This window comes from Perna viridis, chromosome 1 (genome assembly GCF_037379345.1).
Source record: "Perna viridis isolate PV_CMFRI_1.1 ecotype Kerala chromosome 1, ASM3737934v1, whole genome shotgun sequence".
Classification (NCBI taxonomy): domain Eukaryota; kingdom Metazoa; phylum Mollusca; class Bivalvia; order Mytilida; family Mytilidae; genus Perna; species Perna viridis.
The window spans coordinates 7240174-7515821 of NC_142445.1; the positions used below are offsets into that span (position 1 = coordinate 7240174).

At 32.1% G+C, this 275648-nt stretch overlaps 8 protein-coding genes across 22 annotated transcripts; 3 read left to right on the plus strand and 5 right to left on the minus strand.

The window, feature by feature from the left end:
- Positions 1-4040: 4040 nt before the first annotated feature.
- LOC148627040 (HMG box-containing protein 1-like) lies at positions 4041-21902 on the minus strand. Its single transcript, XM_088566244.1, has 13 exons — positions 21850-21902; positions 20552-20763; positions 19573-19757; positions 18606-18753; positions 17898-18011; positions 17059-17174; positions 15490-15598; positions 14925-15091; positions 14532-14652; positions 13819-13879; positions 13081-13226; positions 12369-12531; positions 4041-11575 (listed from the first exon to the last, which is right to left on the minus strand). The coding sequence occupies exons 1-12, from the start codon at positions 21862-21864 to the stop codon at positions 12396-12398; spliced, it is 1530 nt and encodes a 509-aa protein (XP_088422370.1). The 5' UTR covers positions 21865-21902; the 3' UTR covers positions 4041-11575; positions 12369-12395.
- Positions 21470-50388, plus strand: LOC148627041 (beta-galactosidase-1-like protein 2). Of its 3 annotated transcripts, none has more exons than XM_088566205.1 (20): positions 21470-21486; positions 26407-26783; positions 27151-27219; positions 27669-27764; positions 27978-28086; positions 29685-29798; positions 29995-30076; positions 30457-30615; positions 30882-31025; positions 31784-31876; positions 33405-33455; positions 34057-34112; positions 34474-34623; positions 34842-34919; positions 35115-35205; positions 36434-36521; positions 36978-37089; positions 37673-37789; positions 38733-38858; positions 42814-50388. In XM_088566205.1, the coding sequence occupies exons 2-19, from the start codon at positions 26608-26610 to the stop codon at positions 38802-38804; spliced, it is 1857 nt and encodes a 618-aa protein (XP_088422331.1). In that variant the 5' UTR covers positions 21470-21486; positions 26407-26607; the 3' UTR covers positions 38805-38858; positions 42814-50388. The 3 variants fall into 3 exon arrangements, with proteins under 3 accessions (XP_088422331.1, XP_088422339.1, XP_088422322.1); XM_088566213.1 differs by lacking the exon at positions 21470-21486 and adding an exon at positions 39809-40898 and having other exon boundaries at positions 26099-26783; XM_088566196.1 differs by lacking the exon at positions 21470-21486 and having other exon boundaries at positions 26099-26783.
- Positions 39489-40566, minus strand: LOC148627042 (oxoeicosanoid receptor 1-like). The gene has a single exon (XM_088566257.1). The coding sequence runs from the start codon at positions 40564-40566 to the stop codon at positions 39568-39570; it is 999 nt and encodes a 332-aa protein (XP_088422383.1). The 3' UTR covers positions 39489-39567.
- Positions 42304-96963, minus strand: LOC148627043 (mRNA-decapping enzyme 1A-like). 2 transcript variants are annotated; one of them, XM_088566226.1, is made up of 11 exons: positions 96833-96963; positions 83868-83908; positions 63076-63203; positions 60359-60422; positions 59209-59362; positions 55270-55381; positions 54520-54697; positions 53262-53754; positions 52058-52157; positions 50705-50826; positions 42304-50386 (listed from the first exon to the last, which is right to left on the minus strand). In XM_088566226.1, exons 1-11 carry the CDS (start codon positions 96950-96952, stop codon positions 50315-50317), a joined length of 1584 nt encoding a protein of 527 aa, XP_088422352.1. In that variant the 5' UTR covers positions 96953-96963; the 3' UTR covers positions 42304-50314. The 2 variants fall into 2 exon arrangements, with proteins under 2 accessions (XP_088422352.1, XP_088422360.1); XM_088566234.1 differs by lacking the exons at positions 83868-83908; positions 96833-96963 and adding an exon at positions 71738-71893.
- On the plus strand, positions 71876-188679 carry LOC148627044 (muscle calcium channel subunit alpha-1-like). Of its 11 annotated transcripts, none has more exons than XM_088566193.1 (45): positions 71876-72250; positions 114461-114788; positions 115685-115790; positions 139597-139736; positions 143292-143398; positions 147459-147611; positions 148067-148263; positions 149261-149364; positions 150168-150340; positions 152217-152298; positions 152906-153066; positions 153682-153907; positions 154206-154413; positions 154690-154810; positions 155522-155676; positions 155975-156087; positions 156296-156402; positions 156601-156772; positions 157356-157485; positions 157803-157862; positions 158247-158353; positions 158820-158907; positions 159288-159395; positions 159799-159851; positions 160153-160299; positions 160693-160894; positions 161190-161348; positions 161867-161977; positions 162586-162669; positions 169180-169368; positions 169573-169664; positions 170063-170237; positions 170883-171010; positions 171331-171427; positions 171901-172105; positions 173431-173561; positions 174224-174337; positions 175650-175960; positions 176524-176715; positions 177101-177242; positions 178538-178649; positions 180361-180405; positions 182299-182561; positions 183126-183320; positions 185540-188679. In XM_088566193.1, the coding sequence occupies exons 2-45, from the start codon at positions 114664-114666 to the stop codon at positions 185564-185566; spliced, it is 6117 nt and encodes a 2038-aa protein (XP_088422319.1). In that variant the 5' UTR covers positions 71876-72250; positions 114461-114663; the 3' UTR covers positions 185567-188679. The 11 variants fall into 11 exon arrangements, with proteins under 11 accessions (XP_088422319.1, XP_088422251.1, XP_088422311.1 ...); XM_088566125.1 differs by lacking the exon at positions 71876-72250 and adding an exon at positions 96963-97452; XM_088566185.1 differs by lacking the exon at positions 71876-72250 and adding an exon at positions 96963-97452 and having other exon boundaries at positions 182344-182561.
- Positions 188680-203565: 14886 nt separating this feature from the next.
- On the plus strand, positions 203566-205768 carry LOC148627045 (uncharacterized). The gene is made up of 2 exons (XM_088566283.1): positions 203566-203699; positions 204311-205768. Exon 2 carries the CDS (start codon positions 204311-204313, stop codon positions 205046-205048), a length of 738 nt encoding a protein of 245 aa, XP_088422409.1. The 5' UTR covers positions 203566-203699; the 3' UTR covers positions 205049-205768.
- Positions 205769-216781: 11013 nt separating this feature from the next.
- On the minus strand, positions 216782-225507 carry LOC148627046 (uncharacterized). 2 transcript variants are annotated; one of them, XM_088566297.1, is made up of 3 exons: positions 225358-225507; positions 219795-220030; positions 216782-218391 (listed from the first exon to the last, which is right to left on the minus strand). In XM_088566297.1, exons 2-3 carry the CDS (start codon positions 219955-219957, stop codon positions 216863-216865), a joined length of 1692 nt encoding a protein of 563 aa, XP_088422423.1. In that variant the 5' UTR covers positions 219958-220030; positions 225358-225507; the 3' UTR covers positions 216782-216862. The 2 variants fall into 2 exon arrangements, with proteins under 2 accessions (XP_088422423.1, XP_088422432.1); XM_088566306.1 differs by lacking the exon at positions 225358-225507 and adding an exon at positions 220768-220992.
- A 2322-nt stretch (positions 225508-227829) lies between these two features.
- Positions 227830-265318, minus strand: LOC148627047 (voltage-gated potassium channel KCNC1-like). The gene is made up of 3 exons (XM_088566320.1): positions 263728-265318; positions 234863-235128; positions 227830-232661 (listed from the first exon to the last, which is right to left on the minus strand). The coding sequence occupies exons 1-3, from the start codon at positions 263993-263995 to the stop codon at positions 231489-231491; spliced, it is 1707 nt and encodes a 568-aa protein (XP_088422446.1). The 5' UTR covers positions 263996-265318; the 3' UTR covers positions 227830-231488.
- Positions 265319-275648: the final 10330 nt, after the last annotated feature.

Genomic DNA, 275648 nt, shown 5'->3' on the forward strand with positions numbered 1-275648 from the left:
AAAAGTTTCTTGGGGCATGCCTCAAATCCCCCTAGCAAATTCGGATCACTTCTTGATCCTCCCCAGAGATCCTGTCAAGAAATTTGTTGCCCCCACCTCATTACCTTAAACTGGATGTGCCATTGTTTTTGTATTTTAATCATTTCCTAGTTGCATCAACACCGTTTCAAGAAGAGGCATAAACACCCCTTACCTTTTATTTCGGGTGCACGTCTTATACAAGCAAAGATATTCAGAAAATTTAGTCGTTTAGAAGTCAGGTCAGTGTATCATAACAATATAGCAAAAAGAACTGAAAAAAGGATTATAAGATAGAATTAAATAAATCACAAACAATATATCAACAAGAACTACAAAAAGAAAATGCCGAGTCTGAAAACAGAGATCCAACAGAAAATTAAACACGCTGAATGAAGAAGGTATATACCAAGTTTTTCCTCAAATCTTCTATTTCAAGTGATCAAAATTTGAGTTGAGGATATTTGAGGATATTTTCTATATAAAACCGGGCGCAGGTTGTATAAGCATCTGAGGTAAAAGCATGCGCACTGTACTATAACCAATTGAACGCAACGTGTGATCGAAAATGATAAAGGTCAAAATGAAGTCGTTTTTAATAGGGTAAACTTGCCTTTTATAACAAAATTTCGAAACAATTTGAATGAACCATAAATAGCTTCAGTTTACAGTAGAATATGTAATAACAAATGCTTAATTTGGAAATATTTTTATATTTAGTACATATACTAGTCAAGCGGTATATTTGATATTGGAGGCAAGCCCCCGAAATTAGAATTTAACTACTCCTATCCAATATTGACCATTCACTTAGTTCTTTCATATTTTAATTCACATTTTATAAGATAAACCCCAACTTCTGGGGCATTTGATTTGTTTTTTCCCTAGAACTTCTCGTGTTAAATGATTGTACAACTTTCCCATTTGAATTAAGAAACCACTGGGACCATAGGTCCTCGAGGATATTCACCAACCTATTAGCGAGATTTGTCTGACCACGAACTATTTACCGAATTGTGCCGTAGTACATATTCGAATCCCCTAAAAAACTGAGTCTTCATCCCTTGTTTTAAAGATGTGACTACAATAATGTAGTTCCTTTGGCCTACTTTTGGACTGGATTTGGCTTCCTGTTTCGATATCTGTTTGGTTTTGAGAGCTTCTTGAATCTTGACTTCCTACATACATGTATTTGGTTATTATGCTGCTGATCAGGGGTTACTCCTTGAAACACGTGTATTTGCATTTCTACACGATTTTTTTTAAAATCTTAAAACCACTTGGACCCTGTCTGACTAGGAACCTGCTCTGAATGCAGATTGTGATTAAAAGTCTGACAAGCTTAAATATGTGGTCGAATAACTTAATGGATTCTTAAATTCGTGGTTTTTAGGTTTTCAGTATACATATCAATGGAAATATCAATTTTGTTGTGAACCAAATTTCGTGGTTTGGCCTACCCATGAAAACCTCGAAAATTGGTACCCTATGATCAATTGTACTTTCACAGTACTTGCAATTAGACTAATGAAAGATTGCAGTAAAACGACCAAAGAACGGACGATGTACCGATATTTTCTATATACCGTAATCCACCGTAAAATAGGCAATTTATAAAAATGAAAAGGGAGCTTATTTCAATTAAAATAATTTCACCACAGCTTCTTAAGTCTCACTAACCACTTCTAACGTTTCCATTACTTTACATGTTAAAAAAGTAATTTTCAAAGTCTCACTGTGAATTCCCAAGACAAATGACATCTTAAAGTTGCATACCGTTGTGAGGCTTGGAAAATATGGCTTCCAAAATCATTATGCTAATGGTACGATGATAGTAGAAATTCTTCACAAAATTTACTTGAATAAATAATACTGAAAATCCACATTTTTACCTGTTCTGCTAACTGACAGCATGGAGGCAAATTACTCACACATGTAAACAATATTCATACACTTTTGTAGTTAATTACATATATGATTTTAAAGTACACATTCTAAGCTTCATTTTGACTACTTTTAATCATAATACACACAAATAATGCACTTACAATGCATATGTCTAGGTTCAGTGTGTTTTTGGTACTACATAGGGGGGGGTGGCCATTTGACCCGGAAGTGGTTAGTGAGACCTTAACATTGCCGGGAATGATTTTATGCTCTAATGCAACTATAAAGTCCCATAACTCGAAACTGAAAAAAAAATAGAATTTGAAATGAAAGAGTGATCAAGGGAACAAAAATTCTAGCAAAAATCAAAAGAATTTTAATCCAGGGACAGAGACCAGACATGGAAAACAGACAATGATACATACAAAATAACAAAGTAAATGAGCAACTCGAACTCCACTAAAAACTGGGAGCATGGAGCAAGTTGCTCATAAAAAGTCAAGTCCGGGGTAGACGAGAGAAAGGAAAACTATGACATGTTGAAAACTCCATATGCAGATGCAGAAGGGATGTTGACACAGATGGAAGGAAAGTTGACAATACGGAATGAAAAGTCATCGCGTTTGTCGTATAGGCTAGAAACCACTAATTCCACTTCCCATAGGCTTCTATGCTAATTTCACAATATTCAATGGCTTCTCTGGACTTTACCTTAACTTTAACCTGCAGAGGACTATATATCAGCATGATTCTACATAAGTCAGCTCACAATCCTCAGAATGGCATGTGGGGTTAGCAGACTTGCCGTGCAGTACTGGTCACCGGAAGTGAAGTGTCTATAAATAGCATGGAAAATCCCAGTGTTTTCACAAGATAGGGGTATATTTAGAAATCATTATGGAGATTAGGCTTCACATCACAAGAAGCAAAATGCACCTATAAAATGTACAGAAATGTTTTTCCTTTCAGAAACTGTTTAAATTTTTTAGATGAGATGAGAACTTTTTTCACAGCACTATGAGGAACAGGGGTAATTTCTGCGTAGGACTACTTTTGCCTACGTTCCAAATGCTCATTGGTTGAATTGGTGGTCTGTAACCTAAAGCTTGGTCAATAGTGTTTCTTTACCATCGACGCATTGTCCAGTGTTGTACCAATGCGTCAACAACACTGGACAAATATGTTTTCAATAAAAAATTCCAACATTTTGGAAAGATCCTCAGAATATTTGGAAGATGATTTGGAATTTTTTTTTAGTAAGTATGAGAAATCTCTATCAAGAACTACATATTTGTCTCTACGTGTACCATCATTTTTGGAGTAACCATGATGTATGTTTTTGATTGAGGATTTTAACTGAGTATGCGGAATAGAAGAATAAAGAGCTGAAAAATCATAGGTTTTAATGCTTTTATTCTGACAATAATATTGAATTGAAAGTTTTCAGATCTTTCGATATTTTTCAGAATCTACATAGAATTAATAACACTATGGGAGTAACAAGTTTTGTGCTAGGATTGGAGACCCTCTTTGACAACTGTGAGTATAGAAGTTTTGAAAGAGGTTTGGTGCTGTGAATAATGGTGCAAAGGCCAATGGTCTCCAAGGATTATAGAAAGCGTGTTTCCCCATTTTACCTTGCAATTCCTACATTCTACGTCATAACCAAAAAAAAAATCAATCTGACCTTTGCAGTATCCAACATTATAATCCAATATCATAGATGCTTACCTTTAAATTTGATAAAATTCTTTGTTTCTGTCCCGTTTTGGTCCTATATTCAGTTGGATCATAACCCCCAAAATCATTACCAGCTTACATTTTGTGGTTTTGAATTGTGTAAAAACTTTTCAGGATCAACACTTTCCCATGGCTTTCTGTGTCTATAGAAGATAAGAACACAACATGAACATAGAAAACAATGACCCTGTAGATGATAACAGGGGCAATAAAGAGACAGATGAAGTGCCATACCATTATTAGACCACATTGTTTTGTAGTTGTATAATAGCAGGGGTAAAGTTAAATCTTGTCTAAGTCTACATTTTATGAAAGGGGTCATGTCTTTACCAAACCTCTTTAAAGGGAAAGACTAATGGACACTGAATACCATAATACAATGCCCAACAAAAACATTCAAATGTTTACTTTTAATTGCATCTTCAAACTTGATTATCTTCTTATAAAATAAATAAAACTACATGCAATACAATTTTCCGTTACAAAAACAGATACCTTATATCAGTAGGTACAAACATGGAAATTTATCATATCGGACCATTTAATAATCCTTTAGGTTCATAACATAAAAAAATAGCTATATGCTACCTTATTCATTTCTAATTTATCTATTATTAATCATGTTACTGACTTGAAAAATATTGAAAATTAAAAACTACATTTAATGCTTACTACCGCAAATTCAATGAACGGCACATAAACCACATGACGGCAAAAGAGGAATAACTCATACATAAAATTTGTAGTTCATAATTTTCTCAAAGTAGTGAAAAGTATTTAAATACAGAAAACATGATAAATGTAAAGATATGTACATGTACCAATTTAATGCCCATTGGTAACACACAGAAATAACATTGTTAGGTACAATATAACATGAATTTAAGGTAGCAAAATAGAAAACTTTAAATCCATTCAGACAGCTTTTAACAATTACATCTCAATAACTACAGATTAGATTTTATAATCTTAGTATGATATTAGAGAGGAATAATTAATCTTTGCATTGGAATGAAAAATTAAATTTCTGTCACAAAAACTGCACATTGTCCACTTTATTAAAATCAGCATAATTAATAATTTTGTTTACTCTCCAATAAAATACCATATGCAGGCTACTAAACAGTGTCAATAAATTTTGAATTTTTCTTTAATTGTAAATAATTTTCATTTCATCATATTGGATACCAATTACATGTTACCCCTTCTATACATCAAATATTATATATTACATGCACCAAATACCATAATTGGAGACACAGTTTTATTCTTTACTTAACAAGATCACTGCACTTAAGAGCTTAAATGCTATTATCCGTTTTCCTCAACCTCCACAACTTTTTGCAAAATTCATTATTCAGAATCTACATATCTTCCAATTCATACCATAACTATTTTTATATGGGGCATTTGGGACATTTATACCAATGATAAATGAACTATATTTCTGTGATAATAAGAAAATACAATATTCATTAAATGAAATGCTGCCTCCTTTTAGGTGGTAAATAAATGATTCAACCTCTAATACAAGAGCTGCCTATTTTTCTTGTGAAATAAATGACCATGAGTTTAAGTATACACAATATGAGTAAAAGTTATAAAAATCATTTTGTTTATCAATACTGTTGATTTTTTCTTCTAAATGTCCATAAAATATACAGTGTAAAAGAACTGGAAGATTATATACCAAGATCCATGTAATGCTTGCCAAGTGTATAATACTATCTGTAGGGATGAAAGTATGAATTTTAATACAGGTACATACATGTAACCAAAATTGACTCTAAGAAGTGTTAATATGAAGTCCAGTTAATCAATAAAGTACCTAAGGGTTGTTTTTTTTTTTGGTTCCATTTTATGCTTTCCTGAATATCCAATTCAAATATTAGAATGATATCACTTTACAATATTGTTAGCAAATACATTACCATAAACAGTTCTTTATTGACAAAGCTTGCAAATTTATGACAAAGTCAACAGAAGTTCAGAAATAAAAAAATCAGAATTTGATAAAAATTGAATATTAAAAAAAAAATTTTTAATGCCTGCCTCAACACAGACCTCGAAACCTTGATGAACCAATGTTATTGTAACCAATGTTAAGGGAGGTAATCTGATACTTATTTGTCAGAAGAATATAAAACATTCCACACTTCGGCAAGCATAACAAGCATTCACTGCTAGATGTAGCCAAGTATTGGACTACTACAGTTCCTAAATCTACGACCGAAACATTGTTACATATCTAATATCAAAACTTGTAAAATTCTACACAGTAAAGTAGATAAAGGAACAAAGTCTCTATTAGGTTTAAGCTTGGAAACAGACATGTCTATTGCTATTAAATGTTTCTTCTATAACTTCAATAAGTTCTAGGGGAACAAATTAACTTGGTTTTCGTAGCTGATCTGCCCCCGTATAAAACACCCCATAATCAAAGTGCTGATAGCACCAGGGGTTTTTGATTCTTGTGAAAATTGTAGCATGAACAAACATGATGTAAAATATAACTATAATCATACATTTGCATTTCCCATATTATTTAGAATTGTTTTTTTTCTAATAACTGAATTTCAATGAATACTACTGATTTCTGATGTAAATGATTTAAAATCTGTAATCAATAGTTAAACAGTATCCAACTTAACACACATTTACAAATTTTCTTCTGTTTCACCTTTTTCCCAATTTTTAAATCTCTCCAAAAGTTAATTAGCAATCACATTCAAAAGTATTTCAACAGAGTATTATCCTACATTGTAATTATACTTAAATGGAACTAATTTCAGCTGAAGAAAATAATTTTCTTGGTTTATATAAGATTTTCAAAACTATACATTTTATAAATTTGAATTTTCCCGCCAATTCTACTTGGTTATAATCACTGCATTTCACTTCCTGTTTATTAATCAAAAAATGTTGATGATAGGTTGGAGATTTTGACTGATAATTGTATTGAATGAAGCATGCTTAGCACATTTAATGCTTCTTGGCACATTACTGCAAGAACTTCATTCTCTAAATGCAAATTTATTACTGAACATCCAAAAAGGAGTCCTTCAAATTTTCAGTTCATATGAAGACTAGTTCTTAATTTTATTTGCAGAAATAATAGAATATTATTGAGATGAATAATTGCCAGAAACATATTTACAGAAGATTTATTGAATGATATAAAAGGAATTACATTTGGATTATATTTTTGTGTAGTGTTCTGAAACAGTAGGGAAATTCCAGCCATGAACCGGCGACATAAGGTTTTTGATACATCAAAAACCCAAAAACCAGATAGGATAATAAAAGGTTCAACAAAATTGTCAATATTCCAATGCACCATAATAAATGCTTAATGGTATCCAGAAGTAAAGAACTAACCAAGTAAAACAACACAAATTTGTCTCATTGTAAAACTAATACATGCCTCAAATGCAAAATGAAGTTTATAAGATGATTTTTAAAAGCTGAGCATTTGAAAGAAAAGCGGATGAAATTTCTGTAAGGGGAGACACACCAATAATAGTACAATTGACATGTCTGCTTGAAAGCAATTTAACACTTAGTGCAAAAATGTGTATAACATAAAGAATCTGCTGATAAATATTGTATACAATGCAAAAAGCAAAGATAAAGAGAAGCACTTCTACAAGATTCTTGGAATCACAGTGACAAAAAAACACAAAAAAGAACAGCACTTATACAATAGCACTTTGTATTAAATATAAACATATACAGATTAAAAATCTTATAAATTCACAAAATATATAGGACTAGAAAAGGACTTTTTCTTCTGTAGTCCAAAAATGTATTTCTCTTGAGCAGCACTTTTAGTGTACTTCTTTCATACAATGACTTTTTAGTACTTAAAATTAGTGCAGTGAACACTTTAATGTACAAACTTATCAAACAAGAATATATTGAATTTAAAATGAAATCTGATGCAGAAATATAGTTGCCAACAAAACAAAAAATATTTCAAGAAAGACACACATGAAATCTCTACAAAAATTTTAAAAAATACACGTATTTCTAGAGAAAATTGATCTTGTGATAAACTATATCATCCTATTCCTAAAATATTTGGCCTTATAACAATACTAAACAGTGACAAAATACCGATTTTATGGTAACAGATACCCCTCTATTCCAAAAAGGTACGACCAATAACAACACTAAACAGCCACAAATTTTATTTATGTGTTTTGTACATATGTTACTATGAAATACAACTTGAAGTTATAACCTAATTATCTAGCCATAATTATAGATATTTTCTTAAAAATTATGGAAATCTTCAAAAAAAAAAAAGAAATAAATAAAGAGCCCTGCGAAGCACAGCATGATATGACTGCAGTGGTCAAATACTGAACAGTTGTGACAAACGTGGACACAATATTAGTGACACACTTAAGCTTAGGAACTTATGATTTACCATGACACAGCAAATGTTTGGCCACCATAAAGCACAAAATTTTAAATTTTGAAAAAAAAAGTGATTTTTTTAGGGTGTGGCTCCTTAAACCCCTTTCAAGTTGAAAATGGTAAGAGATATCTGAAATCTGATTGAAAAACACAGGAAAGGATTTTCAAACAGAGTCCAATGAAAAAAAAAGTTTCAAAATCAGACCAAAAATAAAAAGGTTGATATGGGGGTTTTGTATCCCTTTTCTTCCAAAACAATTAGAGATAGGCCTACCCTGTTACAATTTTAAAAACATAATTTAAAAAGGAACAGACATCTGAATCATAAAAATTGAATAAAAAATGAGCTTTTTCTATCAGTCCAAATGATAACACCTACCAGTACTTTCCCCCTTTTAGTTCACAAAAATCCAAAAGGGGTGGGGCAAAAATCTCTAAAAAACTAAAAACACATAAATCCCTCTGCCATATTCCAAGGACTATTGTGTTAAAATTTTTAAAAGATCAGATAAGTCTGACTCAAGTTTTCGTAAATAAACTAAAGACAACAGGGTGATCACCATTTTACGACTGAAGTTATTTTTTTGCAGTCATGTAATAATGACATCAGGTAACTGAAAGTGTGATACATATATAAAAGGATGGATAACAATTTAATATACTACAAACAAATCATGGTTTGGGAGCATAGAACATAAGACATTACAGTAAAAACAAATTTCAACACCAAACTTCACTTACATCATTTTTTAAAGCAAAATCTTACAAGCAATTATTCGTGTTTTTAAAATAATTTTGGTCCTGGTCTTCTTTTTGTCTAGACTGGCACTAGAAAATACTGTAGCTTTTCAAATTGAAAAACACAAAAATCTCACAGTGCTCACAAAAAAAAATTGAGATCACTTCTATGAATGGAATAAACTTTTAAATGCAAATAATGAATTCAAATTTAAACAACCAAATCTTTAACGTTGTACGAGTTTTATAGTCTTTTCAGTTTAAACCTTGCAACGGTGGAGCCAGGGGGTGCAGGGGCTTGGCATCCCTCCCTTTTACTGGAAATTTGTCATTTTAATAAGTAAAATTGACAAAAAATGGGAAACAATGTCCAAGCACCCCCTTTTTCTGGGCAACACCAGCTGGCATTCCTCCTTATCAAAGTGTGTGGACCTACCCTGCATTGCTATGCTCCAGGTGGAAAAAATACCAAAATGTCACATTAAAACCGGATTTGAACCATATTCATAAAAATAGCAAAAAGTTTCTGCTTCTGTTGTTAAAGGTAGTGAACAGCTTCATGCTATCATTGACCGTTAACTTACATTATCATGATTCGTTATATGTAAGAAAAGGGCACTTCTGCACCTAGAGCATACCTAAGGTACTACATCCAACTCAGTGGTCTGAAATTTAATGATTAAATGATTTTCTTCTAAAAAAACAGGAATCTTACAAAAAGATGACTTATGATATTTCAAATTTCAAAAATAAGATTTATGGTAACGAGAAGCTGCCAATCAATAAGGACTGCTACAGAATAGATTACTAATGGGTGCCTATTTGCAATCTATTAATGATAATTTCTATACTATTAGAATAGTCATGACATGAATTCAGTTTATAATGAAGAGCAATATATTTAGGTACTAAAAAGTTAATATGCCTTACTATTCATGCAAAAAAAACCAGATTTTACTGTGTAACAGAGCATAAAACTTTGTTAAGAATTGTTTCAGCTATTGATGACATTATTAATACACTAGTGCAATATGAAAGTATATTGCATGCTGATATTCAGTTGTTTTTGATGGTAAATATTATGGTGTTGTGAAATAATGTATAACACAGATATAAAAAAAATGTACAGATAAGCCACCCAAATGTTCAAATCTCTGAAGCAGTCCTGAGATCTTTAAATATAAGTGACAAGACAACACTGGTTTCATCTTACACCGAAAAAAAAAGCCATATCAAACTATTCACAATATTTTTCATCCAAGGGATGCACAATTCAAAATATAAAAAAATAACAACAATAGAATAGCACTGTTCATATAACAAACCAGCCAACAATCAAATAATATAAAATATAACATTGTAAATAACATATTTTTTTCTGCTTATGTTATACATATAAAAGGGAAATAACTCTATAAATTTTGGTCCATTCAAATTATGACATTAAAATCACAGCTTAAAACAACTGATAGGTGTCTTGTTTCTTTCTCAATGAAAAAATGTTTGAAATCTTCTTTGACAAAACAGTTGCTAAAACAAGATATAAAGAAAAGCAGACAATTAGGTTTTTTTGTTTTATTGTTTTTTTTTTTTGCAAAGTTCCAAAAGTGCTTAATAGTTCCTTTTTCATTTTATATTTAAAAACATTTGAATTATTAATAATTGACATAAATACATTTAAACATGTGTAAACAAAGTCCTGTGTTAAATGGAAACCTGTCAAAAGTTACCTCCTGTCACCTGTCCTGTCACCTGTGTAAACCAAACACCTGCCTAATCAGAACAAACAGGTTAAGTTTACAAAGGTTTAACTGTATAAAATCCCTGGATATATCATTGTCATACCACATAAGTGGGTTTTTTTTTAGAGTAATTTGAATTTTGCTATATATTAATGGGAGCCATCAGTTCTAAAAAAAAATGTGGATTTTAACATCCCCAAAATTTGTAGTTGTTTCATCCTTTTTCAAATATATAGTAGATTCCAGGATCACGAAATTTACAATACAAAAATCACCCATTTAAACAAAAATGTGAAATTTTTTACCCACAAAAATAACCCACTTATACAGCCTTTCAAATTGACTTAAAAAAATCATCATTTAAATATAAACATTACAAAATAACAAGCACATTCCTTATCAGTCTGATTGACTTATGTGATAAATATAAATATCAAATACATAAAAAAATCTTAACAGAAATAAATTCTTCTTAAAAACCTTTAAGGAATGTAGAAACAAAAAAAAATCAGCAAAGTTCTAAATTCAACATTGATGAAGTGCAAATTGCTTATTTGTTTATAAACTAATTTTATTCATACAAGAAAGTATTTCACAACTGTAAATTAAACATATGAAAATGAATCCCAAGCTAATATAGTTTCATGAAATAAATCTATTCAAAAGGAATACTTCAGCATTTTATCCCTGTAGTTAAAACATTTTCTGCTCAAAATACCCGCAAGATCCAAATATTCTCCTAAGAGATTGCAAAAAAGATCCAAATATTCTCCTAAAAGATTGCAAAAAAAGATCCAAATATTCTACCAAGAGATTGTAAAAAAGCTCCAAATATTCTCCTAAAAGATTGCAAAAAATTGTAGATTTTGTTCATCCACAACTATAGTATAAAAAAACAATACAAAATATAGATATCAACATGAATTTATAACTTTGCTGTGTAATTCTATGGCCTACAATACTGAGCAATAATGTGTAATTCTTCTCCTGTATTATCACCATGGCAGTGTGGGATAAATGAGATCATTCTGAAAAATACATTATTAAATATCAGTAAAAAATCTGTCATGTCAATTGGATAAAACATTTACATGTGGTATTAATTAACCTGCAGTATAAACTTTTACCAGTCAATATCATAATGTAATAATGCCTGATTACGAATTTAGAGTTACATTCCTTTATTAAAATGCATAGGCTCGGTCATTATCACAGTCTTAGTCAATAGCGCTGTCCTGTGGGCAGTCTAAATATCACGATATTGACCAGTTTATCGACAACTATTGTATAAATAACTCCACTTAATTATACATTTTCAAAACTATGAGAAGCACTTCTAACGTGGCTACAAAAATGTTGAAATCAGAGCATTCCTGGGTATAATAAATTCAGCAGTTTTGTGAAGTAATGAAAAAAAATTTAAATTCTTTTGCAATAAAAAATACCATTCTTGACTTCAATCTACCAATAATGTACATTGATATCAAAAACTTTTTCTGGAATCAACATGAGGAAATGGTGTCAGATCAGTGTGATTAACAATGTGCTGTATTTTTTCAATGGAGTCAATATTGTATGTCTAGACTATGTTTAGTGGTTACTGGGTTTATTTCCTATATTTTATTTGGCAGTAATAATCCATTAAAATTTCATCAGAAATTGGTTTTACAGTTGGAGGTAACTATTCCAAAGAATGTTTTGATAAGGAATGTAATATTTCATTTTCTGTAACTCTTTAAATTAGTGCTCTGAAACAACCCAATTCAATCACACTTTCAATTTTTTACGCAGTAGGTCTGTTAAAAAATAATGTCAACTTACGGAAAAATTAACATTTTTGTTTTATTCCTACTTCTTCCTCTTCCAGCAGTCTGGGTGAATTTTCTTCTGTTGCTCCGCTATTTGTCTTGCTCTCTCTATGTACTCTACACGTGAGTCATTAGACATTTTTTGCCACTCATCTCCTAGAAGAACACTGATGGCTCTATAAATAAATTTATTTTAATTAAGATATAATTAAAACATATCATAAAACCCACATATCTCACATTGTTCTTTACTGACAATATTTAGATATGCCTCAACAGAACCCTTAAAAAACAACCTAGCATTTGCAGTAACTTTTATGTAAATTTTCCAATATTTTTAACCTGTGTAAGCAAATTATCTGCATAAACTTATCTAAACTAAATTTTCTATATGGAAGAGCTGCAGTTAAGACAGGGTCCATTGTAGCTCTTAAGGTCCTCCCCCCACCTGGACCATAGAGTTGTCCACAAAAAAAAGACCTTGCGAGCTACAGTTATACAGCTTGTTCCTCTTTACTAAGCATAATATTATATTTCCATTTGAGAATTGTTTATTTCCAGCCATTATCAAATAAAGGACCCTGTAATATCACTATACACCAAACTTCACTTACAGTTACAAGTTAACGTACCTCTATAAACACTTCTATTTGGCACAACTTATTCCAGTCACTGTATCTTTTAATATATTTCAATGTTTTTCTAATTATAGGTAAATGTGGTACCTGTTATCTTTTCCAGGGAATTTATGTGTATATTCCTCTCTATGGGCTTTGGCAAACAACATAAAGGCATTAGGTGGTCTCTTCGGTTTGTTTGGATCTGTTTTCAGCTGTCTTTTCTTTTGCACATTCTTCTTTGGACTTGATTTCTACATTATAAATAACATACAAGTACAGTTAACAAAGAAGATCAGTCCATAAAATTTATAATAATTACTGGTAACTGAACAAAATATACTGTAAAATTTTATATCCAGTACCCTTATTCATTGAAAGAAACTTTGATAGCATGCTCATATACCAATACACACTCATACCCAAAACTTAATAGTTCCAGAAAGTGGTCACTGAAAATCAGACCCATCAAAGCATTTTGTAATGGTGAATAGACAAAAAAATAATATCTCTCCAATTTTGTTGCATGGGAAGTAAATATTTTAACAGAATACATATATATAAAAAAATGCAGAATAACATTTTATGTTGACTTGTAAAATGTACAGTCAGAATTAAAAAAAAAAACTGAACATCTTTATACATTGATAGAAAGAAACTATTCACCACATTCATGCAAATTGTCCGTAGTATTTTTGAGTGTTTGTGTGAAGTGTAAACAAAGAATAACCATAATTTGTTCAATCTAAAAAGACAAACTTATACAAATGTAGCATAAATCATGTATAACATCTATCATTACGATATACCTATGTGACTTTAGAACTCTAAAGAAATCTAAATTACCTTAGCCATGGTGCTTAGAGTATAAACAGCTGACCTATCCATAGGGGTAAATTCATCGTAACTAGAACAAATAAAGAACTAAGATTATTAACAAGCATTAGGTGATTTAAACACATTCAAGAAATAACAACAATATCCATGCATGTACAAATTCAGAAATTAATGTGAGGTGTGAAAATCAGGTTTGTTCATATCACAATAACTTGTGCCTTTGAATTTAAGATGCGTATTGATTTTTCTAAACATGACAAAAGATCAAATTAACATTTTGGTCTTAGATGAATTCATTTTAAAAATCAATGTATGCAATTATTTTAGAACTTTGCACTGCATTTGGATTTTTCAGAACTCTATACAGTAAGATTGAAGAATATATTGAGATAGAGTATCATCAAGATTTATTCAGTCTAATAGTTAGATGTCTGTATCTCTTCTTCACATCACTAAATGCAAGTTGAGATCATATATGTATAAGAAAACCATAAAAATATTGTCCATACATTCAACAGCTCAATCTAATTTAACAGGAACAGTGTGTTAAAAGATTTCTGTAATTTTATGAAAGTTCAGCAAATAAGTTTTGTTAGCAAAGTTAATATGGCATGTAATAAATTGAGAATCAAACTTTCAGATATCAGAATGGCATGAACATGTGTAATTTTAGCTTTAATTCACAAGAATTCACTGGTGTTTTTTTGTCTGTGTATACATACCTTGTAGTAGTTTCATTGGGTTCTGTTTTAATGGGTGGAAGACACACATCATTTATTTCTAATGTGCCACATGGTATACCATAATGTCTTTCTGTCAGTATAGGATCATTGGAGCACCAACCTACAAATGTTTTGCAATTATTGAACTCAATTTTTTCAATTAATCTCCATCAAAAGTTTATGACATGGAGGATTTTTAAAAGATCAAAAACAATTTCAATAGTTCATTCATGGGACAACTGATCTGGTTGTATGTTTTTTCTTGACAATTAATTTCAACTAGAAAACTCTGTGCAAAGCTCACTTGGTTATATCCCTGCTCCCCTCTCCTGAAATCATACCTGAAAAATTTCCCATTTACATATGACTCAGACATTAGAATAAATTTATTACCTTTGCCCCTAACAAAGAAAGGATGATCTATGACACATTCAGCTACCATATCCAGTTGTGAGGGGATATCAGGTGTAAAATACAGGTGCACTAATGATTGGGTTGTGTTATCAAGTTTGGCAAACTTTCTTATTTCTATCAATCTCAAACCATGTGGAGCTTCATATCTGCAAAAGAATAAGACTGTTTACTGTGCAGGTATATCCACTTGTATCAATAAAATTCTGTCTAGAAAGATCTGTGTTAATAAGTTATACAGATCAGAAATATTTTTCTCAGCTGAAAAATAAAGATGGAAATCCACATTCAGAAGTGTTGAATACACAATAGAAACAGTTGTTATAGTAATTACCGGTATGAATGAAAAAAGTGTATTGTCATTTTAAAATGACAAAAAAGGACATTAATAATTTACAAATTTGAAACAAAACATATAAATAGTTTAGTGAGATTACTATGTATACTTTTATTCTTCTTTCAAAGTTAACTTAAGTTATCTTTTTCAACAACTAGTAGATGAAAGATTGAATAAATTGTTAGTGCCACCATATAATAAATTTCCTACCTGTCATTTTTCTGTCCACTGTTTCCCCCCGCTTTTTGTGATAAAGAATCCTTTAATGCCAGATCTTCTACATTTTCCCAGTTAACAAAACCTACACATACTTTAGTTCCTGTAATATAAATATAAAAAAATGTAAATAATGATAGATAGCTCTATGGGCGACCAATGTATACATTATAAAGTCTTATGATTTAACATTTGTAATTATAAACATGCATTTACAAATAACTCTCAGCAAAACATAATTTAGGTCTACATTCAGAGATAAAAACATTTTGACAATATGAGATAAGTACTGGCAGAAATATTCTTCTCTCAACAAACTGTAGAATAATGAAATAAGGCTTATGGTAATGTCCCAACCTGTGTTGTTATTTTGAAAGGCATTTGCTTTTATTTGAATATTTATTATGTTTCTTGTTTAAAATTTTACAGAATTTATAATGCAATCCGATGAATCTGTTAATTGAATGCAAATTTATGAAAGGAGGTCGATTTAATAACTGATAAACATTTATTGGTTAATATTTAAACGATGGAAGTGCTTTTTATTAATTTTAAGTTCTATATGTCAATCTCAGTGATGTTTTTTTTTTCAATCTAGATTTTAATTTTTTTATAAGAGAGGGGAGGGGTTAAATTCTAACATTTGCCACCTAGTGATGAAGAGTGCAACAGTGTAAAAATTAGCACAGTTTTGACATTATGGCAAATAAACAAGTTGTGCTTCCCATAAATGCAAGCAAAATACACAACATCAACATTGCCATGTATATTTACATTGGTAATATTAGCAAAATTAGATCTTTACAGCTAAAAACATTTAACCACCAAAACAAAAAAGATATTCACAACAATATACTTACCTTTATCCAGACTATTTTAACAATGCACAATGACATCAATATTATACTGATTTTAATAACTTTATATACTAATGCAAGTTCTATTCTTGTAAATGATTAACAATAAGAAAGAAAATCAAGATATTCTACACACAAGATAGTAAAGGTCAATTTACTTAAAATAAAGGCTTGTTTCTGAGACTTTAAAGAAGAATTGAAGAACTGAGACCTTCAAGGCTCTGTAAACGTATTAATTTTCGCTATTTTCATGGTGGACTGAAAAACATGCAAAAATAGTACCAGTGAATTTGTTTTTTTAACACAAAGTAATACTAATTATTTTTCTAAACCTCCAAAATGAACATAAATATGTTTAGAGCATTAGTTCTGATGTTAACTGAACTTATCAACAGATTTACTATATGTCTCATTCATAAATAATGTACAGTAAAATGTAAACCAACAAACATGTTCACATGAATACTCAAAAAAATTAATTCACCTAACACACATAACCCAGTTTGTATTGATGATGGGTTTGGAATTCACATTTTAAAGCTGTTTGTACCCAGCATAATTCAAAATAAAATATTGACTCAAGTGTACAGCTTATTGATTGTAAATTTAAATATGCATTCAATTCACTTAATCTATTCATCTCACTGAAATTTGATTTACAGGTGAATGGAGTATTATTTTACATTGTGATGAAGTTTTCTATTACCTGCAATAAAGCACTGCCACAATGGTTTAGGCCACTGATGTGACCACACTCCCTCACTTGTCACCTGGGAGGTCGATGTTACTGTTGACTCATCATGATCCATGTCACAATAATTCCTAAAATGAAAACTATACACTTATAACAAAACAGATTTTTCAGAAAGGAATTCTCACAAATAACATAATTAATGACAGTACTATGTTTCTACGTAAAAGTTTATTGTAATCATTACAAAACAGTGTTTATCTTGGTACTAATGTGGTATAAGCAAATATTCCTTTACATTCTTTAAAAATAAGTTTGGGGTCATTTTTCTTAGCATGACACATTCTTATACATAACTAAATGTTAACAATACTGAAACCATTCCATTAACACATTAAAAACAATAAATTCTTCATGTATTCTGTTTTCTTAAGTTTTTTTATTCTACAACAAATTGTTGTAATAATTGTATCTAATCCCTCATTTACCACATTGGTGACATAGTAAAGTTTACAATATTCAGTGACAGTTGACAAGTTAGCGCTATCATCAGAAACAATGAATTAATGAAGAGAATTAAACAAATTTGCTAAATGTACATATAGCCACATGTCCAAACTGCTGGTGAAGTTTCAAGTTGGTAATCTAATATCTCCAGTAACATTTATTCAATCACCATGAAAGTGTGGGATGAACAAGCACAAAATGTTATCAAATTGCCCAAATAATTAAACAAAATTTGATCAATAATCTCTGTGGAGCTTCACCAACAAAACACCTGTAACTGATTGATGCATGGAGGGCCAAGAATTGGCCTGTAGCATTGCAGTGGGGAACAAAAAATGTGCTCATACCCATTTCTATCAGTACTAGTCTGACAGTTATCTTCATGTGGTGGTAACATTTCCATCTTCACTTCAATCTGTCTATTGTCTTCCTCTCTGTCTATCAGTTTCCGCATTCCACAACTGTAAAAATTTAAAACTAAATATAGTTAGAATGTAAGTCTCAATTTCAGTTGCCTGCTTGCTGCTTAACATAACCCTCAAACTAACTAATATAAATAGCCGTGCACAAAATCTACAAAACTTTCACTTCTGAAGTAAAATTCAATGGACAATCGAATATCTAATTGCATGTTTCTCATCGCCATATCAATGTTAATAACTTACAATGTATATGATTAAATTATCATTATAGCTAAAATAATGTGTAGGCATCAAAATGTCGACACAATCAACTTTATTATCTATATAAAATTATCTGTATTATGCAATACAGGAAATAACAAAAGAAAAAAAAGACACTCGAAGAGTGGCTTCCTCTTACAATAAACCTTAAAACTTATACATTGTTATAACAGGGAAAATTTCACTATGACCTCTGACATACATGTACATTAAACACCTGAATGAAAGAGTTTTCTCAGAACAAACTACATATGCTAATTTACTAAGATTGATCAAAAATGATTTAAAAAGGAGGGGGCGTTTTAGAGTTTCCACAAAATATAATGAAGGCAAGAACGGATAGATAAGATGAGGTCATAATAAATGTAGTACCTATGATCATCCCATGGTTTTATTGGAGCTCTTTGGACTAGTGGACTTGTTGCAATGATGGCGAACTCTGTTAATCTCTCTGTTCCAGGAATAAATGGGGATAAATCATTTAAATTTGACAAATCCAGTGCTGGAGGAAGTTTTTTCCCTAGAAAATTATTATTATAAAATTGAATAATTATACACTTCATATTTTTTATGTTATAAACTATTACAAAAAAAACTCAGGTTATAATATCAGTGCAAAGGAGAATATCTTGTTCTTTTGAATGTTGTAAAAATTAAGATATCATTATTGTCTTCCTAGTTCAACTTGTCAAAATTAGCAAGTGAATACTGGCAAAATTTAGCAAATGAGGAAAAATTAAAGTTTTTCTTTCTATTCAGTTCTGAAGATGTAATTTTCGTGATTGTTAATGCAGTTCTCCCACTTGGGATAAAATAAAATAAAATATCATGACCAGAGAAACACTTGTATGTAAATATTTGTTAGCAATCCTCAGCATTAAAACGTCTCTGACTAGCGTTTACGTTAAATTTTGAACCTAACTACCATAAGTAATGTCAACCTGATTGGTCTGATATATAATGGCATTTTTAAAGTCAAACAATGATAACTACAATACACACAACTATGCAAGCAAGACTAGATTAATGCTTCTGACTGACAATACTAACAATATTCAGAAGCCAAAATATGTCACAACCTCTGTCTAGAGAGTTTAAAAGTGGGGAAAAAATTTCAGATTCCAATAGCATTTAGATACAGACAATTCAAACTGCATTAAAATTTTGCATTACTTAATAACATTCTTCTAATTTATATTTTAGCAAGTATTATAACAAAAAAGAAAATAGAAAAAAAATCTACTTACTCTTTTTTTTGCTGATAAGGGAAAAAGTTGCATTCAGTCCCTGAAGTTAAGGTGAATTATAAATTTATTATTACTGAGATGGCTAAACTTACTAGGTGGTTTGTTTGCTTCATAGTCTTTTGCCCCATGGTCCTCATATTGACAGTTCGGTGCTAATTCTTCCTCATCAGAAGCTGAGTCCATCTTCTTAAATCCTTCATCTTCTGAGGCAGAGTCATACTTCTTGCAGCTATCAATACATTTTCCTTTTGAACTGTGATATCTAAGACCATTTGCACTGTAATATACAATTTTAAAGGGTTCAATTATGCAATTGCCATGTTAAGAAATTGTACAATTCTATTTCAATGGTCAAAATATACCTTTCATGACTGTATATACACAAATGATAGCTAACTGCTTCTAACATTTTGACATCATAATGATACTATGATGAAAGGTTACCAGGATGTAGCCAACTTTGGCCTAAACTACTTTTTTATTTTGTCATGCACAAACACTTTGATTTTTTTTTTATATAAAATTCATGTTACAGTATAAAGACCTGATAAAGACTATATTTATAATGGTTTGCAGAGCCTCTGTACATTAGTTTTGTGTCATATCAGTGTAACATTATTTACACATATATGTAATCAACCAACACATTTCAATGTAAATTCCTATTTAACACTGACACTACCAACAATCCTTGAATGCTCAACAATTTACTAGATAATGATGAAGGTTTATTCCTTTAGTAAATTTGACTCTCATAATTTACATCTAGAAAGGAAAACAAATGATCACAGAATATGACAATATAGACATATTTAACAGAAAACGAGCAATGCAGATCATACTTGCCATGATACATGTATCAACTAACTTGTATACAACTGTTCCTATTATTTTAAGTGTCACTGACTTGACCTGTGACATAAATGCATGAGTATTGAAATCAATGAATATACATTGTACCAGGTATGGACAACATCCAATGATGATCATTTGTTAAAAAGGGTATAACTACAAGGGATGTGTCACCTAAATGAACTACATGTATGAAATATCCATGTACATTTAACAAACCTTTTGAATGGTCTGCCACAACTGGTACATGAAAATTCATCCTGGGGTTCATGATTTCTCTTAATGTGGTATTTTAATCCAGGATAGCTTGTTAGTACTTTTGTACACCCTTCATAAGGACACGAAAAAGTTTTATGCTGTTCTTCTTGGGTCTTTATAAATTCCAACATCTTCTCTGTTTTTACATGGGGTCTTTTCCCTTGCATTGGTTCCTACAAAAAATAATCCTTAATTTGTCAAAATGATCCTGCATAGTCCTTAGTTTGTCAAAATGGTCCTGTAAACTACATGTGGGTGGTTCCCAAAAAATAGTCCTTAGTTTGTCAAAATGGATCCTGATATATGTACATGTGTATATACATGTATGTCCCTGGTTTATTTAAATCACTGACCTTTAATCACAGGTCTATATATTGAAATAATACATTGTCCGAATAAGTGTGCTGTATACAGACAGCTGAACAAATTTTTAAACAATCTTTTAAAATTATTGAAGGAAAAATTCTAAGCATTTGTTAATCAAGTCCATGAAAACCTTTCCTCTCAAGATTTGGAGTAGTGCATTTACAAAGAATAGAATGGAACAGAATTTTCATTTATTAAAATCCACATATTTGGATTGCTACAAAAACAATATAAAGGAACAAACATATTTAGAAACAGACATTCTAAACACAGTGAGAAAATCATTGAAATGGTTTATTGCAGACACACATGCCTTATCCTCTACAAACTTTTATAACTTTATATTCAACTAACCCCAGTTTACATTTACATACATTTATGTACATTGTAATAATTCATGTTCGCATTAAACGATGCTAAGATCTGGCTATTTTAATGATGCAAGTGAAATGGTCTTAATTACAGGTGTGAAAATGACCTTATGGAGCCCCGCTGCGCGTGGCAGACAAGTGAATGCAGTTTCGTCTGAGGTAAGCGATCTTGTAAGACGAAGGTTTATTCTAACCATAAGCGTATTCCTGCCATTGGTAATATCATTATAAAATATGAACAATTGTTAACACTTTACAATAACTTCAAAAGTTTGTTGTAACGTTGTTTAACGATAATGTTTACAAACATAGGAGATGTTTACTCGCACTTAACTTTGACCCAGTTTTAAATACTACGCCGGTTCAAGTTGTAAAATCAACTTAGATCATCTTGACAAACAAAACCAAGTGGAATTTATTCGACATGAAGACTCAGCTAAAGGCTTTCAATAAGTTAACACTTCGATCAATTGCGCATTACAAGAAAAATACTCGTAGTAAAATTGAAGAAAAGTTTCTTACCCCAACCAACGCCATTTTGTATGAACAGGTGCGTGATGGTGCATGACGACCAATGATTGGTCTTGAAAATGGTCTATTGTAATTATTTGAATTCTATTGGCTTACGTGTTTTTATGAATATTTAAATTGACGCGGGGCCCTGTAGGGTTCTCCAGCAATTGTCTTACTTATTTATGAATAATAAATATTAAGTCACACAATCCACAACTGCCTCATGAAAAAATATTTTATTTTTCTTTGGGTGTGTTACTAAACAAGGGGTATGTGTAATTGGCCGTAATTACTATCCCCTTTAATAGAAGAAGAAGAACTGTTTATTCACCAATAAAGGGCCCATAAAGGGCATGATTACAATACAATTATATATATATAGAAAGGTCTGAAAAATTCCCAACGATGTTAGAACTGTCAAATTTGTGATGCAAATTTTTGGTCGTTCCCTCCGCGGGACTCGAACTTGTACTGTTGTGACATCTATGGCAACACCGCCTGCACAAAGTCCAGCGCCGTAGACCACTCGGCCAGCTAGGCTATATAAAACTATAGCTTTCGCTGGCCGAGTCATTCCTCCTCGTAGGATTAATCTAGGGCTGTAACTTAGTACACGATGTATGGTGGTACGGGACAGTTCATTTAGATGTTAATATGTAGGATAGAGGATCAAATTAATGATGCATGTCACAACAAATCAATATTACACAACGCCTCAGAATGTGACGACTATTTGCTACACTGCTCCATCGGATCAAATTGATACAGGGAAGATATGTAAACGTATAGAAAGGTCTGAAAAAATCCCAACGATGTTAGAACTGTCTAATTTGCGATGCAAATTTTTGGTCGTTTCCTCCGCGGGACTCGAACTCGTACCGCTGTGACATCTATGGCAACACCGCCTGCACAAAGTCCAGCGCCCTAGACCATCTCTATCATAAAATAATAACATCTAAATGAACTGTCCCGTACTACCATACATCGTGTACTAAGTTACAGCCCTAGATTAATCCCACGAGGAGGAATGACCCGGTCAGCGAAAGTTGTATTTTATATAGCCTAGCTGGCCGAGTGGTCTAGGGCGCTGGACTTTGTGCAGGCGGTGTTGCCATAGATGTCACAGCGGTACGAGTTCGAGTCCCGCGGAGGGAACGACCAACAATTTGCATCGCAAATTTGACAATTCCCAACGATGTTAGAACTGTCAAATTTGCAATTTTTGCAACTCGTACCGCTGTGACATCTATGGCAACACCGCCTGCACTAAGTCCAGCGCCCTAGACCACTCGACCTGCTAGGCTATATAGCCTAGCTGGCCGAGTAGCTATCTTACGTTATCTTCCCTGTGTCAATTTGATCCGATGGAGCAGTGTTGCGAATAGAGTCGTCACATTCTGAGACGTTATATATATATATATATATGTTTGTAAATTCTTGTTTCACGGTCTAGAAACTGTAGAATCAGCCAACCTACCAAAATAGACTCATCATTTGATTTTTTCCCTCATTAACAGGGGCGGATCCAGACACTTTGAAAATGCCAGCCGGGGTTCTCTTGAACAAAAGGGGGTGCTAGGACATTATTTACCTTTTTTTGTCAACTATCAGAGTGGGTAAAGGCTGTGAGGACTTTAATTTTGAAACAAATGAGTTTTAAATAGGTCAACGAGTGTCAATGCCACATCAGTTTTCAAAGATCCTGATGTAGCAAAAACGTTGTCTACTATACATGATATGTGTCGTACCAGCAGACAAAGCCCAAGACAACATTGTTTTGTCCGCAAAATGTATTACATCCAATATTTATAATCAGAGGTAAACGTACAAAATAATAGCAGTAATAAGACCTATATTGCTACCACACTCTCCAAAGAAGAGATAGTGGAAAACCATAAATCTGTGCTTTCTTCTTTTGGTCTCTCTACCAAAGACGATGATTGTGATCTACAGTCTATGTATTGGGTTATTAAACTACACAAGAATTCATACAAACAACGCTATATAGCTGGATCTGCAAAATGTACCACCAAACACCTTTCAAACATTTTAATTGCTCTATTCACAGCTGTCAAGGAGGGTCTCCAGTCCTACCACGACACTTGTTACTCTCGTAGTGGTGTTTATCCAATGTGAATCCTGAAAAAATTCGAAAGATCTTCTAGAAACCCTCAATTCAAGATTATTATCAGAATACAATACATTAAAACCTGTGATTTTTCAACCCCTTATACTTCTATTCCAGATACTCAGATTAAATCCCGACTCAAAAACATTATACATCGTTGTTACTCAAAATAGGTGGTACACCTAATATAAATATGTAGTTCTTGGGTAGAGATTCCTCATACTTCGTAACAAATAATTCCAAGTCATCTTCCAAATATACCAAAGAGGATGTTTTCAAAATGCTGAATTTTTTATCAACAACATATTTGTCCAGTGTGGTGGACGCTATTTTCAACAAATGGTCGGCATTCCAATGGGAACAAACTGTGTTTCTCTATTTGCCGCCTTATTCCTTTACTCTTATGAGGCTGACTTTATAGCTAATTTGTTCCGAAAGAAGGAAAATCGTTTAGCTAGATCCTTAAATCTCAGTTTCCGTCATATAGATGACGTATTATCTTTAAACAATTCTAGTTTCGCGGATTTTATCGCATCTACCCCAAAGAACCTGAGATAAAGGATACTCCAGACACTGTGAAGACAGCCTCTTATCTTGATCTACACTTAGAGATCGATGGTAAAGGGAAACTATTGACCAAATTATACGACAAACGCAATGACTTTTCATTCCATATTGTCAACTTTCCTTTCATCTATGGCAACACCCCTTCAACACCTGCGTATGGAGTTTTCATATCACAACTCATACGTTATGCCAGAGCTTGCCATAACGACGCAGACTTTTTGTATCGCGCTAGACTTCTCACAATTAGACTTCTGGAACAGGGTTATGTTGCTACAAGATTGAAGTCATCATCACTGAAGTTTTATGATCGTCACCATGAACTCATGGATCGTTACGGTGTATCCATCTGCACCATGAAAATTGATTTGTTCAACGTGACGTAGTTTTCCTTTCATCTTTAGTCTACCTATGACTTTACTTTTTTTAAGCTACTAGGCGGGGAAAAAGCAGAGGAGGCTTATCTTACCGGTACATCTGGTCTATGCTGCCAGTTTTTTTTTTTAGTGGAGCCCGAGTTCCTCATTTACTTTTGTTACTTTGTATGTATCACTTTGGTTATTTAATGTTCTTTGTTGTGATTGTCTGTATTCCATGTCTTGCCCTTTTCCGCTAGAATCTTGGTTCCGTTGATCACTCTTAGAACACGGTTGGCTTCCAATTATACCAAAGTTTCAATGTGGTGTGGTTTCTTGACCGATATGGTATCTTACCTAACCATTATACTTTTCTGTTTTATGCACCGGGCATAACAGATAGTACACCCTATTTTTAGGGGAAAGCACTCTCCTTACCGAACGGCTTGGTCCAGATTCACCGTCACTATAGTGGTTTTGTTTATTTTGTTTATTTTTTCTTCGCTTCACCATTGTCGATGTTGTATAAAGATACTTGAATTTTGCCTTGATTGTGATTACCCTTATTCCGATGTTGCATATCAAGTTGCATGCAACATTCAATTGTTTTCCCTTTATACAAATCTGACGATTGTTTTAGATCAAAATACAATACTTTTAGAGGTAGAATTGGAGAAAAAAATCAAGATTCCTTGCATACAAAACAAAATATTTGTTTTCAATTATCATTGTCATAATAAATACTTAATTTCAAGACAATAACATACTTTAGAAATAATGTTCCCTGAGGTTCTCTCACAAATAAAAAAACACAGAGATGATTTACAACGCCATTTAATGAGTATACAATACATACTTAAGTGCATCTAAAAAAAAGTTCTCTTTTAACAATATATTATGTATAAATACAGTTGAAGCTGATATTCTTGTTTAACGATATAGTTTATGTTTTATACAGTTGTAAATAATATTTTAATCGTTTTGTTCTACTAGGAAAATTTTCAATCTCTGCTTAAAAAGACTTACTACTTTTGTACTTCTTACTTCATTTGGGTGGGAAGGGAATGTATTCCAAAAAGAAGGACTGAAGTAAACCTATGTCGTAATTGCTTAATTGTTCTGTTTTAGGTTTAGGATCATCAAAATGTATGCCTAATTATATACCCGGTTTATGCTTACCTACAACCGTTCGGACTTAAAAATGTTTGTTTTATCTTGATGAATTGTGCATTCATACATTATTTTACATGACAATAAGGTCTGAAACATGCTACCGAAGATTGCATGCGTGATATTTCCCCATCTTAATTGTCCAGACTAATCACATATCAACAGTCTTGTTTTCCTTTCCAAGTCATATAAATTGAAGCACGAAAAAGGTGACCTATTCAAGTGAGTTAACCCTATATGTATATTGGAAGTCCCCCATCCCATCCAACACGCCTTTCCTTGGACCCGAGCCTGGTAAATAGTGATAGTTTGCAGGTGTCTACAGTACCCGTCTCTCTTCCATTTCAGATTTGCAACTGGACAGAGAAAATACACCAAAAAAAAATACAACTATTTTTATCACTGGGACTTTCTTTATAACGTTGACCTCTGCCGCGAGCTTACGATTGTATTTTACCACTTACTTACATGTAAGACTGATAAAGGAAAATACCTAGATTGTTTGATCAATAAAATCTGCTATCACATTAATAAATACACAGGTGGAATATGTCGAATGTGTATAGTAGTTCAGGGTCTCTGACATTTAGGGACAAGCAGTTCTTCTTAGATGGTAAGCCATTCACGATCCTTAGTGGTGCTTTGCACTACTTCAGGGTTGTTCCTGAGTACTGGAGGGACCGGTTGATGAAAATGAAAGCATGTGGACTTAACACGGTCGAAACGTAAGTTAAAACAGAATCTGACCCAACTTACAATTTGTACTGATGGTACTATGTTATTTCGTTTTACAGTATGTACACTACTTAGAATATCAAAACACTAGCAAAATTCAAAATGATAAACAAGTCTTATTCCAAAGACATCTAGTGATTTTACTATATTACTTTCTAACATGTGTCTTTTTCTGGGTTAATAGATGCTACCATTAAGGCTTTATGACACTGAATACAATATTTGCATTTTCTAACCTTTACTCTGTCATCTTCCATTAGCATTTGAGGTGATTGGTTTCTAAAGTAAATATGTTTACCCCACTTAGGAATGTGACTATTATTTTAAAGGCAGTGTCAAGTACTGACTGTTTTGTAGATATGTTTGTTGGAACTTGCATGAACAATATCCAAATGATTTTGACTTTACTGGTATACTCGATATAAGGTAAGTCAGTATGGTTTCAGTTGAATGCGTTGTATAAGATGAGTTTCACATTACTCAAACTTATGATGAGGAATTGATATGGTGTATATGTCAAAGAGACAACAACCCCACCATGATGAAAAATTCAGCCTAAGGCCACCCATTGGTCTTCAACAGACGACGAGGAAATCCTCATATCACAGGGCAGGCTGCACGCAGCTGGCCTCAAAACAACGTTACAACGAAATTATATGAATTTGGGTCCGTATCTTGCTTCAAATGTTGATCATATAATGAAAACATAGTAATTCAATCACATATCTAGTTGAAATACATCAAAGATCATAGTATGCAATGAAGTGGCAAATATAATAATCATATATACTTCTTTTCTTTGCCAAATATTTCACAATGATCAGCAACTCAGTCTTCATATGTTTTGTTCGTAATACGAAGTTTTCTTATTGTAGAAAGTTCATCAAAATTGCAGAAGAATTAGGATTGTATCTGATATTCAGACCCGGTCCATACATTTGTTCAGAATGGGATTTCGGTGGTATGCCTGCGTGAGTTTTTACAATGTAATATCGTTCGAGATGATATGGAGTTCACTTTTTCGTTTCTCTGAATCACATAATTACGAGATAAAACGATAAAAACTAAACAAACGACTACAGGTTCAAACTTTAAAAAAGTTGAAAATTAATATGCCAAAGAAAATGTTGACCCATGTTGTTTAATATCAATACACCCTAAGCTAGTAATTGTTGCTTTATCAGATGGTTGTTACGAGATCCCAACATGAAAGTCCGCAGCAACTATGGTCCGTACCAGGAAGCTGTAGATAGGTTCTTTGGTCACTTGATACCTATGGTTACTGATCTACAGGTAAGTATAAAAAAATAACAAAATCTTTAAAAATGAGTTTTTTTACTTAAAATACTATAAATTAACAGATAATATTTATATAATATACAGCCAATATATAAAGCTGCGGATGTGACTTGTATATTTAATCAAAGTACTCACACACTGAATCAATTTATATCGATATTTCCAGAAACACGTATATTAACATAAACGCTAAAGTTTTAGAATATAGTTTCAGGTGCATGAAACACTAATCATGCACATTTAATGCCTTGAAGCACTCACAGTTCTATTAGTTATCACAGCACAAGGTCAAATAGCCAAATAGTATGATTATTACAAAAAACAAATATCACCAGACTTCAGACTGACATCATTCCTGAGAAAATTACATTATCATAATTCCTATGCTATCGACTACGTCAAGTTTTATTTTTACTTGTCATCTCCGGGCTTCCCGACGATGTCACGAGACGGTAACCGTATCAAAAATATGATAAGATTAAGGTCAGTTCACAATCTGTTTTTAACTAAGCTTTAAGTTTGTTTGATATGTTTTTTTTTTCGTTCAGATTGATACAAATAATATAGTAAGTTCTCTTCCGACATATTGGTCTAATGCAAAGAAAAACTCCGTTTTAATAAATGCACTTTACAGTGAGTGATACATCCGGATTGGTTCCAGGTTTGGATATCCGTTTTTCTAAAATTTGGCAAAAAAGAGCGGCAAATAACAACTCTCTTGCTTTATATAAATTTCTTGATCGGAACCATACCCTGCCCCTTTTTTTTTGTAAATATTTGGATCTGCCCTGGCCTGTATGAAATATCTGGACATTCTTCCAATAGGTACACACCATTCCTCCTTATATTTTCATTCTAGGATTGATGACTATTTAAAATCTTGAAGGGCTTTAATTTCTAGTTAAACATCAACAGTGTATATCGACAGTAAACAACTCTGGCACTTCGTTCCCGTCAAAAGTATGGGAATAAAGTGTGGTGAAAAATTACTCACTCAAAATGTTTTTCCGCGCTAACAAATTTTAATTACGCAATCAAAATTTTATTACGCACTCAAAATTCGGATCCCGCACTAGGATTTCAAACATGTACCAGAAATTGTTAAATTTTACAGAGAAATGAAAAACAAGTGAATCATGAGTGTTTATGATTTCTGTGCATAAAAATTCTAAAAATAAATAAATAGGCAACTGGACGACTGGTTCATTCAGGTAAGTGCAAAGGAGTAAACAGGTTTTGAAAAGAAGTTAGAGGTCAACTACTTGTAATTGGATCGGTTTTTAATACAAATAAAATTTATCAACATATCTAGCAGTAAAAGTTATTTCTTGGGTTTGTTTATCGGCGTAAGCAACATAGAATTAAATTTGAAATATTAGAAAGTGGACCTAACTATCAATGGGAATGGGACTATTATCCTGCGGTATTGTAAGATAATTGCAGATGCTATAAGGCTTTACAAATCTAAAGGCTCTGGCGACTGTTGTATCAATTCTGATCTTCGATCGAAATTGATAAAAAAACACTGCCATCAAAGAAATTCCACGTTTTTACTGAGCGCCACGTTATAATGATTTTTTGTGCTTTTTTAGTATTCCCTTAGACTACCAGGAAAACCCAGTGGTGGTCCGATCATAGCTTTCCAAGTGGAAAACGAATTCGGTTCCTATAGCAATGAATACGATCATCTCAAATTTGTACAGGAGGTTTGTACATTACTGTGTTTTATTACATGCATATATTTGTTAAAGCCAAGTTCTTCTTTTACACATATTCATGTTTTAAAGCAGTGGAGACATTTATTTAGGTTTTTATTCAAAATTTGATTGTACATGTAGAGATGTAACATATAAAACTTCAAAGGTTTTCAAATATCAGTATACATAACTATGTCTGTTTCAGATATTAGTAAAATACGGAGCCAGGGAGATGTTCCTAACCTCAGACAATCCACATGGAATAAAGAACTGTCCCTACTTTGATCGTAAGCATCTACCAGTCTAGTTTACATCCTGACATCATAGGTTTAATAAAGTTGTGATCCGTCTTTTCGTTGGCCCTTTCTCACAAAATGATTGCATGCATGGGCGTTTGTAAAATATCTAAGTATGACAAAATCCATTGCAAAGACTTGGCAACACCGAGCATTAGTTTTATTCGACACTTCAGTTTCTCAGAGCCCATTCTAATCTTGCTACTCATTACAAGCAGTTCAATCTATCTTCCTTTTATAAATATGCACAGATTTATAGTTTTCCAGTGTCAGTCTAATATTTCAAATGAGAGGGGGGAATACTTCAATTTTTATTTATGCATCACACGCTAGATTAGATTAGATACGACCTTTCACTTGTATGTATACAGGAGCTTTACCAACGGCAAATTTCCCTAACATGGAATGTGGAAAGGAGTGTTTTGATTTAATCCGAAAATGGAATCCTGACTTTCCTCTGATGGTGACAGAATTCTGGTCTGGATGGTTCGATCACTGGACGTCATCACATAAAGGATTGCCTATAGACGGTATAGTGATCTCCGAACTGTTTATGATTTATGCTGTGTAACTTTATTCTGGTTGAAGATTGATTGTTTTATAAATCTTTTCATGTCATTGCAATCGATATACTTGTATAGTAATTGGATACCAAATCCAGTCAAAACTCGTGGCCAAAGGTTACTTGTTCGTTTACAAGTGTTTTGAAGTTAAAAAAAATACTAAACCTAACAACAAAAACAAGAAAACAAAAACAAAAAAAGAACAGATTGAGCATAATGTGTGTTTTCGTTAGATTTTGCAGCTTGTTTGTCTGGCATATTTGACGCGGGGTCATCAGTCAACATTTACATGTTTCACGGAGGGACCAACTTCGGTTTCATGGCTGGTGCCAACAGGTTCGCAGGATCTACATACAAACCGGACACCACAAGCTATGGTAATGCAGAGTATTGAAGAATTTCTTCCATGATACTTTGAAAGCAAGTACTATCTTTAAAAAAAGATAGCCGACGCAGTAAAATTTTGTTCTTTTTACTTATAAGTTTCTACATTTCATTCAAGAAAATTAGCACATGGTTTCGATACAGTTTTTTCGAACGCCACTCAGTTATCAGTATTTTGCCAATCAGGAAACAGAATTGCGATCAGGTGACTTCCGTTTCCATAGAAGAGTGTCCTTAGTGTCAAAGGGTAAAAAGCGAAACTATATACCGACTGCGTCGGAAAAATAGATACTAGTGTAAGAACTTATTATACAGCCTCCCTGTTAACCACTTTTGCTATTAACATTATATAATTACCATAATGAATTAATGTTTATTTTAATCCTTACCTTTCCTATCTTCCGTACTGATTTGACTACTGATTTTACCGATTTTGACTTGTGGCAATTTTATGCTGCCCGTGTGTGTTGTATTAAAGATAATTATAACCGAAATGAAAACGGGAGGTTTTTGCGCTACAAACATTTCCATCGAAAGTCAGGACCATTGCACTGGCTTCCCACTTTCTGGCTTTTACCTTGATATTGCCATTTGTTATACGGACTTTTTGACTTTACCTTTTGTCTGTTGCATAGAGTTAATCAGTTCGGTTACTTTGTTATTATCCGTTCCTTAACTTGTTTGTTGTACGTTTCCAATTGTCGATTCATGACGTACCCTTGTTTAAAAAAAATATGCTTAATTTTGACAGATTACGATGCCCCATTGAGTGAAGCTGGAGACATAACGGCAAAATACCTCAAAGCCAGAGAAATTATATTTGAAAAAGTTTTGAAACCTCAAGGTAGACTGTACTTCCACTAGTATACGTAATGAACAAAAAATTAAATTTTGATTCCTTTGATATATAACACAATAGTGAAACTCGTCAAATCTGTGTACTGTAATTACAACCAAGCTACTACAACCGTAATTTAAAAAGATAATTTTAAGCACTGGAATCTAAGAATTGGGCAAAATTGAAAAAAAATAATGGATCATGCTCAGAAAAAACCCCCAAATTTAACGATGTGGGTGCATAGTTTATGGTCCATGGAAGATAAATTGTCAGTTTGTTTGTCTCAGAGGTGATAGAGGATGTTGAAAATTAGTTGAAAGTTACAATAAAATGATAGGAGAAATGTGAGTTATCGCTTATTTATGCAATGCATTTCATATTAATTACAAATGTATATATCAAATTAAAATTTACGTTTCCACGAAACGTGTAGAAGTCGCCTCCCATCTCCTGATCTATGTTTTTGAGAAATATATCGTCAATTGAACTGCATATTATTAATCGAGGCAGCGTCAAGAAGCTGGATATTAAATTTCATCGATATCGAAGTTTTAATTTTTTATCGCGGTGGCGGCCATTTTGAAAATGGCAGTCGATACATAGTTCAAATTATCGGTTGAGCCGCAGATTCTTAAAAAACCTAGATATCAATTTTCATCAAAATCGGACAACTTTGAATTTTAAAAATTGTGGCCGATACGTATCGTCAATTGCAATTTGATTCGCAGATAATTAATCAGGACGGCTCAAAGAACCTAGATGTTAATTTTCATCGAAATCGGACAAATTTAAATTTTCGACGGCGTTGGCGGCCATTTTGAAAATGGCGGCCGAGACGCACGCGATTTTTTTCGTGATTTTTCGAGATATTGAGTTGAATATATACACCAAGTTCCGTCAAATTTTGATCAGCGGTTTTCGAGATATATGATGTTCCAATTTCCGGTGTAAAAAAATAGGTACCATTTTTGAAAAAATGCGGCAGCTGGGAATTTGATTTTTGAGGTTCTGCATCCTTCGAAGAGTAGTTCTAACACCTTGAAAAGTTTCATCTCAATCGGACGAGCCACTTTTGAGAAAAGGGGCGGACACTTTCAACGATTTTTATGACAGGAGAATTAAAATAATAATAATAATAATAATAATAAGAAGAAGAAGAAGAAGAAGAAGAAGAAGAAAAACAGTAAAAACAATAAGTCACCGCCACTTCGTAGTCGGCGACTTAATTACTGACTCTTTAAAAAGGAATAGACACGGTTTACATTTTTAATACGATTTCGTGGAATCATGATTCACACACTGCCCGATTCTTATAGTGAATATCACTGAATAAGTTTGAAGTCTTGACGACCGTATGATCTTGATACATAGAGAAACCGCCCAAAGGTTTCAGTATCCAGTTAGCCAAGATCAGTTGATGCTTGCTATCCATATCTAAAATATTGTACAATAGGAATTTAATGCTTTTACTTTCTTGTCGCTTATAAAACATGATTTTTATTACAATTCTTATCTATATACATATACAATTTAGGTATTACTGACCTTCCAGCTATACCACCAAATACTCCAAAGACCTGTTATGGTGAGTGTAGATTTGTAGACTTTAAAATCGTTACGGTTTTATCCATCTGCACCATGAAAACTGATTTGTTTAGACGTGTCATAGTTTTCCTTTCCTCTTTCGTCTTGGGCTTAACTTTTATGGGCAACTCCTCAGGTGTTTCTAGAAAAACAGAGGACGCTTACCCTACCGGTGCACCTGGTCCATGCTCCCTGTTTTTAGTAGAGTTCGAGTTGCTCATTTACTTTTGTTACTTTGTATGTATTGTTTTGGTTATTTTGTGTTTTTTTTTTTGTGTATGTCTGTTTTCCAAGTCCGGTCTTTGTCCCTGGATTGCATTCTTTTGATTTCCGCTAGAATTTTGGTTCCGTTGATTACTCTTTAAAAAGTTTGAAACTCATACATAAACAATGAAATAAAAATGATGTATCATTTGGTTTACTTTATAACTACGATATTTGATATAATTCATAATGATTGCGCAATAAAAAAGCTATCGTTTAAAGTTCAATTAATCATTTTGCTTTAATCCGATTGGTTTTATAATTCATCTATTTTTAATTCTTCTTTTGTATTCTTTATCTGGTAATGAAATATATATCACTGAATAGTTATTTTGTAGATCCTGTAGAAGTTACAAATTTTATCGACCTGGAGACCATTATTTCATTTTGTCATGTAAGTGAAGATTCTTCTATAGTTTAAGGTCATATGCTGAGAACAAGCAATAATTGTTATCAGTAGGCAATGCAAAACATTGTCGAACAAACACTGTTTGCTCTTTGCAGCTTCAAGCGCAGTCCTCATCCGCGCATTTAACAGGACAATGTTTCTAACAGCCACTAGATACAAATAAGCATACATGAAGAGGTTACCACTACTTTTTTTCTGTTACTGTATTTATCGAATTTATTAGTTGACAGAACCCGTACATTTTGAACACGTTTACATTTCATCATCTTTTTTGTTTTCTGTTTTTCTGCCTATATCCTATATCCTTAATCAAAGTAAATTTGATTACCGGTATTTCTTTGTATAGGTAAAAGTGAAATCTCCCAACCCAGTAAACATGGAAAACCTGAACGTGTATAATGGATTTGGACAGAACTACGGATACACCTTGTATAGAACCAAAATAGGAGCTGGGAAGGTTCTCAGATTTGAGAAGCAACCTACTGATCGGGCACAGGTGAATGTAACGAGTATTGCTAATACTTAAACCGACCTGTTGGGACAATGAGGAAGCTTTTAAAGCCCAAATTATTTCATTAATAGTAAGATTTTTCAATTGAGAAATTAAATAAAAAGTAAAAAAAAAACGCCTCTCTTGCATTTTTACAATACTGCACACCATTGGTTTAGAATATTGAGATAACGTAAATGATGCAGTGAAGTTTATTGTTTCAGATATTTGTAGATGGTGTACAAGTTGATGTGCTGGACTGGAGGGAGGAGAGGACTGAAGTGAAAATTGATACTGAGAAGGTATAAAATATGTCATTGCCATTGGCTCTCCAGAAAAAAAAATAACGGGTGAAAAATCTGTCACAAATACGTATTTCATTAAAATGAGACGGACTTTCAAACGCATAGAAATAAGCTATAGGTAGTGTACGCCTGGTGATAACGAGAATTTTAAACTGACATATTTCAAGCTTTAATTCTGTCAGTCTTTTTCAGGAATCGTGCCGTCTTGATGTTCTAGTCGAAAACCACGGAAGGGTGAATTACATAGAAATAGGCGACAACCTGCTAAATGAGCAAAGAAAAGGTTGGTAATTTTTAATTCTTTATATTAGATATTTGCTAGGAATGACCCAACTTGTCTTTGTATTAGTGCCTTTCTCAAATTCACATTTATTTTGTTGGTGCCATGAAAACCTTGTTTACAAACTTGTATTTATATTCATTGTCATACAACAATTCTTGAATCTTCGAAATAGCATCATACAAATTGTGTTGCAACATCGTCTGTGACATCTCATCTGGACTTTGTAAAAGTAAGTCAAGTAACCAAGCCCTGTTGAACAATATTTTGTATTTCCCGGTATTCTTTGAACAATGCTCTTCATAAGACTATACTAGAAGTGTTGTATTCAAGTAATTGAGAAATGAAGAATTAGAAACTAAAGAGATAAAGGTTTCAGTTTCTCCTGCATTATACATAAACCTTAACATTTGCATAGATACTGCATCATCTCCATGATGGTTGGTATCAAAACAGTATGACAAACTTGATGATAATGGCTTCCTAATTGTTAACTTCCCATTTCTCGGCAATTTACCAACATATTTAGCCAATATACACTGACTTTCCCAGTAAGCTATGGTATTGTTTAATGAGCTATTAAGACGGGGATTGATAAACATATAAAGTGTGTTTTCGTCCCAACTGATTTGATTGGCCGATATGAAGTTTGCAACTGAGATAAAACATCTTCAGTTAGATTTCACGTATTACCGGATTAACACCCCTTCGAACTTGTCTATTGCAGGAATATACGAATTTGCTCTATGGCAAACAGGACCTAAATACTTTTCCGGAGCATCTGAAGTCACTCTCGTTTTTAGGGGAGTTCATACTGCAAGTGCTTCAGTATTTTTTTGTGCTGTCTTTTCCCCTTATTTTCGGTTATTATATTATATTTTGTTGTATATGTAGATTGCCTCTGTTTTCATGTTTAGGTCATGTGTTTGGATTTTGTTATCTTAGAAGTGTCTTTCTGGTATGATGTTTCGGTATTTTCGATCAATACTTTAAAAGGTAAACAAAATAACTCGTGATTAAAAAAACCAACAGAAAGCTGTAGGTACTAGACCATAAATTACTGAATACATATCCAAACATTGGTTTGTTTAAGATGTATTTTCTTATTTTAAACAGTAAAAGTCATTTACAAGTTACATACAACAGAGAACAGTTGCTAGTAAAATAAAATCTTTGCATGCCGGCCTCTCTACCCTTTCAATCAATTAAGAAAATGTTTCTTTCCTTGCAGGAATAAATGGAAATGTTTATTTGGATGATCAGATTATTAACGACTGGACCATGATGCCGCTAGAGTTTAAACCAGATTTTAACACGAGGTACTTCAGTAGTTAACAGTTGCATTTTTTTTCATTTATGTTGTCAACTGTTAGATTCAAATCGCCTCATTTTGAAGATGGAAGTAATACCAATAACTTGGACAAAACTGTGATAGTTGGTCAGTATAGTCAAACTTATACTGCCATGACCTAGATGGATGACAAACAAGCACTTACAAGATATCAAATTTGATCATTGACGTTAAAAACCAAATTCAATCAAAGGCCATCTTTTTACAACTGTTTACGGAAAGGCAAGTTTGTGTGCTAGGCAGATGATTGGTTATATCTTGCGTAATGTGCATATCTTAAAAGATGTATCAGAGTTCTAAACTTTCTTTCACTATTAATATAAGCAGCATGACTACAATATTTGGTGTTTTAAATACTAGTCAGACTGTATATTGGATAATGTCCCTATGGTTCAGTTTAATGTGCAGAAATTATTATCTTCAGGGTATCAGTTGGGAGTACTTGGACCACCAAAGGTGATATGAACACTCCAGTTCTATGCCGATCGGTTCTGAAAATTAACGGAAGTCCAAAAGACACCTTCCTTCATCCGAATGTAGGTTGTTCTTTGTAATGTTATTCAGACAATTAATCTGATCAGACACTAACATTGTAAAGTCGACTTCTGAAATAATAATAATTCACAGTTAAGTACTGGCGTGCAAATTTACTAGACAATGTTATAGCACAACAGTAAAAACTGAAGTCATAAATTTGATGTGGTGTTTATCAATAAAGCTCAAGCAACAAGGATTCTTTGGTGCATGTAACAAATTCAATTCACTATGTTACCATTGTTATTATAACACATACTCAAGAAGTCGTATAAACACTCTATATATAATTTGTTTGTATAACTTAATTGATAATGTTTCAAATACCATCGTATCTTACCCCTGACGGTTTCAACGCCGGCGTCACCATTTCTTGGTTCATTTAGGTCATTTCCTGAGAAAAGACATGGATAGAGAATATATATATTACTCTGCAATAAATTAATTTTTTCTTAACCAATAAGTATTCTGTACTAAAATGACCACAGGGAATTACTGTAAATTACTCCGTAGAACCTGCGGTAGGGGTTAGACATTAGTATTACTTTCACATTCAGAATTTAAAAAAAACCCTAATTTTTTCAGGATTGGGGGAAGGGGATAATTTTTGTGAATGGAGTTAATTTGGGACGTTATTGGAACGAGGGACCACAAGTTACTCTATATGTACCTGGTCCTGTTTTGCGTGAAGGTGATAACGAGGTGAGTCCTTCGTTACTGAGTTATAGTAAGGCTATCTGAACAGATAATGTAGACTACCGCCAATCGCATGGAGTACCACTTCGTATTCTTGATTATTTGAGGTTTATTTTTTAGCGTCTTATATTTCCGCGTCAGAGAATTTACAAAATTTGGACAAGCTTTTATTATATCCTTTCTGTTGACTTCACGAACATTTCCCACCATTTGCTATATTAGTATCACTGATTAAAGATGCAAATTAACTTTCACAAATTTTATCATATAATACTAGACTAAAATTCTTTTTACTTATGTTTATCTGCAGTTCACTTTAAGGGCATTGGCTGCCCTGTTTGAAAATAACAAAGATTTTAAACGATTGGGAAAGTTTTTGTAAGACTTTTCAAGCTAGAACAATTTAAGTAGAAACAAATTGATGGACCGATTTGCTTTTTAAAGAGATGTAAGCATTGAAATGTTGGCGGGAAAAAGATTTCTCTTGTTTTTCCCAAGAGTTTGCCTTAATAGGTTAATCTATTAAAATCCATGAAGAAATAACAAAAAAAAAGTATGTAAAAAAAACTTCATTTTAATGTGTGTTTTGTGAAATTATGTTTAAGGTGTGTTTTATGAAATTATGAATGAAAAATAGTGTCAACAAATTTGCTATGAAATGGATAAAATCAGAGGAGTCTGAAATATCTGATTAAATATCTGATTAAAATGACTGAACATGAGCCACAGGGACTTGTTCAAACTGTCAAATATGCAGCCCGTCTTACAGTAGTCGGGCTGCATATTTGATAGTGGGAACAAGCCCCTGCGCATGAGCAGCGAACATCTTTAACATGTACCTTTTTCGTTCACTGTGAGGTTTACGAAGAAGTATTTTCTTCGTTATATTTGTCACAACAGAGTCCCCCTTGGACATTCAATTGATATTTTTTATATGATTTGTTTTCAGATTTTGATGTTTGAGCAGGAAAAAATCGGGACAAAGCTTTTATTTCTCAAAGAACCAATTTTGTCATTGTGAAAAGTTGAACTACACATCATTTATGCAATCAGTTGTTCTGTGTAAAATAAACTGGTACGCTATAAAATGCTATTCGCTTAATTATTTTAAAGACACTTATCTGCTAGTTTACTATCAAACAAACATGTTTGGTAAAAAAACATAAACATATATACAAAATGTATAGTGTAATGACTATATATGAATGTGATGTAATGTTTATACGTGTATTTGCCAAAGCTGCACATAAAAATAATGAAAAAATATATATATATCTAAATCTATCATCGTAACAGTGGTGTCCCTAATGCAGTATAAAAAAATACTTTGGGGCCACACTACCTTCATTGCTAATTATTTATTTTGCCCCCCCCCCCAAAAAAAAAAAGAAAAAAGAAAAAAAGAAAAAGAAATGAATAAATAAATAAAAAAAAGGAAAAAAAATTGTCTTGATCGCATTCAGCAAAAGGATTTTTTTCTGAAATTAAAAAAAGACAAGAACATTGTAATTGTATGATTTTATGTTATAAGCATCTGCAAATTGAAACCCGCTTAAACCGTATAATATGGTCTTCTAATGTCATTGATTATAATCGTTCTATTATTATATACAGGAAGGTAGTTAAACAACAAACATTTTACTTTGAAGTGTTTCAGTTTTTTTTAGAGTGTTTTGACAAGGGGAAAACCAAAACCATGAAACTCTTTAGAATCCACAAATTTAATATTAGTCCAATATCACGTGGCTGATTTCTCCGAGAAAAAAATCATCACTGTATATTTTTCATCCGTCAAATCCATACAGTCTTTTAATGGCTTCGAAAAAATTATTGTCTCTAAAGCCATATATGAATGGGTCCAAAGCATTGTTCAGATAACACGAAAAAATGAAAGTATAAAACGCTACTGCCTGTGGAAATGTTATATCGCAATCGAAAGTTTTACTGGTGAAGTACATGTTAGCGAGTATGTGGTGAGGCAAGGAACTGCAAATATAAACCATTGTCACTATAATTAATGTACAGGTGGATCTAGCTACTCTACGGTCACGAAGAACACCCTGGCTTGAATGTGAGGATCGGCTTATAATGTACCCATATCTGTAGATACGCCAGCCTATCAATGCGGATGTAATTGTTATTGCCAGTGATACAATGCAGAAAAACGTAGTTTGCACAATTAAAAACACTACAACGTACTTAACATGTGTACGATCTACAAGACACCTGTGTCCTACGAGGTAGTTAAAGCCTGTTGGTACTTCGGATACTCCATAGAAAAAGGCAGCAGGCAAAGACAGTAGAACGGCAAAACTCAAGCTTGCGAAACAAAGCATTTTTGCCTGCTTTACATTGAAACTTAAATTTTGGGTAGAAAATGTTCTCCGTCCTCTGTCCAGAGCTATAGCAACTACGGCACACGTGGATGAAACGTTTGCAAAGTACATTATAAATCGAAATATCTTACAAAACACATCAGATTGGAAGATTACGGGATGAAGTAAATAATACAGTACCATTGGTGCGCTAATGGCCAAGTTAAAGACATCTAAGAGCGATAGAAATATCACATAAACACGGTATGTTGTGTTTGACTTGTAGTCCCGACAGAAGATGTACAATACGTGAAAATTGCCGATTAAGCCAACAAATATCAACAAAGATATGTAAGAAATTCCTCCAAGAAATCTCTCAATCAGTTTGTTATTGACTTCATGTAATGTCAGATTTTGACTTGAATCACGTGAAATCCAAGGATAGCATGTTTCGCTACTATTCTCCATGATAACAACTTGAGCTATGTTTATAGTTTTGACCTGATGGCTACTACAGACAGGTTTCAAATAAAACACTTACAAACACAATTGTCGTGTATTAGTTAAGTTTGTATTTCCGCTATGAATAAGAACAAAGCAGTAAAACTTAGTATGAAATCCGGAAAACGCTTCATATATTTTCTGGGCAAACATGAAACATCTTCCGGTGTAAAACTCATGAACCTATATGAGCATAGAACTCACAAAACTTAACGAGCATGCAACTCACAAAGTTCAAGATCAAAACAGATTCGGAAGCTGAATCGCGTACGCCATATATATATGGTTATGGGAAAATGGTAGGCAATACATTTCTGATCAAATACATGTTTATCTAAGAATCATGCAGACGGTGATTGTCTGATTGTGGTTAATGTATTACTGTTTTTATAGAATAGGCCTGATTATTGCATGAATAAATGATTAATAATGCCAAATGTTTTGGCCGAAATCGACGTTATTTATGAAAATGTTGTTTAACCTCACATTAAGTTCCAGTGATGGCAGCTGTGAAATACACAGAACCAAAAAAAGTTTCATCGAGCACAGCATTATACGACCACAGCTAATTGAAGTCCGATGTGGACACAATGTTAGTTTTTAAATCACTGTAACATAGGAACTTACAGTTGATTGTGGACACAACAATTTGAAATTCAATTTTAGTAAAAAGTTCAGTTTTCATGGTGATCTCATGGATCACTTAGTATCCCTATATCTAAAAAACGGTTATTGATTACGTAAAATTTCTGGCATACTTCTTAAAGCTCTTGTAAAGAGGAGTAATTTACAAAAAATAAAAATAATAATAATGATATAAGAAACGAAAACATCGGGAATGATAAATTTGGGAACATATACTTTCCAGTGACAAGTCACATTATGCGACATTTTCTTATATGTACATTGTACCTCTTCCATCACCTGTTGCTCCATGTTTGCACTGGATGTTTTGGTGTGATTTTGAGTAGTGTAAGGTCAAATGTTCGCCGAGATATCTCCTAAAATCTACAAGATAATGGGTTACAAATTCATGACTGGTTGTAATATTTTATTTTATTTGAAGTATTTCTTCAAAAAACCTTCAAAGTTTAAATGTTGCTCAATCTGTAATTATGCACCTTTATGCCCGGTCTATAAGCAGTGTTATAGCGGTCATGCGGTGCGTCTGCCAGCCCCAAGTTTCTATCAGCCTCTCTTCTGAAACTGCAGAATGAAATTGGATGAAAAGAAACGTGCACATTCTCCATCAGATGATGCTATTGTGCACTTTTCCATCTGAATGACTTTTGGAGTTTCCCGAAGAAAACATGAACTTTGTCATCCCTTGATCAATGGGCACCAGCCATTAATACTGTGCTCCTCTGAAACATCTAAATAGAATTCGATGAAACTTGCACATATAATAATCATATTCTTTATTACACCAAGCCATTATACACCTCTTATTTTCCATTTCCATCTGAATTACATTTTGGGTTTCCTGTATAGTTCCAAAGGGAAGGGAAGCAGGAGATCAATAGTGAGCTTGGCTTACATATTTTTACTAGTTTTTATATTGTATAGAATAAATGTAGCTGAAAAGATGTACCTGATTATTTAAGATATGTCTTTACAAAGATAAATTCGCTTTGTATACCAAAAGTGGAAAGAAACTTCCAAAGCCTTTAGTTTGTGTTCAGGTGGCATTAACAAAAGAAACACTTCATTTACTATTTTTATTTTGAGATTAAAATGGTGCATTAATACAGCTGTTTAAGTTACTTCAAAACAAAAACAATTTGTTTCTTAACTTCGATTAGCATCATAAAAAGTGCATTGAATAACTACTACCTAAAACAAGAGGCTCCCAGGAGCCTGAATTGCTCACAGTTAAATTTTCCCTTTCAAGGGCAATAAATTTAACAAGGAGTTGTCCAACAATTTTGACTCAAGAATACTTTGGTAGAACTTATCCTCAGGATTATTTCAGCAAGTTTCTTTCTATCATAGTTTTGAAGATATTGGCTGAAAACTAAAACAAAACAAAACATCATTTTTCACCTTTCAAGGACAATAACTCTTACAAGGAATTGTCTGACAACTTTGATCCCTGGAGAGTTTTCTAGGCCTTATAGTAAGGATCATTCCTGCATTTTAAAGAATTGGCTAAACCTAATAGTTTTGGAGATATATGCGAAAAACTACTGTCTGATCCCTATGTTCTATTTGTAGTAACAGCAGCCATCCCAAAAATCCCCACATCAGTTCTATATAGGATACCCCAAGGAACATTCATACCAAGGTTGGATCCAATTGGACAAGTAGTGCGAGAGGAGAAGAGTTTTGAAAAATTGTTAACAACGAAGATAGATGCGTATGACGGACACCAAGTGATGGCAATAGCTCACATGGCCTTTGGCCGGTGAGCTAAAAAAGCAACCTATGATGCCCAAATTGCTGAATTTTCAAAAACCTTCGAAAAAAGAGTTTATAAATTATCTCATAACTTTTCAAATGTAAAAGCAATTAACTTCTTTCACTGCTAAACATTGTATAATTTTGCAATACACTATTCCCTATTTCATGGATACAAAAGTTTGACCAATTTTATGCCAAAATATGAAATAAGTAAGTGTGTGTTAAATTAACGATAAAAAACTTAAACATTGTATTTCCTTTCAAATCAATACATAACTATTAATATGACTAATGTAGCCTAAAATAAACATGACAAATTGACTTCAGAGAAAAACTTTTACTAGCTAATTGTAATATTGAAACAAGCAAGTACCTAAACGAAAAAATGAATTAAAATAATAAAATAAATTTGTGTATAAAACATTGGTACCAGTTCTATTCTCCAACATTTCAACTGTTTTTGATTTTGAAAGCATTACAAGGTGCTTAAAGCCTTGTCTTCTCCATCACAATTTGGGAAACCTTCGAGTTTTCACATACAAGTACCACAAAAAATACCCATGAAATAAAGTAGTTGTATCCTTTTTTTTCTTGACAACAAAACAATAATACTACAGTAAGTCACTGTAAAATAAACCTAACAAAACAACAGAAAATATACAACAATCTTACTTCCTGAAGAATGATACCTTTCTACAACAGATGGTCACCATATTTGATCACTACACAAGGCATAGTTTCATCCTTTACTCTTTATTACAAACATAAATTCATCCAAGAAAGTCCAAACTTACAGGCAATAAAATCTAATGTTTGAAGTACAATGTTTCTAAACTTGAGACTTTTTTTTGTAGATTCTTAAATTAGAAATTGCTGCATTTTTTCTTTTATGTAATAAATCAAACTTCATACAAATTATGACAATCACTCTGCAGCTCAGCACAAGACTTTAATCATGATGATATGCATCATGAGAGAAAAGCTATTGGCATTCTGATGTAAAACCCTCTGTTTAAAAAAAGCCCTTCACTATATTAACTATAAAAATATCCCATTTCTTGATATTTTTTTACCAAATAAAGATACAAAAGTATATCATAGAATATCCTTAATGTAAACGACTTGTTATTCAGAACTATTTTTCATTAATAAGACTATACATACTTATACCAACCGTCTGGACATTGTTAATCAGTTAAACTTGAATGATGACATGCATGTGTCATGAAGACAACGCTTCACAATTTTTAAAAAATTAAAACCATCAATGTTTGTTCATAAAAATGATCCAATGTTTCCATCATTGATGACAGATCTATTGTCACCAGCATGAGTTTCTAGTTAAGACTTATTTAATTGATTTTCAATCAAATGCTTTAATTTATTGTATTGATGATAATCTTGAATTACTAATGATACCTTTATAACCTCAATAAAATATACTTTCTTAAATTTGTGGATCTGAACATAATATATCCCTGTTCCGATACAAGTATCACTTGGCATAGTTATTTTCCACTAAAAAAAATCTAAAACCAATTTACAGTGAGTTTACTGTGACCTTCAACCTTTTGGAATTGGAATAGCCCAAAGTAAATACCAGTTTTGCTCAATAAACTCATCTTTTGAACAAGTAACAATGACGCTTAAACTCTGTGGTCATTCAAATAGACACCTTCCTAATTCAAAACAGATGTTAACTTAGCAAAACTGGTATTTACCTTGGGATAGTTCAGTTCAACAAGATCAGAAGTCACAGTCAAACGACTGTAATAAAAAAGTTTAAAGAAAGATTTCCTCCCAATCAATTCCTATCTTAAATTTTGACCTAAATGAAAGCTTGATATTGAAGATTTGAAGAAAAACTCCAGGATTTGAGAGATTTCTGAAACTCCTAGTTCTCGAAATTTTAGATTTTTCATGAGATAATGAAAAATTTTCTCTTCCAAAAATATTTATCTAATTTTAACCAAACTTTAATATGCACATCTTAAATTGGTAATTAATTAATATAAATATTCAGTTCACCATTTTGTATTTTTGGCAAATTTATGTTAAAAAAAATGTTTGACAGACAGACAGATTGACAATGAACTTGCTGCTCCTTACACTCAGTATGGAGAAGCTTTCACATTTAGCTGTTGTAATACTCTGAACTATTTGTACTGATAATATACAACAAAATCGAGATAATTTAAACCATCGCTAGAATTCTAAGATTTTCTTTATGTCACGTTATAACTTTAGGAATTAGTACATATACCCATGTCCAGAACTAATTACATTTCAAATTTTTACTTTTTTTCCTCATGTAAACATCACATAAGAAAAAAAATACTCTGGTACATAGTCACTGTTTATAATAAAATAAGAACTGTACGTTACTGTATTACATGTCATGACAAAGATTTTTTTTTCATAAAAGTTCTCAAATATCTATTTAAAGCTAATCTGGATAGATAAATATTGACTATGTACCAGCACATATGATAGATTCCTTGCAATCAGACAAAGAAAAAAATTCTGAAATTCAGTTTTAATATTTGTTTTACCTGTACAAACAACTAACATCCGCTGATATTCTGAAGAGGTAAAGAACAAAAATTATACCTGGCATCACATGCCAGGCTAACAAGATACGTTCAGGCAACATGAAGAGGTTTCTGATAGGGTCTGCAGTAACGGGTTAGGGAAGTGATTTCAAAATGAATGTAGCCTTTAAACTGATTTAAAATTAAAATATGCAGTGCATAAAAAGTTCTCTACAGTATCTTGTGTGTTTAAAATGGACACCTGTTTATCTATCCTATTTTGTTCTTATCTGCTAAATTGTATAAGTGTGATGCTTGGTTGTAGGTTGTGCCTAACTCATTAATAAATCTGGTAATAATTCTCTTAATGGTCTGTATAATAAAAAAAACCAATGAAAGGTGTTGTCCTAAATCAGTCTGATTGTAAGGTAGTCATTGTTTTATTTAATCCAGTATGCTTTTATATTCATTTTCTTTAAAATATATTCATATTGCAAAAGCAATTAAAAAAATCTTATTTGAATAATACTGAAGAACGGAATATAAAAGAATACTGGTTGAATAATTGGTGAAATAAACTAATTGTTGAAGTTTGTACCTGATAAAATTTATTCTTACCACCCGTACATATCAACAGTCAGTTTTAACACCATGAACTCTGCCAACTAAATATTAAATTTTGTATTTTTCACCATTAGGAGATTTCAATGAAGGACTTAGACAGCTTGTTTAAATTGAATGACATATTTAGTTGGCAAAGTTTATAAAAATACAAGCACAGCATGATATAACTGTAACATTAAATAAGTGTGTTTCTAATTTATACAAGACTTTTAACACGAGTGTCAATGACAGCAACACCATACCATCTTCCCTCACACTTCACTCTACAATCCCTAATATAGAATTCTTAAATAATCTATAAAATTTTAGATTGCTGATCAGTCAAATCCAAAATATTGTCCAATCACAATAGAATGGACAAAATTGACTTATTGGATATGGATTAAACATCACCTCTACACCTTGCAGGCAAGAGTACACAAAGCACCAAAATATTTGGCAACCCTAAGGTATCATTGCATAATACCTCTAATGGACCAGTTCAGAATAACATGCATTATTGACCCCTGTCTAACCGAAGGTTATAAATGAGCTTCTTTTAATCTGGATTTCTATGATAAAGGGAAGTAACCCTGTGTGAATTTATCACTGTTCAGATAAATGTATTTTACTTCTGAACTGGTCAGTAATACTACAAAATATAAATGATATTACACATACTTAAAAGTCAACAAATCTATTATTATACTCACACATTTCATGTTTTTGTTACTACACCACACCCCCTCTCAAATACAATGTAGAGTGTTAACTTTCAGATAAAATGGAAAATATCAAAAATACAACCATAAAACACCATGATTTGAAAAAAGGCTGCTTGTTCACAAATAAAAAATTGAGTCATGGAATAGATAGAAATTAAAAAAAAACAGTCAATTGTATCATCTTAACTTGGCCCAAAGCTGAATTTCACATACCTCTTTGATTCAAAACTGGACTCATAACGTCTATAACAACAAAGTTTGTCTGAATGTAATACAATATTGTATTCCAATAATAAAAAATATGAAGTACAGCACCTTTTTAAAGTAACTTATTATTACACATTCACACAGTTGTTCACAATTTAAATCTCAAATCATAGAAACTTACACACAATACATGTATAAACTCTAAATCCACTGACTCATTTATTTTTCTCCCTATTCATACAACACCTTCTTAGTCCATATACTCTCCCTTCTAAGAATCATACAGAGAGTGATCTGTTGACAGAAAGCCCACTATTTACAAATCAAACCAGAAAATAAGATAGCAAACAAGAAAAAGGTAGTTACACCAGACAAAAATTTATATATTTCAAGTTCATATATTTCTTGACAGGTGCCATATTTTATAGAAATGTTTGCCAAAACCATTTCAATAGAAGTATTTTTTTCATTCATTAAAGTCACTGTTGAAAGTTGGAAAGGGAGATTAATCAGTACTGTATAAAATACACTACAAAATGCATTAACACAGAAAAAAAAATACTGTCATACAATTCAAAACCAAAAAAAAATGTAGTTTTCTATCAGGAGTATCACTCTTTATAAAAATGCTGCATGATTCTTAAATGGACTGGGACATATACATATACATAAAATATCATGTACAACACTCATGCTAGAGGTAAGTCAGCATCTGATGCTTTGTCAAATATGAAAAAAAGATAAAAGCCATGGAATATTCATAATTGATCATCTTAGATGAATTTACCTTAAAAAATAATAAAAAAAAATCATACATACCAGCACATAAACCACAATATCTTATGATATCACATGAAAAAAAATCTTTGCCACTTGAAATGATATACTGAATAGTAGATAAATTCTCCTATCATTCAAAACCACAGATATGATGCTTTACATGAAAAACAACTTTCTTCTTGGAAAAAAAACCAACCCAAACAAACAGAACTTTGCCTGGTAGATCTATCTGAAAGTAATGTAATAATGTACAATGAAATTACACCAAGCAACTTATCTGACTGTATTAAATGAAACAAAAGACAAACAGTGAGACTGAGTAGTTCTGAAAGCTCATTTACCAGTTCAAAATTAATATTGGTAACCAAACACACATTAATTCTATAAAAAAATAGGATTTTAAAAATTGATTATGTGATGATTTAATACTGTATAGAGCGCCCTATAACTTTTATTATGCCAAAATGTATGACAGCCACAAAAAGCAAAAAAATTCTAACATTTGACCTGAGGAACTGACAAATGGACAATGTATCTATGTCCTATTAATTATTTAAAAGTACAACAATAAACTGTATGTTTCATTACAAATTAGTAAATTATTATTCTAAAAGACCATCAAAGTAAATCCGTTTGCAACACAGGACAAAAAGAATCCAAATTAGCTAACCACTTAACCCTGATTTAGGAATTTCAAAGAGACATTTAACAAATCTCTAAAAACAAAAAAGAATAAAACCCTGTATTTTTACCCCTTCCAGCAAAGAATAGTAGCACAAACACATTTACAAAGACAAAATTGTGACACATCATAAATTAACAGCAAAAGGTTAAAGTTAAGACACAGATTAACACCATAATAAAGTGTTGACAACAAATTATATAATAAAAAGACAGCCTTTTCATCTCAAGCAACAGTAAAAAATGTGACTCCATAAATACATGTATTATCTCAATTTTTCAAAAACAACTGAGATCAATTTACATGAGTGGATAGAGAAAGGATCAAAACATTATTAAAGAAACACACTGTAAAACATCAGGATCATTTAATAGCACATGTATGAGAGTGAACACGATTATAGTGAAGTCCTTATATACAAATATAAACTAAGATATGTGATATGTTGCTTTGCAGTGAAGTAATGTCAACATATAAAAGCTGTTTTAGCCATCTTTAAAAACACAAATACAAATGACTAGACATCCGATTGCAATTGTCAAGTTAAATTTAGCACTAATACACAAAATATTGATAGACAACATTATATATGTTTGATTCACTTGCTACATAAAATATACTGGTTGAAGGCTGTGTTTTCCATTCTCAATACTGAAGTCAAAATTTGAAAGAATGTGTTTCTGATATACAATTTAACTTTAAACCTTATTATTATCCTTTGGTAACATATGCTGTAATTTTATTTTTTTATGTTTGCACAAATCCAAATTATATCAACGTAAAAAATCATAAATTAATGTTAAAACAGCTGCAACTTCAATATGATGATTTTAAGCATGTTAAACAAATTAATCAACAGTTATCTCCCCTAGTTATTTCACTATGAAATCGTTATTAAATGTGAGACAGGAAAAATCGAACTGCTTCAATAATATAGAGTACTGATTATTTGGAGGATCTGGCCCCTCTTTAAAAATATTCCCAAGTTTGACATAAATACAATCATGTCCCTCATCAATGTTTCATGATGAGAGTACACAGGCCACAGGGGATAAACATATACATTGTATTTTTTTCATTTAACAAAGAAATTAGCTATGTAAATAAGAAAAATATGCATAAAGATATTTTTTTGTAAACCCAATTAGAAGTCAATTTGTTCATTAGTTTACAATTATAATATTACTGTCGCTAATATCCTATTATTTAATGTACTATTGTATACAGCCTTAAGGAAATTCAGGATAAAGTTATTGGAAATTCAGAACAGATAAAAAAGCAGAAAGTAAGTATAAGCATACAATTGTCCTGAGAAGACATTTCTCACAACCAGGACATTTCTACAATACATGTTATACTGAGCATCAGCATGTAGCTAGTTGATTGTTATAGTAAACAACACACCAACATAGATAAATTGCACCATTTAGACTAGTATTAATATTAATGATGACATATCTAGTCAATATTAATTGAAATATCTATTGTCATGATATATCAGTACAGCAATCACTGGTGATGACAACCACTATTTCTTTCACTGTACAAAATAATACAGGGAGTACATATCTATAACTCTATCTTTTTTGTTTTCTGCTGTTGATAAAATTTCAAACCTCATTCTTCCTATCCACCTCTGAGTTTAGATTTTGTTCAAAACACCACGAGCACCTTTTCCTGTCACTGGGGACATTTGGTATGATGCAAAAATCACAACATAAAACATAACAATATGGAGGTAATCTGATCTTTATCTACCCCTGTATTGCTAGAGAGGGAGGCTTGTGCTAGGATTTAGAAAGTTCCTTCAGACTCTGTAAATATGCCTCATGCAAAGTGTTTATAAAACTAGGATCAGTCTGAAATAAAAAAAAAATTGGTTTAAATAAACAAAAGTGTAAAAGCTGTTTCCCACTTATAAATCAGTGGTTGTCAACAAACTCACTAGGGAAAAAATATGACATATTGACCTATGCAAGCAGTCCTCACTTAAAATATTCAAGTATTCTAATGTGATATGAAAATTATTAAAGCACAGTATAGTTTTAAGTACAATTTTAAATTCACATGATTTCCTATGAGGCAAACTGTAAACAGTTTTTCTTTTATCAGAACAAAATGAGATGTTGAAAAATCCACGATTATCAAGTTTTACAACAGCTAAACCAGAAATCTACCTTAATAAGATATATCATTGCCTGTTGTAATTGTTCCTTTGTTAATGCTGCAACAGGAAGACTAGTGCTGCCCTCTGCTGATGACCCAGAGTCGTTACTTCTGTTTAATCTACCTGGTTCATCTGAAATAAAAACAGAAAATAAAAAAATGATTTATTTTGATTACCAAGTTATACATACGCATTTTAACCATTAATTTCCAAATTGCATAATTTTTGGCACATACTTACAATTTTAAGAACACTAGATATAAATCAATGCATCCCTAAAATTTTTCTGTGTAATACGATAGAATTTTTGACAATAATTACAGAAATCATAAAATTCAAGCATATATTTGTATAATTATGTAACCAAATCATCATTACATACATCAATGACTGAAAGTAATTTACTTTACCCTAAAAACATGTTTCTAAAATCCTTAAATACTATTCCAGAAATGAAAATAGAATGGAGGATTAAAACTAAACATTATTTTTATATTTTAAATGTTTATGACTTTTATGTAATCATATATATTTAAACATGTATTTAATGAACTCCTTCTTTGGCAGGTTGCCATCTAGTATTACTCTGAACTGATGCACACAACTATACTTGATGTTTGAGCTCCAACTGTCCTGACGAACTGACCAAAAACAATTTAGGCAGTCAATTAAAGACATATCATAGCAAAATGTACCAGCATAAATGTTTATTCATATGACATAGAATTAACTAGTTTCAGACATTTTTGTACTTAAGTGTAAGCATTTGTAAGAATCAGGCAAAATGGGAAAAATCAGAAACATGCATGTCAAAAACCCACCAATCTGACAATGTAATATCACTCAAGGATACTTTCTCTATTTGAAAATAACACTATTTAATATCTGCATCACTGGCTTTGTTCAGAAATTTTTCAATAGAATGTTAGAAAAATGAGGTTTTTGACAGTTATCAGCCCTAGAAATGTTAATTTTCAGTACAATTCAATGAAACTGTAACTCCATGGTACAGCATGATATGGAAAATCTTGTCTATTTTCTTTGATTCTGATGGTGCAAATAGTCAAATTACACTATCAAAATGATGTTTTTTTTCATACCATGTTTCACCCACTGCCTGATTCTTATAAGGACTGACACTTAAATATTCTTCAGTAGTACAGAAATTGCACAAAATGTAGCACTGCCCTACAAACTTTACAATGATATTCTTATTTTTTACATAAAAACTGAACCTGAATAATGCTATTAATTATATTTGTTGTAGCCAAGTTCAAAAACATTTTTTATGTAGCAGAATGAATTCTAATCTGAGTTTTACACAATTATTGGAATTCTCATTGGTGACCATGTTATGATATACCTGACACAGATGGTGATTTCTGTGTTAGGAAAGCCATTGGAGACAATAAGACCTCAGCATTAAGAGCTGCTGCAGCTGTAGACAGTCTTGTTGTATTTATCTGAAACGTAACGAATTTATATAAATGTTTGAATTATACAAATGAATCAAAAGATATTTGTTGATTCCTATGAATGACTAGGAAAGACAGTCTAAGGTCACATAGGTACATATTAAAGAAACCAAATACAATGTTACTGATCTTTCTATATACATGCCCTTGATATTTGCCATAAAAGACTGTCAAATTTTACAATACCATAATCTGTCTACTGATAAGTTCAAAACCTTGTGCTTCAATCCAAAGAAAACCCTTGTTTCAATTATATAAAAAGTCTCCTAAAAATGTACAATATACAAATGTGTGAAAGATGCAATGATGTACTCAGTTACTAAAAGCTTCACCAATAAATATACCTGCTAGGAATATATAAGATAAGCACACAGCTGAGTTAGGGTAACTAGTGTCAAAATATGTGAACCAAGTATATCATTTTCATAATTTCATGGCAATTTGAGGGTAATTGAATCCTTTTTTATCTCTAAGTATCACACAGCATAAGCAGTTTTATGAGTAAATTACAAATAAATTATGTAATACATGTACATAATTTCACATTTATACACCACTAAGCAATCCATGACAATGGAATTTAAGAGATAGCAGGAATTATTGTTGTAACAAAGTTACTTATACAGAATAACAGCAGTTATAAATTCAAGATGAAAAATATTATGGGGAAACCCTATAGGTTGAGATGTGATATATTGAGAATGGATATGGTGAATAAGTCAAAGATACAATAACCCCATCAGGAAGAAAAATGTCAGCTCAAGGTCACCTATGGGTCTTCATGACCACAATCCCGTTAAAATCTGGCCACTGTGGACAATGTATTACACAACTAATTTAAAGAGAATAGTTATGTCAAAGAGACAACAACACAATCAGAATGAAACACAGTTTAACAGACAATCAAAACTGGTATTATTCTGTTTATTAGCAAAATCACAATGGATTTGAAGTAATGCTGTCATTTGAAATTCCCAATATTTTTTAGTATGAGATTACATTTCAACCCATCAGGCTCACTATGATATTTTTGGTCTCTAAGAAAAAGATTTAAAGGCTACAAGGGTTTTATTTACAGAGACAATGATTTACCTTTTCTGATGATACCGACTTTTCCAAAGCAGCTGGAGTCAGTAATTCAGCACTTCCAACCCTCCCTATACTAGACTGTGATTGTCTTCTAGCACTAAAATTATCACTCGGGGAAGCCCCTCTAATGGCACTATCACTAAGTCTATTTTTAGAAAGGGAATCCCCTAATTTATCAGTCAAGTCCTGACCTTTTAACTCAGGTTGAGCACTTGATTCAGATAAGAACCATTTTGGTTCCTTTGTAAGACTAGAGTCACTATCTCTTTGGTATGTTTGAGATTGATCTCCTGATTTTGGTTTTGTCAATAATTTCAATACTCCATCATTTGGCATAGAAGAACTAAGGGCATTTGAGGGAGTGGGAGGTGCCTCCCCCCTCTGTTGTCTCTCTATATCCTCCACCATAGAGCCAGATGACATGATGTGTTTTAACAAAGCTGGGACATCCTGAGAATCCTGTGGTGCCTTGGTGGTATCAGTTACAGACAGAGATCTGAAAAATAGACCATTAATGGAACATAACATGATACTCTGCCCTGTAACAGAGAAAAAACGGGATGGTAAAATTTTCAAAATGGCTTAACTTGAAAACATTTTGGATTTTGCTGAAAATTGCATTTTATGGTACTATAAAAACAGTTCTGCAAAGTTTAAAAAAAATGCACTGATCTGTTCTCAAGTTATCAGCTGGAAACAGTCTCGAGACTAACAGACAAACATACAACTTTTTAGAGGATATGACATAGTACCTAAGCACTATGTGTGGCAGGGTATAAAAAGCATCTAGGTACAACAGACTTCATATTACAAATTCTAAGGGGAGATATCCACCTGCTTAACTTGTGATAAGTGTTGTCGTTGATTGCAGCAGTGGTAACAGTCATCTATTTGCAAATAATACATTTTTTTTCTATCTTGTTTTGTTGTACTTTCTAGAATAAGCATACTTAGCCTCAATAATTTACATTTAGATGTTTGCGCTGACATGGAAAGAATCCTGGTAATGCTGGACAAAAATAGTAGTTAATAGTCTAATATAGCAATGATGCATGTATAGAAACAAATATCCCATAGTACATTAATTTGAATTAAGTTTATCATCAGAAATTTAAACATTTCATCACTTGTCTTGTTTAAGTAAAAAAACTATATTATTATTGAGACATTGGCTCAACTTTTCTGTAAACAACCAACTTTTTTTTACAATTTTGGGAGCTTAGTTGTAGGATGGGGTAAGTTGTTTCTGAGTTTAGAGTACCTATGAAATGTAGGAGGAGGTTTACTAGTTTCCACTACAGATGTCTGACTTCTAAGTCTGTTGTCTTGTGGTATATTGCTAAACTTTTCCTGACTCTGTTGTAAGCTGGCATTTCTGAACAAAGTTTCCAGTGTGACTGGACCTGATGCTGGCCTGGCATTCTGATTTGTATCAACCTCTGAAAATGAGAAGAATTCATTTATTAATAATTAACATCAAATATCAGACCTATTAACTTAGTGAGATCGATTCAAGAACATTTTTTTTAAAAACTGTTGACATAAACACACAAATATTTTAGAACTGTGTTCTTATGTCAAGAGTTACTGTAGAATGACTAAGCAAAATTTCTACTGACCAAGATAAAGCTGATTAAAAACTCATTTACCTGGTAGTTAATTAAGGAAATGAGACATTAATTTCACCTTTTTGTAAAAGAATCAGACAGGAATTCCTATTTGATATGTTCATCCTAAATTGTTCACTTTAAGTTGAAGAAAAGAAAACTATCTTTCATTTTTTCCTATCAAAAGAAACAGCCACTGTTACACATATGTTTATTTTTATCGAAATATTTATCTATCTCAAAGGTGCCATAACAGCAGTGTATTTGCATTTGAACTCTCAAAGTCATACAGGCTAATTAAAACAGGAATTAGAATACATCTGTTTGTCTTTGGCTTATATGTTACTACAAAGTCTATAAGTTACATAATACTTCATGATTGATCATGGAACACATCCTCCTACCTGCTTCATCAGTTTTGGCCTTCAATGGTCTAGGTCTTAAGAGATCCGAAGATTTCATGGCTGATGCATTAGGATTGTCTATCAAAGGTTTAGGGTCTGGCTTCTTTTTTGACTGCAAAAGAACCACAAAAACATCAAGTCTTTTTATAAATGTTACACCAGTGCATGTAAGTCACAACTTAGATATAAAAGGAAGGGTAAGGTATCGAGTTGTTACAATTATTTAAGGAGAAAAGTAACAAACATAATCATACTAACGTTGTTTAATTTTTATGAAGTTCTGAACTTTTATATAATGTGCCGTTAATTCAAGATTTGGTCTGGTTAAAGGGACATGATAAAAGACTATATATCCCTTTTCCTTTAACATGCAGGAAAAAAAGATATTGAAGAGATAAACAACACATTTAACTCCTTAGCACCTGACATAAAAATCATAGAGATTTGTTTTTATGCACTTGTATATAAATATAACAAAACAGAAATATTTGGATTCCTAACCAACTTAATTACAACATACTTGTTAACAATATGACTGTGATAATAATTACAGTCCATGATTCATCTTAAAGCAAATTTTCCAACATATTAATCTGATGTAAAAATACCACACAGTTTGACTAAAATGGTGCAAAGACAATATAATTACTTAACAAATCTTCAGTTATGATTTTATTTTTAATAAATTTATTTAGTTAGTGTGATGTTGTCTAGCTTAATCTTGACAGCCAACTGTCACCAAGGAAAAAGATGTGAAGATTGAGGTAGGTCTAACTGATAAAAAGAGAAAGATCAAAATTCTATAAAAACTAATTTCTGCAGTTAAAGTATTTTTAATTTTTGAAAACAAATAAAGGTATAAATGGGACATATTTTTTTTTTCGAACACATGCTTATATTTAGTAAGTTCACTGCCTATAATCAGCCTACAAAAGAACCAATAGATGTTAACTGCCAGCATTGACTGACATAGAGTCTGAATGAGGATAAGTGTATCTATTAGTCAGAGGAAATAACTAATTTTCTACCATTTCACTCTGGCAAAACTAACTACACCTCTAGTATCACTACTGACAGTTGTCTAGGCAATACTAAAATACAGGCTATTCCAGGTAGAATGGTTTAATATATAGGCAGTCACTAAAAGTAGGACTAAAATCAATGAATATTGTGTAATATTATCCTCAGCTTATGATTGAAAAAATAAACCACATGAAATGGATAAATTAATCATGTATTCAGAGTCTTACATTCCAATTCATATATGTTTCGAATAGTCCTTCATTTTAGTAATTTTGACTTGAACATTCTGGTAGACCAATACAGTTATGGAGACCTGCTTCAACTCCAGGGTCAACAAAGGGTTTTAAATGATCCAAATTTAAATCAAACTTCCAAAGCTTGCTATTTCCAAGAAGTCTTCATGGCAGACAATTACATCAAAAGAACAGCAACCCCAAGAGTATTGTTGTTTTTATTGTTTTCATCTCTTCCTAGACATTTAATGTGCAAAAAAGTGAAATGCTTGAATATATCTTCTTTCTTTTGTTGCTATCCCACAAAGTTTTTAAGACTGATTGTAAATCTCTATTTCATAATACGTAAGACTGTAATGCATTATATAGCCTTCATCAAAGGATGGGGATAGAATTCCTGTTAATTTGGCCTGACATAACAGTTTCTTGTCTAAGTCTTAACTACAGTACATAACTCAATGTCATGACGACCTTGGCACCTATATGATTTAACAGACATGTTTTTTTTTATTGTATAGAACTGAAGTTCATAGTAAAATATTATTTTAATGCTTTATTGATCTTTTTATTTGAAGTGCAGACAAATAAAAATAAATTAAAATCACTTGGTGAAATCTGTGTTTACTTTGGGAATCTAGACAATTCTTTTAGTTTCTAATCTGATATGCCAATATATATCAGATGTTATTGTCATCTGCAAAACTGCATGATGCACGATTCATATATTACATGTATTGCTTCAAACATTTCATCGGTAAATCATGTCTGGGACTATAAAAAATACAGGTATACTTTCCAAAATTTGAGCGATATATCATGTCATTAGCATATGTCAAACAATGTAAACTTGAAATCATGCATTAAGACATGTGCCATCCAAAATATTCTCCATTCCTGGAACCTCTGTTTGCAATCAGTAATCTATGACTTTTTGTGTGCCAATAATAATGTCAACTCTGAAGCAGTAAAACCCGTGCCATGCATGTCTCTCTCCAGAGAACTAATTGGGATCATAGAATGTGAAGGTTATTGCACAGAATCGATCTGACGACCAGTTATAAATGATTAGTATCCAAGTGACAAACCCCTGGTTTTATAAAATATATTCAACAAATTTCCAAACCTTGTGGAAGAGGAATGTAGTACAGGTCCAGACTAGAGAAGAACAGCTAGCTGTGGAACATTTACCACAACAAAAATGTTATGGCGAAAATAAAAATAATTGGTCTTTAAATACCTTTTGATACCTTCAAAAGTGAGTGAGCAGTACATTATCAACAGCTAATTTCAGTGGTACAGAATTATGTAATAGAGGTATAGGGACAATAATGTAATATTTATCTAGAGATATGATAATATTTAAATGCTCAGATTTATTACCCTGCAGCATAATTTGCATTATATATCAGAAATAGTAGAAAACTCTAACAAGGCCTTGTCAGACAATGTTGATGTATAGAAGACTTTGGTAGGACTTGTATATATATCACAAGGATCATTTCATTGAGTGAAAGTTTCTTTCTTCCTATTATAGTTTTCAAGATATTGGCTGAAAACTACTAAAAACATCATTTTTTTTGCATTTCAAGGGCAATTATTCTTACAAAAACAAGGAGTCTTCTAACATCTTTGATCCCTGAACATTTTTGTTGGCCTTATAAGGATCATTTAAGCAATTGAAAGTTTTTATCTACAACAGTTTTCAAGATATTGACTGAAAACTGTTAATTCCTGCATCACTTCTATACAGAATACCCTCAGGGACATTCATACCAAGTTTGGTTCAAATTGGTCAAGTAGTTTCAGAGGAGGTATTTAAAAAAATAATAACATTAAAAATAGCCAAAAACCATTGCAAAGGGAAATAACTCCAACATTGTTTAATGAATTTGCCCAAAAATTTAACCACAGATAGATCTAATCATTCTGAACACCTTCACTCCCATAAATTTTGCTAAACCAAACAATTTTGGAGATATATGGGAAAACTTGTCTGGCCCCTAGTTCTAGTTTTAGTAATGGTGACCATGTTTTTCAACAGATCAAAAATTCCAACAGCAGTTCTTTGAAGAATACCTTAAGGAACATTCATGCCAAGTTTGGTTATAATTGGTCAAGGAGTTTCAGAAGAGAAGAGTTTTGAAAAATTGTTAATGATAACGGATGACGACGATGACAATGGATAGCAAGTGATGGCAATAGCTTAAATGGCCTTCAGCCAGGAGAGCTAAAAAGCTCAAAAAAAGATTACACCAAATTTAAAGTGGACAAATATCATGCTTGCCATTTAGTTCGATAATCTCAACTAGTAGTGACCTGACTTAAATAACCTTCATTAATGCTTATTTTACATATGTTGCCTATCTTCATATAAATTTTCATCAAAATCTATAGAGTGGTCAAGGAGGAGACTATGAACAGACAGATTGGGGAATTCCTATATACCCAACCCTCCTAAATAGTGTTTATGGGGTTAAAATGATACAATACCTATGTGATTCTTTTTTTTTTGTCTGCCATCTTGCATCTTTAACTTTCCATGCACTTTTTCTTTCTTTTCTGTGAGTCCAAATAGGCAAAGAAGAAAAATCCTTCTTATTACATACCTGATTAGCTGCTTACACTTGCAGCAGGCATTGTCTTTGATGTTGAAGATAGCCAAGCTTACCATACTATAACAAACCTTGTCATACTCATCCTGCGCCTTGGACAACATCTGTAGAATGTTAACAGGTTTTCCACCAGCCATTATGCTTGGAGTGCTATCACTCTCTGATGCTCTTCTATTCCGTAATGCTGCTTTTTGTGTATGAACTTTTATTGCTTCTTGTAAAAAGCTGTAACAGGAAGGACAATAAACTATGTCAAATGCACTATTTATAAACTTCATTGCATTCTATTTTTAGCCCTTACACTTGTAATTAATTTTAGAACTGTCTTTTTAATGGTGATACAGGGAATAAGCAAGGCTATAATGACAGCTGTAGAAGCTATGATTTACATGTTCTATATAGACTAGAAATCTACAGATTAAAGTTCTGGTTGTTGAACTAATATGGTTTGTTAACTGGATATTAATACATGTAAAGAAACTAGCTTTCTTTAATGAATACATTAATTGCAAATAAAGGTAACTATAAGGTTCTTATTCACCTTTAAAACATTCTAAAAAGGGGGTTTATAATCTATTATTTCATTTTTTTGTTTTGAAAAAGATGGAAGTTTCTTTTTCTCCGTAAATCAATTGCAAGTAAAGTTAAAAAAGAAGTGTCACAATCGTGGCATCATGGTTTAGAAAATCAATGGCCATAATAACCTACAGCATCCTTTGTTAGTGATATTCTCAAGTCTAGAATAACTATACATGTACCAGTAGTTGCATTAAAATCCTATGTAGCAGGACTTAAGGAACATTCATCATACTATTTATAACTACTTTCACTTTCAATAATGCTTTTGGGAATTACCCACTGTAACAACAATGTACAACATGGGTGTAGGAAGCAGTACATCTGGTACTGTCAAACCATACTCATAATTTAAAATATCAATGAAACAGTGTCATTATTTTGCATATGTATATAAAATAGAGTATTTTCCTGAAAATTAACTGTTTGGCCATACCAATAAAAAATTCCTTTCTACCCCAGTGTACAAGAAACTATTACAGTATGATTCATTTATTTCAATGCTGTCACCAGCAGATTCAGCTCCCAATCATCCCAGGCTTTTTGCTGAAGACATTGGTTATTCAGACATCTATCCTCTGATTTTTTTCCAATGCTTAGAAAAAATCCAGGAACAGCCTTTACAATTAACATATTAACCATTACCTTTTGACCATCTGTCCAATCCTAACACATTCTTTATTGTCATAGAACCATACACCATAAATACCTTAATAAAAAAACTGTATTAAAGGCTAACAATTACTCCATTCAAAGGCCACATAACATTACATTACTGAGATTTCTTACTGTACATTGCTTATCAACTTTCATGACAAGAAGGGAACTAAAATTCAATTTTGTAAGAATTTCCCAGTTCAGCAACCTTCTGTTGCAGTTGAAATCAGATATACAAAACAAATGAATTGCAGATCTGTCATTAGACTAAATGGAGTTTGACAGCATTATAGGATTTACAGGTACATGTAATGGCAGCTGTTTTGGCACGTAAAACTGATATATAAGATCAATGATAATAATATTGTGAAACGCCTAAAAACAAATTTGCTGAAAAGTAGTTAATGCACTTAGAAAAAAAAGGAACAAGTTTGATGTGTGGTGAGATTGAAATCTATCAATCATATGTTATTTATCATCTTATTTAAGATCATTCAATCTGTTTTATATCCTAGTTTTTCCCCTTTTTTATACATCTGGAGAAACTTAATATTTTGGTAAAAATCATTTGCTCTAGTTTATATTATTCACTGATAATATGTAATAAAAGATATCCAGAAGTCTGGGTACTGACCTTTATGTAATGAGAATATTGATGGAAGCATAGAAAACAATTTTACAATCAACATAAGAATTCCAAAAGGGTTTTGAATTCTAATTAGAGCAGAAAACAAGAGGCTCCCAGGAGTCTGAATCACTCACCTTGCTGAATTTTGCCTTTCCTAGGCAATAAATTAAACAAGAAGTTGACCAACAATTTTGACTCAAAAAGTCTTGGGTAGGACTTATCACAAGATCTTTTCAACAATTGAAAGTTTCTTTTAATCTATCATAGTTTTCAAGATATTGACTGAAAACTATTAAAAAAATGTCATTTTTCCCCTTTCAAGGGCAATAACTCTTACAAGGAGTCTGAAGACTTTAGTAATCCTAATAATATGGATCATTTCAACTATTGAAAGAATTTGGATAAACTTAACGGTTTTGGAGATATATGTGAAAAACTACTGTCTGACTCCTACGTTCTATTTTTAGTAATGGCAGCCATGTTTTTCGACAAATCAAAAATCCCCACGTCAGTCTACGCAGGATACCCCAAAGAACATACATAGTTTCAGAGGATAAAAAATTTGTATAATTGTTAACGAAGACTGACTCAAAGTGATGGCAATAGCTCACATGGCCTTTGGTCAGGTGAGCTAAAAATGTACATGTTGCCTAGTTCATGGATGCCAAAAATGAAAAATCCTGAAATGTTACAGTACATTGGTCTTGTAATGAATTGAAAATTAGCTTATCAAAAGCTGAAGTTGTTTGTGATGGTCTTTTTCAAGTAATGTTACTGAAGATGCAAACAAGGGGAAATACAACCCTGGAAACACCAAAATACCAACATACAAAAGAACAAAAACTATGATGAGGACCTCTTTGTAGATTTAAACTGATCTGGAGCTGGTATGTCAGTTAACTGCTAATAGTCCTTTGTTTCCTCAGTTGTGTAACATACAATCAGTTTCTTTATTTCTGTTTTCCTGCCCTGTTGTGTGAGGGTTTCCTCATCATTCACTGAAGACTCATGGGTGGCCTTGAGCTTACATTTTTCATCTCAGTGAGGTTGTTGTCTCTTCAACATATTAACCATTTCCATTCTTGTTATACACATAGAAAAGTGAATAGCATGAATTCCACTAAGGGGTGAACATTTCCTGCTTTTTGCTAGAGTAAGAAAAAAGTCAAGTCATTTGAAGATGAAGATGAGGTTGCTGATCATATAAAAAGTTCATTTCATATTGGCCAATTAGGTCATAGAGATGACTGGTCAACTTGTCAGCTTTAAAACATAAGCAACATATTTTTGTCCCAACAACAGCTCAGTGGCAATTTCTTAAGAAGCATAGATCTTGAACTTGCCAAATATATACTGCAAAGTTAATGACCATAAAATGGTGAAAAGGTCTTGGTCTTGCTGTCACTCATACCCCTCTTAATTTAAACACTTTAAACCTGTACCAACACAAAAATAAATCACTCAGTAGTTTTCAAGTAGAAGAGTTCTCCAGTCAAAACTTCCATACCAATTTAGATTTTGACTGCACTCTGTACTTCAAGGTGCATTCATAATATTAGTTGACAAATCATAGCTCATTTCCTGACCTACAAACCTTTTGTACAGCTTGGCACTGAGACAAACAGTAGTATTACAATAGAAAATGAACCCCATTATAGAATGTTACCATGGAAGGCCACTCAGTAAACCACAGAAAAAATGATGCACTTGTTCTGTGTGCACTCTTTACAGACAAATGCTAATTAAATTGTTCTTTGTGTATAATTCTATGTAGTCTATGGTAAAAATAAGATTTGCATATTGACACTTCAATGATGTTGACTAATTTGCATACCCAGCATATTGCTTTTGTATTTTAGTGTAATAAGGTTAAGTTAATATACTTTACATGTTCTACTGAGATTCTGATAAATTGAGTTTTTCTGTTACTACTTCAGTAAATAACGGTCTATAATTACTGATATAATTTGAAGGGAAAGAATAAGTTGCATAAATAAATTGTTCAAAAGTCAAGTCAAGAAATAATCACTGAAGTGCCACCTTGATTGACAGGTAACTACAACCAAGGGTACAATACCTTTATTCGTTCTGTATAGCAAGAATGGTTCTTGGAGATCAAATTCCATATCCTTTGTAATAGGATCAATCTGATTGGTTAATCCTAATCTATTGAGGATCATAAAACCATGAGTAGGAGATGCTGATCTGAAATGAAAAAAAAAATGTGTAAACTATAGTATTAACACCAATATGAAATGTTGAAACATACATGTTAACTACAGTATTAATAAAGACCTGCAATGAGGATGCTGCAGTGTAGAACACTGGGATATTTTCAGGTTATTGACAGAATCAGGGAAATATCATTGTTACATGGCCATTGGTACATGTTTGTAATTTTCAGATTAACTTTACATATAATGTTAAACTAATAGGCTAATCTAAGGAGCAGAAGATTAGTTCAATTAGTTCAATTAGTTCAATTAGTCCATTTAATTTGGACACTGACAGAATCTGATATGAAGTACAATATATGTACATGTACTTTTGTAGAAGTGTTTTCCCATCAAGTTCAGTGAATGTCAGCCATGTGGGTATTACCACCAAGGGCATATAAAGCAAAACATGCACCTAAAAGCATATTGCTACAAGAACTATCTTTTCATGGGCCACTAACGGCACATTTCATTCCCAGCCAAAATTACCGAACATTGTTGTAAACAAAATACGAAGTATTTACCAAGGTGTCGAGAATCAATAAAGAGTATCTGAAGTCTGGCTATAAACAAATGCTGGCAATACAAAGGCATCTTTACAGCTCTTGTGTAAAATATTCATGGCAATCAAGAGATAATTAGTCAAATCGTCTTCCCTCCCGAGAAATGGTGGAGAAAGCAATATCACATATCCTTACTTTTTAATACCCCTATGTAAATATTATTGAACAGTTTGTGAATAAAGTAGCATTTATCTGTGTATTTTAACTTCAAGATAGTGCCTGTTGTGTACCATACAACAGCTATTAAAGTTACAAGGTAGTGACATGGCAGTAGTTAACTTCAGAGAATGTTCCTAATCACTGTCTTGATGGTACTTTATACAATGAAGTACATAATATCACTTATATAGTATGAACTAAATAACCACATATTAATTTTCAAATTCTCTAAGAGATTTTGGAATTATCTAACAACATTTTACTAACCTCCCTTAAAAAAACCAAAATGAGGACATGCGCTTTAGCAGTAATCCAGATTGGAGATGCCAATTATGTAACTGTTGGTAAGTCATATATCTACCAAAATCTACTTGAGAAAGTATCTACAATTAAGACAACTGAGTATGGATTCTACACATCTTGGTTAACCAATAAGCATCATAATATATCCCTTACTTCTATTAGCCTTGTAGCAGCCATTAACATAATGAATCTTGGTCTGTTGACAGAAAAACAACTTCACAGCCATTTCTTAATTAACATGAAATGAGGAAGATGCTCCGAAGTTCACTGTGTCATTTAGAACAAATGATTAACTAACTGAGGGTAAAAAGACTGTGAGTTGTAATGAATGGCATTTTGGCAAATAATGAGTGCAAGTGGGCCTTTTTTAATGGTAGTTTGACTTGTGATCATTAAAGAATGCTGCACTTATATACAGATAATGCAATAGATACAGACTGAATACTGTAAGGAAATTATCCTCTTTTTTCTTTTTTTTTCTTTGTTGCTACAAATCTGCTAACAGACTGTTTTGCTATTGTTCCTCAATCATATAATGCTCTTTAAAAAATTAACTTTTACAGAATCCATTTTGGATGTTATGTCACATGCAAGACAAGACAATTATATGACATGACTCACAAAATTATGAACAAGATGAAACAGATATCAATGTATGTTTTAATGAAAAATGGTTGTGTTATATGAACTCATAAGTAGTTTGGGATTTGAATATAGCTGTACAAAAAATGTAGAACTGTGATTTGACGTCATACATGTACATGTATTTCAATCAAAATTCAGTAATGATACATCTTAGCCAAAACCAATAGTAACAATCTGAAGCAACCATTCTACTGAATTCTCATCATCTCACCACATGTACTCAAATGAGCCTTATGTTCGATTTTCTATTCCTATCACACTATGGTAGATCCTGGCCAAACCATATCAGACAGCATCTAACAAACATGTTGTATCATATATTCTATCTGTAAAAGTTACATAACCCATAAGAATACTAAGTGGTTATTAAATTAAGTTTACATAATTTATAAACATCCTATGGGGGTTCAATAGCATATTCTTTGGCGATCATTACAGAATTGCTAACCATTTTTACAACACTAAACAGCTGTAAAAACCTATTGGACAGAATGTAAAATATTTATGCTCATCTCTAACATACAAAATCTTCTACCAGTGTAATAGGTTTTTACCCAGGAAAAATCAACAATCCTTCAACTTACTGGGAAAGCCTGTCCTAAATCAAGCCTAATGCATTTTTCAGTAACAATGTGTTGAAAGAAAAGACAAAGCGACTGTCCAAGAAATTTATTTTGTAATTAGAAGCCAAGGAAGACATATTACTCTACCAATCAGTTATAGTTTAGTTCAACTAGGTTATAGATATTTGTACAGAGATGGAATAAAATAAATTAAGGTTTGTTTTTGTCTGCAAAAATGCAAAAACATATACCCCCCCCTGTGCAATAACTGGATCCACTTGCAGTACCCACCATGTCCACAGAGCAGTTTCATAAAATTCTGTTAAGAGGCTGCAGAGAAGTTGCACTGACCAGTCCAGTAGTTTCAGAGAATTTGAACTGATAAGGTAATTATGATTTTTGACACATTTCAAAAGAAAGCAACTTTCACAAAAATTAGGGGATCAAAATTTCCTGGTAATATGCACAATAACTTATGATGATCTTGCCACATACCATGTTTCGTAAAATTTGGTATAATAGTTTCAGAGGAGTTGCACAGACAAGGTAATTTATGAAGATTTTTGGCAAATTTCTACATTCAAAGGGGCATAACTCCTACAAAAACTGGGGGATCAAAATTTCCTGGTAATATGCAAAACTTCATGTGATGTTCTTGCTACATACCAAGTTTTGTAAAATTCTGTAATGCAGTTTCACAGGAATTGCGCTGACAAACTTTGTGACGGACATACAGATCCACGCATACACAGACTGACAAGCCAAAAACAATATGTCTCCCCACCAAAGTTGGGGAGACATAATTTATCTATATTACTTATACCTAACAAAAATATCAGTATTTTTACAATGGTAAAACATAATCACAGGAAATTTTCTACACATATCACATGTGACCACTTTAGACATACTTGAAAAAGTGCCTGATGGTCAGCAGAGGGGTGAACAAACAGTATCTGATAGTTAGTGGAGGGCTGAACAAAAAGTGCCTGATGGTCAGCGGAGGTCTAAACAAAAATTGCCTGATGGTAGACAGAGGGCTGAACAAAAAGTGCCTGATGGTCGGTGAAGGGCTGAACAAAAAGTGCCTGATGGTCAGCGGAGGTCTAAACAAAAATTGCCTGATGGTTGACTGAGGGCTGAACAAAAAGTGCCTGATGGTCGGCGAAGGGCTGAATAAACAGTATATGATGGTCGGCGAAGGGCTGAATAAACAGTACCAGATGGTCGTCACAGGGCTGAACAACAAGATACAATGAATACTTTTCAATTCTATTGTATCATCAAGATACAGTACATTTGAATTTACAATGAAATGAACCTTTTAATACTTGATATAATGCAAGCAGAGGCCATGTTGTTTAGGGCCATAAATGAAGACTCCATTTCCAGTCAATAATACATTAAAAAATCGTTAGTTTGTTTGTTGGGGTTTAACGCCCGAGCAGCAATATTTCAGCTATATTCAGGCGATGAACATGAAGTGGATGATAAAATGAACATGAAATGTTGATAAAATGAAAAATGGGATGGGACACAAGGATAATGGGGTCGACAAATTTTGATTGCCACTGGAAATAGGGGGAGATGGGTAGGTCGGGCAATTTAGCCTCCTGTGGCGGAGCCCTATGGTTCCTACTCCGGGAGAATACCACAGTAGGGTTCTTTAACGTGCGAGGAACGTGGCATCTTTCCCAACATGGTGCACAACTATGGTTTGCGGTCAGGTTTTCCGTATTATAGCCTGACAACACTAGCGTGTAACACACCAGGCGTACCCCATTCCATCACCTGGGGCATACAACCCAGTTGCTCTGTGGGCAGAGCGTCCTAGCCGTCGGCTAGGATTCTGAGCACTATTTAGTCACCTTTTACGACAAGCTTAGCGCTGCTGCAGGCTTATTCTTTTGACAACCGGACCTGCACGGGGCCGGACTATATTAAAAAAAAAACAAACAAATACATAGTCCATTCAGTGTATTGGAATACACTGACCTAGTTAAAACCTTGGTAAGAATAATACATGGTACAGTAATTAACCTCCACACACACTCATCTGACACATCTGTCTGATCTTGGTTAACAAAGAAATGAGGAGTGAACTTTATTATAGCTAAGATACTTAAAATTGAAAACAGAATGTTGAAATTTTCATCAGACATGTAGCTAGAATGCTTCAATGCAGTCCCTATAACTCAAACATGGGCACCCTTTGCTTGACTGATTCTGTGAAATAAATCCCTTTTAAGCTGCTATTGCTACTTAATACTCATTGAAGTTTAAAGGAAATCTGTAAGAAAAAATAAAAATAAAAACAATGGACAAGAGTTTTTCACTGTTTCCTCCCAAAAAATGATCCTCCTTTACTGACTTCTGTAAAAATAAATCCCATTCAAGCTTTTATTGCTACTCAATTTGAAGGTAATACATTATGGCAGACGGACAGACATGTCAAAAATATACCACTTGTTGTGTTGGGTATAATAAAACTGTGAGCAATATTCTTTAACTTTCTCATTCTCATTTTTGTTATTCAATATGAACAGTGTGATCTAGGAGTAAAGTGATTACTCAAAACAAACAAAAAACTTTGGAGTGTACCTTTTCTTTTCATTCAGAGTTTAATAGTTTAAACAACAGTTACCTTAAATCATTAACAAATTCATAACTTCCTTTTTTTCTTGTGTTGCTTTAAACCTACATTCTTATGGTTTGTTTTTTGCTTAACACACTGGTAACATACTATAATATAATAAGAGATATGCTTATCTTAAGTTAAAGGAAGCGATGAAAGCTAACAGGAATAATCATCATAAACAGAGCTCAAAATTAATTAGCTAATATAAGCTGTCAGGAGCACTTAAAAAGTACAAAAACACCTAAAGGTAAAACACATACACTACCCAGCTTTCTCCCTTTCACATACAAAATATAAGTCCCAATTACAAATTTTAAAGTTTTCTTAAAAATCATCTTATCATGGGCATTGTCATTGAAATATAAACCAAACTAAAATGTCACCAAAATAACTTCCCAGTTGAGTCAACTGAATATCATCCTAGCTACATATGAATGAAATAATCGACCAATATCAGCCCAGCTTCCCATATGAAGGAATAATCCACTGGATATCAGCCTAGCTTCTTGTATCAAGGAAATCCTTTGATGAGCATTAGCATATCTTCTATATCATAAAAATTAGCCACTAAATTTATAGCAAGCAGAAAATGAGCTCAACAGCAACATGTGTGTAAGTGAAAATAGCATTCTTGAGATGGTCCCCAGTGATAGCTAGAAGCCTAACTGGAATAAATTTGATAGTCAGCTGAAACAGCCTTAAAAATAGAAGTTCCCCAGGCAGAAAACCAGAAATTTACACTCAATGGGATCAATAAACAAAAATAGACAAGAATTAATATTTATCATTGAAAATATAGTCATTTTCAATACATTTCTTTAATTTTTTCCTGCTTCAAGAAATATTCATGGAAAAGTTCAGGAAAGGTTGCATGCAATGAAAAGTGTACTTGCACGTCTCTCTCTTCGCTGTTTCACTTGCTGTTCAAGAACTTCACCCACCTTACAAAAATATAGCCCCGACTATATTTTTGAAATCGAAGCACAACTTTTCTAACATAAGGAAGGCAATCATATTTGGAATATTTGTAAAGCTGTCAGTTGCATTTGCATATGTCACAGGTTATATGTAAAATATTCCCACCATCCGTGGTGACCTGTTATTATTCCCGACTATATATACTCTGGTTTGAACCTGACTAATCTTAAAATGATATAGTCGGAGCTGCCACTACTTGTAAAAACTAAAAGTGAGAGTTAAAACATGTTAAATCTCTTGGTGCAGGCTTCTATAGGCAATGTATATACCTACACCATATTACCAAGCTTTTCTGCCTCATGGAAATAATAGCCTAGTTCATAGCTTAAATAATATTTAAAGGTTCTGACTTACACATTTAGTAATGTTACTGATATGCAATGATATCTAAAAAATAACATTAAAAATAAAAGGCAGGCCAATTTAAACAAGAAGCTCCCAGGAGACTGAATACACACACCTGGTTAAAGTTTTGTCTTTCAAGGGCAATAAATTCAACAAGGACTTGTCCAACAATTTTGACTCAAGAAGACTTTGGTAGGACAATCATAATGATCATTTCAGCGACAGAAAGTTTCTTTCTATCTATTATAGTTTTCAAGATATTGGCTGAAAACTGTAAAAAAAAAAGCCGTCATTATTCATCTTTCAAGGGCAAAAACTCTTACAAGGAGTCACCTGACAACTTTGATCCCTGAATACTTTTGAAGGCCTTATAATAAGGGTCATTTCAGCTACAGAAATAATTTTGCTAAAACTATCAGTTTTAGAGATATATGCGAAAAACCACTGTCTAACCCCTATGTTTTATTTTTAGTAACTGTGGCCATGTTTTTCAACGGATCAAAAATCCTCACATCAGTTCTATGCAAGATACCCCAAGGATCATTCATACCAAGTTTGGTTCCAATTGGTCAAGTAGTGTCAGAATAGAAGAGTTTTGAAAAATTGTTGACGACGATGATGGATGCCAAGTGATGGCAATAGCAGAACTAACTTCTGCCTCTATCTCACAGACCAACTTCCAGCTCTTGGCTTTGACCAAGACTATAACTAGATAACAAATGCAAAATTGTTTAAGAAATACAATTTTTATCAGGATTTAAAAATATTGTTACTGAAATTTATGTTGAGATGGACACTTATCATACAATTATCATACTAATTTTCAAAGGGTGATAAGACATGCACAAGGTGATATAACAAAGTAAAGTTATATCTCCTTCCATCAAGTAGTATAAAGCTGCAGAGAAACAAGAACAGAATTAAACCTTAGAAAATAAATCCCAATCTTCATACATTTATTTAAGGGGCATAATCCTCATCTTCTACTTGTATTTCAGGAGGATAAGATTAATTAAAAATGAAAGCCATGAATCAAAGGAAATAAACAAATCACAATATCATGGCAGATGGTGAAAGTGTTTTTGAGTTATGGAAAAAAAACCAGGAAATTAACCATTAACTAATTTTATGGTTAAAAAACAGAACATTGATCCATAACCTAAAAAATTGTAGAATCTAAAATATATATTAAACTCCTATAGTGTAGCATGTACAATTTCAACAAAGTCCCATAACTCTTGTAAAATTTGTTGAATCAAAATGGCGGCTTATTATGGTCAACTACATATGATGACTAACAATTCTACAAAATTTGAACAATATTCACTGAGCAGTATCCAAGGAGTTGCTTCCACAAAGTGTTCCTATAGTGTAGCATGTACAAATTCAAAGTCCGATAACTTCAGTGAAATTTGTCAAATCAAAAGGTAGCCCAATATGGTCAATTACATATGGAGACTAACAATTCTACTTAATTCGAACAAAATCTGTTAAGCGGTTTCTGAGGTGTTGCATCCACAAGTGTTACCAGATGGATGGACAACAGTATTTCTATGTCCCCTTCCACGTAGCAGCTTGGGACAAAAAATGAAAAAGGAGCTTATATTACAAGAATTTAAAGAAATACTAACAAAGGCTCAGGAAAATTTGTTAAAGTTTTCAAGTCATTGTGTAAGTATAAGAAACCACTTTGTATGATCTTGAAAAAAGATAATTATAACAAATGAAAAGGGAGCTTACATAAATAGAATTAACTATTTTCAAAAGTTAAATGAAAATGGGTGCAATCGTTGATTTATAGTCAAAAAGCTGTGAAGAGCCCCATTCTTCTTTAAATATAAAATTTTGTCCCATAAATCTAAACTGTAAAACTGGAAATATATGCAAAGTGTAAATGATGGTAAAGACACAGGTATATTCTAATATTTCCAGTCTAAAAAGGCCGGCATCTAAAAACTTAGGCCAGTCAAATCAAACTTGATTATCACAGTGTATTAATGACACACGTTCTACAACAAAAGTAGTTTCATATTTAATTAAAAAAAAAAAAAAAAAAAAACACCTCTTCAGTGAATAGAAAAACATGTCTATTGGTAATTGATACCAATTCAAGTCAACCAAAAAATAGGCAAAAACCAAACTAACCTACATAATGAAATTACATGTTAAACTGATTAAATATTCATGTACATAGAAAGATGTAATGATTTTTAAAGATCTGCATTAGAATAATCAATGTTTACATTTTACATAGAAAGCTACACTATTTAAAAGACCTGTAAATTAATAATCAAGGTTTAAACCCAGAACAATTGCACCCTTTACCTACCTCCATCCTGTTCATTAAGTCTTCCTCATTACCAATCACTGGTTCTTACAGGCCAATGGTGCACACATGCTAGCAACCTTTCCCTGCATATTCCCTTTATAATTGTATAAAACCTAGTCAATACAGCTTTCTTTGTATATTTACATAAACTTAGTAGCAGCTGTAGCCCCTTTCAATGAAAGATTTTCTATTGTGTAAGGGGAAAAGTTATCAATGCTTAACAACAACTATTTTTATACTACTTAATCTATGTACAACATCATTTTGGAGAGAGTGCAGTTTGTTCAACAATCACCAAGGAATAACAATCCATTGACAGGAATACTACAGTATATATATATCTTCTATGCAAACAGGAATAATTTCATTTCCAGTTTAATATGCTAACAGTGGATTATAATCTCTTCAGGATTTAGCTGTGTTTCAATAAGTCTTTGTTTAAATTCTCTAAATATGCTTGGAAACTTACTATACAGGATTATAGATGTGTGACTATTGGCTTCATTATGTAAGGTAAGTTAAATAGCAAAAATACTTAAAGTTTTTATCATCAATTTTAAAATAAAGCTGAAGATGCTTGTAAACCATATAAAAAATAAACCATTTGAAACTCACTATCTGAACAAGCCAATTTTGACATGGACAGTTTTTTCACAGTGCCTTTTAAGGTCTACTTAATTTGCCCTAAATTAGATTACAATAATACAAGTATTATTAAGGAAATGCTTCACTTTGTCATTTTTTGAAAAACACTAATAGCACACTAAATATTCTTTCTGGATTCATGTATGTGTGTGTATGTGTGCATGTGTGTGAGTGTGTTTGTGTGTGTGAAATATAAAGAATTTGTTACTATAACTCAGTAACAATGTTTTAAACAAACTCCAGAATAATCCTATTATTCCATTTATCAATATTAAATTCTTACTGACATACTGAAAGTCATAAAACCTGACCTAGGGGATATTGATCTTGTCCATTCATGATCATATTTGTCTATGTTTTTCACTAGACATTTTCAAATTCAAAAATCAAAATCAATAAAGTTCTTACATAACAACAACTCCAATTTACAACAGTAATTAGTAACACCATTATCCATGAAAAATATTGAACACCAACTTAAAAACTTGTAGGCACTTGCATATCTGGGGAAAAATAACAACACTTTTCACTTTTTTATTTGAGATTTTTTTTATAGAAAGTGAAGTATATTGTTTGAAGCTTGGTTACTCCACCAATACCCGACCAACTTTCAATTGATATTTAGGTTCAGACTTTAAATACTTTTCAAGGCTGTGCTAACATCAGGATGTGTTGACTTGAAACACTGAATAATAAATTGGCCTACATCAGATTATAGGAAACAAATCAAAACGTTGGAGAATGTAAAACAAAAAGGTTTACATTATCAAATCTGTAAAATAATCACATACTAGCATGGCAAAATAAACTTATATTACTAAAAATGGATATAAATTGAAAGCTTAGAGGGCAAACAAATATTCTTTAATTGTAGAAAAAATGTTTACCAGCATGATTTGACTCTACATTGTATGGGCCCTAAAATTCAAATTTATATTGAACATCCTCCTAAATACCAAGAAATAATGGAAGTTTTTGCAGTTGTTCAATCTATGCTATATCCTGTATTGTACATTGGACAACAGCTAATATCTAATGTAGTAGTTGATAGAATTACGATGTTTTTATGTATTTTTATGTTTTATATAATTTATTTTGACTTTAACAAAGAACAATATATTTTTCTTTTGTTGTATGTTGGCAGTTATTTTTTTTTCAAAGCTTACATGCAAAGTTTGTGTCCTAACCCTGAGTTTTCTGCCTCTATTTTAAAGCAGGGATGCCAGTTAAAATATGTAAAATTTTGTTCCTAAAAAAAAAAGAAAACAAAAAGGCAAAATAGTATAAAGTTAGAATGGCTTAGTCTTCATATCTAATTTGACATGAGTAGTCTTAATTCTGTAGATTTACAGTATATCTCACTATCATTGTGATCATATCTTGATCCTGCAATACAAACAATATATAAATTCAGAATATGGATATATCCAAGCAGGAGTGGATATATCTTTGGTCAAAAGTTGAATTGGGTGAACAGGTGTATTCATATTGGGTTATCTTAATATACTCATGTATATACATACAAGATGAACCAATTTTAGAAACAAAACATACATACAAACAGTTCAAACTTTACTAAGAGGTGATGAATTATACAAATGTGCTCTTTTCACTCACTGTTAGTTCCTCAATAAATATTACCAGAGGAATAATAAAATATCTATTTTACACCAAATTAGTCCACTAAGCAATACAAAAATAAGTTCACAATCAACTTCTCTTTTCACTAAATATTTATACATCAATGGTTGGTAATTTATTGTTCTTCAGTAAATGTTCCTACAGATTAAAAGCTTAATAAAAGTCTTAGTGTTGTTTTTATTTTAGCAGATAAAACTAATCCGTATCTCTTCCTTTACTTGCTCTTACTTTACACAGAATTACTTAATAACAACCCTCTGTTTCATGGCCAGCACCAGAAAGTTCTAATCTTACTACTATCTGACAGAATCAAAGCTTATCACATCTTCTTAGGCAATTCTAGACACTGGCTGAGACATTTCTGTTTAGTGAAGATGAAAGCAAAGTAAACAACACTAATCATCATTTTCTTCAGTATTTTGTTGTTTTTATAAAACATATGATTGCTAACAACTTTTACTTATTTGTTTGGATGCAGTTTCACTGGCAGCCAAAAGAAATAAGAGGTTGCTAAGCTTTCCAAAACATTCTTAAAGCTTTAGAAGTAAATTTTACCCCTAGTATTCTGTATTAATACCTACAGGGAAGTGTGAGAACTGTATGGTGAACCTTAAAATAAAAGTACAATGCCATACTCAGTTTCCAGAATGTTATCTCTCTGTTGTACAATAATACAATGTTAGGTCACTTTTACACAGTAAGGTTATTAGCTCTTATTTCATCAAAAACTATTCTTCCTAAATTATAAAACTTTTAGAAACACAAGTGCCAATGCAACCAATCCTTCAATTCTGCATGTCTGAGAAATTTCCATACACTAATCTCCTAAATGAAACACAATGGAGCCAAACAAGGAATGCTTCTGACATATCTGTCCAAAGGGAACCATTGCATCATCAATAAATGTTTTATCTTACCCCCTGTAGGCAAACTACATCACCCATTAATAAACCTACTGGCAAGTGAGAACAGTAGCAAAACAGTTTAAAAGCAAAAAAAAATATTATTCTAGGAATAGATTGTGATAAAATAAATTTATAAATGAGTATTTCTACACTTGTTTTGCCAGAGGAAAGCATCTGTTTAAGCATATATAATCTACAATTTTATTTCATCATTGTGAAGTTAATTAATGAGAAACATAGTATAGAAATTGCCAAGTATATGCACAACCTGCCAGCATTAATTATCACACAATCACAAGTAAGAGGAGAAATGTGTAACAATTTCAACTTCTTCACACCATTATTGTTCTTTGCCATAAACATTTATCTCACATATAAGTACTGAAGAACCAAACAAAGCTCCTTCAAACCAGGACACCTTAGGCTGCAACTGATACTTTATAACTAAACTTAGACCCATCAATGTTCTATTCATATACTGCATATGAGTATTCTACTTCCTGTTCTGATGACCTTTTTTCAAATCCTTGGGTTATGCCTTCAAAATCATGAAAGATGAAATTTAACTGGTTGACCAGAAAAAGTCATCAGAAAGTAGAATGAAATGTGTTAGATCCTATAGTGACTGAATTTTGATAGGGTTTATTTTAATTAAATTGGACTTTATGCCAGGATTTTTAAACAATTCAATCCTTAAAAATTTTCTATGAACATTTGAAGTATGACTCTCCATTGCGATATTTGATTATTAGAGAGAAGAAAACAGTCCTTTCCTATCTACAATACACAAAGCAACTAGAACAACAGGGGTAACCGTTTTATTACAGTTGGACTTCCTACACTACAACTACAGCTACAACCATGATCAGTAAATTTGAAAAATCATTAATTCTCAATTTCATAAAAATTTGGAAAAAAAACATTGAGGACATGGTGAAACCTTTTCATGTATTTATGTTTAAAACAGAATACAGCACCAGAGTAAATTGAGTTAATTAAGATATATACAGACCAGATAACAATAGTCACACCTGTCACATGATACCTGTTCATTAATTAATGTCTGCAGGTATGACGCAAACTTACTAATCCCTAACCATCTCTGCCAAAAATATGTACTCTACTCATATTCATTTAATGCTCCATCAGTAAAATGGAAACAAAGAATAAAACCTCTTAATTAAACATTCAAAAGGTCAACTCTATGATAAGATTTTCTGTTATCTTACTGCTAACTGTATCATTGTTGCAAGAACTATCAAGGAAATGAAAAAAATACATATCTTAGCACCTGGGGACATAAAACTTTAAACATATTACCAAGCTGTCTATCAGGAAGAGGTAGTGTTGAGGATTTCTAGTCATAATATTTGGGATATTGTCACTTTAATGACTTAAGGTAGTGTTTCTTTAGATTGCAAGACAACAACTGACTAAGTTCAAGATATTAAGTACATGTACCACAATAGTATGACACTTCTATCAAAATAAATCATGGTAAATGAATTCATGAAAGTAAACTGTATTGAAAATGCACAGGGATGCTTTATATGTATCAAGTGTCAGTATGTGAATTTAACCTTGTTTCATACATAAGCACAAAACAAAAAAACATCTTGGGTTATAACAAAACTGCAATATTGCAAAGTAAGATTTCATTCTAAATTGTAGAACTTAGGGCTACATTATGGCTGTCAATTTTACATGGAAGATTGAACTGACCTACAAACAAGAAGAATGTTTGTCTGCCTATTGACCTCAAAAGGTCAACATTCTATAGGACAATAATTGTCAACAACATGTAATTACTTTCTCCAGTGCTGTAATGGAACCAGGAAAATCATTTCCATTGACCAAAATGTCAACTGACTGAACAAAAGCACTGAAAAACAATCGTGATAAAATACATCTGACTGAACAATAGAAAATTATATAGTGACTTCTACTTTCATGAAACAAATTTAACATTATCTAATTTCAAATTGATGAAAAAATCTAATCAAGTCAGGAAATAGATCTATATGTCACTTTCTCTAATTAAAAACATTTTTGTCTAATCTGTATTGATGTAGCATCTCTTTTTTTCATCATTTGTTTTCCACTCATCTACCTGTGTTCTGTAGTCATTTTGCATCTGTTGATAACTATTAGCTAAGTTTGGGCAAGACAACAAGTGTTACACCAATAAGGCTGTTGTGAAAGCCCAAGATGTTCACAGAGGACTTTTGTATCAGGAAATGAAGAGATCCTTTTTGAAAGTAAAGGGAGCTTGTACTTTAAGGTCAGGTCAAGGGCAGCAATAATTTAAAAAAACATAGGTGTAAACAAGTTTTTTTAGAAGGCTATTATTGAAACCAAAGTAGTTCAAAGTACTTTCAACTTAAATGTCTAAGTGTTTTCAATGACTTCAATGACCTATGTGAATGATCTTGTTTTACATTAAAATATTATTCAATGGCCTAAATATTTAAAAAAAATGAAAAAAATGTCAACTCATCCGCTTGATATTGAAAATTAAATTTTTCACAGCTACATAACAATAAAACCATTGATTTTCTATAGTTCAACAATTAAGAATTTTCAAGGATTGCCAGATTCTTGCAGATCCTGTTTTTTTTAAAGCAGTTTTGATTTCCTTGATACTGTTCAAACCAATTGTAATACTTTTTTTTTATTTATTTTTGGAAAAAAATGTAATATTTAAAATAAGATCGTTTAGACAGCCTTCATGATTCTTGTCTTATGAGCAACAAAAAGCATCTAGAGATTGCAGATTATTTTTTAATGTGTAAATTTTGATAATGGCCTTTTTATTCTAACACATCCTGTATCAACCACATTGTAATTGCTTACAAATATTGTAAGACAAATTCAGTCCCAAGAAATGAGATTTTGTCTGAGCCAATGTATGGATATCAATAAATGATGCCATGGTCTTTAAAGATAATAACAACTGTATAAATATTTTCATCTTTTGAATTCTTCACCCATTCCTTTACCATGCTGTTTCTTCATATCCATCATCATCCATCATTTACAGGGCATTACCATCTCTGCCTTTTTTTTGGGGGGCTTAAATGGTTCACTGTATGTAGTTATATCTAATGTATTAAAAAAGAGTAACTGGGAAAGAATCTATGTAAGCAATGGAAAAGAAACTAGGCCATAGCATGAGAAGATTCTATATTATGACAACTGCTGCACTATCAAGTTCATTCAATGTACCATGTGGGATACCATGGAATCAGCTATAAGATGAGTATTACAAAAGTATCAAGTATAAGAATTTGTTTGTGTAAGAAGTTCCTCACATTCCTGGCTATGAATTCTCATCCACCAAAGTATTCCTACTGTAAAGTACAATGTCTGTTCTATCATTTTGTAAAAGGGTTTGCCAACCAAGTCAACAGGACGCTATATTTTATGCAAAATTGATTTTGAAATCAATGTGGCTGTAATTTCATTCAGAAAATATGTTCCGAAGATTAAGTCAAAAGGCAACAAAACACATGTTACCTGCTTCAGGTTAATGGAGTGTAAACTTATTAAGATAACAGAGATAATTCTGGTTCTTACTGGCAAATATCTGCTCCTATTGATGAAATATATCTGACTTCATTAATAGCCTTATGCCCATACTGATACTGGTATCTACTGCATTATCCAATATTCATTTTATTATTACTTATGATTACTTTTTAATTGGTAGATATAATTGCTGATCTAAGCTAGTATGTGAATTAACATTTACTTTTATCCCATGGAAATTAAAACACTGACAGCATTTAGTAAGCATGGGCACAGCAAACTCATCACAAACATATTCATAAATACATTTACACTGACTTCAATCTGAAAGTGTCCATCTAAAGATGAACAATTACCATTTTCACATTTGGTTTCATTAATATATTTTGGAAAGTCAAAACACAGAAAAAATGAACTGATAAATTTGTGACAATATGTCACTGACCAAGCCATGGCACAGGTCATCACACCATGACAATTTGTCACTGACAAAGCCATGGTACAGGTCATCACACCATGACAATTTGTCACTGACAAAGCCATGGCACAGGTAATCACACCTTGACAATATGTCTCTGATGAAACCATGGCACAGGTCATAATATCATGACAATATGTCACTAACCAAACCATGCCACAGGTCATCACATCATGACAATATGTTATTGACAAAGCCATAGCACAGGTCATCACACCATGACAACTTGTCACTGACAAAGCCATGGCACAGGTCATAATATCATGACAATTTGTCACTGACAAAGCCATGGCACAGGTAATCACACCTTGACAATATGTTACTGATCAAATCATGGCATAGGTCATAACATCATGTGTGTACATGTTTTAATTCAAACAGTTCTAATACTCCAGAGTGTACATGCTTAAAATGATGTGCATAATATCCCTGTTGACAAGCACATTAATGTGTCTATGGCACTATTATGAACACCTGTCCCTTGATGATAAAGAATAAAACACTGTAAAATTTGGTTTGTTAAACCAAACAGTAGCTAACTTTATGAACTCATGTTAATGTTTCTTCCCTGTTGCATTATACAAAGACACAAACAATTGTATAGCAGGGAGGGTACACTTGCACTATTAAGACACCATCAGGATATACTCACACTATCAAAACACCACCAGGACATACTCACACTATCAAGATACAACAAGGATATACTCATGCTATCAAGACACCACCTGGGTACACTCACTCTATCAAGACACCACCAGCAATCACTCACACTATCAAGACACCACCAGGATATACTTGTGTTAACAAAACACCACCAGGGTTCACTCACACTATCAAAGCTCTTCCAGGATATACTTACGCTATCAAGAGACCACCAGAATATACTCATACTATCAAAAAACCACCAGGATATACTCCCACTATCAAGACATCACAAGGATATAATCATGCTATCAATACACCCCTAGGATATACTGGTACTCAAGCTACCAAGACATAACCAGGGTTCCTTTACACTATCAAGACACCATCAGGATATACTTAAACTATCAAGGCAAGGGTACACTCACACTATCAAGACACTGGGGTACACTCACACTTTCAAGACACTGGGGTACACTCAAATTATCAAGACTCATACAAATAAGAGATTACATGTGATATTGGAGTTTACCACTTGGTGAAATAACGAAAGGAAAGAAAGAATCCAACTATCTTTACTATACTTCCTCATTGCTATGGCATTACAGAAACCTATTAAAGTTACTTACTGCACAATAAACAGGGATTCCTCCTGTCTATACACGACACTTTTTTCGATACAGACAGAGTATATCATTCTTAATTGATTTCTAAAAGTACCATAAACTATTCTGAGGTTAGACTAATATCCACTGCAGCTAAGAAGTTCATTTCCCTAGGAAGAAGCCTTTTGTTTTTGGAGCAGTAAATTTTTCTCGAACTGTAATCTAAGCGGACATTTTCAATGTTGCATGTTCTATTACACAAAGTGATTGACAGTTCAGGTTATTACATGGAAAAGGAAAGTCTTGAATTAGCTGAAATTGATTAAAGTTTTACTATTTCTTTCTTTAAGGCTAATCAAATTCTTTTAAAGTAAGAGTTAAGTCAATTAGTTTTCTAAGTGAATGTACACTACTGTTAGAGGTTAAATGATCTTAAAAACTTTTCTTAGATTCAATGTATATTTCAGTCTAGTAAGGATGACAACATATACAACTGAAAATTAAAAGTATTTAGAGGTGCACTAGTAGCAAATTAAAAATTAAAATGGTGTTAAAACATTTGTTTATCCATTTCAAAGTCATTAGATAAGAAAAGTAATACTGGATTCTGTTGGATAGGTTATTTATTATTTTATAATCAAACCCTGCAAACTGAAATGAAGACCAAGATAAAATACTAACTTGGTCCTTAATATAGTTGAAAGTCTAGAAGTTAATAAATCTCCATGTTGCTCATGAACTTATGAACTTCATGGTATTCATCTTAAAAAAACTCATTTGAGAGTCTTGTTGAAGTCTAGACTAGTCAATTTACACACTTTTTATCCAATATTTTAAATGAACAAACTGCTACTTTTGATAACATCATAAGTTTCGATAATTTTGTCATTCTATGAATAGGAAACAGGTAGAGATAAGATATCTGGATTCTACCTTAATATAACTGATTGTTCATTACTCATACAAATGCAACATGTTTTAGTGAAAATTACTTCTTTATCTAGCTAAAACCAAAGAGGAATGAGTATAAAGTTTGAAAGAAGTAACACACATAAAAACTATCACGCACAAATATCAAATGATTTGACCTCTGTAAAGCCGTGTTGAAAATTTTAAGGGGCAATTATTTTTTTCAAATTTATGTTGGAAATGAAAATACCTGGTAAATTTACTCCCATGCTAAAAAGGCCTAGACTACAAACAATTTTAGGGTCTATCATGGATATTTAACTTGTTCCACTAACCATTCAGCAGTATAAAATATTCCTTTTGACTGGTTAATTAAACTACTGGCTAAAAGCTTTGTAACAGAAGGATTTGGTCTATACTTCATTGCTCTCAAACCAAAATTAACCATAAAGACATATGGACATGAAATACAAAAAACTGTTTACAAGTAAGAGGCACTCTAACAATAATATATCTAATTGGTGACCTTCACCGAATATTAACTCAATACAACATGCATTATAAATACATCAATATTAGGAAGAATTCATGAGTCAGAACTTTACCAGTACTTACCAATATATCTTAGCATATGTAGGCATTGAAATTTACAATTTTCTATGACGTTAGGGCTATACAAACATGATAACATTAGATAACATCCAGAGAGTTTAATTGAGGAAAAATACAAGAAAATAAAATAATAATACAGTAATTGTTTTTTTTTAATAATTTTTGACAGGTAATTGATTAAACACAGAGCATTATTAGAAATTTCAATTAACATTAGATTACATATTATCAGGCAAGATTTTTATTACCTGTTTGGCCATGTGCCCGAAAATGTAAGACTATTACCATGGTATGTTCAAGACCTTGTTGAATCAGCATGATCAGAACACCTGAATCAGGGCAAGGACATCCAATATCACATTTTATATCTAACAGAATCACCATCAGAATCTTCCTGGAATTTTTATCAGATATCAAGCAATCAGATTTTAATTTGATAATTTGGCTAAAAATTTATAACTATCATAGTTTTCATAGAATTTATCAGATTTCCTATCCCCTTCAGTACCAGTCCATATAAAATTCAGACATTCCCTATGGTAGATGTGATTCATAGTGTAGAAAAACCCACAAAACAACTGGTGTTTTTTTTAGTCTAGATTTGGTTTATTTTTATGTGATGATGGTCCTACCTGTAGTGAGATCTGTACCTTAGATTCATATCCCACTAAAATCAACCAATTCAAACCATATCAAGTACAATAACTCTTGCAAAGTGTCAATTTCATGAACAATATTTATGGTTTTTTTTATCCTTAAAGTGCAACATTTGAATTAAAAATTTGGTATTCATGTAACATTAAGTGATACCCTGCCAAGAAACAGTGAAAAAGAGAGGGATGACAAAATGTTCAAAATAATTGCCTAACTTTGAAAACTTAAAAAAAAAGAAATGAAAGTCAATGCTGTGGATTTCTGATGTGAATGAATCACCTTCTGTCAGATTTTTATAAAGATTGCAACTTAAATGCACATAATGATAAAATTAAATTGAAAATTGATAGCTTCTAGGCTACAATATAAGATCAGAATCATCAATTTTCATAGACCATGAAAACAATGTAAAGGGGTATAAACACGTTTTAAATTGAAGTTCAAGTACACCTTCTCACTATCAGGTATTCAGATTTAGAGGTATATGGTCTCGGCTCCTCGATACTCAATCATACTAAAAAGGTCAAGGTTAAAGGTCATAAAGGTAGAAGGGTACTATTTCTCATTATTCAAAGTTGGCCTTTCATATACCCTACTTAAGTAAATACTTCCGGACACCCTGCTTAGGACAAATTGTGCTGATACCAATAATGTTTTACTACTTCCAAACACTAACATTATTATACTTTTAAAAAAGTACATTATATTTTTGGAAAACCATTTTATATAAATATTATGAATATGTTTATGTGACATTCACAGAAAAAAAGGGGGAACTTTGACCCTTGCAAACATCATCTGCTTAAAATACCAAAAAAACGAGACCGTTATGCTATGATTGCTCATATTTTTAGTTAGGGAAATGAAGATATGACTGGAAAAAAGTCAGTTTATAGCTCCATTTTGTTTTAAAGAGGTGAATTTTTCAAAAGTTTTACAATTGTCACCTATGGGAAATAATACTACCGATCTACCTAAAGGAAGGATGTAGGTACCAGTCAAGCATTACATATCCTTGAGCGGGTGTATGTCAAAACAAGGATATGAAAATACAGTACGTTTTCTTTTTGTCTCTGTACAAACTAATGTTTTGTCAAAAGACATGAACTATGACTTATAAAATAAAGCAAACATAACACTATAAGATGACAAACATTGACAAGAAAATTTAATATTACAACATAAAAATGTTTCTCTGAAATGGTTGGATTGATGAGTGCAAAACAAAAGTAAAAGTAAAGAAAATGGCTATCTATAGTTCAAGACTACTTTTCTGTCCAATCTTCGTGGACTCACCTTACTTTTTTGCGGGAAATTAATTTTTCACATGTCCTTAGAAATACTACATAAGTGAAAGTTTTATGAAATCAATTTACATATTTACATTTTTAAGAATCAAAAAATTATGCACTTCACTAGAGTTGTCTATGGGAATATTAATGCAAGACTGAGACCAGTAAGGCTGTGCAAGATGCAGTCATCCTTATTTTAAATCTCATAACACTTACCTCTCATAAACAAATAGAGAACCTTCAATATCTGTCTTTTCCTAAAAATAGAACACAAAATTCATAAAATATTTATTTTAGCACATTTTTATAGGTCCTTTAGGGCTGGGTTGCATTAAAAAACATGAATTGAGATTCCTCAAATCTTCAATTTCAAGGGGCTTGACTTGTTGAAATTTCAGTTGAGGAATCTCAATATGAGATTCTTTATGAAACTATGCCCTGGTGTGCATGCAAGTAGTTTAGTGTCTGCTAAATCTGCTGTGCCTACAATTAAAGAACAGTATTACATTGTCAACTAATACTAATATACATTTGTTAGTTTGAATAGATAATAGATTATCAAGCTTGATACATTTCTGAAATTTTTATTTTGTTTTGTCCCCTTACTCCTAGATAATTAGGACCATTACCCCAAATTCAATATCAACCTTTCTTTCATCTCTATATGGAACCAAGTGAAGTTTTTAAAGAATCTATTCATTTTAACTCCAGTTATTGCATAAAAAAATGTCTATAGACAATGATGATGCAGATGATGATATTTTTCTATTAACTGACAGTAGTAGCTCAGGTGGGCAATGTACATGTATCAACTACATTGTACATGTATCTAATCAGAATTCAAAATGACCCATACAGAGAATCTCTAAGAGCCAAAAAATGGACCATTGGACCATTAAATTTGCTTCCTTCTATATTTCAAAATGAGACTGTCACTTGAGTATGGCACAAATCATATCCTTTTTGGGTGGCTAAGTTACCCATGCTTTACTTATTACATAGTACTACATACCCAGGCTAATGAAAACATTTGGTACCACTTACACTGAAATGGAATTGGTAATAAATTACTACTGAATACATAGTACATGTACTAGACAGGCCTTCAACAGAAATTTAGTCAACTTTATTTCAACATTAAGCCGAATGAACTAATTGTAGAATCTTCACACCCTAGAAACAGTTCTACAGTATACTTTTAAACTGTTTCTGATTTGTCCTTAGCTGTGCAAGATACTGATCTAACCGCAGTGATCAGACTGAATATTTTTTACAAGAAATAAAAATGCATGATCTTTTTTCACCTCTTTCTTATTTGATATGCAAAAAGATCAGAACCAGAATACCCATGATATAAGTCTACTGATGCAATGATTTTATTTAAAGGAAACCATCTCCCCTATGACTATTAGGAATAAATCAATCAAGAGTTCTGCTGCTTTTCCTGACCCAAGACGACAAATGAATTCTATGGCCATCTATTGGGCATCAATGTGATTTTGTGTCAGATTAACTAGAATCAGTTTCTATTGTCCTCTGTAAATGTACCACTGATGAGGAAACTCAGACTCAAGATTTTTTATGATGTTAAACAATTTACATAATAAGATGAATCTAGTAAGGGACTTAGAATTCATGAGTAATTCCTTGGGGATGACATTCAGGTTCCATACTACTGAGCTAATATGGTGATAAGGTATTCATGTCATTTAATTACGATATGTAATTAATCTCAAATATCTCTATATCTTATACAGAAGTATATTTCATAAACCATCCAATGAACATGAAAACAATTCAGTCCTAGAAATATAAATCCAGTTAAAAACCTTATTTTTTGAAGAAGTGGCAGGAACTCATTTACATTGTAAAAAAGAAAACTAAGTTCATCAATGTGGCCTGTATATTTTGGCCAGTAAATCATATAATGGATGATAAATAAGAAATAAATCACTTCATTTGATCAGTGTTTTACCTAGGACTGGCCTTTATATTCCATTTACATGTATTTCGATTCTAACAGGACCAATTTCTTCATATTTTTATATTTCACAGCCTATTTATTGCCGGAAATATTGGTCTTGTGTAACTGTTTATCGCTTTTTACCATAGCACTGATGTAAAAAGCTTTGAAGCATGCCATATTAGAAAAGTTACTTGTACATGTACTGTGAAATCACAAATACACTACACTGTACTACACATTTGGAAACACAATATGATTATAAGCAACAAAATAAATGCTTAAAAAAAGTTTCAAATGTGTTATTGAATTTTTTTTCTTCTTTTTTCGAAATGTACTAGATCTGCATATTCCTATAACTCTTTGCACTTAAATAGTCCCTGAAGAGATCCACACAACTATTTGACAGATTGGTGACCTATTATTGACTAATCATAGACAAATCGATTACTGATGACCAATCTGATTATGGTTTTGTTGTGTAATATAACATATAATTGATTTACTGTTAACATATTAATTTTTGCGGTTGCTAATTTTCACTGATTCTGTCACGTGAACACATTCACTGGTATTAATTTTCACGGTTTCAAAAAATAGTTAACTTTATAAAGTGTTTAAAATCAATTTCTCTGGTATTATTTTTCATGATTTCCTGCCCTACATGAAAATTAGTACATTTACAGAATTTAAATTTCAGGATTTTAATTGGAACATATTGTACATAATGCTTTTGTAAATTTATTTTGAATTTAAAATATATATCATAAAATTTGTATTTTATTTAATAAAAAAAAAAGTACCAGCAAATATAAAAATGATGTCAAAATCTCATTTAGTAAATAAAAACAGAACAATAAATTCTATTAAATATATGAACAAAATAAGAATCACATGGTGTTAAACGGAAGTGATAGCTGGTTTAAGTTATGGTTACACACTTAAGGTACTGCAGAATGGCATCCTGAAACTTGCCCTCTGGACACCAAGATTTGACCTGGAATATCCATCAATAAGTCAAAATTAAGTAAAGGATGTAAATTCTACAGTGTTCACAAGTGTGCTAGGTACAGTACAAACCTGGGGTACAACCACTATAGCCCTTCCCAGAAAGTAAACAAAAGTATCCAAATCAAGGTGTCAGATTAGCCTATCTATGGTACTCAATCTATTTTCATGGCCTAGTTTTGAACATCCTGTTCAACTTCCTCATAATATTGGTCCCTATGCTTTTACTTTATTAAATAGGACCCCTCATGTCAGACAATTAGATAAACACTAATCTGCATTATTAATGAGCAAAGAAGATTCCTATATTTATTATCCCTGTTTTTATGACCACACAACTGCAAATGAGTAGTGATTCCTGATTAAAAACTTGTGTCATTCATACCAAAAGGTTAATTCATTATGTGCTCTGACCTAACATGAACTTCACATCAAAGATGAAATGATGCAAATTAATCAACTGTGTAATTAGGGCTGCTCAGTACAGATAGGTTCAACAAATTTATATTAGATTCATCTAGAACATGGAAAGTGCACAAACTAACCAAAAATTATAACTTCCCAATAACAGTCTTGAAAATTAATTATCATGATTAGTGGTCTTAGAAGTGTTAAAATAAGGGATAGGTGTGTGATTTTTCACAAATTGTGCCTGATTAAAAAAAACAAACCCTCTGGCTCCTATTTCAAAAACCTATATCTGCCCCAGACACTTGGAAATTTACTTGAGTAACTTTAGTTAGGTTACTTCAGGGATAGCCTCATTATTTTAAGTCTGTCAAGTAGGAAGTTGTGAAGGAATTTCTGCAGATCTAAAAAGAAGAGATTAAGTGCAACTCAGGCTTTTCTTATAAAGTCCAAAAAGGAAGGACTTACTAAAAACTTGTTAACATTTTACTAGATTCTATCAAATTTCTTTAGACTTGGAAACATTTCTCCTGGAATTAATTGATATCACTGTTTTGAGACATTAAACCTTGTTTGGAGGCTAGTCAAAATTATAATGAATCAATAAAGCTGAAAGTCAACATGTAGTAAGTGGCAAAAGGGAAATAACTCTGATTCATTAAGACTGTTCCAAATAATGCATTAAGCCATGGATTGATTTTCCATTTGATGTTTAGTAAATGTCATATTTTTAGGATTTTTAAAACATAAAGAAAGAAATAGAACTTATACTATAAATTTTATTTTTTTCTATATGTTTAAAAATCCTATGAGTAACTCATATTTTGGTCACTGCTAAGAAAGTCAATATTTTGCTAAAAACAGGTATCCACAAAATTTGTGAAGAAAAGTGTCACCCTAATTTTCATATTTCAATTTGGTTTGAACTCACCACAACTGTCTTTTCAACAGTGTGAAGCTGTGAAGCTGAGTTTCCTTACAAAAGGTCTGTAATTTCTAAGTGTTATTTGTTCTATGTCAGAAGTAATTGTCTATGATCATATACCAAAACCTTCGTTTGTAAAGACACAAAAAGACATATTATTTAACAGTGAGTTGAAAAGGACCTGTTCCAACTTCAATATAAATCTTGGTAGGCTACTAAGTAGTTTAAATAGCTCTCTAGGTAGAAATCTGCCCTACATTATATCAATGTGTCCTACTTAACTACCACAGAACACCTGTATGATCTTTTGGACACACAGGTGTTCTGAAGTTCGGTAGGACATATGTCTATATGTAGGTTTTCATTTCTGATAAAATGGAGGCCTTGTATTGGGTATGTTTAATACATTGTAATACATTTTCATAAATAGAGATCACTACAATTTATACACAAAGTTGTTGGGCAGAAACTCCCAAAATTGTTTGTTTTGGACCATTTTCTGACCTGTAATAAGTAAATTTTGAAAGCTTACTACCAAAGACATTAACCCAAAACCTCTATTTCAATTATCTAGAGCCATATTATTCAATTTCATTGAGATCCAAGCCTAATATTTATATTGGTAAAGTAGGTAAATTGTGGTACAATAGCACAGAGATTCATACATATTAACTCCAGTTATGATGTGAAAACTAGATAAAAATATTTCTTTTATCCCCTTCTTCTTTCTTATTCATAAAAAGTTTAGATTCATACATTTTGTAACTCAAAAATCAATCCCAGAGATCCATACACTCAGATTTTGCTTTTAACATAAAATTTAAGTCACTTTTAAGCAAGCTTCTTGTAATGAAATACTAAGGTCACAAGCTATATACATGTATGCAAATTTGTATGATAAAGAGTGAATTCAAAGGAGAAAGGGAAATAACAACTGTTTACAAATCAATAATAAAAACATTATTACCTCCCTTACCCTGTTCACCTATTTAATTAGAGGTCTCAGTCTTAAATTCTTTGCCCCATAGGCTTCTATAGTATACCTTAAATTTTCATGATTTTTTAAAAAATACACAAGGAGTTTCAATCTAACTTTTAACCATGTTTTTCAATTAACGAAATGTCAAAAATAATTTTTCGGTCCATTTTAAAAAAAAAAAAGGCACACACTTTGGTACACCAGGACAGGTCAAACTAAAAATAGACTTTTTCTAAAGCATTATTTTTCATGAAAATACTGTTTTTCCTCAAAAACAAGTTTATTGTGTCATAGCTTGATATTTACCCTGCACTTTTGATGAAAAATGATAGCCATTTGCCAAGAAACAAAAACAGGAGAAGGCAAAAAGGAAGTGCACTATATTTTTTAGCCTCCATGTTTTGACGTACACCCGCTCAGTAATATGTAATACAAGACTAATATCTAGATATGAAGTCATATCACATGTACTAATTAACTGAGACATCTGTTACATGCACTTCAAAAAAAAAAGCAGAAATTGATCAACATGTAAACACATGTCTGCATGTGTGATGAAGTTAAATGATCATTTTTATTGCTTACAAATCCTGGAATGCACACACAAAACACAGGTATGTTTGTAAGTACAAAAACTAGGATATAAAGCCATACTGATGTTTAGTAAACCAAAAACATTTTGTTATTAAACTTAACATTCAAAATCATTTAAAGAGATATTGTGAATAGATTGTCAAGCTCTACAACTTATCATTCATTTTGCATAAACCATTTATGGCCTTCCCCTTTTAATGCAAAGAGCAATATTGTATCTGTATAATAAAATATGTTTTATCCAGGATGTCATACAACACTGGTTGCAAATGCAATACAGAGATATATTACATATGGTGTAACAGTCTTCTTTTTTCATTAGTTATTACGACCACATGATACAAAGGATATTCCATGTACATGAAGCCTTGTTTCTATTTTGAAATATATTGATGCTATGTTTCCATTTATATGCATATTAAAGCTATACTTCTAAATTTAGATCCAGATATAAATCGTTCTGTTCTGTAATTACTCTCAGCCAATCATGGCAGAAGCGCAGCAGGCGAGCAGTCAAAAAGAAAATACATTATCTACATATGCAATACATAGTTAAGGACTTTCACTAAGTCAATACGTTATATATGGAGCTGTTAGGTTGTATTGACCTCAGACTTTGTCCTCAGTCAATATAATCTGAACAGGTCCATATATAATGTATTGACTTCTTTAAAAGTCCATGACTGATTAATGTATACCTGTAAATCAGTTTTCCATTTGGACCAATTGGACCAGTAAAATTTGTTGTTAAAAATTGGTCAACTATCTGAATGGTGCATACAGAGTAGTCAAAAATGATTTTTGGAGGTTAAGTACTAAATGGTAACATATACATGCAGCTGTATATGGATAAACCATTACCATATTTTTTTATGATTGCATGTATATGAGTCGGGGAAAACATGTAATATACGGGTAGAAGCTACTATATCACACATTCTTGTTGCGCATTAGTGAGATGTTCTGATGCATCTGAAAGATTAAGAAAACCTAAAACTTTTAAGTACACATGTAATAAGATTCATTTATAAATCATGAAGAGGTTGGCAAGTACACATTTATTGTCAACTTTCATTACTTTCAAAACCATAAATATAACTTATTATTCAATCATAAATGTGACATTCTGAAAGCATATTTAGGAAGCATTTAGATACTGGTACTACTGTTCACATTCAGTGCTTTCATTTTGAGTTGAGGTTTACATCATTCTCCATTATACATTTAAACATGCCAACCAATTAAAAACCCATGGTGACATAATTATAACTGCAAATGTATGATTAGCCATTGTATTGAGAGTTGTTGTTACAGAGATTATGTGACTGAATGTGTTGTGTATGGTGTAGTGATTCTCTTAATAGATCAATCTTCATATTCCTCCAATAGCTCAGTTAGTAAAACATAGGCTTTCAGTACTTAGGATCTCTTATTTTTTTCTAGCTGGTGTTGTTTTTAATATTCAGAGAGCATTAACATTTTAACAGAACACATATATATATAATAGCACAATCAAAAAATCCATCAGAAAATTTGTCAAGAATAGCAGATAATGTACAATACATGTACTCACTGCTCTTTGATACATTTTGTTTGTCACATTGATGAAACTAATTATTCTTCAGTGATGAACAAGTAACAACAAAATCTATTTTAGCAATCAAAACAGAGCCTCAGATTCTCTAGCTAAGTTAGGTAACATGTAATTTCTACCACATCATCAATAATATCAGCTTAAATCCATGTTTTAGGGAGTCAAACTCAAAAATGAATATACATGTACATGAAGCAATTTTACCAAAGATTTGATTATCACTATCTGAATCTTCTCACAATTTAACACAATGCTTTGAAGTGCATTAAAATTCAGAATGCACATTATCCATTTTCATGGAAAGTGATTTTAACACAGGACAAGTTACATCTGTTTGGTTTGATTGTTGATATATTGGTTAATCAAAGTGCTGTCATCAATGAGGGTTTTTGATTCTTGTGAAAATTTTAGCATGAACAAATTTTAAAAGATTACATGATGTAAAATGAAACTATAATCATACACTTGCATTTTCCATATTATTTAGAACTGTTTTTTCCTAACATGTATAAACTGAATGTCAATCAATTACTTATTTCCTGTACTATGATTATCAAATGGAACAAATTCCAGCTTAAGAAAATAATTTCCTTTACCAACATATGAAATTTTTCAAAACGAGACACTTTTTATCAATTTGAATTTCCCCTCAATTTTACTTGGTTAATATCACTGCTTTTCACTACCTATTTATTAAACATAAAATACTGATGATAGGAGACCCGTGCAGGTTCAGGTGTCAAAAGAATAGGCCTGCAGCAGCGCTAAGCTTGTCGTAAAAGGCGAGTAAATAGTGCTCAGAACCGTAGCCAGGGGCTAGGGCGCTCTGCCCACAGAGCAACTGGGATGTGTGCCCCAGGCAGTGGAATGGGGTACCCCTGGTGTGTTACATGCTGGGGTTGTCAGGCTATAATATGGAAAACCTGACCGCAAACCATTGTGGTGCACCGTGTTGGGAAAGATGCCACTGTGGTATTCTCCCGGAGTAGGAACCATAGGGCTCTGCCACAGGAGGCTAAATTGCCCGACCCTACCCACCTTTCCCTAGTTCAAGTGGCAATCAAAATTTATCAACCCAATTGTCCTTGTGTCCCATCCCTTTTTCATTTCATGTTCATTTTATCATCAATTTCATGTTCATCGTCTGAATATAGCTGAAATATTGCTGCTCGGATGTTAAACCCCAACAAACAAACAAAACAAACTGATGATAGGATGGCAATTTTGAAAGATAACTGTATTAAATGGAACATTCTTCCAAGCAAATTACTGTCAGAACTTCATTCCCTACATCCTGATTTATTACTAATTCAAATATGATGTTCTTAAAAGGCTTTGAGAACTGCGGTTGATTTTCTATTGTTATACATGTATCAGCAGCACACTATTTATTAGGCGTGGCTTGTGTGTGTGTAAATTACTGCCCACCTTATATCATGTAAACAAACACACATAACATTCTGATGTGCATCAGCTGTATTCATTCAATCCAGCAGCTTGTATGTACATAAAATTCGTATGTAATAAAAATATTAAACGATATGTTTTAGAAAAGTTATACATTTGTATTATATTCTGTAAAAATCACTACACATGTACACGGTAGCACTCACAACATGCCATGTGTGCCATCATGAATGAAAACAAATAATAACAATCGTCAATGAATGAAACATTTTATCAGTCCATGTGTGAACACTGGGACCTTATAATGTAAACAACTATTGCCAAATCTAACATCGTTTAACTTTATTTGCCCTTTCCTTCATTATAAAAAAAAACACAAAGCACTAAGTTTTACTGTTTACTATCGACCATTTCAACTGACATAGTGGAAAGTATACAGCCAAACTTGAACAAATATGGCGAGTCTAAGGTTACTGTAATAGGGGACGAAAATGCAAAAAGTACCGTAATGGTCCTATTAGAATTGAAATAAATGAGATTATGATGGAAACTCCAGTTTATCATTGTTTTACCACAGGCTGACCATTTATGCCAATATTTTACCCCTTGCTATTGCTCCGATTAAAATAATGCATCATACATGTAAAAGGTCAGCCTGTGGTAAAACAATGATAAACTGCAGTGTCTGTGATTTCTTGAATATTCTAAAAGGAGTCCCTCAAATCTTCAGTTCATTTGCAGAAATAATAGATTATTATTGAGATAAATATAAATTGCCAAAAACATATTTACAGATTATAAGATGTATCAAATGATACAAAAGGAATTACTTCGGACTATATTTTTGTGTAGTGTTCAGAAATAGTAGGAAACTTCCAGACATGAACCAAAAAGTTGCCAAACTGTCCCATACAAAGCAGTATTTTGTAAAATGTTGAAGCACTGGCTTTGAACCTTGGAATACAGGTGAAGTTTGATTTTGCTTATTACAGGAGAAGGGATATGAAGGCAAAAATCATTGTCAAAAAATCCAACTTTAAAAAAATAATTTGCTAGCAGAGACGGGTTTGATTACTTTCGAAGAAATTGATAAAATTACAATTACTGAACCAAATGTGCAATTAAATTAATGATAACATTTGTGAAGAATCATGATTAAATCTAATTACAATGATTGTTGTACTTGTATTTTCATAAATATATTGTATTTGAATGTCCAAATATAACAGTTGTGAAAAGTTTACACTGAGCTTTTCTTTTCCACATGGATATTTAGAGAAATTGAAATAATCCAATAAGGACATGGCATATCTTAACTCCGTCATGCGCATGAACTTTTGCAAAAAGTTTATTCCTTTAAAACTGATGTATGTGGGTTCAAGTTTCTTTATTTTGTTGAACTGTTTACATGACACCAAAAGATCAAATTTTGATTTTTTTCATTGCTGACTGCTAGACAATAGTTCCTATTTGTGAATATGAAGAACTGAGTCTATTACAAATACATAAAGGTTTAAAAAAATTTGTACATTAAATGGACAAAATTGTTTAAAGTTAACCAAAATTCAGAAATTAAGTTAAATTCGTACTTTTTTGAGTCATTTTCTGGTCCAATTTCTTACTTAGAAATAGTGTCCACACCCTTACACCTTTACAATTTTGAGGCCTTAAAACTGAAAAAAATTGAGAATGGGGATGTATCTGTGGTCACTGGTTTGGGTGGAAGGTAGCCAATGTAATCTCCCATTTTTTAATACAGATTTTTGTTCATATACATTGGTTATGGTAATTCATATGACAACCTATTGAAATGCCTTGTCAAATAAAATAATATGGTTCAAGGTGGGTTAAGATACATATTTATGCATGTATTTTGTATCTAACAATCTAAGTATTTGACAAAAGGGATATTAAGCAGCATATACTGATGATATGAGGCCATAATGTTCTATACTTGTTTCTATGTATGCACATCATTTTTACAAATTGTTTTATTGATATATATTGTACCTCATTTTATCCATATACATGTAGTGAGAGAAAAAGTTTTTATAAGTTAAGCACATTACTAATTCCTGTTTCTGATATGGTTCAATGTTGAAGACAAGAAATTACCATCAAATTGATCCAATTCTTCATGTTAACACAATTTATAGTTATCAAATCTGACAAAAGTGGTCAGGGACATTAAGTTCTCTAATACTCAATTTGGAGTTTTTATTGGTGTTGGTTGGTGAAACACTGTGTCAGTCATTTTTTTCTGGCTGAAATATGAGTGTTACACCCACCCATCTGGGACATTGTACTGTATATTCCGGTTGTTAATTGTGTATGGAGAATCACTGACTTGAGTGTGAAATTCACTCAGCACAGTAAATTTAATCTCATTGATCTCCACAACAGAATGGACATTGGTATTGTTCTAAAAGACCTGAGCTACCTTGTTCCTGACCTGCCCCGTGCAGGTCCGGGTGTTAAAAGAATAGGCCTGCAGCAGCGCTAAGCTTGTCGTAAAAGGCGACTAAATAGTGCTCAGAACCGTAGCCGGGGGCTAGGGCGCTTTGCCCACAGAGCAACTGGGATGTGTGCCCCAGGTGGTTGAATGGGGTACCCCTGGCGTGTTACATGCTGGGGTTGTCAGGCTATAATACGGAAAACCTGACTGCAAACCATAGTGGTGTACCGTGTTGAGAAAGATGCCATGTTCCTCGCACATTAAAGAACCCTACTGTGGTATTCTCCCGGAGTAGGAACCATAGGGCTCTGCCACAGGAGGCTAAATTGCCCGACCCTACCCACCTCTCCCTATTTCCAGTGGCAATCAAAATTTGTCGACCCATTGTCCTTGTGTCCCATCCCTTTTTCATTTCATCATCATTTCATGTTCATTTTATTATCAATTTCATGTTCATCGTCTGAATATAGCTGAAATATTGCTGCTCGGACGTTAAACCCCAACAAACAAACAAATGTTCCTGACCTACAAAATTCATTGAGGACCCCCTGAAAATCACAAAAGGGGATAATAATACAATTACTCAACATGAAGTCAATTTGCTACATTTTAATTGTTGATTCATTCAGCTTTAATCCAAGCACAAAAAAAAAAACAATAAACATCAGTTTGGACGATTAGCATTTTGTACAGAAGGTTGACAAATACAACATGAATTGATAATCAGAAAATTGTAAAATAAATATTTATCGTTAATTAATAATTAATAACCCTCCTGTATTGAGTTATAATTCATTGAAGTCGATCTGATGAACAGACATAAAATGTGTTCATTTAAATTTTCAAAAATAGACAACTAAATGTGAGGTATGTCGAAGGATTGTTTGAATTGATCAGCATCAATTTAAGTTGGAATTTGCATAACATTGATCATTAATAAAAGATATGTATGGGTTGTCTTTGAAATGTAGTTTAAAGTAGAAAACTGGGGCATTTTTGAACTCCTTGGATGTAGCTGTGAATAAAATTAAAAAAAAAATCAACAAATGATAAACATGTACAAAATATAAGATACTGAATTCTTAATGACACGATTCAATTTCATCCTAGCTAGAGTGCTAAGAATTAATGGAGGATATACATCTCAAAAAAAAAAAAAAAAACTGAAACATCATATATATTGTATCCCCAACTTCCCTGTTATGCTCATTGAATTGTATGGCTATTACAATGTACAAATGGTCAGTTTTGGCTAAGTGGAATCTGGGTATTAAAGACTATGTCGGTGCAACTCCAAGTTTCAATCTGTTCAGACTGACGTGTTAGAAAACCATTCCACTCTGACTGTAGTGTAAAGGACATAGAGTCTACTTTGCATTGTTTAAAAGGGAACAAGTACTTTATGCTTTGCTCCCACTTAAGGCTAATGCCTTCATCGTTATATTAAGTAAATTAAATCAGTTCTACTTATGTATTTTTAATGGATTATTTAATAAAAGTTGTGCACAACCTTACATTGCTTTTGGTTTTTTAAGCCTCATCCATTTACCCTATTATGTCAAATGATTGTTTAATTATCAAATCATGTATTTCAAATTTAGGGTTGGTTAGCCTTTCCAATAATTGTTTAGGGAAGATTTAAAGACAATGTTTGGCACGTTAAATAGTTTAAATAAGTAGTTTAGGCTTGTACTGAACTGACACTCTATAGAAAGGCTGATTCATTATCAGCTTCATCAACATGATGGATTGATGCATGAGAATTGAACATTAGTGTGCGAGAGAGAGAGATGTGTAGGTGTATTTTGATAGTGTACATGCAAAATCAAGAAAACTATCAACACCAACCCATGACACCATGTCCTTGCTAAACGAATATAAGGCAACTTGAGACGCCGTATCAACAATATCCGTTATATACGGATCTCTTTGCTGTAGGGCTGCTAAATTCATTCGACCTTCCGCCATTTCCGTTGATCGATTAGCCTCACAGTGAATATTTGCTTCGTTGCTTTTATTATAAATAGTGTATTTTGAAATATTAAAAAAAATCAATGCTTCCTGTGAAGTGACTTATTAAAGTGTGCTAATTTTATGTAGCGTGATATTTAGTCTCCTATTATTTTTCTTGTCGATTTAATTGGTGTCAAATTGGAAACAGGTGCCCGAAATCTGATCAAGCGGCACGCTTACGTTTCACGGTACAGCGACCACAAGTGTTCCCATTGAGTAGTGTCGTGTGTCCATGGATTACCATTCATTCATTTACCGTGAAAAGAAGTGAAAAATCAATTTATTCCAACAAATTTTTGATGAAAGGATGAAAAATTTACCGATATTATGGAAGAAATTCCCGGATGATGATACTGGAAAAAAGGCAAAAATGGACGAAATTGAAGATTTGTAGCATAAAATTATTTAGGATTTTTCTGAGTTTTGAGACTCAAAAATGGAAACAAAGGGTCCAGGTAAGAGAAGAAGTGATTGTAAATTGTTTGCATAATTGAAAAATCTTTGCAAATATTTATTAAAGCATATCTTATTGATGCAGTCGCAACTGGTTATATGATCAACATGCCTCTTTGCTTTGTTGCTGAGGCTGAAGATGAAAAACTGTTCTCTCAACATAAATACAAAAATGTATTATTTATTCGTTCATGGTGAAGGAAGGTTCTATGAAAATTTGAAGTGAAAGAATTAATGTTCTACACTTTTATTTTTTTTTTTAATGTTGACACAAAGAGGGGGAGGGGTTAAACATATTCAATTTTATTGTTTTGTATTTATACAAGTGTTTATTATCATAGAAACATTCTGTATAGTTGCATAGTTAGTTATCATAATCATTTAAACTTGAAATCTGTACATTCTAAATATTTTAACATTTTAAGCTTCTGGCAAGATTTTTTAAAAATGTAGCTATTGAGACTGTAATGAAAAATAATGCTTGTATTAGAAAGATGTTGTTTCTCTAATTATAAAATGTTTGCTTAATATTTCATATGAAGGAAATGATACAGACATTACCCGTATACATGTATGTGTTGTATACTTGTTGCACATTTGAATATGATGCATTTAATGTTTCTTCCTTGATTTGAATTTTAATTCCTGAAACAGACAATTTAATGCTTTTTAGTTTTACTCATATGCATATGAACAAGAACTAAGTACTGTACCTGTAAATGTATTTCATGAGGTTAGTTAACAAAATACTCAGATCAGGTGCTAATTGAAAATTATTGAAAATAATAATACATAATAGTACAGTACATGTGTGTTTAAAACATTTGAATACAGGTACACATACATTGTACATTTGTACTTTTGTTGAAAGACTAAAATTAGTATTGTTAGCATAGTCATACAAGGAATTATCTTACACACATGTATAATTGAATCATCTTGATAAAAAAAATAGGGGTTTCATCCATTGTATGTGATACAACTTCCCTTGTCTACGACACCCTTTTGATGCTCTTGTCATTCCATTTTTTACATAAAAATGTACCAGTACATGTAATTGTCAGAGTGATCTGAATATTTATGTGTTTAATTTGTTCACTTAAAAAAATTACATATACATTTATAAATGTACATCTGCAATGTACATTATACATTGTGATGAACATTGAAAAGTTGTTTGGAAATAGGAAAAAAATAACATGATTGTACTTTAATCTTCATTCTATCTAAAATATATTTATATTTTAATGTTTGCTTTTGCTTCTGGTGAAGCAAATGAAAGAACCCACTTCCTATGGCTTAGGTTTCTAGCTGCAGTACTGCTCAAAATTAAAGAAACGACCTATTTGGTACCCCTATAAGAAATAAATGTCTCGATCTGAGACTGGCACTGATTACTGGAGAATCCATGTTCCAATAAAACTTCATTCTACAATTTCCATTTCAACCTTGTCCACTACATTGAACAATTATTAGAGATAATTCATTGTTGTCTGGTTTTACTGCTGAACATCTTATTGCTTAATCTACCAGCATTGATAAATGTGAAGTTCTGAACTATCTACATGAATAAAGCAGTCAGGGCTGTTAAATGAATCAGTAAGAATGGAATTGGTATTAAGTCTTCATAAAAGTACATTTAATGAGATTGTTAGATATTGGGAGAGTACTTCAGTCAGCTCAGTGTCACATGAAAACAAAAATTTGAGGGAGATACATGTACATATAGAATGTCTTGTTTGTGGTAATTTCTTGTCAATTTTTTTCATTGTAGACCATCATGTAATTTACTGACAAGATATTTGATAACGAAATGTATCAAAATTAAAATTGTACTGAAATAAACAATTAATCAGGCCATTTGACTTATTGATGGCAGTCCATGTAATTTCAAGTTTTTTCAACTCTAATTTATAAGGAAAACATCTTTAATATGAGAGTTTTTGACCACATGGTAATTAATGTAGATCAGTGATGTAATCCTATGATCTCAGTATTGAAGGATTGCCTGCTGCTTCAGATTGAATAGATATGATAAACTTACTTAATTAACTCCACATGTGCACATCAGAGTACAAATTACTACAGCAGAAATGTTTGCATTCATATTCTGGTTCTAATAAAGATAGAATATTCATATATACATGAACATGTTACTTATCTATGGCAACATGTAAGTCCTTCCCCCCAAACTGATATACATACATGTACATGTAAATGTATACAAAATGTATGTGTATGCTTGGAGCACAGTGGTTACTTGCATTGCATTTGCTACTACAATGTATGCTTAAGAAATAATATTTAAACATGTACATGTACAAATTTGCATCTACAGGTATATTAAATGTATATTCATAAAGATAAATTATATTTATCTTTACTTATTCTCATCCTGATTAGTACTTGGATCTGGACTACAGTGTATATGTACATGTACATGTGTACAGTGGCAGATTTCTTTGTTAACAAGTTAAGTTTCTGTTATGATAGCTTCTATAAATAATTGATTCATCTTGATCAGATTGGTACAATAAATAATCAGCTTCAGGAATATTTAAAGTCATTTCCATTGATTTGAATTTTATAGGGAATTTGAGAACAAAGTTAAATCAATCTCATGACAGTTTATAGAGAAATTAAAAAGTTACTCAAAACTAAAACAAGTATTGGTATGCAAGTACATTGTACATGTATAGGTATGGTTTCTTGTCTTGTTTTCCATTATTAAAGAAAGGACATCATAGATATGGTTTATAAAGGATATCATGGATACGGTCTCTTGTCTTGTTTTTCATTATACATGTAATAGAAAGGATATCATGGGTATGGTTTATAAAGGATATCATGGATATGGTCTCTTTTCTTGTTTTTCATTATCAAAGATAGGATGTCATGGGTATGGTTTGTTGTCTTGTTTTTCATTGTCAAAGATAGGATGTCATGGGTATGGTTTCTTGTCTTGTTTTTCATTATAATAGAAAGGATATCGTGGATATGGTTTATAAAGGATATCATGGATATGGTCTCTTGTCTTGTTTTTCATTATCATAGAAAGGATGTCATGGGTATGGTTTCTTGTCTTGTTTTTCATTATAATAGAAAGGATATTATGGATATGGTTTATAAAGGATATCATAGATATGGTCTCTTGTCTTGTTTTTCATTATGATAGAAAGGATATCATGGGTATAGTTTATAAAGGATATCATGGATATGGTCTCTTGTCTTGTTTTTCATTATCATAGAAAGAATATCATGGATATGGTCTCTTGTCTTGTTTTTCATTATCATAGAAAGGATATCATGGATATGGTCTCTTGTCTTGTTTTTCATTATTAAAGAAAGGATATCATTGGTATGGTTTCTTGTCTTGTTTATCATTATTAATGAAAGAATATCATGGGTATGGTTTATAATGGATATCATGAGTATGGTTTCTTGTCTTGATTTTGTATTATCATAGAAAGGATATCATGGGTATGGTCTCTTGTCTTGTTTTTCATTATTAAAGACAGGATATCATGGATATGTTTATAAACGATATCGTGGGTATGGTCTCTTGTCTTGTTTTTTTTTATTATTAAAGAAAGAATATCATGGGTATGGTTTATAAAGGATATCATGGGTATGGTTTCTTGTCTTGATTTTTCATTATCAAAGAAAGGATATCATACTATAGGTATGGTTTATAAAGGATATCATGGATATGGTCTCTAGTCTTGTTTTTCATGATCATAGAAAGAAAATCATGGGTATGGTTTCTTGTCATGTTTTTCATTATTAAAAGAAGTATATCATGGGTATGGTTTATAAAGGATATCATGAGTATGGTTTCTTGTCTTGTTTTTCATTATCAAAGAAAGGATATCATGGGTATGATTTATAAAGGATATCATAGGTATGATTTCTTGTCTTGTTTTAGACAGACAGTGTATGATATTTAGTTTTTTGTCATGGAAAATTGTAAGACAAATCATATGACAACCATGACATAACATGTATATATACATGTACATTGTATCTTGGTCATGTGCACCCTGCCCTTTTCTGTTAAGGCTTGAATGGTATGCCTTCAACTTTGCCTCTGTTATGGTAGCATACCTTTTTTGTCCTGGATTACTCTACTTTCACTTAGCTGCAGGTAGCACCATTCTGCATATTAGCATATACATTGTAACCTTGTTTTTCTTTGCAGTTTTATTACAAAAACATCTCCCTGTCAAAGACAGATAGGAGAAGTGAACACAAACAAGGAGAAGTTTTTATTCATTTCTTTCCCACTATAAAATAGGCCCTGGTACTACATTTATAATTTGTACACACATGTACATATACATGTCTTTGAACTGTGGTACATTTGGCTGTACCTACTGGGTACTTCTCTAGGTGCTACTCTAAATGAGAATGCTGAAGATTTTAGGTGGTGTACTGAACTTGGATATGATCCTCAATAGATCAGATATATTCTACATGTAAGTGGAGCTGCAACATCTAAATGAATGACAATTTGAATCAGCAGAATGCCATAATGAATATATTTTTTTAGGTGTATGCCACTCACCTAAAAGTGAAACTATAATGTGTATAGATGCACATACATGTACATGTACATGTACAATGAACATGTACTTACCTGAAGCTAACTTATTTGTTGGTTGAATCTCTCCTGTTATCTTAAAATGACCTCCTATCATACTGCCATATTGACCCCCTTTTATTTGAAAACGACCCCCTGTTTCACTACCTAGGGGGACACTGGCCTCTTGTGCAATTTTCTGGAATGAACACTGGTATACTGTATAGTCAATTCTCCTATAGTACATGTACAAATTGTTTGAAATATTTTAGGTATTCTTTGTTGGATGTCACCAGTTTGAAAAGTTCAGTTTTCCATATGGGCTATCTTTTTTAGTACATGTACATGCATTTTTGAATGAACAAAATGTACATTTTGTATAATTGTACAATAAACATTTATACTACATGTACATGTATGTCCATATACATGTATCTGCAATAGGCAGACTGATAATAAAACTGAAACTGTCATAGATGTAAACCAAGCAATCTTGTTTTCTTCCAAAATGATGCATGTACATAAGTTATTGAACAATTTCTATTTGAAAAGAGAATAAAAGGGAAAATGTCTTATGATGGACATTGTACATATAGATGTTTGGATGGGAATGATTAATGTGTAATTATGTACATGTATATAATGTACATATAGTAAATATTAGTAAATAACAGCAATTCAATTCCTTCTTGTATACAAGTGTTGTGTAGCCCTGTTTTAGATTTTTATACCCTACACTTCATGAGAAGTCTTTAGTGATCATGGTGTCAGTCTGTCTGTTCGTCCATCTACTAAGTATTTGTCCATCCACAGCTTTTTCATTTCAATTATTTTCTTTTCAACTTCTTATCACAGTAAACTTGGTGTTTTGGCAGGACTATAAGATATGCCATATTGTGGTATTTGAATTCAGACTTAAGCAACATCAACTTCCTTGTTGATGTTTTGTACATATTATGACCTTACAATATATTACAACTAGAGTTAAGAGCAGGGCTTTGCGCACACTTTTTGGTTAGTCTCCATCAAGGGAAAAAGGATCTAAATATAACTTATTTAAAGATGACATGTATAAAATAATAGAATTTAAATTAAGACTCTACAAATTGCCAAAAAAGGCCCATTTTGTTATGCAAATTGACCCAATACATTTACAAAATGTATCTCTTTGGTGGATTCAAGTTTCTTGTGCCAGACAGAAGAATGTTTTAATTAGGGTACATAAATGTCACACAGCTAGTCCCTATTGGAACAGTTCTAGTGCATAAATATCGAACAGCTGGTCATTATTGGAACAGTTCTTATGTATAAATGTGTAAACAGTGGGTCCCTTTTGGAACAGTTCCTATTGGAATAGTTCTAGTACACAAATGCTACACAGCTGATCCCTCTTTGAAGTCCTAGTAAAAAATGTACAGAAATGTCAAACAGCTAATTCCTATTACAAAAATGTTGAGCACCTAATTCCTATTGGAACAGTTCTATACTAAAATTCAAGGCAGAATACACAATAGCAAATATAAAGTAACTTGAATGGTTATTTATGTCTTAGAGAGCAGGTATTCATTCTTTATAGAACTGGCATCAGTTACACATGTATTACACATATAGTTTTGGATCTGGATTTATACTTTGAACTAGTGCATCTTCACTGTATTATTCTGACCCCATTGAAGGTGTGCACCCCTTCTATGGGGTCAGAATAATACAGTGACCTAATTCCTATTGGAACAGTTCTATACTAAAATTCAAGGCAGAATACACAAGAGCAAATATAAAGTAACTTGAATGGTTATTTATGTCTTAGAGAGCAGGTATTCATTCTTTATAGAACTGGCATCAGTTACACATGTATTACACATATAGTTTTGGATCTGGATTTATACTTTGAACTAGTGCATCTTCACTGTATTATTCTGACCCCATTGAAGGTGTGCACCCCTTCTATTTTTAATAGGGAATTACAGTATTAATTTGATATATTTTGTTAGTTGAATTTACAATGTACATTTACATGTAGTTATTTTCTACCTACGTGTAGTTTTGATCCGTCTGTCAGTCTGTCAGTTCGTCTTCAGTTTTCAGACTTTTTTTGGAAACACTTGCAGATACATGTATTGACATGATTTTTGTTATGTAAGTTCACCATGATAATTTAGGTCAAGATTAACTTTCATTCTGCTTTGATGAATTTTACTGAAATTATGGGCCTTGAACTTTGCAAAATTCACAGAAATAACAGTTTTCCTGACTTTTTTTCTAAACGCTTGCAGATATTGACATGATTTTTTGCATATATATTCACCATAAGTTTCAGGACAAGTTTGTGTTTGGTTCCGCTCCAATAATATTATGGAAATTATGGGCCGTGAACTGAGCTAAATTCACAGAAATAACCGTTTTTCGAACTTTTTTTTTTAAACGCTTGCAGATTATGACATGATTTTTGATATATTAGTTCACCATGAGAAGTTACAGATCAAGTGTACGTTTTGTTCCTCTACCATGATATTTACTTTGGATTAATTAAAACTCAAAGAAATCACAGTCTGGAGTTTGAAATTTACTTGAGTATCCATCATTGGGACACATTGTGTATGTGAATGCACTCACTAAGGTTCTTTAATTTTTATAGCATTGTCATGTTTTGAATCACAGTTTCATGCAAATGGTTAAATTGTACCCATTCCTGTTTTCACAAAATATAGATTATATTATATTATGGAATTTTTGCTTCATTTGTAGCATTATTCACTATCAAAATTTTTGTTATTGAAGCAGGTCTAGACATTGTACATGTAATGGTTGTTTTTTTTCAGTGATGGAACATTATCCCTGTACATGTATCTACATTTTGTTTTTCATGTAGATGTACTATGTTTGTATCATTCTGTTTCAATAATTAGTAGGAAAACATAGAGGTTCCTTCAAAAACATTGAAGTGTAATGAATACATGTATTTTACTCCTGGATTTTACTGTATTTACAAGATTGTGACATATACATGTATATCTACATTTTTACAATGTACATGTATATGTACAAATGTATTTGAAATGTAGGATGATTGCTATGAAATGCAGAAACACAAAGGAATGTCAGGCATGTCCCACTTCTCTGTCTATGTTAAAACAATCTGTGAGTTACTATAGGTTCAAATTAGCATAGAGACATATTGTATTTAATTATGTATGAAATATTTTTCTCTGATTTATATCAATATCTACCAGGTCTCCAATTACACTCTCACTGTACTAAATAATTATTGACACCTAAGCTGTCTGTTGAAAACAAAGTAGACATCCACTTATGTTGTGTATATAGCTAGAGAATAATACAGGCCAAAATCTGTATCACATGCTGTATCATCTCAAGATATATATTGCAACATGAGGCCTATAGTTTGATGAGGGTGTTACGGCACATGATGCAGGTTTATTTTAACATGAGGCCTATAGCTTGATGAGGGTGTTACGGCAAGTGATGCAGGTTTATTTTAACATGAGGCCTATAGCTTGATGAGGGTGTTACGGCACGTGATGCAGGTTTATTTTAACATGAGGCCTATAGCTTGATGAGGGTGTTATGGCATATGATGCAGGTTTTTCCATGTAGTATACATAGTATATGTAGTTTTAAATAAGAGAGTATTGCAGTGCATCTATACAAACTGTCAGAGACCTGTCAGTGAATATGTTAGAGAATTCCAAGAAGGAGTGCGATAAAGGTTCATCTATTCAGTAAAGAAGTACAATGTATTGATTTAGGTTAGCCATGTGATACATAAGTGCGATAAAGTGTGTGACGTCACAATGTTTGATACAGTTCAAACAATCTTGACTTTATTAGATATTCAAAACTGATGTATATGATAAAGAATTGTAATTTTGTAATATTTAAGGAATGACAGTATATTTTTTTTGGTCGATGAAAAAATAATCTAAATCACGTGGTGCACACCAAGTAAACTGAGTAGCAAGTTATTTTTAAGTGTGCACCTTTGGGCATCAAGGTTATTTCAAATATACCAAAGAAATAAAACAGTCATTCCTTATTATTTAATTAAAATATCAAAATTCAACTAATAAATTATTAAAAAAGTTTGATGACGTCACAGTCATTACAAAATTTGGTCTATAAGATAATCAACAAAATTTTTGATCAAATCAGAAACGGTGTTACTTATGAAATTAAACTAAAGCAAGAAATCAACTTAAATGTTCATTTATGCAAACCCTCGTACAAAATAACGAAGAATTACAAATGTATACAAAAACTTTTAATATTTTAATATTTTTAACTATATTTAAAACTATTTTAAAAAATCAAAGGCTGAAGTCTTCAAAGTTGCTAATTGTCATATATTCACTGTCACTGATTTTGGCATACTTTCAACATCCAAAATGGTATAAATGTGATATGTTTCAAAATCAGGTGACTTCCCAAAAAATCTTTGTTCCCTTGATATAATTGCCAACCCTTTCATAACCACTATGTCACGAATGGCTATATATATAGATATCAGTGTCCTGATAATATATATGACTGTTATATAGACAATTGTAAAGAACGCCTGTGTTTGAATCGGAAACTGGGTAATATTACATAAATTCAATGCTAACCTATTATTATCATTTAATGTAAACTTCCCATTCTAATACAAGAGAAAAAAATCCACATATACATGTGTATGATATGTTTTAAAAAAGGTACATTGTAGCGATCTTTGGGTCACTTATGATATTGACCAGCGAACCAGATTATGAACCTGATTAAGCAGCTGGCAATGAATATTCATAAATACCAGGATGTGCTAATATATATGAACTACTTGTATGTAGTCTTGTAACAAGCCTCAATGCCTGAATTGGAAACTGGGTAATGTTCAAAGCTAACCGATCATTTCATGTAAAGTTTCTGTTCTGGTACAAGCACGAAACACACGTAGAACACACATGTATAAAAGGTATATTTTCATCTGGTATGAAGTTATGATGCTATGGTGTTGAACATGGAGAGGATCCGAGCAGCATTTAGTGGCGTATAAGTACATATTTATGCAAATCATATCATGCGAATATTTAGTACAAAAATTATGTATGCAAAAGTCACTAACAATATTAGCAACTTAAAAAGGAGTTCCAATCTATACATGTACATGTACAATGTAGCTGCATTGTATATACACGTGCATGCATTTACAAAAGTAAATATTTAATAAACTCAATTTCAAATTCATCAACATCTGCAAATATACATCAGTTTGTTGTTGTAATTATGAATAGATTGAGAATGAAAAGTTGTTTTTTACAGATATATTTAATGTCTGGTGTCTGTTTAACTTGACAAGGTGACATACACTGTCAAATGTTCCATAGCTAAATGATAACATTTTACAGGCCAAGGAGTTGCAAAATGACCTTTTATGAAATACTCAAATCTCATTCTTGATTAATTTTTTATCCAGAATTTTTGCTGTTGAAAGCATTCCAAATCTATTCAGTTTACAACTTTATATTGGTACAAATTTACATCAGTTTGATGCACACTTATAAGAATTACTCAGTTTCGTGTTATTGCTAAACTAATCAAAGTGCCGAAATAGTGTAGGCTTCTATTTTTCATCATATTAATCTAGAATACATGTACATGTATGTATGATGCTAGATGATACTACTGACTTACATATACTTGCACAAGGTTGATGAATTGATTACAAAAAAATCAACATTTGAGGTGTTTACTATGTTAATGGAAATTATCATATGATAAAGTTGTAATGGCAATATTTAAAACTTGCATTTAAGAATGTTTTTAATTTGAATGAATTGATGTTTTATTGACTTCCAAAACAAAAAATAGGTCTATATTTAATGGAACAAAAAAAAAAATAAGCCAAAAATTCATAAGGACATCAGTTACTGGAAGCCTATTTCTTTCGCAACACCAAACTTGCCAAAGTGACACCAAGCTAAAATTGAGATGTTTATTTCAGCAATAATATGAATAAGAAAGAATTCTTATTGATTTGATCAGTATTAATCATTGGTTAACTCTGTTGCTTGACATCATAAATATGATTTCTACAATGATCATTTCTCATGGTGAAAATCTTCCTAATCGATTCATATTTTTTGCTGTATACTTTCAAAGGTATATTATGCCAGGCATTAGATTTATTGCATGAAGGAGACAACAAAGGGCTCCGACAGAGGACACATAGGGTGTTGAATAGGGATTCAGACATTAGGGATATACAATGTAGGTTATCGATGGAAGGACTCGGACAAAGGGGATATAGATTATTGATAAAAATTGGGTCATATAGAGAATTGATGGAAGGGACTCTGACAAGGGGGATATAGGTTATTGATAAAAATTGGGTCATAAAGAGAATTGATGGAAGGGACTTGGACAAAGGGGATATAGAATGTTGATATGATGGACCCAGACAAAGTGGTCATAGAATGTTGATTTAAGGGACTTGGTCAAGGGGTTAATAGGGCATTGATGGTAGGGACTCGGACAAACGGGTCCACAGGTTTCATTAATTTTTTGCAGTGCAGGTACCTTTGGTTTTGTAGGAGGTACTTTTCATCATTTTGCTTAATAAAAATGTATGAAAATTTAAAATTCTGGAGGTACCTTTCAGCAGTTTAGAAGGGTAAAAGTACCTCCTACCACCTCTAATGAAAGGCCTGCTGGTCATAGAATGTTGATGCAAGGGTCAAGGGGGTCATAGGGTATTGATATGAGGGAATCATGCAAAGGGACCATATGATATTGATGCAAGAGGCTTTTACAAGGGGTAAGTACGTTGTTGATGCAACCGACATGGACAGAGTAGCCATAGGTTATTGATTCAGTGAGGGCTACTACATTGTTGTCTTAAGGTATTGACTTTGATACAACAGTGGGTGGAGATGTTCACAGTCATAGGACTTTCAATAAAGAGCTTCTATTGCTACAGCAGTGGATATAGAAAAAGTGGTTACTTAGACTTGTACTACAATAGGCAATGACAATGGCAAAGTGGTTAAAAAGTGTTATACAGCTGACATCAATGGACCAAATTGTCTTAGCGTATTGATACCAAAAAGGAATCATAGAGTTATAGCTTGGGCAAAGGAGTGATGGGAATTGTATTGAGACATTTATCTCTTTATTGCCCACTAAATGTATGTACATGTACATGTGCATGAAGGAAGATGAAAATTGTCAGATGCTTGCCAAAGGATGATTCTCCTTAAGGTTTGCATGTTTGCCAATACCGGCAATAGGAGTCCAAATGGAGGCAGAAGCTATTTCACAAATATATGTTTTTTGTTGTTGTACAGGTCTCTTCAGATACGTCTTTATAGTTGTGATTATAATCTCATTTTTTGTAATATATACAATGTCCTTCATTGATAAGCATTTTAAATTAAGTCGCTTCATTATTTGATACATGTATAATAGAAGATTTGTTCTATTTATCTATTGCCTCTTTTGTTCACATACATTTACTTGAATAATATCAACTCTATTGAAAGGCTTCTACATTGTAAGTGTTTGCTTAATTTTTATCGTTTCCTGATGAAATTTTGAGGATAATTTGTAGTTTCTTTCTTTAACTTTATCATAAGAAAAACTGCCATGGCTGTTTTATATTTTCTTTTTTTTCTTTTTCTTTGAATTTGATAAAGAGTGAAGTCTAAGTATGAACTCTGCTCTCTTTAAAATGTAGTAGAATGAAAGGACCTTTATTGCTATCTCAATTTGGTGTCACAATAGCTAGCACTTGCACATGTTCATATATACAGCTACAAACATGAACATGTATGTACATGTATTTGTAACACCTAAATTTGAAAGAGCTTACTAGTATCACACCAAAGTTTAGAATAACTGGTTATATTTTTAACAATTGACATCTGCACAAGTCTATCCTGGCAGTTTTAAGTCCTTTTCAAGTCTAATTATGAAATCACATTGAATTTGTAGAAATAAAATATTGCAATTGACAGAAATAAAGTATTGTAGTGTGATGAAGCGAATAAATATGTATTGATTATGTCTCAAGAGGACAGAAATGGTGCTGGTTACCTTGATCAGGTGTCTCTTGTCAGAGAAATCCAAAACTCAAAACAAAATTACTAGATTTAGGATGGTCCAGTTATGTAATAATAACCTACATGTACATGTACATAATATTGTTCTTGAATGTAGCAATCTGAATTTGCTTAGGTATGGCTGATACCACTGGCATGAAACTCTTAAATTTCAATCTACAATCAGTTGGAATGCAATGTACATGTATATACAAGGTGGGTAATGTAGTGTATAGTCAGTGAATCATTTCCCTTCCAAAACTTTTATTTATTGTAATTGGTTGCTGTATGGAATGAATTCTTTGCTGATGTATTATGATACTTACATGTCAGCTTTAAGGCTCTGGGGTTCTAAGTATATACATTATATGTTATTTGGGATATTTAAGGAATGACTGTTATATTTTTATATTTTTTCGGTCCATGAGGAAATAACCTCAATCAAGTTGTGCACACTAAATAACCTGCGTAACTGGTTTTTTTTTCACGTGTACACCATGGGCATTGAGGTTATTTCAAATAGTCCGAAAAATACATGTATAACAGTTATTCCTTATTATTTAATTTAATATCAAAATTTAATGAGTAAATCATCAAAAAAGGTTGCTGACGTCACAGTCACATTACAAAATTTGTTCTAAGAGATGATAGACGAAATTTTTCATCCAATCAGAAAACATGTTGCATCAGGAATTCAATTATTATCTAGTATTCTGTGTCAGTGTTCCTAGAGCCGTAGATGTTTACTTTTGTATTATTATAATTGGACACTTTTTCAACTCCACATAACAGCAATAAATTTTCTAATCTGCTTCCTTATCTCATTGTCTGTTATTGCATGTTATTTTCGCGGTGCTAAATTTTGGCGATTTTAAAGGCCAAACGTCTGGAAGATATTTTCGTGGTTTTTTTTTCACGGTCTGAAGAGGTGTGACAAAATATTTGACAGACTTCCTATTATTTCACAGACTAGTTCATTTGCATTCTTTAAAGCACTGTGTCCTACTATATCAGCCAATTCAGAATTTTCTGAAGTTACAATGTTTTTGGGTTTGAAAAAAATCAGAATACTCATTTTCAATTGCTGGTATCCTTTACACATAACGATCGTTTGGAAATAAATTGGTGATTAAAATTTACAAAAGTATAATGGTTGAGGTTGAAAAAATGAGAACTATTTCTTCTCACTTCTTAAATTTATTCATTAATCTCATTAATCTATCTACTGTTAATACCGGAAATTAAAAGGAAAGTTTCCGTGTAGAGTACCAAAGTATTGTTTTAAGAAATGACTGTTATGTTGGCATAAAATTTCGTGGGTTTTATTTTTGCGGTTGTTGCCGATCCGCGAAAATAAGCGAAAATTAAACCCCCATGAAAATAACCCACTATACTGTATTCCCTGCCAAGTTGACCAGTCAATCTGAAGATCTCTTGGCATATTTCGTGCCAGTAGAATATTCTACTGGAGTGAATATGCCAAGTAATCCTGCAATTCAATTGGTCAGTTTGATAATGGATGCTAGACCAGATCAGGAAATCTTGTAGTGATTATGTGGAAAGTCAGCATCTTTTTGAATAGAATTGGAGAAATTCAAGAAAAATGTCTCTCCTTACATAATGTTTAATACCGTTATGTGTTACATATACATTACAAATGGGGTGTATATTTGACGTAGATGACATGAAACAATTGTTAAAGGAAACATTACTTAAAGTGATAAAAGATACAAATATTTATTTGAAGATAAGCCAGTAGAAACAAAATTGTTCTTTGAGATGAGACCAAAGGAGAATTGGTCTCATATTCCCTGTCATCAATCTATGTATCCTTTGTGTACACAGCTTAAGGTATATAGAACGCTTACAGGGAACACCTAGAGTCTACTTGAATCCTGAACCAACTAATTTACTGGTGTAGACATGTTAATTAAACCAAACTCTAGAGTTAATCATCGATGACCTTCTCATTTTTCTAATCATGATTTTCATGTTAAGTAATAAAAAAAAAGATTTCAATCGCCACTTAACTTTTGGAAGGCTGCATACTACTATTTTTGAAGTGATTTGCTCACAATGACCTATTCATATAAGATCATATTTATATATATATATATATATATATTTTAAATATTGATTGATTGTACCTGAATGACTTTTCAGATGTTGCTTGCTCATCAGACTTAAGGAATGTGTACTGATTGGATTCTCAACACCTGTTGCAATCAATTTATAACTATTTGTTAAACATTCTAGGCTTTGTGCCATTGTTATTTTTAAGTCTTACACCTTTTAGTTTTATAGTACTCTATAGAAGTAAGAATAAAAGAAAGCTTTAATGTCACCCTGTCCTTGTTTGAAAGTGACAGCAGCAAAATTGAGGGGGTTAGTTATGAAATTTCAATAATGATGATCTTAAGAACAATCAGGTCTGAGTTTCGTACAAAAATCTTGAGAATTTGCTTAAATCCAGAGTTTTTTCCTAAAATCTGCAATTTCAAGTGATCTCACTTGAGTGGTTGGTCGAAATTGAGCAGATGATGGATTTGAGGAAAATTTCAACTCAAGGTTTTTTTTTAGTGAAACTTGGCTGCTTCCTGCACTTGGATTGTATGAACCTACAAAGAGTTTATTGATCCATATGAGCTTGAAAATGCAGGTACGTGTATTTAAAGTTGATGCACTGAAGCCTGGTTGCTCTCTCTTATTGTATGCTTAAGATCATTATAGACAATGATTTTTGAATACTCTGACAATCCATACAAGCATAGTTTATATGAAAGACATATGTAAAGTCTGTATACAAAATGTATGTTTAGCCTTAATCATGATGCTTATTTATGTTGAGAACCAGTTTCGATCTGTCTAAGATTTTCTGCGTTTGAATTACAAGGGACAAGTTTAAAGTAAAAAACTCTTGTTAGAAAACTGAAAGCATCTATAGATTATTGGGATTTCTTAGGAAGCTAACTTCATTGTATTTTCAATAGGCAGAGGAATCTAAAAATTTGTCAATATTTAATAAGAATGTTTCCTTTATTGATAAGGATATCATTTAATGACACCATTGGGTTGTTGACAGAGGTTTTGCTTTATATAATGCAGTATTGCAGTTGTGTCTGTTTTTTTTTTTCAGTCTGGTATTTTTCCATTCAAACATTAAGATAATTATATTTGTCAATAATTTGGAGTACATACGTACTCATTAATACATGAATATATTTTGTTTTTTTTCCACTTAATTTCCTGGTTATTGGGAAATCTATTGTGTAGCATATGTGAATGTACAAGTAGACTATAGATTTACCTTTTCTATCCCAATGTGGGGTATATTTTGTGTAATTTGACCATTTTTGTCCTCCTGTTGCCACACAGCTCAGGGACTTGCTGAAATGCTGGGTGTCTGTGTGTCAATGTCTCCCATTGTGAGACCTTGTATTTCTGGATACTACTTTGTTAATCAAGTACCATATTTGCTGCACTCTTCTTGGCACATGTACATGTATATATGAAATATATACATGTAACAATACATGGTATGATTTTGATTAAACAAAGTGAGACCAACATGGCCAAGATTACTCATTAATTAGTCTGTATAGTTTGTTTAATAATGACAATAGTGCCCTGATATAGATTTATTCAGCTACTTTAATTTGTTTTATGAAGGTCATAATAGGGGGGTGGCTTACAAATAACATTAGCCCAATTATCAGATGCAATCTTTTTATCACTGTGTTGTAATTGGTCAGATTCCTATATGGAGATATAGAATCTGTCTTGTCTGTTAATAAACAAGTCAATAGCATTGGACAGTGAAATAAAGCTTTCATAATCCTGCTGCTCATCAAACTGCAACATGTTACCTTGAAAATCATTAGTTAAGAATGTCATTTGATCACACTTGAAATAAAACCTGTGAAGTGTATTTAAACTGTTAAAATCAATTGTGTCTGTATTTTGTATGTATCAGGTAAAAGAGTGATGTTCTGGCCAGTCCTGTTGAATATGATTGTTCTTAGAAATAGCTTCAATGTATTTGTGAGGCTGCTTTGTCTGAATTGTATTATGGAATAATTAATACATTTGTACATGTAAGAGCTACATGTACAAATGTACATATTATTTTGATATAGACTATTTAATATATTTACCTGACCATTTCTATTCTTGTTATATATTTAACAGGAACACTTATAAATAACTTCACAAAAACATGCAATCACACATTAATATTAATTCATAAAGTGTCTTAATTTCTTATTGTTACCTTTTCAAAATTCATTGTTTTGAAAAGTCATTGTGTAAATGCTTTACTGAAGTTTTAAATGTTTTTTGTAGGACAAAATTATGATAGGATCCCAGGGAGCCCAACTGATAGAAGGGACTTGCCTGCCACCCAGACTCCAGAAAAGTCTGGGCCAGGGCAAGAGGGAGGAGGCCCTCCATCACCAGCGACAACAGAAAACAAAACACAGGGTGTGCCGACCAAACCTCTCAGCACGGCGTGGGAATCGGCAATCGGCGCTGCTCAGTCAGCAGCCATGACGCGAAAGCGGCCAAATCAGCGGAAACAGCCAACACAAAATGTTCGACCACCAAGAGCATTATTCTGCTTGACGTTGAACAATCCTATGAGAAAGCTATGTATACGTGTTGTAGAATGGAGATATCCTTTCTTATTCTTTTGTTATGGATTATATTTAAAGGAGATTTCTATATTACATGTGCATATATGTGTGCATTTTATTAGGATTTTACTAGTACATATCATTGTGTGCCCTAGTAATGTAACTTACATTTCTTTTTAATATGATTACAATTAATCAAAATTTACCAAACCAAAAAAAAATAGGATGATTCCTAACTTCTGTAATTGTAAACAAATGAATATATACAATATATGTATATTACTAGAAAATATCAAATTTATTTGTTTGAGCTTTAGCAACAGGTCAGATTTTGAGGGTAGTCCGAGCAATTTTGCGGCCAGTGCAAATCAATTTGATTTTTTTCGGCAATGTACATGTATTGTTTTCATCCTGCTACTGTATTTTATAGAGAAAAAAATCTTGAATACACAAAAGAAAAAGTTGTATCATTTTATGTTATCTCTATAACACAGTTACACCAACATACTAGGAAGCATTCTTCTGCATTAGAAGTTGCTCATAATGAAACAGGAGATGATATAATGCTATCATAAAATACAGCAATGGTTTATAAACCCTGTATTTGTACAGTAGTATCAACTTACATTATTACTTTTAAATAGCAGTTTTTAGAAACACTTTTTTCAAAGTGACTGATTAATATACATTGCACTGTCACATCTACATAGATTTGGATGCATTTTACATTTGTAAAACCAATACAACATTTAATTCAAATTATTTCTGGACAGAAAAAAGTAAAAAGACTAAAGGTTTATGAAATAAACAAATACTGATACATCATAAATGCTAAATACACACATAAAAATACATCATTAATTAATTATAACACAGAAAGAATAAAACTACAAATGCATGTTTAATGATAGTAGTTTTCCTTAATGCTTTGTACGCCTTTTGAGTTTTTGATTCTGCTGACTATATTTGCTAACTGTATAGCACTGGCCATATACACACCATATCCTATGGGAGACTCCAATTCAATTAACCAAGCTTTGGTAAGTACTATTTTCTTTTTAATATTGATCCCTTATGAGTATAGTCATCACAGTTGAAACATGTATGATACATGTACCGGTATGTCATCCTTTAATTGCTCAGTCCGTTTAAGCTTTATGTGGTGGATGAAATTTTTTTTGTTTGAAGAGATGTTAGCAACCAATTAGAACACTGCACTTCTGTTTGACCATCTTGTAGCAGGCTGTGATTATAAAATTCAAAACTAAGTTCTGGTTCACTGTTACTTTTAGTATGTCAGTGGATAATATTTACAGAATTACTGATGGTTACATGTTGCTGTTCAGTAAGGGTTCTGATCAGTGCTTACACATACATGTAGGTACATTTTGTATGAAGATTTCGTAAATGTTTATTTAGATATATTTATTACTCATGTCATCCCTGAGCCACAGAAAACCACATACAGGTATATTTGTACATGTACATTTATTATAAGTAGCTTTATGTAATGTTCTGATAGTTAAAAATACTATAATTCATAATTTAGGATGCATGTACACACGAAGTTATAACAAGACTTATCTGTTTAGACAACTGGTTTATATACATTCTGACTTTTTTCGGATGAAACCTTGGTTCTCATCGTACAATTTTGTACATACACTGTATTCTGCATATGTAGATGCATGTGATTTTTGTTCAGACCTGCTTTTCAGAAAAAAAACTACAATTGAATATATTTCTTATTTCTTCAAATTTAAGCAGTCATGCAATGTATAAAATGTTTTGAAGTTTATTCACAGCGATAGCAAACATACAGCCTGGATTGTCAAACAAAAATGTTTCATCTTTGTGGTTCAACAGAAATATTCGGATATTTTTTAGTAGTTTTATATGATAAGTTAAAATCAATTATTATTCAGACAAGCTCCAATTCTATTGGTCTGGATTCCTGCACAAAGTGTTTTGTGATAAAAGTTTTAGATTATTGTTTGAATTAAAGTGTCTTTTTTATTCCTGTTTTTATTGTTGGAAGGCTGACATACATATTAATGAAGCTGAATGTCAGACTTGTTGCTACTTTTCACTTCAAGTTTGACACATTGATAGATATTTTTAATAGTAATTTAAAGCTGAATTTTGGATAATCATCAGTCCATTATCCCATTAGGTGACAGATACATTATATATCTTTTTTGAGTGGCAACATGAATGTATAATTGAAGCCCAAAGGATTACCTAGAGTTAGTGTGTGTCCTTCAAATTCACACATAGTTTTCAGGCTATATGTTACCATCTTGGCATTGTATGCATATTTGAATGCTTGGATTTTCTCTGGCTTTGTGGCATATCATGATCTTGTTAACCTACAGTTCTATTAAAATCATAATGTGCTTCAGCCATTTTTCTATATCAGATTAACACCACTCAGCAGTATTAGTAAGAAATAGTGAACCATTTATTTGGTTAGAGTTGGTGCTTGACTGGCTAATATTTCCTTTGTTTATATGGTTTCTCTGGTGTAGCTTCTGTTAGAAATCAATGTCATTAAAATGAGGTTGAAAACATATCAGGATCTTCTTATTGATTAAACAAAAGTTGAAACAGAAACATTGGGTTTAATTTTGATCTGAGGTTGCAGTATAGAATCTATGGTGTATGTTAGCTGAACTATAGGTTGGTAGTACCGGTACATGTAATACAGAAGCCTCAGTGTATATGGCTTAATTACCATTGCCCTGTCTTATTAGTCAAATTATCTTTTTGTTAAAGCACATGTACATTTTGAAAAATGTAACATTAAAGCCTTTTTGCAGGTGTAAAATTTCCTTATGTTGGTTAGATATTGTTTGTCATGAATCCTGTTTTTAGAATTCTGGTACATTTGAACTTACTCATTTGTTCTTATGTATAACACCTTTAATGATCTTCTCAGAAATGTTTGTTATCCATGCTGAGCAGCTTTTTCCTTTGAATTCTGTCTATTATCCTAGATATGTTTGTTGAAAATTGTTGAAAAAAAATCTAGTCCTCATGTGTCATCATCATCTATATTTTGTGTTTGTCATAGCAGTAGAATGATAAGACACTGGTAACACAGATTAGAAATTGCAGATTCAATAGTTGCAAAAAGAGATGATATACATAATTTGTAGGCAAGAAAAAAAAACATGATTTATTTTAACTTGATTGATCCTACATTCAGGTGAAACAGTTATGATTATTTTGTAATTGATAAAGATCTTCAAGATCATTTACATCATTATGCTTGCTTTGTATACATTGAAGAGGATTGTTTTTAAAATGTTTTGGAAGTGGTACATTCTGGTGTATATGTAAAGATAAATAGAATGGGTGTGAAGATTATCTTCCATTCATTATTTCTTGCGAAATATTTTTGTAAATTGTACAGGGATTGGCCATTTTCTTGTACTTCCTTGTATCGGGAATGTTTGTCTTGCACACAGACGTCATTTATGTAGCAATGATCTAAAGCATGAGGCTGAAATCACATAGTTCTATCATGTTTAAATTGAATCATTTTTTGAGGTAGTGATGTGCTAGCTACAGGGAAAATTTAATGGTAGGGTTTTGATATCTTGGGTTTGGCAAACCATGAAATTTCGGTTAGGAACAAAAAAGAAATATTCTTATTCATTTATATGACAGATTTGTCAGATTAATGATTTCTAGAATCTCAAAAATGATGTTTTTTTTCTCTTAAACCACAGATTTTTTGTACCACAAATAAAAGTTCTTCACATAATTCCATGGATATTTTTAACCCACAGACTTACATACATTATGTATTATAATGTTTAAGATAGAGTAGACCAGGGGAAAACCTCATCTTATAAAATAGCTTGTACATGTACATTCACATACATTGTACATTCCATATTCAAACAACATGAGAAACAATTTCTGAAAAGCAATTTTGGCAGAAAGAAAACATGTTGTACAAATGAAGGGGGGATACTTATGAATTGCAGAACTTCCTTACCATAGCAGTCATTGACTTCATCAAATGGTGTAAAATACTTAATCACAGTTTCTGTTAAGTAGCCTTAAGCATGTACATGTATTAAACATTGGAGACACTTTTTTTCATGTATCCTGTCTCACTCAAAACACAGCTCTGTCTCACTTAAGTCATTGTAAACATGTACCCAATGGTACTTTACAATGGTATCCTTTCTTACTTTACATCTGTGTCCTGTCTTACTTAACATTTATACCCCTGTCTTACCTAACATTTGTACATTTGTATCTTGTCCTACTTTACATTTCTATCTGTCTTACTTTACATATGTACCCTACATGTATCTTACTTTAAATATGTTCACTGTCTCACTTTTTTACTTGTATCTGTATTTCTCAACTTGTTTCATTTTACTTATATAATTTTGAACCTTTAAACATGTAATGTATGTTACTCTCAAAACAAATTATACCTTAAAGTTGTATTTATGGAAGAAAATGGCTGTGTCCAGGCCTTTGGGTGTCTCTGTTGTAGCACTTGTCCTTATAATAATGGCTGTGTGGAAGGAATATGAAGTTGATATATAATTATCCTTGTTTCAATAAAACCTTTCATTTAACAGTTCAATACTTTACTGAAGTTAAAGCCTTGTCATTTTCAGTGTGGTTATTATAACCCAACATTAGCCAGTGTCAATGGTCATATAATTAACTTATCATTGTCCCTGACTATAGTCAGCCCATAGGACAATTCCCTGTTGGCTTCACTCTCTCTTGGAGTGGTCAGATAGATTTGTAATTACAGATTAATGCTAACATTGATTTCGTTGTGTTGTCTAGCACTTTGTGATTTCCAAATGACAATTTTATTGGTAAATCTTATGAGATGGTGGTCTTATTGGCATTTTTCATCTGCAATTCTTCTGTGTCTTCTGTGACTAAATTGGCTATTATACAAGAAAAGTGTTTCATTATCAGAGGTTAAATAATGAAGAAAAAGAACATCTTTTATCCTTTTTGATAAAGGTTAGCCATTCATTAAAGAGAACAATCTTTCAAGTATTTGTACTTCAGAACTTTTCCTTCACATGCCGATATTGAGAAGGAAACAGGAAATGGATATTTCTCCAGGTATTTGCAACATTTGTTTAAGAATAAGGAAGCAGTAAAAACAAACTTATAAAAAATGATTTTTTTATTGGTTGAGGTATTCCAACTTTATTTTTTTAGATTGACAGCAGGCAATGCGAAGCAGTTCAAACTTCTGGATAACCCGAAAATCTTTACTTTAAATTGTAACTGGTACTCAAAGCCCTCCCTGCTCAACATTAAACAGAGTATTTTAAATATATTAAAAATATTAAAGAAATCTTCTACATGAATTAACAAAAATGCTACATGTATTACCAGTATATGTCATAAGTCAAGGAGTAATCAAGGGAACCAAGACCCCAGGCAAGCACAAAGTTATTTTCTGTTCCTGTAGAAAAATTTCCATTCAGAACACAGACATTCAAACAGCATCTACATGTACTTACAGAAACCAACCAAATTTTGCTGAATGGTTGAAATTGATTATCTTTAACAGCAATATAAACCTAAGGCAAGCCATACCAGTTCATAGACCATTACAATATAAACCTTCTAAGGCAAGCCATACCAGTTCATAGACCATTACAATATAAACCTAAGGCAAGCCATACCAGTCAATAGACCATTACAATATAAACCTTCTAAAGCAAGCCATACCAGTCAATAGACCATTACAATATAAACCTTCTAAAGCAAGCCATACCAGTTCATAGACCATTACAATATAAACCTTCTAAGGCAAGCCATACCAGTTCATAGACCATTACAATATAAACCTTCTAAAGCAAGCCATACCAGTTCATAAACCATTACAATATAAACCTTATAAGACTGGCCATACCAGTTCATAGACCATTACAATATAAACCTTCTAAGGCTAGCCATACCAGTTCATAGACCATTACAATATAAACCTTCTAAAGCAAGCCATACCAGTTCATAGACCATTACAATATAAACCTTCTAAGGCAAGCCATACCAGTTCATAGACCATTACAATACAAACCTTCTAAGGCAAGCCATACCAGTTCATAGACCATTACAATATAAACCTTCTAAGGCAAGCCATACCAGTTCATAGACCATTACAATACAAACCTTCTAAGGCAAGCCATACCAGTTCATAGACCATTACAATATAAACCTTCTAAGGCAAGCCATACCAGTTCATAGACCATTACAATATAAACCTTCTAAAGCAAGCCATACCAGTTCATAGACCATTACAATATAAACCTTCTAAAGCAAGCCATACCAGTCAATAGACCATTACAGTATAAACCTTCTAAGGCTAGCCATACCAGTTCATAGACCATTACAATATAAACATTGTAAGGCAAGCCATACCAGTTCATAGACCATTACAATATAAACCTTCTAAAGCAAGCCATACCAGTTCATAGACCATTACAATACAAACCTTCTAAGGCAAGCCATACCAGTTTATAGACCATTACAATATACAGTTTCTATAAATCTTGTATTTCCAAGTAATTATGTAGTATGTTATTTCTAATCTATAGTTTCAGGTTAAAGATGAGAATGACTCCATTGTACTTTATTAATGTCAGACAATTTCTTTCTCATTCCAATTTTTCTGACATATAACTTCCATTCCAGTAAATTGTCTTTGTTTTTTTTACTAAGAAAGAAATGTGTTTGAAATATCTTTTAGATTTGTCTGCTGATAGGCCACGGCACATAGTTTTGTCTGAAATGTTCTAGCCATATTACTTGAAGGAACTTAACTGTTTAAGATGTGCCAAGTACTTAAAGGTCTACTCCTGAATTACATTTTAAGGATGACAGATGTTTAATTGTACATTGTAGTACAATTCAGATACCTGAATAAAATTTCAGTTCCAGTGAACTTATAAACTGACAGGTGATGGCTTTACTAGTGGGTCTAATTTGATGGTTTGGGGTAGACTGTTGGTGATCCTGGATCTCTTTATACTTTGAAATATGTATAGTTATCAATCTTTATAGGACCCAAGTTCAATACCCTATTATTTGATAGCACCCAGGCTTCAGACCTTGAATATTTTTCAGGAACAAGGCTCCTGAATATTTTATGGGACCAAGGCTATAGACCCTGAATAATTTACAGGATCTAGGCTTCAGACCCTGACTATTTAACTGGACTAAAGCTATTTTACAGGATCAAGGCTTCAGACCCTGAATATTTTGCAGTACACATGCTTCAAATCTTGACTATTTTACAGGACTCAGGCTTCAGACCCTGAATATTTTATGTCCAAGGCTTCAGACGATAGATATTTACATGACTCAGACTATGACCCTGACTATTACATGACACAGGAATTCTGACTCTGACTATTTTACAAAACCCAGGCTTCTGACCCTGACTATGTTACAGGACCAAGGCTTCAGATCCTGAATAATTTACAGGCCTCTGGCTTCAGACCCAGACTATTTTACATAATTCAGGCTTTAGACCCTTATTATTTTTTTCAGAACCCAGGCTTTAGACCCTGACTATTTACTCCTACTTTTTTACAATGCTTTGCCTACATGTTTGTTTTCTGATTTGTCATTGCCCAAGATGTGTGACTATTTGTGGAACATATTTTTGTCTGGATATTTTCCTACAATACACTTAAGTTAGACATTGACTGATACAACCATAGAACTCTGTTTCATTTCCAGCATTGTTGATTTAGGGCTAGTGAGCAAGCTTCTGATTAACTTTCTTCAGGAAACCTATATTTGAATCTATGTATAATTAGTCAGTTACTTGGATGACTGAAGATCTACCTTTAATTCTGTAAAATAAAAATTGTGTTTTATTGTTCCTGGTTCAAAGCTTGCTGTCTCATGATATACTGCTACAAAGTTATTCTATTTAGGTTATCTCTGTAGTCTTGCAAGTGGATATAAAGTTGGTGATTGAGATCCTATGTTACTCACTTCTTTTGTTTAATTTTTAATTTTTGTTTAATGCACTGATCAAGGTAAACACTACTGGGATTTTAAATTTCTCCACTCTACACTGTTGATATTTCGTGAGTGGAGCCCATGTCTGCTTCAAACATAGTGGTGTTACCATTTCAAAATATATATGTAGATTACTTCTTCATTTATTTATTGATTCTGGAAGTGATTTTTTATGATTTTGCTCATCAGCAGAAAATTGTACATAATGAACACAGTCTAATGTCATCATCCATCATTACATGTAGATCTCAAAGTTAGGATGCATTAATCCACATATATACATGTATGGAATGCTGTAATCCAGAGTTAATCATAATGCAGCTAATGAGCACTGGTAATACCAATGCAAACAATAATCAAAAACACAAGACTAATTAGTCTCCATTACATTGAGAGATCAAACAATAAGTTTACAGTTTTTCTAGTTGGTATTAAATATGATGTATAATTTGTAAACACTCTAAGGCTTGTGCTCGTTCCAGTGTTGGTTGCACATTTACATGTAAGCTTGAAGAATTAATCTGTTCTGATATGCATCTGTAAAGGAGGGTGAATTGAAATGTTTTACATCTAGTTTTAACACTGCTTTGATGGGAAAAGTTATCTAGTGGTTACTGAAAATACATTTTATTCAGGACTGGTTTAATCCTGGTTTTATAGTGTTATTGACTATTGGAATCAGACAGCAGGAAAATCCATTCACAATCAATGCTAGGTTGTTACATGATTGATTTAAAGAGCAAAAAATCATACAGACCTTTATTATTTCTCATTTTTTGATAGGCATTTGTTCAACTTTGAATGGTGTTTTTGCCATGAATGTTTGGTCTGTTGAAACATTGCACAAATAAAGTAGAATAAAGTTTAAATTGTGCAAGTCATGATTTGCGTTCATAACTTTGCACTGTGCACTGGAAAATGCCAGTACTTGTTCTGATATGGAGTAAAACTGTCTTCCAGAATTCACCACTTTAAAGTGATTTTATGTCTCGTATACTGAATTTTCATCAAAGAAGGAAACCCAGTTGCTCAACATGAAAAATCAGTTAAATCTTAAGTTGTTGGAAACCATAACAGTGTATGTGGATGTGAATCAGCAGCTTAAGCCCCTCTTACCACCCCCATCACTCAGTACACACACACACTATAGGACTGATTATTGGTTCTTCTGTTGACTTACTGTTCTCTTTAATGATGATTTCCTAATAGAAATAATGCCTTTGTGTTTTTCTCCTTTCAGACCTTTCATATCTATTTTTCTTTTCTCAGTACTCTGCAGTCAGGGAAGTAATACGTAAAGTGATAACATGAGATACAATGGAGCTTTACATCTGTATAGCCACAAATCATAAAGATTCTTCTAAAAAGCAGTGTCAACTTTCAATTTACACCACAAACTGCTGGTCTTTTGATTGTAAGTTTAATAAACCACAAATGATCAACATAACAAAAGAGAAATGACTTTTTCCAGTAAAGTTCCTCCTGTTGAGTCGTTCTTTACTTACTCCTAATAATGACAGTTTAGTCAGATCAATACTTTCATGTCTAGAGCCCTGGAAACATGATGAAATGAGAGGGCGCAGGTGCATTATGGTGAAGACATCTTGGATAATAAAAGGCGAAGTATCTATCAGGCTTTGTTCTCATTTTTATCAGACACTTTTCAAATGTAGAAGTAAATCTGAACTTGTAACCTGTTTTATGTAATAAAGATATTGATTAAAAAGTAATGGTGATTGTCAATGTAAATTGATCGGCATAGCCATGGTAGTATTGAACTTCATTCAAATTTCCTAAATTTATTGGCATAAAGTTTAAACCTTGAAATATCTTTTAGTTAAGACAAAACTTTTCATTAATTGTCTTACAATATGCATACATTTTTATGCCTCTAGCTATGAAAATGTTTCCAGAGAATGCAATTTTACCCTGACCTCAGTATCACTTAACTGGTGAATCAACCCTCAATCTCAGGTCTGATTTACAAATTTTGTTAACAATACCTAGTGTAGAGTATTTGAAGATTGACCCTTGCTGACTGTGTAGAAGCTTAGGATGTTAATTATGAAAACTGTGCTATTTTCATGACAATGTAATTAGCAATTGTTGTGTGTGTGTTTGACTTGGCACAGTTTAGGGGAGTGATACATACATTAAAAGCAGATGTTTCTCCATCACAGAATCAATTTACTGGTTCTTTTTAGTACTTTAGTGGATCTTGAGGCTCTATACTGATGTTTTTAACCACAGCCTCAGGAAGAAAAATATTTAAAAAAAAGTGTGCAAATAAAATGGCCTACTGCAACATCAATTAAAAATTCAATTTTTTGTACTGCTTATTTATATGTAGCACAAACTTTGCAAATCCATAACAGGTACCCTTGTACCAAGTCATATCAATTGTTATATAAAATTCTGCATTATGGTAAAACTTTAACTTCTATTTTAGTGCAATAGTTTAAAGTACTTGTTTTAAGAATTTGAAAGTGTGTTTACTTTTTGATTTGCATTTTCCATTTTGTTTATTTTAAATAAGCTTTTTTTGTAATAATATGGTACTATTTTCCTTATCAATGTGATTCTGTGGCAGCCTGATGTCTTCCTCCACACTTTTTTGGGTGGAAAAACTTAAGTATTAGTTAGTATATATTTTGAAAGAAGGGGCCAAAAACAAGCCACTTATAGAATATAACTACAGATGTATAGAACTCAAGTAAAAGCATGTGGATGTTTATGATATTGTTACACTATATTCTATAACCTAAGATCATACTGGGATTGATTTTCAGAGTTAAGACTTAAACTGTGTACGATTGGGACCAGAAACAAGCACTTTTCTTAAATCAGGACAATAAATTGACTAAGTAAATGGATTTCTTTGAAATAACACCACATGGTGTCAAACTATCAAATGAAGGTTTGGATTAGTTTTGGGGGTTGTGACATAAGTCATTTAGGAATGGGGGCTGAAAAGGGGACAGAAACAAGTAATTTCCCAATGTCTTTATGATAACTTGAAAAATCAGTAATAAATTTCTTTGAAATTGTACCACAAAGTGCTATATCCCCAAAAGAAGGTTGGGGTTGATTTTAGAGCTAGTGACTGGAATCATTTAGGAATTTTTGTCAAATTATTTTCATGTGTCAAATGTTATTCAAAGTTGTATGAATCTTAATGGTGTGTCCATACCTGCCCATAGTTAAAGGTTTGACCTCCATGGTTGTACTGTGTAAAGCATTTTATTCAAAATGCATCATAACAATTTCTGTGTAGAATATTTAGTTAAACAATGGTGCTGTATAAGACATTTCTTATGTTCCTGCTGTTTTGCACAAATTCTATTTCAATTTTGGGACCAGCATTGTCCAGATGAACTGGCCTTACAAACATGCAAGGTGCTGTTTCTGTAGTCTCCAATAGACTAAATTGACTCTATGGACACTTTGTGATTAATCAAACACTGGATAAAGAAAGTAACTTAACCCTAGAGCATCATGCTTGTTAATATTGTTAATAGATATATATTATAGAATTATTGGACTATTCTTGTGTGCTGATGTTTCAAGGGTACCTTGGGGTAAATCACAGTTTGTTCATCAGGATTATTTTTCACCACAACATTCAAATTCATTTGATCAAGCTAACTGTCAAAAGCCTTGAATTTTAATAAACACATATGTCTAAGTTGTTAAGAATTTTTAGTACCCTGAAGTCAAAAACCAGATTATAGGGTTTCCTCAAACTAGTTTTTCTTGTTCAGGTTGGTAATAAACTTTAATGGTACAAATTTCTAAAGGTTTTATAACAGGTGGTTTTGAAAGAAAGAAAATTGAAGAAAACCACATATTATTTCTTTGATATTTCTTTTAATGTCTTGATGAATTTATGATGATCTTTTTATTACAACTGATATCAAATAAGGGTCATTATAACAGATTTGACTATGTTAAATCTTTGATTGTCTTTTTAATTTGATTTTGAAGAAGAAAAACACAATTTTAAGGTTTAATCCTCATCAGATGTTGAAAAGAGGTGTTTTTTTTATTCTACATGTACAACTTGTTATCAAGAACTTTGCTGGTTTATCTATCTGGTGTGGAACTGTCCAGTATAGCCTCAGTATTGCACTTAATACGCAAGAAAAATTGCTAACATGTGACACGTTTTAAAAAATATACCTGAAAATATGTTTTTCATATGTTTTCCATATCTTTAGAACTAACATGAAATACAAAAATGTACATAAGAAAAATACTATTAAGGGAGTAAATTAGTTTATTTATGAAAATAAATTAAAAAAAACCAAACTGTTATTTTAGGTTTTCCATAGGAATTCGTACATGAAAACAGTATTGGTTTTATATACTTTAGTTTTTATGTGTCTTTACATGTGCAAAAACATGAACTTTCTGGTTGATCCTAAACTTATGTTTCCATGTTTTTAAAGCATAAGAAAACATATGTTGCAATTTTTCTTGTGTATCAATCATTTGTTGACTCTGGAGGATCCTTTGCTAGTTTGCAGGAGAGTCCCCTGTTTATGCAATAGTTAATATATCATTTCTGTCATTAGAAGCAATGGTATTGTTTAATTGCATTTATTATGCTTTGATTCCATTACTTTCTGGTCAGATAAATTTCTTTGCCTCACATTTTCAATTGACTATATCATTCTTTTTTTTTCTATTCATACTTGAACATACCTGATGTTGAGTTAATGTAGGTTTGTTAAATGATATCCTTTGGGGATGTTAAGAAATTGCAGATGATATTTATGACCTCTTCGAGCCAAGTTTATCTCAAAATACTTACTGCAGCTAAACTGTACTTTATTATAGTTATCTAGGCTTGGATGATACCATATGGACTTAATGTAGATGTAAGTGAAGGAGGATAAAGGTACACATGCATGGAATGTTAAGCAATCTTGGTTAAGGATAAGTTGACTAAGACCTGCTTGGCAAAAATCTTAGCAACTCCTAAACAACCATATCTGATTAATTTTCATCCTTAATGCTAGTGTTTGTCTGGACAGAAATGACACTTTCTCTTTGATATTGTATAAACTATTACCCAGGTCTGTTCCTCCATGTCAATCTGGTGTAAACATTGTCATGAACATTTACTCCATGTCAATCTGATGTAAACATTCATTCTGGTCTCCTCCTTAAATAAAAGTCTCCTAAAATGAAAATAAAAATTATTATCCTGCACTTTTTTATATATTTTAATGTTGCTTTATCTTGTAATATTCATACTCTCAGGCTGTTCTATGAAATTGGTCCATTTTTTTTCTCAATTACGTTCTCTTGTTTGTCTCATAATGGTGGTGTATCAAGTCATGAAAAAATGCCATCAAGTATGATTTGAATTTTTGTCTTGCTTCCCAACCTTATGGAAGACCAATTAATGCTCCCTGTTTCTGGAAAATGGATGTTAAGTTGTTTAAGGATACATAAAGAATGTTGATGACAGTGTGTTATACTTGATGACAGTGTGTTATACTTGTGATCACAGCTGCTATTAACTTTTGAATTATTCTTGGCAGGTCAATATCTCCATAACTTAATATGCTTTTTCCCAATGATATTTCTCCAGTAATGTTACAAATGTAGGTTTCAAACACTTTTTACAGCCGTATAAAGTAAATATATTCAGAATAATTTTATAATTAATTCAAGTATTGATCAGGTATTTGCAAAAAGCAGTTTGTTTTTACCTGGTAGCCTGTATTATTGATGAAATTAATGTAGGCTAATGAATTCAAGTTAGTATTTGAGATCATTACATTAAAAAACAAGTGTAATTTCAAGGATGATTGCTATGGTTTGGGAATCACTTTCTTGTGTTGTTTCATACTGCAGTTCCAACTCAGTCCAAGGAAAGTAAACAGTTTGGCAGATTTTTGTAAAGGCTAATTGTTTATGTTATAGTACATGCTGTTTAATCCTGTTTAAACTGAACATACTGTGAACACATATATCTGTTGTACAACAATCTTACCAGTATAAACTTAAATCCTGTAAGTATATGTCTCAGTAGTACATAACAACTTAACAGTTTCAATGATCTGACTAGTATCAACTAAATCGTTCCTTTAACCAAGTAAACTCTTCATGGAATCTCTAATGTACATACATTTACATACACAGACAAGCAACACTTACATTGCAACCTATAGAGTTAGGCAGCTGTTCCAATGCAAAATATTACCAATTGACTGACAGGAGTTGTAATACACACTGTCACCAAGATGGACAGGTGCCCCAGTTAAGCAATACATGTACCACTTTTCCTGGTACATAAGTTCACTAATACACAGATAAGCAACTCATTTGATTTTAATAACTGGTGTATAAACATACACTGATTCTGCTGAGGCAGATATACAATGTCATCAGTACCCAGACAGTCATCCACAATATTGTATTCATAAAGGATTAGGAAATAACTTAATTATCATTATTTCCACAGTTTATATGACATGAACTTAACACATCGAAAAACACTTCTGATAATCGGATTGATGAGATATGAGTTAAAAAGTGCTTATCAAATTGGTGGAAGGTGAGGAATTTGTGACTTTCTTTTAACAGAAATCAATATCTAGGCAAATTATATTGTGATCCTAAGAAAAAGGAAGTTGTATGCTTTACTGAGAGGAACTATTTTCCATCAATTTTCACTGTAATTGGGCTTGTTACACAGCATCTCTTGGTAGTCTTTTTTTTTTTCACCCTAAAATTTGTGTCTCATCTGAACTGATGGTATTTAATGTATTTTCTATTGTAAAAAGAAGTCTTCAAAGGATTTTAAAGGGAAGAGTTGCCTTCTTCTCATCCTATATATGTTGACCCTTATGGCACAGAATATTAATTATTTAAAAGTTTAGGGGAATACTCATGACTTTTACATCATAAAATCTCATGTCTTTAATGGAAGTTACCATGGAGGATAGAATGTTCTTAGTATTGAAGTTTCGTGGTGCTGGGACCTGATGGCTTTTCTCTATCTCTGAGGTTTGCTCCTATTTGGAAATGTGTCAACATGTAGATTACAGATGTTTACCACATTATTGTACCCAGTCTATGATACATGACAGGATTATTTCAGAACATGCTTTTTTTGTCAGCTTGAAATATTAAAAGTTTTGTTCATACTATCTGTTATTATTTGGAAGAAATTCAAGTTGTAGGAGGGTTATTTGGCAGTTTGCACTTGCTATCGTTTAGTGCATTGTGTTCCCTTTCAGAACATTTGTGATGTAATCTGTCGTAGATTTCATGAATGTGGTATAACCTGTTTTGTTAAGAATATAATCTGGAGAAAAGATGCCAAGAATGCTCTGATATTTTCTAATTATGACCCATCACTAAATTTGTTTTGAGATATTTTTTAAAATCTTAACAGTATACCTAAAAGAAAATGGTCTGTTGAAACACAAGAAATGTAAAGATATGCCAGCAGTAGTTAGATCTTTATGCAGCATGAATTCTAATTCTCAAATACATGTACCATCCCTTGTACATGATATGGAAATCATTACACATATCATGCTGTGATGTGTTATTGCTTCATCTATCATTCTTTGACTGACTCATTGCTGTCATGCCCCTCGTTAACTCTTCTATTCTTAGGCTTTTGACCTGCCAGGTACTAAGTACCAATTGTAAACCTCTCTGTATAACAAATTTTAAAAGCCTTAATAAACTGTTGCTTATTGATTTTGTATTTTGCTCTCAATCGTGAATAATGTTTTGGCAATACATGATATATGTATAGTGTTATTATCAGTGAACATCCTCTCTAAAATTATTCTGCCTACCATTAGGTGTATTGATGAGGTATCATAATATTAAAAAAATAATGTTTCTTTATGAGTGCTTATTTATCTTGTATACTTTTAGACTTATAGGGTCCGTAACCATTTGATTTCACTTGGGTTTGGGGTGTGCTAGGATGAATGTTTCGTTTTGACCTTTTTATTTTGAGAAAATATAGGCCCTTTTTTTTTTATCCATTGTCATTTATGTAGTAAGGCTGAGCTGATATACACAGGCAAATATTTTTCACGTGAAATTCATGTTAATCGAGCTTCACATGAAATTCATGTGAAATTCACATGAAATTAACATGATTTTCATGAGAAATTCACTAAACACGAATTTCATGTGAACATTTCGTGTGAATTCCACGTGAAGGCTCCTTTCACCCGAATTTCACGTGAACTCTGTCACTTAGTTTATTTGCTCAATTCAGGTGAAAATCATGTGAAATTCGTGTGAAAATCATGTGAAATAATTTTGCCTGTGTACAAAGTAGTATCTATATAGGTGTGAATTCAGACTAAGAACAACTGGGTTAATGTATTAATGGGCTAACTGTTGGTTTCCAAAATTTTTCATCACATGCTGCCCACTCTAAATCATGGATCTGACCCTGGTACATGTATCTTTTACATCATTAACACAAAATTGACATTATCTTGTGAACTATTGAATGGAATATTTACTATATGTTTATTTTTGAATTTTTACTTCCTGCTGATTGACTTATAAATGGTACAAGTCTAACAGTTTTGTTTTCTCAATATCACAGTTTTTGTTAAGTACAAGTATTAAGTGCATCAGTTTGTGGTCAGTTGATTTTTGGGCTTTCATTGATTTCTAATATAATGATGAACCTTTATATATTATTTAAGTTTATTAGGAGAACACAAGAGACCAATGGATAAGGATTTCTTGTTATGTGGTTTAGGAAAACAGCCAAAAATAGAATAAAACTGTTCTAAACAGTGACAAAAATTTCTGAGTATAGAAGCTTTGTGACTTCTGTCTGTTCCCCTGTTTGGGCAGAGTTCTTTCATGTTTCCAACTTTAATCTATGACTCATTGGTTAGGCTCATTGTTCCTGACATAGTGACTTTTTAGCTCACTTGGCCAAAGGCCATGTGAGCTTTTGCCATCACTTGGCGTCCATCGTCCGTCCGTCGTCCGTCCGTCGTCCGTCCGTAAACTTTTACATTTCAATCTTCTTCTCTGAAACCACAGGGCCAAATAAAACCAAACTTGACACAAATGTTCACTGGTATGAGGGGATGAAAGTTTGTGATTTTGGTGCCGATCGGAAATTCAAGATGGCCGCCACCGAGGATCTTAGTTTAACATTGGACCCTATGGGCGAAACATGTAAAAATCTTCTTCTCGGAAACCACTTGACCAAATTAAACAAAACTTGACACAAATGTTCACTGATATGAGCGAATGAAAGTTTGTGATTTTGGTGCCAATCGGAAATTCAAAATGGCCGCCACCGAGGATCTTAGTTTAACATTGGACCCTATGGGAAAAACATGTAAACATCTTCTTCTCGGAAACCACTTGACCAAATTAAACAAAACTTGACACTATTAAATGTTCACTGATATGAGGGGATGAAAGTTTGTGATTTTGGTGGCGATCAGAAATTCAAGATGGCCGCCACCGAGGATCTTAGTTTAACATTGGACCCTATGGGAAAAACATGTAAAAATCTTCTTCTCGGAAACCGCTTGACCAAATTAAACAAAACTTGACACAAATGTTCACTCTTATGAAGGGATATAAGTTTGTGATTTTGGTGCCAATCGGAAATTCAAAATGGCCGCCACCGAGGATCTTACTTTAACATTGGACCCTATGAGAAAAACATGTAAAAATCTTTTTCTCGGAAACCTCTTGACCAAATGAAACAAAACTGGAAACAAATGATCGTTGGCATGAGGAGATGAAAGCTTGTGATTCTTTTGCCATTTCAAAATGGCTGCCACTGTGGATCTTAACTTAACCAAAGTTTCCGCTCGAGAAAATATACATCTAGAGGTCGCCACATGATCTTCAACAAGTGGGAAATTTCCTCCATGTAGCAAGCTCTAAATTGCCCCAATAAAAACAAAGTGGATAAATCAGTGAACACAATACTGAGGGGGGGCTGGAGGGGGTCTGATCCCGGAATCCCGACTTTATTTTTACTAAATCCCGAAATCCCGAACAACAAAGGAACTTAAAAAGTGCTAAAATCCCGATTCCCGGTGGATTTATTTCCCGAAATCCCGGGCTTAATTCTCAGAAATCCCGAAATTCCTGAGCTTAAAAACCTCTGATCCCAGCATCCCGAAAAAGGTCCGGCCCTTCCTCAATACTATATCAGTTTATCATTTATGGTAAGAAACTAAAATGTTTTAAAAAAAAGACAACTACATGCCAGTGACTATATTTCCTGCCTTGGGACAGGCGCAAACAATATGCAGCGGGGTTAAACCCTCCCCCTCTATACGGTCAAAGGCTAAAATAAATACAAAGTTAGACACACAGTAAAAATCAACCTGAAATACATCCAATTCATTAGAAAAGTACCTCAACAATTATTAACAATAACATAGAAGACAAACAAATGAGGTATAAACAATGAATGCTCGCAGTTACTGAAAGCAAGCTCAAGACACAAATAAGGATGACAAATCTTCAAGCCTCCCAACACAAAAAATATCAGTTACAAAACTTCCAAAGGATTTAGAACTGCAACATCATAGACTATGTTGGTCTAGCAAGAAGTTGTGCAATGACTAAAATGCTAAAATATGAATGATTAAGTTATAATGTAATGATCTAATAAGAGTATCAATATTTTTTCCTACAAAGACAAGATTTAATGATCTGACAACAATGTCGAATTTATATCCTTTATGAATCAGTCTATTTAAATAATTCTTAAGATTTGATGGACATTGTTTGCATTTATGTGCCTTGTAAACTATATTTCCATACAAAACTGGATGTGAAATGCCTAGTTTAATAAGATTAGTTTTTTAGCAAAGTAATCATGTTGGAGGCTAAGAAACGCTGTGTTTTGCAGAAATTTCATGGATTCCGCAAAACAATGGCAATTTCTGCATTTTTAAAGGCCTGGTTCTGGATTTTAGTATGTTGGGGTTGCAAACTATGCATTATGTCCCCTTTCCAACCTGTCCCATGCAATAATTCCTGTTTACCAATGCTTTAAATTGCAAGAAAATCTTCATCTAAGGAAAATTCCTTGTAAATTTACGCAAAATTATATGAAATATTTAGCAAGTAATTAAACCAGGTGAGCGATACAGGCTCACGTGAGCCTCTGGTTCCTTTTCTCTTTTGTCTACACCGAACAAGAAATTTTATGAGCAATTCCGCAGATGGTTCTAGAAATAGCAGAGAGGCTTACCCTATAGGTGCACCTGATCCATGCTTATAGTTTTCAGTAGAGTTCGAGTTGGTCTCATTTACTTTTTTTTCTTTGTATGTGTTATTTTGGTTACTTTGTGTTCTTTGTTGTGTGTGTATTTTCCCTGTCTCAGTCTTCATCCTTGGAATATGATCTTGTAAGTTCCGCTCAATTCATGGTTCCCTTGATTACTCTTAGTGTAGAGCCAAGATAGAAATCATATCTCACCAAAACTATCCTTTTGAAGACAGTTTTGGATGGATAAAGCTAGTGGCAGCATCCTTTAATATATAAGAGTTTCTAAAAATTCAATAGCAGACATTATATTGTCAAAGTTAAAAAACTGGTGATACATTTAATTGTTCCATATACAGTAGAGTTCAGTAAAACTCGTTTTTTTTATTTGTTGGCATGTTCAGGAAAAGCAGACCTTCCTAAAGTTTTGATTTGTGTATTATATGGTCAGTGCACATTGAAAGGTTTATCCTAGATTTGGTTTGAATTAAATTGTAGTACCTCATGTGTGGTATTGACAGTAATATGTGTAATTAATAAGTTCTAATCCAATTAGTAAAATCTCATTAGAAAGACAATTAATTTTGCAATGTTATGTAAGTTTATATGATGATGTAAACATTGTAGAAATATGATAAAATAACATCAATACACACTGTCTGTTGAGAGCCAGTATCTGATAAAAGCTTTTCTTATGAATGGAAAATGTGAAGTAATTTTGTTGGTTGGTTGCCTTGGAAACTGATTATTATAAAACTGTATCAATATATTTGCAAGCATTAGAATGGCATTTGTCCAGATTTACCTAAGGGGTTTTCATTTATTGTATAATATCTGTGGTGATCCAGTTTTTTTTTTTGTCTGTACTGTCTGTAATATTCGTTTTTTGAACTGATATAACCAATATGAACTGACCATGCATCTTCAAGTTTTTGTGTAGTTTCGAGAGACCTATGTCTTAGTCATATTCTTCTTCCAATGTAGTTGTCAGTCGAAATATGTATTGGTTTATTTTGCTACTTTTTAAGAAAAACACTAATCACAAGAAATAAATTTTCAGTAATTATGTAAATTATTTTCTAATTTGAATTTACTATACAGGTTTCCTTTTCTTCCATTAGAACCCATTTACTAACCTTTTACCCTGTTTTCACTGCTATCTACTACATGCATCAATCTGATCATTATACCACACTTGTTCAGCCCCTATACTAGTTACTGAGCACTGAGCTACACAGTACCTTGCGAGTTATATCAACATTGATGAGCCCTATTAGTTACTGACTCTACTACCCTGATAGCTTTGCCATCCATGTAGAGCCCCTATTAGTAACTGAGCCTTATACTAACTATGATCCTAGTTGAACCCCTGTTAGTTCATTGGCTCAAGTGTTGCTCAACTACTACCCAGATAGTTGTACCGCCCTTGTTGAGCCCTTATTACACAGGCAAAATTATTTCACGTGATTTTCACACGAATTTCACATGATTTTCACCTGAATTTAGCAAATAAACTAAGTGACAGAGTTCACGTGAAATTCGGGTTAAAGGAGCCTTCACATGAAATCTTCACATGAAATATGTGTTAAGTGAATTTCTCATGAAAATCATGTTAATTTCATGAAGCTCGATTAACATGAATTTTACGTGAAAAATATTTGCCTGTGTAGTTACTGAGTCTACCACTCTGATAGTTATACCACCTTTGTTGAGCCCCTATTAGTTCATCAGCTCAGTTCCCAAATTGCTACTCTAATGAAGGTAACGACTGTTATCCTAAACAAACATATGTGACAATTACATTATTGCAGTAAGGCAGTAGGCTACTAATGTTCTTGATTAGCTCCAACAATCACCCATGCAAATTCTCCTGATCAACCTGTAACAAGCTTATGTATCTATATGCCAGCATTTGCTGTTTCTTTTACATTCATCGACCACCAAACACTTGTCAAATCACTCGAATGTAAGCCTTGAATGTTTTTTTTTCAGTTTAATTGAGGTTTTACTGTATATTCTTATTTTGAAGTTACTGTTTGGGAGAATAATACAGAATTTTATTCTTAGCTGGCTCTTGTCACTTTTGAAGGATATATCATAGTCCTATTTTCCATATATGTATCTACATGTAACTGAGTGCTCAGTGTTAGTAGAGGTACAAGAGACTTTTAAGTCTCAAGACAATCTGCTTGAAGCTCTTCAACCCTTAAATATGTGTAGTTTTGTAATAACCAGACACACCTTAGGGTTTTGTTTGGAAATAACCAAACACACTGCAGGGCTTTAGTTTGACAATAAAGCATTGCAGAATTTCCCAATGGCCAGAAAACTTGCAGATCTAAATACATTCAGTGTATTGATAGAAGCTATTGTTAGAGTTCAGAGGTCAATCTAAGAGTAGTTTCACTTTTATTATTGTCCTTTCTACACATTCACTTCATAGAGGTTATAATTATTATTCATTTTACCAACTCCAAATAAAGTTTTCTTGACAACTTGACTTGACATTGATATTCAGAACATCCTGGGACTATTTTGGTTTTTGTTTATTAAGTAGCAGTCTTTTTAAGAATCATGCAAATTCTGTAAAATGTGATACACATAAAAAAAAGGCTACATAGTTTTATTTTTGTTAGTAAGTTGCTTTATAGGTCTATATGATGAAATGCATAATTATTCATTCCAATCTGTCTGCTCTTAGGAGATAATCCACATGGAAAATCCAATAGTTTCTATTGTATCTAAGTGTCATTTACAGAGTTATTTCCCTTAATTTTGAATTCTACAGTACATTCTATATAACTTTTATCTCGTATGACCAAGGGTAAAATGAAAAATCACATGTTACTTTCTTTTTACTGTGACATTTTAAACCAAATATCAAAAATAAAAATATGTAGGCTTTCCAACCATGAATCACATTTTGCATGATTCTTACACTTAATCCTCTAGGAGGATGATTGAGCATTCCATGTCCTAAACCTTATGAATCTGGAAGAATAGAATGTGATACATATAACTTTCAAAAGGTTGTAGTATTAGTAGATCTAACGAACCATCTGTTTTCAGTGCAGTATACAGGTAAAATTTTTTCACATAATTTTCACCCAAATTTCACATGATTTTCACCTGAATTGAGCAAATAAACTAAGTGACAGAGTTCACGTGAAATTTGGGTTAATGGAGCCATCATGTGAAATTTGTGTTTAGTGAATTTCACATGAAAATTTCGTGTGAATTTTACATGAATTTCATGTTAAGCTCGATTAACATGAATTTCATGTGAAAAATATTTGCCTGTATACTGCAGAAGAACTGATCCAGATTGTCCTAATGACCTTCATGTATTTCTAGTGTCAAAATATTTTAATGTGGTTGACTCCAATAAACCAGATAGACCAATCTAGCATTATAATCACAAATACTGTTTCAGACTAATGATCAAATCTATGATAAACAATCTCGGTTCTATAGGAGGAAAAATGTACATATAGCTACCTGATAACATCATTAGACATTATATTGACCGAATATTTTCTACATGGCATACTAAATTGTCATTAATACAATTTCAAAATGGTTTGTCTAGGGACTTCTATTCTTGTAGTTTTTATAATAAAAATCAATTGCTGGTAATGACATTTGAATATGCTTGATTTAGTGTTTTATCATCAAAATAGAACAAAAAATTGAAAATATCTCATTAAGTCACATTGTATATGTGGTGCTGATTTGTTATTTAGAGGTTCTACATGAAGTTATTGTGCAGGCCGTTGTCAAATGATAACATTTATGATTTTTTTAATAAGAGAGTGTGTCATCCTTAATTCACACCTCCATTTGGTTTTTCCCTAGCCACATTCTTATAAGGACAATCATAAAAATGATAGTCATATTTATATGTGCATTACATACACCAATCAACTAATACATATTGGAATCACCTTGTCTGCTTTTCTGCAAGTCTGTCTGTCTGTCTGTCTGCTCCTCTGTCAGTCTGTCTGTCCATCTGTCTTTTCATCAGTTCCATCCACCATTCCAACTGTCTCTCCGAAATTTGTTGCCATTAACTTGACTCCCAAAACATAGTTTGATTTCAAATTTGGTATGTGGCCATGTGATGTAAGTGGGTTTGGTTGTTGTCTTATATTTAATTAGGTGGACTTTCCATTATTTCATTACATGTATATGGAAGGAGTTGGGGTAAACCTAGCATGACAACTCCTGCAACTTCATGTGAATCATGATTCAGCATGCATAATCTCATGGACATGTGATTGGTTTTAATCAACAGGTTTGGGATTGTTCATGTTATATGTTTTAACTAACTGATTCTTGTACAAAAGTGACTGAAGACTGCTTCATACAAATTATTGAAATAAACTTCAAAACTAGTAGTACTTTTATCTAATTGAGTGTGTCAAGTGTTGCTCTGTTAATTTTATGCACACACAAAATAAGAAAGGGAAAATTCTGCATGGCATTGGACATTCAGTTTTAGAGATTGAGTTGGATGTTTTTAGAGCCCCACCTCATTTAGTGGCAGTCACCCTATAGCGTTCACTCTGTCTGTCCGTTTGTCCGTCCATTACAAATTGTGTACGGTTGATAACTTTTTTTTGTTTTTTTGCTGTAAGCTTTTGATATTTTGCATGTGGGTAGATCACTTTAAGATGTGTCCCATACCATGGATATTGGCCTATGACCTTGAACTTTGAGCTCAAGGTCAAATTTGTGTTTTTCACTGACAAACTTGTGTCTGGACTGTAACTTTTTTGTCTTTCAATGTGGGCTTTTGATATTTGGCTTGTGATTAGATCACCGAAATCAAATTTGTATATATTCGCTTAATTGCCATGGCAGGGCCCACAGAAATGCATTCCATGTCAATGATTTATAGTTTCCCTTGGTAATGGTTTGTAAACTGAATGAACATTTCATAGAAGTAGTAGAATAATGTATAAACCAATAGCAACTAATGGTCTAATATTACACAGTTTTATAACTTAAGACCTTAGGATTCTGGGTTCACACATCAGATGATTAAATGAGTGTAGTCATCAGTAAACAGATATTATTTGCTGAGATTTGCTTTAAGTTTACCCAGTGGACATTTCTGTATAAGAATATATCTAGTTCATGGTCTCTTGTCTAATGGTGTTGATTGGGGTAATTATCTCTAACTTGAAGAGGGGAAATTACATCAAAGAATTTTGTCCTGAAATATTTATTAGGTTAAAAGAGAGTTGATTTTGAATAGGTGTTTAATAAGAGCACTGAACATAAGTCACATGTATATGATACTGTTTATTTGACAAAGCAAAAAGTAAAAAAGCTGTGATATTAAACCAATCAGAAAAGTTTTTGATAGGGTGCATAAACCAGGTTCAGATATGCTTTGTTGAGCTATATTTGAAAATGCCTCAAATTGCTGAAATGAAAATGAATAAGCTTGTGAGAGAAACTTTTTCATTTGTTTTGTCCAAAAATTATGATTTACCTATTTTTTCAAAAGTCAACCTTTTGAATTTGAAATGTTTTTTCTTTTTATTTTTCAGGAAAGTGTAGAATATATTTTCCTTGTAATATTTACCTTAGAAGCGATAATGAAGATAATAGCTTATGGTTTTGCATTACATTCGGGTGCATATCTTCGGAATGGCTGGAACATTCTAGATTTTATAATTGTAGTCATAGGGTAAGTAAAGGGAAACAATATTTCTCTCCAATATTTGTTGCTTTTGCAACTTTTTTGCATATAATAATGTTGCTTTTTGTCAATAAAACATCACTGTATGTCTTGTCTCATAATAAGTGAGTATTTACCGTACTAATCATGCAGTTCTTTTTAGCATTTTCTTCATGATTTTCTGAATTTCTAGTTTTTAAATTTTTTATGTCTACTTTTAACAGTTAAAGTTTTCCTTTTATCTACATGTTTTTGTGAAGAGTTACTGCTAAGTTCTTTCCAGTAATAATTCAATCATAAATGATTACATCATTTTCTCTGATATCAATAAGTCCAATTGCTTTCATATCAAAAAGTCCGTCTGCTTTCATATCAATAAGTCCGTCTGCTTTCATATCAAAAAGTCCGTCTGCTTTTGCACTTATGTTGATGCTTCAGGTTTATACATTTTGGGTGAAGATGGCAACATTACGTTCTGGCATAGTCATACTGTCACCAATATCTAAACATCTGTCTTTAAACTAGGGCCTTATGAAGTTTGATCTATTTCCCTTTTAAATCCGTTTATACCTAGACAGAATCATAGCCTTGAATATTTGTTCCAATGAAAATTGTCCACCTTTTTTTAAATAAGTTTGGCATGGATAAAACAATACATTTGAATATGGGTTTTAGGTATACAGACATCTAACTAAACCAAAAAAATTGGATTTTTTAGCAAAATAAAAAATACTTTGTGGAAAACTCCATGCTCACATTTAACTTTAGCTAACAATTTTCATGGAATATTTATACTGGAATAGTTTTCACATTAGGGTAAATTATGATAATTGAGGATTGGATGTTTTTGACAGTATGAATCAGTGTTATGATAATGGTTTGAAAATGATAATAAACCCAAATTATATTTACTATTAGTCTATTCACGGTAGTTATAATGTGAGTACTGTATACAATTATTTGAGCATGCCACATGTCATCGTAATTTTGTCGACTTCCCTGGCGCTTTTATCATTGTCGTAATGAAAATTCAGCGCATAATGTGTACACACAAAATCTCCAAAGATTTCAGTATTTTGCTTGTACAGGACACATCATGTATATACATGTATAAATTTGTGACGAAATTCGATGAAGTGAATTGTCTTTTGTAATGTGAGCACTTACATAGAGGTTACACTTGTTTTTTTTTTTCACACAATTTAGTAAGAACACATTTCTCAACTTTCCTACAGTCTTTCGAATCTTTAAAAACTAAACTATTGTTTTTTTTTTAACTTTCCCCCAATCAAAGCAAAACAAAGCATAAAATGACACCACAGTAACTTAAGAAAACAACAGATAAACAATCTTGACCTGATAATATCAATTTTTTTTATGTTATTTTCTTGGGAAGTGTTCATTTTGTATTTTTTTGTAATTATTTCATTATCTTTCCTCCCATGTTAGAACTAGTTACCTCCCTTGTTGTAATATGTTATTATATATTGTAGATGATATTTTTGTTTTTTTTAAGTATTGAAGTGTTTTTTTTTTAATTTGTTTTTTGAATGAGTAACTGTTAGCTGTGGTTAATTTTGGAGACTGTATCATACTTTTGAAAGAATTCTCTGAAGGAGACATTTTTAAAAAAGTTAAATGGATCAGTTCTGTCCTCAATATTTGGCAGTAACAAACCTGTGTTTACTTGTAAGATGAAATGGGGCTAAATTGCTTTTATTTATCTTTTTTCCCAATTATCTTTCTGTTGCCAAGGAAATATTTTCTCAAATTTGCTAACAAAATATTGTCATGATCTTGTGAATGAAAATATTTGCATTAATTTGTTAATTAGATATTTTATATGATTTTTTAAATGAAAATTTGTCACCGTTTATCTAGGTTCTACTTGATGGGAAGGCTAAAAGTATGTCCATGCTCCTTGATGGAAAGACTTAATGTATGTCCATGCTCCTTAATGGGAAGGCTTAAATGTATGTCCATGCTCCTTGATGGGAAGGGTTAATGTATGCCCATGCTCCTTGATGGGAAGGCTTAAATGTATGTCCATGCTCCTTGATGGTAAGGCTTAATGTATGTCCATGCTCCTTGATGGGAAGGCTTAATGTATGTCCATGCTCCTTGATGGGAAGGCTAAATGTATGTCCATGCTCCTTGATGGGAAGGGTTAATGTATGTCCATGCTCCTTGATGGGAAGGCTTAATGTATGTCCATGCTCCTTGATGGGAAGGCTTAATGTATGTCCATGCTCCTTGATGGGAAGGCTTAAATGTATGTCCATGCTCCTTGATGGGAAGGGTTAATGTATGTCCATGCTCCTTGATGGGAAGGCTAAATGTATGCCCATGCTCCTTGATGGGAAGACTTAATGTATGTCCATGCTCCTTGATGGGAAGGCTAAATGTATGTCCATGCTCCTTGATGGGAAGGGTTAATATATGCCCATGCTCCTTGATGGGAAGACTTAATGTATGTCCATGCTCCTTGATGGGAAGGGTTAATGTATGCCCATGCTCCTTGATGGGAAGACTTACTGTATGTTCATGCTTCTTGATGGGAAGACTTAAATGTATGTCCATGCTCCTTTGACATGAAGAGTTGTACATTTGTTTCTTAATTCAGTTCTGCAGACCCCTACAGTAAACTTTCTTTTGTGTCAGGGCATAGACCTTTCAAATACACCATGATGAACACTTACTATGGTTTCATTTTTCTCAGCTTCTACATATGGACTTGCCCACCTTTCAAATGATTTGCCTGTGGCTTCTAATAGTCACATGATGTCATATTTTGGTATGAAATGGATAAGTTTAATGTACACGTAAAAATAAATCTACTTGATGATGGATAACATTGAAATCATTGTCTATAGCCTTTGGTTTACACCTTCCAATTTTTTTCCTTGACAATCAAATATTTTCTTGGAAACATTGGGGTATGAAACAAAAATTGTAAGAAAGTGAATGGGTGTAAATTTAAGGGAAAATAAGGATGAACAGATGATATAATTGTTTTATTTGTTATTTTTCAAATTTTACCCTATGTCTCAATGTGACCTTTGTAGTTGCATGCTAATTCACTATACATTTTATATGTATTGATGAAAATTAATTATGTTTTTATCAAAGGCCTATACCTTAGAGTTGGTTGTTGTCAAATTAGATTCTTCTTATCTGTTTTAAGACCTTTAACAGGAGAGGAGTCCAAAAACAAATAGGAGATTATATTCAGTATAGTGGAACTTGTCTAATCCCACACATTTTCAGACAGAATTGTATTTTTTTTTTTAGAAATAGTTAAAAAGTTGTATATTTATATTGATAATGAAACTATCAACTGTAGGGCCTACAATAAGTATAGGATTAAACATAATTCTGGAAGATGTATGTGTTGGAATAGGCACTGAGTCTACTGTATAACAATGATTGTGATTTGGAAGGTTATTGTGGTTATATATAACCTTATAATTTAATAACTATTTTTTAAGATATATCTGTTTTAACACTACTTTGCTGAGAGAGAAAAAAACAACTGAAAATGATGTTAAATTTTATTTGTTTCAGTCTTGTTAGTGAACTATTTAAACATCTGAACCTGAAAGGTTTTGATGTGAAAGCTTTGAGAGCCTTTAGAGTTTTAAGACCATTGCGTCTTGTCTCTAGAGCACCTAGTAAGTAAAAGCATGCCGATGATCAGGAATTTATTACTTGCTTGATACATGTTATCCTGCCCATACTGAAAACATTGTGATGATCATGAATTCTAAGTTGTTTGAGAATGAATTGTTGCTCTTCACAGTGGTTTGTGGTGAAATGTATTGTTTATAATGGTGCTTGCCTTCTAAGCATTGGGCAATTCAAAAACTGATGAAAATCTCAATTTTTTTTTTCAATTCTAAGATCTTATCACCTTCTTTGGATAAAATTTTCTCATCTTACCCAATGCTTCATTGGCTTTCATGGTTGTTGACTTTTATGCAGTTACTGAGGTTACTCTTTGTATATGGTATGCATGTACTTCTTTTGCTTATAATGTTTGAAATATTACAATAATCACTTAATGCATGTTTTAATGTAGTACTAACATTTTGGACTGTTTCATTGCAGTATAATAAGCACTGTATTCACGACACTCAACTTCAGTAATTTTGACGTGAAGGCCCTCCGGGCATTCAGGGTTTTACGACCATTAAGACTAGTATCGGGTGTTCCTAGTAAGTGACACATCAATGTTGTCTCTGTGTTGTTTCCTTCTGCAATTTCTTAATTTTTTTTTATTTTCTAAAAACAATTTCTATGTTGTGTTGTGAGCTACAGCCATAGAACATTGATTTTAATAGCTCTGTATTCATCTTTTTTTTCTAATTTGGTTCCTTATTTATTTGGCAGATCATTTTTTGTTTGTTTGTAGACCATCTCTTATAAAGGACAACAATTTTTATGTCAGTATTAGTCTCCTTGTCAATCCCCTCCACATTTAACTATATATATGATTAAAAACACATCATAGTTGAAATAGCTACACACCCCCAAATCGCATTAAATTTGATCATTTTTTTTTAAATACTGGTACATGTAGTTCTGATAAGATTTGTCTGTTCTTAGGCCCTGTAAATTCAATTTATCAAAAAAGATGGTAGAAATGGTTATATACTAGTAAATCCAACTTTTCAACTAACTTGCTTATATATTGGGGCTATTCAATAAAATTGAAGGACATTTACACTAAAGTAGATGAAGAAATGTGTATCCTTTATAAATATTGACTTCTTCCAAGGTTCTCATATCGATTAACTGAAAATTATTTTCTCATAAATCCATATCTTTAAATTTTAACCAAATATTATAGCCATTAATATTGATAAAGCTTTACATGTGAAAAAAATCTTAATTTGGTAATTAATGTCATGTGCCACCCAATACAGGCAGCTCAATACTAAGGTTTTACTAGTGTTATATGTTCTTAATGCATTATGACCTGTATCAAAATGTATGTTTCCAGTAAATTTTGAATTTTCAAGACTGGCAAATCTGTGTTGTGTAATGGCTTGTTTCCCACTTTATCTTACAATGAGTAGTTATGACAGAGTTAATCTGTCCTTGATTAAATGATAAACTTCCTTAGTTATTTAACTGGACAATTGATGAAAATGTTTTCCCTATTAAATGAAAAAAATTAAATTTACTTGTCAATTGTCCAGTTACAGACATTTCACCAGGTAATTGTCATTCCAGCTGACTGTGAAATACCTAGGTGAGTGATTAAAGATACCAAGAGGTTACATCCCAATGAAATATCCTTTAACAAAAATGATTAACATTGATTGAAAACTTTTGTTGATAATCATATATTGTACAATCCCTGTTGGGGCTCCTGAAAATGGCCTTATCAGATTAGTATTGATTAGCTGACATGCTGTGCTGCTTCCTGACAAATAACTTGATCAGATTAAACCATCATGAGGGACAGTGAAATATATTTGGTAGGAACAAGGGGACATAACTAATGTCTTTACATGGCAATATGTTCTCCCAACCTTTAATTAGTTATCAACATTGTAAAGTAATTGATTTTGAAAAATTGTTCGAAGACCAGTCACAATATTTGAGATTTGTACACTGGTTTTAAACATGTTTAAAAAGATATCTATGGAAACATGTATTGGTTTTTTATGACATCCATTGTGGAGTTTTTGGACCATTAAAATTATTGTTGGTTATAGTTCAATATTCTGAGGTTCAAAATATAAAGTAACAGTTTCAGGAAAACATTTTTTTCTTCCTTCACTAGCAGTGGGACAAACATCACGGAAACTGATAATACATCCTAAACTGTAGAAATGTTTCCCTGTCTAGAATAAGATAACCTAAATGTTTATATTTGAAATAAGAAATTCCGACCTTTAGAAGATTCAGATTTTTCTTAGTTAAATACCTAGTTTTAAGATCTATTGATCCATAAATTTCCACATACCATAGATATTAGATAGGGATCTCATTATGCTCTATAAATATAATATATATCATTAGAGTAAACTGATTTTCTACTGAAAAAACCAGAAAATCTTAAAAATAAATATGTGAGACAAAATCTGATAAATTCTCCATCTTAGTTCAGAAATCCTTATTTCTATCAAGTCAATCTACCAAAAATTGCCCAATCAAACTTTTACTGTTCATATTTGTGTTGTCACAGCATGGAGCTTTGAAGTAATGTATCAGTGTTTGCATGCTCTGTGACCATATTAAATCCATCACTCTCTGGTTCTCCTGTGAATGTGGCTGAATGATCAATACTATGTTCACTTTTAATCATTCTGTGATGTAGACTAATTTTTATAGACTATCACAGTGCTAGCTTAATTATCTTTTCATTCTTCAATATTTGAACATGATCTTTCAGAACCAGATATTACCTAGTTCCTTATAACAATGTTAAACAAAGAATGAAGAATTGCATGGTTATGCATCGTTCTGGAAACACAATAATCTTTCAAGTTTGAAAGAGATATTACATAATAAACCCAGAAAAGATTGTATAACCAATGCTATTGAAAGAATAGTCAGGGGAAAACTATGATTAAAACATAGACTAGAAAATAGAAAATCTAATGACAACAGCTGAAAACTAATCACAATATAGATCACAGTCAAACATCAAGGACAGCTATTAATTGCTTGCTTCAGGTGATCTTATATATTTTTATGCCTTTCCAATAATTTAAGGGCATATAGATTTTGGTCTGTACATTTATTAATTTACCTGAGACACCTATGAAGTTTGTTGTTAGATTTATTTACAAAACTTTTTAGAAGAAATCCATAAAATAGCTTTATTGTGCATAGAATGTAAGGAACTTGTAATTTTTTTTTCAAAATGTGGGTTGCTGGCACTCTTGCATGTATTGCATGTATTCTGTATATCTTCTTTAGAATAAAACACATTCCCTAGTGAAACCTTTATTTAAAATATTAAAAATTCAAAACAAGTCAAATTCAAATTTAAAATGAAATTATTATTTATTCATAGAAATCTCAATGTTTCTTGATTGAAAAAAAAATTACATTGACTCATTTAGACTTCATGGATATGATTTAATATCTGCTATGAAAAATGTTTGTAAGTTATTTCATTTGAAATTTTAATTCAGTTTGATCTATTTGTCAAGCAAACCAAGCAAACCAAGCAAACTTTAATTCTGCATGAAATAATAATGCTGATACAATTACAAAGTTATCTGTGAATTTATTGAACTGTTAAGTGATGCTTCTCAGGAGAGACAGCATTTTGATAAATTGCAAGAGTAGAAACTTATAAAGTACACATTTTAAGAACAATGATAATAACTGTGGTACATTCAAAGGGAGCTAGGGCATGATTTACCTTACAAAATTATGCTTTTGTCACCAAGAATTGAACCCTAAACTGCTCAATGCAAGGCCAGCAACATACCAATAGGGCTAAAGCCATGTCAATAAAATTTTACTACAAAATACTATGCAGGAAGGAGTTTCTGCCACATCCACAGCTGCATGAAAACCATGAATCATATTAATTGGAAAAGTAGACCACATAATAAAGCCCCCCCCCCCCAAAAAAAAAAGAGACATGAAAAAAAAAGAACAAAAAATACAACCAAAAGTAGTACTAACTTTTTATATTGAATTGTGTTTATTGTTATTTACTTTGGCCCTGAATATGAACTTATCCCAAATTTCTGTATTTTGTAGGTTTACAAGTGGTTTTAAATTCTATTGTGAGAGCTATGGTGCCTTTACTACATATAGCCCTTTTAGTGATATTTGTTATTATTATATATGCCATTATTGGTTTAGAATTATTCTCAGGAAGGATGCATCAAACCTGCTATGACAATTATACAGGTAGGTCTGTAGAATATATACATTGTGTTCTCCTTCAGAAGATTTATAAGTGGTCTTAAAATTGTTGGTTTATGTCCTGTATCCACTATATTTTTCTTGTTAATATTTCTTGTTTATTTTCACTTTCCATTTTATATATTGAAAGGTTTCCTTTCATTAATCTCTGGTTAGGGAATAATCAACAATATATACATGTAGCTACTGAATTTAAGCATAAAAAGCAGCTCTGAATTCTTAAAAAAACTGAGCTGTAATATGTTTGAAAAATGATAAGTTCAACCTTTATATAAAATGATAAATAAACATTTACCATGTTTTACACTATTAAACCAGGCATGCTGTCTTTACAAACACTTATGTAGAATCTTGTATTTTTAAAGAACCTACTAAAAACACAATGACAATGTAAGAAATGTTGTATATAATGTAATTATTTTGTTCCATGATTCTGACAGGTGAAATGATGGAGGATGCCCATCCTTGTAACAGTGATGGTAAAGGATATAGTTGTGATATAGAGGAGGGAATGGTGTGTAAAAACGGTTGGATTGGTCCTAATAATGGGATCACTAACTTTGATAATTTTGGATTTGCTATGTTGACAGTATTTCAGTGTATTACTATGGAAGGATGGACCACTGTGTTGTACAATGTAAGTATAGTTTGTACACACAGAACTCTTCTGTTTTATCATACATTATATTGTTCATAGATTTCATAAATAGTTACTAAGGATATCAACAGGTATTCAACTATTTGAGTACTTGAGTACCTCCAATTCCATATTTGCTCTTTGAATACTCTGTCATTTGGTATTTATATTGATTACATATATGTGTGCCAACCAAAAACAATCTGGTTAATTATGTAATAAATAGACAAACACAAGCTGTTGTATAATACTTCTGAATAAATCTTTTTTTTTTTATACTAATAATGATATTTTTATGTAATTGATATTTTGAAGTAATATGTGATGATTTAAAATTTAATTAATGTAGCAAGTAGTTTTTGCTTGTCAGATATCTAGTTTACAATGAATGAACATGGAAATTATTCATGGAAATTTTTCACTACAACTGCAATCACAAAATATCATCAATAATAACCCCAATGCAAAAATTTTCTTGTTTTATTTGTTTACTTCCACACATATGATACAACAAAATGCTTGACCAAGAAAATTTGTGAAAATAGCACCCTGCAAAATGTTTACACTGTGAATATAAGCCCTATATATAATCAAGTTCAAAACTTCTTTTGTACATGTTGTGTTAGTAAATCATACCATACGAAGTATAAGATATAAACAGACTACCTTCAGTTTAACACCAAGCAAACACCTTTCGTCTTGTCTTGGTTTTCTTGTATGATGTACAGTTCTGACTGAGCTACCTATAGGGGTTGTATTTTCCTTGTAGAGAATATCTGATTTATGGAAGTGTATTAATTAACTGGCTGATAAGATATTTGATCAGGAATGAATGAAGCTAATAATATTTTTGATAATACAATGTAACAAATTGTTTTTGAAAGATTGGCTACCTCCAAATCTGACACGATTTATGTTACACCCTGTTATTCAAAGATGTATAAAAAAATAAATGATCATTTTTAATTTATTGAAAGACCTATTTCTTCCTTTTCAGATAAATGATGCTGTAGGAAACGAATGGCCCTGGACATATTTTATTAGTTTAATAATTATTGGATCATTTTTTGTACTCAACTTAGTTTTAGGTGTACTTAGTGGGTAAGTGACGGTAATTACATATAGAATTACATATTTTTTATACCCTAAAAGATCACAAGCATTGACATGCTGCAAGAATCTCAGCAAGTCTTTGTACGATAATTGGTCTTCTTGTGATTTTCACATGAAAAGGCCATTAGTCAGGAATCATATCTGAAATCCTTTAAAGTGCAGACAAATCAAGGAAAATTTAACGGGAACAAACCTAGGATATTAATTGTAGTGTTCAGTCTACAACACTTCCTAGTAATACAATATTTATCACTCACTATCTTACATAAAATGTTATGTCTAACCAGAAACTGTTTACTTGTAAAGTATCTGCTGAGGAATTCTCAGTACATTATTTAATTCATTACCAGGATTAGAATGCTCCCAACTATTACAGCTGTTATTCATATCAGTAACATTTAGAATATACAGACTACATCAATTACATTTTGTACCCTTACTACATCAATTACATTTGTACAGCAACTACATCAGTTATACTTTTTACACTTACTACATTTATTACATTGAGTACACCTACTACATTAATTACATTTGTACAGCAACTACATCAGTTACATTTTGTACCCTTACTTCATTTATTACATTGAGTACACCTACTATATTAATTACATTTTGTACACCTACTACATTTACATTGAGTACTCCTAATCATCAATTACATTTTGTACACCTACTACATTATTTACATTGAGTACACCTACTAAGTTAATTACATTTTGTACTCCTACTTCATCAATTACATTTTGTACACCTACTACATTATTTACATTGAGTACACCTGTTTGCAGTGAATTTTCCAAAGAGAGAGAAAAGGCAAAGGCCAGAGGTGACTTTCAGAAACTCCGTGAAAAACAACAGTTGGAAGAAGACCTTCGGGGTTATCTAGATTGGATAACACAAGCAGAGGATATTGATCCTGAAAACGAGGATGATGGAGAAGAAGGTGCTACTCCCCGCCATAGTGAGTGTCAGAGGTGCCAACTAACACCAAGTGGCATTTCATACCATAAACATTCCAAAAATGTATACTGTTTAGTAAGAAATGAAAATGGCTAGCTATAGTTCACAAATATTGTGTAGATAGTGTAATTTTGGAATGAATAGAAATGATAAAAATCTGATTCAAGCAAAGATGAAAAATCTGTATTCAGAAAGTAATAGTTGCTTTATCAACTCATATTTTGGCTGTTACTCAAATTTACATTATTTTTAATCCATAACCTCCTCTTAAAAAAAACTTCCAGTATTCTGTTTATCAGTGTGCTACTTTTTAACTAATCCTTAATTGTTAGTTTTTCTACTTAAAAGATGTTTTAAGTACATAATGTATCAGGGTCCAAGCTGAAGCTACATTTTTCATTAAGCGAGCACTAAATATGAAGTGATGAAGTCATTTTCCACATTGCTATACATATGCAGGTTTTGGAATAGATACAGATATATTTAATGAAAGAAAATCTTGATTTTAAACAACTTAAGTTCATCAATGGATCTAAATTTTGATAGGATTTAATCTTTAATCCATACTCTTGGCTGAGGCAAATATAACTCATTGGTTTTGATGAAAAGCTGTATAAGTAAACAAATCTTTAGTCTGTTTTTCTGCAATGCAGATATTAACATCACCTTGCATGGTATATGTTGATAGCAAGGTAAATGAATATGGAAGTTAGCAGGAATCATATGAAAGGCCAGCTTATCATTTTGGTAGTAAACTGTTAATTACCACAGGCACCTCTGATTATGGTGTGAATTTGTCCTTACCTGCATGTGAAACTTCCCAAAATGTCATGTTTGTTTAAATGCAGGTTTATTTGTTCTAACCTTTGTCAGTGTTATTCTTCTCTTAACCTTGAACCCTTATTTTGAGGTCGTACATTTTACAGGACATCCTTTCTTGATACACTCTGTGGAAATTCTAGTAGCACACCATCCATTGAATGCATGGGATTGATCTTGTATTGTACATATTTTGCATGAGGATTTAGAAATATTATGATTATAAATTCTACAGAGGACTTTAATTAACATGTGTATTATACTATTGTTGATGGTAAACTTTGGCATCATGAATTATTATTCCTTATGGTTTGTGTGGTGTCATATTATCAACAGTGAATCGTGTTGCATTGATAATGTTTTCTCTCTAGTGATTGACCTTTTGTCTGAGGTCCAGATATGATATTATTGTTGATTGTATTATCTTTTTCGTTTTCTTAACTTTACCAGTATTTATCATGTCTTTCTTCAGCAAAGATAATTGCTTGGTGTGTAAGACAGTTGCCATTCATGAAAATCTGTTTGTCGAAAGAAAATTATCAAGAGTTACAAAGTATATTAATTTTTTCACAGGCACATGTAGCAAGAAGATTCACTTAATTTCACTTTTATAAATATATAGATTTGGAAAAAAAACTCACAAGAACTTACTGGACAGTTGTCTCTCACAGTTGGAACTTGTTGTCTTTTTACTCTTTTTAAATTTTGTGTGACATGATATCTGAAGTGAACAAACTAAAAGATTTTAGAATTTTAGAATTATCATATATGCTATTGTTTGTTATCATACATTTTGAAGGCTTTTCTGAGTTTTGGTGATCTAGCTTCATTGGTGAATTGCTTCTTTATAAAGTTTAACTTCTGTTCACTTTGTTTTGCTGAAAACTTATTTCAACAGTCTTCAAAAAATGTCTTTTAGATACTTAATTCTCTTTCTTTTGAGAAATACTTATTATTTTCTGTCTGATACATATTGTCATTCTTTTATGACAAGGAATTGACATTGTTTGAAACTTACATAATAGCATTATTTACATGATCAGTTATGTATTACATAGAAAATGCCAGTGAAACAGCATCAGATAAAACAGAAGATGTAGAAAATAGTGAATTACAGCAAACATGGTGCATACAAAAGAGGTAAACAATTTTGACATCTTATGATATTTGTTGTAGATCATACATACATTCTATTATACACTTACAAATAACATAAACCTGCAGTCATATAAACAAAGACGGAGATGATTGTGTGTTTTAAGATAGGTACACTGTAAAATCATTTTGATGATTTCAGTAACAGCTTTGTAAATACTGATTATATCAATTAGCTAAAAATTGTATGAATAGTGTTTTCCAAATAAGTAATACATATACATGTATAAGGAAAGTCATGTTTAATACAGTAATGCATTTTAATGATATATTTTTTGCAGAACTTGATTCTGATTCAAGCAAATGATGGAACTCTTTCAGGCACTTAAATTGATGAACATTCGGACTTGCATGATTACAATGAAAATCTTGTAATTCTTAATATGATGCAAAATAATGTAAAATTTTATATTTTTCCTTTATAACTACAGATTGGGACCTTAGTTTACTCTATTTGACTACAATAGACTTAGCTTAATTTTTTTTTTCAAAGAAATTAAAATCTAAAAATCTGTGATAAATTTATGATAAATATGCTGATACCATATCACATCAGTTTCTGCATCACTTTCACTTCTCATTCTATTTTCAGTCGGAGGTTACGGAAGTGGAATAGACGTTGTAGAAGACAGTGTAGAAAATTGGTGAAGTCTCAAGTTTTTTATTGGCTTGTTATAGTCATGGTTTTCTTAAATACATGTGTTTTAACATCAGAACATTACGGACAACCTGATTGGTTGGACGAATTTCAAGGTAAGAAAACATGCAAACGAAAATAAGTTTTAAATAAACAAGGAGGCAGTTTCACCAACTTTATTCAAAATTGTAAATAGATCATAATGATAACGACTTATTGTGAAAGTACTTTAATTCATGGATACCAATTTTCGTTGATTAGGGAAGAAGTACAAGTTCTTGGATTCTTGAAATTGTGGTTTTTAGGTTTTCAGTATACAAATGATTGGGATTTCGTTGGAAACTTAATTTCATGGTTTGGTCTACCCACGAAAACCACAAAAATTGGTACCCCACGAACAATAGTACTTTCACAGTACTTTTGTGTAAAGTTTGAAGTGCAACACTGGACCACAAATATGTAATTAAACTCTAAAATAATGATTTAATCCAGTAATAACAATTTAATGTGTTTGATAAGGTGGAAGTCTGTGAAGGTGTTAGAAGCATATGAAATATAAAGTACAATTTGTATAGATTAAAAAAAAAACAGATTCTGGTTCCATATAAAGCCACTCTTATTCTCCTTTTACTCATAGAAAGTTTTTTTTTCATATTGCTCCCTAGGTAGATCGTTATTCTAGTTATGAACTTTAAAACTAAAATGTATTTTTTCTTTTTTTTCTTTTTCAGAAGTTGCCAATTTATTTTTTGTTGTGCTGTTTACATTAGAAATGTTACTCAAAATGTACAGTTTAGGCTTCCAAGGATACTTTGTGTCTTTATTTAACCGTTTTGACAGTTTAGTTGTCTTGTTTAGTATAATAGAAGCCATATTAATATTTACCAAAGTGATGCCTCCGTTGGGCGTGAGCGTGCTTCGTTGTGCTAGGTTACTTCGAGTGTTCAAAGCTACAAGGTGAGTTGTTTTTTATTTTTTTGTTTATAATAATAAATATTTTAGGAACAAATGATTGAATCTTTACATTTTACAATAAACCAGTGTGCTGAATATGAGATTTTAAGCAATTACAACTGCATAGAAAAGAGCAAATTTCATAACATATGATTAAGTATAGTGTGTTATTTTCATAAAACCCTGTCACCATGGTGTCCCAGATGATTGTCATGTAAGAAGCACTAACACAGAGAAATAAAAATACTAAAATTTGTAAATCAATATTATTTTAGATTTACCTTCCATTTTTCCATTTTAGGTACTGGGCATCTTTACGTAACTTAGTAGCATCACTGTTAAACAGTATGAGATCTATTGCCAGTTTGTTATTGTTGTTGTTCCTTTTTATTGTGATATTTGCCTTACTGGGGATGCAGTTGTTTGGAGGAAATTTTAACTTTAGTGATCAACCAAAACCTCGTAGTAACTTTGACAGTTTCTGGCAGTCCATGCTAACAGTATTTCAGGTATGCTGTGCTTCTTTTGACTCTTTGACAGACACTTAGCAAATAGTTCATGACGCTGAGGGTCATATGGCAATATATGGACCAGTTAGTCACCCCAAAAAATTAATTAACAGCCGTAAGATCATTTGAACTTGCTTGTAGATTATAGTCAATTACAGAACAATTTTTTTTTATGCTTGTTAAATCTTTTTGATATGTTTTATTTTGTTTTTAACTCCTCCCCATGGTGTTATATGTGAATAATGATTGACATGAACCTGACTATATATATTGTAGATCCTAACTGGTGAGGACTGGAATGAAGTTATGTATAATGGTATAGAATCTTATGGTGGCGTTACCAATATTGGGTTCCTTGTTTGTTTTTATTTTGTTATCCTGTTTATTTGTGGTAATTGTATCCTTTCAAATGAAGCAGTGGTATATAGTATTATTCTAGAAGGATCAAAGCATTGTATTTTAGCACAATTAATATCATAATGAAAAATGTGACCTTACTCTATGTTTTGGCATCCAATGTAAAATGAGTGCTGTATTGATTGAAAATTGAAAATTTAGTCACTTTTTTCAAAAATAAAAAAAAAAACAGTAGCTCTCTCCCCAAAAACTAACTGAATACAAAAAACAAATAGCACACACACAAACCATAACAATATAATCAAACAAAAACACCAGATTTTAGAATAGTCTGATATATTCACTAAGTTCTTTTATAAAACACTAGTTAGATTATATAAGGAATGAACCATTTGATAGGAAAAAAAGAAATCGAAATAGGGACCAAATATGATCAAAATAAAGCCCTGAGTTAAATCTTCAAGTGTTCTTGGCACAAATAATTTGATTTTTGTTATTTATGATAACCAATTCATCATCCTAATTTGCTGATGGGTGGATTGTTGTGACCTTTTGGTGGGAGAAATAAAAGTCCAAGAGTGAAATTATATCACATGATTTATATTAAAATTTAATACCTAGGATATTCAATAAATTTTTATTATGATAAATGATTGAAAAATGTAAAAAGCAATTTGATATTGAAATTATGAAATGCTTTTATTTGAGACTTTCTTTGTTACAATGTATGTTTTCCCTAACAATATGTAAGATATATTATTGAATGTGTTCTTGGCCATTGCTGTGGATAACTTGGCTGATGCTCAGAGTTTAACAGAGATTGAGGAGGAGCAGGAGGAAGAAAAAGAACGAATCAGATCTATACGAAGGTCAAAATCTAGAACACCAGATGGAGAGAAAGATGTGGTAAGTTTAGTACAAGAATAATGAACAGGAGCTGTCATAAAAAACTTGTTAACTTTAAAAGTGTTAAAAAAAATTCCCCTCATGAATAAGTGGACATTAGGATCTCGAAAGTTTGTTCAAAATCAAATCACTAGCATGACATACAGGTAGTTGATTTCAAATTTTTAGATTTGTGAGAGTTTGGTATGTTCAAAGTATCAAGAATGAAGCTAATTAAGTTTGATTTTAATTCTGTTAAGATAATTATAATTATTTGTGCTATTTCTAAGTTATTGAATTAAAAACTCTCAACTTGCAGCCACAAGAAGAAGATGAGGGCGTGGGAGGTATGAATGAGGAGGGTACTGCTGATAATGAAGAGGTAGATAGGCTGTCACGGAAACCAAGTGCAAGATCTTCAAGGTCATACAGGTATAAATATGTGTTAGAAATAAGAAACCATGATAAAATCTATTCTAAGTTTGTATCATTCAACTTTGTTCACATCTATTCCTTTGAAGTATAGCAATGTTATCCTCAACATATGGGCTAACAAAATAAAGATTTGTTGATGATTTGAATGTATTGTCAAATTTAATATGAATTTGATTAATATATGAATTTTGCTTGGCCTTTGCAGGAAAGATGACAGTCCTGAGCCACATAGAGTGAGGTTGGATATTGAGAAGGGTGATAGTTCACCTGGCGAGTATCGTGACAGCCATCAAATACCCATAGAGGGTAATGGTAAACTCATCTTCTATATTACTCCACAGGCACACAATAACACACTTTTTTTACAGAATACAAAATTTTATTATGGAAAAATGATTGATCAATCAAACCAAATGCACTACAAAAATCGTTCTTTAAATATCTTACATTTAAAAAACAGACATGTTTGGTTCTTTTGTCTCTGTGTTATCATCTACCATTATATTTCAGAAGAAGATGATGAAAATCAAAATGAGGCTGAGGATGAAGATGAGTCTGTGATGGAGGAAGAGGAATCCCATCATTCAACAGCCAGACCTCGTCGCATCACTGAAATACCCAACGAAAAAATCAAAAAAATTCCAGAAGCTAATGCATTGTTCATATTCTCAAAAACAAACAAGTAAGTTAGACAAAATATACTAAGTTTATACTTAGAGTAGTTAATACTGGTGATCTCAGCATTACATTTTTTCATTGATAAACATTTATAGGTATTTCTAGAGCTGTTAAGTTTACTAATTTACTCGCCTGAATATAGCTGAAATATTGCTGCTCGGGTGTTCAACCCCAATAAACAAACAAACAAAAGTTTACTAATTTGACATTATTGAATAGTTATATTAAAATGTTAGATTTAGAAAAGTTTAGTTCAGAAATGCTAAATCAATTTAAATCAAGGCAAATTCTGACCTCACTCAAAGAGTGGGTTGTATACTTGATTTACCTTATCTTTCTATCTGTCTGTCATTCTGTTCATCTGAATTTAATTGCAATTTTCTCAACTTGGAAGGGATGGATTGATTTTAAATTTGGTATGTGGCTTTATATAGATGAGGCATACCTTGTAAACAATTTATTCTGTTTTGTGGAACTTTACTAATTTTCTGTATATAGAACAAATGGGAACTTGGGACAATTTTGGTTGTGCTAGGTATATCCCCAGATATAGATTTGACAACTAACGTATGCTTTTGATGTTTCAGATTCCGTATTATATGCCATAAGATATGTAACCATCCATACTTCAGTAATGTTGTATTAGCCTGTATTATCATCAGTAGTGGTATGCTTGCTGCTGAGGATCCTCTAGATGTTGACAAAAATAGAAATAAAGTAAGTAAAAGTTCACAGGATATGTTCACATGTTTTGGTACCTTTGTTTTGCATTGAGCAAAAGATGATCTTGTTCCTGTTGTCTTTCCTTTACTATATCCAGTCTGATGATGGAAACATAAACTTTGTTGTTTTTGTCAGTTGACATTTTTTTTTACTTTGCCTCAAATCTTATTGCCCATTTCAGATCAGATTTATTATAGATATGTTATTTTTAGAACAGAGATTTTCATTTCATTGTAATAACTTCTTTAAGGTTACATAGTCATTTACCTTAGAATTTTTTTCTTAATAAATTAAATCGATATTTATTTCAGATTTTATACAAATTTGACATTTTCTTCACATCAATCTTCACCATTGAAATCCTTATCAAGGTAGGTATATTGAACTATTAACTCAACATGGATTTCTTATCAAAAAAATATGTTTAAAAAAAAAATATAAAAACAAGAAAAACATAAAATGCTCAGGATGTAAGAATAAATTGTAAATAAAAATCCTATTGTACTATATATTTTCTATAGGACATTGTATGTAAAAAGAGCTTTATTGTGATTTATTTGAACAAAATCATATTCTTCGATATTGGTCCTAATCTTATGCTTCTGTATGTCTTAAAACATATGCAAACATATGTTGACATTTTCCTTATGTAAACTGTAATATATTATGACCAAAAGTTTTTTTTTATTATTCTACTTATCTTTGATGCATGCTGATCAACAGTTTTATTTAATGTCTTTTCTCTCTATTTGCAGATAATCACATATGGCTTAATACTCCACAAAGGATCATTTTGTCGTAGTTTTTTCAACATATTGGATTTGATAGTTGTAGCTGTTTCATTAGTTTCATTTATATTTAGGTAGGTAATAGGTTCTCCATTGATATTAAGGAGGTAGGAGAAGGGACATAACTCATACAAATCATTGGAACGTTTGTATTCGGCATTTTACATTAATCTCATTCAGCATCGAAGTAACTTTGACTATTTTCATTCTGTTTCAAATAAAGCTTGATAGGCTTTGAATTTGATATAAACATGTTGCTGATTTCAAGAGTTTTTTTCCTTACCCTAGGTCTCCCTCTTTAAGTAGAAATTGGTAAATCTGCCATTACAGTTTTTAGATCTTTGAAAGAAAAGGAAATTGAGCATATGAAAAGTCACTTAAGAGCTTAAAAATAAGTAAGCTGCTATTATAAAATAATGTAATAGCAAGTTCATTACCTTCATTAATGTTTGTTACCTACATTTTCATTGGAAGAAACAAACATGATGTAACTGACTATTTTTAAATAATATGTAAAGGAATAATAATTATATTTTTCAGTAATAATGCCATATCCGTTGTGAAGATTCTTAGGGTGCTTAGAGTGTTAAGGCCTCTCAGAGCCATTAACAGGGCCAAAGGGCTCAAAGTAAGTATTCATTACACTGACCACATGCCTTATGTCTTAATTTTGTACTATATTGGTTTAAGTAAACCTGACTTTTAAAAAAAAAATTGTATGTTGATATTGATAGTGTAACAAGGATGCCAAAAAAAGAGAAATGTATTAAATTTTTTATACTTGACTACTTTCTAAAATGTAAGCTCATTAGGTTTGACATGAAGAGCTGTTTGTTATTTATAATTTTTAGTGTGACTGTGATCTTCTGGTTTGATGAATTAGATAGAATTTGAAACCAGTTTGGGTATCTCAACCACATCACTGTGTTCAACATCTTGTTTTTGACTAAGTTATTAGGTGTGTAATAATGACAGTTACTAATGGAGAAAATAATCTTGATATTTTAGCATGTTGTACAGTGTGTGATTGTTGCTGTTAAAACCATCTACAATATCATGTTGGTGACATTCCTCCTGACATTCATGTTCTCTGTCATAGGTGTACAGTTGTTCAAGGTGAGTCTCAGTTTGAGAGTAATATGCTTGATAAAAAAATCTGTTATCCAGTGAGAGAATATCATTACAGTGGCTTATATATTTATTGTAAATGTTCACAAGTTTTGGAATTTATCTTCTCAAAAATTCAATGTCACATTGTAAAATGTCAATTTGTAGTAAAGATAAAAATGGGTTACTTGTAATAAATTCTGTTTAATATTCAGGCAAATAGAGTTTTTTTTTCTATTAAATTCCTTTTTATTAATACAATGGATACAAAGGAACACATAGCTGTTAATAACATTGATTGGATATGAGGACACTTAGAATTTTAGAAGTCTTGGCTTCCTACAGTTAACATACAATTCACACTCAGTAAGATCATATTTTGTATCAAAACAAACTGTTTTATCTTTTTCAGGGCAAATTTCATGCATGTACAGACAAATCAAAACTAATACAGTCTGAATGTCAGTAAGTAGACTTTATTATGTAAGAAACTGCTTCAAATTACACAATGTGCAATTCTACTGAAATATTTTTGGAATTCAATTTGTTTGATTAATTTTAATATATACTACAAAAAATATTTTAGAATACCCTTAATTATTTTTAACTCAAAACACTTTTAAAAAAAAAGTATATATTTCATTTATACTTATGTCTCAAAGAACTACTAATTTCAAGTTAAAAGTTAAATGCAGTTTTCAGAAGACAAAGTCGGGAGTTTTGAAGTACTCATATATATCCGCTACAATGCATTTTAATTTTCTAGGGGTAAATTTCTGGACTTCCCTGATGGTACAGAAGGAAAAGCCAAACTTCGAGACAGAGAATGGTCAAATCAGGACCTGAATTTTGACAATGTTCATTCAGCTATGTTAACCCTGTTTACAGTTGCAACATTTGAAGGATGGCCATCGTAAGTTGGATAGATAATTAGCTAGTTTTTATATCCCTTGCTAACTAAGTTTTGAAGGTTATATAAGAATGACCTTGTAAACACCACTTCTCCTTAATGGCCTAGTGGATTTTGAGAAAATTTCATAGGAAGGTTCAACTCCATCTGGTTTGGTTTGTTTTTCTGTTAACATATTTTGAATATGAACCAATGAAATTTATGAATAGTCATTGTTTGTAATTTTTTACTTTATTTTGTAATTTTTGAAAATAAGTCTTAATATTAATTGTTTCTCAGATGGTTGCCTTTATTCAGAACATTTTAATTTTAGACAAGTTTATTGGAATATTTAAGATACTTATTTAAAAAAAAAGAAGAGGTGATTTTAACAGAACCAAAATTAATCTATTTCAGGTTGCTGTATACATCCATAGATTCACAAGAAGAAGATATTGGTCCAAAACACAACTTCCGTCCAGTAGTGGCTGTTTTCTACTTTATCTATATTATCGTCATCGCTTTCTTTATGGTCAACATCTTCGTAGGTTTTGTTATCGTTACATTTCAGAACGAAGGAGAGCAAGAATACAAAAATTGTGAACTTGACAAAAATCAGGTAAATAATGTGTGTTTTGTCTCCAATACTCCAAAGAATTCCAATATCAGACACTGTCATATCATGCAGCTATTGGACAAATTTCTTGCTTTTGGCTGATGGTGGATCAGGGAACTCAAATTTATAGTGAAAGATTGACTTGTTTCTACTTGTTGCTCAGTTTGTGAATAATCTTTCATTAGTTACATGTACAATATAATGATTACCACTACTTTCAATAAAATATTCATATGTTATTTAGTTTAAATTCAAAAGTCGACTCATTTTTTTAATAAATTATAATATATTTTTTTAGCGTAAATGTATAGAGTTTGCATTAAAGGCCAGACCTATGAAGCGATATATACCAAAGGCTCGTTGGCAGTATAAGATATGGTGGTTTGTCACCTCTAAAGCATTTGAGTATGGAATATTCACACTTATTATGTTAAATACAGTTATCTTAGCTTTACGGGTGAGTAGTAGCTTTCCTTTTTTAGTATTTGTGTACAATTTATTGAATCCTTAAAAATAATTGGCTTAGCCTGATGATACTGTATCCCTAAGTATTTTTATAATTGTATGTGCTAATTGTATAATGAATAGTGACACACGGGAACATGTGTACATTTTGTTAACTGCTATTTATTTGTCTTTTCAGATGCCTACTTTTTACTCTAGTTCCTACATTGTATCAGAGATAAACCTCACTTCACTGAACCCTAAAAAAACACCTAGCTAAAACAAACACTTTTTAGAAACGTATTTTGACCTTAGTGAACCTATCTCATGTTATATACTTACAAATTCTACGGACCAAAATGAGAGGGGTTTGGTTAAGAGGGTCTCAATGTTATAAATTCTAACCTACAAATTAAATACATAGATTTCACCTATTCTTAAACAGAAAAGTTCTTCTGTAAATTTGTCTATTTCTGATTCTTGTTAGTGACAATAAGCTGCCAGTTAATGTTTATAATGATTATATTTCAGTACCATGGTCAGTCAGATCCTTACTCTAAAGCATTAGACTACCTGAATATGATCTTCACAGGTGTATTTACTGTAGAGTTTATACTCAAACTCATGGCATTTAGATTCAAGGTATGTGTTAAATCCTGTTTTTTCTTTCATGGTTGGTGTATCAAACGTATCCTTTTCCTGTGGAAAATAATGTAAACTGATGGGCCATCTTCTTATTGCATTTAGATATTGACCCGATGTAACTACTCAAGATAAAAAAATAAAGACATAAGATTATTTTTTACAATCAAATGAACTTTTACTTTTGTCTGTCTAATTCTTTTTTTTCAGATTTAACAAAGTCATAATAGAGAACACTGAACATGCTAACCAGTGTTTGCATAAAAATTTTATTTTTTTCATTTAATTTTTTCAAGTTTTGCTTACTTTTAATTTTTTTGCTTTTTTTGGTTGATTTCAACATCATGTTTATTTTTTAGACTTGGTTTAATCAAATTAAGGCTGAAAACTGGAAGCTGGAAATTTTCAAATCATTGTTAGAATTGTTTATTTAATTATGTTGATATATTTTTAAGAATTACTTTGGAGACCCCTGGAATGTTTTTGATTTCATCATAGTCCTTGGGAGTTATATCGATATTATCTTCACAGAATTCAATGTAAGTATTTGAGTGATGTTGAATTTTAGTCAAAATATTAACGTAGATGAATTTAATATCTTTTTCAAGAACTACTTTGGAGATCCATGGAATGTATTTGATTTCATCATAGTCCTAGGAAGTTTTATTGATATAATCTACACGGAAGTTAATGTAAGTATTTTAGTGACCCTGATTGTCTTTATTTGATGCACATCATACAAAAATTCATCCTGCACATAAATTATTTTTGGTCTCTCCTGAGTTGCTCCTCCTAAATTATCTACCATGTTGGTAATGATTACTGGTGCATTCTAAAATTTCAAACCCAATTTTTGTTTCTATTATTTGCTGAGTGTATTATATTTGATGTCAGCTTTCACAATTAGTACTGAAGATCTAAAATCATAATATATCTCTGGTTCTTGGGTTTCTATCTCATCTTTACATTGTTTACTTAACTAATATACACCTCATTAGAAAATAAGTAATTATGTCACAAGTAGTGTCTCATATTTTCTAACACATACTGAAGAACCAAAGTATTTAGAACACAAGAACTAATTTATAGACATAAGTGGTAAAAGCACCATCACTTTAGGAATGTAGATTGATACTTTGAAAATCATGAAAATGCTGACATCAATTTGTTATTTAAAACTATTAAGTTTGACAGAAATTGACATGACTTGATTTATATATTTAGAGCTCAGAGGTAAGTTACTGCATTAATATTTCTATCTTATAATGAGTCCACTAACTTAATGAATGATAGAATATTAGCTGCGTTTATAACCTAGCAAAAATTACATTTTATTCTTAGTAGTTGGGCTTCTAACTGCAATCTCTCGCTTTTCTATCAATGTCGTGTATTAACCAATTTGATGTGAGGGATGGTTTTTTTTCTAATATTTTAATTTTTTATGGTTTAGTGCAAAATGAAATTCATTTTACTGTAAAGTAGCATTTTCATTTTTTTTTCCTGTGAGACATGCAAAAAGTGATTAAAAATTAATTATTGAGAGTTAACCATACACCTGAACTTTGAACTTTGACCTGAATCTAATAATCATGCCTTGTATTTAGACCCATAAGGTAAGTCTTATCATTGGTGGTGATATTTTTTTTTATGAATCACTAACATTTTCCTTTTTTTTAATTGGTAGATATTTTAGCTGTATTCTTTCTTTTTAAACTCTTCAGTTTGGCTTTCTACTTAATTACAGCATTAAAATCACCATTTGCTACTTTGGTTTTGCTATTGGTCGACCCTTGCTTTCAAAACTATGTAAAAACTAGCAGGGAAGGAAAATGCAAAAAGTTCAAAAGAAAAATGCATCTTTTCAATAATAATGCTGAAGAAAATGGCAAATTTATTAATGAGTGCATGGTAGTATAATTTCCTATTTTGTGCTTGTATGCAAAAATTGTGTGCAAAGATGTGAAGTGCTGTTAAAGTTTGAAAAAAAAACATATCCTTGATTAAATATGGATAATTGTGTCAACCTTAATTCTAAGTATACAGCTATACCTAAAAGAATGATACTTAACTATATTGAAAATTAAATGGTTGCTATGTATATAAATAAGGTTGCTATCAGTTTTATTAAGGTCTCTATGTTATAATCAGTAAGGAGGCATGATGCTATGTAAATAAATCTTAGTGAATGGTAAATAGTTGCATGTTTGAAGTCAAACTATAAGATGATAAAATGTAGATTTTGACTAGGTTTTTTTAAACCACATTTTTATGCTTATTTCTTGAAGGCAGCTGCACTTTATTGTAAAATAGCTGATAGAGGGTGTTGTGTTTTTTTTAGACTTTTTTTCTATGTCATACCCATCATATTTGTACATATTTATAGTTTTCCATTTTTCAGGCTTGCCACTTCTTGTAAATTAATCCCTCAAAGATGTTGTTATTAGAATTTTTTGTGTGACTAAAAACAATCCTTCATGGTTTTTTTTATCCAGTTCAGTTTTTTTAACAAACAAAAATCCTAAAAACATTTATAAGGTAAACCACAGTACTTAGGACCATCAAATACAGGTCAGGTTTATGTTTTCATTTTATTTTGCATTTACTGCTTGGATATTATAGCCCTTGCCCTTTTTTACCATTTCAAAAAATGTGGAATGCGGGGACATCTTTGAATACCAGATCGACTAGTTTTCAAAACAAGTCAGTCTAGTGTGGTATGGTTACAAATCAGTCTAGTATGGTTACTTATTTGAGAGATTGAATAATAAGAAGGAGGTTAGAATTTATATTATGCTTTATAGATACTTAGAACATTCTAAGAATAAGAATCATAATAAAACCTAAATGTTTTATAGATTGTTAATGCTACTTACTTATTGACATTATCGTGTTTATATTCCTTCTTTGTTAAGCTCTGTCATACCTATTTCACAGAGCAATATTTGGGACATCTTGCATATTTAAAGAGCAAATATATTATGCAACAAGTTTATTTTGTATTTCTATTTGTTTTAAAATTGACATAGATCTGTAAATAACAAATTTACAAAACTGAAAAGTCCCTTTCTAAGGGAGATAAATCTGTGGGAGAGAAAGTGTAATAGAATTTTTTTTAAGAATCTGAAAGCATGTTGGATATAAATTCTTGTTTAACAATTCATTTAAAAAAATGTATTATTGACCATTATTTTTAATTGTACTGGCAATTAATGAAATTTCATTATATTCACAGACATCAATGACCTAAAAGTTCTGTTACCTATTACATTGTAATTTTTAGAATAGTTTTGTGCATTACCATCTTATAGAAAAAATTAGGAACATACACCAAATAAAACATGGATCGATTTCAAGTTGCTTTTTATAGATGGGGCATACATTGTAAACAAGTTTTTGGTGACTGTTTGATATTAACTTCTGTTTCATTGGAATCTCCTAAGTATGCCATATGAATGGATGATTTCCTAGCATGACAATGTGTTCAACTGTCATTGTTTCTGCAATACTCCAACAAAGGATCGTTTTTAATTTGTGCTTTTATAAGATGTGTATACATGTCACAAATTAATGACATTTAACTGAGTGTTTACATGTAAGAGACAAATTGTAACATTTTTTTTTTTGTAATTTTTCATTTAATAGTTTACTGTGTGGTACATGTGTGGCATGATTAGTAATTTAATGCTTTCTTTTCCGTTACTCGTAGTTTGATAAAGTACTGTTTTTTTTGTTTTTTTTTTATTTCTAATCTGAATAAAAAAATTAAATGATTTCATGAATCTCATAAAAGCAATTTGCTAGGGAAAGAGAGTAAACTTGTGATTGCTACAGGCGGAAAACATATTGGAACATATGATAGCAACTGTTTGATTTTTTTTTTTTTGGGGGGGGGGGAGGCTGTGTAAAAAAATTTTCTGGGAAATAATTTGACTTATTACTGTAAAGAAAAAAAAATGACCAAAAAATATTAACAAATAAATAAAATTGTTGCCTAATTTAAAACATGAAAAAAGTAGTGAAATATCAAAATTAAGAAGAAATTTTTTCAGTAGTTGGTGTAAAAATTAATTTGTTTTTGATTGGCCCTGGAAAAAATTGCAAATTATTTTTGCAAAAGGTAAAGAATAAGTTTGTCTCAGAAAAAAATAATCATAACGGCCAAGCCCACCCCAGAAAATGAAACAGTTGCTGCTTTAGCAGTTACAATAATATTTATATGTGAGGAACTGTACTGTATTTTAGAACTTTTCCTGCAGAATTAACCTCTATGGTAAAACCCTTGTAAAGTTGAATGATGGCTTTTTGGTTAGGACAAATATTAATTTTCTACAAGTTGAACACATCTTAGGACTATATCTTTGAGTTTCATTGAGATGGTGTGACTAGATATATGATATTCTCATTACTTCTATATGTCTTTAGGGTAAAATCTGTCTAACTACCTGCTCATTTAAAGAGACACAATTCACTTTCCAGTAATGGTCATGTACCAATGTATCATGGAATAGAATTGATTTAGTTACCATTACCTTGTGCTATGTCTATGGTAGCTAACTGGTCTACGATCAAGGATATATAGATTTCCTATTTTTTTCATAAGTAGTTTAAATTTATTTAATAGAAAGTTCAAATTTCTAACTTAGATGTTCAGTTAGCTACATAAGGCAGTACATCAGGTAATGATAATTCTAACAACGAACAACCAACTCTATCCCTCAGGAGTTCACTGTTTAATCTCAATAATTTGTTACTAGAAATAAACCTATTTGGGTTGCTGAGTTGTCTTTTGTTTTCACATATTTCCTTGCTGATGTTTTTAAGCATTTTGAATGTTTTTTTTTATATATCTTTATTTTATGGCATGCTATACAAAGGCATGTTTAATTGTGGTTCTTCTTTCATAGAACAGTATGAAGTTAGTACATGTAAATGCATATTTTTGCATGATTTACCCTAGGAGCTGAGCTATGGCTCCTGAGTTCCACTGAGAATGGGTTTGTCACTGTTCCTTCAGTGTGTCATGTTTTTTTTTTATATTTAATGCATTTTTACAATTTTTTCCTTGTTTTTGCAAATAAAGAGGGCAAATAAGGTTTGTGACTAACTGTATCAATGTTTAAACAAGTCATATGACTTGTTAATTCTCCCAGCATGCATCCCATAATATCTCGATTCAAGCTCTGAAATATCAGATATTTGGCTAATGTTTCACTATTGCAAAATTTTAATTTTTGTTTCAGAGCTTGAAAAGTAAACTGCTTGTTACTGTTTAGCATGACTGCCTGCTCTGACTCTTCTCTGTCTGTATGCCTGTCTGTCTATCTGTCTTCATACTCTAATGTAGTGCATATTAAAGATATCTGAATACTAACTGGTATAGAATTAGGGCAAATGAAGAAAATTGGGCAAGTGTTATACTAAAATTATATGCAAGACTTTTAAAAAGATACTAGTAGTTTTATAAAATCTTATATATGTTAAGTCTATGAAATGACATCTAAGGTTTACTGTTATCATTTCATGTGAAAAATAATACTAATGAATTATAGGCTTGGTCTTGTGTATAATGCTCTGAAGAATTATTGTTGATACTTTCTAGTTATTATTTGTCTGTTTTTAATTGTTGAAAGACTATTTAATATATCTGTTAAGTAACAGTAGAATAATCCCAGTTGATTTTGTTTGGTAGGTACATAAGCCTAAACAATTAGACTTATTTGATCCCATTGAGGTTGATCATAGTACAAGTTAACAGTGTCAGTACAGTTTTTATATAAGTGATATATTGATGTTGATATGAAAACCTAGCTTTATTTCTTTAGCCTGTTGAGGTAAAAAAAAATACACTGAACTTATATTGTGTATCTCAGTAATTGCTATACATTGTAATGAAAATGTTTAGAAAAACTGTGAAAGTACTTTATTCGTTGGGTTTCAGTTATCATGGTTTGGTGAAATTTTTGGGTTGAAATTTCAATCTTTCTGCAGACCAATGGTCAGTTATTTCAGACTCATTTGTATGACATTGATTGTATAAGTAATTCTACTTCATTACCTTTCCTTACATATGAAAGTTTACATTTTGTCCAAAACTTGAAATTTTAGTTTTGACCAACCCATGATTACAATTTGCTATCCCAAGAACAGTACTGCTTTCACTATACATGTACATCAGTCCTGTAGCCAGCAAGGGTTTTTGGAGAACATATGTTACTCTTGACGAAAATTCAGAATTGAAAGGGTTGTCCCTAGTGTGTTTGGAAATGATTCCAATAGATTAGATGGAGTTTCCTGACTAGTGATCTCTTACACCTCCTGGCTAAAGCTCTGAACCTCTGTAATATGATATATGTTGTATATAGTCATACCAGGATATTGCACTGAGTATCAATGTACATATCCACCTTGTCTCAGGAAAACAACAAAATTTTTGGAAATCTAACAATATTTTCCCAATATTATTTTATCATTTTGACAGACAGAATCTACTGTACATTGACAAACAGTGGTATTACAGCCTTATCAGTTAGTTTGCAGCTTGATTTATTTCATTTGCAAAAATACCACAGCCAAGTAGAAATGCAAACATTTATTAAAGTATTATTTTTTAGTTTACACAGTTAAAAATAGCTTAGATATGTTGTATGCTATAATAAATGTTGTAGCACTGTAAATATATATATGGGATAATCTAAAGGAAACAATTACAATGTCAATAATAAAAATTGCAAAAAATCAAGAAGTTCATATGCATCCCTCACTTAGAAATAACACCAATTTTAGTCAATAGTTTGCTGTAAAATGAATATTTGTGACTCCAATGTGATACATGTATAAACTTTTCTATTCATTGCACCTTTGGGAAAAATAAGACCAATATTTCCTTAAATAATGATTGTTGCTTGCTGTACTTGTATTAGATAATGGTATTTTATTGGTTACTAGGTTTTTTGTTGAATTATACCTTTACAATGTACAGCTGATGGGGGACAAGACTTTTGTGGTATCTTTGATGTTATTATCTAATTAGGTATATTGCTTAGATGGACAGAATCATTATAACATATTGAATAGGCTGTTGAAAAATGTTTTATTAAATAACAGTACATGTTTTTACAATTTTAGTTTCTATATGTAACACATCATGGTATATCATCACAATTTTTATTTGTATTTTTAACATGAATGTTAATATTTTTTAGCCTGGACAGGGTATTATCAGTATCAACTTCTTCCGATTGTTCCGTGTGATGAGATTGGTGAAGTTGTTAAGTCGAGGCGAGGGTATCCGGACACTTCTTTGGACGTTTATCAAGTCATTTCAGGCTCTTCCTTATGTAGCACTGCTGATTGTCATGTTGTTTTTCATCTATGCAGTAATTGGCATGCAGGTCAGTACTCAGTTAACCTTCCAATTCTTGCATCAATTCTTGTATTAGCTGATATTGTCCCTCTCCTAAACACAGGTGTTAACTGAATACATCATTCATTTGTTTATTAAAAAAAAATCCTGCTTCAACAAATAAAAGATATAATATTTTATAGATTTGCATTGATTTTAGACCTTTGAACTCAAATTGTATCATTTCTTACAGCTGTTTGGGAAGATCTCCATTCATAATGGTGGACAGATTCATAGAAACAACAATTTCCAAACTTTTCTCTTGGCTGTTCTTGTTCTCTTCAGGTAAGTTCAATTATCTGACAAGAAAAAAAACTTTAAGTTAGGAAATACAGCAATGAGTTTTATTTAATGGTAAAGTTCTATTTTAGGGTATAAATTCTATTAGTGATGCCCTCATTTTGTTGCACATGTGAAGATGTAATATTTTTTTGAAGGATTTTCTTTTTTTTTCTTTTTATCAGATATAAAAATGGGAAAAATTGAATTGTATTTGAAAATTTGCTGTTATCATTCTTGATCTGATGGTCTCTTAAAATTGTTCTCTGGGTCAGCTGATGCATTGATAGTAAACTCAATTTGTGACCATCAAATCTACAATCTCCTTTTAAGGTACAGTTAACAGTTACAAGGAAGATTTATTTCATAAGCAAGAATTTAATTGATTTATTTTATGTTAACAGGTCAGCTACAGGAGAAGCATGGCAGGATGTAATGTTATCCTGTTTAGACAAACCAGATGCGTTTTGTCAGGATATAGTAGGCAAAGTAAATGGAACCACTGCCCCACCAACTTTATGTGGAAACGACTTTGCTTACTTTTATTTCATATCCTTCTACATCCTGTGTTCTTTTCTGGTGAGTGAGTATGAGAGAGTAATCAAGGGAACCAAGGTTATAGCGGTAATCAAAAGAATATATTCCAGGGACAAAGACCAGACATTGAAAACAGACATACACAACAAAGAACATAAAGCAAATAAAATCATACATACAAAGTAACAAAAGCAAATGAGCAACTCTGACTCCACTAAAAACTGGCAGCATGGACCAGGTAGGGTAAGCGTCCTCTGCTTTTCTAGAAACACCCGCCGAATTGCTCATAAAAAGTCAAGTCCGGGGTAGACAAACGAGGAAAGGAAAAATGACCCGTTGAATAAATCAGTTTTCATGGTGCTGATGGATACACCATAACGATCCACGAGTTCATGATGACGACCATAAAACTTCAGTAGTGATGACTTCAATCTTGTAGCAACACAACCATTAATGAAATGTAATGACATCTGTCAATCGTTTGACAAAATTGAGCTCATAGGCTAAACTAAAGATAAGTATGAGTTGTTTTACTGTTGATGATTGTGGTCCTATACATGTGGAGTATAACAATCACACCTTTTAACATTTGTTGATGAGATTACAATAACATTATAAGATGTTGAAGAGCTTTAGAAAAAATGATGTGTTAAATATTTTTCATTGCAATATATTTCATCTTTGTAGATCATCAACTTGTTTGTAGCTGTCATCATGGACAATTTTGATTACCTGACACGTGATTGGTCAATTCTGGGACCCCATCATCTTGATGAGTTTGTCCGATTCTGGTCAGATTATGATCCAGAGGCTAAGTAAGAATCAAGTATAAGTACATGAAGAGTCACAGTATGGTGGCAAATCATTTGGCCATTCTTACTTGTATCTAATAACTGTTATATTTTTACTCTTATATACTTTCAAAAAGATAAGGCTGGGCATTTGATATAAAATAGGTGGATTTAAACAGAAGAAAACAACAGAATATGATCATAATGGCTATTTACATTTTAAATTTTATTCATGACTTGGCATTTAGAATGTCGTTATACTATCCTCTTATATGAAGTTGAAAGTATGATTTAAAATGTTGGTTTACTATCCTGTTGAAATTGTGATTCTGATTCTTTTTCAGAGGCAGAATAAAACATTTAGATGTAGTCACACTTCTGCGTAAAATATCACCACCTCTAGGCTTTGGTAAACTCTGTCCACATCGAGTGGCATGTAAGGTAAGAGTTATGGCCCATTGTAATTTAGTTATACTAAATTATTACTAAATATTTTTAGGTTTTGCTAGAGGATTTTATTCTATTGATTTTCAAATTATGGAAGAAGAAAGCAAACTTTGAAATTCTAATTTCATATAATCATTATAATGATGTTTTAATGAAGCACGAGTTAAGGGAATTTTTTAAAATTTATAAATGGGTAGTAAAAAAACAAATTAAAAGAAATATATAGACTTAGCTGTAAATTTTATGGGTTGAGTCCCTTTGCAAAAATGTGACTTTTCTGGTATCTTACATGCTTTAAAGGAGATGCTAATTGAAAATGATTTCAAAATGCATATAAAAAAAAACAAAAAGGAAAAGTATTCTAAAATAGACATAAAAGACTAACAGCTTCCTGTTGTACCTCCTGAAACAACTAATAAATCTTGTGATTACCTTTAATAGGTTTTCAATCATTTTATCTGTTTTAGCGTTTGGTCAGTATGAACATGCCGTTAAACAAAGATGGAACTGTGATGTTTAATGCGACACTGTTTGCATTGGTGCGGACTTCGCTGAAGATCAAAGTGGAAGGGAATATAGATGATTGTAATGAAGAACTACGGAAAGTTATACTGAAAATCTGGAAGCATACTAGCCAAAGACTTTTGGATCAAGTCGTCCCTCCTGCTGGTAGTAAATATCCTATATTTTACCCCACTTAGTGAGCTGTTTTCAAGTCACGCAACCAGTTGGTCGGATGCTTCATAATCCACTTGTGGTTTGCTGATTTAGTGATCCAGAATGAAATACATGGGTTCATCACAAAAATGAAAGACTTGAAATAATCTCAATTAGCACTAGAGAAGTAGAACACATTAGTTTTTTTCCTCACACCATAATCAAAGGACCAGGGATGATATGACATTTATCTGCACATTTTCAGAATTTATTTCCTTTTGGCATAAAAAAAATACCCAAAATTTTGACACATTTATACGTGAAATTCTACGAACCAAAGCTTTTTCCCTAAACCAGGAAAATTGGTACTAGGTATAAAAGTACTTTCACATGAAATGAAGTGATTATGTTTTGAAGTTGTTAAATTTCAGAAGATTTGCCATGTGTTTGTAGCCAATCAACTTTTTGTACGATACTCTGTTAATAATTGGATGACCAATTCAACATATATTTAATAGGAAATAGATTATGGGCATGTTGCGATATACAGTCCTGGTTCTTTGTTATTTTTTTTAATCAATGCATTTAAAAAGAGCAACAGAATTATTTTTACAAACTTTTAGTTTTGTTTTCTTAATATTTCACAGATTTGTGTAGAAAAATAACACCCCTTTAGATTTAGTACTTTTATTACTTGAGAATTAATAGTTTTGTAATTTAGAATTTGATTAAAAAATTTGGGTTAATATTTGTTTTACTAACAATCCTACTTGTTCAGATTGACAGCTTGATAGAATCTAAAAGGTAACTTTGGTGCTATGGAATTAAGAAAATAAACTAAATTATTTTCAGCAGAATATGATAATTTTGTATTATATTTTATAACATACTACTAAACCTTAAAAGAATCTGAGTGAAATATGAGTAATAAAAAACCTCACTTGGAAAGCAATATACATGTTTCACTTTTGTTATCTTACTAATTGACTATCAAGCAGATTCACTGTTAGTTTTAACATTACTTTACTGTTTATAAGAAATTGTGAACTTCCCTTTGCTTTGACGCATTACAGATGTACAATTCAGGGGTAGATAACTCTGTACCAATGACCAATATCTCATCTTTATCTCAAAATTGTTCTACATTTTGCAAATGAACCTATAAAGGTAATTTCTAGTATCAAAAACCATAATGATTGTAAGTGGATTGTCAGATATGTGGAATGTGGATAATTTGATAAAGACATTTTTTGTATATTTTATAATACATGTATTTTGTAGATATATGTTATAGAAATTCTAGAAGCTTTGCTGATTTCAAATTATAACTGTTTTTGTAGGGGAGGATGACGTCACTGTGGGTAAATTCTATGCAACGTTTCTCATACAAGATTATTTCCGTCGTTTTAAAAAACGTAAGGAGCAAATGCAGAAACTACAAAAAGGTCAAGAACATACCAATGCCTTACAGGTTAGTTTAATACAAAGTGGACAGGAGAAAAATGTTCTAGTCCAGTAATCTGTGAAAATTGAACTTTAAATTAAGATTTCTCAACTTTTACAATCAGAATACACAAATCTTACCCTTACTAATTTTTTTAAGCAGCCTCTGACCTCCAGCTTTTCTGAATTCTATGTATGCAATGAATGCTTCTGTGAATAAATAGCTAATAGTTCCTTGCATATATATTCTGAAGTGTCATGTGGTTATTTAGATTTTTGAATAGGGAAAGCTGTTAAATAAAGTAGTATATTTATATTTTGAATCTTGAGATCAATTTTAGTATTCATGTTTAAAGGTTTCAATAATATCTGTATACAGCCAAATGTGCCGCATATGATAATCATATGGTGCTCAATTCATATGATAATCATGATATTTTACATATGATAGTCATATGATTATCTTATGATTCTCATATGGGGATTGAAACATATGGTGCTCCATTCTTATGATAAACATATGATGTAAACCATGTGATTATCATGTGTGGCACATTTGCCTGTTTAGTCTATTTCAGATGTCAAAGGTTAGAGTTTGATGGATTGATTCACTGAAAGATTTATTACTAATTAGGAAGGAATAAAATAGATAATGACTTTTTTAGCTTAAAAATTATTCTAACTTGATAGGCTGGTTTGAGAGCTGTGCATGATTTAGGACCTGAGTTACGAAGAGCTATATCTGGCAACCTTGACGATGAAGAAATTGACAATATGAAAGATGTTGAAGAACCAATGCACAGGGTAAGAGTCTGGAAAAAAAGAAAGATTTTGTTACATAAGATATCTCAAAGATTATTTCATAAAAGCAAAACCCACACCACAACTGACATATTTGTTAAATGATACTTATTCATGCAGCATTTTATATCTCTATGAGCCTTTCATTGGGCTGAATTAATCTTTTGTTTTATTTGCCAAAAAATAATAACAATGAAAGGTGAAAAATCTTTTTTTTTTTTTTTAATTTTTTTTTTTTTTTTTTTTTTTTATTAGGAAAAATCCATATCTCAAACCTCACAATGAAATTATCATTGGAAAAGTATTGATTTCAATTATTATAATATTTTATCAATATCAGGAAAATTATATAATAATAAATGGACCAGATGGAGAATATTATGAATTGAATCATGTAAGTCTAGTTGTCAGCACTTTAGAAAATCACATGTCCTGTTGTAGTGGACAAATATATTGGACTTCACGTCTTTCACTTGTAATCAATACATGTTAGATTATTTTTAAAAAACTAGTGGTAAACAGAAACAGGTAGCCTCTCTAGTGGAAGTAAAATGTGGGTTCTTAGTAGCATTTATATCTACTGGCTCATTGTTACAGAAACAGGTTGCCTCTCGAGTGGAAAGAAAATGTGGGTTCTTAGTAGCATTTATTTCTATCGGTTCATTGTTACAGAAACAGACAGCTCTGTAGTGGAAATTAAATGTGGGTTCTTAGTAGCATATATTTCTATCGATTCAATGTTACAGAAACAGACAGCCTCTCTAGTGGAAATAAAATGTGGGTTCTTAGTAGCATTTATTTCTATCGGTTCATTGTTATTCACTCTGTAGTTAAATATGAGATTTGGATGAATTTTTTGGATAAAAGACAATTTGTAATATTAGATATAGTGTGGTTGTAGATGTTAGGAAGGATTTTGATATCAGAGGTTTTTTTTTCGGTCAGTTAATCAAGTAGGTGCTATAAATAATGAGGTCAGTTAATCAAGTAGGTGCTATAAATAATGAGGTCAGTTAATCAAGTAGGTGCTATAAATAATGAAGGAAAATCACAGTCTTACATGCTATAATAATGTTAGCTCAAACAACATTGTGATAAGTGACCAATTGAAATAATACTGTAAGCACATGCTTGTAGTCTCTTTCATTTTTACTTTACACTCAAGTCATTGAAGCTTTATTCGTAGCGAATTATTTTAGAGAGTTTTCATGATGGAATAGGGTAAAAGTTCAAAGGAAATTCCCATTTGTCATCTAAAAGGTTTCATTATTTTTGATTGAACAAAATATTAAATCTTTTTCTCTCTTTTTTGCAGAGAAACCATAGCTTATTTGGTAGTGTGATGTCAGCCCTTCAGGGAGTGAACAAAACAGCATTACCCATTGCAGGAAAAACACCTCAATATATTGTCAATAGCAGTAATCAAATGCCAAAAATCATTCCTGCCAATTCTCATACAACGCTATCACCCCAGAACTCTCTGAATGGTAAAGTGACTCCTGGTGGATCCAGTAATCATTTGAATGTGGAGTATCGTAATGCCATTAACCGCTCTCCTTCACCTCTAGCTCCTGTAAAGGTGTCACCTATAATGTCCAATGACATGAGACGCCTTAGTCATACAAGGTACAATTACTTAACACTTAAGTGAAAGTCTTTGTAAGAATTAGGCAAAATGATTAGTAAATGGAACATGCATGTAACATACAGCAAGCTGACAATGTAATTTCACTCAAAGAGATCTTCCTTATTCACAATGACAGCATTTGATCTTTCCAACTCTGGAGAAATAGGAAAATTTTTCAATAGAATCTTAAAAATTCATTCCATTTGACAAAGTTATCTGTCCTTGAATAGCTCATTAACAATGCATTTAAATGGAACTATTGCTAGTTTACCAGGAAAATATTGCAATATCATCTTTACTTTTTAAGTTCTGATGGTACAAATAGTGATATTGCTTAGTTGAAGTGGAGAGTTTATTGGACCATGTTTTATTTATTACAAGAAAGTTGGCAGTTGATAAGTAGAAATGTTAACATTTAATGATGAATAATAAAATTGTAGTTTCTCAAAAGAGTCCTATTTTTTTAGAATCAGAGATGTATGTTAATATGTAAAGGCAATGGTCCAGATTCGAACATTTAATATATGAAACGTGAAACTACAAAAATCCAATTATCTTTCAGTGCCATATCATCAGCATCTGAATCTTACAAAGATGTTCAACCTCAGAGTCCTGATGGTCACACACTGGAGGACTCCGACCCAGAAAACTACCTTCCTTCTTATGATGGTGCTAACGACACAAAAGGACACAAAGAAAACAATTTTAAGTCAGCTGAAATGACCAAGAAACAGGGCATTTATGTCTATAGAGAGTATGTATGAGTTATAGCAAAAAGTCTAAAATAAAACAAAATGCCTTGTAAATGATAATTAATTATCTTCTTTATTGAATATGGATTTTATTTTATTTGACAGTTTTTTTTTTAATTTGATAGCTCTCAAACAATAATCTAGATTTTCCACCACAAGAAATTAAAACATTTAAATTAAAGTTCAGGTTCTCTACACAGGGATGATTTTTTAGCAGAATTCCGCTAATTGAAAACCGGATTTTACTGTTACACTTCCCTTTTTTACTCTTTATTTATTTCCGATTCTACCGATTTCCACTTTGTTTGATGACCTCGTAAAATCTTCCCTGTCTACAGATATTTTTGCAAGAAACTTTTAGTAGAAACTATTTTGTAAATGTTTCAGTCTCCCTCAAGAGGACAGTGACTATGAACGAGAACACACGCCACCAACTCCTCCCCCACGTAAACTGAGTAGAAAAGGTGCTTCACTGAGATTACGATGTCTGGGAAAACAAGAGAGTGATGAAAACCCACTAATGAAGAAGGTACCCAAACCGTTACTAATGGTAGCTAAACCATTACAACTTACATCAACACAGGTAGTCATGGCAACAGATTATTTGTAGGTGTTGTTGCCTTGAAAGCAGATCCAGCAAAATTATAGGTTTAGACTTATGTAGAATATGTGAAATATGTAGAAAACCCAAATGCATTAAATTTTAGGGATGATTTTTTCCCCCATTATATCAAATCAGGGTTTTACTGTGTATTAACTTCCGATTTTGCCTCTTGTAAAATCATCCATGAAAAATTGAGGAAAATTTAATTTTTTATTCTACAAATGAAATTTTACTTAGTTCTCCCTAGCATTTTCATCATCTTTTTAACAATCACTGCTGACTCTGGATGTTTTCTATAAAGAAACAAGTTGGAAAGGGTTTTGCCACTTACCCATTGCTCTCATTCTACTTATTATATGAGCCAACAATTTTTATTTTCTTTAGAAGAGGATGTAATATTGACATTTATAAATTTTCAGGAATTTTTAGTTATTTTACTCATGTATTCAAAAGATCTTGTATGATGAAAAAAAATGAAGGGACCATGTATTTTTCTGCCCATTGTTTCTGTCTCATAGGTTCAAATATGATAACTGAGTAATGTTAAGATAATTCCTCTGGATCTGCTTGTCTTGCTGATGTGGTAAGATTTGGTTCAATCTTATTCTCGTATCGTTTTTTTTTACTGTTTTAAATGTTTAACCTCAAATGTTTTGCTGAGTTGATTTCATTCTTCCTCTAATGACTCTAAGCCACTCCCAATTTCTTTTATTCATAGCTATTGATTTAAATCTTTATGGCATTTTATATAAAAACTTCCTATAGACTACCTTGTGTTGTAGCTTGAGTTACCTCAAATCTGATATTTTATTTTACTTGCCTCATGTATTTGATATAATTAGACATTACAATAATTTTTTAGTACCACTTTGTTTTCGTGTCTTGATAAATACAATATTAGACTGTGATATTTTAATTAAAATTCAAGTTCTTATCTATTGGTTAAGGCAAGATCACAACTTAAAATATTCAAATTTGTCAACATAAATTTGTTTATATATCAAATTGCTTGTTTTAATTCTTATAGAGATTACCTTGTATTTGTTTAAAAGTCATCTGCCGGTAAAATAATTATTTTGGTAAAGTTCATGAATATAGAAGAAAAAGATCAGAAGAAAATCTCTACAAAAGTGACTCATGCGGTTTTTCTTTTTTTTGTTCAATGATGATTGTGTTCAGTGTTTACTGTGGTTAATACTTTGACAATAATCTGTGTTTAGGCAATGGCTGTAGCTCGGATGTATCCTGACGGGCAGCCAGTGTCAATGGTACCAGACCACAAGAAAACTCCGCCCTCATCTCCAGGGAATATGAGACATTCACATCTCTCAGGTTGGTAGTCCTCACATGTTGTTAAAACCCAGTAATTTAAGCATTATTGTTCTACATGCATGTTCCATGATAATGTTTACCTTGCTCCAGAACTCATATTTCATTAAAAAAAAAATATTTATCCTACCACAAATTCGTATTGATAAACAGCTTTGCAACAGAGCTCTGCAATTGTTTTCTCATTTTCCTCTGTCTGTTTATATAAAAGAATTTAACATTTCATTTTTTTCATTTCATGTGTGAAAATTATTGACTGTAGCATATTTTGAATAAAAAGCACTTCATGTCCAAAATATGCAATCTGTCAACACCTTCTACATGCTAGTTGAACATCAAAAATGGTCAATTCTTCAATTTACAATTGATATATTTCTTATATTTTAATTCTAGTTTATTTTATAGTAATACATAGAAATAGACAATACAAATTTGGAAGAAAAGTTAGTCAATTAAATTGTGGGCGTGGCCTATGTAAAAAGCTAGAAGATATATTTCATGTTTTCTTGAAACATAATTTTTAAGGCCAAAATTCATTGCAGTTAGCTTGTTATAATGATATGCTCAGTAAATATAATTATTTTAAGATGAAATATTTTTAGAAAAAGTTTTATTTTCATGTTTTCCAAAATCACTTGAGTTCATTTGAAATATTTTAAATGACCTGTGTTGGTTGTACGTACAGTGTTTCTGCTACTTCAAAGTAATGTTGGTAAGATCAATCTGAGTACATTTTTGTAGAAAATTCAGAGATAGAATTATATTGAATGCCAATAATGAATGATCTTTATTTGCTTAAAGCACATCCAGCAAAACTTCTCCAAACCTGACCCTTAAAGAAACCAGTCTTTCCTTCAAACCGTACCTTCAAATGTCCTGGCCGATATACCTTAAAGCCATATGTTTTGTCTTCAATAGACCAGCCAGCCAACCCAAATCAAACCATTTACAAATGATGCATGCTTGAAATGTAATAAAAAGGCCCAAAATTTTGAATTGGCATCAAACATGTCTTGACCAGCAAACTGACGATGTGTAGGGTTATCAACTCATAAATGGAGACAACTGTTAGAATGCATTGATATTTTCATGGCCACCCCTATAATCCAGCCATTTCCTCTTGTCACAGCAGTGTCCAGTTTGGAGAAGTTTCACTGTAAATGCTATTCCGACAAATAAACATAAATATAATGACAGGAAACACAGTGAACAATATTATCAAACTGAGGTATTTACACAGTTATGACATTAAATGAGTTCTAGTATTCCAGCTATAAGGTAGTTACTAAGCTTAATTGTAGGAGATATGTTAAAAATTTGAATTAGTCTGTAAAACTTAAGTATATGAAACAGATATTCATGCTTTCTTATTCCTACTTACTGAAAATCAATATAAGCTTGATTACTTGTGTACATATCTACATCCTGACATGTTCATGACCTTTTTTATGTTGAACCCTGCTGTTCTTGCTTTATGAAACATGAAGAAAAAAAATATCCTATCATGTAAACCTTGTTCATATCTTGCCTTTTGATGCCTTAAATGAGAAATACATAACTGTTGAACCCTTTAGAGGATTGGATGACGCTGACCTTTGAAACTTTGTTTCTTATGCCTTCTTCAGTTCATAAGATTTGTGAAAAAATGTCATGAATGGATTTATTTGACATTTGAACCCAAATGTTTTCATACCCTGTTTAATCTATTATTCAGGTCTTCAGAAATTTTTCCAACGGAGAAAATCAAAACCTGGTTCAGGTTTGTTTATATACCTTGTGTCATAGGCTTCATTGTGAAGGCAACTTATTTTTTATGTTGTGTAAACTGGTGTTCTATGGTTCCCTGTCTTTTATGCTTTATTGTTATATAACCTCCATATTGTTTATATTCTATAATTGGAAATTTCAGCATTTGTTTTAACTCACAACTAAATACTTAAAATTTAAACAAGTGAAGATAAATAATAATTGTGTGATTTCTGTTTGAAGGTTGAAAATGTCTACCCCACAACTTGTTTATGTAAATTGATTTTTTTAATGATCCATATAAAAAATTAAATGTCATGTTTTATCTTTTATTATTGTAATCTTTCTCCTCCATTATGTGCTTTCCAAAGCTTCCTTCATTGTTGTTGTATGCACAGTATGACATTAAGCTTACAAGTGGTATATTTTGAACAAGGGTTCTACCATTTTTTTGGTCACAATTCTTCCATGATCAGATATAGGTGAAGGAGTAGGTCTAGCACACTTGGTTGAATTAGCAATCACCCTGGCGATGCAAAAAGAAAATAAGAAATAATATCTTACAACAAATTTGATATATTGGTACCAAAGCAATATAAGATATGTACAAGACAAAGAAATTGCATTACTTCCTAAACCCTAAAATAATTACATGGAGATTTTTTTTTACATTTAAGGGATACACAAAGGATCATCTTCTCAAGAATATTTTTGTACCTAAAGTTTTATTGCTGTCACTGATTCCTTTTTCATGTCATATTAAAAGATAATTAGGTTCTCCGTCAATTAGAAAAAAAGATGGTGATATCTATGGTTTTGTTCAATTTAGTCTATACAAGTCTCAATCATTTTTTATTTGTATAAGATGTTTTATTTTGATTATGACATGTCTTTGCCAATAGATAAGGCCATGGTTGCCTTCATTTTAAGCCTATGTATACAAGAGTTTCACTTCAGTGTAGCTTTGTGAAATTTGGGATTATGCAAGAACACTAGCATTTACTGTAACTACTGAAAATAAACTGACATGAAATAGATGTAGAGGATTGCTTTGAATGGTTCTACCCCTACTCTTATTATTATCAGACATTTTGTCACTAATGTGTCTTTTATAGTATAGTTCTCAACATGCATGATCTGATGATTGGTTGAATCTACTGGTATATATCACATGTAGCAAAGTGAAACAATTTTATTATTTTTAAAACGTCAAAATAATTGTCCCTCAAATTTTCAATTATGTCAATTTTGAAGGATTTTTTTACCTTCCTTGTATTGGGTCTGAAGTTTAAGTGATATGAAGTGTTGCAGTGGTTTCTAAGATAACCAGTTAAGAAGTAATAAACTTTGCATGCTGTTAACCATTGTATTATCTATACAATTCCTGCATGTGTTTGATATTTTGAACTCTGTGTGCACTCAATTTGAAGCAGTTTTGGTCCTTACTTGACACCATTTCTCTTTTTTTAAAATAAAACTTTTGAATTGATTCATGTATTTTTATTTATCTATAACTGACATAAGCTTTTTACCTAGCCTTGTTTGTTAATTTTGAAAAAAAAATTCATTTTTTTACTTTTTAAATTCATGATATTTGAAAATTCTATGCTGGTTATAATTAGGATATGTAAAATTAAATGTTGATTGAAAGAATAAATGACTTCTGAGTTACATATTTTTACTTTTATAAAAATGATCTTAATGTCATTCAACAGTTATCAAAGTGTAATACTTTTGTATGAATATCCATACTTGTATTATATCCAAACTAATGGTACAAGTACCACTGATTGACTTTCCTAGTTATATCCTTAATCCATAAACCTGAGCTTTGTTGTATAGAACACATTGCAAGTTGTATATTTTACTAATTCTCCCTACCTCCTCTTTTGCATGCCTTCCTCAGCCATTCCACAACATTTATTTACTCGATCCAACTCCATATTTGAAGGCAAAAGTATTGACTCACCACGTCAACAAATGCATCGAGCTAGTGATTCAGCTTTCCTGAATGCATCCAGTGGCCCCTATTCTAGATCAGGACCCAGGGGACCCCTGCTTATCCCTGATCATGTGATGTCACAACAACAGCAACAACAACCAGAGGGAGTTTATCCTGATCACATGGGACGTCACATGAATGGCAGTGCTGAAAATTTATTTCAAAAGGTAAAGCATATATACTTATGACTTTCCATGTTTTCTGTACTTGGTTGCTGTGCCTTTTCTATTTGATATTTTGTTTGATTTAAATCTTTAAACAATCTGGGGGTTATAAATTATTTCAAGTGTGAAAGGTCCTGGACTTTTTTTGTATCCTAAATGAAAGGTCTTTTGTAAGGAAATGAAAGATCTTTAACAAAAGTAAACATATGCATTGTATGTCAAGGACTTATGGTAAATAATATGTTAAAGGTCTTACATCAGAAATGGATGGCCCCAGACCCTGGACCAGTGCTTATTTGACTCCTTGAAATTAAACGGTAAAAATGGGTTTATTGTTCTGGGAAAAAGATGATTTTGATTTAAAGTTCTGAACATTTCAACAGATACATCTAAAAGGATGTATATTCAAATTTCATGATGTCATAGTTTTTTAATCCCACCATAATGATTTGGTTAGTTGTCTCAGGTATAATTTTTTTATCCTGATGTCAATGTACTGCTATGTTGCTTTCCTGAAATCTTTACTCTAAAAAAGTACAAGTATTGCTATGTTTGTATGATTTTTAGGTATTGACAGAGGAAGGACTAAACAAATACATTGATGCCAGAGCCTTACAACAGGAAATAGCTGAGGCTGGTGACATGACTCAGGAGGAGATGGACAATGCTGCTAGACGTATGTTACAGACACCTTACTATGACCATCATATTGGTGGATTTAAAGCAGAGGAATTAAAGGACTACAATAAATACTCAGAAAATGTAAGGAAAAATCAAGACAGTTTTGAGGATCATGAAGAACAAACAGTTTTTGTTACTACTTTATAGCATTAGCTCAATTATTACAAATTTTCTCTGATTCTGTTACAGCCCATACATGTTTTGCATTTGGGTTATATTAAACCAAAAAAATCTGTATAATGTACTGGTCTTGATTGATTATATTACTGTAATATCTACACTTACAGATCAGATTACAAAACTTTTACTGACAACATCATAGTTGTTGACTATACATAGTCACAGAAGCTTTTACACAAATGTGTCACAATGAGAAATGACTATGTCATATGAATACTTATTGACTAAGTCAAAAGAATTTGACTAAGTTTCAATATGTGGTAAAAATGACTATTTCATTGTGCTTGAATCATTTACAAATATTCATTATGCCATCAATGCAATGCCAGTTGAATGATATTGTTTTAACAATAGGTAATGTTTACCTTTGACTCAGTGTACAATAACATTACTAACCTTCTTGTCCTATATGATTGTAACTAATTCATTATCATGGATATCAGGAGCAAACTTTGTTCCATTAATTTGATTTTTATAGAGGTGGCCAGTCTGAATTGACTTGTATAAAACAAATTAAGCATGCTAATGTATATTTTTAATATAATTTGATAGACTTTACTGCCACTGAAAAAGTTGGTGACTTATTCACATAAAATTGTATTCATACATGTAAATTTATCAATTTTTAGGTTGTACATTGTTTTGTGAAATAAATTCTGCATTTTGCTCCATTTTTAAATATTGAATAAAAAATACAGGTTTCAGGCACATGTTGTATAAAAAGGAAAGGCTTTATATTATATGTTTGAACTTTGATTTGATTCATTCCATATATAAGAAACACACAATGTGTTTGTGAAGTTAAGTATTACAGTTAGTTTTGTATGAGTTTTCTTGTCTTCTGTTACTACTAGGGTTTTAGGAGTTCAATATTTTCCCAAATATCAAACAGATATTATGATATATAACAGTATGCCTGTTTTATGCAAGTCAATAAACCAGTTTTATGGGTTTTTTGCTTGATGTAGACTTAAATTGTAAATTAATTGTTAATGATTGTGCTAATTTTGCCAGCTGGTTCTGGTTGATGTAAATAATTGACTATATGTAAATAACCTGTCTAAAATGTAAATTGACTGTACAAATGATTTGCTCGAGTGGATTGTTGTGTATTACTAATATTGCTCATTTTTATTAACATTGCATGTCAGGACAGTGTTGGATGCATGTTGATTGCTTAGTTAATAATTTGGAATAGTTTTGGTGTGTTCAGAATGATATTTCATATTTTTACAATTTAATTATGAATGTGAGGTTGACCCTGCAAGCAATTAATGACAATAGTGAAATATTTCTTGACAATTTTTTCTAAAAAGATTAACTTTTGGTAACATATATTGTGAAAGTGATGTTATGAATTTTGACATCTGTATCAAATTTCAATAATGTTCAAAAGTTACACTATTGAAGGATTTTTTTATTTTTTAGAATCTCATAGGTTCTGTCCTGTTAAAATGTATAAAAGGATACAAACATATCAAAGTGTTACAAACTCAATGTTGTTATATTTTGCTTTATTTTGTTAGTTTAGCTTTCAAAAGATCCTGATTAGTTTTGTGTGTTGTGCTTTTCCCTTTAGTGTGTCTTTCTGACAAGATAATAGTAGTAGTCAAGGCCATGAGCACAAGAGAGGAAAATAGAACTGTCAGTGAAATTTCAAGATTTGAAGCAGTTTTTACTCTTATATATTGAATTCTTAATATTATTAACTTTTATTTAGATGTTAAAATTTTGGGTAACAATGTTGATTGCCATAGTGAATTATAAGACAATTTATCTTTTAAAAAAGTAAAAACCTCTATGGTTTGTTTCGACTTTAAATAAAAAAAACTGATTAGTCAATACCTAATTTTTTTAATGATAAGGCACCTCCTATCTCCATCTTCCACATGAACAGTTTTGTTGTTTTTGATATCACCTTTTACTTTACTTATTTTACTCTTTGGATGAAATATATCTGTCTACAGTTTGAGGTGATGGTGCATGCTAATTGTTTACAACTGATTTTTGTAAGTCTAAAGCTGTGCATGCCAAACTTCGTAGCCTCCCTTGCCAATGACCTAGATAACCCTGCCTAGCTTTTAAACTAAGTTAATAAAGTAATTTTAAAATCTTTCCAGAGACCACCCCAAGGCCGAAGAAAATGAAGTTTGAAAGTGGAAGCACAGTCATTCCATAGGAAATAAAATCTCTATATGAGTATATGACTGACCAAGTCCCAAGTCCAAGTAAGGCTGGATAGGAGGAACATTTAGTGCCCATGAGCTGTTTGATGTCATTTCCTATCAGCCAGTAATACAATGCTTGATATGAAACCTGTGACTTGAGAATAGAATAAACTATGGCTTGTGCTGTTCAGGGTTTAATGACACCCTGCTGACTGTTTTGTGATATCCTTTTCCATGATTTCCAAATATTTCATATGATGTTCAGAATAATTGTTCCACCCTTTAAACAAATTGCACAATTGTGTGTTAGATAAATTGGTAATCATTAATGTTAAAAGGGCAATCTAACAGTGTGATATTAAAACAGTAAATCTTTTTTTCTTATTGAAATTTATAGGAAGATATTATTTTTCAAAGTCTGATCCTAGTTGTTTTGCAGAGATAGTCTCTTATTTAATTGCTTGATATTAAAATTTTATGAGAAACAAACATTCATTGTTTAGTAGATGATGATGTCATAGTCAACTTGATTGTATAGTAAACCACAGTATGTTTGAAAATAATTTAAAAAATGAGATGAAATTTTCAGCACACACACACTCAAATTGTAATATCTACACTAGCCCTGTAGTTAAATGTTATCATAGACTTTTGTTTGTATGTTCTTTAGTTTCTTTCTGTTATTTTGTCTTTCATTTACACAAAGTCCCAGGAATTTTAGTTATATTTTTTTTCTTTTTTATATTTATTGCACATTTGTACACTTGTAATCCTTTTTTTACTCTTTTGTTGTTTTGCATGCACCCTGCGTTGTGATCTCTACTTATCATTTTATTCATCTAGGTAATCACTCTCCACTTTGTGCCATTTTATTCCTCATATGATCTTTCAAAGTTCTAATGATTTATTAATTAGCTAAGGTTGTTCTATTATCATTTTTATTGTCAATCCCATGCAAGTTATTTTTATTTTATTAACAAAGTTCATTTTGACCTGTTAACTAGAAGTTCCACTGTTCAGTTCATTCTAGGGGAAATTTGTTCAAACAGGTTTGTTTTTATCATATGTGTATGATTATAATGACACTATATACATATGGTGCTGGAGTAATGGTTGTAAACCATGCTGTTTCATTGTTGATATTGTTTGTGGTGTTTTCAATATACAGTTGGTTTTAGTTTTATAGTTCATGTATTGTAATCTTCTGGAGGCTCTTTTCGATTATTGAAACAGAGAATTTCTCATACAGGTCCCAACATGTCAGTAGTATTGATACTCTTACTACATCAGTTATACTTGAAATATTTAGACAAAATTTGCTGCAGCTGTTGGTTTTAAAAGAGTTTTTTTTTTTCCTTAAAATTAAGTCAAAGAGATAATGAACATTTTCAGTAGTAATGCAAATCTCTTTCTTAAGCTCACTATTTAGTTGTTAGAGACTGATTTATATCTCTCATTTTTACCATTGTTTTTTTTCTTTTCGCCTTTATCTGGTTACAAACCAATGCTTGAAATTAAATCATTCCACAAGAAAAGATAATTGTTGTCATGGCAACATACTTCTCTCAGTCTAAACTGCACCAGTCAACAGTTTTGGAAAAAATGAAAATTAGAAAACATATTGAAATTATTTTTCTTGAGTATTTGTAACATTTGAGAATAATTTATAGAGATATGTTGCCATGGAAACAGATGTCTTAAGTATTCCACCATTTTCACACAAAAAAATCATGTTTTATAAAAATGTAAAGTCATGTTTTTCTTTTTGCCATGCTGCTTTTTGCTTTTCAGGTTGTATAAACTCTTGTATTGGCCATTGAAAGGTATCTTGCTGAATATATTTGCCGGTAGTCCCATGATTTTTATAAGATTGGTTGTCAGTTATGGCTCTCATTCATCAATCACCATGTTCTCAATTTTAAATTTTTGCCAATTTTATAGTCCCAAGCACTTATTGAAGTTAGAGTTATGTTTTGCCTAGTAATTTTTTCTTAGGTCAAAATATTGACCTTTGACCCTTACTTATTGTGAATTCTCTTGGAAAAACAACATGACAATCTTTTACTCTTTTTTGTGTGTTTATGTGCTGTGTTGTGTATATATAAAACATTTCATCTGAAAAAACAATACTGTATCAGTAAATAGTAAACAAACATTTTATTTGTGCAACAAATTTTATACTTGTAATGTCCATACTTTAAAAACTCTATACTGGTAATTAATTTCGATTTGACTGACACCACAATATATCTACTCAACATTAAAGTTCCAGTTAGTATTAGTTTGGTTGTGTAGCAATTTTGTAACAAGAAATTGACAAAAACTTTTGCCAGGTATATAAAATAATTCAGCAGAATCTTGAAATTTGATCCAATATGTTCATAAAAGCATTTTTCTCTGTATGTAGGTACCGAGAGTAGATATTGTTAGTGTTATTATTTCCTTGTTATGATATTGTATATAGAAAGTTTAAGTGTATATTAGTTGTTTTATTTATTACAAGTTAATAATATTTTATGTATAAAATATTTATGAATCAAAATATTGACATGGATATTTAAGTTTTGACTTTGTTGTGATGTTTATGTCAGTGATACAAGGAGTGAACTGTTTTACCAACCCTTGGTCTTGAGTCTCTGTATATTTCTATTGAATGATAAATCATGTTATACCAATTTTAACATTGTTTTGATAGAATGTTTGAAGCATTTAGATTTTTTGTATGTTCATGAGATTCAATCTTACAATATTTGATTGACAGGAAATCTATAGTTTGTTACCAACAGTTTCATCATTTTGTCATTTTTATCATGTTTGAATCATACACATGTTTGTCATGTGACTAGAACAATGAGCAGCATTTTGATCATGTGATTTATTATGTGATTATGTGAATCTTGGGAGCTGTGACCGGTAGTGTGTGAGTGTTAGAGCATACACCTTTTATATGCCAAAAACAAGCCCCACCTTTTTATGAGTGTATATTGAGTAAATGTTTTTGAATGAAAATGAATTTTTGAAAACCTGTCAAATGAACAAAAACCAATTTCGCAAGGAATGTTTATTATAATGTGCAATAAAATTTAAAACAATTCACAAGTGTTTAATATGGGTAGTTCTTCTCTTGCTATTACAATTTTTGACTGTTATGAAGTTTCTTTATCGTAATACCCCCATCCAATACCAACAAAAACTCAGGGGAGGAAGGGAGTCATAGAAACCACCATTTCTGTCTATTCTTTTCATTCCATCTTTCTCTCTGTTCATGTGGTAACATATTACAGTGTAAGGCATTGTTTGTAGGTGTATATGAAGGAGTAATCAAGGGAACCAATATTCTAGTGGAAACCAAAAGAATGTAATCTAGGGACAAAAGACCAGACATGGAAAACAGACAATCACAATAAGAACATAAAGTAACTAAAATCATACATACAAAGTATCAAAAGTAAATGAGCAACTCGGACGCCACTAAAAACTGGGAGCATGGACCAGGTGCACCGGTAGGATAAACGTTCTCTGCTTTTCTAGAAACACCCACCGAGTTGCTCATAAAAGGTCAAGTCCGGGTAGACGAAAGAGGAAAGGAAAACTGTGACACGTTGAACAAATCAGTTTTCATGGCACAGATGGCTACAATGTAACAATCCACGAGTTCATGATGACGACCATAAAACTTCTGTAGTGATGAGTTCAATCTTGTAGCAACATAACCCTGTTCCAGAAGCCTATTTGTTAGAGTTCTAGTGCGATACAAAAAGTCTGCATAGTTTCGGCAAGCTCTGGCATAACGTATGAGTTGTGATATGAACACTCCATACGCAGGTGCTGAAGGGATGTCACAGATGAAAGGAAAGTTGACCATGCTGAAGAAAAGTCATCACGTTTGTTGTAAAGCTTGGTCAATAGCTTTCCTTTACCATCGATCTCTAAGAAATTTGTTATTTAATAATTTGACTTTTATTTTTGGTTATAATCTCAACTCCACCTTAGCCGCTCAATAGTTTTTTTTTATGAAACTTTACAAAACTATTGGACCCAATATATAAATGTGCATTAATGAAATGATTTAATGTTATGTCAGGGAGCTAAATGTTTGACATGATTTAAGTCTTCTTGAATTGAGGTATTTTCTCCATGACCTTGCTTACAGCATTTCTGGATAATAAAGGTACTGTAACAACAGAAACGAGTTTCAGTAACAGTAGGGACATACTTAAGTATTACTGTTCATGATTAGCAAGTTTGATTGAAATATCCATCTTGTAAGGATAAAAGAAGTTAAAAAAGAGCAGTTTTTCTCTATAGAGAAACATCTCTACCTATTATTAGGAATTTTGTGAATCGAACTAGTAAAATATAACTTCGTAAAACATTTTAAAGTGTAATCAAATATATCGCAAGTAGGGTTAAATTCAAATATAAGACCTCAATGGACGAAGATAACCCAGAAACAACAGACTGAAATACGAGTTAAAACAACGAGTTAGTCATTGCCCAAACACCATATGGATGTAATGCCAGACTGCTAAACCCATAGTTAACTCGTATGAAGAGATCTGGTTTAATGTCATACTTCAATCAATGGTGAATTATGATAAAAGCTCCATATGATTGTTTGTTTGTTTGTTTGGGTTTAACGTCCCAGCAGCAATATTTCAGCTATATTCAGACGATGAACAGTAAAGGGATGATAAAATGAACATGAAATGATGATAAAATGAAAGAGGGATGGAACACAAGGACAATGGGGTCGACAAATTTTGATTGCCACAGAAAATAGGGAGAGGTGGGTAGGGTCGGGCAATTTGGCCTCCTGTGGCGGAGCCCTATGGTTTCTACTACGGGAGAATACCACAGTAGGGTTCTTTAACGTGCGAGGAACGTGGCATCTTTCCCAACACGGTGCACCACTATGGTTTGCGGTCAGGTTTTCCGTATTATAGCCTGACAACCCCAGCATGTAACAAGCCAGGGGTTCCCCATTCCACCACCTGGGGCACACATCCCAGTTGCTCTTGCCCCCGGCTAGGGTTCTGAGCACTATTTAGTCGCCTTTTACGACAAGCTTAGCGCTGCTGTAGGCCTATTCTTTTAACACCGGACCTACACGGGTCCATATGATTGTAGAAAACAGATACAGATCGATCAGGAGTAACACAATTTGTTTCATTTCAGATACATTTTGTTGATAATTGAAAAATGTCCACATTAGAGTGAATACATGAATTGTCAATTAAAACTTCGAGTATTTACTACATATTCGAAATAAATATTCATAAAGGTCTTTTCCTTGGCCCTCTAGAGACCCATACCATGTTATCCAGAGTCGAAATAAGAGAAAACAGTAAAGGAGATATTTTCTATGATCCATAGGTTAGAACGATCCTTACAGTTTCACATTCATATGTGTATAATTAAAGTAGTACTAATGTTATCGCTAATTCATGACTGAGTTCCTAAAATGAAAATTGAATCAAAACATGTATGTGGTAAACAAGCCGTTTTTTCACTATCCAGTCTCTGGCACTGGTTTTTAAAAAAGTCACATTTACTTAATCTTACTTATATAGTACAACTCACATCTGGTATGGAAAGTGCCCCGACCAAATTCAACTAAAAGTACCCAATCACACGTTCAGTCTGCAGACCATCTATTCCAGGTCAAAAATTTTGACTATTTTAAAATTATCAAACCATGTTCCATCACTTTAAACGATATATTTGACTACAACGTTGACGAACCACATTGTACCATATCAAAATGTGGTATTAAAAATTGCAAAACATGCAACATTCTTATAACCGACCCTTACTTCTCCAGTTCCCTTATAAACAAAACCTTCCATACAAGAAGTCACGATGACTTAAGTTGCAAATCAACAAAATCAATATATGGATTAGAATGCAACTTATGTGGTTTAATACATGTCGGAGAAACGCAAGAACGATTAAATAAAAGAATGTGCGGTCATCGTTTGGGAATTAACACCACAAAATTCCCGACAATTTATCAACACTTTAATCAACAATATCATTCAATCCTCTCCATGAAAGTTCGTATTTTAGAAAAAATTTACCATCCTACGAACAGTCCCGTCCTAAGTAAAAACTATCGTAGGGAAAGAGAGGAGTACTGGATACGCAGACTAGGTACTGCAATACCTTACGGATGTAATGACAACATCAAAAGTATAGGAAACCTTTCAAGCCAATATAACAATAACATAAATGTGATGAATTTATTTGACAAAAATCCAAGACTGGAAAGGAGTCGTGGACATCGCCACTATACGTCACCTATGTTACATGATGTCACCATAGATGGTCTCCCTTTCATACAAAAACCTCTTGGACTTCATCACATTAGAACCAAACTTTATTCTATACCTCTCACTCTACTACACTCCCTTTACAAAACAAGTCTTGACACTCCTGTTTCTGACCCCACCTCATCATCATACAGACTCGTTGCCATCATTATGGATATTGGTTTCCACAGTTTGTGTGAAAAGTCAAGATGAAGAAAGACGATCATTTCTTCCACTACCGTTTGTCAACAAAGGTATAGATGCAATTAATTTGGCTAACATCCTCCATCACAAAAACGTTACCAACAAAATTCCCCCATATTTCAAAGACAAATCCATACCAATTATTTCATATTCCTATACTTCACCCATCGCATCCAAAATTTTCAATTATGAAAGGCTATTGCAGAACCTCGAGATTGAGGACTTCAAGGCTAAACCACCTGAATGTTCTTGCAAAACCTCTCCATTCAAATATGGTCCTTCTGGTCACGTCGTTACGGGAAATTTAACCATTATCGAAAACGAATCTCCTTTAATATCCTTTCTAAAGGTCCCAAGTACCGTGAACCACGCTCCATAAATTGGAATTATAACTTTAAAGTTCTTATGGATGCCGTCGAGGACTATGCAAAAAAAATGGACAAACCGAGAACAAGAAGACATTGATTCTCTGTCAGAGTGGTTAAAGGTCGTGAGGTCTTTAATTTTGAAACGAGTGAAAGTTTTAAGTAGGTCAATGAGTGCCAAGGCTATATCAGTTTTCAAAGACCCCGAGGTCAAATATGTTGTCGTACCTGCAGACAAAGCCCAAAACAACATTGTTTTTGTCTGCAAGACGTTTTATATCCAATGTTTATTATCAGAGGTAGACGTAGAAAATAATAGCAGTGATAGGACCTACACTGCTACCACTCTCTCCAAAGAAGAGATTGTGGAAAACCATAATTCTGTGCTATCCTCTTTTGGTCTCTCTACCAAGGGCGATGATTGTGATTTACCGTCTATGTACTGGATTCCTAAACTTCACAAAAATCCATACAAACAACGTTTTATAGCTGGATGTGCAAAATGTACCACCAAACCTCTTTCAAAACTTTTAACTTCTATACTCACAACTGTCAAAGAGGGTCTATAGTCCTACCACGACACTTGTTACTCCCGTAGTGGTATTAATTCAATGTGGATCCTGAAACATACGAAAGATCTTTTGGAGACAATCAGTTCAAAACTATTATCTGAATATAATAGCATTGAAACCTATGATTTTTCAACACTGTATACTTCTACTCCCCATACTTAGTTAAAATCCCGACTTAAAAACATTATACATCGTTGTTTTTCCAAAAAAGATGGTACATCTAGATACAAATATATAGTTCTTGGTAGAAATTCCTCATACTTTGTAAGAAATAATTCCAAATCATCTTACAAATATACAGAGGAAGATGTTTACAAAATGCTGGAATTTTTATTCGACAACATATTTGTCAAGTGTGGTGAACGTGTTTTTCAACAAACGGTCGGCATTCCAATGGGAATAAATTGTGCTCCTTTACTTGTTGACCTATTCCTTCACTCTTATGAGGCTGACTTTATAGGTGATCTGATCAGAAAGAAAGAATATCGTTTGGGTAGATCCTTCAATCTCAGTTTCCGCTATATAGATGACGTATTATCTTTAAACAATCCTAATTTCGGGATTTTATACATCGCATCTATCCCAAAGAACTTGAGATAAAGGATATACTACAGACACTGTGAAGTCGGCCTCATATCTTGATCTACACTTAGATATCGATGGTAAGGGAAAACTATTGACCAAACTTTACGACAAACGTGATGACTTTTCATTCAGAATTGTCAACTTTCCTTTCGTACGTGGCAACATCTCTTCAGCACCTGCGTATGGAGTGTTCATATCACAACTCATACGTTATGCCAGAGCTTGCCGAAACTATGCAGACACTTTGTATCGCGCTAGACTACTAACAAGTAGGCTTCTCTGGAACAGGGTTATGTTGCTACAAGATTGAAGTCATCACTACAAAAGTTTTATGGTCGTCATCATGAACTCGTGGATCGTTACGGTGTATCCATCTGTGCCATGAAAACGGATTTGTTAAACATGTCATATTTTTCCTTTCCTCTTTCGACTACACCGGACTGACCTTTTTATGAGCAACTCGGTGGGTGTTTCTAGAAAAGCAGAGGATGCTTACCCTACCGGTGTAACTGGTCCATGCTCCCAATTTTAAGTGGAGTCCGAGTTGCTCATTTACTTTTGTTACTTTGTATGTATTTTATTTTGTATTTTATGTTTTTATTGTGTGTCTGTTTTTCATGTCTGGTCTTTATCCCTGTATTACATTGTTTTGATTTCCACTAGACTCTTGGTTCCCTTGATTACTCTTCCAATCTGTCATAGCCAATAATAGAATCCCACATATAGGAAGATTTAAATCCGTGTCAGCATTGTATGAAATGAAATACTCAAAAAGATCGAGCACCGTGAAGTTCCACCTTGTGCAATACAAGAAATGAAGCATCAGTGTTTACCATCTGGGACCTCTGGTCTACTACATTAGTATTATGGGCCTATTGGTTTCTAAATACAAAAGCACTTACATATTAATCGAATTTTAACTAATCAAAATATCCAACAACATAGAAATTAACGATAATGGCGTCCAGTAGAACTAAAATATTTTGAAAGATATACAGCGACTTCGTTTTTGTGTTTGGGGGATATAACTTTCTAGAGCGGGGTATACAGAAACGACTTAGTTCAAACAACAAAAATTAAACCATCTTCACCATAATTTACTAGTTTAAACGACATTGATTATTCATAAGCTACTTGCAATTTCCTTTTCTATGTTTCTGAAATAGACTACATTTGTCGCCAACTCATAAAAGGCTTTTTAAAACCTATAAATGTGATTTGAATATTGTGTTGGATAGTTTTCAAAATGTTGAAAATTTTCTGATAATATTATATAGCTTTTAATCTATAAAACAAACATACCTCACAACTGACACAATTGTAACAATAGAAAAAAAACTACATTTTTTAGATGCGAAACTAGGGCTGTTTTAAACGTGGCAAGTGGAATAGATGAACAGTTTTATTTTTAGTTCTTGTCTTTTAAAATATCGAACTACGCTGCTATTTTCAAAAGGCCTTTAAAAATTCCGAATGTGCTAAATCAAAAACATATCAATTAGAAGTATTTCTCCAAATCCCCAAGAAAATCATTTTAGTAACTAAATGCATGTCAGGTATTCCCCAACAATAACACAATCCTATTATTTATAACCTTGTGTTAACATTTTTAGTATGAACAAAACAATTGTCAAATATAATAGCTTTGATCTTTTGAATGAGTAATAAAGGGAACCAGGATTCGAATGGAAATCCAGAGAACAAAGATAACAAATAGACAAATAAGAATTATATTTGTTGTGGAGCGGCTCAAATTAAACATAAACAAGAATAATAAATAAGTGAACACTAGTTTAAAATAAGATATAAATTAAACGTAAAAAAATAAAGAAAATAAGCCAAACTTTTCAGCATTATGGCCTTCGCCAAGGACAAAAACTAACAACTGCCGGTCCCTATCATAAAACAAACAAATAGCATAATATGATCCAACATTTTCACTCTACATTGTCACATGAGGACAATCTTCTGTCCATTGTTTATGAGAGAGTAATCAAGGGAACCAAGGTTATAGCGGTAATCAAAAGAATGTAATCCAGGGACAAAGACCAGTCATGGAAAACAGATATACACAACAAAGAACATAAAGCAACTAAAATAATACATACAAAGTAACAAAAGTAAATGAGCAACTCGGACTCCACTAAAAACTTAGTTATACAACAGCTACATATCTGGCTTACAGTTATATATAATCAATTTGAAAGGCTACAAGAAAGGCTATTATTTCTACTAGATGGGAACAACTTATTCATATTAAGATATAGATTGTTGTTAATAGAATTACCAAATACAAAACATATTATTGTTCCTAATTTCGGAATTTCGTACTAATGTTTCAAGGAGTAATTTCTCATCGTCAATAATAAAACGGAATATTCGACCACACATATAGACAGATTTAAATCCGAAACTGTATAAACAGAAATTCTCAAAAACTAAAATAAAAAAAATCGAAAAAGGAAGCCAACTTTAGCAGGGAGAAGTTTTTAACCAAATGTAATACAAGGAATGAAGCATCAGTGTTTCAACTGGGCTCGTATAATCCTCGGGACCTAGGGTCTTCTTTCAGGGTTCTGGATCCAGTGGTTTCTAAATACAAAAGCACTAATCATATTAATCAAATGGTTTTTAATAAAATGACCAGTCAACAACATAAAAATGAACGATTAAGGCGTCCAGTAGAACTAAAACATTTTACAACATATACAGACTTCGTTTTGTGTGTGTTTGGGGGACGGAGGTATAATTGTCTACAGCGGGGTATCCAGAAACATCATAAAATAAACCATCTTCACCATTGTTTACTTGTTTGAACATCTTTTGTTTTTGAAATAGACTAAATTATCGCCAACTCATAAAAGGCTTTTGAAAAACCGTAAATGGAATACAAAAATTGTGTTAAATAGTTTTCAAAATGTTGAAAATTTTTATGATAAGAGTGTGTAGTTTTGAATCTATAAAAACAAACATATCTACACCTGACACAATTGTATCCATTTTTAGATACGAAACTAGAAATACTCTATAAACGTGACAAGTGGAATAGTTTTAAATTTTATTTTTAGTTCTTATTTTTAGATCTTGTCTTTTTAAATATCGAACTACGCAGCTATTTCCAAAAGGCCTTTGAAAATTTTCAATGTGTTAAATTAAAACATATCAATAAGAAGTATATCACCACACTCCCCAAGTAAATTAATTTAATAACTAAATGCAACAATATACTTATAAATCAAAAGCTTGCGTTAAATTGTATGAACAAAACAATTTTTCAATCTTTTGAGAGGGTATGAAAGTGAGAGAGGATTCGAATGGAAATCAAAAGAATGTAATTCAAGGATAACGAACAATAAACAAAAACAATATAACCCCCCCCCCAAAAAAAAAAAAACAAAAAGTAAAAACAAAAACAAAAAACTGCGGGGTGGACCATGTGCATCGGTATGGTAAGTGTCCTATGCATTTTCTAGAAACACCCGTCGACATGCTCATATAATATTGCGCACGGGGTAGACGAAAAGTAAAGGAAAAAATTGACACATAGAATAAATCTGTTTTCATGGTGAAGATGGATACATCATTTTTTGTATCGATAAGTGCAACATAACCCTGTCAAAGAAGCACAATTCTTACGTCAAGTATGGTTAAAAAAAATCCGCGTAGTTTGGCCACCTCTTGCAAAACACTAGTTTCTGATATGAAAACTCAATACACAGGTGCTGAGATGTTGCAATAGATGAAAGGAAAGTTGACTATACGGAATGAGAGGACACTGCGTTTGTTTTCAAAATATGAAACTTCATAGTGTCTATAGTGTCCCTTATCTCAAGTTCTTTGGGTAGATGGCATGGTTTTTTTTCAAACGCTAACATAAAGTCGTTATCCATACAACATTATATATTCTTCTGGTATTTTGGGAAAAAGATAAAATTATTACTCCTAACCCCCTTTTCATTTCAAAGCGTAATAAACCATAAATACTATATCACGGTACATAAAAAGTGAATATTTAAAGACTTGTTTAATTGAGATTTTTTTAATGAGTAATATTAGATTTTAAAGATTTTCAGAAGTCTTTTTTTGCGTACTTACCCTATGATATATTAACATGCCTCACTCCACTTAATTTTAATAATACCACTGTCACCAAATATTTTTATCATAATCTATTTTTTTTACTATTGACATTTATTTTAACTCTCATAATTTGATGCCTATTAAAAAACAAGTTAAATTCTGACTTGTACAAAATTTTCTTTCTAATTGCTCTTAATGATATCTTAAATAACAGTTTAAATTTCAACATTCAAGAGTTAGATACCGTTAGATACATTTGTGATATTGAACGAATGCTGTTTGATATAAAAAAAAATAATAATGAAAACAAATGAGTCTTCAAATACAGTTTTTGTGTGGTTAAAGGGAATGCAGAATATAATCCATTTGGAAAACAAATACATATACCAAACGTTTTCATAAAAAAATGAAAACTTAAAAACAAGAAATTTACTTTAAATAGTTAAGTGCTTATATAGGATATTGAAAACAACTGTCTACATGGCTACGACAATATAAAGCAGGTATACCATAAATGTTCCTGAATCTATAATTAAAACAATATATGGCAATATGTCAATATATTCTCTATCAAATTGTTATCAATATTACAACCTGCAAAACAAAGTGTATGAATTAAGGTCAATATCTAGCCAAGACATTCCTTAATGAAATGTTTTCATTCACAGTTTTAATAATACAATAAATGTAGCACTGAAACATTGATAAATGCATCTTTGTATGTATAAAACAAACAAGCACAAGTCAAACTAAGAAACAATGTTTTATAAATTCTACTTCAAATGTGGTTTTTGACAGCTGTAAATTTATTCTAAAATATGCTGTTTACATTTTTGTTGTTAATGTTATATAGAAGTTATGAAACATTTTTTCCTAAGTTGGACTTTTGCTTGTATGTTTTATACACATTAAGATGAATTAAGCAATGTTTAATGCTAAATTAAATGCATTATTAAAACTATGAATGAAATAATTTCATCAAGGAATGTTCTACATGTAGATATTGACTTTAGCTAAACCTTAAAAACAGAAATTTAAATGACAAAAAAGGAGGATTCATCGTACGTATATAATTGTTGGTCTACATTTTTTCTTGCCTAAAGTCACTATCATACACTCGATGGTTACTGTTTCTACTTAAGTATTGCATTATCAGTGTAATTGTCCAATGCTGTGTTTCTGTGTTAACTTTGCAATTCATTGAACTGTCAAATGCGATGAAAAAGTGTGATAACATTTTATATTCCTCGTTAGACTTCACAGTCCTCTAACCAACCTATTTGTCAATTCTAAGAATGAAAGAAATTTGAGATTGTATCATAGATTTATCCATACCTGATTTATTCGTTACTTTTCAAAGATATAGTAGTCACTTACTTTATATTCTTATATAATTCATATGATTCAAAGATATTACTTTATATTTAAGTACAAGTCCATATAAAATTCAGACACTGTCCATAATAAAGTGATTCATGATGAAGGAAACCCCACCTAACAAACAATGCTTTTTTAATCTACATATGCTACATTTTTATTTGACAGTTGTCCTTTTCGTATTCAGGTCTGTACTTTTCAGAAAAGCATACATTTATCTCACACTAAAATCAACCAAATCAAACAAGAAGAATGATAACTCTTACAAAGTACAATGTATATAAAATTTATCTCAAAAGCGTAACACTCAAATGAAAAACTATGACTGGTTATATGGTCTGTAACTGATTCTAAAAAAGAAAAAAAGTGAGTTAAGTGGGTTTTTGACATACATGAATCACCTTCATTCTGAATATCATAAAGAGTGCTACTTAAAAATGTATACAACATTGTACACATTTTGAAAAGTGAAAGTAATAAGATGACCAAAAAGAGATAAATAGATATGTAAAGACTGACTTTTTAAGTTTCGTTTGCGCAAAATTTTTCAAAACTTGATGGGATCACATCCAAATCAAAATCATTGAAAATAAATCAGGGTTTTTAACTGCTAAAAATATATCTATGAAGGATAAGAATAGTGATAGGTAATATAAAACGATTTACACAAACGAAATGATCAATGACGTCAGGATACTTATAATTTTGTTTTGGCATACGTGTTTGAAATTGATAAAAGTGAAAGTAAAACGACAACAAGTCTGTTTCTAAATTAAAACTTTTTCAAGAATAAAATCTCCACACAAAAATGTGAAAATAAAAATTAATTTGTTCAAATTCTCTGTTCAAAGCAGGTTTTGTCTAGTAACCGAAAAAAAAGCAAATATCAAAAATAAAAATCAATCAGCACAGGAAAAAAAATACGTCCTTTTGTTCTTAAATTCCATTTCCTCTGAAAAGGTGGGAAAAAAAAACAGGAGGTATTACAGATTTGTTATGGCAAAATGTAGAAACTCAAATTCCTACATATCAATCTGTATTTAGATATGAAAAAGGATGTATGCCTCCATAAGTAAGTACAAGGTCTTACAGGCCATTCAGAAACGGTCGAAACTTTTTTTACAAACTTCATTGTCAGCATGAATGAATTGCAAGAATAAAGACTCAGAAGAAAATATCATTTTTTCAATGGACTCTCAACTTCAATTTTTGTAAGTTTAACTGGACATATTAGAACTTCAACCATAATGTTGTTGTTAATTCTACAATGAACACTACCCATCTTGACTGTGACAATAATGTTTAACATTAACCTTACTGCTTTGTAGTTTCTGACGAATTTTTAAAATTGTTATCACGGATGAAACCACAAGAGTTACCCGTAACTAGCATCCCTACCAAACTACTTTCCGTATTTGCATGGAAAGTTTATTTAAAATTGAGTATTCATATGTTGGTCCATCTCCTCAAATAATAATAATAATAAAACAAATCAGTAATAGAAAAGTCCTCTCCTGCTCTTCAGATTTGGAGTAAATGATTGGGTACTAACAATCAAACTCATTCTCATGTAATATCCTACTCCAAAATCGGCTGCATGATTCTTTTTTGTAAGTAGACTATTTAAAGATTCAATATTTATAACAAGTTAACCAAATTTGCAAAGACCAAAAAATGGTAGGGTCCGTTGTTATATTTTGTTGTCCTATGACATGCATGAGCTTGCAAAATTTCAGTCTACTTGTCAATCTATTTGTCAATTACATGTATTGCTACGTTTATATTATGTGGTGTTTATTAAGCTTTTCAATTCGCAATACAACATTCGACACGAAAACTCAGCTTCTCTCTATCGCTTATTTCAATACGACATTTTGGTGCCGTGACCAAAGAGACGATGGCCGCAAAATTGATTACTATCAGAAAGGGACACAGAAGAACTATTTCAAGACTGGTACAAGTCAGACACGTACAACAAAAGACATTACAGTTATTTTGGACGCATTCCGACAAAAAAGAGTATTACACTCAACATTAACTAGAAACATGCAGATGTAGTTTATAACACTTTTCAATTCGAAATACAACATACGACACGAAAACTGCGTTTTTTTTTTCCTTTTTCGCCAGATGATTGACCGATCTGACAGGAAATTACAGTGGTCTGGCGTGATATTGTCCGCTTTATAAGCGCAAAATAAATAAAAATCTCCGAAAATAATCAACAATAGGAAAATAAATTGGAGCGAGTGAAAAACCAAAATATTATCACGAGTTCCGAAGAACGCCTAGATTTAACGAATGTCAGAACTTGTTCCGCGCACGAGTTAAATCCTCAAGCGTTCTTGGCACGAGTGATCATGTGCATTGTGTTGGTCATGTGTGTAAAACTGTAACATTTGTCTTTCCTTGAATTTTAAAAATTACAATCACTTTCAATTGTTCAAGGTATATAACTGGTGTATAAGGAGATGTTAAACCATGAAAAAAAAACAGCCAATGGAATGTCTGTTTTAAACTATAACAGGAGAAAGGGAGAAAGGTAATGTATCTTTGTAATGGGGGAGGAGGCGCAACTGAATATAAATGAACAAAGTTATGTTACAGTTTGTTAAGTAAAACAAACCTTTCGAGTATTTCCATTGGTTTTTTTTTCATAATACAAAGATATATTCCCAAGTAGAAATAACAGTCCAAAATAAGTTTGAAAACAACGAAAACAAAAACAAAAGAACCAATTAACAGAGACAACAATAACAAAGAATGTTTCTAACTTCTATCAACAAAACAAAGCAGACAAATGAGAAAATCAAAGACTGAAGTCTTCGAAGTCAAATATTCTTTGCCCCTGATTTTGGCTTACTTTCAACATCCGAAATGACACGAATGCGATATGCTCTAAAATCGGACGACTTCCGCCAGAATCTTGGTTCCCTCGATATAATTACTCTTTCGTAACCATGATGACCTGAATGTTTGAATAAAAAAAACTGTTCACCACGAACCAGATTAAACAACTGGCAATGGCTATCGGGGACATGTTAATGTATATGACCTTTATAGTCAACTGTAACAAGCCCCTGTGTTTGAATCGAAAACTGGGTAATATTATATAAATTCGATGCTAACCGATCATTTCATCTTTTAATGTAAACTTCCCGTACGAGCAAAAAACCCACAAGACATGGTGTATCATATTTTTAAAAGAGGTACATTTTAGTGATTTCGGATCGCTTATGATATTTACCAAGGAACCCGATCAGGAACAAGATTAAAAAACTGACAATCCATATTTATAAATATCGGGACCCTGATTATGTATATGACCTATATAGGTTTGTAACGAGGTTCTGTGCCTGAAAACTAGGTAATGTTCAACGCTAACCGATCATTTCATGTTCTCGTTCTCATACAAATAAGAAACACACGTAGAACACACGTGTATGATATTTAATAGGTACATTCTATCTCGTATCAATCAAGAACTATAACGCTATGGCGGTAAACACGACACAGATCTGCAGCATAACGTGGAGTAGTAATATATATATTTATACAAATCATATGCGAATATAAAGTACTGAAATTACGAGTAGAAGAAGTCGCAAATAATATTAGCGACTTATAAACCCTCTTGGACTACTATTCTAAACTTATTAACATCGTACATGGGAAGGATAATCGTTATTTATTTCAGGTACAATCATCTGTCGTAGTTACTTATCATCTGGAATGTAACTTACTTTAGTAATTGTTTTCTTCGGGTAAAAATTGTCACCTTTTTTCTCGTTTTTTTTTATATTTACATTTTTTAATCTTAAAACAGAAAAAGCATAATAATTTCGAGGTGAAAAGATATTTCGTTTAGTTGTCGTTTAAAAGAGTAATCAAGGGAACCAAGGGCATAGCGGTAATCAAAAGAATGTTATCCAGGGACAAAGACCAGACATGGTAAACAGACATACACAACAAAGAACATAAAGTAACTAAAATAATACATACAAAGTAACAAAAGCAAATGAGCAACTCGGACTCCACTAAAAACTGGGAGCATGGACCGGGTGCGCGGGTAGGTTAAGCGTCTTCTGCTTTTCTAGAAACACCGACCGAATTGCTCTTAAAAAGTCAAGTCCGGGTAGACGAAAGAGGAAAGGAAAACTATGACACGTTGAACATACATAATCTATCAACAGCGGGTTTTAAAAGCTATTGATTATAACAATACATGCGTATACTTATATAGAATGAACTTTTGAAAAATCGTTTCCGAAACTTGAATTGAAATATTATCAATCGAAAAAAAAATATATAAAAAGTTTTAAATATAGCAAGTGTAATGTTATCTTTTTACTTGGACATTTGAGTGTAATTTTAGGAACTTATCTCAGTATAAATCCCTTGCCCAAAATAATTCTAAATTAGTATACGGGTATTTCAACTTTTTGGAACTTTTGAAATAAAAAAAAAGAAAAAAAAACAATGGTAGTAATGTGTGTTTTGCAGCACGATTATTTTTGAATAACCAAGGAACTTTCAGAAAAGAATATAAAAGGCGACACCACTTCACCATCTACACCTTCCACAACTCTACAGGATTGGAGAGTTAAAACATATTACAGTAAGTATATAATAACGTAATTTTAATAATATATCATTTATAGTAACTAAGTTTGGTTCAGTCTGTTTTTGCAGAAGAACATTGTAAAATAAACATTTTTCAGTTTTGAAATCTAGATGCCGTTACCGTACGTCTTGCAATAAACATTTTTTAAGTGCAAAACTGTTTAATAAATATTAAAATGTTGCCTGTTTATAAGCAAGGTACCTGAAAACATAGAAGAAAGATCAAATTAAATTGCAAACATTTTTTTTCAATGTCCGTCTGGTAACAGTTAACATATTAATGATTTCAACTGGAAATTCACCTTTTTATTTTTGTATGCCTATTCTAAAAGGAAACGACTTTTCAATGAAAACTACTCATGGATTTTGTTATCATCTTTTAAAAATGAAATTAAAAACACCGAGGTTCATTATTGTTACATATATTGGCATTGCTTAGTTTAGTTTTAAAACACCTTTTCTTACTTAATACTTTATAAACAGTCAAATTTTCTTTTCAATACAAGGCTGTCAGGTTTTTTTTTTGCAAAAGCCATTGTTGTACATTTTTAAAATTGAAAAGCACATTTAAGAATTGCATTCATTACTATTTCTAACGAATTGCAGATGGCAAAAAGAAATATAATAGACCTTGAAGAAACTGTCCAAAAGTGGGCATGGGATGCATATCTTAAAACTAGATCGAAGTCCAAGTTAGAGTTGGAAAAAGCCTATCTGGATATCAACTGGTCTCATGTAAACTATAAACCACGAAAGCCGAACTATACTCCTATTAGTCAAGACATCCCAAGTTCAAGGACAATTTTTAAATCGGTTTTCCGCAATAATTGCAGTACCACTCAAAATCATTCACTTAAAGTGGAGCGACAGACAGTGGCAACATGCACTAGTTCGCTTACGAAAGGATGTAGCAAAGGTTTAAATATTGGCTTAACCCTAGCTGCCCCAGGCGATGTAGCAGAAGCATCTGTAGGATTCGAAAAAGGATTTTCTGTTGAAAATGCTATCGAATCTACCGATGAGAAAACATTGACATGGGCAACTGAAGGAAGTCTTGCTGTTCCAGGAAAATCGGCCCTTACAGCTGAACTACAAATTAAGGAAAAGCAAAGAAGTTTTATTTTCTCTACGTCGGTTGTTGTTTCGGGAAAGGTTAATGTTTCAATCTACGACAGGGAGGATAGAAGTAAACTTGTAATGTTTGTTACAGGAGATATCGCTGAGGTTATACTGGCAGACAAAAACATCAAAGGAGTCAAAAAAGATGGAAATGTCGTCTTTATTGATATGGAAGGCGAGTGTCATTTCCGTTTTGGAATAGAACAGGAAATCAAATGCTACTAGGACAAATGACTTAAAGTCTTGCAAAATTATATTGACATTTCTCTCTCAATTTTAGTGTTGCACTTATACTAAAAGGAACTTTATTATTTATAACCAAACGCTATTTAGTTATTGTTAGATTTACACTTGTATACATGCATGTTTATTCGTATTTTATCCATCATCATCTTTGAAAAGAAACATAAATTCGTCAGTTATAGATTTTCTTTGGGTAAAGTAAACAATTTGACCTGACTAAAAATATTAACAAGATAAAAAAAAACAAGAAAGTGCAAACAAAAATCAATTATCATAATACAATCACATATAAAAACATCTAGAGGACTGCTCATCGCATATAAAAACACCCAGAGGACTGCTCCTCCCATATAAAAACATATAGAGGACTGCTCATCGCATATAAAAACACCCAGAGGACTGCTCTCCCCATATAAAAATGCACACAGAAAGAAAACCAAATGTTTTGTTTAAGTTTCTCGATTCTATTCTTAATGGTGTTTTCTATCACTATACAATTTTTGCGGTGATATCAAGATAGAGAAACATCATCTTGAGTATAACATTGACTCTTCAGTTTTTGTATAATCCATGCTTTTATGTGTCATATTGTAAACGCAAAATTTATTATATTATTATAGCTTTTCATCATTTATGTGTGGTTTTGTGTTGTTATAAAATTGAATTTGCTTGATCACTGAATAAATAAATTACTGCAATATATTTACATTATGGTATTAAATTTCAATATGTGTCATGACCCTAGTTATATTTTGAAACAAATGGGAAGAGAAACATCAATGATTAAGCTAGCATAAACAAAATTGGCTCTTTCAGAACGAAGAATATGAACTTACAATATTAAATGAAAATTGAACTAACAGGTGTAAAAAATAAGGCCCGACACTACCATTTCTTAATGCGCATACAAAATGTACCGATGCAATGATGATTTGTTTTCATTATTAAATCCCTTTTTATCATTTTTAAGATGTACAGTTTTATACTTAATACATATGTGGAAATGGAAATTCTTAAAGTTTGTGATTCAGATGGATCAATTGAAATGAGGAGATAGAATGGTACACTCACATTTATTAGTAAAGTCCAGTTTTGGTATAAAATCTCTCTCGCTCGCTCTCTGTGTTATTTATGATGTTTTGTTTGTGTTCTTAGTGTAGTCATAGAATGATGAACATATTTTTATTACATTGAAAGAAGACAGATATATATCATAATTATTTTATTGCAAGTATATCGCAGTTATTGCATACACATGTAACATATGATAAAAACAATGCAAAAATGACAGAAGGGATTCATAAAATGAAGCCAGTTCGGCTATTACGTCTTCTTGGTCTGGGTTGATGTCAGTGTACTCCACTCAACGTAGTTTGACTCTTTCTTCGTATAAAGTTGGTATTGGTGTGGTTTTCTTGGTACATCTCAGTTTTATTGAATTGAGTACTGCCTCGGCCTATACTTTTGATGTACTCGGTGCATGTGAGTGTGGAGTCCCAAGTTTGGTTATGTTGTCCAAGTAAGTATTTGCTGTCGCTGTACATAATGGAACAATACATTTCCAATATCTTCCGTTCCCTCTAGTTGTCCCAAGTCTGACTGCCGAATTTTAATAAAATTATATTGCCTAAACAAATTATAAATTATTTTATTTTAAAGATGATTTCAAATAATTACCTTTTAAAAAGATAGAAATATACATATATATATATATTTAAATATCTAATGCTTTAATATGCTACTTTAAAAAAAAACAGAAAAAAATTAAATGAAAAAATATTATGTTATTGTATTATTGTGTCTCCAGTCAATGAAATCATTAAAAAATATCATGCAACATTTTTTATTGGAAAGGGTAAAATACAGGTAAATTTAAACTTTCAAACCCATTTTACACAATTAACAAAACGGTGTCTTGCCCACTTTTAATTAATGGTTTATATATACATAGTTGGTTATGCCGTTTTAACAATTAAAGTTTGTTTCTGAAATGTATGTATAAATTTTACCTGTATTTCACCTTTAAAATCTAATAATTAATAGGAATATGCATCTCTATAGATAGAGGTTACAAATACATGTACAAATAGTGCACAAAATGCATTATGTGTAAATAAGAGCTTTAAACAATAATGGTAGAAAAAATACAAATATGAATGAATAAAATAATAGGAAAATATGATATAAAAATATGCATTATATATGTGCACTATGTTACTATACAGTACTAAGCATCAAGAGAAAAAAATGAAATGTATAGTACCATGTCTTGCTGACAACATTTAATGCAAGCTGTCGATGTAATCTAAACGTTTATACTGAAATTAAGTAGTACTCCAGCTAAGAATCAGGCAAAATGTGATACATGGTTGGAAAGCCTACATTTTTTAATTTTTGATATCTTGTTTAAAATGCTTTAGTAAACAGAAATTAACATTTGGTTTTTCATGTTACTCGTGCTCATAGGAGATAAAAATTGTATAGAGTGCACTGTAGAATTCAAAAGTAAGGGAGGTAACTCTGTAAATGACACACAAATACAATAGAATCCATTGGACTTTCAATATTGATAATCGCCTAAGAGCAGGCAGATTAGAATGAATAATTACACATCTCATAATACAAACCCATAAAACAACTTAATTACAAAAATAAAAATATGTAGCCTTTTTTAGTTGTATCACATTTTTTTCAGATTTTGCAAAGACAGCTACTTAATTTTTTTTTTTATATTATGTTTGCATATTAATGTCTGATAAGTTGAAAGTTTAATTTTCAAATAAAAAAAGATATTTCCTTAATTTTATTTTTTTTCAATTGTCATATAAGCCATTCAGTTTCTTACTTCTTATTTGTACTTATAAACTGGCCACATCCACCAGAACATTTGGAAGATAAGTAAAAAGATCAAATAAAAACTTTTTCTGTAGTATAGATTTCTGGTAGTATTTTGTAAAATTTATAAAAATAAACATTATATTAAGATATGAACTTCTTTCCTTTTTCTACATTTTTACACATTAAAAAAAGGCAAGCAACTATTGCTTCAAATATACATAGAAACATACATGTACATGTATGACACCTATTTTGGAACGGACTATACAAATTCATGGTCAGTTAACCCTTTGTCTCTGATTTATAATTGGGGTAATTAAAAGTGGGCAAACCAGAATTAAACCAACAAAACAAAGTAAATAGAAAACAGAACAAAATTATATAATAAACTTACAAAACCAACAACAAAAACTACAATTACAACAAACAGCAATTATTATTAGTTATATCTACACAGATAGTCTAAGATATCAGATACTTAAGTGATAACGTACATGTCAATTAAGTAGCACTACAGCTAAGAATCATGCAAAATGTGATTCATAGGTAAAATTATGTAGAATGCACTGTAACTTTCAAAATAAAGGGAGATAACTCTGTAAATGACACTCAAATACAATAGAATCTACTGGATTTCCAATGTTGATTATCTCCTAAGAGCAGGCAGATTTGAATGAATAATTACATATTTCATGGTATATAGACCCATAAAACAAACTTAATTACAAAAATAAAAATATGTGCCCTTTTTTTAGGTGTATAACATTTTTCAGATTTTGCATGTTTCTTACAAAGACAGCTACTTAAATATGTTTTTTACATGTTTTTTTTTATCATAATAATGATTATACATGGGCGTATAGAAGGATTAGAATATTTGTTCCTATGATCGAACGAACTTTTCAAAAGACCTATCAAATCAGTCGATGCCGAAAATGAAACATAAAACGAAATTTTAATAGCATACTTTTCGTGAATAGCATGGCACCTGAAATTAATTTAAGAATCTTAAATCCTTTACCCAATATTGTTCTGAAAAGTTCACTGGTAACTGAATAGAGTTGGAAGCTTTTCTATAAACACAATGATAGCATAAAAAATTTGCATCACCATATTTTTTAAAAGTTCCCCTATTGTAAGAGCAGTTGTATAAAAAGCGGGAATTGTCTAACATATCAACTGATTGTGTATCTGACGATTTATAACATTACAGTAAGTAATTCAAATATTGAAATAAATGAAATGCTTTGCTTTGATTCAAATGAAAAAAAATTGTAACATAATTTTTTGTAGAATGGGGAGATTTAATTTGAATTTTTTTTTCAGAAATCCTTAAATGCTGATCTATAGTATTTTAATTCAAAATGAATATTAACTAATCATACAATGATGTCTGTTAGAGTATCCCTTTACAATTCATACTTCATATATGAAAATAAATATAGGAATACATGCGTCCTTGATATCTCTTAATATTCAATAAAGGTTGAGACATGCCATTCTTGAAAATTTTTTTTGGTTTCGAGTAACCATTTTATTTCTAAATTGCTTTTCTTTTGTCTTGTTTTTCTAGTGATTCGGCTTTGGTTAACAGGTAAAAATGTCACATGTACACATGCGTGACACATGTGTTTAACATGCGTGTCACACACTTCTGAAGAAGTGTTTCATGCCACGCACGCGATACATGTGTGAAAAATACGTGTGATACGCATAAATCATACATGTAATCATGCATTTCACATGCGTTTTTTTATGCGTGAAAGAATACACATGTGACAAATGCGTAATTGTTTCATGTAAAAAACATGGTGCATGTACTGTGTATTTTCAAAATGCCCTGCTTGTCCAACTATCATGATGGTTGACCATGTACCATGGTTCTCAAGTGCAGTAGCATTGTATAGGATATTTCATTTTATTTTCAAATGTATTCATTATTATAAATTTAGATCTTAGATCGGAATTAATATAGCAGTCGCCAAAGCCTACACTTGTAAGCATGTTATCACCCTCAATTATCTCTTACATCACCGAAGGAAAAATAATTTCATTTGCATACTACGTTACGGTTAAATGCATTTCCATTTTACATGTATTTATAAATTATCAATGCTAATTCCATGTTATTTACGCCAATGTACAAACTCAAATGAATATTTTCTTTGAATTAAACAAGTGGCGCACTACTGCATTGTAGGGTGCAACGTGTGTGTTTATGTTGGATTTTTATAAAATATATTGAATGCTACTCGTAATCAGAATGGTGAATATAAATCAAAGTTATCTTTTTAACAATTTACATCAAAGATGTGTTTAGATACGTTTGAAGTCGGTCTTGCCTTTTCATGCAAAAACTAAAACATTCGATGTAAATTGATTCAGTACATGAGTACTTTGATAAGCCACGAGGAACAATTTGTAAACAAAAATGTGGTTTGCCCATCAGATCAAAGATCATGTATATCTGCTTCCCTGCTGTTCATCGTACCATATCTTTGTAAATACAAGCAAAGATTATTCGAACTTATTTTCAAAAATGAACTTTATTGGTGTTGCATAATTTTGTATACAAAGGTCTGTATTGTGTTTTAATTCCTGTAAAATGTGAACACTTAAGATGGAAACAAACAATAAAACACATTTGTTGATATATTGATTGTCTTCAAAATATATTATAAGAGTATGATAATGTTTAATAGAAAAAGGGATGTGAACACTTAACATGATTAAAATGAAAACAAATAAAAAGCACATTTGTTGACATCTTGATTTTCTTCTAAATATATAAAATGATATGGTGTTTCATAAAAACAGGAACCTTTTAGTTTCTGGCAAACTTTTAAGTGTAGCAGTCTGTATAAAAATCAGACAGAAGGCGATTCATCCATGTTCGAAACCAACCGAATTCACTGTTATTGTTTATTCAGAATCAATTACAGACCACATAACCAATCATAATTTTTCATTTGGGTGTTGCGCTTTTGAAATAAAATTGATATTGATTGTACATGAAATTAGCACATTGGTTGATTTAAGTGGGAGATAAATGCATGATTTTCTCAAAAAAATACAGATCTGAATATGGAAAGGACAACTGTAAAAATATAGCATATGTAGATTGAAAAAGCATTGTTTGTTCGGTGGGATTTTCTTCATCATGAATCACTTTAATATGGGTAGTGTCTGAATCTTATATGGACTGGTACATAATAACTAATGACTTGAAAAACAATGTCACTAAGCTTGCTAAAAACCAATATATATAACCGATGAATAGGTCAAACGTCAAATAAGGAGAAAACATTCTAACTTGATTCAGCTTTGAAAAAATAAAATCTCTGTTGTAATCAAATGTTTGACTCAGCATATACATATAACTATGTCCAGAATGAAAGTAGTCGAAGAACCTTAACATGTGCTATTAAACATTAGAAAAATCAATTTGTACAAAAACGAGGAAAATGCTTATTTCTAATTCTATAGACCCTTAGTTCTTGAAAGGTAAAGGGAATAACCCTTTAAATCCATCAAAACCTCACTTTTTGTATGGAACTTAGTAAAGGTAGTTAGTAGTATAACTTCATTGAGATCAATACACTTTTCCACTTTTCCTCAAATTTTACTGTGAAAGGCATAAACCGGTATTCCCAGTCTGAACTTTATGGTAAGGAACATTGTGGTAAAATATCACAGATAACCATACACTTATAATTGAATTATATGGTGAAATCTTATGAAATGCTGTTTTTTTTCCCTTTTTAGTGATTACTTAACCGTTTGGGTCATAATCCTCAAAATCAATACCAACTTTCCTTTAATGGCATGGAACCATAATCAACCAACAATTAAATATTCAAGTTATCACAATAAAATCAACTGTCTATGGACAACACAAATAAAAGTACCTTACTAAATGAATCTGAACATATCAAATATCAAATCTATATATTTATAGAATGTTTGAAAATGTCTTGGCAATCAGTGTGAGGGAAAAGACAGAACATTAACATATAGTCCCCTTTGGATTTTGTTGGAATAGGACTAACATTTGACAAAAGACATAGGTTTTTGGCTAGAGTTACCTTTCCTTGTTCAATAGAGAATATATGGAAACTTGAAAGTCAACTTTTGATGTTTTTTGTCATTCCATTTTTGTTGCTTATTTAGAATAAATTACATCAAATTTCGTTTCAGATATCCTCCGTTAAAATAAGTTTAAGCACTGGACCTTTTTGTCATACATGATTTTGATTTATTAGGACAGTTTTGTCCTAGTGACATACTTTAAATAGGGCTTCAAAAATTTGGTACACTGAATATGGACACACAATGCAAGATTGACACAGCTCTGAATTTTGATTTATGAAATGTCTGACACGGGATAAGATTTGAACAAAAAATATCTGGCCAAATAACTTAAAAATACTTGCAATAAGAATACTAGCAGATTACAAAAATGTACAAGGACAGACTAACAGACTAAGCAGATAATGTGGCTCTATATATCCAAAACAAATTGTTCTTGAGGATATGATAAATAATAAACAGCTACACCATGAATGAATTAGAATAAGTGGCATTCCGAGATTATTGCATGGCAAAACAAAGTGCTCTTCCAGAAGAAAAATCTGTTGAAGAGAACAAAATCCTAACTTCATGCGTACATTTGTATTTGTTAACGAGAGAAGTTTTGAAAAACTGAGTCTACAGTTAGGGAAAAATAAAAAACTCACCGATATAACAAATATTATTTCACTCAAGGATGCTATCTCTTTCTAACTCAGTTTACTAAAGGGATAAAATCTTGTCTTTTTTCTAGATTTTGATGGTACAAAGTGTCAAGTTTAACTTTCAAAATGGTTCTTTCATACCATGATTCACCCACTGCCCGATTCTTACAAACTGATACTTCAAAAGTTTCAAAACCAAAGGACCAAACTCAACCTCGATCTGTAACTTGTCATGGTAAAGCAATGTATCAAGTAACAAGTGTAAATATGCAAGGACATTTCAGATGACAAAAATAATGCGACCGATGACCCCAACCCGAAATACTCGGGCATTTCCGCTACACTAAAATATTTTTTGTGTAACTAGAAACGCAATCCGATGACCCTTGTCATTCAATCATTCAATCATTCCATCAGCACCATGAAAACTGATGTATTCAACGGGTCATAGTTTTCCTTTCCTCGTTTGTCTACCCCGGACTTGACTTTTTGTGAGCAACTCGGCGGGAGTTTCTACAAAAGCAGAGGACGCTTACCCTACCGGTGCACCTGGTCCATGCTCCCAGTTTTTAGTGGAGTCCGAGTTGCTCATTTACTTTTGTTACTTTGTATGTATGATTTTAGTTACTTTATGTTCTTTGTTGTGAATGTCTGTTTTCCATGTCTGGTCTTTGTCCCTGGATTACATTCTTTTGATTACCGCTATAAACTTGGTTCCCTTGATTACTCTTCCTTAAGTAGGCATGATAATTTTCTTCGACTTTCAAAAGATGAATATCCCGGAAACGTGTTTACTAGAATCAAAACATGCCCATCAATTTTAGTATTGGAATTTTCATTAAAACACATTTTTTTTTTCAGATGTATTTTTAGGTACATACGTGACACTTGTGAGGCAATTTTTACCCTGGTATTGTTTATTATTTGTTAACTTATTTGAGATTTCAATTGAAATCATTTGAATGATTTTTTCCCAAATTTTAAATGTGGAAAGTAAATATTGTTGATCTCGATGGAACTGTTCAGAGCTGGGCATGGGATGCGAGAAAGCAAAATCGAAGTCAAAATTGGAAAAATATGAACATGCCTTTCTGGACATCAAGTGGTCTCGTGTTAGTTTCACTGCCAAGAAGCCAAATTTTCATACCGTTGAACAGAAGAAGCCAATTTCAAAAACAATTTTCCGGTCAATTTTCACAAATGATAGCGATGTAACACAAAGTCACTCCCTGAAAATTGAGCGACATACAACAGCAACATGCGCGAATACTCTAACAAAGGGTTAGAACACGGGATTTAACATTGGTCTCACCTTAGCTGTCCCAGGAGATGTAGCGGAAACTTCGATAGGGTTTGAAAAGGGGTTTAGCATAGAAAATGCAGTTGAGTCAACAGACGAAGTCCTTGATGTGGGCGACCGAAGGAAATCTGACTGTTCCAAAAACCTCAGCTCTTACATCTGAACTTCAAATTAAAGAAGAACAGAGAAGTTACATCTTCAACACTACTGTTGCTGTATCAGGTAAGGTCGCAATTTCGATTTACGACAGGACGGATAATAGCTACTTTGTAATGCCTGTTTCGGGGGACAGCAAACAAATAATACTTGCAAATAAATTAGGAAAGAAGTTACAGATGAAGGCAATGCAGTACTCATCAAAATGGAGGGAAAATGCGACTTTCGTTTTGAAGTAGAGCAGGAAATACACGTCAAAATCTCACCATACAGAAAGAGACAAAATGACTCCAGTAAATTTAATTATCTCTAACTCATGATTTTAGAAGTGAATTATTCATATTGCAAAAAACAACATTTTATTTTTGTTTTCAGTGTTTTGTGTGATTGTAATTATTTTTTCTTTACAAAGTATGTAAGTTTTCTTCTTGTCACGTTTTAGTCAGGCACTTAATTGTAGTTGATCATATACCGATTTTGGTATTTATGCTGATATAATAGTAAATAAAATAATAATAAAAAAATAATAATAAACAATTTTGTTCGTTTATTAGATAAAAAAATCAGTTTTTTATTCCACATTGATAAGAACAAAAATCACAGATGTTACCGGTTTACAAACAAAACGACATCAAAAAGAAGAAATGACAAAAATATATTTTAATAAAGCGCACAACCAAAACAAAAAACAAAAAAAAAACCAACAATTAAATAGAAAACAATACCCCAACAAAGTATAATTACTAAAAAACGAATTTAAACATTTCAGATTGACCAGGAAACGAATCACTTACAGTCATATCAACCAATTTGCAGGACAGCTTATGGCTAAAAACCACTAATTCCACTTCCCATAGGCTTCTATGCTAATTTCACAATATTCAATGGCTTCTCTGGACTTTACCTTAACTTTAACCTGCAGAGGACTATATATCAGCATGATTCTACATATGTCAGCTCACAATCCTCAGAATGGCATGTGGGGTTAGCAGACTTGCAGTGCAGTACTGGTCACCGGAAGTGAAGGGTCTATAAATAGCATGGGAAATCCCAGTGTTTTCACAAGATAGGGGTATATTTAAAAATCATTATGGAGATTAAGCTTCACATCACAAGAAGCAAAATGCACCTATAAAATGTACAGAAATGTTTTTCCTTTCAGAAACTGTTTAAATTTTTTAAATAAGATGAGAACTTTTTTCACAGCACTATGAGGAACAGGGGTAATTTCTGCGTAGGACTATTTTTGCCTACGTTCCAAATGCTCATTGGTTGAATTGGTGGTCTGTAACCTTTATTCATTACCGAATTTGTGAACTTTAATTATGACATATGATTTGTATGTATTATTTCAAACAGGAAATTGTTCCAGTGCTATATTCTTCTTTGTGTAAGTTATAAAACTACCTGTAATCGTTGAATCAAATTAGTTAATAAAGTTTAACCATCGGTGTCGGTATCATTTCATCGACTTTCAAATACGTTGACCCTCTTCATTCAAAATGAAAGCAAAATAGCTATAATTATAGAATTGCAGCGTATTTGAAAAGGTAATAAAGGGTAATAACAAAATGAATAAAGTTTTGATAAAACCTAAGCAATAATCAAAAGAAAAGTTCGTACAACAAGCCGCAATATCAGGGCAATAACCGGGAAGTTGGAAAAAGGCATTTCAAAATGAAAGGTGGGTTAAACCAGGTATTATAGCGCACTAAACCTCCCGCTTTTATTATGATTAACTATTTCTGGTTTATTTCAACAAAAATGGGCAGCACAAGTCAAAATCGGTAAAATTTGTTGTCAAAGTACTACAAACGATAAAAACAATAAGTAAGTGAAAAAAAAAACTACAGAAAAAATAAAGAGAGAAAAATAGAGAGAAATATCTTAATAATTGAGAAATATAAACACCATATGCAGGGGAATCTTGTATGTTACTGCACAAGAAAAGGAATGCATGATTTAAAAAAAAATGCTCGTTTGTCATATATTTTTGTACTGTGATGACTACTGTGATTAGAGGTAGCCGTATCGGTAGTATCTTTAATTTCTTGTTCTGGTTGATAAATAAAGGGAATATAGGAACTACAACGAGTTTAAGGATACTTTTTGCCAAAATGTATGAAAAATAGCGTATAGTGACAAAACATCTAAAAACCAGAATAACCTCCACGTGTTGTTTTTATTGAATAAAACACGTTTTACCACACTATTCCATATATATATGTGGGAAAGAGAAAAGAACATTGAGGAATTAATATTGCAAGTGCACAAGTTTTTTTGCGCTGTCTTGTTTGCTTTATCTTCTGTCATTGAATAAAATTTTGTAGTCTATATTGTGTTTATATAACCTGTTTTCACGTTCTGATTTTGATGTCTCTGCATTGTATTTCTTTGATATCTGTTGTGCCGATTTATAACAGAACCAAACAAAACTTTTATTCCCTTAATTACTTTTTAAAACTTTAGAAAACAAAGGCTGAACCAAAAGACATAGCTTAATTCTGTGATAAAGAACTTATATATCGTAAATGTAGTCATTTTAGGGAGAAAATATGATTAAATTGAATATTGGGATAAAATTAGGCGTGATATGTTTTAAAAAAAACAATATAAAACGATCGAAAGGAAACAAAACCGTGGAAAATGGGGACAGGATGAGTTATTCAGGCGCAGAGAAAAAAAATAATCAGAGAATGTTTTATACAAAAATCATCATTTTCAAAACACCTTCAAGGTACACACGTTCACAACATAATATATTTTCAACTAAGTGTGTGCTTTCTTTGGATAACGGCTTTTGTGAGTATAAATTATTTTTCCTTGAAGCACAGTCATTTTAACCTTGATCTTGTTAATAAGATTAATGTCAATATTCATTATGTCTCTGTCAATAACAACAAAATCTGCCTCTTTCCCAACTTCCAAAGAACCCACTATGTCTTCTTGTCGCATTGCGTAGGCCCCGTTAATGGTATACATTTCTATTGCAGTCTTTAAAGATACACTTTGTTCCCCTCTGTCCACGGCACGTTTGATTCCCTCGAACGGATTTAGTTCATTTACATCCCAGTCGCTACTTAGTGTGACAACAGCTTCTGTATCGTACACACTTTTCACGGGAATAAAATGTGCACTACGGTCTACACCAATTACTTCCTCTATATCGCCCCTATAGTCTGGTAAAGAGTGATGTCCGACTTGAAAATCAGCCACAACACCAAGGTCACTAAACCTATTTATATCTCCATCATGTATTACTTCCAAATGCGTCATTCGATGTCGAGTTCTATCAACTTTTGTGTTTTCTATGGCATTTAGAACTTCGTGGATAGCTCTGTCCCCGATGGCATGAATATGGAAGTCAAAATGTTTTCCATCTTCAAAATGTTGAAGATTCGAAAGGTATTTTTCTATCCGCTCTTGTGAAAAGTAGTTCATACCGATATTTTCTTCTAGCCCTTCAACGTCCAGCTGTTTTACATATGGCTCAAGCAAAGCAGCAGTGGTATTTTCGAGTAAACCATCCGAGTACATTTTTACTTGATTTTGTCTCAGGAAACAATTATTCCCACAGTGATATGAGCTCTGTAACTGTTTCAAGGCATTAATTTGTACATCATCATCCATATGTGGGTATATCCAGAAGCCCAGAATAGCCCTAACCGTAAGTAAACCTTCGTCACATGCTTTATGCCATGACTTGTGGTGTTCCTGTTTCCAGTAGACACGAGCATCACAAATTGAAGTGATACCATTTTTACGAATTTGCTCTAATCCATACATCAGACCTTCAAAATTGTATTTCGCCAACTTTGGTGTTGGTTTCATGGCAATGTCCATGATTTCAATACCTTCGTTTTCTAGAAGAATGCCATTTGGCTCTGTAGTTTTGGGGTCTTTCATGATCATTCCACCAGGACGGCAAGGAGTGCTGCTGTCTATGTCGGCCATCTGTAAGGCCTTTGAATTCACCCAGACAGAATGCGAAGTTTCCTCCATCATTACAGCAGGTTTATTTGGAATGGCTTCGTCTAAGATTTCTCGGGGTGGTCGACCTCCATCTGTTATATGTCTCAGCATTGGTTCAATTGAATACCCATGGCCTAAGACCCAGTCTGTTCCCTTTTGTTTCGGTGCCTGTTTCCGGATCAGATCAACCATTTCTTCAGGTTTTGTATCTGACAAAAGCTTACAGGTGCCCCCTACTTCCGATCCGGATTCTAATGGATGCATGTGAACATCGTGTATACCTGGGAGCACAGATGCTCCGTCAAGGTCATATACCACAAACTGATCTGCAAAAAATGTATATTTATCAAAAGTTAATTATCGATGTCACAATTTGAAATGACATCATTATAAATGCATTTTCTTTCACAAACATGGAAATAGCTATGTTGAATACCCATTACAAAAGAAAAAGAACCACAATTTTTTCATGTTTTGAAAAAAAAATCATTAAAAACATGTATTTAGTTTAACGTCTTTTTTGATATTTTTTAAACTAACATGGAATACAACTGCATAACAATTATTATTGTTTAGGACATGCAAATTGTTTTATTAAAACCATAAATTAATGATTTCACTAAATATTATATGTGGAAAGAACATTGTTGCATGCATTTGGGGGAAAAGAAAAGAAAAATGGGAACGCAAGCTGTCTTGTGTACAATGTTTGAGACAATATTGTAGCGGTGATAGTCTTAATTTTTTTTTATATTTCAACAAGTTTGATTATTTGTCGTGTTTTTTTTTAAGTTTTGATTATAACGTAATAAGCTTATAAAATTAATTTCATTATTTTTATTTCCATCGCCCCGTGCAGGTCCGGGTGTTAAAAGAATAGGCCTGCAGCAGCGCTGTGCTTGTCGTATAAGGCGACTAAATAGTGCTCAGAAACCTAGCCGGGGGCTAGGCGCTCTGCCCACAGAGCAACTGGGATGTGTGCCCCAGGTGGTGGAATGGGGTACCCCTGGCGTGTTACATGCTGGGGTTGTCAGGCTATAATACGGAAAACCTGACCGCAAACCATAGTGGTGCACCGTGTTGGGAAAGATGCCACGTTCCTCGCACGTTAAAGAACCCTGCTGTGGTATTCGATAGGAGTAGGAACCTTTGCGCTCCGCCACAGGAGGCTAAATTGCCCGACCTTACCCATCCCCCTTTTTCCAGTGGCAATCAAGGTTTGTCGACCCTATTGTCCTTGTGTCCCATCCCTCTTTCATTTCATCATCATTTCATGTTCATTCATCAATTTCATGTTCATCGTCTGAATATAGCTGAAATATTGCTGCTCGGACGTTAAATCCCAATAAACAAACAAACAAACATTTATTTCGATCTCTATAAAGCTATAATTTTGATATATAGTGGTCTTCTTTGTTTTCTGATTTTCTATAATTTTGGGTCTGTTTTTATTGGCAATTATTTTACTGTCAAATCTGCTTTAAAAATTACATAGTTTACACATTCACGTGTAACGATACATTTTTCCAAAATATTGCTATATTTAGATTAAACGATGATTGATTACTGGGGTTTAACGGCAATATTTCAGCTATATTTTAAAATGAATCTTGTTCAGGTCGATTTCTCTTCAACTATCAGTTTACCATTTTATAATGGCCTGATTGTACCAGAGGCAACTTTTATCATACAGCTGTCATTCTGTAGAGTATAAATAGGTATTTCTTACTGGAGTCATTGAATTGTCGAGCCTTGTGGTTGGTACCGACATATTTTATGATACCATGCTCAACTACTATGGACTCTTGTGGATCTTGATCCCAATCAGTACCAGATACGGTGTAAATTTTTCCATTAAGGTAAATGGCGTTCTTTGCATGATCATGGGACATTCTGTTTTTTTTTCTATCTGTGTGAGAGTTCCTTTTATCCTAATTCCCCAATGTCAGCAAAACACACTACATTCTGTAAAAACAAAAGTTTAATATGAAGATGCTTATCTAAGGTAAAGCAGCATAAATATCGGAGAAAAAACATATTTGTATTTTTTTTTTCTGTAACAAAAAGTATAATACTATTAGCGAGAATTGCTTCTTTCGTGAAAATGGTGAGATCTACTCCTTGACCAGAGTGTGTTTTTCTAAATTAAGTTCACGCACTCTTCGTTCCAAGAAGACATTTAAAGAGAATATTTCCATTGCTACTTTTATTTTGTTTTTTACTGCGTCTATTTGTGTAATGATAGTTTTCATGTCAGATTAACCAGATAAAGTAAGCTTGTTTAAATCCTTTGGAATGCTTGAATGGGTTTCAATATGGTATATATGCAATCTGTGTATTTGTAAATTTGTATGTTGTGTGTATAAACTTGTGACTTATAAATATTATGTATGTCGTTTCAATGGCAAATAGAGAGATACATTGTCACTTTTATTTTCCACTTTATATAAAAGCTTATATAAATGAGCAGAATCTTACCCTTAAGGTCCCCTGTTAAGGCAATAGATACATTGATTACATATGATAAGTATATAGTGATAATTTCTACTGATCTGATTGAATACCCTATTAGAAAAATAACACGGAAACGACCTTGAACGTTATACTCTTAGGAACGTTCTGTGTGGCCCTTACTGCAAATCTGATTAAATAATACGATTGGCTTCAAAACAAATCAATTATTTGGACGTTTCATAACATACCTTATAAAAAGCTGTAAACATGGTGGTTTTTATGGTTTAACAGTTGTTTGGCGAGGTACAATAAGGTATTTTCAAATAAGAGTCCAAATAATATTGCCAAATAATGTCAAACATCAATATTTCGACAGTATTTAATAATTCATATTTAACATTGTGCCATTTAAAGCAAGATTTTAAAACATCACTTAAAAGAAGAATTACAAAAATAAAAAAAATAATAAAAATAAAGAATTACCCCCCTTTGTCTGTTGAGAAGTGATAGAAACTAAGTGCATAAGAAATATAATTACAATTTGACCATTTTTTTTTAGACATTTGCCGGTGATTTCGTGTCAACCGTGTCCACGTTCTTTGATTCAGCGGAATAGTGTAGAAATTCAAAAGCGTTGAACTATTTGGTCGCGCAAGCAATCTTGAGTGCTGTTATTTTGTCTAGTGTAATTCCAGCTTTAACTGAAGTGGCTTAATTAGATTAAACACAAATAAGAATAATGAATAAGTGTACAATAACCAAAAGAAAATACATACAAATGAAATACAAATGAAACTACAAAGAATGTGGACCCAAAAAAGGGCCAAAGGTATTGAAAAGAAGACTGACAACTGACGACCTATACAACAGACAAAAGGTGCCCATAAAACTGATCTTGATTATTATGGTGTATCCATCTGCACCATGAAAACTGATTTATTCAACGGGTCATAGTTTTCCTTCCCTCGTTTGTCTACCCCGGACTTGACTTTTTATGAGCAACTCGGTGGGTGAATCTAGAAAAGCAGAGGACGCTTACCCTACCGGTGCACCTGGTCCATGCTCCCAGTTTTTAGTGGAATACGAGTTGCTCATTTATTTTTGTTACTTTGTATGTATGATTTTAGTTACTTTATGTTCTTTGTTGTGTATGTCTGTTTTCCATGTCTGGTCTTTGTCCCTGGATTACATTCTTTTGATTACCGCTATAACCTTGGTTCCCTTGATTACTCTTTATGAAGATGCGTCAAGTTCAAGATAAAAATTTAAAAATTGAAAGTAGCTGATAAAAAGCAATTGAAAACTATGCTATGGTGACTTAAAATGTGTGTTTTGACATTCATTCCAAAGAGGTGGACAGTCCCAAAAACGCTGGTGATACGTTATTCTAAAAAACGTTGTTTTTCGCCTGAACATGCTTACTTCCATGTCGTTGCCACAGTGGTTTGCCTCCCGAAAATGTTCACCGACAGGAACATCCTTTCCATCGGTGACGCGTTGTTTGTGTTCTACAAAAAACGGTGACCCAACTCCCGGTAGGTCTCGCCCACGTAAACCATTTTAAAGCGCTTGCAAGCCACAACGTAAACGACATTATCTAAGGTACAGGTAATACCATCTTCGAAATTAAGTACTATTCCGTGTAAGAATCAGGCAATGGGTGGCACATCATATTTCTCAATTTGTCTTTTTGCCACAAATATATTCAATACATCTAAAAAAACAACTGGAAAGCTACACATGTATTTGAATTCATTCTGAAGCATCTGTGACGTATATATTTTTTGACTGTTGTAAGGAAACACTGCGGGAAAATATTCCCGCCATTTTTCTATAGTGCATTTCAACTAAATTTGACCTACCAAGATCTTAAAATGGCAAATTTTACAAACACTTTGATGTTTTTTTCTGGAGGCTACCGGGTTGAATACAATAAAATCTCTGTTTTTCCTTCATTGCCACACCTTATACACATTTTACCTGATTCTTAGACGGAGAAGTATTTAAGGTTGCAATATACAGTTACATTTATGCGCACTGTTTCGCACACCAAGTTGACTCGGTAAAATTTTGTAAAACTTAAAATTAAAAGTTGAAATTTGGCGGATATATTGTTTAAATGTTGTGAAAAATTGTATCCGGAACGTTCCAGTCCCCTGCCGTATTAGGTTCTCTCTTCAGCATCCGATGGCTGATTTTCAATACCTTATTTCGCACGAACTTTTGGAACTAAAATTGCCAGAGAATGAATCGAAAAGAGTGTTATTATTTTTTACCATTTTCCCATCTACTCCATACATGCTTTCATCCTGTGGTAGTGTCTAAGTGCCTGATATTTTATAAAACAGTATTTGGCAGTTCGTTTTGGAAAGGCACCCCTGATTTGTACTAAAACTCAGTAATATTTTTTTCAGTATGTTACTATGGCTACTGGATTTTATAATAATAATCAATAAATTACATATAAATTACTTGAAGTTCCACACACCAAGGATTACAATAATATGTACTTTTTTATGACAAAACACTTGAAATTTCTGTGCGGACTGTCTCAAAACAGCTTTATTTCAACAAATGAGACCAACATTTCGGAATTGACCTAACCGTATAGTACTACATGTACCTAAAGACGTTGGCTGACCCGTCGGCCTCATCCGTTTTCCACGTAAAAGGACGCGTCAAACAGCGTGGTCGCTTACAGTGACGTGGGCCTTTGTAACTGGCGAGGGGCGTTTAGTGACACTCTTGAAAGAACTCATAAGAAGGTGAACTTTCAGACTCTTTCCTTTACTACAGGCAGTAATTGGAAGCGAATACTGACGGTATGTGTTCGTCTTTAAAAACCATGGATTTAAGTTGTGAATCATGATATTCTGGATTTTGTGAGGATGATATGTCAGAACCAAAGGGAGACGGTCACAGGCGTTGCTTACCCTCTTTTCCATAGACAAAGATATCTGTTTTGTTGTTTGTTTGTTGGGGTTTAACGCCCGAGCAGCAATATTTCAGCTTTATTCAGGCGATGAAAATGAAGTGGATGACAAAATGAACATGAAATGATGATGAAATGAAAAAGGGATGGGACACAATGACAATAGGGTCGACAAATTTTGATTGCCACTGGAAATAGGGAGAGGTGGGTAGGGTCGGGCAATTTAGCCTCCTGTGGCGGAGCACTGTGGTTCCTATTCCGGGAGAATACCACAGTAGGGTTCTTTAACATGCGAGGAACGTGGCATCTTTTCCAACACGGTGCACCACTATGGTTTGCGGTCAGGTTTTCCGTATTATAGCCTGACAACCCCAGCATGTAACACGCCAGGGGTACCCCATTCCACCACCTGGGGCACACATCCCAGTTGCTCTGTGGGCAGAGCGCCCTAGCCCCCGGCTAAGGTTCTGAGCACTATTTAGTCGCCTTTTACGACAAGCTTAGCGCTGCTGCAGGCCTACTCTGCACGAGGCCTCAGATATCTGAACTTTCGAAACTGACGTAATCGCTCGAATCAGAACTTTGTTCGGATAGCCTCTCTTGACAAAAGGATTTCATTGCGTCACATTGAGCTTTGCAATTTATGTCAAGGAAGGAAAGGCTCTCCTGGGTGATGTTGAAGGTACATTTGATGGCTGGATGGTAAAAAGAAACAAATTTGATGAAAAACAACAAATCATTTTCTTCATCGAAGGACTCAACAAAGGCATCGTCTATATATCTTTTGTAAAGGTCTGGTACGGGGCCTATGTACTGGGAGAGTATTTTCCCTCCAAATAGGTAGCCATCAAATAAATAAGCAAAGCTGGGTCCAATTTTAGTTCCCATTGCCACCCCACTTGACTAGCCATAGTGTTTGCCATCGAAATGAAATTTTTGACATTGATTACAAATTTGGCAAGCCTTTAGTGTTTACAAGTTCGGCAAGCCTTTAGTGATTACAAGTTCGGCAAGCCTTTAGTGTTTTGACATAAGGATTAGGTCTACAGTCTAGAAAATGCCTTAAATGAACATAGCATCATTATTTGAGGTGCTTGTTCATAGGGCTGTCACATCTATAGTGAAACGTTGAAAATCTGAACTCTTTGGCTAAAATAAATCAAGAATATTAAGGGCATGAAGACTGTCCTTGATATATGTAGGTAAGCTCATCACGGTGGGCATGAAAATGTCGTGAAGAAAAGTAGAAATGTATTGGATAGCTCAACACAGCAAAATAAATGCAGCTTTTAAAGCTGAGCACATAAATATTCTAAAATTCAATAATATCAATTTATCACAGAAGAAAGTGCCATTCGAATTTAATAACACCAATTTTGTACGATAGGGCAAGATTATGGCGACAAAGGATATAAAATTGAAACAAATACAGAGTTTCTATGAATTCCCACTGACTCCCAATTATGAGCAAAAATAGGAAAATTTCTTCATAAACGAAAATATTCAATAAAGTATGGGTTTCATTAAAAGACAATTTTGGGAATAGAAAAGCTAAGCAACTGCCGTGGAAACTGTTCCATAATACTATATATATCGAGGAATTGTTACAAAAAATATTTTTTTCAAATGGTTCATGTCATTTCTGCAAGGAAAGGGAAAAATTTAATCATTTATTTTACACACAGAGGTTAAATAGGTGAAGACCTATACCTCGAAATAAAAAGGGTATTATTGTAGCTAGCCATTTACACTCCCTCCAATGTATTGTTACTTGTATATGAATATGTATGTCCTATCATATTCGTATGCGTTCTATTCGTGGTATAGTACTGGCTACATACAATTTTGTTACATAGTTCTGCAAGTTTCTTTCAAGAAATTACAAATACTTAGAAAATTTACTTACATTCAGCTAATCAATTTGTTATAATCCACGCGTTCTTGTTTAAATAAAAATAAATATAATGTACATGTACGCGTACTTCTGTTTATCTGTTTAAAGCCCGTGTATACGACAATTTCCACATCTTTTGTCTAATCTTTATTCAAAACCAACGATTTGTGACATAGAAGTCGGGAAGTTTAAAAGTGCAGTTTAACGATCGTCCAAGTAATGAATTTGGAGATCATTGATTTAATAATTGTCGAGGTGCACGTGGCTGATACTGGCAATAAATTAATTGTGATATGGTACAAGATATAGAATATTTTATTTATGTGTTTAATTTGAAAAATTGGTGGTTTTTTTTGTATGTCTTGACACCCTGGGTGTGAAGGTTGTAAGAAATCGGGAACCCCTCTATAGCTATCATTGGCTTAAAGGGAGGGGAGTTTGCTGTATTGCGGGATTTGTAAATAAACTGTATATGAATCTTATAAAAAAGTAGAAATGTATTCAGTAGGACAGTTACAGGCTGAGACAATCTGTCTCCCATTTTACTGAAAATTACATCATTCCCGGCGAACTTTTACTTCTTATATTTCATGAACATCACATTATTCGTATTTTGATGTTGGTTAACCTCGTTGGTTGAAACATTTACCCAAATTTTTACACCAATAAAAACCAGTGAGGAAAAAAACAAAAATGTTAGAGAAACAAATTATATATTTACAAATATAATGATTTTATACAAATATAAATAATATAATAAAAGTTGTTTATTTTGCCTTTTATTTGTATTTTAGTGTTCCTTGTTTGTCCGTGTATTTATTTTATTTTACGCTTTGTTTTCGTTTAGTTGGATTCGCATGTTACTTTCGTTTTTTTCTTTAGTGAATTTTTCTTTCATTTTGTGTTTTTTCATGGTTTACATGATCATAGTATTTCATTTCACAGTATGTGTATTTCTGTTTTCAATTCCTTTATTTTTATTTTGGTATACGACGACATCGTTCGGAAAAGCTGCCATACTAAAATGTCTGTGAATTACATTAACATTATTTTAAAATTATAAATGTCCTTTTCATGTGAAGGAGTATAGCAGCTAACCCTGCATATTGTGTTTATAATTCTCAGTTGTTAAGGTTTTGGCCTTACGTTAATTTTTATTGTATGATTTATTGCTTTATGATATCAAGTGCAAGAACGTATTCTGGCGGTTTAAAAATAATTGATAATGGCGATGATAATTTTTCGTTATTTTAATTCAATTTTGTCAATTTCGGATATTTGTTCACGATTTCCCAACTATCTACTACGTTTTTAACATGATACTAAATCAAAAATAAATATTTTCGCCCAAATAACAATAGTTTATGACTCGTGTCGCGGAAATGCAATATTGTTGCAAGATTATTACCGCATTAAACTCAACTGCAATATGACAGTTGCCACTGGCGGAGCTGGACTTCAGGTACACTTTCGGTGCACCTAATGTCAATTTTGCTTTTATTATGGGAGTTCATTTTGCTTGTGTTTTAGTTTTTTGTGTGACGTCATGTTTCCCTAATCCTTAGTTTTATGCGTCATCTTTTTTAATCGGTTCGCTAACTTGTGTTTAAATTGTCAAAACAACCCCCCCCCAAAAAAAACAAAAAAAAAAAAAAAAAAAAAAAAAAAAAAAAAAAAAAAAAAACCAGGATGATAGTGATGGACGTGGGCTGCCAAGCTTGCTATAAAACCTTGTCTGTTCCAAGTCAGGACCATTGCTTCCCACTTTCCGATTTTTACATTGATAATACCATTTGTTATACGGACTTTCCATGTCAATGTTCCTTTCGAGTGTTGCTTAGAGTTTCTAACGTACTTTGAATATGACAAACGCTATCATGTTTACTATGTTAGCAGCATGTGAAATATATGGCAACATTCTGCTATGAAGTATTTTGATCTTATCGGAACCTCTGAGGTTGTTGTTAATATCCTTCAATAATCCATTTTCGTTCCTTCCAACAAATTCGCCGTTTGAAAAAAAAGTTAAAGAATCCATAATCTCGGATCTTTTTCTCTTCTGTATATTAAAAGGTAGTAAACCTGGGGGTACCCCTAAAATTTTATCATAATTCATTTTTCGTTAAATTCGTACAATATATTACATTAACTGTAGTACATCTACTAACAAATTTTTAAGAAAATTGAATTCACCGTGCAGATGTTGAACAATAAGGAATAAAGTATTGCTATTTTTAGTAGACTTTTTGTATCGCGCTAGAACTCTAACAAATAGGCTTCTGAAGCAGGGTAATATTGCTACAAGATTGAAGTCATCACTACAGAAGTTTTATGGTCGTCATCATGAACTCGTGGATCGTTATGGTGTATCCATCTGACCATGAAAACTGATTTATTTGTTATTGTGTTTTGTGTTTATATAAAACGTTTTGTTTTGTGTGGAACTTTCTTCAACCGGATTGCTACAATAAGCCATAAAAACACTGTACTCTGTAAAATTTATTAACAAAACGTGTGTAACCAGCAACTGGTGAAAAGACAATATCACACTGGCAAAAAAATGAATTTAATATTAAAGAAAAAACAGTTTATTTCATCACACCCTCTGCTTTCCCTATCTTAAAAAAATCAATTTTAAGAGAAAACGTATGATTTATTTGTCTATTCTGTAAATCAGTCCTCCAAAGACATTTGAAATACTCCATTAATTACACGTTTCTACTTAGTATTTTGCATTACAGGTAGATGAAATAAACTTGCTAAGAATTAATAATTTTGAATGATGTACCCAAGTTCCAAACCTAGAATAACAAAGATTGTCGTAAACTAACAGTTGGAATGTTTCGGGCACTTTTTGGTCAAAAGGTAATTATTTCAGTCTGTCAACCAAGATAAATCAGTAAAGTTTTGCTAATACGATGGGAATAGCACTAAGAAATTCACAAAATGACATATACTTCTCAATCAGAAATGTTGTAAAATAATAGTACAGTTTATAAAAGAAAGAAATAAACTTACAACAGTTGTGTAGACAGTTTATTATTCAATAACGAATCTTGTTCTTGTCTCCACAGGCTTTTGGCAAAGGAAATTACAGAAATGTCAACGATGAACGGTTTAATTATTTGACGAATCAATACTGTTAAAATTCAGCTAAATGTTGTATCTGATCGTGATTTTAACTTATAAAGCCATTTTCATGTTTAGGAATTTTAACTTCCTTATAAATTGATGTCTGGTGCAAGATTAGATCGAATGGGTCCCCCGAGCATAAAATAAAAGACTGAAATCCTGTCAATTTATGGAGAAAATATAAATTTGAGATAAATTCGTATCAAAGGATGGGCTAGCAAATATTCTTAATGAATGTCACAAAATTTACATTTTGACTCTGAAACTCTAACGAATTTATCATGAAAACTTCAATCCTCAAAAGACATGACATATCAGCGTTGACATACTTTACGACAAAGAAATGTCTGATAAATTAACACTAATTGTGTAAAAGATTTCTTCAGGAAGAATTCTGTTTTCAAAATGACTGTATTTATAAAATGGAACTAGAAGTCCATCGACTAATTTATCAGTAACTGTAAGTAAACAGAAAGGCTTCGTTATTGGTAAAACACTTTTTTTTTATATTTTACGTAACAAATTCATGAACTTAACTGTTTGGTAGTTTGAAACTTGGATACAACATGTAACATGGCACTTTAGAAGCAACACTTGTGAAACATAAATATGAAGACTTGCATAGAGTTATCTGTGTGCATTATATATTTACAGAATATAATCATTACAGAAATTAACTAAAATACTGTTAACAGTATACAAATCGTGAATTCATTTTATAGACCCTACTAATAAGGTTCAGCTAAGTTTAAATACCTTTCACTTTCATTCTCAAAATAGTATTCTCACTTCGTGCACTATATATCATTACTATAGGGTAATATCTACTAAGAAAACATTCCAAATAATTTTCCCCTTCAGATGGTCATTGTATGTACTATAAAACAATTCGGTGAAGAACATATAACAATATAATACTGAAAGTGTTCAATTAAAACAATATATGAACCGAGCTTAACGTAAGTCACATCCACCATGATACGAAATAATTTTCTCCTAACAGATTTGACTGACATTGATCTTTAACTGCAAGGAGTTATCATTTAGTTTCCGGTTGTACCATATGATTTATCTTTATCACGCGGTCTGAGTGCATCGTAAGAACACGACCATTTGTTTCATCTACAGACACCTATCATATCGATGTTTAATATGAAATCCATGCTTAGAAATTTCAAAAAATTATAAAAAATGAAAACGAGTAATAAAATGAAATTATATTAGTGGAAACTGACACAAGTTATTCGAACAAAGTTGCTTGAACAACACATTATATGTCTACTCATGCAGGTGCAGTCACGGGACATTAATATTCTTGGTCTCGACGCGTGAAAAAACGAATAAGATATAAAAACGTTCTAACAGACAATTATAACCAATATGTACATATATAAACAGAAAATTGTATTAAAAATGAAAAAAAATTATTGTTGAAGGTTATCAATCAGATTTACAAAATAGATACAATGTTCAATAAAAGTTTTAAACAACACCATTCTCGCGCCCTTAAATAAATAGAAAAAGGAGCATCTTGTGCCACTTAAGTTTTTTTTTCGGGTAAATACCCGACAAATACTTACTTTTTTTTTTTTTTTTTTTTTTTATCTTTTTTTAAGAACAAAATACAAAAACACGAAGAACCGAATTCTACATAAAAGTTCTCTCATGACATAACCTTCAAGAATAATTTTCAAGCAATTGTCAGTGTGAATAAATTATTGAGCAAAATCGGAAGCCACAATTTTGAATACGTAACACCTTTGAAATACAAACCATTCATACGTCATTATCAACCTTAGTAAATTAAAACTGCACATATTCCATCTACTGAACACATAATTCAGACCTATGCTGTTCGTGCTTTATTAGCGTCTTTCGCTAAAACACAGAAATAAGATGAGACTCCGGTTTCTTATACAAAAAATATCCAAGTAAACACATAAATTAGATTAACACATTAGATTTAGTATCTGATAGAATTCTCAACTTTTATAATATTTTTGTGACATGATACAAAAAAAATATAAACGTGCCTCACGTGAAAATCGTGCTAGATATGATTTACAAGTGAACTGAGGCTGATTTTGACTATTATCTGTTATGATGTTCACGCATTTCCAACACAATTTACATTGTAATTAAGTGTGGACAAGACCACTTGATAATCACGTGTATATTATAGCTACTCGTACTATTTGTTTACGTCTGATTTCCACATAGCGTATGATTTTCACGAATGACACGTTTACATGTATTAAGTCTTTTAACTTGCAAGGGATCGGTAGAGTAATAACATGCTGTGTATATCACACCTGTTATGAATCTACAATATTGAAGGTCCGGTCGTCAAAAACTCATAATAAAATAATATAAACAAATCGTTGTTATTTTATCTAGGTATGGGAAATCTTGCCTTTGAAGTTTTTGTTACCTACTTTGGTCCTGTAACAAAACCAAATAATATAAAAAAAGGGGAAATTAAATATCTTTTTATTTGAAAATTAAACGTTATAAAATGTTTTATATGTAGATACATTATACCCCAATAGGTAATTAAGAATTTCACTTACTGGTAAATTAGTAAGTTTATTTATAAATTTATTTATATTTTTGGTGAGAAAAAAGGGATATAGCTTTCAACAATCATTGCTTTCGAATATTCTTTGATGTCAAAAATCGTAACTTCTACTTTTTTTTAAAATATATTCGTCGTCGTCACAATGTATATAACTTTCAATTACATTGAAAAAAATATTTGCTCTTGATCTCATGATGAATATACAAATGCCATTTTTTTATTTATGTACTTGATTTCGATAGTGATTCTGAATCCGAATTCCACCTGAAATTTAATGCTTATATAGGAATAGCTCTGTCTATAGACGTAAAAGAACTTGAGAGGAAATAACTGATAATATTTTTCAGCTGAATTTTTACAAAGTGCATATTTACCAATATCGTGATAAGTTTGAGCATTTATGACATTTGGCTAGCTTCTTTTTCATGTGACGTTAGGATTTGTCTGATTTGTCAATAAATGACATTTCACTTAAATCTACAGTAGAGTCCTCCTTGTTGTAGGTAACACCATCATCAGAACGAGCCTTGTTACTGTTGGCTCTCTGCAATTCAAAATCATTGCCCTCAGTTTGAGTTGGAAGGTTCGACATAGAGTTTGATTCTGCAATAAATCCCATAGGAGTATAATGGTGGTGCTTTTTCTTGTAAGAAATTTTCCTTAGCACTGAGGTTCCATTCATGTAAGTCTCCAAGATGACAGAACCATTTGATTGTTTTCGATGTTCTTCTAATGCTTGTTTTTCCTCATCTTCTCCGCCATCATAACTTGGAAGCGATAACGTATCCTGCGACCCAGACTTTGAACTGCCATCAGAATCATTACCACGTGATCGAACATGCGTATAGAATAGCGTAAAGTTGTTAGATATAACAGGAATGGTGAGAGCGACCATAAGTACACCCGAGACGGCACAACATGCACCAACGACATAACCATATGGAGTAACGGGAAAAACATCACCGTAACCAACCGTTGTCATAGTAATCAGTGCCCACCAAAACCCAACTGGTATTGTGTGAAATCTTTCGCTAGGCGTTGACATATCCTGAAGCTCTGCATAGTAAATAATCGATGCGAATACAAGCATGCCTATGAACAAAAATATAGCAAGCATGAATAACTCTTGAATGCTAGCCTTTAAAGCATAAACTAATATTTGAAGTGCTTGGTAATGTTTGACAAGATGAAAAATCCGAAACATTCTAACTATTCTAAGTATAAACATGATTTGCATAATGAATTGTTCGTTCATGTAACAAGAACGATTTGATGATGAGTTGAAAATCAGTTGCATATACAACGGAACGAGTGCTAGTAAATCAATTATATTCATCATTGAGCGCACGAATTTTATCTTTCGTGGCGCAAAAATGAAACGAACAATTAACTCGATAGTAAAGTAGATGGTGCATGTAATGTCTAATTTTTCTAATGCCTCATGTTGATTGATGATATTGACAATGTGTTTTTTCTCCCCATTACAGTCGATGGTTTCGTTTCTGGTTTGGTTGGGATCCACCTTTGGTCTCAGTTGTGGAAGGGTTTCTAATGTAAATCCAAGAATAGATGTCACGACAAATAGCAACGAAATAATTCCATATATCTACAAAAGATAAGTAATATGTTAGAAGCAGATTTGAAAAGTGTTTCAACCCGATCTGCACGCAAGTGTTTGTATATAACGAGGAATGGTGAATATGTCGACACAAAAAGAAAACGTTAATATCAAGCATAATGTTGTGGTTGTTTTTGTTTGTTCGTTTCATCTTTCCAAATAATGGGTTAGGAAACTTATGTACTCACAGGAATGTTTTCATCTTATTTCGATTTTTTTTTTAAATATTTTTTTAATACATTTCATTTTCGGATTTTAATCTGCCTATGTATTTGTTTTTAACCCTGCTTATAGAGGTTTTGCAATAATTATGTGATTGATATTTTCGTAATTTTACATAACTAAGAACATAAAATAGCAAAAATATTACGTACAAAGCAACAAAAGTAAATGAGCATCTGGGAATCCACTAAAAACTGGGAGCATAGACAAGGTGTACCGGAAATGAACGCATCCTCTACTTTTCTAGAAAAATCCACCGAGTTGCTAAAAAAAATGTCGTGTCCGGGGTAGACGAGAGAGGGAAGGAAAACTATGACATGTAAAACAAATCAGTTATCTTAGTGCAGATGGATACACCGTAACGATCCACGAAGGCATTATGACAACCATAAAACTTTTGTTGTGATGACTTTAATCCTGTAGCAACATAAGCCTGTTCCAGAAGCCTAACTGTAAGAAGTCTAGCGTGGTACAAAAAGTCTGCGCAGTTACGGCAAGCTCTGGTATAACATATGAGGGTTATGTTATGAAAACTCCATACGCAGGTGCTGAAGGGATGTTGCCACAGTTGAAAAGAAAGTTGACAATACGGAATGAAAAGTTATCGTGTTTGTCGTATATTTTGGTCAATAGTTTTCAAAGGACCTAGGTAAACGATGTTTCTTCCTATGGATCAGATCAAAGTATGCCTTAGTATTTTTATATTTAATTAAAGGAAGTAGACCTGGGGTAATTTTTTCCTATATTTTTTTCTATAATTCAATTTTCTTTAAATTTGTACATAATTTTACACTAACTGTAACATTTTCTGACGAAGATTTTGCAGATTTTGAACATTAAGGACTTAAAATTGCTAGTTTTAGAAATCTGAATCACTGGCTTAAGTGAACTATATCTGGTATTTTTTGGTCATTTTACAGAAAATTTAAATTAACAACTGAATACTTAGTCAAATTCACTGAAAATGAATAATATATAAGATTTAATACGATTTTTTTATTCTATTTATGTTGTAGAAGAGTTAAGTGGCTTTTATTTTACCGAAATAAAAAAGGGGCATTTTTCAGCTATTTTCCTATATACAAATCTCTATTTTACAAAGACTTAAAATTTAATTTTCATTCAAAATGGTATCATATGGACCATTTATATACAAAACCATAAACAAAATTTTAGAAAAGTTCACCGTGCAGTTTCTTGTAACGTTAAATTATCTTGAGGTACAGCATTGGAACTTTTTTTCTTTCTCAGTCAAATTAATGGCTAAAATCATTTTATGTATTCAATTTTAAGGTTACCTAATAATGTATCAAATTACGACTTCTTATAATAAACAAAAACATTGCTCAAAGCACAGAATAATGCAAAATAATATAATACGAATGCTTTTTCTGCTAGATGGGAAAAATTATATAATGGACACAGTTATATACTTGATAGAGTCATATGCTCAACACAGCTACATTCTAAAAACAACAGAAAGCTTGAAAAATCACAAGAAATTATAAGGTAATAACTTTGTTTTACGTTTAAAAGGTGTAGGACTTATAAAACTGGATACGTTATTGGTTTGCCGTTCTGTCTCATGCATGATAATTTGTTTATATTTCATATTTCAATTTTGAAAAATTCATCAAAAGGAATCCTTGTATGCAATATGTGCTTTATTTGAAACATTTTCCCACCTAATGAAAGGTACACAGTGACTCCTCAATGTACATATTTGAAACTTTAAATAAATACTTGAATCTCCTAGTTTACTAAGTGCAAAGTTGCTGGAGGCTGACATCTCTGTTCTAAAAGTTGAACCCTTGCTTGGAGTTACACCGGTATCACTTTGAAGCTTGAATACCAGGAGTTATTCAAACGTTCTAGTGACTGAAAGCCTTTCTATTTGGATTACCTCCCTTACCTCAGGTCTACTAGCTTAAACAAAGTTAAGATATTTAAATATTATCAGTATTTACCATTGCCGCTTTTGAGGTACGTGGGTGTTCTAAAATAAGCCACACTTGCATCTGGAGGCGTTGCCATCCTTCGTAGTCATCTAAATTAACATAAACCTGCTCTTTCTTCAAACTTTTATTGAATGAGTCCAGAATTCGTTTGTTTTCTATGTATGACCGATAATGCCGCCAGCAGCATGACTTTATATGTAATTCACTTATCTGCCAGAAGTCAAGCTCTCTTTTAACTACAGCTCCACATACTTCCAATGGTACGTGTAGCTCACCTGCAATACAAATTTAAACGTTAGCTGAATATCTCAAAACTGATTGGGACACTAATAACCAATGTCTTTCCGATCACTATTCTAGTCTAAATGAATTAGTAAACCGGTATTTTATTACAGGGTATTGTTCTTTTTGTCTTTTAATAACTCAACCAAGAAAGACAGTTTTGTTCGTTTAACACAAACAGTTATGCAATATATTAAGTAACGCCACCAACTACATCTTCTTTTTTTCCTTTTAATACCAACATTTACCACCCTTGATCGCCAACGTGTGTGTTTTTGTGTTGTTTTGTCTTTTTGTGACTTTTCTTGAATAAAAGAATTGTCACAAAAGTCAAATGCCATCACAAGTGTTTGATAATTTACGTTTTAACTATCTTTCTTCCCAAAATTCTCATCATTTCGCCATCAAAACGGGTTTAATGTGTATAAAAAGTAGAATATCTTTTAATCTCAGAAAATCATTGCTTAGAAAGAGTACATGGCTTAAATATATATAAAAAATGAATTAAAACTAGACCTCAACATATACAGTCAAAATCATTACATGCAAACATCAATAACTTCAAAATTTTATAGAATTTCATACGCAGTTTCCATGCAAAAGATACAAATGATTAAATTTGAAATAAAGTTATAGCAAAGAAAAATTAACCAAGGACATGAAGATTAAGATACTTAAAATTTTGATTTCATACCATTTGACTCTTATTAAACAATGATCCCACAGAGTTGATGACTGAAGGATCTTTTTATACACTTTTCCTAACGTGTAATGAAATGACTTTGGTTCTAAGTCATTGTTTCTACGGTGATGTAGTGCACGTGGGGGATATTTCTAACTCTAATGGGAAACAAATTTTTTTCATACCAAGGATATTATTCTAATTACGTGATCTTGAAAGCTTATGATACATATATTTAAAACAGTGGAGAAAGTTATACATTAAAAATTGTGATAAGTTGTTTGTCGTTGAGAGTGAGGGTGTGAGACGGAAGAAGAAAAGCAGAGCATGCGCAGAAGAACATGACTTACCGTTGTCTTTAGATCTTTCTTCTGTTCGAAAGATCCAATGTATAATTAACTGGCATTGATAAGCATTGAGACGACTATAAGAGCTCAGAAAAAGAGTTATGAAAAACAGGTTTGAAAACCGATTGTTTACACATACACTATAGCCAGAATGTGCCTTAGTATAGCTTAATACACTGAATTGTTAACACGAGAGTATTTTCTGATCACATACTTTGTTAAAGTATACACAAGAATGTGCCAAAAATATAACAAATGAGACAAGTCAACCAAACATATATAAAATACTAAAACGTTAAATATTCATATACAGGTATTAGGTATCAGGTATTTAAGTAATTAAGCGACTAGAAATAAATATAAAAAAACAAAAAAATTATCTTCTTTATTTGACGATTACAAAAATATCAATAAAAATAAATGATTATATATATATATTAATATATATATTTAAAAAAAAAATTCTGTTTTACAGATATATTTTGGCGTAAATATCAAATGGAAGAAAACATCAACAAGTACACTGAGACGCTAACATCGATAGCAACATTGTTATTATAGATTAATGATTGTATGATTCTGAGAAAATTACGTAATTGTTGGGCTTATTTGTCATAAAATCAATATGACTCTTGAAAAGGCTGAGTTGGCATTAATCCCTGAATCCTTATCTTTCTGCAAGAAAAAAATGATCAATTCCTTGGAAACATCAAAAGATTAAGCTCATGAAACTAGCTATTCTAACGGTTTTTGATTAAGGGTTGAAAAAACGACAATTACATCCCCTGCCAAAACACAACCCATAGTACAAATACTAACAACAACAAACAACTACAATATTTGCCCCAAATTCTTTCTCGATTATAATGAAATATAAATGAATTGTTCACAACATCTACTATACCAATATAAATGTTTTTACATCTTCGTGAAAATTATATGCGAACAAATTCACACTTATCTTGTTTTACTTTGATTGTTAAAAGCTTGAGAATCGTAAAACATCCGTTATCGGTAGTCAAAGCGTAAATGGAAAATCCAGAAAATTGATGTCAAGATTTCTAGAAATACGAGAAATTACGATGTCCTTTTTGATTGAAATGCCGACGTTAACTTTTGTTAACGAGAAAAGCGTAATAATAGGTTATATTTGCTGTGTTTTTGATGTATTTTTTATCGGGTATACCTATACAACATCTTCCAAGAAATTGTTCCCGTTGAAAAATAGCACTTATTATTACTTATTGACCAGGACAATTGACATGGCCTAATGTGTGAAGAAAATGAAAAAACGAAAAAAAAAAAAAAACAAAACAAAACAAAACAAAACAAAACCAAACAAACAAACAAACAAACAAACAAACAAACAAAAAAAACCAAACAAACAAACAAAACAAAACAAAACAAATCATCACTAATATATGGAACATATCTGATCCTTCAGTATTGATGTTGTCAAAGTTTCTTAAATCCAGTAAATTAAATAGTATGATTTGATGTTTTTTTTCAGTTGTTCTCATGTATTTGTCTGGCTTAGCTGTTTGAATTCCATGATTTTCTAAAATCAACAAAACAAAAGTAGGAATTTCTTCCCAATAATCAAGGCATTGACTTTCATATTCGGTTTTGAGATGTCATGTTTCATTGGTTGAACATTTTAGATTTTTTTTGCGGGAAAGTGTTTCATTTAACTTGTAAAAGTTCTGACTGGGTTTGTTTATGGATTAAAAACATATCTTTAAACAATCCTAATTTCGGGGATTTGATACATTTCATCTACCCCAAAGAACTTGAGATAAAGGATACTACAGACACTAAGAAGTCAGCCTCATATCTTGACCTACACTTAGAAATCGATGGTAAAGGAAAACTATTGACCAAATTTTACGAAAAACGTGATGATTTTTCACTCAAAATTGTCAACTTTCCGTTCATTTGTGGCAACATCCCTTCAGCACCTGCGGCCCCGTGCAGGTCCGGGTGTTAAAAGAATAGGCCTGCAGCAGCGCTAAGCTTGTCGGAAAAGGCGACTAAATAGTGCTCAGAACCCTAACCGGGGCTAGGGCGCTCTGCCCACAGAGCAGCTGGGATGTGTGCCCCAGGTGGTGGAATGGGTGTATCCCTGGCGTGTTACATGCTGGGGTTGTCAGGCTATAATACGGAAAACCGGACCGCAAACCATAGTAGTGCACTGTGTTGGGAAAGATGCCACATTCCTCGCACGTTAAAGAACCCTACAGTGGTATTCTCCCGGAGTAAAAACAATAGGGCTCCGCAACAGGAGGCTAAATTGCCCAACCCCATTGTCCTTGTGTCCCATCCCTTTTTCATTTCATCATCATTTCATGTTCATTCTATCATCAATTTCATGTTCATCGTCTGAATATAGCTGAAATATTGCTGCTCGGACGTTAAACCCCAAGAAACAAACAAACATTCAGCACCTGCGTATGAAGTGTTCATATCACAACTCATACGTTATGCCATAGCTTGCCGAAACTACGCAGACTTTTTTGTATCGCGCTAGAACTCTAACAAATAGGCTTCTGGAACAGGGTTATGTAGCTACAAGATTGAAGTCATCACTACAGAAGTTTTATGATCGTCATCATGAACTCGTGGATCGTTATGGTGTATCCATCTGCACCATGAAAACTGATTTATTCAACGGGTCATAGTTTTCCTTTCCTCGTTTGTCTACCCCGGACTTGACTTTTTATGAGCAACTCGGCGGGTTTTTCTAAAAGCAGAGGCTGCTTACCCTACCGGTGCACATGGTCCATGCTCCCAGATTTAAGAGGGGTCCGAGTTGCTAATTTTGCTTTTGTTACTTTGTATGTATGATTTTAGTTACTTGATGTTCTTTGTTGTGTATATCTATTTTCCATGTCTGGTCTTTGTCCCTGGATTTCATTCTTTTGATTACCGCTATAACCTTGGTTCCCTTGATTACTCTTAGAACAAACATGTCTATTACCAAAGAAGTAAGAGTAAACATATTAAAATTAATGAACCAAAACATAATATGTGTAGAAAATTTCCCAATGGCACGAGTAATAAAATCATATACTAGGCGAATTGACAACAAAAGTAGTATATGATTTCAGAATTTAGTACGACAATTTGCGTCAAAAGAGACGGAATGTCATCCATCAAACAATGGGTATCGGTTTTAATTATCTATAATCATGATATAGTGTGATACAATAGTAGTCACGTTGGTACTTTGTTCAAATATAATCAGGAATCTTCAAAAGATAAAATTTTGAAATGAACAGCATTCAAAACGTAAAGAAAACAGGAAGTTGATGCACGACCAAACAAAACACCTACAGATTGTAAACCTATTCAGTAAAAATGCTCATATCATTTCAAGTACTATGTATTAAAAATGTTCCTGAGATTTTTGCTAAATTTAAAATATTAAAAAAGCAACAAAACCACCACGGTAAAGACGACGTTGACTTAAATAGCTTACATTACAACTAATCAAGGTAAGCTACACAGAGATATTCCAAATCATTGATAGAGATGTATTACCTTAATTAAATGTCCCATGTCTTTCTACGTATAATGCATCAGTCTTCAAAAATTCTTTTCTTTTTTTTTTAAAGTTTAATGAACTTTGGCAGGCTTAAGAGGAACACCTTAAAGGACTCTCGCGTACAAATAAAATAAAGGTGAACTAAAACAAGAATATGTTTGTTTGTTTGTCGGGTTTAACGTCCGAGCAGCAATATTTCAGCTATATTCAGACGATGAACATGAAATGGATGATAAAATGAACATGAAATGAAAAACAAAACGATGGGACACAAGGACAATAGGGTCGACAAATTTTGATTGCCACTGGAAAAAAGGGGGGATGGGTAAGGTCGGGCAATTTAGCCTCCTGTGGCGGAGCGCAAAGGTTCCTTCTCCTATCGAATACCACAGCAGGGTTCTTTAACGTGTGAGGAACGTGGCATCTTTCCCAACACGGTGCACCACTATGGTTTGCGGTCAGGTTTTCCGTATTATAGCCTGACAACCCCAGCATGTAACACGCCAGAGGTACCCCATTCCACCACCTGGGGCACACATCCCAGTTGCTCTGTGGGCAGAGCGCCTAGCCCCCGGCTAGGTTTCTGAGCACTATTTAGTCGCCTTATACGACAAGCTTAGCGCTGCTGCAGGCCTATTCTTTTAATACCCGGACCTGCACGGGGCAAAACAAGAATAGATATGTACCAAAACTACTGCTTCGGTTTTGAAAATTAGACATATCAAGTTGCTTAAGTTCTTGGCTCTAAAACATTTTTATATGTAAATTTTAAATTAAAAAGAACTGTAAAATTGACTGTAACCCTGGTATGAAAAAGCTTTTATATAATACAAAGCTTGCATATACTGGCTTAAAAAATTCATTCTTGGAATAATTTTATTCATTGAAGATTTCAGGACTTGTTCCGTTAATAGTGATTTCATTAAAAATGGGTTGTGAAGATATTTTACGAAGAACAATATTGGGACAACATGCGGACAGACATAAAACTAAATTCTCCTTTAGATCAAGTGATAAAACCTATGATTAAAATAAGTATTTGTTTGTAAAGTAACTAACCAATGTAGTAAACTGCGGTCTTGAATTTTGTTTCACTTAATGTTCAACAACTTCAAAACACTGGCGTAAAAAACAGACGATGAAAAATTGGTGTTTTGAGATTATAAACTTAGTTCTTGATTTCTTAATATTGCATTTTAAATTAATGAATTGATTTATAAGAATGACTTACACTTCAGTTAGAACGCCTGTAGAGTATATTTAGGACATTCGATATTGTTTCGTTCTAAATTATAAAAGGAAACACATGAATAAAAAATCTCGACGAAATTTTGATAGACTTAAAGTTGGTTGTGAGTTCTTCTTATATACAATTAGTGTTTTGATTTAGATCTTCCAATATATGTCATTGTAATGCTGAAGTTACTCCATGAAACACGTGCACAACATATCGAAATTAATATACATGATTGGTATTTTTTGTATTCTTAAAGTTATTCCTTTAGTGTAATCACATGATGTAACACAAAACCCTCTAAAAAATACTCGCATTTAGTTATAATTGGTTCAAACTATATTTTGCAATCCAAGAAACTTCGATGATGATCATTTAACTTAAAGGAATTTTGGCAATGATGCGGAGACAATTTCCATTAGAATTTATTAAAATGTGATTAACTTTTATTAAAATAATAAAAAAATGATTTTTGAGTGAAGGAGAGAAATGATAACCACTGTTTGAGGATATTTTATTGCTTCTCCAGTAGAAACAGATGAATACCAATATTATGTAACAGTGATATATAGAGAGTAATGAGAACCAAACGATATTGGTAATCTATAACTGGAAAGAAAGAAATGCCAATGTTAAGGAAATATTTTGCAATCATTCCATACAGTCTTCTCAAAGACCCATACATAGACACGAAAACATAGTCACAAAACATATAGAAATATCCAATGAATATACAGTGCGGGGAACACCGAAATTGCAACAGCCAAAAAACAAATCGGTCAACACAACTTAAATGTAAGCTGAAAAACAAATTTCACTAAAAATTGGTGATACACTCAGTTGCTTGAAAAGGGCGAGCAGTTTCTTCGTCTTGCTGCTCGTTGTAAGTCAATCAAAGGTGAAGGAAAAATACCCATAACATATGGCGGTCTTTTGCCATATGAGAAACGGAAACTACAAGTCGAATAATGATATCATGCTGACGACCGCAGAACTTTTGGACTGGAAACTTTTTACTTTTATACTCACAACTGTCAAAGAGCGTCTACAGTCCTACCACAACACTTGTTACTCCCGTAGTGGTATTAATTCAATGTGGATCCTGAAAAATTCAAAAGATCTTTTGGAGACAATCAGTTCAAGACTATTATCTGAATATAATAGCATTAAAACCTATGATTTTTCAACACTGTATACTTCTATTTACCATACTCAGTTAAAATCCCGACTTAAAAACATTATACATCGTTGTTTTTCCAAAAAAGATGGTACACCTAGACACAAATATATAGTTCTTGGAAGAGATTCCTCATACTTTGTAAGAAATAATTCCAAATCATCTTCCAAATATACAGAGGAAGATGTTTACAAAATACTGGAATTTTAATCGACAACATATTTGTCCAGTGTGGTGGACGTGTTTTTCAACAAACGGTCGACATTCCAATGGGAACAAATTGTGCTCCTTTACTAGCTGACCTATTCCTTCACTCTAATGAGGCTGACTTTATAGCTGATCTGATCAGAATGAAAGAATATTGTTTGGCTAGATCCTTCAATCTTAGTTTCCGCTATATAGATGACGTGTTATCTTTAAACAATCCTAATTTCGGGGATTTGATACATTGCATCTACCCAAAAGAACTTGAGATAAAAGATACTACAGACACTGTGAAGTCAGCCTCATATCTTGACCTACACTTAGAAATCGATGGTAAAGGAAAACTATTGACCAAACTTTACGACAAACGTGATGACTTTTCATTCAGAATTGTCAACTTTCCTTTCATCTGTGGCAACATCCCTTCGGCTCCTGCGTATGGAGTGTTCATATCACAACTCATACTTTATGCCAGAGCTTGCCAAAACTACGCAGACTTTTTGTATCGCGCTAGAACTCTAACAAATAGGCTTCTGGAACAGGGTTATGTTGCTACAAGTTTGAAGTCATCACTACAGAAGTTTTATGGTCGTCATCATGAACTCGTGGATCGTTATGGTGTATCCATCAGCACCATGAAAACTGATGTATTCAATGGGTCATAGTTTTCCTTTCCTCGTTTGTCTACCCCGGACTTGACTTTTTATGAGCAACTCGGCGGGTGTTTCTAGAAAAGCAGAGGACGCTTACCCTACCGGTGCACCTGGTCCATGCTCCCAGTTTTTAGTGGAGGCCGAGTTGCTCATTTACTTTTGTTACTTTGTATGTATGATTTTAGTTACTTTATATTCTTTGTTGTGTATGTCTGTTTTCCATGTCTGGTCTTTGTCCCTGGATTACATTCTTTTGATTACCGCTTGGTTCCCTTGATTACTCTTACAAAGTAAACAAATAAAAGGAACAAGTTTGAGTATAAAATAGACATAATAAGAAAATTATAAATATTCTCTTCATGTTCCAGTAAAGTGGGTGAAATAAGGTATGACTTAATTGAAAATATTTGTATCATGGAAACCTTTCACGCTCATGCTACATGTACACTGATATTTTGTACAGTATATGTATGGTTATTAATTTTCAAAAATGTCTTTTTTGTGAAATATTTTATTGATCAAAGTAGATTCTAACACGTTAAATTATCTTTTTATAAGAGTTGATACCCTGAAATATAATGATATCATTTTTACATTGTATTTCGGAAAGTGTAAATGATGTTAGAAGTAGACACGCACAGTGTAGAGGCACACAGACGATGAAAATGGTTAAAAACGTAAGCAAAAAGGAATGTTAAAAATAAAGGAAATATGTTTTCTGATAAACTGACAACCTTTATAAGACAAAATGATAATATTTGCAGGGTAATGATATTTATATCTTGTTTGGATTATAAGAAGCTAGGAGAAAGTAAATAGGCTTCACCATCTAATTCTATATTGATAGAGAAATATTGATAGCGCTATTACATGGAATACCCATGATGATATGGAATGAATATTAGTGTAGGAGTTAATATAATGATACTTAATTCTTACAGAAAATTTGCCGTACATAGGAATAATTGTATTTGTGGATGAACCGTTCAATAAAACCAATGATAGCCAAAGCAATAGCGAACTAAATGCCAAAGATATGTGTCTCGTATTAACTTCCACAGTATGATGTTTTTTTCCTTATGTCTTTTGCTTAGTGAAGCTGACACTTTCACTGGACACTTTTTTCTCCTTAAGTAAAAGTAAAATATTGTCTCAATAAACGATGGATTATTACACAATTATCACAATCGGATGGATTGACCTACTTTATAAATGTCAATTAATATCAGAGTCGATACCCTTTCATGTGAACGGTGTTTATAATAAGCAAAAACTGTCGAAGTCTTTCTCTATTTGTTCTTTAAAACACAGAGTAGCACACATATTTCAATGATATCTCTTCTAGGATTATACTCACTTGTAATATGGCGAGTGCCACTAGCGGAGCAGGACATGCTTACTCTTCATGAGCTCCTGGTATCACTCCCGATTTTTTGTTGGAATTCATACTGCTAAAGCTTTAGTTTTTTATGACGTCTTGTTTCTTTAATCTTAAGTTTTTATGTGTAATTTTTCTTTTGCGGATTGTTTTTGTTTCATGACTTACGTTTAGGCCATGTTACGTATTTAAATCATCCCTCTGCTAACGTTTCAATATGTTTTTACCGATAGTTACTGATATTGTGGTTAATGTGAACACTTCCAACTTAAATATCTGTAAATTATACATCTACGCTGACCATAATAATCATTACAATATTATTTAAGCCACCCACGTAGGTCGAGTCAATTGACCCAAGTTGCCCCTAGAAAGAAGTAGAACAGCTTTCCATCTCAGTAATAAACAATTTACAACTAGAATTTTGCAGATGAATAATTGAAAATGTAATGTACCAAAACTGAATCACTGATTAACAAATTCATTGCATTGAGAGTTCTGAACTATAACTAATATGCCAGAAACTTTCCAATTTTTCATATATTACTGCGCTTATTGATCGATGAGAAGGCAGCATCAAGATATTCCAATTAGGATGAAAAGTGCACATACATTGTCTTTATAACTGCATTATCATGTCCATAAGGTCTTACACATAAATGAGGATGGGCACTGTGTCTCCATTAATTTTTAACAATTTTCTGGCCTGTTTGTAATCTCCAAAGGGAAATTCATGCATGATCAGTCGCCATTCAATTTTGATCTGGTATTTAGTCTGTCTGCTGCATCAGATAGCATGCAAGTATGACCTCCAGTGAGATTAAAGATTGGTTTATTTACTTTGAAGGTTGTTTCATTATATCCATGAAAAGTTAATGTGGCTATAATACCTCATAATCACCATTTGTCATACGAGATCAGTCCGATTTGGAACAAATAAACACTATATAATATACTACCAATTCAACAATTTCATGGAATATAAATGTATAATTGAATTGAGAGTTAACAATGAACTTTTTTCCTTCCATAAATGAATATAAATCTCGGCCATTTATTAAATGATAAAAAAAAACTTATCATGAAATAGACGACATAAGACTGTCATATTTCACGCAGTGTGTTGTCATAGGAAAAAGTTTAAAGAGTCTAATTTTAACCCTTATTTAGGCGCAATATCTATTATAAAACAAATTAACAATGAAAATACACGATTTACTTTACCAAAATAAGGCAATGTTCACTGTTTTGAAAATTAAAAAAAATATATAAAAAATGTTTAATCAGTTCTAATTATGACGAGGCGGGGGAAATCTAAATTAATATATATAGAGAGAGGAGCGTAATGTAGAAAAAACAAAAACAAAAAAAACCAAAAAACACATTTTGCAGATAATTATTGTGGGGAAAAACACACTATGAAAACAAGAACCTTTGAATTGAAAAACAACCTAAAGTTCTTACATTTTGATTATATTTCAAGGTATTCACATGGAGTAACACTGATGAAAAAATATAAGTAGTAATATGAAATTGTAGAATATATATGAAATTAATAAGACAGATATACAAAACACATATATTGTCATATATTGTGTATAATTATTTATAATATAATATAAATAAGTAAAATTTGTAGACAATCAATGACCTTTTTCAAAGCTCTGAAGAAAATCATAAGTGGATGATTTTTTTTCTTATTTATATTTTCTTATTATGTGACATTCTTATCGATATCGTTGTGCATTCCCCTATACTTATATATGGTTTTGCTTGTGTTGTATCGTCATGACCCGAAGACTCCATGCCTATTAAGTTTACTGGTAGGCAGCTGCCCATAGATGTTGTATATATACAGCAGACTACAGACAGAGTAGATATGTGAGTGTAGACACGAGGTTTGTATAGGTCTCGGTATTGACAGAGTTTGTTGTCATTTTATTACTTTATACTTGGTCTCGGATATCATAAAAAAAAACCAAAAATAATACTAGATCCTCAAAATACATATGCAAGTCTGATACATATATACGAAAACATAAAAAATCAAGCTGTTGACCATACAAGACTACTATTATGATTCTAAAAGTTCGAAAAATATTATTAGATTTAATGACATTCAACTTTTCAAAATTTTAATCAAAGCGCTTTTATTAATTCCGTGGTTTCTTTTTCATTGTTTATTCTTTATATTCTCTAAATTTTGAATTATCTTAAAGCTTCGTAAACAGCGGTAAATATAGTTTTACAGTCTTGTACTTAATACTACTAAATCATCTATGAAGTGCATGTTACATTACATTTTATGTACTTTACAAAACTCTGTCATAAATCTTACTCAATATAGTAGCTACAAAAATAACACAGCACTCAGACTGTGTCATGATATATTGCAGCAATAAAAAAAAATAATTAGCTCGGGTGATACTAAATTAATTTTCATCTTATATTATGATGCGCAGCATTAATGAATTACTTTTATACTAAATGATAGTGGGTTTCAACACTTTTTAAGTCAAAATGTTGAGTATCTATATATTTTCCTTCAGTAATGAGTAATTTAAACTATTTCTCCATTCGAGATGGTACAGTTAAGATTGTCAGCATTCGAGCTTAATAGAGTATGTACATTTTTTTATTTTACAGTGGACAGTAGAGGAATACTTTATATGAAGAATAGACTGAAGATTCACCCGTGAAATATGAAGAAAACTTGGAAATATAACATGGCGGTAAACCTCTTGCAAGAAAATTTCACGTGCATTTTTAATCACTGGCTTGTGTATGTCAACATTTATGGGATAAAGGATAGTAACACACACTTGTATTTCTTGAATTCAAATAGGTTATCTGACTCATTCAAGTTTTACTTATACATAATATACGTCAGATTTTTAAAATTTATGTTATGTTGTGTCATCATTTTGCACAAGTTAATACTTGTATGGAAATATTGCACAAGTAATTACATGATATATGTTAAAATCTGTACAATTGTTCATTAGGAAATGAATGGTAATAACAATAATTTCGGAATTCCTTGCGTGGAGATTTGCTTTCATTTACTATTGAAATGGAGCATATTAGAAAGTGAAGTTTGATACTATAACAGTTTGATGTACTAGCTGCAATATGAGTTGAAACGAAAAGTTAATTAATAAAATTTATCAATTTTAAATCAAATCACTTGGCTTTTCTAAAAAAAAAAAAGATAAGAATTTTAAAGAAGGTATGAAATTACAACTTCCACTGTTTTTCAAAAACTAAGCAGTGAAAACATTTTTTACACAGAAGCCAATGCGAAAAAGGTAAGTAATCCGTAGTCGATGTATCAGATTCTTGGACCATGAAAAGGGTACTTGTAAGAGATAATTTTTGTCAGGTATTATAACATTCATTTATAAGTAAATATATCAAAAGTTAGCTTTAAAAAATATTTCCTAGATACATTCATCAAGAAACTTTGATACAAAACTTCGTCTAATTATAAGCACCAGATAATTTTCATTTTAATAGTAGACACTAGCATACATTATCTGATGTTTCATCTATGGACTAAATTAGATACTAAAATCATAGTGTTTTTAAGTTCTTTTTATGCACTTTTACTCGGCTTGGCCAGTTAGCCGATGTTCATGTGTAATTCATAAAAAGAGAAGCCGATATTAAAACTGCTTGATTAATTAAACTATGGTACACTTGAAAAGTTGCAACATCTGTTTTCATACATATTAGGACCGATGTGGAAATATATCTATTTTTAACCATTTATACTCATAAACTGCATATTTTGCCCAAATTCTAAGGAAAACATATGCATTTAATGATTGAAATAATCTGAGACACATTTGTTTACATATTTATTTTGTAATGAGAGCGAACAATATATTTATATTTCAATTGAAAAAATATGTTATTCATATGCTACTCATCGTGGTCCTAAACATATGAAAACACATGAAAGAGTAATCAAAGGAACCAAGATTATAGTGGTAATCAAAGGAACCAAGATTATAGTGATAATGAAAAGAATGTAATCTAGGGACAAAGACCAGACATGGAAAACAGACATACACAACAAAGAACATAAAGTAACTAAAACCATACATACAAAGTAACAAAAGTAAATGAGAAACTCGGACTCCACTAAAAACTGGGAGCATGGACCAGGTGCACCGGTAGGGTAAGCGTCCTCTGCTTTTCTAGAAACACCCGCCGAGTTGCTCATAAAAAGTCAAGTCCGGGGTAGACAAACGAGGAAAGGAAAACTATGACCCATTGAATACATCAGTTTTCATGGTGCAGATGGATACACCATAACGATCCACGAGTTCATGATAACGACCATAAAACTTCTGTAGCGATGACTTCAATCTTGTAGCAACATAACCCTGTTCCAGAAGCCTATTTGTTAGAGTTCTAGCGCGATACAAAAAGTCTGTGTAGTTTAGGCAAGCTCTGGCATAACGTATGAGTTGTGATATGAACACTCCATACGCAGGAGCCGAAGGGATGTTGCCACAGATGAAAGGAAAGTTGACAATTCTGAATGAAAAGTCATCACGTTTGTCGTAAAATTTGGTCAATAGTTTTCCTTTACCATCGATTTCTAAGTGTAGGTCAAGATACGAGGCTGACTTCACAGTGTCTGTAGTATCCTTTATCTCAAGTTCTTTTGGGTAGATGCAATGTATCAAATCCCCGAAATTAGGATTGTTTAAAGATAATACGTCATCTATATAGCGGAAACTGAGATTGAAGGATCTAGCCAAACGATATTCTTTCTTTCTGATCAGATCAGCTATAAAGTCGGCCTCATAAGAGTGAAAGAATAGGTCAGCAAGTAAAGGAGCACAATTTGTTCCCATTGGAATGTCAACCGTTTGTTGAAAAACACGTCCACCACACTGGACAAACATGTTGTCAATTAAAAATTCCAGCATATTGTAAACATCTTCCTCTGTATATTTGGAAGATGATTTGGAATTATTTCTAACAAAGTATGAGGAATCTCTACCAAGAACTATATATTTGTATCTAGGTGTACCATCTTTTTTGGAAAAACAACGATGTATAATGTTTTTAAGTCGGGATTTTAACTGAGTATGGTAAATAGAAGTATACAGTGTTGAAAAATCATAGGTTTTAATGCTATTATATTCAGATAATAGTCTTGAACTGATTGTCTCCAAAAGATCTTTCGAATTTTTAAGGATCCACATTGAATTAATACCACTACGGGAGTAACACGTGTTGTGGTAGGGCTGTAGACCCTCTTTGATAGTTGTGAGTATAGAAGTTAAAAATTGGAAAGAGGTTTGGTGGTACATTTTGCAGATCCAGCTATGAAACGTTGTTTGTATGAATTCTTGTGAAGTTTAGGAATCCAGTACATAGACGGTAAATCACAATCATCGTCCTCGGTAGAGAGACCAAAAGAGGATAGCACAGATTTATGGTTTTCCACATCTCTTCTTTGGAGAGAGTGGTAGCAGTGTAGGTCTTATCACTGCTATTATTTTCTACGTCTACCTCTGATAATAAACATTGGATATAAAACGTTTTGCAGACAAAAACAATGTCGTTTTGGGCTTTGTCTGCTGGTACGACAACATATTTGCCATGTATAGTAGACAATGTTTTTGCTACATCGGGGTCTTTGAAAACTGATGTAGCCTTGGCACTCATTGACCTACTCAAAACTTTCATTCGTTTCAAAATTAAAGACCTCACGGCCTTCAACCACTCTGACAGAGAATCAATGTCTTCTTGTTCTCGTTTTATCCATTTTCTTGCATAGTCCTCGACGGCATCCATAAGAACTTTAAAGTTATAATTCCAATTTATGGAGCGTGGTTCACGGTACTTGAGACCTTTTACGCAGAGATTCGTTTTCGATAATGGTTAAATCTCCCGTAACGACGTGACCAGTAGGACCATATTTGAATGGAGAGGTTTTGCAAGAACAGTCAGGTAGTTTAGCCTTGAAGTCCTCAATCTCGAGGTTCTGCAATAGCCTTTTATAATTGAAAATTTTGGATGCGATGGGTGAAGTATAGGAATATGAAATAATTGATGTTGATTTGTCTTTGAAATATGGGGGAATTTCGTTGGTAACGTGTTTGTGATGGAGTATGTTAGCCAAATTAAAAATATATGTTTTTTCATATGTTTCAAAAACATGAAAAACATATATTGCAATTTTTTTCTATTAATGACCTATTCTTTTGAAACGAGACAAACTAAAATCCTTTGCACCCACGTGTATTTTCTTCTCATGAGTCTATGAAATAACCATTTTTTTTATCAGTGGTCGCTCTATCATAGATCTTTAATTGTTAGTTCCTACCATTAGAAGAATATAAAAGTATAAAATCCTGGTACTATGAATTTACTACGTCCTTGCACAAGTATTTGCTATTTTCGATAAGAAAATTGTGCAAAAAAGGAATTGATCAATCCAAATTGAACGGATTGTAGCTTGTATTATGCCATTATAATGTAGTCACTACTCAACAATATTAACATATACAAAACTAGTGACTATAATGTAAATCTGTTCATTGTTTCCTTCTAAATCAGAGGTCGTGGATGACAATTACTACTGAAGGGAAGTCTGGTCAATGTCGTGAAGATAAGTTTCATTTAAGAATTATGTTGTACATTTGAGAGATTCCGTAATACATATGATGAGGTATTTTGCGTCTTTCTTATCTATTAAAAGAGATTTTTAGACTTGTGTTAGATTAAACAATCATTAATTTCAATGATGATCTCACAACCTGCAAATGATTTTAATATTTTGTAACACCTCACCTGCCTTTCGTTTTATGGTTTCTAAAATGCATATAAAATCTGTACAAATGTGAACCTAACGCTATTACTTCCGCTCAAATCAGTTGGAGCGAAGGAGATCGATTCTCAATCGATGTAATGTAGTTAACTTCTGTATTAAAATTGTCTGATCACCTTTAATTATACAAGTGCAGACGACATTTTATTCAATGTGCATTGTTTGCATAAATGAATAGATTTTACATATGGCTCCAGTTGCTATCTAACCGACTTGACGAATCAAACAATAAGGCTTTATAAATGTTTGAGACTGCATTGGAATTTCCAGACAGGATTTATTTTAATTATGACTTATATTATTTTGAGTAGGTTTTCAGACGTGCCAAAGATATAGATCTACTTTATTTGTTGAAATCATTACGAACTATGTCTCGAGGATGAATTATTGTTTAATCTCTTAATTCCCTTTTGGTTTCCTGATATTGTGTTTCAGCTTGAAATGCATCACATATTTTGATTTTGTATAACGTTATGGGAAAAGGATTATACAAAGGTTGATTTAGTAACCAAGAAATAATCTTTAAAGTTTGTTCAGAATGCTTCATCTTTATACTGAAATATTGCCTAGGAAATATATTGTTAAAGTAAAGCAAATAGGCACAGAATTTATGCTGAAATGTCATCATTGGTTTTACGTTTTTGTTGTGTATATTAAGTCGATTTTCATATTTTATGAATAACTTTACATTATTTATTTTGGGGCCTTTTACAGCTCCCTATTGAAGACCGTGTGGTGACCTGTAAAATTCAATTGTTCGTTGCTTGGCATTTGGTGGATAAATATCTCATTGGCAATCATAGCACATCTTCTATTTTTATATTGCTATGGATACGATGTGGATCCAGCTATTTTATTTTTGGGGAAAAAATTCATATATTGAGGAATCCAAACAGATATTTTTGTTGTTTAATCGTAGATTAATATATTGAAAGAAAATGAATTATGGAATAGTTGGCTTTTAAAAATCTTTTGATTTTACATTTTCCAATGGAAATATTTTCTTTATGACTCCTCGTGTATAATAGAATGTGATGAAGAAAAGAAAATTTCCTTTCATACTTAAAAAAAGCAAGCAATAAGTTTCAGTAAAGAAAGAATTGAAAAGAAATAATGTAGGATTTCTAATTTACAGTTCTTTTAACATTTACTAGTATTTCAGAACACGGTAATTTTTGTTGAATAAAAATAATCAAAACCTACGAGACAACTTACCATGCTGTGATCATATGATATTGTAGATATAATGAAATAAAATAATGAATTGTAGAAGTCTTATATTTTTAATTTCCTTTTCGTTGTGGCATCATGTTTTCTTTTCCAATAGTATAATTTCTCATTAAAATCAGTTGAAGTGCTTTATAAGATTATTTGATGAAGCACAACCACACAAGACTAGACCTAAACTTTTTATGAATGTTTAATGGCAATTAGAGATTTAATGTCCTATCTACTTGGAATTTAATAATAAATATTGATTCTTTGTTAGGGAGAAGCAAAATTTAAAAGAAATACTATATTTATTGAACCTTTAACTTCTTGCATCAATAAATGCCTATCTGTTTGGAATTCATTTTCCTTTAAAATGCGAAATTTATTTCTAACTGTTACAGACAGATCACCAACAGGTCAAACAAAATTTACACCAACTTCAATGATATATCAATAATACCCAATTACTGGTAAGAATATTCCTAACGAAGCACTTGAAGGATGACAAACTGACTTCATGAAGAAACCAATCAGATATTGTGCATACTAGATCACATTACAAATTCTTTTCACGACTCTCATCAGATGTATTTTCCTATGTTTGCCATCTAAGTCTAGTCTTAATCAACGATAAGGAAATCAGACATTTATTGGAAGTCATGTTATTACTCTCTGATCTTGGTCCAATGTTGTTAGTGTCAGTCTCAGAACTTTGAATACGACATTTAAACATGTCTTGCATAGGAACGAGTTGACTTATATGTCTAAGCTCCGCAAAATTAAACTCACTATTGCAAGGATAATACAGCCTTCATCTAGAACTTGTAAATGAAAACCGGATTCAAACGTACGGATTCTATGATTGAGATTGATAGAATGACCTTTGAAGTCGCATGTACTTTGCTACGTATTTCATTGATACTTAATCAATCAATCAATCAATAAGGTTACTGTATAAAACCAACACAATAAGCTTAACTCTCACAACAAACTGTCAACTATATGGCACCAATCCTATACCTTATTTTGGTCCAGCTATATGGCCCCAATCATATGCCTTATTCTGATCCAACTATATGGCCCCAATACTATACCTTATTCTTATCCAACTATATGGCACCGATCCTATACCTTATTCTGATCCAACAACCTATTGCCACTTAACCTCCAATATGACACATCTCTGTAAAAAGCAATGTTAAGTAATGTATCCAAGAAAACTGGAAGAGTAAACAATGTTTTGATTGTCATTATCATCCTTTGTAACAGAATAAATAGTACGTAAACCACATTTAAATGTATTTTTAAAAATACAAAAATACCAATCATATTAATATTGCAAGATTTGATATCCTGTACACGTGTTGCAAAGAGTGAATTTTTATCAGCATAAAATACAGGAAAACGTAAATAAAAATAAGCAACTTTACAATGTTTTCTTTAAAAAATGTCGAGGAAAATACATAACGACCACTTACTATCATGAAAAATGAACAAACCAAGGAAATACTTTTACAGATATAATAAAAAAGAAGACAGATACGTATTTAAAGAAAATACCTACATTCGTTTATTTAATTAATCCGTAACGAGGGACACAACTTTAATATTTCATTAACTTCGAAGAGATTTTACATGCAAAATCAGATTAATATTAGAAAATCTTTATTCAAACCTGCCCTTATAAAACTAAAACTTTACTATTTCCGACAACCTGCAGGATCAAAATCCTACAAAAAGCAAATGAAAAGTGTGAAATTAAATAACGATCGCTTTTCTCTATACTTGCTGTTTTATTAGCCAGTTAATACCAGAGAGCGGTCACATAAAAATATATGTTTAGGTCGCTATTTGCATGTTCAACATTAAAACATCAAAAACCCAGACAGATTTAACAAGATCATATACTTATCGAACTCTAAAGCATGAAAGCAACATTACGATCCTTCACGGTCAAATCGATATTTAATTAGCAAAATCAAAATGAATGAGTTTCCATCATGTATCAAACATAAAACAGACAGGCCCATATCATTTCAAGTTATTTTACATTATGGCATTACGTCAATGTGAGAGTCAGACATATCATCTTATATCACTGTTTGGTTCTCCATAGCTGGTCAACCGAGGTTATACATACGTGATAATTAAATTAGTGGCCAGAATAATTTGAAGCTATGGGTACCATTGTACCACAAATGTTTGATACTGGGGATCTTATCAGGAGAATTCAACTAAACTTGTCCAATCAATATTTTATTATTACAGCAATCTAATTATATTAATTGAATCATACTGATATTCTCTCATCCGGCCTATTTCCAACGTTTACTTAAGTTTAACCGTTAAAACGTTTCATAAAACCCGAGTCGAATGCCTTCTTATGTACTGATGATGTACATACTAAATGGAAGGAATTTTATCGTTAAAAGACACATTATATCTTTGCAAAAACGAGAAAAAAACTTATCTTTATAATACAGAGTAAGTCTTGCACTTGTTTCAACCTACGCATATCCAACAATAAAGACTAAGAATGAACAGGGGTCTGTCTTAATGCGACCTTAAAAGCTTTTCTTGAACCATAATTTATCAACATACTGTTGTATAGACGTGCGATTCTTACAATGTATCATTGCAATACGAAGATTAAATGGACGAGGATTCATGGTATTATGTACCTTTCTTATTACATATACTTATGATAATGTTTGAATATTGAAAGAGGATATGAATAAGGACCAATAAAGCTGCGCCGAGGTTGCTCCTTCACTAAGTTGGTAAAATTCTTAACTAAGCTAAAGCCTTACCTTTGAAATCAACGAGACATAATGACAATAAAACCCAATTAGTATGAGGGATCTAGTGTTTCTGATTAGTATCGATAGACATTAACACCTTAACAGACCGAAAACTCCAAATATACCTGAGTTACATGCTGGGGTTGTCAGGCTATAATACGGAAAACCTGACTGCAAACCATAGTGGTGCACCGTGTTGGGAAAGATGCCACGTTAAAGAACCCTACTGTGGTATTCTCCCGGAGTAGGAACCATAGGGCTCCGCCACAGGAGGCTAAATTGCCCGACCCTACCCACCTCTCCCTATTTCCAGTGGCAATCAAAATTTGTCTACCCCATTGTCCTTGTGTCCCATCCCTTTTTCATTTCATCATCATTTCATGTTCATTTTATCATCCATTTCATGTTCATCGTCTGAATATAGCTGAAATATTGCTGCTCGGACGTTAAACCCCAACAAACAAAACGAACAAAACTAACCACTAATAAGTATATCCATTCATCACATTACATATATAGGCTTAAGTAGGGGGACAAGTAACTGTAACTTCACATGACGATTTCTCTTTAAGAAACATATTATGATCTGCTTATTGTACCTAGATAGGTACTGCAAGTCATCATTAAAGCCGTCAAAAATATTGTATGATTTGTTATGGTAAATGCGAATGGTGATGGGGAAAAATATGATTTTTACAATAATGAGTTCGGTAATTTTGTTTTTACCTTTATATAGCAGCACTTTCCCTAAGGTTTTCATATTTGTGATTCTGGACGAAAAAGGATTCGATAAATAGTGACCCTCTGATAACTTGCACAAAATAAACACGAAACAATGCTACACTACTGAACTCCATAGAGACGCCAACCTAGATTATAAATGATCTTTTAATAAATTTTGTTTAAAATGTCCTTACAATAAAGCGCACTAAGAGTTTAAAGCAGTTTACTCATTGTTACGTTCCTTGTATTTTCTGTCATGAAAAAATGGCAATCAAACAAAACAAGAACAAGAATTGACTTAATTAGAAAATAAATAACTTCTTCAATTTCATATGACAGAATAATGAGATGACTATTGCATGTTATCTAAAGAGCAGTCAGAAAGATATCTTAATTTAATACTTAGCTATTCCCATATCCAATTATTGTTATTTATGTATGCATATTACTATTTGTCATTGATTCACCCCTCTAAAAGTTCAGGAAATATGGCATGAAAAGTCCTTAAAGAAGTTTGATAATTATTCTTGACAATCAACGCTACAAAAGAACAATGTTTGCACATTTTAAGAATCAGCATTCATGACCTCCAGTTCACCTTTTCTATTTCCTTTTCGTTTTAACTGAGACAGGAAAGGCAGTGCAGTGGCGTTTTTATCGCATTATATGGTCAATAGAAAAACCATCTTCTTTCAGCAATCCTGATAGATCCAATGTAATGTAATGAATGTAAAGCAACACAATAGGGTGTGCTTGATTAAATATGCATTTAAGAAATGTTAATTAATGATAAACATTATTTGTTAATTATGAATTAGCTTTTGACGCACACAAAAATATAATAAAATACAACAACCAAAATTGGCGGTTTGTCAGATTTGCAGATACGCTTGTTCTGAGGACTTATTTATTATGAGTATTTCTAATTTTTATTATGTTGTATATGAAAAACTTTCAAATTGTTTTCCTTTTTTAGTCGTTGAGTAAGAATTTTTTAAACTGGCTTGGACAAGTACAAAATAGTAATCATAAAAAAAATAATAATAAAACATGAAGTCACTGAACACTCTTCGTGGCTAGTAACTTAATACTCAATAGCACATAATATCATAATTCACTTCTAAACTTTAAAATAGAAAAAATCTGCATAAACAAATGCATTGTTTTTGTTCGGTGGTGCAATTTTAAAGAGTATGGAGAATTGAGATGAAACGATAACAATCAATTACCAAAAGACAGACGATTTTGAATTAACACATTACATAATAAGAAACATCGATGTCAGAACATATATAGATACAGGATAGATATACTGTTAAAAAGTCCCTAAGAATACCACCAAGTGGTTTTAAAGAGACCAGAAGACTGATAATTAGCATACTTGATACCGTCATGAATAAAGCCTAACACAGACGGAGTGATATAAAATTCAAATAGAAAAGCAAAAAAGATAAAATCGTCCGACCATCGTGTCAGTTAAAACCTACCATCTATCTTGTCTGTCACTAAAGTTAATCATTCTGTAGGGAATTCCAAGAAAAAACATGCAAGTATTCAAATGTCAACACCTCTGTTTAAAGATGTTGAACTCAATGTACTGTTACCAAGAAATTAGTTCAGGATAATTTCATCCCAAGCAATCAGGATAACTTCATTTGACTCAAAACATAACATGATGATCGGACATAAAAATGGCAGCGATTACAGCATAGAACTATTAGCAGTTTATCATTTATTCGACAGACGAAATTCTACGATAAAGATATAAAAATTGGAGATGTGGTATGATGGCCAATGAGATAGCCATCCACCAGGCAACGAAAAATTAAACTTCTTCTGGTCACCACGCAGTAGGTGATTTCAATGCGGAAGAGTATTCCAAAGTATATTAAGTAACAGTTGCCGTCCTTTCACATTTAATTATTATTTGTTATGTTTGTTTTTCAGACTGTATTTATTATTTTATCATAATTGCTTTATATATTTTTCGTAATTTTTAATTTATTTTTTTTTTTCAGCCATTCTGTAGAAGAGATACATTGTATCAAAAACAATAGAGCGCCTATATTTGTTTCCATTTTTGTTTTTAAGTAAATGGTATGGTATTTTACAAAATCAGAAGAAAGGACTGGTACCAGTCAAAACTTGTAAATTCATTTTTTTTTATCAAATGTATCTGATCTTTTTTGTATAATGAAGTAAATTTACAAAACTGAGAAATGTCAGGGATGACATAACTGTGTAATCGTCTGCTGAAATCTTGCTCTGCTCAGCCATAAAAAAAGATCTTCCCTCAATGATTAATCTGAACTCCATCGATTGGTCCCGCTATTATTTGAAGAATGAATTAGAATTTGTCGATATGCTGTTAGATATGACTAAATTACAAAAATTGAGGAGTTTATAATGCATTGTGCTGCACGACCAATTGCTGATATAATAAAAGGTTTATTTTCAACAACAATTCTATAGTTTGTGTTTTGTTGAAGGGGGTACTTAAACGGTCTTAAAATTTTGACGTCTGTTAAATCGATTTGTAAAAATAACGAATCAAATGTTTATTTAATTATAACGATAACAAGACTTAAAAATAACGATTCAATAATTGCCGATGGTCATATTGCCAAAATGTTGGTTCAAATATGAAGATAATAAGTCTTAGAAATAATGATTCAATAATTTCTTGATGTTGCTATAAAACCTATATTACTATAAAAATTTCTTATAATACCTCGCGTACCAATTCTGAACCAAAAGCAAACTCGTTTATAATAACCTGGTCAATTATGCAATAATGAACACATATATGCCTTAAACTGTCTCACTATTGCTGTAAAATCATGTTTGAAATGCCCTTTTTTTAATCACCACTGATATTCATTTCACCTTCTTTATGTAGTGTATCCACAATATATAATGAAAACAACTTATAATTGAAACTAATTGTACTAAACTATGTACGGGTGATCATTATATATCAGATTGTCCCAAACAATTGTAAATACAAGTTATCACTTACAATACCAAGTTACTGTATCTGTGTTATATTTTCGCTATGTGTTAAGATATTCTGTACTATTAAGTTTAAATATAATGTGTTAAAACAGAATAATACTATTCAAGTAACACTTTATAAGGAAACTATAAAAAAAAAAAAAAGACAACAGTATATACTGTCAGTAACTGACCAGCAAACTTGCTTTATAACTTTACACAAATAGTTTCAGAGCAACGAAAATTGTATAGAGTTTTTTTCATGTTATCTTTATCTTATGCAATCACAAACAAGAGTAAATATTAGAAATTAAAAAATCACTAAAAAAAAAACTAATAAAAAGACAAATTGTACAGAGTCAAAATACGGTTGATTTGACTATTTTACAAACATACATCCTAAATGACTTGCCCCAGCATAATCTAAAGTATTTACATTATAAATATATTAATTATTTTTTTTACTCCTCGTTCTTAGAAAATTCTCATCAATAATCAAATTAAAAGGTATACTAATTCTCAGAACGATAGTTATAAACTTCATACAACCACATATTTCTATCGCTTTTTTTGACTTTGAATGACTGCCTCTCCTTGGAGTTTGAAATCCGATATGCAAGTTTCGCTGGTTTAAAAACTGCATTATATCAACGAAGTTTTAGAATTCAATAATATTGTTGAATGCAGAACGCAAACACATCGATGTAATTGCGTTTTGTATTGATTTAAATTGTGAAGAAATGTTCGGATGGGGATATCTATACTAATATCGCACAAAATTAAATGATTTATCAAATGAACAATAAATGCTCCATTACATGATACGGTGTAATCAATATTCAGATGAAACTGAATAAGTACAGCAGTGGAAGTATAATATAAAATTATAACATGAACACAAACAACAATAAAGTAGTATCTTATTTCATTTCATTACAAAAATATTGGGCGAGTTATATCAAAATCAAAGCAAATGAGAAGCCTGGGTTAGAAAATTTGTAAAGATATGCTACTTAATTCCATAAATACCTTTAGGTACTTTTTTTAATTTCTAAGAAAATGTCTTAAGATATTAAGATAAAAACATCTATTAAAACAAAGCAATCTCTATGTGAATAGATGATAAATAAAGATGAGGATTCCCAGCAGTTATCTCGTATAAAAAATCTAAGTACAGTTCACGACTCGGACGACTTAAAATATCAATTTCATTAGTATTGGTAAGATCAAGTTTGTTTCTTTTAGCAATATTCATAAACCATTAGAAATGAAACTAAGCACTGAAGAGAGATAAAAACGTTGTAAGTAATATGTTTAACACCTGAGAGGAACCGTACTGCAATTCGGAAGATATATACCTCAATGACATCGTTACCATTATTGTATGGGAAGCAATAAACACTTTACAATAATTAAATGATAAATTATCAAAAAACTCCTATCAAAATGTATGACTAATTGAAGATCCTAGAGCGTCGGTATTCGCCAGGAAATTTTTGAATGTAAAAGTTCTAAAACTTTTAATGACCTCATGATATCTTCATCTTATACTAGTAATTGCATAGAAAGAGGTGTACCGATAATAGAGTTTTTCCAAATAGCCACATGAGAATACTACTCTAAGTTTTAGATAGATTGTTAAAAAATAAATAGATATTTCAGTGCTTTATCAAACAGATGACCAGATAATTCACTTTAAAAATCTGATGACATGACTGCAGTAAAACATTTGAAAACAACTCAAATTTTCCGGACTTATTTATTTTTAGCCTTTGACTTCATTCAAAATCTTCGCAAAAATGTTACGCTTCGGAAATAGAAACTCATATCAAGACATAGTTTAACTTAGTTTCTTTTGTAAGACCATTGATAAAAAAAGTTTTAGCTCAAACCGGACAACCGGATCTTAAAACGGCATCCTTCATGGTATTTGTACAGAACAGTTGTGTTTATTTTTGGACTCCTTTTCAAAGTACCAGAGGAACTGTGGTAGTGGATTAGTAAAATGTCGACCAGTTTCTTTGTCCCCTCTAGTAAATCACAAAATAATTGTATCTTCCATTATTACGAGGAAGAAAGTGTGCCACAAGTACAGACTCAGTGACTTCCCACTTGCCTTGCCCATATCAGGTGGTCGACCAACATTTGTTTATTTTCCACATCATCTATGCGTTTCATCTTTAAATGAATCATTTATTTTATGATAATAATAATAGTTATTTAAAAACACAAGAAACAAGATAGGTGATTATATCAAATTATGAGTGACATTTAAACAAATTATTACACGAACAAACCGCTGTTGATAGATAGCTTGGTTACTCACGCGTTGACCTTTCTTTAATTAAATACAGCTCAGGTATATAATATATAGCTACATAACAACTTACAACGAACAAATAAGTTCTTCGGATAAAATTGTGGTTATTTATTTTACACAACATTGATTCCTACATAGGAATGGAAGGTGATTTTTGCCACATAATATGTGACTTTCTATGTTATTATTTGACCATATTAAACGTTAAATGGTTAAGTAGATGTTTTTTTCAGTTTCTTCGAATTGGCAGAACTTGGATTCCTACTGAATATATTTGGTTTGGAGTACTTATTTACACTTTTTATCGGGATCTCCCGGTGTCATCTTCAAAATCTTGTGAAAGGCAAAAAGGTTAAACTAAATAAAGATCCTTAAATTTCACAAATTGATATATTGACGACATTCTCCCCATTGATACTCATAAATATTGAGAATGGCTTTTATTTATATGTCTACAAGAGCTAAAAATGGAAGAGACTTCTGACAAAGCGTCATTTTTAGACCTTCATCTTGAATTTGATGACAATATTCTCATTTAAAAAAATATACGACAAACGAGATGATTTTGATTTAATTTTTGTTTACATGTGCAGTAATAGACAGCTTCCCATGCACATGATATTTATATTTCTCAAGTGTTAAGGTATGCCAAAGCTGGATACCACAATTCTGTTTTCTGAATGCGCCATCATTGCCTGAGGGACAAAGGTTATAAAAAATAAGTCTTAATTGCCTTTAAAAGTTTATTTCTGATATCAAGATCTTATTGAGAAGTTTTCTTTTCTGTCAATTTCAATATGATGGATTTTTATAGTGTATACTTTATTTTACTTGTATCATATTGTTTTTATCCTCAACATGACATGTCTTCTCTACAAAGTTCAAGACTTATTTCGAAGTCATTGTCTTCTTTATTGGACTTGTATTTTAAGAGTATTTAGTTCCTTTTTGTTGGTCCATGCTCCCAGTTTTAGTGGATTCCGAGTTGCTCATTTGCTTTTGTTACTTTGTATGTATGATTTTAGTTACTTTATGTTCTTTGTTTACCGCTTTTTGATTACAGCTATAACCTTGGTTCCCTTGATTTCTCTTATTAATCACTTATTCATTGATAAACATTTCTAAACTGTTTTGACTACTGATTAGAAAAAAATTCCTGGTAGCAATTTAATGCTGCTGGTTTGTATTGTAGTACACTAGTATACTAGAAAAAATAAACCGTAATGGAAGCGGGAGGTGTATCACGCTATGAAACCTGGTTTACCCAACATTTTGACTTAACGACTTTTTCAAGTTCATGACTGATTTCAGCTTGACCCTTTTGTTTAGCATTACGTTAGTAAAATAACGTATTTATCATGATTTTCCAAGGTATAATTTTATTGTAATACTCAATATCGCAAAATGTATCGTTTGCGCAATTTAAAAAAAAATGTCTATCGACAGTAGAACTGGAAATTACGCAAAATTCTTTGGTGACAGTTGAAATGTTATCAAATTATCAATATACTAGTATTCTAATGACAATGGTCACTACCTATTATTCATGACAATTCAAAAAAGGTCAAGAATAGATCAGGAAACAAATAATATCTCTGACAATATTGATCAACTTAAAATGAATGCATATATGATATGCTTAAAGAAATTATATCCCACGATACCCGTTTCTATTGACAGGTCACGTGATAAACGAGCATAAAGTGCAAGCTGGGTATTGTGTTCTATGTCCTTTAATTAATTATGGTGGCAGTATATTAATTATCATCCACTGCATAACACAATATTTAATGTCAAAGAATGCATGAATATGGACCTCGTTACATCGAAAAGGGTATTATATTACACACTTTACTGATGTATTAGAATATGTTTTCAGATGGGCAACAAACTGTTGTTAAAATTATAGAATATTGATTAAATTTCTTAATCGTATGAAAACTTATTCCAGACATTATGAATATTTGATTATTCCGTCTTGTCACTTCAAGCTATCAAAGAGGCAGGCACATATAAATGAAAAAAGCTTTTCAAAATGAAGGCACATAAAATCTAGAATTTTTCTTAGAAAACAAATGCACAAAACAACCATCACTTGGATTTTTGTTATATTCAATTATCAAGAATTAAGTAATTGATTTATTAATATAAGGTGACAAACATTCATCATATATAACAGAAACAAAAGCCTAAAGAAATGTAAAATGTAAAAAAGGCATAGAACATAAAATAATCTGTTTACTTAGTCCATTGTCTTTTTCAAAATTTCTTCCACCGATACTTTTTTCATCACAATAATTTGGATAGTTCTTGGCCAGGTATTGTTTTTATTAAGGGTATAAATTTAAGTACAATATATTGTTATAAACAGTAGATTTAAACTCGGTTAATAATGCGTCATGTAGCTATACCCGAATCAAAGAAATAAACCCCATTTGAGCTGCAAAACTTAAATTGAAATGCAACTTACCTGTTCTGTAAAAGTCAATGACAGAATTGAAAACCGCAGGATGACGGTCAAAAAAGTATTCATCCTTTTTCTCTGAAAGCACGTGGTAATCAGCAAGTCGAGCTAGTCTGGTGTTTGGTATTGTTCGGAGTGTAGAGACATGTGTCTCATGACGTACACCACCAACATTGAGCAAGATTCTTTCGTCATCCCCTGTTTGTTTAGGGTGACCATTTTTCCTGACTGGAGTAGCGCCTACATCTTCGAGATAATTCTCCGCATCATGCATATCCAAATAGACATTGGAGAAAATTTCCTATTTTAGTAACACCTAGAATCTTGTTAAGCACAAAATTAAATCAAGGATCAGAATTATACAATAACACTTTGTTAGTAATTTGTTTTCCTGATTTCGTTAGAAGAAATTGATTAAGACACATTTCTATTTCTACATTAAAATTTCAGCCCAGATTAAATGCAGTTAATCTCACTATTATGGTATGGCAAAATCATATCAGTAAATCTCAGTCACGTGATTTTCTTGACAGTGAAGTTATCTCCCGTTTGTTTTTGTATCAAATACCGCCCCCTTCATTTAATGGCAGTATAAAATTAACCTAACCATTATTTCTGCCAAACAAACCTCTTGCTTAGGTTAGCATTAACGGGAACTCTCCTGGGAATACGCTGTAATTTTCAAGTGCAGCTTCCATGCATAGGAGTTTATTGAACATTGTCTAAACGTAATCCTGGAATTAAAGCTTCGATAGAATGATTCCTGCCTAGACACTGCAGGGATTTCAATAGTTTCCTCAAAATATATCAAAATACTCAAATTTATTACGTCCCGTCATATAATGTATATTTCACAAGCACTTGAAAAGTTCATTTCCCAGAGTGATGTAGCAATGTTTCCATTTTCAAAATGGAAATTGTCTATGTATGTAATATGGTTGAGTAATTGTGATACAATAAGTAATAAAAGTTCTGGAAATTCCGTGTAGGTTAAATCACATTCAGTTTCTCATTTGAAAACCAATTTCTGTTCATCGAAAGGGAACATGATCCTGTGCCCAAGTATCAAAGTTGCCGTACGAAGTCACGTTAACATTTTGCCATTATAACCTTATATTAAGTATATTATGCACAAATTTTACATCAGAGTGGTTTCCACTGCTGATTCTATAGACAATGTCAACGGTAGTATTGATCCAAAACTTGTAATCCGTAAAAATTTTATTGCTATTCGTCATCCACTGAAGATTTCATGTAATGGTATTCCATAGTACCGACTCATCCATGGCTAATCATCGGCACAGTAACGTGTTCTATACTAACACAGTGACATGGGCTTTAAAAAATGATGTGAAGTTTCTGATCGTTGTGAATCGATTAGAATGTTTTATTGATTATTTCCAAGTTCTATGTTGACTTTGGTGTTGCTTTCCACATCATAACTATCTTTTTGACAATATATCAGATTCTGCATTCATTTCATATGTCCAAGAAAAATCAATATACATGTAAAGTTCCATTGTGCATCGTTCTGAAATTGACAGCACAAGGAAGACACAGGAGATAGTTTATTAGATAGAATTGTACAAAATATAGTTTCTTGCTTTGAAACGTCTTATCTTTTAGAACGATCGATATCCTGATAAAATTATACTTTATGAAACGCCAATTTATTCCTTCATAATTTGTTTTGGCAGATACTTTGTATCAGAAAACATTTCTGATTGTTCTAGGAGCTGAATTAAGAGTCAGTTTCATATTCGTCTTTGAAGCCGGGCGTTGAAAGAAAATCAGATTGTAAGAGAAGTCCCTCGTGAAAATAAAAAAAGTAGTTAAGGAAGACTTTAACAAATTCCGCTCATTGAAAAACATAGATTTGCAATTAAGTAATGTTCAGATTAAAAGTTTCTCGTAGTATACAATAATGGTTGTTTTTAATTTATAGGGCGTTACAGCAGAAACAAATTCAAACATATATGAAGCTATCATATAGCGTCATATGTAACAGTTGTAATTATAAGAAAATTGTATTTTCTATGTTTTGATTGAACGTTTGAAAAGACACACGTTAAAGATAAAAGAAATTATGCATGTACAAAATACCGAGTGAAAAACCGTTATAAAATGAACATTAAAAAATTATCGACAACAATGAAATGAGAATTTGAAAAAAAACAGTTGGGTAGGTATATTTTACTTTCTCTATTATCTTTTTCCTTGTTTTTTTTTTTTTTTTTTTTCATTTTTTATATTTGTTTGTTTGTTTGTTTGTTTGTTTGTTTTTTGTGACTATAAATTTTGGAATATCTTTCTTCTCTTGATTATTTTATTCAACTTAAAAAAAAACACATTGGTTAAACATCTCTTCCACAAATATCTTCATTATATTAAATATATAACATCGATAAATGCCAAAGAAAGAGTAATCAAGGCAACCAAGGTTATAGGGTAGTCAAAAGAATGCAATCCAATGACAAAGACCAGACATGGAAAACAGACATACACAACAAAGAACATAAAGTAACTAAAATCATACATACAAAGTAACAAAAGCAAATGAGCAAGTCGGACTCCACTAAAAACTGGGAGCATGGACCAGGTGCACCGGTAGGGTAAGCGTCCTCTGCTTTTCTAGAATCACCCGCCGAGTTTACATTCCAAAATAAAACAAGATTTCGAGGTTTATACACAACTCGTATTTTTGCATTTATCTGATATATTTTGATAGAAAAGAAATGATCGAAATGGTTCTAAGAATTGTTGAAGATGGATCTAAATAGTTAAACAAAAGAACTATACCATAACAAACGTCAACATTAATTTAATGTTATCTTATGGGTACACAGTGTGTGTCGACGTGGTACAATACATAAATTATTTCTAATTAAATATTTTAGTTCCGATTTTGATCTTTAGTTAGTTAGTTAGTTAATAAAAGAAGTTAGTTTTTGCTTTTTGTCGTGTTTTCTTTGTCCTGTTTTATAAGGAGTAGGTTGCCGTTGTGGGTTTTTCTTTTGTGGAGGAGGGTTTCACTTCGTACAGTTTTTGTTCACAAGTGTGTCTTATCAACAATAAATGATGTTTTTTCTTTTTGTTAATATACTCTCTAGGTGCGTAGAATGTAACTAAAAACTGATTTTGCCTGTTGGGGAGTGTTTCTTTGTGTTTTCTTTTAGCTCTCCACGAGATGTTAACCTTTTGGCAATTAACCCATGTACTTTATTTGTTTATCTTATTCATATAGGCATTTGGGCTGTTGTTCAATATCTTAATCAAACAGTAAACTATTGTTAATTACCAAAGTCAATAACTATGAACATAAAGAGATGAAATCTTCCTTTCTTTACCTCCGAAATATGAAAACTCCAACTGTTTAGAAAATAAGGAGTCATAACTTTTATAATCTAATTAAAGATAAAAATACGTCAGGTACTGAAGGAGTTCGGATAAAGTTATTTTAACAAGTACTGAAACAACTGTCTATAAATTACAAGAAATTTCAGGAAGTGTAAATATTGATTCATCGGTAATTTTGGCCATAACCAACCAAGGAGTCTCTATAGTTTGAGTATGGGTTATTGATTGTTTTGAAATGAAAAAATCGTCTGAAGTGTTGCAGTTCGGGGTTGCAGCCTTTTGGGTTACATTTATGCTATGGGCGGCAAATGTTTCTTATCCTATCTTACACAAGACATATTTTATTTATATTTAAGGAAAAAAATCCAATCAGTCTTTTTTCATGACAATTGATATGTCAACAGATAAGAGACATCTTATAATCACATTCCAACAACATTAAGTACCCAATTACACATCATAGTAACGAATCATTATTCAACCACTATAACCGTCACCATATTAAATCATTTTGGAAGAATTTTATGACAATACTTCTACGTACGGAAAGAATCTTCGATGAATGTTTTCACTGGATATCAACACATCAACACAGCTTTTCATTGTGTTAAAAGGATTCTTACCCCTATAAATATGAATTATTGATGATGTCTATTGCATGTTTATCGAAAACATCATCAAATGATATTATTAGCACCGAGTGACTGGTGAATAATTCATTAATGTATAACTATTAATTTGATCGAAAAAAAGAGGATCATACACGCGTACTGTTTTCACTACAAGCATGATGATAAAGTCTGGGTAATATTGATTCACCTTTTTTCGCTGTGTATTGATTTCTGTCACAAAGGAACAAACAGGTGTTGTATGGAAAATTAAAAGCTTCTTTAACTAGAGTGAACGTCGTATTTATCTTTTTTTTCTTTTTACTTTTCAATATTTTCATCTCTTTACTTCCAGTGATTAATATTTTATTTTTATGTTCTTGAGTTTGAGACAGTATTCAGCCTATTGTTGTAGGTATATTATAAAAGTGACTCGACTTTTTTAAGAGCGACAAATAAAAAAAAAGGAAACAAAAAGGAAATCATATTTGCCAAATGTGTCAAAAAAGAAACTTATTTTCTAAATGTAAACAGGTATTTGAATACACAAGAGAATGTTTGTCATACTCGGATGTTGTACTTGTAGTAAAGCCAAAAATATGGATAGTTTGATTAGAAAACAAAAACAATCATTACATAAAGTGCAGCGAATCGTGTAGTTCTATAAGCAAAAGAAGCTTTATCTGTGGCTTGGAAATAAAATTGTCTCTTTCCAAATATTCAACTGTCATACTTGACAAAACAGTTATAGCTTCTGAATGGTAACAGACAAAATGTCAACAACAAATTTATTTCAATGGTTATCATTACTCTTAATTTGAAAGTGATCAGTATAAGCCTCGTTCTGAATCATTGATATATTTAATCTAGATCGAAGTCAAACAACTCCCGAAAAATTGTTGATTAAAATTGATGGTGTCATTTGATCAACAACAATAATCAAGAAAAAATACTTCAAAATATTCAAAGCACTACACTTAGTATCTTAATGGAGTTACTTTTAACAAGTATCATCATTTAAAAAATACCTATATAGGTTAAGTCCAATAACTCAAAAAATCAAAATAGAAGAACTATTTGATTAAATACTTTATTAATTGTAACTTTGATAAAAAGACTCTCTTTGTTATTTTCATTCAGGCTCCTTATCAGTTGCTTACGTGAGCCTTTGATAAAGGTACAATCACCCACAGCGTACGCGATTCAGCTACTGAATCTGTTTTGATCTTGAACTTAGTGAGTTTTATGCTCATATAGTTTTATGAATTTTATGCTGAGGAAGGATATCAGTTATCCGAAATATTCAATTTAAATTTTACCATCTTCTGGTAAAATTGCATTTAATATATATATATATATATATATATATATATATATATATATATATATATATATATATATATATATATATATATATATATATATATATATATATATATATATATATATTAAATGCAACACAACTTACTTTCATGCCGAATATTTTGTTCTAGATTTTAGAAATTGCTATTGTGAAACCAAAAATCAGAGAAACAAAACCAAATAAAGCAACAAAAAGAAAAGAAAAGGAAAAATGGTTGAAATAGGACGAAAAATGACTTATTTTAGTGGTTTATATAGAACGTAATAAAACAGTTCCAAATATGTATGTCCACTGAGTGTATAATGTACCATCATGACGTCACATTGACGTCACCGTGTAGTCTTCAGATTTGCCAATCCAGAAGGTTCTATGCTCAAGATGCAGTAGAATAAAAGATACAACAGACAGCCTTGATTAGTAAGAGTTTGTAACAGTTGTAAAAAACTGGCGGACTGCGCATGCATTACTGATAAATGTTGCATTCGTCATTTTAACAAGTGTAAAAACAACATATTTGATATGAATAATAAATTGTTATAGAACTGCTTTCATATTTGTCATTGTATAAGTCTTTTGGGATAGTTTAACGGTAAAAATAATACCTCTTAAAATTTGTTCTGGAAGGCACTTGAGCCAAATTAAAGCATTCTATTGCTGTTATTTCGATTGGTCGGTAATGCGATCACCTAACAAGGTCAATAAATATAGAATATGTTCATTAATTAGATAATGTACAACACAATAATAAACCATTTCAGAACAACTAACATATTATCAATATCTATAAATGGTATATCTATCAGTAAAGTATGTCATGGAAACTACTTTTTGCTAAAATGTCACAGAACAAACAGCTTCATTGAGACGACGAAAAGTTATTATTTCTTAGTTTACATTCTTTTATTTATTACATTGAATACTACGTTGCGTTGGCTAAATAAGAATAAATACATATTGCAGCCCCAGCAGGAAAGAAAAAAGTGGGTTTGATATTGATCCGTTAACTCATATATCCATCTGAAGGCATAATTGAAATCGTTTATGTTTAGTTCGTAATTCTAATATAGTGCATTGCAATGTGCATCTTGAATACTTTACACATACATACCAGAGCTCAATAGAATTAATTAAAGTCGTGATTAAAATGTACACTTGAATAATGCCAAGTCTATACACCCTTCCATATTAGGATGAATGCGTTTCAATTTTTATGGATAAAACAGTACGGGAATGCAGTTGTGCAATTGCTGGAGGAAAAATATTTCAAATAACCTCAACATTGGTCTACAACAATGAAATTTGTCCTTGTTTTTATAAAAAAAAAAATCCTATCAAATATGTATTTACAGATATCAATGTTTTCGAAGGAAAATAAAACATGAACTAGGTCTGCCATAAAAGAATAAAATTGATTGAATTTTGAAATAAATCACTACACAAGAAGTTGTTTGTATATATTACTATCATCAAGCTCTTGTATTATCGGCCAATTTTAAAAGTAAACATACACTGGCATATATTCTCATCTAATATAACCACGTTTTGCAGCCCATTTCTCGTATTATACAAATAAATAAATAAAAAAATATATATGAATGTTTTACTGTATAGCTGTTTAGAATCATGAACTTCGGGAATTAAGACGACAATGGAACTGCTGTTTAAAATCATCACCCGGAGAATTAAGACGGTAGTTGAACCTATGTTTAGAGTTATGAACTTCGGAAATTAAGACGATCATAGAACTGATGTTTAGAATCATGAATCTGGGTCAATAAAACGAAAATAGAATTAATGTTTCAAATCATAGACCTCGTGAATTATGACGATAGCAGAACTCGTGTTTAGAGTCACGAACCGCGGGAATTAAGACAACAAATGAACTGCTGTTAAGAATCATGAATCGCGGGAATTAAGTCGACAGGAAAAGTGTTGTTAAAAGTTATGAACCTCGGGTATTAAGACGATTGAACTGCTGCTTAGAATAATGAACATCGGGAATGAAGACAACAAAAGAACTGCTGTTAAGACTCATTACATACATCAGGAATTCAGACAACCATTGAATTGCTCATCAGAATCGTGCCCCTCGTGGGAATACACACGGCAGTAAAACTGCTGCTTCGAACTTTGGAAAATGATATGTTCATGCCGTCAAAATTGCAATCTTAGTGGTTGCTTAAAGTACAGATATGGCAAGATGACTGAAATCTGTTAAAGTGAAATAAACAAATCGACTTAACAGATTGACGTAAAATGCGATACATTTGAGGATGGTATTAGTTCGAAGTATCGAAGTAAGCGCAATTCCACTGAAATAAATCTTATCTTACCTCTCAAAATCTTTACCACCAAGAGATAGTGCCTCAGTAGCAGAGACAGACTTTAGTAGAAAATACTGCTATGTAACTAAATACATTGTGAAATTATTAGAAGTTCAAACGGAAAGATTTATATCCTCTTGCTGAATTTTAACCTTAATTCTTATTAGACTACACAGCACGACTAAGAAACAAATGTTACAAATTACTCTACGACGATTATAAATTAACACCGCAAAAACAATGATGGGGAATGAATTAATTGTCTGTAGAATGTTTTAGTAGACTTCTAGGTACATCCTACTGATTTGTTTACACTAAATTCAGGTTAAATTGAAAAAAAACACGGAAAAGAGCAAACCAAAATGACATGTACCCTGTATAAAGTTTGATTTGATTTGATCAATGTTTTTACGTTAGTAAAAACAATTAGCCAATGATAGTAAATTGTATTATAAAACAGTTAGAAATTAGAGTAGATGAGTTTTCTATTTTTCGGTTGTTAATAATTCCAACATGACCAATTTTAGTGACCCCTTCGACCAAATGTATAATTTGTGGTAGTTGATTGTTATGGCAAAGTTTCAAAATGTAATTTAATCAAACACTGATCCATAATCAAGTCAGTCCAATATAAATATTACACTACCGGAACAGCTGAGAGTACGATACGTTTGTACAGGATTTGAAATTGAAGGGTAATTCTTCAGTTGTTACACTTTTTGTTCAACAGATAATGGCATAACAACTTGTACAAGTTATTGATCTCCATATTTGTCGATCTCTGTCTCCATTCATTTTAGGTAGACTTATCCACAACTTCCTTCAGCAAATTAATGGCAGTTTGGCACATTCTTTTAATTTCAGCTTTTTAGTTTATTTCCTCGCTAAAAAGTTTTGATTTGGCTAACCGAAATCAATGACAATGTCAATGACAGGTTCTATGACTTTAATTTTCCCGTGTCGACTATACATTTCTACGATATAAATATTAGGCGCTCATGGATATTTTGCAATATGACAAAAAGACTCCTTCTGTCATAGATGCAATGGGAGTAATCACCAAACCTAGCAAATTTTCAAACCCAACTTTAGAGTTTTGTTTTGCTACAATCACATTTTTATTAGAGAACCTTTAATTAAATAAGTGTTTGCGAAAGTAAAAATAAATGTAGTGTTAGGAAATTTCGAGACCCTCGGACACTCTGATATTAAACATCAGCAAAAGAAATTAGATAATTCAGAAAAGTCAAAACCCCAGTACATGGCCTAAACGTAAAAAAACATAAATCAGAAATGATCTTCATACGCAATATGGCCAACAGAATAAAATGCAATTGCATATAAAAACTCAAAATAAATGAGACAAGACACAACACAAAAACAAATTTGAGCACTTATAATATAAACTATCATAATTAACCAGGAATGACACCGTGGTTCTGTTGTACAGTGTCATTAACCTTAACTATCAATTACAATGTCGTAATCAAGTGATTAAAACTAATTATGTAACTAACTTGGTGTTCAACTTGTCATTAATTTTAATGAATCATTTAAAATGTTAATCATGTTTTTAAATTTAATTCATCCACTGGACTTGAATTAAAATTTGTATCACACAATTTAAACACCAAATACATAGTATTTGATAATGCATTTAGGTTAAAATCAATGTGAATTAAAAGCAGGAGGACAGAGTTATCTCCTATTGACCTTGACACAACGGAAAAAAGCTTGAAGAGTTATAAGTTTTAGTAAGTTAATATGAACGTACTCTAAACAACCCGTACTTGACCACCAAAATATGACATTGTGTAAGATGAATGCGGGACTATGAAAAAAAAATGCAATTTTAGAAAACCATTCAGTAATGACCCTTTGTACATGTTTGTCCTTATTTTACTTTATTACTTTTTTGTCAAATGAATATGTAATATTTAAAATAGATATGCTTAACCATCAATATTTGGTTATATTAAAGGAACAGCAAATGCCAGAAGTTGATTTTTGAATGCATTTGCATTTTAATCATGCAATTGTTTGTTTGTTTGTTTGTTGGGGTTTGACGTCCGAGCAGCAATATTTCAGCTATATTCAGACGATGAGCATGAAACTGATGATTAAATGAACATGAAACGGATGATGAAATGAAAAAGGGATGGGACACAAGGACAATAGGGTCGACAAATTTTGATTGCCACTGGAAATGGGGAGAGTGGGTAGGGTCGGGCAATTTAGCCTCCTGTGGTGGAGCCCTATGGTTCCTACTATGGGAGAATACCACAGTAGGGTTCTTTAACGTGCGAGGAACATGGCATCTTTCCCAACACGGTTCACCACTATGGTTTGTGGTCAGGTTTTCCGTATTATAGCCTGACAACCCCAGCATGTAACAAGCCAGGGGTACCCCATTCCACCACTGGGGCACACATCCCAGTTACTCTGTGGGCAGAGCGCCCTAGCCCCCGGCTAGGGTTCTGAGCACTATTTAGTCGCCTTTTACGACAAGCTTAGCGCTGCTGCAGGCCTATTCTTTTAACACCCGGACCTGCACGGGTGTAATCATGCAATTAAAATTTAATACAATGATTAACAAATGTAACGATTAAATTAAGTTGAACAACAAAATCATTTGATTAAGTAATCTATCAGTAAGTTTTAATGACTCATTAAAAATAATTACACAATATCTTTAATGACAAGTTGAACAACAGATCCAAGGTACTCTGGAAGGGTAAGCAAACACGGTTTGTCACCAACATCCATCATATTTAAGGCGAGTAAAATCCGGAAAAGGCCAAGCAATAATATTGAAGCTCAACGACATACTTTGACAATACGAAGTCATGTAGAGGTCCACCACACAAAATAAATAAATAAATAAATAAATCACACCTTGGCAATTTAATTAATTAATCAAAGTTTCTAAATATAAATAAAATTGAAATGAAAGGAACCTTTTATGTTAATTAAAATCTGATACTTTATTACAAATACGAGCAAAACGGACCAGTTATGATATGTAAATACCGTAGGAGGGTGCTTCATGAATATCACTATCTAAGAATGGAAAATTTTAAAAAGGAAAAAAATGATCTTTTGTCATACATTTTTGTTTGAAGGCTACCATTTTCAAGTTAATCAAGAAAAGGACCTAATTGAATTTGATAGGAAAAACCTTTACACCTTAGTTTAATAGGCAGGTTAAAGGATTAACAGCTTTGAGAAGAGTTTTTTTTTTTTTCACAATACTACTGATATCGAATTAGAAGTACACTTCACATATAATAAGCGGTAAGACTCACTCCTCTGTGATATTTTTTGAAAATGATGATAATTCCAAATCATCTCCCAAATGTACAGAAGAAAATGGTTTCAAAATGGTAGAATTTTTTATCAACAACATTTGTGTCCAGTGTGGTTGATGCGTTTTTCAACTTTTTTGTCGCTATAACCTTGGTTCTCTTGATTACTTTTTCAACAAACGGTCGATATTCAAATGGGAATAAATTGTGCTCTTTTACTTGCTGACCAATTCCTACACTCTTTACGACAAACGTGATAACTTTTCATTCAGAATTGTCAACTATCTATTATTCTGTCGCAACATCCCTTCAACACCTGCGTATGGATTTTTCATATCACAACTCATACGTTATGCCAAGCATGCCGTAACTACACAGACTTTTGTATCGTGCTACGACTTTTACAGTTAGGCTTCTGGAACAGGGTTATGTTGCTACAAGATTGAAATCATCACTACAGAGGTTTTAAGGTCGCCATCATGAACTCGATGATCATGTATCCATCTGCACCGTGAAAACTGATTTTTTTTCATCGTTTCATAGTTTTCCTTACCGCTTTCGTCTACCCCGGACTTGACCTTTTGTGAGCAACTCGGCGGGTGTTTCTAGAAAAACAGAGAACGCTTACCCTACCGGTGCACCTGGTCCATGCGCCCAGTTTTTAGGGGGTCCGAGTTGCTCATTTACTTTTGTTACTTTATATGTATTATTTTAGTTACTTAATGCTTTTTGTTGTGTATGTCTGCTTTCCATGTTTGGTCTTTGTCCCTTGGATAACTCCCTTTTGATTTCCGCTTAAACTTTGGTTCCCTTGATTAATCAGCCACACTGCTGATACAATGGAGACAATATGATAACTCTAGTATAATGGTGAAAAATCTTTGCAAATCATATTGTTGATATTATTATGAAACAAATCAGATTATGTTAAAATTCAAAACAAAAGTTTGCTTGCACACTTTCAATATCA

What these genes read in the sequence shown, in the direction of transcription:
- LOC148627040 (XM_088566244.1), bottom strand. An exon ending in TGAAGCAAACAAACCACCTA is followed by an intron (nt 18,754 to 19,572) that starts GTAAGTTTAGCC and finishes ATAATTTTCTAG; the next exon opens with GGAAAAAACTTCCTCCAGCA. An exon ending in GTGGCAGTGCTTTATTGCAG is followed by an intron (nt 15,599 to 17,058) that starts GTAATAGAAAAC and finishes TTTATATTACAG; the next exon opens with GAACTAAAGTATGTGTAGGT.
- LOC148627041 (XM_088566205.1), top strand. Translation starts at nt 26,608, where the DNA reads ATGTCGAATGTGTATAGTAGTTCAGGGTCTCTGACATTTAGGGACAAG. An exon ending in GATTTCGGTGGTATGCCTGC is followed by an intron (nt 27,765 to 27,977) that starts GTGAGTTTTTAC and finishes TTGCTTTATCAG; the next exon opens with ATGGTTGTTACGAGATCCCA. An exon ending in CTATGGTTACTGATCTACAG is followed by an intron (nt 28,087 to 29,684) that starts GTAAGTATAAAA and finishes GTGCTTTTTTAG; the next exon opens with TATTCCCTTAGACTACCAGG.
- LOC148627042 (XM_088566257.1), bottom strand. Translation starts at nt 40,566, where the DNA reads ATGGAGAATAGTAGCGAAACATGCTATCCTTGGATTTCACGTGATTCA.
- LOC148627043 (XM_088566226.1), bottom strand. Translation starts at nt 96,952, where the DNA reads ATGGCGGAAGGTCGAATGAATTTAGCAGCCCTACAGCAAAGAGATCCG. An exon ending in CCTCCTCCTACATTTCATAG is followed by an intron (nt 53,755 to 54,519) that starts GTACTCTAAACT and finishes TCTATTTTTCAG; the next exon opens with ATCTCTGTCTGTAACTGATA. An exon ending in AGTCGGTATCATCAGAAAAG is followed by an intron (nt 52,158 to 53,261) that starts GTAAATCATTGT and finishes GTTACGTTTCAG; the next exon opens with ATAAATACAACAAGACTGTC.
- LOC148627044 (XM_088566125.1), top strand. An exon ending in CAGATGGAGAGAAAGATGTG is followed by an intron (nt 155,677 to 155,974) that starts GTAAGTTTAGTA and finishes CTCAACTTGCAG; the next exon opens with CCACAAGAAGAAGATGAGGG. An exon ending in AGATCTTCAAGGTCATACAG is followed by an intron (nt 156,088 to 156,295) that starts GTATAAATATGT and finishes TGGCCTTTGCAG; the next exon opens with GAAAGATGACAGTCCTGAGC.
- LOC148627045 (XM_088566283.1), top strand. Translation starts at nt 204,311, where the DNA reads ATGGCAAAAAGAAATATAATAGACCTTGAAGAAACTGTCCAAAAGTGG.
- LOC148627046 (XM_088566297.1), bottom strand. Translation starts at nt 219,957, where the DNA reads ATGTCCCATGATCATGCAAAGAACGCCATTTACCTTAATGGAAAAATT. An exon ending in TCGACAATTCAATGACTCCA is followed by an intron (nt 218,392 to 219,794) that starts GTAAGAAATACC and finishes CATTTTTTGCAG; the next exon opens with ATCAGTTTGTGGTATATGAC.
- LOC148627047 (XM_088566320.1), bottom strand. Translation starts at nt 263,995, where the DNA reads ATGCATGATGCGGAGAATTATCTCGAAGATGTAGGCGCTACTCCAGTC. An exon ending in CATTGACTTTTACAGAACAG is followed by an intron (nt 235,129 to 263,727) that starts GTAAGTTGCATT and finishes TTTGTATTGCAG; the next exon opens with GTGAGCTACACGTACCATTG. An exon ending in GTACCTCAAAAGCGGCAATG is followed by an intron (nt 232,662 to 234,862) that starts GTAAATACTGAT and finishes TATCTTTTGTAG; the next exon opens with ATATATGGAATTATTTCGTT.